This window comes from Xiphophorus couchianus, chromosome 8 (genome assembly GCF_001444195.1).
Source record: "Xiphophorus couchianus chromosome 8, X_couchianus-1.0, whole genome shotgun sequence".
In the NCBI taxonomy this organism is placed as follows: domain Eukaryota; kingdom Metazoa; phylum Chordata; class Actinopteri; order Cyprinodontiformes; family Poeciliidae; genus Xiphophorus; species Xiphophorus couchianus.
The window spans coordinates 16,451,571-16,713,469 of record NC_040235.1 but is presented as its reverse complement, the minus strand read 5'-3'; the positions used below and the strand labels follow the sequence as shown (position 1 = coordinate 16,713,469).

At 37.2% G+C, this 261,899-nt stretch overlaps 9 protein-coding genes across 36 annotated transcripts; 5 read left to right on the top strand and 4 right to left on the bottom strand.

The window, feature by feature from the left end:
• Positions 1-27,172: 27,172 nt before the first annotated feature.
• rgs3a (regulator of G protein signaling 3a) lies at positions 27,173-158,038 on the bottom strand. Of its 11 annotated transcripts, XM_028026172.1 has the most exons (23): positions 157,877-158,038; positions 151,138-151,188; positions 149,679-149,737; positions 149,503-149,597; positions 148,883-148,951; positions 144,538-144,598; positions 141,003-141,093; positions 124,761-124,828; positions 114,709-114,790; positions 113,556-113,661; positions 112,766-113,198; positions 111,027-111,066; positions 110,505-110,848; positions 109,126-109,203; positions 105,858-105,969; positions 100,744-100,787; positions 87,695-87,829; positions 59,520-60,485; positions 40,141-40,211; positions 31,443-31,544; positions 30,348-30,409; positions 29,337-29,503; positions 27,173-29,246 (listed from the first exon to the last, which is right to left on the bottom strand). In XM_028026172.1, exons 1-23 carry the CDS (start codon positions 157,953-157,955, stop codon positions 29,046-29,048), a joined length of 3,516 nt encoding a protein of 1,171 aa, XP_027881973.1. In that variant the 5' UTR covers positions 157,956-158,038; the 3' UTR covers positions 27,173-29,045. The 11 variants fall into 11 exon arrangements, with proteins under 11 accessions (XP_027881973.1, XP_027881963.1, XP_027881962.1 ...); XM_028026162.1 differs by lacking the exons at positions 141,003-141,093; positions 144,538-144,598; positions 148,883-148,951; ... (2 more) ...; positions 151,138-151,188; positions 157,877-158,038 and adding an exon at positions 139,010-139,223; XM_028026161.1 differs by lacking the exons at positions 124,761-124,828; positions 141,003-141,093; positions 144,538-144,598; ... (3 more) ...; positions 151,138-151,188; positions 157,877-158,038 and adding an exon at positions 117,583-118,304.
• Positions 158,039-162,554: 4,516 nt separating this feature from the next.
• Positions 162,555-165,989, top strand: rabepk (Rab9 effector protein with kelch motifs). 4 transcript variants are annotated; one of them, XM_028026176.1, is made up of 8 exons: positions 162,555-162,779; positions 163,176-163,278; positions 163,385-163,539; positions 163,707-163,862; positions 163,945-164,109; positions 164,938-165,087; positions 165,164-165,313; positions 165,398-165,989. In XM_028026176.1, exons 2-8 carry the CDS (start codon positions 163,226-163,228, stop codon positions 165,619-165,621), a joined length of 1,053 nt encoding a protein of 350 aa, XP_027881977.1. In that variant the 5' UTR covers positions 162,555-162,779; positions 163,176-163,225; the 3' UTR covers positions 165,622-165,989. The 4 variants fall into 4 exon arrangements, with proteins under 4 accessions (XP_027881977.1, XP_027881979.1, XP_027881978.1 ...); XM_028026178.1 differs by having other exon boundaries at positions 163,173-163,278; XM_028026177.1 differs by having other exon boundaries at positions 163,143-163,278.
• Positions 165,990-166,012: 23 nt separating this feature from the next.
• On the bottom strand, positions 166,013-169,704 carry hspa5 (heat shock protein 5). The gene is made up of 9 exons (XM_028026174.1): positions 169,542-169,704; positions 168,911-169,065; positions 168,567-168,798; positions 168,327-168,464; positions 168,125-168,237; positions 167,647-168,037; positions 167,317-167,554; positions 167,064-167,231; positions 166,013-166,970 (listed from the first exon to the last, which is right to left on the bottom strand). The coding sequence occupies exons 2-9, from the start codon at positions 169,024-169,026 to the stop codon at positions 166,408-166,410; spliced, it is 1,959 nt and encodes a 652-aa protein (XP_027881975.1). The 5' UTR covers positions 169,027-169,065; positions 169,542-169,704; the 3' UTR covers positions 166,013-166,407.
• A 2,301-nt stretch (positions 169,705-172,005) lies between these two features.
• golga2 (golgin A2) lies at positions 172,006-189,078 on the top strand. 6 transcript variants are annotated; one of them, XM_028025488.1, is made up of 28 exons: positions 172,006-172,100; positions 173,570-173,692; positions 174,802-174,870; positions 175,622-175,774; positions 176,038-176,084; positions 176,724-176,787; positions 177,383-177,436; positions 177,798-177,878; positions 178,431-178,469; positions 178,591-178,653; positions 179,055-179,148; positions 179,265-179,371; positions 179,561-179,619; positions 179,791-179,932; positions 180,083-180,172; positions 181,012-181,119; positions 181,206-181,293; positions 181,404-181,546; positions 181,681-181,899; positions 182,123-182,236; positions 182,582-182,806; positions 183,533-183,632; positions 184,375-184,463; positions 184,578-184,803; positions 184,981-185,139; positions 185,226-185,332; positions 185,547-185,736; positions 186,200-189,078. In XM_028025488.1, the coding sequence occupies exons 1-28, from the start codon at positions 172,053-172,055 to the stop codon at positions 186,472-186,474; spliced, it is 3,276 nt and encodes a 1,091-aa protein (XP_027881289.1). In that variant the 5' UTR covers positions 172,006-172,052; the 3' UTR covers positions 186,475-189,078. The 6 variants fall into 6 exon arrangements, with proteins under 6 accessions (XP_027881289.1, XP_027881288.1, XP_027881290.1 ...); XM_028025487.1 differs by having other exon boundaries at positions 184,978-185,139; XM_028025489.1 differs by lacking the exon at positions 174,802-174,870 and having other exon boundaries at positions 184,978-185,139.
• A 406-nt stretch (positions 189,079-189,484) lies between these two features.
• dnm1a (dynamin 1a) lies at positions 189,485-237,500 on the bottom strand. Of its 9 annotated transcripts, XM_028025338.1 has the most exons (24): positions 237,088-237,500; positions 228,943-229,016; positions 228,650-228,799; positions 228,299-228,502; positions 227,878-227,976; positions 226,878-227,038; positions 226,649-226,791; positions 226,434-226,569; positions 223,952-224,019; positions 222,362-222,500; positions 217,514-217,600; positions 215,568-215,638; positions 215,427-215,478; positions 213,417-213,428; positions 210,746-210,775; positions 210,352-210,465; positions 196,826-196,935; positions 196,015-196,126; positions 195,746-195,760; positions 194,810-194,980; positions 194,465-194,706; positions 193,922-194,125; positions 193,179-193,216; positions 189,485-191,927 (listed from the first exon to the last, which is right to left on the bottom strand). In XM_028025338.1, exons 1-23 carry the CDS (start codon positions 237,246-237,248, stop codon positions 193,195-193,197), a joined length of 2,577 nt encoding a protein of 858 aa, XP_027881139.1. In that variant the 5' UTR covers positions 237,249-237,500; the 3' UTR covers positions 189,485-191,927; positions 193,179-193,194. The 9 variants fall into 9 exon arrangements, with proteins under 9 accessions (XP_027881139.1, XP_027881138.1, XP_027881137.1 ...); XM_028025337.1 differs by lacking the exons at positions 193,179-193,216; positions 222,362-222,500 and adding an exon at positions 221,004-221,142; XM_028025336.1 differs by lacking the exon at positions 193,179-193,216 and having other exon boundaries at positions 237,088-237,499.
• A 392-nt stretch (positions 237,501-237,892) lies between these two features.
• Positions 237,893-245,658, top strand: ciz1a (cdkn1a interacting zinc finger protein 1a). Of its 2 annotated transcripts, none has more exons than XM_028025748.1 (15): positions 237,893-238,040; positions 238,546-238,702; positions 239,531-239,658; positions 239,824-240,026; positions 240,675-240,798; positions 240,910-240,991; positions 241,691-241,782; positions 241,876-241,952; positions 242,211-242,411; positions 242,509-242,639; positions 242,738-242,831; positions 242,922-243,026; positions 243,124-243,243; positions 243,325-243,525; positions 243,689-245,658. In XM_028025748.1, the coding sequence occupies exons 2-15, from the start codon at positions 238,548-238,550 to the stop codon at positions 244,145-244,147; spliced, it is 2,172 nt and encodes a 723-aa protein (XP_027881549.1). In that variant the 5' UTR covers positions 237,893-238,040; positions 238,546-238,547; the 3' UTR covers positions 244,148-245,658. The 2 variants fall into 2 exon arrangements, with proteins under 2 accessions (XP_027881549.1, XP_027881548.1); XM_028025747.1 differs by having other exon boundaries at positions 238,458-238,702.
• A 341-nt stretch (positions 245,659-245,999) lies between these two features.
• Positions 246,000-247,326, bottom strand: bbln (bublin coiled coil protein). Its single transcript, XM_028025749.1, has 2 exons — positions 246,980-247,326; positions 246,000-246,621 (listed from the first exon to the last, which is right to left on the bottom strand). Exons 1-2 carry the CDS (start codon positions 247,056-247,058, stop codon positions 246,389-246,391), a joined length of 312 nt encoding a protein of 103 aa, XP_027881550.1. The 5' UTR covers positions 247,059-247,326; the 3' UTR covers positions 246,000-246,388.
• A 968-nt stretch (positions 247,327-248,294) lies between these two features.
• surf2 (surfeit 2) lies at positions 248,295-250,894 on the top strand. The gene is made up of 6 exons (XM_028025977.1): positions 248,295-248,448; positions 248,587-248,738; positions 248,854-248,957; positions 249,364-249,546; positions 250,142-250,278; positions 250,528-250,894. The coding sequence occupies exons 1-6, from the start codon at positions 248,374-248,376 to the stop codon at positions 250,615-250,617; spliced, it is 741 nt and encodes a 246-aa protein (XP_027881778.1). The 5' UTR covers positions 248,295-248,373; the 3' UTR covers positions 250,618-250,894.
• A 1,244-nt stretch (positions 250,895-252,138) lies between these two features.
• surf4 (surfeit 4) lies at positions 252,139-258,896 on the top strand. The gene is made up of 6 exons (XM_028025976.1): positions 252,139-252,389; positions 254,174-254,360; positions 255,470-255,546; positions 255,627-255,670; positions 256,612-256,798; positions 258,191-258,896. Exons 1-6 carry the CDS (start codon positions 252,342-252,344, stop codon positions 258,455-258,457), a joined length of 810 nt encoding a protein of 269 aa, XP_027881777.1. The 5' UTR covers positions 252,139-252,341; the 3' UTR covers positions 258,458-258,896.
• The last annotated feature ends 3,003 nt before the right edge of the window (positions 258,897-261,899 follow it).

The following is a 261,899-nucleotide window of genomic DNA, read 5'->3' as shown; positions in this document are numbered from 1 at the left end:
AAAGATCAGAAAATGTTGTATATATATATAAAGTTACATTTTCTGTCACTCCTTTGAGAAACCAAAGCTCATACATGTATATTAGGTAGACTTATTTCACATGGAATGTAAAATCTCACATCACTGACTGTGGAAGTGTCACATTAGTCTTCAAGCAAAGTGAATTTTGTGCCTCTCAACTCTTCCTCCAGGGTCTGGGACCTTGATTTCCAAATTAAATTCAAGCTTCACTTGGACTACTCAGCAACAGTTCAGTTATTTCTGTTCCAGGTAAGACACTTCTAACATTGGCGCTGGTTCAGGAGTGGCTTGATACGAGGGATGTGACATTTGCAGCCCATGTTGCAAATATCAACATGGGCTGCAAACACATCAAGTGACTCTTGATGCATTGACTCCAGCCTCAGTCCACTCCTTGAGTAGCCCCTACAAATTCTTGAATGGCTTTTTTTTGACAGTTCTCCTTGTTGCTGATACATCTTTTTCTACCACAGATTTTCTTTCCACTCAACTTTGTATAAGTATGCTTGGATTCAGCACTCTGTGAACAACCAGCTTCTACAGTAATGACCTTTCGTGGTTTTAAACTTTATTTTAGCTACTGAGAAATTGAACGGGGAATTCAAGCCTCAGAGGATTGTGAAGGTTAGCAAATAGCAAAACATGACACTGAAATATGCTGCTCAATGGTTCAATGGTGATATAACTCCACTACCATAAAACATAAATTCTTTACAAACAGAAACACAAAAGAACCTCAGTTAATTTCAAGGTTTATGCAAAGTCGTAAAAGCACACCGACATCTTAGCACTTGAAGGCAGCAATGACGTAGATATAGACAATAGGCACACATACACATTGTTTGTTTTTTTAGATGGACATATTAAATCTGATAACCATGTTTAAGCTAAACACAAAGATGACAACTTTTATTATTTTAGCACATGCTATAACAGATCAGCAAACACAGTGATGCAACCTCTCTATTACCAGTTCAAATGTGACAGGCTTGAATATAACTGTCCAGTCCAATGAAGAGGATTCTCATGTTGGTCCAGGAAAACAGTGATTGCAGGCTGACCTCAGAGAAGTAAAAGTAGTCAGTGATCCAGGCTGGTGTTTGTTGACCTTGACACCTAATTGCATGTTTTGTCAAATTCAACCAAAATTCTTCCATGTCTGTGTAGAAAGGAAAACAGCTGAATCTCATTGCTAAAATGACTACTAAAACAGTATAATAGTTATTTTGTGACTAATTTAGAAGATGTGGTTTTACAGTTTGTCATATGGAGTCACAATAAAGGATCATGTGTTTAATTTAGGCATATAATGTAATATTACAAACATAATTAATCATGTGATTTCTTAATTTTTCTTATGTAATGTTAGTAAGAAGATATGATAATAAAATAGCTTTGATGATATCACAGCCATACAAGAATGTTGTCATCTTCTTTTCTCCATAGCTTTATCACCCTTATCACATTTTATATATTTTAACTATATTTTATAGTTAAAATATATTTCTAAAACCCCAAGTGTAACATTTAACCTGTTGTGCTCTAAAAAGGCATTACACAATAGCATGGGTAGCTCTTTTTCTATTTTTATAGCATTTTGGTCATGTTCTTTTCAAAGGCACCATGCATTTAATCAAAGGCTGCTGGTTGTTTTCCTCTTCACTAGATTGCACACCATGAATATAGCACAAAGCCCACAAAAGAAGCCCATAATAGGTTGACCTGCCATCCCTACACTTACATTCTGAGCACCTGATTAGACAAGAACACCTATTGTAATTATAGTTATGATAGGGTAGAAAATGACTAACCCTCCTACATTTGTGTATGCATGAGAAGCCTAGAGAGGCTGAGGAGGACACTAAGAATAAAACACACAAGCCTCTGTTGCCCAGAATGAATTTGATTACAGCAGTATCCTTGCCAATGCTAATTATAGTTATCCAATTTTAGTCCTTGATAGTTGTTTTTATGTTTGGTCACTGGGGAGTCAAGACCACAGGCTGCAATCATCCTCACAAAACTGAGTGTATTAGAGGATGGGTTCATACTTTGGGCTCTCCAAAATCGACATTTAGATAAGGAGCCTTCTAATCAGTGTCAGTGGATGACTATATAAATGAATAACAAGATTTGGTTTGTTATTAACAAAAACCTAGTGAGGACCCCAGTTAATGTTATATGACACTTTTACATTGCAATTTTACTTCGTTCTTCTTTGCAAAACTGTTCAAGCTTGATCAGGTTGCGTGGAGATCGGCTGTGAACAGTTCTATTCAAGTCCTGCCACGAATTGTGAGATTGAGATCTTGTCTTTGACTTGACTGTGTAGCTCTAGCTGTATGCTTCAGGTAATTGTTTTTCTGGAAAATAAATACACTTCGAAGGCAAATTTATCTTGCAAATTGTCATTCATGATTTTTTTATTTTTTGCTGCATTTATTTTACCTTTTACCTTTGCAAGCCATCCGGGGCCCAAAAAGCATCACATAACATGATGCTGCCACCACTATGCTTCATGTTGGGTGAGGTGCATTGTTTGCTGTCATTGCATCTTGTCAGATGGAGTAAAAGCTAGTTTTTTCAAACAACAACTTCTGATTGTGTGAATTGTGAGACAGTTATTTTTTGTTTTTGGGCATGTGCACCGACTGATGGCACCCTTTGAATTTCGTTGTCCTTGTGACAATGACAATAAAGATTTATCTTATCTTATCTATCTATCTTATCTGATTGCCTCAGCTGGTAACTCCCACTTTGGACATCAGAATATTTTTGCAGTTTTGGAAAATATAAGTTTATTATCTTTTGATGTTTCATTAACAGATATTTCTTTGAAGAGATAACGTCATAGGTCAACTCTGGTATTTTAGGACATTTGTTTTGGGAACAGCAGACAGTGGTTCATTCCTGTGTTTATATTTTCATATGTAAAATCTTTGGTTGTTCATGTCACTTAATGATTCGTCATGGAAGAGGATTGAATGCTACAGTAAATCTGAAAAAAAATAAATAAATAAATAATGTTTTTTGTTAAAGTCTGGTTGGATTTGATTAAACCAACCCAGGATAAAATTACCCAGATGATTAAGAATCTGCACCTGAACTGAATTTGAAATAAAACAGGTCATTCTGTTCTGTCCTTTTTCTGACACTTTATTCATCTTCTGCTTTGTATGCCAGAGTTATTTTATTCACCTACAGAAATACATAAATAACATGCTAGAAATAAATTCAAAGGCAAAGTACATTTGTGTTCCTTACGTGACAGAAGAAAACAAACACACAAATAAGCATACAAATATTGATCATAAATGCTTGATAGAGCTTTACATTATGCACAGATAATTTGATGACAGAATGGCAATTACAAGTACAAATTCGAGCCACACATCTGAAATTTGTGTAGATATGAAGGAGTGCAAAATTTACTTGCAGATTAATCAGAAATGCACACAAATGGCCAAGTAGCTTGAAGGGTTACTGAAAAGTGACAATGGCCAACATACCCATCTGTTTTAACATGCAAGTATACAAATCCAGAAATGTAGCCAAGAAGTTTCTGCTTGTTATTACAAAGGACTCAGAGTATGAATAAAAATAAAACAATTTTCCATCTGTATAAGAGAAATGCTGGGAAAAAATTATAGATGATAAAGTCTCGTAAAATTATTCCAACTGCACTGTTTTGTTTTGTGTGTGATGCAGAACCAGGCTAGGCATTTTGTTCAGTCATGCTGCCGTGCAGTTTTATTGATATCCTTTAAGTCTTTCAGCTTCATACAATGAGGTGACCCAGATGTGATTGATCAATGTGTTCCTGTGTTGGGGATCTGCCTCTTACAGAGCTGCTTTAAAGTTGTACATCACAAGAACCGGTTGAGTTATTAAAAGGTAATTGAATAAAGACAGTTAATAAAATTATTAATTAAACTAATAATTGACATAAGTACTAACTGGAAACCAGAAATATTTATATTGATCTCAAATGTCTATGAGCCTGGATGTGCCAAAAAGCAATGATGTAATATTTTACAAACCAAAACACCAAAGGTGCCCTAAAATAATAGAGACTATAATAGAGACCAGACTATAACAGAGAGCTTACATGGATGGATGGATGGAATTGAACTCAATTTGGATTAAAGTAGATTATAGTGGAATATGCAATCAATTTTATTTGTTAATTTTATTTGGTTATAAATACTTAGCTTTTTTTTTCTTTAGTTTTTTTGTGTTGTAAGTTACATTTTATTTCAATGAATTTCTCCCATCATCTGCTTCAGCTCTTTTCTGATTTATAACACCTTGTGCACTGGAAAGATTAATCGTCTTGCAATTGGGAAGTTGTGGATTTGAATCCAACTTCCTCCCATCTGAGATGCCGTTGTGCACTTAACCCTAAGTTATCTACTAATCTCCATAATGGTGTAAGAATCTATTCGCATCAGAGAGTGCAGCTGGGTGAATGTAGCTCCAGTAATCACTTTGAGTGGTTGATATGAATAGAAAAGAAGTGTATATGTTCAGTCCATTTACAAGGTGGATTATGTAACTGTTATAGTTTACATTTGGGTCAGGAGAAACACCTAGCATCACAAATTAGGAACGGAAGACATTTCAAAGAATATGTGCCTTGGAGACTCAGATATGGAGCTGTGTGTGTATGTGCGTGGGTGCATGCATGTGGGTGCTGTGTGTTGACCTGAGGACTGACATCATATAAATGATAGCCTATAAATGGAAGCTCATTAGATAGCTATTATAATGGAGACAGACCTGAGGGACTTTAAAATCCGTCAGTGATGCAACATCTCAGAGGTATAAGTTCATAGCTGAGTCTTTTATCTTAATAATTTCATGTCACTGTGAACCTAAATTTATAAGAAATGTACAAATTTATATATTTGTTGTAGTTTAATATTGAACATCTTGTTTTTGAAGCAGGTTTCTTTCATTCTGTTGAAATTTGCAGAAATTGTCCCTCATAATTTCCTCCAATCCTGCAAATGTCTAACTTTGCGCATTTTTTGTTTTTCTAGTTTTTCTAGTTTTCTAGGATAAGTTATATACCCCAAATCATGCTGTAATAAGTCATTATTATGTCCATTAATTCTACACTTTTTCCATGTCTTGTGGGTTCCAAAATGTACAAACCGATATGCATTTTTCTCATGATATGGCAATAAAACATTTCATCTACATTTTAAACACAGTATAAAATACAGTAATAGCACAGTAGAGAATAAAAAACACTAAGCAATGAAGTAACAGAGACTAAAAATGTCTTTGGCTTAGAACAAATGCTCTGTATTTCCGGAAACATGAAATGGTGCCACTTAAGTGATTGGGTTGTCTGCAAGCTTTAAATTCACTGAAACTGAGCTCAGTGTCCCAGTTTCTTGGATGAATTTTAGGAAACCACGTTTTGTTTTGCACTGCCTCTCTGCAACCCACACCATCAACACAAGTCTAAAAAAATGTTTACCCTCTGTGTACAAGCTATAAAAGGCACCTTGTAAACACTGCCTGGTGTCTTTTTTGGGCAGATAATAAATCAGGGATCAGGAAATGTCAGGAGTGACATTTCCGTTTTTAAGGAAGCTTTTTAGTAACAAATGATTTCATGAACTTGAGCTCTCCTGTTGAAGTTCAAAGTTTTTGTGTTGAGTAAGGATGTAACAATAAGGAAGTAAAAAGCTACGAAGTAATGTAATGTAGATGCAGTGAAATTCATCAGTTACAAATATATGAATATTTGATCAGAAATGTTTTCATTTCAATTATGTTAGCTAAGGATCTATGAAAATGACACACAACCATAATTCATTAACATTCTAAACATTTTTAGAATCTTTTAGTGAATTCAGTTTCTTGTATTTTATACACTTTTACATATATTAATGTTGTTCTATCAACTTTTTATGAATATGTTCTTGAATATGGATGTGTTACATACTTCACAATTACATCACACATGAAAAAGTCATGTCCAACTTGCAGAGTCATTCCATAGTGTAAATAGATTTTAACTCATACAAGTTTGGTTCACTTTCAGACAAACTTCAATTAACTTGATCATTTAATTCTAGTGGATGGGTGTTGCTAAAACTCACATCCCTTTGCCTTTCTGGCTGGCAACCTTTATGGCTCTGAAATTTAGGGTTGCTTAACGTCACACTCATCTGACCCTCCACTCCAGAGATTTTCCCCTGTTTGAATCTCCTTTTTATGCCAAGGATCTGCCTCAGTTTCCATATTCATCACCCTCAGTGCAATCTGCACTCAGGATCCTCTTGTGCAGCTTGTTTTTGTCTCCCCTGTCCTGAAAGTAGGATGACAAACAACCAATGATTAAAGAATCCAGAGACATTCAAGAAGGGCTGCATAATTTATCTTTATTTGTAATCAGAGAGGGCATTTTCAGTTTTTTTATGTAAGGATTTGTTCTGCTCTAATTTGCTGTTTTATCCCGTTTTGAATTTGTGTAAAGCCTTATTAGACTCTCTCGTCAAATGACCCTACAGCTGTGATTCTTCTTACTCTCCTTTTAGACTCTGACCTTTTTACTCAATATCTATCTTGTCTTATAATTTTCCGCTTTAATCAAATCTCCAACCGCGTGCGTGTCTCTCTCATGAATGAGGAGGCAGGGAGACTCAGAACGGTACACTGCAGCTTACACATAGATGTTACACAACACTGCAGCACATTTGCCTTGTGCCCCTGCAAAGCAGAATATGCACAATCTTCCCTAAACCTTTTTGTTTAACTGAGTGTGTAAAGCTTTAAAAACTGAGACCCTTGTTTAGTCTTATACTTTTTGAATGCTCCAGGTTGCTCTCCTTATTACCTTCTGGATGTCCTGGTTTCTAACACTCTTATTATTCCCAAGGAGCTAATGTTTCAACAAAATGCTGGACATGATTCACCTCCAAAGTAGGAACTTAGTAGGAAATTGGATCTGAGAATGACATCACGACCAACATGATTATATTTCAGTTACAAACTGGGAAACAAGATAGAGTAACTAGTCGCTGTGGTTAGTGATCAGGCATAATTAGGGTAGCTACTGTTGGCAATACACTCCCAATAACAATATGTTTTTTGCATTTTATTCAGTAATTCACTGTATTGATTATTTTACTAACATAAGCATACATGTGTCATTGTCTTAATGACATTTAAACTGTTAGAAGTTAAAATAAATAAAGTAAAAGTAAATTCTACATGTCGATTAATTTAGGTCCCTCAGTTTTTGTTGGGGTTAAGGACCACAACCCCTATGAATACAGCTGAATTCGTTCATTCCACAGAAAATCTGCAAATAGGAAGATTTGTATGTACTGAACTGCAAACAGATGGGAGTCTACTATAGATATTTATTTTCACACAAGCTCTTTCTATTTGGTAAAGCAATTGACTTTTTTATACCATTTTAACAGTGTAATAAAGTAAAAAAGTTTTTATTATCTTCAATATAATCATCTTTTAGATTAACTAAACATTTGACTTCAAGGGTTTTCTGTGTGATTGAACCATTTCACCCATAGATAGAGTTTTGTCCAACCTTTTATCTATTTGGATTTTGAAGTTGATGAGAACTCTAACTTTCATGTCACAGTTTCATCTTCAGGGGCAGTTTCATTTTGTTCTTCAAACTTTTAACTCAAAAACTCAAAAAAGTGTGAAAGGTGAATAGATCACAGATTGTGTACATGAAAGTACACAATGACTTGCTATTACAACCATTACTGTATTAGCTGAATGTGGACATTTGTATCTGAAGTACCTTTACTAAGGTGAAAGCAGATTTATTTGCAAATATTACGTTTTATTTTTACTTCATCATTCAAGTTGGGTTGCCCTCCTTTGTCCAGTCAATTACAATTGCTTAAAAAATTCTGTTGCCAAGAAACGCAGATCTCCTGCTTATCCAACATGTTGGTGATCATGCTCACTTGGTAATTTCCTATCTAATGCATTAACCTTTTTGCAAGAATACAAAATGAGCACACCTTTTATTCCAAATTGATTTTGGGTTTCATTGGCAGTGGGTATGCATTCCTGCTTATTCTGTTCTTACTTTGTACCCCACTGTTTCTGTAATTGCTCCAGATACTACATAACATGGTGCCACATTTAGAAAGCTTTGGATCTTCTTGAGATGGACTAAAGGTGAACAATGTTTACAGCTCTCTTGCTGAAAAGTAAGGAAAATGCAGAAAGCCCCTCATAGAATCCCATCGTATCTGCCTTTCAAAGATACTGGTGTTCCACTTTGTTTTTCTTAAAATAAACTCAAAATGCATGGGTCAATATGCAAAGCATGTCCACAAGCACACATAGAGAAGAAAACCCTTTCATCCTGTTATGTAGTGCACCTTCGTTTTGTGCTGTCCTTTCTTCTTTTGAGAGAACATTTCAGTCCTTTTTCTGCCTCTACCTGTATCAGAAATAGAGCTCTTGCTCTAATTGTGTTGAATTACATAACTGACCCACAGGTATAACGGACTTGGAAAGCATGGTAATAGATTGCTCTTTGTTTTCTTCTGGGTCTGCTCAGCCAGTGACAGAAGAAAGACAATGCAAAGTAAACCTCCAGAGTAATTGTCTGTCCTTAAAAGACCATTTCCACCCTGTTCCAGCACTAACGGCATTAATAATGGATAATTTTGGGTTCTGTGGAAGTGCAGGAATTTCTAACTAAACGTTACACCTTAGTACACATAGTACAGGAAAGGTATTTATTTTTCATACATGTGAGAAGTATAAAAAGAGAGACACATTTTATTTTTGATTTTTGTGGTCATGCTGTCAGCCCGAACACAGGTGCGAGTTCTCCTAAAATAAGTCTTAATTTGGAACAACATAACACAATTTCAAGTCTGTATACTTCTGTGCGTTATTGTCATAATAACAGTCATTGTTTTGTTTCATTGCACACAGACTAAAAATAGAACTCAAATAATCCTAATGGATGATACATCCTCCTGGTACCAATGAGAGCTCCAAACAGGACTGAGGGCTGTTTAGGCACACACTCTCATGTGAGCATACTCTGTTGTTTGTGCAACATCTCTACTCACAACACTTTGCTGATGATGCTGAAGCTGAGGATTATGTTAAACCAAACGTGATCTCTAATCTGGATGAGTTTCCGACAATTTTTATCTCGTTTTTCTGCAACCCTGAGTGAGTGTTGTGACCTAGATGCTTTGTGGCAGGCTACCCGTTATGGTTTCATGCAGTAATGACGGATACTTAGTTAAATCTATATTTAGAGTTTAATGCTGTCAGCTTCGGCTTAATAAGTCAAGAAGATAAAATAGAAAAGCACAGTAGTATGCACAAATATTCAAAAATATTGTGACTGTGGTGGTTCTAGACCACATATACCGGGGGGGAACGGTGACTCCAGTGTTTTTTCATGGGAGTTAAAATATCAGATCAGTATTATATTGTTTAACATATCTACTGAGCCACAGAGCCAACAAACCACTTGCGGCTCCAGAGCTGCAGGTTCCAGATCCCTCATCTAGTACATGAAAACTGTGATATGCAAAGTTGGCTAGTTTGAGACTTCGTGACATGTTATTATGTCAACTTTTGTATGCTGCATTAAGTGTCATTGCATTGCAGTGTTGTGTAGAATTCACAGGAATCAACTACAGAAGTTAAGGCAGCTATGGCATTGCAACCTCAAAAATAATAACATAACAATGTTTGTAAATATATTTTAGAAAAGAAGAGTTGTAGAGTTTTCATTTGTTCTGATCCATTGTTTTATTTGAAAAGCAGTAGGTCTTGAATTAATCTTTTTTTCTCTCCAATGTGTCATGAATTACAGTGCGGTGTTGGTGAGGCAGACGCAGCGGGCCCAGGTATGATGAATAATGAAATTTAATGAAGAAAATCACAGTCCAAAACAACTGGCAGCACGCACATGGACACATTGACAAGGACCCAACAAGGAACACAGGTGGATTTAAATACACAGCGGGTAATCACAGAACGAGACACACCTGGGAACAATCAAGGGGAGGACAGGACAACGAAGAGACTCAAGGACACAGAAAACTCGAAATTAACACACAGAAAACACAGAACACGACACAATGCCTGGGACAGAATGACTTTGTTCGATAAGGTTTCATTTGATTATTAAATATGGTTAAAATTGCATTTATCCTTTTATGTGCTTGTTTTGAATTTCAGAAAGTGCATGCTGTTTTCCATTTTTGCTCAGCTTGTGGTAAACTTCTACAATAATTGATTTTGATATAATTCCCTTCATCTTAGTTTCTTTCATTTCCTTTAAAGCATTTTGAATAACCTTGTGCATGAATGGTACTCTACAATGAACTTGTCTTGCTTTGTCTTCAGTTTTTGACTTTTCATCGCAAATATAAAAATAAACATTAAACAATAGATCTCTTCTCATATCCCATCCCATGCTTCACTACCACAGAAGTCATGAGGATAGGAAATGACATAGCTTCCCAGATTCACTCTTAGATTTTACTGTAAAACTGGGTTTGTGTACATCAGCACACTCCTCCGCAGTGTATACACATGCTGAGTTACCCACCATTCTCAGTGACTAAAAATACATATTTTTACAGTACATGCACCCATATTCTTCGTGTCATCCTACCTCAGACCGGTTAGACACAGGGGTGACGATGTTCAGCCACATTTATTTAGCCGTGTATTTGGGATATATTAAACAGAGTGCCATTTTACCTTCCCCCAGCGGCATTTAGTTTTTTCATTCCCAGACCAGCCTTGACACAGCTGCTTAAGCTTGTTAGTCACAGTGTGGCGCAAAGCCTGCGTCATCACTGAACTCACAAATTTATGGGCATACACTGACGATAAGCTGTGTTCAGCGTGTATTTATTATTCCTTTATTTAACCAGGTAAACCCCGTTGAGATCTAGATCTCATTTTCAAGAGGGATCTGGGCAAAAAAAAATTTGCAATACATAGCAACCTGGTTACAAGATAAAAACAATTAATACATATGCACAAGTATGTTTCATTTACTAAAAAAATAATGCAAAAACTTCCCTTCTCTTCCTCCGTCTCTTTCTATCTCTGTTGCTTCATTCTGTGTCACCAACATATCTCTTTAATTCAAATCTCTGCAGAATGATAGAATGATCTGTTTATTTGCACTGTACCCGTCTTCTCATTTACGCCACCATTTAATCATTCTTTGTTTACAAGTGGGAGTTGGGTTAAGCTGCCAACTCATACAGCGCACATTCTATAAGATTGGTTGAAGAAGAAAAAAAATCTCGGCTAATTCATAGTTACGGGAATAAAATGCTTAGGAATTTAGTAATAAAACACTGAAACACGAGATAGCTGCTTACTGCTTGCACATGGTAAGTGTTAGCAGTTGTGTCTTGAGATCTAAGGCTGCTTTTGATTATAGCTAAGGAAAAAGAAAGAAAAGGGAATAAGAGAGAAATACTTTAACTGGATAAACTTCTGGTCAAATTTACAGCAATCTCGACTCAAGCTGAAATAAAATATTTTTTCCATTTGGCATACGAGAAGGTTAGGAAAGAGAAATACTAACACAGTATGAAGGCAAGAAGAGAGTTGTTGTTAAAAATGCTTGAAATTCTTGGCACATGCAAACAGTAAAGACGAGCTTATCTCCCTGACCTCTGTTTTAATTTCCTTTGGTTATTTTTAGTCTCAAAAATGTCACCATAATTGTCATCCACTGCAGGAGAGAGGGGAGAAGTTTTAGTATACACTGCTGGCAGTATGATCAAAAACTGTTTTAAATATAAAATGCTTAACTTTGATGTATAAAGGATGTATGGGCCTATTACAAATAAAGTTCAAACAATTAACAAGAACTAACTGAGTTATTGGGACTTTTGACAAGGCTGAAAAACTCTTAGAAAACCAATTATGACAAAATCTGTATAGTAGAAAGAAATTATATATTTAGAACAGTTGGAATTTCCCAATAAATTCTTAAAATCTCTCCATTCTCTTGTATTAAATTAAATAATATGCCTTTCAAACTCAATTTTACAATAATTTTACCACACTTTGACTCTGATCTGCTGCCAGTCAGTAGGGAGTAAAATAGGAGATACTATTTCCAGACCCTGATTCCTGTTTTCTAATTTAAACCAGAAAAGGAGGGAATGGAGAATTTCCTTGTCGTGTCCTCAGGGATGCGGCGGTAGTGGCTAAGAGAAAGTCAGGGCTTAAGAAATGACAAAAGTGATTCATTGGCCAAAACAAATAAATAAAAGGGAAAAAAAGGGAGTGAAAGAGTTAAATGAAGAAAAATAAATAAATAGGAAGTAGTACAAACTACTTTGCCCAATGTCATTATAAAAATCCTGATTATTTTCTACTAATAGTTCACCATCACACATAATTTGATTTGTTTATTTAAGTCATTTAATCATATATACATATAACACATCAGTATTTTTTTTGCAAGAATATAACTTATAGTATAACTTATAATCATATAACTTATAGTAATTCCACTTTGCAATAAAGTCCAAGCTTAGTTAATGAAGAGTGTCTGTGATCAGGAGTTTTCAAGTCTTTCCTAGAGGTTGATTTAGTTCTGATTTTTATATCTTAAATGTTTAAATCTTTTATTATTTTCACAATTATGCACTACTTTACTGGTCTGTATAATAAATTATCAATTAAACATCCAGACATCTGGCTGCAACATTCCAAAATATAAAGTTAGAGATATGAATACTTGTACATCTCAAAATATAAGCTTCTGATATTTCTGCTATACTAGACAAATCTCTAGAAAGCAGAAACCACTAATGAGTGTGCATAAGTATCACCTTACTTTCTTTTTTATTTGTTTATTTTCTCTGCTCCTTTTCAGTCACTTAATTCACATCCTGCCTTAAAAACCTGACTGGACAAGCTGGCATCTTTTGCTGTGGTATTAGGTAACACAGGGGGAGGAAAGGACACGTTCCTATTAGCTTTAATATGATTAACCGAATCTGCAAGGTCTTTCCTTGACATTTACATTGAGAGCGAAAGCAGGAGGGTGTGCTACAGAGCTGCTTTTGCAAAACAACAATTTATGCAGTTCTCTCTGAACAGACCAGAGCACACGCTCTCAGCAAGGCAATTGTTCAATGAACAATTAAGCATGAATACTCCTGCAAACACAGATGGGCAGATACATGACCAACTGTAAAATTGGTCTATTTAAATATAAAAGGCAGAAGTGCTTGGTGTAGACGGGGTGTACAAGCTGATAATAGAACATTTTGGTGAGAACAGTTAAAAAAGAGCTGTTCATTGTGCTTGCCAGTCAGTTGTTGTCAGGAAGAACTATCCTCAAGTGAAATTTATTTACACAAGTTGCCAGATCTCAATGGTCATGGAAGACCTGATCAGAAAAGGTCTTGAGAATAGATTTTCAAATGATCCAGTTCTTTACACATACTTTCAGAAATCAGCAGATTTCCTGCTGATAGAAAATCTATGAGTGCTTGCCATTTTTGTTTAAACCATCACATTTTTAGGTCTTGTGAGTGGGGCGCAGTGACTGGAACAGGAATAGAATCAAAGGAAGTGAAAACAGTCACACAGTGGAAAAAGCTAATTTGCCTCAAAGCTTTTACAGGACTGCTCTGGCCACGACTGCAGATTCGAAGCCACTTATCCCACCATTGTCTAACCACCAACCAAATAAACACTTTAAAGTATTTTATAAAAAGCAGGCCTTTAAGACAAAACAGCTTCAGAGAAGCAGCCAAGCGGAAACCAAATGTGCACCCGCGTACTTTCCAAAACGATCCACTGTCTCGGCCTCCAGATGTGTTCGCTTCCGGTGATGTCACGAAGTGCATATCCTAAAAAAAGCACACACAGGAATTGGAAAGTTAAAATCATCTTATGAATATAATACTTTTTTTTTTTTTGGAATTGCTTTAATGCAAACATCTCCTGGGGCAAACCAAATTTCAATTGCATGTCTTGAAAAACGGAATGGAAGCATTGTCTTTAAGGAAAAATCTAGCTGGGATTTCTTATATTGTTTATTGCAGTCGGATATTGCACATACTAAGCAGCTATGGGAACGAACTCCTTTCTGAGCTCATCTGAAACGGTTTGAGCCTACTACATCATTTTCCCCTCAAGTGAGTTGAGGAAGTTCTTTCATTCACAAATGCATTGCATCCCCTGTGACAATCTAACCACAGTGGTGTAAAGATTTCTGTGGTCTTTTATGACTCAAATTTAAATCATTTCACATGTAGATAAAGCTTAGCTGAATCATTCAATTCTTTTTTGAAATTTTGTTTTTTTACTAATATAGTCTAACTGAACAGTGGTGCATAAATATACTGCTTTGCTTTGCTAGAGGGGCCTTTTCTGTTCAGCAAATGTTTGTATGAAAATAGCAGTATACATGAATTTCTAATGCAGGACTTCAAAAAACATAAATCATTCAATTCTGAGGTACAAAACTATAAATACATAATTTTCCACATAGTTCAATATGAAGTCAGAGATGCTTACAGGAACTGTAGACAACAAAAACTTAAGATCCAAGATGATTTTTTTTTTTTTGCTTTAGTAAAAACTTTGCCAGGCCACATAATCCCATGTTTCTAAAGGATTTTCATCAAGTATAACAGACTTTTTTTTCCAGAAAGCAGAGTGAGGGCTGCAGCTGCTAATGTGTACGTTTGAGCCAGAATTAAAGGGGGGTAAACTCCAAACTGCATTCCATATACTATGAGTCACTCACTAAAGTGATGCAGTTCACTTGGGTCACCTGAGTCAGTGTTGTCATCCCAGATGCATAGCCAGGCTGTGACTCTGATGATCCACAAATCAAGATGGTTGCTAGAGTGGATTTTGACACTGACGCACTGTGACAGGGAAAATGACCATGTTAAATTCTTTTTGAGGGTTTACATTTTTGTAAATCTCCACCACTCATTATCTGCTTATCTCAACTCGTTATATGGGATGTCAGCACAGCAGTCATTCAAATCAAATGCAACATACATTAAAAACTCTACGATGTTTTCACTCGTACATGAAAACTTCGACCACCCAATTAAGTTGTCAATTTCCCTCATTCACGCTCAATAACCCAGTTTTGCTTTAATCAGTGGCTTACTTTACCCTGTTTTTATGTGCAGGCATAATGGAGTCAACTGATTTGACTTTACCCAACTTAAATCTGTCTGCTTTCCAGTCATTCCTGCCTTTAATGCCAGATGATGCAGGAGGTCTGTAGGTTGTGGAAGAATATCTAGTTGGCACTTGAAAATCAAATTTGGCAATTTCTGTTCACGAATGGTAAAACTTCCTCAGCTTTTGTTGCCAAATTACAATGCTCTCAACTTACAGCTGAATGGTTTTGTTGCACCATATGTAGAGTCGGCCAATTTAACTTTTACATAAACAGGAAAAAAAATCTAGAAGCCATGTAGTGAAAACGTCAGCTCACTTCCTGCAGCTCTAATCCCCGTGAGGACTGTGTGTTGAACATGGCGCATTTAGTGGAGACTGCATTTTGCTCAACTGCGTATGACTAAACTGAGTTGTCTCAGAGTTTTGGAAACTAATTTTTCCCTTTAGAAATGACTTGAACATCATTAACTTGTTGCTAAGTGGACGTAACTCACTACAGTACAGTAACGTGGATGGAAAATCTCACACAGTTAGCTCACTGGAACAAAATTTCCTCTGTATTCAGGAGTTTCCTCTTCAGTGAAAAGCTCACTGTTATTGAATGTCAGGGTGTTTTTGTGTATGTAGGACAACTACAGTCCCTGTTTTCCTTACAGACAGCTTTTGGATGTTTTTTTCTTCCCCATGACCTAATGGAGCCCTGCATTCCTGTGAGAGTTGGAGGTGTTCACGGGCTTTCTACACACACACACACCTATTTGATTTCAGACTGTTCTTTGTGGTGGTCTTTCATTCTTTTGAACAAATGCAGGAACCACATCCTCCAAGCGTTGCTGTGTTCTGTGGCTTGGACAGAATACAGCAACGCTTGTTGTTGCGTTGTCCTTCTGGAATGTGATAGTATTGTCAAGACACAAATTGTGATAGTCAGGAAGCAGTCCACAATTCTACAAGCCTAGGTAATATTATAACTAGGCATTCGTTTCTTTCTTTTTTAATAAACAGTTTTGAAGGCTTGATGACACATCAACACAGATATACTTTCCTTTCTTTAAACACAATCATTTACTCTTTTCCTTGGGATCTCTGATGGGAAATTTTTCTCATCCTTCAATAACATCTCTTTCACATCTTTTGTTAAATACTTGTCACCATGTTTTTAAAACACATTTTCTTTTCTCTTTGTTAGTTTAAACTTTTTGTACAATTTCAGTACTTTTTATGAGCACCATCTAATCTAATATGTGTGAAGGCATGTTGTGGTCTTTCATTGGGTGATTTTCAATCTTACTTATCACATTGCTCATAGGAATCTTTCTTGTGTTTCTTTCCTGGGAATCTTGACAATATTGACAAATTGCCACCTCTCCACAGCTCTTTACCATAAAACTATGAAAGAAGGTTCTTCGTCTGTGCTAAAGAAAACCATTTTTGTTTAGCAAACCAGAACCTAAACTGACATCCAAAGCAGATAGAAGTCCAATGCTAATAGATCTGTAAAGTCTGTCACAATCATCTCTATACTATTTCAATACTGACACTAACTAAGATGTTAGTGTCAATCTACAAAACTGCATTTTTGGAGAATAAATTATAAATCTGATTCCACTTAATTAATGTTAAGGAGATAAAGTTGAATTCTTTTTTTGGGGGGGGGGATCTTTACATTTGCACACTGAATCAAGACATACTTCATATACTGTATATCAAAATTCATGTTTAATTTTAACTTTACTCTTTTTTGCTTTACTTTGATGTTTTCTGCCCAAATAATACATTGAAAAACACGTCACCCAAAATAAAACTTTTTCATTCATTTTAAAATAAATGTGTTTTTATGCTGTGAATCAACAGCATATTTCCTGATTATGAAAGCAAATTTGCCTTGTGACTACCCTGGCCTGACCCACTCCTTCTTAACCCTGCGGTCTGATAGCTCTGTTTCATAATTTACTCTTTCCTTCCTCTTTTGCACCCCACCCTTTCTTCCTTCTATTTTTACACCAGGTTTGAAATCCATTTATCCCAGCAGTCTATAAATGGTAAAAAAGAATTAATGGATTTTGGCCACATCCTGTGATTGCAGAGCACAATAGAGCTTATGTTGTCAGCTGCTGATCCTGTATGACTGAACAAATGATTCACCAACTCGCACAAACTCAGTGATGACAATGAAAGTAGTACGAAAGAAGTTATTACTAGTTCAGACGGCAGACTTGTCTCAGCAAATCAAATCCTATTCTACCACACCTCTATGTGATTAAGAAATACTTACTGACATCTAAGCTAGTCAGTTATTTAGTTAGTATTTATGACAACCAATTATAGCTGTTAACAAATGAAATCAAGAAATACATTTATTTTCAATCAGCTGAAAAACTAAATTGATAGATTAACAGACAAAGATCAACGATGCAAATTAATCTACTAAATAAATTAGAACATTCAATATAAAACCGAGTTAAAGAATCAAACAAATCCCTATGAGTCTGTCCGTCACCCTGAACTCTAAAGAAAATAGTTTCACAGCTGAATTGCAACTTCTCCTATGAGACATCAGGATTTGGGGAGAACAGGGAAGTTGAAAAAAGTCTCAGTATCACCAGAACCAGACGACACACCGCAGCAGAACTGAAACCTTACTTTGATCCAACATGTGCTGTTGTTTTCGACTCTCCTAGAGAACGGGCTTCAGACTCTGTAGGCATGCAGTTTCCACACCCTGTCTTTTGGGCTTAGAGACAGACTTCCTCTAGACAAGCTCGTCCGATCAGCCAGGCAGCCTGTCTAATACTGGAAGGTGGTACTGGTGTTCTCCATCACTGAGTTTGGGAGGTCTTGAGGGTCTCCACTTTGGATCATTGTGGAAGAAAATGGCTCATGCAAAGGGGGAAGCATCACCTAGACAAATTAACTGAATTAAACCTGCAGAGCTCCCGTGGTTTGAATGGAGGAGCAACAACGCAAAGCCTTGGAGGAACTTTACGTAACATGGAATGACGTAAAATACCATGTGATGCAAACAAAACAAAAAATCTAACACAAGTGTATCTTGAGTGGTGGTCAGCCCTCTACAAGACCGGGTTGGGCACGTCTTGTGATTTATTCTAAAGTTATGCATCAGCCTCAGAAATATTATTGAAAAAAAGTGCACTTAAAACAATGGGATAGTGTTTAGGAATTGATTATTGACTTAGAAGCAGACTTGAAATGGTTTGAGAATTTTGTTACATCATGCTGCTATTTTTCTTAAACAAGTTCTTTAAACAAGACAAAGATCTCTTGGTTTCAAAGATCTAAACAATCTATCACTTCAGGCACTAAGACTTTCTCTTCAATAAGGTTCAATTCACATTCAACCAAAACAGGTTCAAAAGTTTAAAGTTTGCCACATTGGCATCAATATTACAATTTAGGTTCATTAGTTGAAAGCTGTCTGGGACAGCAACAGCAAGCAAGTTAAGAAAATGCTATTGCTCTACAGAAATAGCTCAGTAAGGGTGGAAATGAAATTCTACAGTTAGTTAGTTAGACATACAATATTGTTGCATAAGAGTTGCTTAGGTATTAGATGTATTAATGATAAAAAAAAAAATATCGAACTCAGTTAAGATGGAGCCAACTGGCTCATGAGTTTTTCCATTCAGCAGTTTTCCAAGCACGCACACACACACACACACACACCCACACACACACACACACACACACACACACACACAGGAACCCAAGATGTTTGCTAAGTACAGTAGATCTGGCTAACATCTTCAAGGAAACAGGATGTGGAAGGGGAGACATTTAGCAGGTTTACTTAATATTTACATCAAAAGTTTGGATTGTGTAACAGTATTTAAATGTATATGGAAACAGACATATTTTTTTTGTCTACTGGAATCTTTGTTTTAAAATGACAATATTTTAATGCTTTTGTCCTACAGCAGCTCCTACTAGTTACTATGGGCCTCTTGGCAGTGGCTCTGATTGATCCTTGCTTTGCCATTCAGTTTATTTAGACAGCTACATTTTAGTAAGTTTGCAGTTCTGTAATTCTTTTTTCATTTTTCAGATGATGGATTGAACAGTACTATATAAGATATTTAAAGTTTGCTAATCAGGACTATGATTGGTACTCAGGATCTTTATTGAGGGGTATCAGAGCAAAATGGGCTTCCAAATGCATGTGGCGATCTTTGTAAAATATAAATAATTTCCCTCCCATTTCACAACTATAACACTTTGTGTTAGTCTCTGAAAATAAAATGCACAGATGTTTGTGGCCATAACATAAAAAAGTGAACAGATTTAAAATGTATGAACATTTTTCCAGGGCACAGCACAACAATTCTTACCTGAAGGATGTCTGTATTTGATGTCTGTCTATAAAAAAAGAAAAAAACAAACAGACTTTTCAAGTAGTTTTGTGGAAAGGTTTTGTTGGTTTTTAATGATGTAAACCAACCAGTTACAATTCTTTATTCATGCTGTGAATTTACGAAAGCTGAACATCTAACATAATTGATTCTTCCCGGTCTGTTCTAGCTTATAGTTGCTATAACATTTTCTTCTAATGGAGTTTGGTTCATGTTACTGTACCTTTTGCCTTACTTGACTAATGACTAAACATTGTATATTGTACTGTAGCTGTTGTTATTTGGGATATTCCTCTTTTAAAATCTAAAAGATTGCAGATGTAAATAGAAAACCTAAGTAGTATGCGTTCATATTTGTAGCCAGTGGTAAAGACTCATAAGGGCTGGTTTAAGTTCCCATCAATCATTCATCTATGTTAAGCTTGTTATCAGTTGCATTATATTGCATATCTCTGAATTTTCTTACAATTATCAGCACTAATGGCGGGAGAAGGAGCCACAGTGCACAAACTACAGCCTCGGTTTCTCTTTCTGCCTGCTGCATAACTTGTTGTGACCTGGCTGAAACATAAATCCCAAAGGAGATTCACTTTGTGAGTGTATGACTCACAGCCAAGATGGAAACTGTTGCGTAGCTCTTTAGCTCATTACTCTTGATGATGGAGACAAGGTTTAAACAACTAAGGTCAGACTTACACTCGCAGCCAAAATATTTCCCCTTCCATTGATGGAGTTTTTTGTGTTATAAGGTGATTGCTCTTTCCAGTTGTATCAAGTTGAAAGACATCTCAACCAATAAATGTATTAAAATGGATAGAGAAAAAAGACAGAACAGATGCGCATCTAGCACTGTTGTTCTTGTGTATGTTTATAAATCTTCTGACCACTGTCATCAAACACGCTGGATTTGGAAATGTTGGTAAACAGCAAATCTCAAAGTTAAGATAAAGATCTATTCTCTTGAAAATGCACAAGGAGGTTTATATTTAGTGACGCCAAAAATCGTACTGATTGCTAACATTTTGGAAAGAATAATCAATAAAACTTTGAGAACATTTTAAATGTCAAGAATAAATCACAATCATTCTAGAAAAAGTGTGAAGTGCATACTTGTCTTTCATTGTGTTATTTATAAAGGAAAACAATGTACACCATGATTTTTTTTTCATTGTGTACAAATGGTGTGTCAGAGACATGTTGGAAAATTAAAGGGATGTGTATTTTCACAGAGAGATAATGAAGCTTTGCATGATGCATGAAATCAGATTTGTTTTTAAAATATATATATATATATTTATGCTGTCATGTGAGCTCCAGAGTCATGCAAGTAAAACAAGTCTCAGCCTCAGCAGAGTTTACAGTCACATGAAACCACGATGAGTAAAGGTCACAATTTCACACTCATTGATTATCATTCTTCAGATAATGTGTGTTATGTTTTTCCAGTTTCTTTTAAGATTCTCATGCCTACAGGGAATTACTTGTCTGCACAAAGAGGAAGCTGTGTCTAAAATATGCTTTGCCCTGGTTTATTTTGAGTTTTAAAATCTTCTCATTCCAGGGTAGTGAAAGCGCTACAACCAGAAAGGTTTGGTACAGGGAAGTAGTATTGCTATGTGACGAAACTGTGAACCAACACATGACTCAAACAAGCTTGAGGATACAGTGAATTATGCAGGATGGACTGTCGTGACATCATGCACTTGATTCATTTCCGCTGTTTCACTTCCCCATTTTTAATGACACACATGCACTGTTATGCCAGTTCACAGTCAGCTCATTAATGTGAATGAAGGAACACAATCAGCGCTGTACAGCACCTGCAGGGAAAACACGTGTTATAACTGAACGATGAAGACTCTGAGTGGCTGCCACCATCTGACTGGAAGCTAAAAAACAAGTCTAGAACACTACTCCTGTACAAACAGGAAACAAATTATCTCCAATTAGCTCAGATGACAACGCTAAACAGCAAAATTACATAACGAATGTCTAAAACAGTAGCAGCTTCAATTACAAGAGATAAGTTATCTGGACAAGTTTGCATGATTAAATGATGCCTGCAGATTGGACTGTCTCAGACCGACCTATTGTCCTAAAAAGGTATATGATGGTAAAGAAAGAATGTGGGTTAAACTAAATCAATATTGTCATTGCATTTTTTATAAATAGTTTTGTTGTTATACTATTTCATTAAAATATGCAGTCTTAGAGGTGATTTTTACAGTAATCAGCTTAACTTTACTCCAAAAGCGCATCAGCAACTCAGGCAGGAGTTCACAAAATAGAGTAAAACTTCCCTTTTCTTAATCAAGCCAAACTGCCTTAATTCAACAATAAGAACTAGTAAAAAATGCCATCCATGGAGGAGTACCAACATGAAAACCCCAGCTGATATAAAAGAAAATAAAGGCTGTTCTCTGCTATTTTGGCTGTTAGTGGGACTAAAGTGCTGGCAAAACCAGAGGCAGAAGGTAAAGAGGTTTAATTAATAACGAAAGTAAGGAATCCATACAAGAGGAGTTGCAGGGTAACAACATGCCTGTCAGGAAAGAGGCAAGGCAACAAACATTATAATGGCTAATGTAACAGGAGGAATCAGTAATTAACAAAGAGAACCCACATATATACTGAGGCAGAGGTGGAAATGATAATGCAACTAGTATCAGAAGAAAATGGGAACAGCTGGGGGAGAGTGCAGGCAGAAGAGAATCAGGTGATGGAAAACAGCTGTGGAAATGAGAAACCTAGCAGGCTGATGGAAAGTGAAAAATTAACACTGGGAGTTGAACTAAGACTGAAAGAAAAACTAAAAGTCAGGGAAAATAACAATTCCAATCTAAGAGAACAATGTGGGCTAAACTAAATCATGATCTGGGACTGCTTTGCTGCTGTAGGACTTGGATGAATTTCTTTAATTGGTGGATTGATTAGAATTGATTGTGTATTTCCACTTAAGGATAATAGTTTGCAGCAAGTCTACTTATGAAAGCCTACAAAATTGGAAATAAAATCAACTAACCTGACCTTAAGCAGCTTGTTCTTGCTCAGATACCCTCCTGTGCGGTTAAGATAATAATTCTGTTAAAGATGCATTGCAGATATCACAACAATTGATTACAGTAGCTTGGAAAATTACTGTTTTGACACCAGGAGGGGCAGGTTGATTTACAGAGCAGTTTTCCTTAACAAATGAAATCAGGATTTCAATTTTCCATTTTGTAGTTACTCAAATTGATAGATATATAAACCAGATACGAGTTTAGCATTTTCAAACATTTTTAATGACTTCTGATCTCACAGTAACTGAGTTGGCTCAGGTCACAGCTCTGCTTTACAGTCTTAATCTGTTTTTGAAAGGATCCTTTGGAAGACTGAACAGTTTCAATCTGTCTGGCAGCTGCTGCTGCTGCTAAAAGGTTGCTATCCCAATGCAGGCTACTGCCAAACAAGCTGGGATGAGCCCTGCTCTTTGTCTGCTAGTCTTACACTCTACAAAGAAACCATCTAGATGACAATGCAACATCGTTTCCAGAAAAGGATGGTTGAATTTTAACTTAACATATTAGCTACAACGTTATTAGCTTAATATCAGGATTAACTTTGTGCACAAAATAAAGGAATTTGACTTTGGTCTAATTCCTTCATTTTGGAATGAAGGAATTAGACCAAACATATCACAACTTCCTGTGCTCAATGATCAACATAGGTACTTTTAACAATACAAGTGCAAAGAAATTCATTTATTTCTATTTTATATATTTAAAGACTTAAGAAGCTCTGTGTGTCACTAGTTGATATTTTGACTTTAGCCGGACTCTATTAGATTATCTGACTCAAAACTCAACAAAACCCAACCTCGGAGTTTAGTCTGAGGACAACATACTTCTATAAGACATGACCAGCATCCTTCTGCACTCAGTAAAAATCCAAGGTGATGAAAATAACAAAATAACAAATAACATTGTTAAGGGGTCTCTGCAAAAGTCCCCATTGCTCATAACATTGGAGCGATGACGGGGGCATTGAAGGAAAATGTTAGAAAAACCACAAGGTTGAGATCAGACACAAATAGTAATTTATTATGAATGGTTTGGAACTGATCTATTAAAATTTTAATTTCTACATACTGAAAAATGCTATGTAAAATAGAGGGACAGATGGTCAATGCAAAAATGACTGAGGTAACAAAGTCAACCAGAACACAAAAACTCCACACAGTGGCAGATTTGAGTATCTGTTGGAGTATATTAGGCTGTAATACGATGATGTCAGTAGATATTTTTTCATTGCAATCCTATTAGTGAGGTGCATTATGGAAGCTTAGAGTTCTTCCAAGCATTCGTCATTTAAAGTGTTTTGCCATGGAACACCTGTGCTATCTCTACGCTTGTCTGTGCCTGAGGGACTTCACTTAAAATCTGTTCTGTTGTCTGGTTAGCTCTGTGTAATCACTGCTTTTCCTCATATTAGCCCTCCTGGAACATTTAACCGGGTTCATGTCAAAACAGTTCAGTGAGACAAAGAACTTGGGAAATGGGATACAGCAATCTTGGAACTGATACTTTGTTAAAATAAACAATACAAGTAAATGCGGAGATTCAGTTAGTACTACTCGACATTTAATTTGAAGATCATTCAAATGTAGCTTATTTTGGTTAAAGTCCTGAACTGAAAATCCCCAAATCCCTAAATTACAGGCAGGATTAAGATACAGTGCAAGAAAAACATGAGCACATAAAGACAAGCTGCTTCGCTAAACCCCATTTGATGAAAGGAAATGCGAAAGTGGAAACATCAGTTATAAATATGATGGATCAAAGCGGGTGCATGAACTTAAGTGCACCGAGAAAAACTATCTCTTCCCGATCCTTATGCTTTTCTTCTTGTTTACTGTACACACAGCTATTTTAATGGACAAAATATCCTGAAAGGATCATGCTTTGTTATTATGTGAAACCTCTTGGAGTGTGTTATCCTCTTGGAAGAAAATTCTGACCTTTCAAGGCAACAGAAACAGCAAACAATAAAAATGGAGTTGATTCTGCTGCAAGAGGATGATTTGGTGTGGTATTTGTAGACTAGCATATCAGAAGAACAACACAACAAAACATATTGTATGTGTAAAAAGTATATAGTGTGAACACCTTTCTATTGAACTGCAAAGCACATCTGTCACATTTGCGTTTTCTTGTTTGATACCTAAACCCAAACTTTTGTTATACTTATAATCTCAAGGGAAACACTAAGCACAACAGCTTGTGGAACCACATTTTTCTGACTACAATTCATGATTTTTTTCAGTTTTGCCAGTCCAAGAACAGCTGTGAGGAAAGCTAATCGCGAGTTGAATTGATGTTGACCATGTAGCTGTGAACATGCGTTTAAAGGCCTCACAGAGCAGATCAAGATCAATTTAAAATGAACTATATTTATTGTTTCTAAACTGTGCAACTGAGTCATAAAAACAAGTGACACAGGCAGTTTAGTGAACGACAAATAGTTATTTTTAAAAAGTCCCTCCGCACCAGGCAGGTTAATGAGTTGACTGAGTCAGCAGGGACAGCTGGGAAGTTATGATGTTTCTTTTTGCCAAAAGTTGAAAGAGTAGGCTGATCTGAGACTTAATGATTAATGAAGATTTTAAGCCCTTTCAATGCTCCGTTGAATCTAGAATGAAGTCTTCTGATGTGTACCTGCTTTTATCTTGCTGCTAAAAACTAGCGTTTTTCCTTACTCTAAGTCTAATCCTATCTATGTGTCAGCTATCCCAGCTATCCACATGACAATTGTTACTACATGTGTATAACTGACAATGTCTTACTGTTTTGTCAATACAAACATACAACAGAAATTAGCTGAATATGCAGTGAGGCAGAAAACCGTTCACTCAGCTAGAGGAAGGGAAATGCCTCTCTGTTTCAGGCTCTTTTTAAATGAATGGCTCGTGCAGGTAAGCCACCAAATAAGCCAATATAATTAAGATGTTGTCTGACACCAAGAGTCATGGTCTTTATTTATAGATTTTTCTTAACTGTGAAGGCAGACAGCCACATCTGAAGCTGCCGGACATAAGAGATCACAGGAGGAAACATAAGCTTGAACATATTAAAGCTGAGCTGAAAAACAATGGCAGACATTTCAATATGGTTTCCACATATGACAGAGAGGAAGGAAGTCTGAACAAAAGAATATGGCAAAGAAACTTGGCTTCAAAGTGGGACTATTGTGAGGTATAACAAAATGAGTGGAAAAACTAAATCTCCCGAGCATGGGTTTTCCAGAAACAGTCACAGGGTGGAGCAAGAAACACTTGTGGAGAAAGAAACCATGTTTGCCAAAACAGATGGCAGCTGGTAAAGAAGATTAGGTGCAGTTACTACACTATCCAGCTCCAAATCAGACTGACCAACCCCCAAACACACACTAATCCACACAACCCTCAGAGACTTCCTGCCGTTTCCTCCCACCGTTCTCCAATAACCCTGCCAACACTCGACCTGGTGTTACATTCACATGCTCATCCTGATCAACTGGAGTCTGAAGGGCTGTGCCATTGAGATACACAGCATTTTTCAGTGGAAGTTGATCCTCATTCATCATGCAATTTAATTGGCCATTAACTTGAATTTAACTGTGTGATGGCAAAGAAGCTCAGTGAAAAGATCTAAAGCTTTAACTCAAATTCATAAATTATAATACTTTTAGTGAACAAATTGAATGATCAGTTAAAGTTAATGAAATCTATTGTAAAATAATATTGGTCTGTTTTTAACAAGACAGATTTTTTAAGTGTTGGTGTAAACCACTTTGCTCACACATATTTTTGAGGGCCTTGTAATGGCCACTGTACATTAAACATTGACTTTGTTGGAAACTTTGTAAATAATTTGGTGGTGTGGTTATGGTGCTTTGGAAGACCCAACAGCACCCAAACAGTAACGTCCTGGCTGATATTGTCTGCTGATGTTTCTTTAATATTTCCACATGACGTTTTCTTGTGATTCTATCTATTTTACCCAACGCAACATGATGTTGCCACTCCTATACTTCACAGTTGGAATATTATTCTCAGGTTTCACTTTCTATTCCCTTCAAATGTAAGAATGCCCGTTACAGGTAGACATCCTTTATCCATAATAGTGAAGGTGCATTTAGATTTTTTTCATGGCATCAAATAAGAAAGCAGTGTGTGGTGTTTGGGGTGCACCTTAAATATATCCACATTTCACTTTAAACCAAATTTTATTAAATTACTTGGATCTTGCAAAGCCATGACATCATTATCTGTGCTTGAAGTCATTGTAATTTTATTTTAACTAAATATCGGACTCAAGGAACTATGATCAAAAATTTTTCCTCTTCTCATTTCGTCAGTAATTAAAATAAATAATTTTGGTAGTATGATTTAATGGCTTTATTTGCATCTTTTAATGCAATGGATGAATAAACGTCTGACCCATATTATGATGAACCATTAAAATCTGTTGCTTCATGACAGTCACTACATCTGCCTTTTATTTAAAAAGTGTGATCTTTTGAAACATTTATGAACCTCATCCATGTGCATACTCATCATGATTTAAAAAAAACTTGACACTAGACAGTTTACTTTACCAGATGGTTGGTTTATTTATCATTAGCAATGACACCAAATGTACTCTACTGTTTTCACTTGCTATCATAGGAGATGCATTTTGAATTGTAAACAGTGAAAATGATTAAATGCATTTCATAAAACTCCTTACAAGCAGTGTATGACCAGGGAAAAAAGAGCAGATGGTACCTGCTCTAACCTATTTTTAACAATATGTTATCTTATAGTTTTGAGTCTCTTGTATTTACATAGATACAATTGCGTCCCTTACTCATACCAGAAGAGACCTGTTGTTTTTTTGTTCATTTTTTTAATGTGTTATCACATAGTTTTCTTAAAGAATTATATTTACAACCATTACTTCCCCAGCTGCCTGCTGCTAGGGTGTTAACACAGAATCAGTTGCTTTAAACACAATAAACTACTTATGCATCTTGAAGTTTACATTAAGTCAACCTTATAGCTCGAACTATGTTTCTCTTAACAAATAAAAGGTAATGCAGAGCTCAAGCTGTCTTCCCCATTAAAAATCCAAATTTATCTAGATAAATGAACAAACCAAACATGATAATAAAATAAAAAATAAAATAAAAAAATATTGCACTTATAAAGCACTTATAAAGATCAGGACAACATTGGACCTGTTTGGTGGTTAAGAGGAAAGTAAAAAGCTTTAGGGCGAGTGCTTGAGAAGACATGAAGGTTTGTCTTTAGAAGCATCCAGCAAGTTAATCTAAATAAATAGGCAAACCTTTGTACACATGAATCATTTCGTTTTGCTAGGAAATGAGCAACTTTTGTGCATAGCGCGGAAGGATAAGGGAGTGCAGATTGGATCCCTAAAGTGTAGTGGGGAAAAAAGCAACAAGCGTGTGTAGAAAACCAGTAACAGCGAAGAAGATAAACCAAGCTGTAATAGCAATGTCCTGAGAATGCTTCCTGATTAGTCCAGAATGAGCTACAATGTTAAAGGAGATGTTCAGTTTTGGATTTTCAGTTCCTTTAAGTAGAGAGAGTCTTTGGAGGCAGGAAGCAAGTCGTCATTTTTTTTTTTTTTTTGTCCAACTCAGGCTTCAAGCTTTTAATGTGCTTGGGAAGGGAGTAGTTCTCACATTGGTGTTTGAATGCAACTCTGGTTCATCCGCTCATCTTCTTTGCTTATCTGTCTCCGCTGACGTGTCCAGTCTTGAACTGAAAAAGCAAAAGGCCATTCATAGAAGCTTTGAGTGAATGGAAATTTGAACAGAAAGGTAATTATGATTCAAACACCTTTGTGACCTCCATTACCAAAGCTCTGATGAAAGGGCAAAAAGAAAGAAATGACCTTTTAATCGTACCAACAGCGGTGAAGTTCCTTTAGAAAGGAGAATGTGGTGGGGCAAGAAGAGTGTTTAAACTCAGAGTTAAAGGGAAAAATTGACAAAAACAGTACCGGACTGTCTTCATGTCTGCAGGGTTTTTGGTTCAACCCCCTCCTTTTCTCCAGTACGATTGGACAAAAACACGAACAAATGCATCTTTTTTTTGACCTTAGCATAAAAAAAACATATCAGAAACAGTGATCAGACAGGCGTTAAATTTCTGTTCCAGCCCTTGCTTTTTGGGCGTGTGTAAATTTCGTAATATCCACCCATTCATCCATCCATCTATCTGGTAACTGTGTAAACTACATTCCTTTGCAGTGCCAAAACTTTGCTCATCTCCTCTCACACATCACAGAAATCATAGTGAACAGGATGACATACATACACACACGTAAAAACAAAATCAAAAAGGCAAACAATGAAGCTCACACCCCAACCACTGTTGGGGTTTCTTTTTCCAAGTCTGCCCATTTGTGTCTGTCGTCATTTTTCATTTCTCCTTATGTCCTTCCTCGTCTCTTATGAGGAGGATGAGGTCGATGTGGCGCTGGGCTTTTTTTGATTAATTAAGTCCAAGTAGAGTTCCGAGCGCAGGAAGCGGGGGTATGAGTCCTTTTCCATCAACCCGTATATCCGCCTTTGTGCTAAGTCAAAGCAGGAGCGTGTCACATTCTGCAGGTTGTCCTTAGTGTGATCTCTAGTGTATGAATCCAGGTTGACCTGCAGAGGATAGTGAGTGAGAAAATTGTAAGAGAAAATATGCAAGAATGAGGCTGTTTCAAAGCAACAACATCCATTTGACCAACTTACCTCTTTACATGACTGTATAGCGATATATTCAGCAAAGATTTTCTTGGCTTTTGAGGCCATCTTGGACTGCGATTTTATTTTCTTGTATTCCTCGCATGCTAGCCAAAATTCCAGATTCTCCTCACTGAACTCTGTGCGCAGGAAAGCTCTGAAGGCTGCCAGACCATCTGAGAGGGAGGAAAATAAACAGAGAAGAGTTGACTAAAGTGCCATGGTAACCTCCCCATTTAAGCCCTCCTTGGAGTTTCAGCTCCTAAAATAGTTCAAGCCATGTGGTTTTAATAAAGTGAGAGGTGAAAAAAAACCACGCTCAACATGGCAGAAATTATCAACGGCCATAACATCCTGTCACTTCTTAATATTTATCATATCAGCCCTGGCAGCAAACAAGGAATGTGATGGTTTTGAGTTCAAGGGGAAACAAATTAACTACAGCAGTTTGGTCCTTTTAAGTTTCTGCCCAGTTAATGATTTGAGGAAGAGGGCATCCAGGGGAAAGAATGGCAGGAACCGAGTCCACCCACGGCTCCTCTCTGCACCTTTTCCGTTCCCATGAATCACACATGCTGATAAGCAGAGCGGGAGCAGGCCATCATCTCTTACCTCACTCTGGTGAGTAGCAGTGAGGTAAGAGGTTGAGGAGAGGAAATGAGAAGAGGGGGAATAAAGGGGCCAGGAGCACCGAATGAGGAACAGATGTAGAGCTGGATTTTTGTCAATTACAAAAGAAACACCATAATCAGGGGCAAACTAAATGTTTTAAGATCTAACATTTGCATTCTAACATTTTCCCCTCACTGGAATCCACATTGTCTTGTAAACTGTGGACTTTGTATGTTGGGATTAAGGAATTATGCAGCAGATTGCCCACTTAGATCAGCAGTATGAGCATGTAATCCATATGCATCTTTAGTTCCCAACCCTCTAAGACATGCATAGTGAGCTGAACACTTCATTTGCAAAGTGAGTAAATAAGAAAGAAGGAATAAAAAAAAAGAAAAAGAAACTTACATTTGTGCCCCAGCAGCTTGTCAAGCGAGTCTCCCCATTTGAGTGCTTCCTCTGGGGTGGGCCTGCAGATGAAAGCAGAGCGGTTCTTTAACAAGCCCATTTCAGCCAGATTTCTCATTGTGTGACCCATCCGCAGGATTTAAGGCTACGCTGCGCAGATGAGTGGGAACGTGTGAGCAGACGGCTCCTGTCTGATGTTTTGCTCCGGTTTAGTCTGACACATTCAGCTCTAGCTGGTGAGAAGTTGCAGTACGTTTAGCCATGAGTCTGTCTGCCTCTCTGTGGTGGGGGTCGGCTTTTATAATTCCTCGCAATGCCAGTTTGAAGAAAGAGGGAGGGAGTTTCAGACAGCCAATCAGGAGGTGTTCTGGGTTTTAGAGCCCTCCCACCACTGACAGAGTGTGTCTGCCCTCTGGTGCCTCTCATGCTTACAATGAATGCATTCTAACATTTTCCCCTCACTGAAATCCACATTTTACGCTCCAAACTGAGCCACTTTAGTTTGGAAATTGTGGACAAATGTTTTGTTATTAGGCAATCGAGCCGATATATAAATCAGTGTGAACATCTGAGTATTTTATGATTTTAAACACTTCAAATACTGAACATTTCACTCTTGGTCTGCTTTTGGCATTTTGGTTTGTTGTCTATGACAAATTATAAGCACAAACCTTGTATGCTTATGAGAGCAAATTTTAGACCTCAGATTATTCTCTGAGGTGCAAAAAAAGTAGAAAACAAAATCACATTTACCACTTATTTCAAAAATATTTTATGAAACTATGCAAAAGGATTGCATGTTTATACACTTTTGTAGACAAACTATAAAAACAGAGATCACTGTATGCTGCACTGTGTGCAACTAGTAACTAAAAAGATTTATGAAATGACTAATACATGCAATACAGTTTTTGGAAAACTTGCAAACTGTACTGTAGCCTTGATTTTTCTCATTCATTTCTTGAATGCCACACTACAGGGACGCTCCTGTCTTTCCTGCTGCCCACATGTCTGCTTTCCAACACAGGGTCGGATCCACAAACCTGCCTCACATTCACGCCCACATGCACACGCTGTCAGGAAGTGGCCACTTACTTGACTGACTTCATAGATTTGTCTAACTTCCCGGCTGGGTTGCTTCCTGGGGACTCATTCCTCCTCCGCAGGAAAGCCAACCGATTCTTCATGTCTTTGGCCCTGAGAGAAAGGAATACGGTGGAGGGGAAAAACGGGAGAAAGGAAGGTAAAAGCAGGAGGATAGTGGGGGTGGGGGAGTAAGGTTGAAAATGGAGAAGAAAGAGAAAACACAGAAAGAAAGCCAGATAAGTTTCCAAGCCCGTAATCCACAACGGAAACAATCCAAAGTATGAAATCATCAGCTGAGCCTCAAAGCCAGTCCACATAAAACCAAACGAGTAAACACCATAAAACATAAAAGGAAATGTACATTGTAGCCTTCAGCTGAGGTATGTTGGTGGAACAGCTTTGCGAAAGGCAAATCGCCTCTTCCCCACTTCTCGCCGGTGTCTTTTTGTCAATCTAATATCTCACTCGGTCCTTTTGGTAGAGTGTCCCTGGCAGTTTGCTCGACGGGGACTAAGCAAATGAGGCAGAGGAGGAGAGAGTCAGTCCTCAATCATCTGTTTCCTCACACCGTCCTCCATGTGTCCACAGAGGTTGCAGAGCAGAAGTTGACCCAAGGTAGGGGCAATAGGCCACAGTAACATCTCCACTCCCTCCAGACTTCGAATCTAAAATCCTCCGGATCACCTTTCTTCCAACCATCTCACGCAAATGAGCACATTAAGACTCTACTGCAGTAGAAACCCAGCTCCTGGTACCCATGTGGTTCAATAGGATTCTGCACATTCCCATAATCCCATGGTACGTGTCCTGTCTTCTCCCGACCTGGAGCACATGCTGCCTCATTGGGATGTGACCTCACTCAACACCCATTTCCTGAGTCCCTGCTTTTGATTTCCACTGTGGATTGACTGGCCTGCTAATAATGCAGAGCAGCCTCGTGTGCTGCCCAGGCCTAATCACGGCGAGCTGTCCCAAACCACAGGCCTCAAGAGAGCATGTATCCCCCCAAATTAAGAAGCAGCACTTCCTGTTATAGACACTTCTCATTCAAGCTAGCATGAACTGGGATAGAACTACAGAGTAGTACAAATACTGTACATAAATACACATGAATCCTGATGAGAGAACTCCTCTCCAACCAGTTCCAAGAGACCCTTTCCAACAGTGCAAATTCGTACATGCCTAATTGATGCTATCATGGCAGAAACAGGTGTTGAAAATTTCTGCTGATGTACAAAGGCGATAGAGAAGAGGTTGTTTATGCACGCTGGAAAGTGAGGAGGTTTCACACAAGACAGAGAGCACAACCAGCTGTGGAGATTCATTTTCTTAGTACTGCGGTACAGGGGAAGTCAAAACATGCCTGAACAAATGAATAGATGAGCTGTAACAAGGAGCAGCTGAAGAGCTCCTGATATATCCACATGAGTGGGATGTTGTATGGAGATTGATTTGCGTGTGTTTAAATATGTAAGGAGGTCTAATAGTCGGCTTTTTCAAAACTGACCAGGCCTAAGCACATATATATATATATATATATATATATATATACACACCGTATATATACGTAATGAAAAGGTTCATTTCAACCTTTCGAAATGAACCTTTTAGGAGGTATTTTATTACTTTATTTTACAATCTCCAAGGCCAGGTAAAAGAGAAAATTTGCCTCCCCACGCAGCCGGATGAGTCATCCATTGACTGAAATAACACAAGTGCCCTGCTTGAAGCAGTCTCAAATCCAGATGCTCAACTGCTGAGCACGAATGCAGAGCTTTCGGCTATAGAAAAACAACAGGTCTTCCTTGCCATGCTGTATACCTGAAAATAGCACAGTCCTGAAAGCCTGAAGGTTATGTTATAACTGTTATAACATCTCTCATCCTGTAAAAAAAACAACCTCATGATACAAGAGCAGAACTTATTAGATAATTCTATTTTGGGGTTTTGACTTGAGGCAATTAGGATGACAGCTGTTTTAAAATAAAAAGAAATCTCTGTCTTGCCAAAGCATGTGTGCAAAAAAGAAATTTATATTTTAAAAGCACTGGAAAGTTGGCTCTCAGCCTGACAAAAGATGCCTTATTATTTATGTCTGGATTTAAACAGGCTGAGCTCATGTGAGAGTGATGTGACAGTAATGTCAAAACAACAGACACTTAAAGGGAAATCTGTGTTTCTCTTCTGCCACCATGTGGATATCACTGGATACTGCACCCCCTCCCCAAAGAACTAATATCAAACAGTATTACAATAATTCAGTTCATTGAATGTTTATTAAATATGAAATTCAATGAGTAAATGTAGAAATATTTAATCACACATTTTATTTATTATATTTCAAAATCAAATCAAATAAATGAAGAATTTAATGTATTCCATTAAGTTTAGTCTTGTGATCCAGCATTAGGAGTTTATTTTATCCATCAGTCTTTCGCATCAATCAGTGTTTTCAAAAAGGTGCTTGGTCTGCAACTGCGTGGCTATCCATCTTAACAGATGGATCCATTGGCCAGCAGTAACAAAATCTTAAATCAATGGAGCAACGGTAATATAATAAAATAATTTCATTTAATTTCTTTCTTTTCAAATAACCAAAAACTATGACCCCACAGGCCTGGGGATCAGGATAAGTAGACTTGCTACTTTTCAGAATTTTCCCAAGTGTCTCTAATCCATTGAGCCACTTCAGCTTGACCTCTCAAATGTGTGGAGCTGTTACTGATGGTATTTGGATTTTTTTTCTCTAAAAGCTTCAAAAATAGCTCAAGGCTTAACAGAGTTAAAACAAAAACGGGAATCTGATATAGAGTCACATGCAGGAGCAGCTATTTTTGACATCTAAAAGCACAACAACGTGCCGTTTTCTCTGGGTCAGTCATTTTAATTTGATTTCTCAAGTGTTCTCTGTTCCTCCTTTCGTGCTATTAGTTTTGAGTACCTCTCCATATTAAGTTGCTTTTTTTCCCCCACCTCACTGCACACACCCCACTCCAGTCTGGTCCTAACACTATTAGCCATGTATCACCCTCCATTTGATTTAATACACCCACTAACCTCTTGTACTTAACTTGATCCGCTAAGAGGCTGACACATGCTTTGTCCTGTCAAAAATGATCAAATTAAGATGATCTTTGATCTGCAATAACCAGCCAGACATTTCTGCTCCGCTGCTCAACAAGCTCTTAGCAGCACGTCCACCTCGCTGCCCGCTCATGTCCATCTATGAGAGCTCTTACGCTTGAGCAAAGAAGCAAGAGGTCTTTTGCTCTGCAATTATCCAAAGCTCTGTATTCCCTCTTTGCTTGGCTCACATTAGATGCACTAATAGCAACCCTCTGGCTATTCCTGGTACTGCGGAAAGTAGGCCGCACTCACAGGGAAAGGCTCCGGTGGCACGTGGGGAGAGCTGCAGACAGACATAATGCAGATCCCAGTGCACCACATGCGTGCAGGAAGCAAATCTGCTACCTTCCTTTTCATTTCCCATGCCTAATCACCGCATGCCACTTTGTCGGTAATGGGTAATATAGTTTAGATGATATAGCAAAGCAAATGGTGAGCATTATCCCAGCACGCCGTCAGTCCTACTTCAGGTTTGTTGCCCAAAGGCTGTGTGCTTGTGAACTGAATACAGGACATGACACACAAACAATACTGAGTGTGGGCCTATTTGTGTGTTTGTGTATGTTGGAGTACGATGGGTCAAGTTTAGTGTTACAAAGTCTCGAACGTTATGCAATAAATACACAAGTTAGTCTCTATTTAAAAGATCTAGCAACAAACAGCTCTGAAATTACCACAAAATACACAATTTCAAAGCACAACACCCAACAAAAAGAAAAGCATACACAGTGCTTTGTAGCCAAGAGAATCACTTTGCCATATTCCTAGAAAGAAAATGAAAAAAGGAAACTGTCCCAAATTTACTCCTTAAATATAGCACCACTACATTGACAATTTCCGTCAATCAAGACCCTAAAAATAACTCTACTTCTGAGCAAAGCCACTGTTCTGCCTCAAAGACCACATGAGCAATCCTCTCCCTGAAATCCAGGTTGACTATAAGAGGAAAAAGGGACAGCCTCGAGTTAAAGTTAAAGCCGCTTCCTCCAAAATAGTTCCAGCACCTCACTCTCAAGGGGGCTCCATCTTCCTCACTGAGACTGTCAAATGAAATCCAAGTAGAGGTCAAGTAGCCTGCAAACCACCCTAAGTGTGGCCAGTCCAGCAGGACATCAAGTAAATCCTTCTTCAATCAATCTGGAGCGAAAAATCCACAGTCCTGCTCTTACCTTTCCAGGTATTTCTCTGAGAAGTCGACCATGGTGTGAAACATTGGCTCTGGCATGAACGCAGCTGCATGTAAGCATATGTCAGGAGAGGCAGCGGTCAGGACCTAGGGATTTGTTTGGCAATCACATTCCTCTCACCCCTGAGAGGCTCTGCTGGAGCTTTATATAGTTCAGGGGGTCTGGAGAAGGCGGACCCTAGGCTCACCCAATCCACAGGCAGCACTCAGGAGACAGATTCCTTCTGCTTGGGGTCTGAAGAGTTTGTTTTTTTATAAGTTTAGATAAAGTTTGTCCCTCCAACAAAGCTTGACTAATGTAATGATCTGTTTCACTGACCAGTACAGCAAACAGTGGTAGAGCCCATTTAAGCCTGCTGACTCTTAACATATATCATCTCTTTTATAGTAGGCAAATATTTTGATGTTGGCAAGTATGTTGTGGTAGTGAGCTTGCTTAGGACTGTAAAATAAGTGAAATCAGTCTAGTATGATTCTTGATACCCCAAATAATAATAAAAAACCTCTCAAAAACATCTTAAAGGGATAGTTCAGAATTTTGGATTCCTAAACAGAGTTAGTAAAACATAAAAATGCAATATCATTGGTGAATGTATAATGGCATAGAATGTGAATAAACTACATTCTTTACTCTTTCCCATCATTTTCTGGGAGTTTTAGTATTTTGCTTTGTAAAACCTCCATTGGAAAATTTAAACTAATGCTCAGAAATTCTATCCACTTGCCTTAATAGCAATTTTGCACATATTGATGCTGCAGTGGTGATTGGGATTCTATATATTGTGCAGTTGTAGTCACAAGCAGATAACATCTAGAAAATGCCTTTGTCTTAGAGTCTTTACTTGGTACAAATACAGATTCAATTGTATGAAAAATGTCAATGTCCTTCATGTAGACATAGTTTAACTTCTAAACAGATGTTAATCTTGAATTAATTGGTTATTTTGAGAAAAGCTGATTTGAAAAACTGAATAAACACAGCTGCATTTTCTTACGAAATTTCAAATAAAAGTAGCCATTTAAAGTAGTTGGAGCACTTGTATTTTTCCACAGATGAGCAAAAAACATATTGACTACTCCTTCCTAACATGCTGTTAGTCCTTCACAGGTTGTAAAAACAGCACTGACTGACCAAGACTTGTATCCTTCAAGATCTCTGTAGATGCCTTGTGGTATCTAACACCTTGATGTTAGCAGCAGATCCTTACAGGCCAGTAAGTTGTGACTTGGAGCTACTCTGAATCAGATGTCTTCCGGCACATCGCCAAACATTTTTTCCCTTTGCGTCATAGTTGGTATGTTCTCACCATGGCTTAATGAATTTTAAAATTGTCCCATACCAGCCGACTGAGACTATTTTTATTATCCAAGAGATCATTTTGCTTTTTTCTGAAAGTTTTTTTTTTTTTTTTACATACTCACAGCATTGGAAACTGATTCTAAGCTGCCATCTTTCAATGTGAACTGGATCTGAAGCCTGCACAAAAACCACAAGCTGCAAATTATTAGCGAAAATGAGATAAGAAGAAATCTTTAGTGGATAGAGATAGTGCAAAAATGATTTTGGCCAGAGGTTAGAGAGCACAGTCTAAACTTATAAATAGCCTCAACAGATTTTGCAGCTGCATTTATATTTCTTCAACACACTGACGTACATCTCTTGGCTCCCGTAGCTCTTTCTGCATGTTACCTATCAGCCTTCAACATCTGGAGGAAATAATTTCATTTCCTTCATGCGTAGCTGGGAAGCCTAAGATTTCAATCTATAGAAGCAAGATATTGAATTTGTATTCCTCTGAGTCACACTGAAAGATATTGTGTCCAGAGCATGTTTATTTGTGTGACTTTCCTGTGAATGAGCAGATAAAACTGGTGGCTTTCAGACAAGCCAGATGAAAAATGTCAGGAAACAGTTTAAAGCTGCAGTATGTAACTTTTAAACAACTATGATTCTTACATATTTGTTAAAATTCTCACTCTTTCCTGACAAGCGTGACTGACGCTGCTAAGACCTTCCTCATTGCTCACGCCCTCCACCTTGCTCTCTGCTAGGCTATAGCTAGTTCTAGACACCAGAGTTTATTGTGGATGCTTGTTATCATGGCCATTGAAGATAGAGGATAAACAGTTTTCCTGTAACGGTAACTTGTTTCCCAACTATTGAGCAATGCATACACAAGCATGATTGACTGCGCTAAGAATTTCCTTGTGGCTCTGAATAGTTGCTTCTGACAGGGAGCTGTGTATTTCTGTAAAATGCTGTAGGACCACAGGGAGGAGGCAGAGGAACTGTTTCATTTTATTCTGTCTTGACATTATGACAATTTTCACAAATATGTAAAAGACATATTTTGATACAACTTTAAAATTACATATCTAATAAGACATTGTCAGTTCAATGGGCATAAAGACAGTTGAACTAACATACAAAGTCCACTATGCATGAGAAGCTTTATAACTCAGTTTATTGATTCACGATGACAGAAGAGAGCAGCATTATGACAGATTTACTTTTCATCAACAAAAGATAAACTATTCTCCTTTATGCAGCTGTCATTGAAGTTGCAACTGTGCAGAACAGATGTCTCTTGTCAAACATTGTAGAGGTGTAGGCTTAAAGCTAATGGCTGTTGCACCTGGATAACTCATCGGACATTTGTAAAAAAAAAACAAAAACACCATTCAGCACATAGAACTATAGTAAGGAAGGAAGTATAGACTGCTCCGTGATAAGAATGTGTACACAGTCCAACACTCCTGTTGATCCATGAAGTTGGCTGACATTTTCTGTCAATAAGTGTTTACTGCTCCTGAGTTTAGATCTACAAAGTCTCAGAAAAGTCTTTATGCAACTTTATGAATTTTGTGTTACAGATACAAAGCTAAATGTGTTTTGGGGGGATTTTATATGATAGACCAACAAAAGTAACACACAATTGTGAGATGTATATTTGCATCAAGCCAATTTTGTGATACTCCAAATAAAACTTAGTATGAACAGTTGCCTTCACAAATCACCCTATTATTAAATAGAGCCAACTTGTAACTTAATAATATCACAATCACAGTCCAGACCAGACCTAAATCTAGTCGAGAATCTATGGCAAGGCTTAAAAATGGATATTTACACATCCTTTCAATTCAGCCTGACCAAACTAGAGCTACCTTGCAAAAAACAATTGACAAAATTTTGGGCTGCACATTTGCAAAGTTTTGCAAATGTAAGTGAAAATATAAGTATTGTCTATGGCTGCTTGCTGTGAGTGAATAGGACAAAATGTAAACACAAAGTCGAATGTGTATGAAAAGTGCAAGGCACTGTTTGATCCATCTCATATCTAAAAACCTTGAAACGAAGTAATCTATCCATAGAATCATTTTTGAAACACTGCTCAAGAGTTGTGGATTTTGATTTGACTATAGTTTTTCTCAATGAAGCCAACTTGAAGATGAATCTTTATCTGCTGCTTGTCTTTGTCTGTGTCTGATTGTGACAGGCATTAATACCTCACTTACTTTCCATCATATTCCCACAATCAAAAATCAAACACTATGCTCTTTTCCTACTTGGCATAATTCATTTTCTTATATTATGATTAAAACCATCTTACTATACTTCAACCCTGTCATTTACATTAACAAAATCATTACTCATTATGAAATATTTTAAAAACAAATCTCACATTTTACATGCCATTTATTTATCCCTGAAACCAATTTTTAAACTAAGTTATAACATTGCAAACTGTTGGTTTAAAAACAGTCTAGACTACGGTGTAAAATAAAGCACTGGAATTTTAATCGCTTAATCTGCTGTTTAACTAAACAGCACAAAAACAGCCTGACAGGAAGAACAAAAAGGCAGCTAGCAGGCCTGCGGACAGCCTCTGCTTTATAGTCTATAAGTCTAAATAATGTGCTCTGATCTTATGGAGGACAGCTGATGAATCCCAGAAGTGTTGACACACCAGAAAATACACAAACATTTTTCACACCTCTGACAATGTCGGACATAAACATGGCATCACATCCTGTATTTACCAATCCACTGAGTAGATTTACCTGATAAGAGGTTATTAGAGTTTGTGAATGTTTCTACATGAGTCCAAAATAGTCTTTAATTCAGTTTAGGCTTAAAATATTCTCACAGAGACAGTACAATGAACTCTTCTCACCCAGACTAATATAATGCTGGAGACCTTACTGATGTTTCAACTACAGAAACTCACCTCACATTTCCTGTGTGAAACTGATCTTTGTTTAATTTAGCATTAAAGGCTAATTCCTTAACTATGAGCTACGTCCACACTGTTATAGCCAGTCTCGTCCTCATAACCTATGCATTGAGACACTTTTATAAACGTTGATTTCAGGGATTGTAAAAAGAGGACTTACAGGTTCTTGGACTTCTTCTTTTTTGTGCCGTTAGGGCTGACCTCACAGCTGCAGGGGGATCCGGCGCTCAGCTAAGAGGAGAGGAAAGAGAAGACACTCCGTCATCCACCGTCCACACTTGAAATGGGGGGCCCTTGGTAGGCTCCTGCAGGATATTTTGACAAGCTCCGACATGCAACCTAGTTAGCTTTTAAGGTTGTAAATCCACAGCGTGTATAGTTGAGATAGACAAAGTCTGACACACGTACACCCCAGCCGACAAAAATGGCTAACCTACAGCAGTAGTCCACATTGTAAATTCCACAAAGCTCGGTAGAGGTGCACAGCTGTATCTTGCTCAATTAAACTATTCGAGAAGCCAGGGGCTCTCGGTTATAAACAGTATATAGCAAAGGAAGGAAATTGAGAGAGTGTGAAGGACCACAGCTGTTGTTTCTGGTGGCCCTCCAGCTGTGGCCAAGGTTTAAAGTGTTGAACTGGGACCCCTGGTTTCACATTACAGTTTCTGTCAGGCCAGTGTTTTGATTGGTCAAGAAGAAAAGGGAAGTCGTTTCAGGGTGGGGAAAGGGTCAGTCCTCACTAATCTGATGGCCTGAAACTGCCCCATTGTGGGGGTGTGCGTGTGTGTCGTGTTTCTGTGTGCAAGAGACTCTAAATAATGAGCCATTGTATTACTGGACCATGCAGTTGAATCTGAGCTAGATACTGGCTATGGCTGCTAACACATAGTTGGTATTTTCTACCTCTATGGGAACCAATTTGTGTTCCAACCTTGAGGGACAGTGAGAGCATGTTGGCAGGCCTTCAGTAATTCAAGCTGTTTTGTCTAACTTTTGGTCTTAAAACTAACTGAAAAGTTTGAAGTTAGAGCAGAGGTTTTTTTTTAAATCGCAACTTTACTTAAAAATACAAGACATATACAGATATTTGTTATTACCAAAGATTACTACAAATATAATACTCTCTTAATTATTTGAGATATTCCTACTAAATTCCTAACTTAAAATGTTTCCTGCTGCTGCTTTCAGTAATTTCTGGAAACCATGTCATGTTCAAGTCCTCTTATAGTCTAGAAATTTTTACAGTCAATTGTTTCCCACAAGTCACTGATGCCCAAAGAGTTGCAAAAGAATACTAATTTACCTAAAATGAAATGATCATGAAAATGTGACTCATTCTTGTAAGATGACATGTCCATCTTCTAACGTTTGATTTAAAAAATTGTTTTTAAACGCATCACAGTTAAAACTAAATCACAACAAAAGATGGAATTTGTCTATTATTCTAATTTTAGAGGCAACCATGTACTACAGCACAAGCAATCCGTTACTAGCATTTGATTGTGAACGCATGTGTGGGATGGTAAACCTAGTAGGGTTGGCATACTGTCAGAATGGGCTCATTGTATTATGGTGTAATGCATTTGAAAAATAATGCTGAGCCTCATAACTTCACATTCACCCATCAATCACTCTTCATAAATCAGCTTCACAATGTTGGGGTGAACTGCAGGACTTCAGGATATCTGAAGTAACAAAAACTAACACACATGAAAAACCATTCCTTTCATAGCTCTGTCCTTGATTTGGGTTTCTTTGTTTCATCTCTCATTGTAAACCTGAAAATGATTAAGGGTTTTGATGAACCTTTAGCATCTTAAGGAATTAAGATGCTAAGAATAAATTAAGCATCTTAAGAAATTAAGATGCTAAAGTTAACGGCTACTTATAGCCTTTACTGATGACTGATTCCCTACAAAGTACATGTACTAAAAAGTACAATTATTATTTAGTTTATCTTAATGTTTTGACCAGTTTCTGAAACAGAACAAAACTGAAACTACCTATAGCAGAGCAGTTACTTAGCCCTGATTGAATATTAAGGGAAGTATGTTGAAAGAAGCATTTGAATTGATCAAGTCTTTTATTGTGTCTGTGATTGGATCTGAATGTAAGTTTAACTACAGAGATGTAACTCTGACCCCTCCCTCTCTGTCTCCTACAAATGTCCACAAAGGAGGAAGAAATATTTTGTGGTATTTTATTCTTTTAATAGCAGGTCAGAACTATAAAATATGTGTGAATCTTTAATCAGTATATCTCTACACATTTATAAAAAAAAAAAGTCTTACCAACGCAGACAAAAGTGCAATGAAAAAGCAGTAAAAGCCTATTAAGCCTATGTAGCAGTGTGTTAGAGTGGTTCTTACAATTGAACCGCCTATTTTCATTTTAAAGGTGGAGATAAACGCCTATCTTCATTTGTTATACAATTTGCATAACAAATAAATAAGTGTTTTAAAACCTGCAACCACTTCAAATAATGGTTATGATTTACTTTTTTTCCTGCAAAAATTCACTGAGTGACATCCAACTCTTCACTTCAGAGGAATAAAGCTCACAGGAAAGGCTGGTAGTCTGACTGACATCTTCCTGAAACACAAACACAAACCTTTTCGAAAAAGAGGCAAAGACTTTGCCCCTTTTGGAGACATCTGTCATCGTGTCAGGTCAGTTAGTGCTTAACAAAACATCTAGCTCTGAGCTAAATGAAATCTGCAAGGCCATATAAACAGTAGTCTGATCCGGTCACAGACATTTCACACACAAGTCTGGAACCTGCTGAGCACATTTGGAGAGGTGCTGAACAGCTGTCAGCGATGGCTTCCAAGCTGGGACAAACCAATTGCCAAAGAAAAACAACGAATATATTGCTAATGTAATTTAGAATTTTGAAGAATGTGTGTATCATTGAACACAATTCTAGATTTCTTGTTAAGCTGTTTTTTAAAAAAATAAAAATAAAGATAAGATACATAGAACCAAAAACTATCCAGCAATGACTTAGTAGTGGTTGGTGTTCCTTCAAGACATCAGTGGTTTTTGAAGCAACTTTCTATATAATCTGACCCAGGACTTTAATTTTGAAGATCATCTGTGAACCTCATTTTGAAACACCGTGACACCTTTTTTCAATACAGGTCTAGGTTGACAATGAATTTACAACCCAATTTTGTGGTAATAAATCCATAATAACAGTGAAAACCATTTTTTTCCACAGAGGTTTAATTCTATTGGTAAATATCTATAAAATTTTTATTCTAAGGAGTAAATTTTACTTTAGAGGTCTAAATTACCAACCTGATGACTTGTTTAGGCACTTCAAGCCAGTTTAAGTAGAAATAAGAAGCATTAATCCTCCATATGGAGGACTGAATTTCTTATTTTGCATATGTGGGATCTATAATTTGAAAAGTCAACTAAAAATCTGGTTTTGGTCCATTAGTAATGTAGAACCTACTTTTGCACTAATTTAATCTATGAAAGATACAAACATCTTCTAAAAAGTACATATGAATTTTACTTCAAGATTTTTATGAAAACCCTTTTTTCATCACATGTTTAGTGTTGCAATTTAATCTACGAAATCTAGGTTACGACACCTGAACAACAAATGCATAAAAAAAATCTCCTCCTAACTTTCTGACAAAACTTTACCTCGTCTACACGTGCAGGAAACATGAATGTACCATATCAGTGAGACGATATAACTTCATACAGAACAAAGTACACATCCATCTTCTTTTAATACCTATTTATGGATGTGGAGGTGCAATATACTGCACATCAATTTCATTATACCTTAGAGGGATCATTACAGGCTACAAAAAATATGACTTGCCTACTTTACATGAGTATCAGCTTTTAGCAGGAAATAGAATCACGACACAAGGGAACGGCTACGTAAATCTGATATTTTTAGAAAGGCCGTCTGACGTACACTGGGCCACAGGTGGCTCCATCTTCAGTTCTCCCTCCACTTCACTTCACTTACATGCTGCTCTCACCACTTCACGGTTCCTAACTTCACAGCTAAACACACAAAGGAGTGGGAAGGCCAAGTAACTCGTAGATCAACCTGCACCGCTTTTGAACTCAAACATTCTGATGTTTACTCATGTAAACATTGTAATTCAGAGAGCATATTTGGTTTTTCATTCCACAGTGCTAATAAATGCATAATGTTTTTCAGTATTGTTTCAACTTTTGTTGTTTTTATTGTTTCTGTGCATTAAAGTCGCAGCACTAATGAGGACTAAAATAAATATATATTATAAATGTATTAATGTAGTGATTCTTAAATGAAGAAATATGTAATATCAGCTAAGTAGGATTGCTAATATGGTGATCATCTTTACATTCAACAGGTGGCTGAAATATTTCTATAACAAGTTGCTAGGCATGACCAAGTTAATAGTATACTTTTAAATCAGTTTAAAAAACAGAAAATGTCTTTAAACAAGACACCAGAGAAAGTACCTGGTTGAAGTTTTCTTGAGATTTATAGAGCAAAGAGTAATCCATCTGTAGGTCAGATGGCTGAAAAAAAAGACTAGTATAACCTTCTCTTGCATATAATGACAGAAAAAATTGGCCATTTAGAAATAATTCAGTCATGGTATGTTTATTATAGAAACACCATCAATCATTGTTATTGGTTCAAAACTATAGTTGGTAAGTTATGTGGTGCCAATAAATTAAAAAGTTGGGGGTCATCTTTTTTTCCAGTTGACTGAATTGTTTCACTTACAAAACAATTAGCAGCCAAATTATTATTTCCTTTTGAGATCTTTATCTGTTTTTTTATGTCTTAAATATATATTTTGTGTTACACCTATGCAGCAGTGCAAAAAACCTTTGAATAGTGAGCAAACTTTCCAGCACCATAGCTTACTGAAGGTGGAATGTAGCAATGTTGAAGTCTTTCATTTAAAAACAAAAGTCTCAAAACTGTCATGCTTACACATGAATTATAAAGTTTCAAGCTTTCCATGTGATCTCTCAGTCTGATCCTATTCTGGCCCCAAATAGACAAAAGAGACTTTCCACACAGCGGCTATCCTAAAAATAACTTTGGTATGTGGGGGTAAGCGTGTATGTGTATGTGTTTTACATGCCTGAATGAAGACAGCTAGAGAGCAGATAATTTGCCAAAGACCACAGGGTGATGTGCCCCCTGAGACTAGATGTGCAGATGTTGACACAGTGTTACGGGTTGCTGGATAGTTTTGCAGATAAAACTTTGACTGGCTCCATGCACAGGTGTCACTGGAACCTATTGGTGTATTTCTGCTTACAGAAACTTGATAATGATTATATGCATACATCTCTAATAATGCTAGAAATCTCAGAAGAATGTGTTTTTGTCTATTTTAGCCAAAAACAGCTTTTACAGTCAAACTCCAAAATCCTTCAGAAGCTTAAATCCTCAGAATTTCATTAATTAACCTCGTCTGTGTGCGTTTAAACTCGACCCGCTCTCTCAGGTTGCTTCATTCTTTCCTTTCATTTCCCAGCTCCTTTGTTGTTTTTTACAAGCTGGTGCCTGAACAATGTTTTCGGGAACTCAGACAATCTACTTCCCCCTTTAGCGAGGCCATGGATCGGTGCTACATGTTAGAGCTTGCTTCCTGTCATTGTGTGGCTCTGCCATGTGTGATGTGTGCATTGGTGGGCTACACTATGCTCACATTGATGTAATGACATCTGTTTAACAGGTGATTTACCCATGAGCAAAAAATAAGGTCAATTGTTGAGTTACTGGACAATGCTGAAATATCAACTATTAACTCTGGACGTCTTAGTCTCCATAGGTTCCAGTGTCATCTTGCAGAGGGTTCATGCAATTTGAAGTTGTGCTAACTAATGTTATTTTTATGTTAGAACACAATAGAAGCTAAAACTAGAATTCTGACTTGTAAATCACTTCCCTTACAGAATAACTAAACTCTAACCCTTGGTCCTTGTCCTGCTACGTCTGTCACTGCTAGAGTTTTTAAATAATGCTTCATTATTATAATATAGTGTGGGTCTGTTTAGATAAGCAGCTATTGACTTGGAGTGATTGTATGAGCTATGAGGATCAAAACTCATCCAGTATGTTTTCTTGTTCTCCCATTTTGATGAGTTACTAAGAGAAATGTCCCTCTGGGTCCAGTGAGGGAAATATAATCACCACTGATGTATTCAAAGAAGTAACATATGATGTAAAAGTGCTTGATTAATTCAGATAAAAAATCAATCTGTTTATGATACTGTAAAAAATAAATAAAATCATTTTTTTCAATTTTACACATCTTTACCAGGAGAACCAGTAAATGTGGGGATGATCTAGATAGTCAAAATATAAAAAAAACTCGACATGAGCTCAAAATGATAAAAACAAATAATGCATAGGACAATCTTTGTGTCCATTTTTTAAACCTATGATGCTGTGAGCAGTGATTTTGACAACTTTCAGGCCTTGGACCACACAGGGAACCGCATAAGACATGAGTCACGGTCACAGTCTGTTAACACAGTGTTGATTTTAAGAGTGAGGCATACAGTATGTTAACAGCCTATCAGCCAACAGCATTTAACATGTTAAATTCATATTAATATAAAGCATAAGGTACAGAAAATAAGTTTAAATCCTTTTTACTGTTATCTGGAATGTAAAATTTGATTGATCTTTAATAAAAATAGGAAAAAATTGGAGTAATTTATTTTGTGTAATCAATCAATATATAGTTTAAATTAGGTAAAGTTTCCTTCCAATTTTGTAAGAATTGACCCTGCCAATCAGAAGCATTGTTTCAGAGATGCTTTTTTTCTTGTTCTTCAACTGAAATGAATTAATCATCTTTCCATGCAGTCAGTTATAAGCACTAAACACAGCCAAAGAACATTTGTAATGACGTTAAACTAGCTGAGAAAAATTAAGGTAGTGAGGAAAAATATTTTTTTGTTTTGAATTCTCTTATCTTGTTCAAAATGAGAATAACAAATCAAATCCAAAGTAAATCCTACTTCCATCCAGCGAAAAATAGATATTTTTAGTTTCAACTACCCTTAAGTAACAGAACTTTGGTAAATGTAAGAAACACATGGCTCCACTAGGTAGGTACTGTGGAAATATGTACAACCAGTCAAAAGACCAGCCTAATTTTAACATTTGTTCAATAATAACAAATGTTATTATTTGTTATTATTAAACAAATAACAGTTTGGGCTGGTTTGAAATATGATTACTTCCCATTTATATGTGTTTTTGTAACAACAAAAAAAAAGTTTTTCTTTTCGACCTGTTCTTGTCCTTGAGAGAGTCTGCAGAGCAATGAAAAAAAAAAATGGACAACTCATCCCAGCCGGATAATACAACAAAAAATATAGAAGAACATTTACTAAATACAAAGACCTAAGGAAAACCGCACAGCAATTCAAAAGACAAATATTAAATTATCCTGAAATCTTTCACATGGATTTGCGAAATGCATTCCTAAAGATGAGCCTTTGAGCGTTTTTATTGTCCCTGACATTTTTCCCACAGATCTTTGATATCAAAAGCCTCAAGAAAACATTCCTGAAGTATTTTGCCTCAATATTTTCTTTGATACACGATTACATAATTGCCCTAGTGCCATGTTACTTTTTCTTCCCCCATTGTTTCAAAGGTTTCAGGAAATATTTTTGTTCAACTTCCTTTACAAATACAAGGAAATTTCTGGGAAAAATAAACTTTTAGCTGTCCATGGATGATTGTTTTGTAACTGTGCCTGGGCGTATGTCCTTGAAAATGTTAACACATGCATTAATTCATAATTCATAGCAAATGCCATCAAACCCCATACACCCTCACTTTTAACAGGTGTAACTATAATAGTTTGTAATATAAAAAAAATAACTTTCAGAGGCGATTCTGATTGACATCTGCTCCAACTACATAATGTTACTGGAACCAGAAGTTGCATTGTTTTTATGTTAGTGTGTGAGGGTTAGGATGTAATTTTAAAACAAAAGAAAAAAAGAGAGATATAGCACAGTCTGTATTTTGCGATAAATTGTTCTCTGGTTATTCATCAGCTACAAGGAGATAGCCGTTTCCTCCCAGAGTATTTCCCATGTTGCAGGATGTTCATGAACAATGCAGGTTCAACGTCACTTCTCTAAACTGCTCCAGAAAAAAGGTGTCAGGTGATTCAGCCCTAGAACTAATGGAACTCGTTAAAATGTTATCTACTGCCCAGCAGACAACCTTTCTGCTCAGGGTTTTTTATAGGTGAAGCCTTGTAGTCGTTTCCAAATCTGCAGCAGCGCACCAAAAGAATAAATATTGGGCATAAAAACTCAAACTTTCCCAACTATAATAGCTTCTTCCTTCAGCACATGTGTTAGCATTAGGAGGCTATGATTCATAATTACTGAATAAAGTATTTTATTAGCAATTCTTTAATATTACAACCACAGAACTAAATAAATTTTATTATGTTTTCTGACTAACACTAGTCACTCCACAAATCAGCAAAAGGCAAGGAAAAATTATGATTGAAAAAGGCCATACAACGTTCACAAAGTTTACCACAAATCATTTGGGAGAGAGGGCAAACATAGGACTATAGTCAGAAGAGATTAAAGGAGAACCTTTTAGCCTACATGCTTTGTGTCTTGGAAAACTGGCACTGTAGCTCACTTTCCATTGGTTAATGTACTTCTGTAAGGTGATGCAAGAACGCAGAAGAAAGCAAATATTGATGACATGTTGAACAGAGTTCAAGTAGCAAGGTTTGTTTCATAGATATAACCAAAACGAATATGGATTCAAATCAAATCTGAGCATTTGGCTTTTTGCACAATTGATTACTCACATTTATTGCTTTTTTTTTCAGCCTAAGACTCTCACAGATGAGGCTTAGGTTGAGGCAAAAGCAAAAATTATACAAAGATGTCAAACTTTAAACAAATTTCTTTATCCATAAGCACAATAAAAATGTTTCTTGAGCGATCTTTTTAAACAGATGCCATCTAAACAACTTTATTCTGGACATAAGAATCATGATATATGTGTGCAGAAGTGAACTGCAGTCAGACATGAAAGAGTCCTCAGATTCCTAGGATTCCAGCATCAGTTCCACCTTAAACAAATTTTGCAAACAGCTAATCCTGAGGTCTGCATTTACCCTGCCATGGCAACAGCACAGCTAATACTTTAATCAGGAGGAACATACAAGTTTTGCTTACCTAACAACAATGCATATTTTGAACAGATACTGATTATATACACATTTTTGGGATAGTATCAGATTGGTATTACACATCCTGCACTCTTAAGGATGCGGAAACTGCAGTGGTTGTAAAGCATTCCAATTTGAGAGCAGATAAAGGGTTAGCGTTACCTTTCAAATACCAAAACATAACATTAAAGTCTTAACAGCTGGGTCTAATAAATGCTGTGACAGATGACGTTAGAACAAGTTTCAGTTCCGATCAAGCTGGTTATGTAATACCAAACAACCTTGAAAGCTTTATAGTCGTAAGTTGTTTTAACAATGTCACTTCAGCTTAAGTTGCATAACTGCTATAGAACAAATCTGATGGAGTAAAAACAAGTCGCTGACCTTTATGAGCAACTTCAGCGAAGAAAAACATCAGGCTTTAAAATATACTACAAAAACATCTTAAGACAAAAGGGATATGCTTTGATGTTAGATTCATAACAGTGTGCGTTTACATGAGCAACAGTCTGTTCTGATTTCCTGGGATGGAGGCAGAAAAGGGCTGTTCCGGCTTGTCAAAAGGATTTTTTAATAGAACCAAGGTATAATTTTTATTTGCATGTCTCTACCTTCAGGATTGTTTGATCCCATCTTGAGAGGACAGAATGTGTGCTCCCATCAACCCACAGACGCTGTTTGCTCCAACTCTGGCCTCCTGGGGTGTGTAAGATGTTTCTTAAAGCTTCTTAAAATTTAATGAATTATTTAAAAATCTAACATAAAAGCCATAGTATTTTCCTAAATTAAAATTTAACATAGGGTTTGTTTATTTTATGCAGAAAGCATATCGGCATCTCAGAGCTTTAAAAAAAATCAGAAACTTATAAAAAGTCACAGATTATTTGGTCGTCGGATCTTTTTGAATGAAATCATGATCAATCATGATTAATATTACAGCTATAAAATATGTGAACTTTGTATTTTATAACTGTAATCAGTTGATTTTTCTTGCAGAAATTACTAGCAACATAAATTCAGAAACTGTTTTAACTGCGTCATTTTCTAGACACTCCTGCATCTGCAAAACACAAAATTGTGTTGTGATGGTATTTTCTTGCGCACTAAGATATGTCATGTGCAGTTGCTAAAACGTGTGTTTACTGCGACTAGTGCATGATACATCTTTAAACATTTAGTCTTAGTGTGCATATGTATATGTAAAGAACCATCTACTGCATCAACATTTATGTTACCATTTGCTGAGTCAGTCAACAACACCGCTATGGCAACAAGCGCTGAAAACACATCTGCATCATTTCTCGGATTTGCTGCACGTCAAGAAAGCACTGTTTTGTGCCAGTGGCACCATCGACAGTCCTTCGCCTAAGGACTTCAGCACATACAATACAAATGAAACTGAGGAAACAGAAACTACTGGAAGTACTACTACTACTGTATAGTAGATGTTCTTCTTGACTCTTAGCTTACTTTTATTCCACATTTCCAACATTAAATCAAAACAGGATTTTATCATCTAAAACAGATAGCCAGAGTTCATCCTCTTCAAATACTGAGAGTTTAAAGCTTTTATGCTTTTATTTCTAGTCGTTTAGACTACTGTAATGCCCTGCTTTTTGGTCTACCTACGAAAAATCTGTCCAGCCTTCAACTGTTACAAAACTCTGCTGCTCATTTGCTAACCAAGACTAAGTGGGGGGCTCATATTACACCTGTTTTAAAATTGTTGCAGTGGCTCCCTGTACGTCTCAGGATTGATTTTAAGATTCCGTTAGTGAGTTTTTAAATGTCTTAATGGTCTTGCGCCATCTCATCTTGCAGAGCTGCTATTAACTTACGAACCCCTGCGGACCCAAAGGTCCTTTGGTACTGGACTATTAACAGTTCTAAGAGTCAGAACACACACTTATGACAGAGAGAGCCTTCTTTCCAGTATTATGGCCCCCGTCTGTGGAACAGTCTGAAAGAGCAGCTGAGGGCCGCAGAGCATATGTTGATGTTTTTAATTGTTTCAAGACCCATATTTGGGAGGGGGGTATAAAACTGATTGATTGACTGAACTCCTGAAATGACTTATGTGTATAATTTCTGGCTGTATTATTTTTCAGAGTAAAAATAGCTAAAACTATTAAACCTTTGTCCTTAATACTTGCCAAGGTTGTCCTTTTTCAGTATTTCTACTCTATTCTACTATTCATGCAAGAAGAATAAAAATCCAGCTGCTGTTCAACTGCCAATTTTGTAAATGTCAGTACTGTTAGAAAATGTCAAGTTTCCCATAATAGTTTGGGTATTGTTACAGTGCCTGAGCCAAGAACATTTGAATGTTCAGTCCGAGATTTGACTGCTGTGCTTCTCTTTTCAATTACGACACAACCTGGATCGCATTTTATTCTTGGATGGATGTCAAAGTAAAGTAATATTGCTAATTGACATTGTGCTGCAGCAACATAGGATACAGTAAATGGGAAAAGTGCAGTACATTCCCACACCTCCTCAAATCCAGCTTACAAAGGTAACTAGCCAATAACAGCAAATTAATCACAAACGACTGAGCAATTACATCAGATAAATGATAGTAATTAAAGCACAAGCTGCAGATTGTGGTGGAGATTTGTTAGAGAAAGTGAGCTCACATGCTGCACGTAGATGTGCAAAGCTATTTGTCTGTGATAAATGTTTGTAAACCAGAGTCTGCACATGCATCTAATTCTAAAACACAGTTTGTAAAGCTAATCCAAAAAAATCATTCATAAAAAAATTATAAACGTCTTTCTGTGCTGACGCAGGTTGGCCACGTTTAAATGAAGGATTACGCATTTAAAACTGCCCTATGCACATATAGATGCATGTTTATATAAATCAGAGCCAGGGAAAATAATTTCACATTTTCCAAAATCAAAACTGTTTGTGTTACACATGCTGTGCCAGACAGCTGAAAGCTAGGAAAAGCTAGAGGTAATTTTGATGAAGAAAAAATAAAAGCAACATGTCCAGCTGCAAGCATTAAAGAAAATAGGTCAGAAAACTGATCCTCCATGATTCTTTGCAAATATTTTTCTATTTAAATAAATTGTCCAAAGTATATTCGAAAAGCAACAGTTTTGCTATCTAACTGAATAGCGTTTTTATTCTAATATTCAGAATACAAACATTATGCACTGGATAGTGTCGGTGTCTCTGTACATGGAGCTTTAGATGTTTTTCTCATGCAAACTTTATTTTGGTGATAGTGAATCATCTAACCTTCTCCTAAAAACATGTAGAGCAGAAGATGCATTTTAAAATCTTATCTTTATGAGATTATAAGTTTATATTCTGAGTAAATGCTCAGCAAGAGTCAGAGATTTGAATTAAGACAAGGAATAATAGATATTAAAAAAAACAATTGGCATATTCTTTTGGCCGTATATTCTCAAGATATGTTGATGCAGCTGAAGCAGGAGCTGGAACAGAAACATGGGTGGAACAATAGGAGGATGTAAAATGTAAACTTGGCTGTGTGAAGTTGTGCTTTGTATCCAAGTTAAGGGTGGAAAAGAGGGAGTAACTACATTTTTTGGCACATTGTAAATGTAGATCACAATAGTGACTAGCACTTGCTTCTTGCTTTAGATTCTACAGTTATATGCTGTATTATAAAAAATAAAAATAGACCTCTCCAAATTGTTGAATTCAAGTACATTCTTTATTTCCATGGTCACTGGTTTACACAACCGAGCATCTAGGCCTGTAGGTTGCTTCTTTGAAGATTTAAGAAACACTGAATCCATCTCAGGTGCAAATTCAGGCATAGTAATGTGGAAGTGTGACACCTGTGCAGAAAGTTCATTAGTAAGATTTCCTTTGTTCAACTCTCAGTGGTATTTTAAGAAAGTGGAAGCAACTAGGAAACCAGCCATTAAGTGACATGCCTTGTATGTATGAAGTGTAGATATCTTAAAATCTTACTATGTGAATCAAAAGTCAACTTTAGACAGGGCTGATACAAGCAATATAAAAAGGAAAACAATTCATAGCTTCTGTATTTGTGTGTTATGATGAAATATGACAGAGCTCAAGCAAAGGTTGGAAAAAGAAAACCAAAACAGCATTAAGTGTGACAGGTGCAAAGGGTGAAATAACTTTGTCATGCATTTTAACAATTAATTGTCATTCAATATAATGTATGTAAAGTGTAAATGCATATAGGTAAAGCTATAACAATATATAACAATATCCCTCCTTCTTTTTCAGCATCCAGATAAAAACAAAAAAAGAGTATGCGGCTCAAAAGCAATAGAAATCCGTCCAGAAATGTTCTGCTTATAAACAGTTCACTTACAGATTTATAATCTGCCATTTATTCAGGAATGTGTATCAAAATATGTATTTTGATACACATTCCTGCCTAAATGGTGAAGCTCTGCCTGACTTCTGCCCTCCAAAAATGTGCCATCATTTGTGTATGTGCATCACTAAAAACAGTGATTTAAATGTAAACCAAAAACATTACATTTAGTACAGTCAGGGACATTTTTGTCAATAGCTCTTTTGGTGAGTAGATGTTACATTTCCTGCTCTGAACATTTGTCGGGCCCCTACGGTAAATATTTACTCGCTAGTCAGTTAGCATTTTCTCTGGACGTATCCAATCTGGCTGCCTTCTGCAAAAATCTGACCTCTCAAGACCTTTTGTCCCAACCAAGCTAATTAACACACACTCAACATATTTACCCACAATAATATCAACTAATTCATGTCAATTCAGAAAGGTCCAACTATTTGTGGGATCTATTAGTCTCAAACGGCTGCCAAACACTTCAAAACAATTCAGTGGTGTTTCATTTGATATGCCTTGAATCTCTCGCCTAGTTCAGTCAGTAAAAATACAAACTATTTTTAGATTTGATCACATGCCCAGGCCAACGTGAGGTACGAGTTTCTAAACTGATATCAACAAGTTCTGCCACAAGTGTGTACTGCAACCATTTAGCTAAAATTAGACAATTATGAGTATTGGAGCTTGGGGAATGGAGAGAGCTCATTAATAAGTTTGTCCTGGAAGGGTCTGCTCAGCGAGAAGCACAGGCACCAACAGATGACGTGATAGAACCAACGTAAAGATTTTTGGAATCAGGCAGGTTTATTCTGCTTATCACAATTTGGTGTTTAGAAGAGGTCATAGTGACAGAAGGCAACCTCTTCTCTGAAAGTACATTATTCCAAACATGATGTTCTGAGCTCATTTCCGTGTACTTGGTTTGTACTATGTTTGTGTTCTAAAATATTTAGAAGTGATGCAGGATCCAGACGTTGCTCAGACCATATTTATTAGTATTTGACTACTGCGCAAAAGCCAAACAAGTTAGTACAAAAATTAATCATTTACCTGAGCCCAAACAAAATACCAATAAAACTACTATTTGCAAGAGCGTGCATTGTTCTGTTTCTTTTCCTTCCTACTTAAATGCATTTTCTCCATTGTGGGATGAAGTTGATCTTGAGAACGAATAATAATGCGGTCCAGATTCTATTGAAAAACTTAAAACTTGAATTTAAGCCGATTCTAAAGAAATGGAACAGATGAAATTTGTAGCTTTATCAATCAGCAGTTACAGAGGGTGCCGTCAGCTTCCACTTGAAATATTGAATTGACAGATAAGTCACAGAAAATTTGTTGGGTGCCACTGACTGACCTATTTTAATGCTTTGGCACTACCCAACTCTTGCCTCTACTATGTGTGAGAAGGTTGATATCAGAAGTGAGTCAAACTACCTATAACCAAATCATGCTTTTTTAGGCACATTTAACTACTAATTGAAAACTAGGTCACTTAAAATTTGCATAAATATTACCTTTCCTCAATTTTCCCAAATGCTTCATGAACTAACTACTGATGTAGTTTTCATTTTACTCTTTAGCTATAGCTTTGTATTGGCTAGTAGTCTCTCTTATTTCAAAACAAAATATGTGCACAGGCTCTTTAAGTTGTTGATGCACAAAAAAGTTCCCTTTTATTATGTAAAATAAATTGAAATCACTAAATTATGAACAAAAAGGAAAAGGGATTCCTGCAACAAAAATAAAACACAGCAATAAATGTTACTTTTACAATCCAAAAAGTCAAGCATTTGTGAAATTCCCAAGAGACAAATCTTACAATTGGGAGCTATTCACTCAGTTTATTGTGCAAGGACAAAGGTTGAACCTTATATTAATTCAGTTTTAAGCAACTGAGTCTGTCAACACTTTTAGCAAACCCTGTTTTTGAACATTTTACAACCAATTTCCATCTTGCCCTGCCTGACTCAGCTTATTATCGGCACATCCAGAGAATCCAAGCATCTGTAAACATATTAAAATCGTTTCCCGCAAACCACTGCAAAGAGAGCTGATATTTACTCCATTTTCAAACAAGCATTATGACCTCATGTACAAAATATTTAGCTTGTGAAGAAAACACTAAATAGACCAAACAAGCACTATGTTTTCTCATCAATTGATATAAAGCATGACTTTTTAGAGTGAATTTAAAATGGAAATGAACACAAGGTGGTAGTTTAGAGTAGCTTGCAAAAGTATCCATACTCGTTGAACTTTGCCACATTATTCAACTTATAACCCCAAATTTTAATATATGTGACAGACCAACAGGAAGTAGTAAATAATTGTGAAATGGAAGAAAAATTACAAATGGTTTCCAAACTATCCATCCATCCATCCATCCATCCATTTTCCGTTCACCCTTGTCCCTAATGGGGTCGGGAGGGTTGCTGGTGCCCATCTCCAGCTACGTTCCGGGCGAGAGGCGGGGTACACCCTGGACAGGTCGCCAGTCTGTCGCAGGGCAACACAGAGACATACAGGACAAACAACCATGCACACACACACTCACACCTAGGGAGAATTTAGAGAAACCAATTGACCTGACAGTCATGTTTTTGGACTGTGGGAGGAAGCCGGAGTACCCGGAGAGAACCCACGCATGCACAGGGAGAACATGCAAACACCATGCAGAAAGACCCCGGCCGGGAATCAAACCCAGGACCTTCTTGCTGCAAGGCAACAGTGCTACCAACTGCGCCACTGTGCAGCCCGTTTCCAAACTAATTTACGAACAAAAATCTGAAAAATGTGATGTGCATATGACCTAAAAAAAATTCCAAAACAAACCACTCTACACCCAGCCAGATGGAGCTTGACCTTTTTGCAAAGAAAAACGAGGAAAAACTTGAGTCTATAGATTTGGAAGACATATTTTGAGCTTCCATTGAGTTTAGAAAATTCTGACCTAATTTGTCCTTTCCCTGACAGCAGCACCTTTAGATGTTATCTAACAAATATTCTGAGTTGGCTAAGGAGACAACTTATTCCTCAGTGTCTCCTTGAATGTCGTTTTTGGCCCTACTTGCATTGTTGATAGCCCATAAGGGGAAAAAATCCAGTGAGAGGAAAAAGTGCAGAGCAGAAAGAAAGACAGGAGCAGAGCTGGTGCCAATCAAGGGCCAAGTAAACACTGCCCGGCAGGAGAAAACAGAGGTGGCACAAAGAGCTTCAGATAGTGAAGTGGTGGCATACCAAAGCAATTCTTGCAGGTTCCTCTGCAACTCTCAGAATAGCCATAATTCCCCATATTATAGCTATGAGCCAAATGCGTCAAGTTGAACACAGAGTAAATCAATGAAACAATTTTGATTATTTTGTGATGAAAGAAACTGCACTGTATCTGAAACCAAAGTCAAACAAAGTCATTTGAATGGTAAAAAGAAAAGATGAAAGTGACAAGCTATAAAGAACGAAATAAATATTGAAACTCATTCCAAAGAACCTCTAAAAACAATAGATTTTTATTGGAGATTAGATTATGTGCACGCATCTGGCCATAATCATCAGAATAGTTACATTATTAGTACAATATGTTGCAAATATTTTATTTTAAAGGTATTTGTATTTAAGTCTTTTGAAACAGTATAATACTTAAAGCCAACAGGATTAAAGTCCGTCTTGACGCATAAATTTAATTTCTGAACAAATCAGTCCAAAGGTGAAATAATAAACTTCTCATCCTCTGGGGATGAACAGAAATCCATAACCTTTCCTGCTTCTCAAAATGTTGCAATATTTACCAAATTAAAAGTGTTGGTGGAGGGTTTAAGGATCCTTTTGAATAGTGGAAACAAACCCCTCAAAGGAAATGTGTTCATGACGCCAATAGGTAGTAAAATTACCCTTGAATCTGCCAAGACAAACAGGCTCCAGCTCTGTCTGCTGCATTCCTCTGCTGCAGAGTGCACTCACAGCCATTTAAGGCTGTCGAGTGTGCTGACAGACTGATGGAAGGAGAAGCAGATAAAGAGGAGCAGCACTTGTGATTTTGTTTGACGATTAAATGTGCTCCTGATTACCTCTGTAACAAGTTTGTCATTAAGTCCAGTGAATGTGAACAGAATCTTGATGTGATTGTCCTCCTGATCTTACTTCCATTCGCTCTTCATTTGTCAACTCTCTTCGTGTGTGTAAGTTCTCTCTGTCTGCTGTGGAGCAGAGCAGATGATTTGTGTGCATTACAGTAAATGCGAGATAAATGTAAAAGTGTGTGTCAAAACACTTTTCAGCTAACAAGTGACCCATGGGAAGAAGGATGTTTCAGTTTAATTTCTACACAACTGATGAAAGAGTACAGCACTGCGGGTCAATAGGGATGTGATGCTCCCCTCTGCTGGTCAGCTTTAGGAACTGCTACCAGCAAGAGAGAATCAAAATTAAATTTCTCAATACATGAGTGCTCTTTAGTTGTGGCTTCCTATTCCTGCTGTAATCATTGATTATATTACTAATTATTACCATAATTGTGGTTATATATGTATGCAAACACAACTTTTCATCAGATAGAATTGCTTGATATAGTAGGCTATATTGTTTTTCTATAAGTTATGTATTTTATTAAAATACAGTCTTTAATGTGGTAGGTGTGTTATTGTGTCAGAGAATATTGAAAATAAAGCTTAATGGTAAAAAGTGGGTATAAATATTGAGCTTAAAACTTTACGCACTTGTTTTGGATAAGAAGAGTAGATTTAACTTTAATTGAATGTAGGAAAATGATACAATGTAAATGTGTGTTTACATTGTATCATTAATACAATGGTTGACAGCTGCTTCAATGATGGCCAAACTGATTGCAACTCAACTGGTCACATTCTTAATATTGTCACATTACAACCACAAACCTCTGTTATTTTCTTGAAATTTTATGAAATAGATCAACACAAATTGGCACAAAATTATGAATAGAAGTTATTTCAGCTCAGCTGTTTTGTGGATGCCTCAGAGGTCTGTTAGAAAACATTGGTGAACAAACAGCACAAAAACAAGAAACAGCAGACAGGTCAGGGGTACAGTTCAAATCCCAAGTTTTACAAATCTCATGGTCTCTGTTCAATCTCGTATCCGAAATGGAAAGAAGATGGCACCTTCAGCAAAGCTACCAAGACATGGGTGAGGGAGGAGTGGCAGAGATGAAAAGAGTTCCCATAATTTGACAATCTGGGCAAGGAGAGATCCATGGTAGCTCTGGTCGACTCGTTGAAAACCTATTACACTCGTGCATTTTTAGTGAAATATGGTCTGACCAAAACCAATGTTGAGAGAAATCTATAAGATGTTGCATTTGTATTCCTCCCCAACTTAGGGGACACAGCAAACACATAGAAGTAGTTGATCTGCACACATTTTTTAGCCCATGTGTGGTAGAAAATTAGCACTGCACATGGCTCTAAACAGACAATTTCTATAATGAAATATTGTAGTGGCATCATGATGGTGTTGAGTTGCTCTTCTTCTGTAGGGACACGGAAGCTAGTCAGAGTTTATGAGAAAACTGACAACTCATTCTGACCTTAAAGATTATTATTGATAAAAAGAAAATGCTGAAAGCTACACACTAAATCTCCCCACTTCACATCAATGCACTCCTTTGTGTTGGTCTATCACCTATCACACCAGACTCTCCAAAAGTATGCAAGTTTGTGATTGGGTATGAATGCTTTCCCATAGTACTGAAAATTGTGCTACACTGTCAATATGTTTGGTAGAAATTTGAAAGCATCATTTGATTCCTCTTGTGTGCTTTCTCATGTTCACCACTTGATGTCATCCTTTTTACACAGACAGCAGTGTCAAGGAAACGTAGCAAAGGGAAAGTAACACTTTTAATAAAACAAATAAAAATCATATACAATCATAAACTCCCAAAAAATCATATAAACCAGCCATTGTATATGCATGTGTTGCTGGGTTTTATATGTGTTTTGTGGTAATCTCATTCAGACTCAACTTGCTTACCTTCCTACCGGAGAAAAGCATGCACAGCTGGTGCATGGAGCCCCCGTTCTTCATCAGCTCCTTCTTCAGGGTTTTGGGTGAAGGAAGTGTCCAGCCACCCTTTGGGTGCACACCCCCAGCCTCCAGACAGTTGATGGCATTGTCAGAGGTGAAGCAAGGCGTGCGGGGTTCCTGCAGGAGGCTGCCTTCACTGTGCGTGCGCCGCCGCAGGGAATTTTGCACGCTGAGCCGCCCTCCGCCGTGCTTCTCACACGTGGCGCCCTCTACCATGCTACGGCGCTTGCTGTCAGTTCGCTGTAAGTAAGCGTCATCGCTGTCATCTTCATCATCCTCTGACTCTTCCTCTTCATCCTCGTCGTATTCTTCTTCGTCTGTGTTGGGGGAGGAGAGGGCGTCGGCACTGAAGGAGCGATCAAGACGCAGCTCGGGGATGACAAATGAGGAGGATGAGGAGGAAGGGGGGGCATTAGTGTCAGGAGGCTCGGAGACATTGTCTTCATCTGTGTTTGACACCATGAGGTTTAAGTTGGCCTCTTCTTCATATCTATCTTCTTCCTCTGCATCTCCATCTTTCTCCCCTTCCTCACTCCTTTTGCTGTTCCCCTCCTCCTCTTCTTCTTCTGCCTTCTCCTCCACATCTTTACTCTCTTTCCATATGTCCATCTCGTGCCCGTCTATGCTCTTTGAGTCTTCGCCTTCTGTGGAAGGAGGTGGTGTGGGAGGCACCTTATGTCGGTCACCCGATCCCAACAGACCTCCGAGGGGTGTGTACACTTCATCCAAAGGTGTGAGTGGCTCTGAGGGATGAGGACTTCCAAGCGTCGCAGGCTCTGAGGGGCTGGAGGGATACAGGCTGCTGTCCTCACCTTCAGGGCTGTGCGTCGGCATGTGGAGGCCCACACTTTCCCTGTCTCCTTCTACACCACCCAGCTCACAAGAAGAGGCATCCACATTAGGCTCCAACATCTACAAAAGACAAAGAAGAAAAAAACACAGGAAGAGGAAAGATGGTTAGAATTTGCTTAATAGAGCAGCAGAACACAAACTGGAAATTGCCTTTTATAACCGGTTCATTCTTCAGCATTACATTTTTGTGTTGACCCCCATCTGCTATGAGCCGCAACATTGAGGGAACAGTATGCAACAATAATATCTTTTGAAAAGGTCAACGTGTCAGTTTTAGCTATGATAGTCCTGCCGTTGACCTCTGTGTTTTGACTGGAAGGGACAGAGAAACAGATCCCAAATACAACCACAGAATCAGTGGGAGGATAAAAGGAAAACTGATCAAATCTGGCAGCCTTCGCAGTCAAGCTTCCAAGGTGTCTTAAAACCATAGTTTGGATAAAAACCAGTTTGGGTAAAAAATGCCTGACACATCTTTTCATTAATGCAGACAGGAACTTCATATTGTCATACTGGTCTTCTCTTCACTGCTGCTATGAACTTCAAGAGACTTTGCAGTGGTCTATTCAAACTAAGCTGCTAATAAGGTTTTCCGGATCCCTATTGATAGAAAAGAAGAAGCTTCTCCCTACACTGCCTCATCTTTTCCCTCAATGGTTTCTTTGCTGAATAATATTTGTCCATATAAAATACTTCCTTTCCCCAGTTTAGCATGGAAAGTTATATTTTCTGCTTTCTGTTTCACCTCCTTCTCAAAATCTGCTGGTTTGAAATGCATCTTTAACCTCCTCCAGCTTCCACATTCAAGCTCACTGAGCCCTGTGGGTGGATCATTACAAATTCATTTTGAGTGGGCCAGCACCACATCAGAACCACAGAATTTGCTTGAAAATATGACAAAAGGTTGCAAAAGGTTTAAACAAGTCACACTGATTTTGGAAATTATAAGTCACAATTTGGGTTTTAGTTTAATCGTTCACTGTGGATTAAAGATTAAGAAACTTCTGGCCTTTGAATGTTTTTGGAAAGTGATAACAGCACAGTTGCCCTTTCTTTATTTGGCTAAACAAGCATAGCTTTTGACATCATTTAGCACACATTGTTGAAGTTTTTTAAATGGACATCACCACTGAAACAGTATTGCGACCTCTTACAGTTCTGTTTAGAAATGTAAAAATACATATGTGAGTGAATATCCTTTTACACTAAAACCTTGGTGGTTATTGGGTGACTGTTTTGGTCATCTGGTTAAAAATAAGACACACCTGGTTTGTCCAAGCAGAAACTAATAAATGGACTGAAACGATATATTTTTTAAACCATATCAACCACCCAAAGTACTTTCACTTTAAAGTTATTGTAATTCATATTGATCATACATCCATCTACACACACATTCTTACATTATTAACACAGTTATACTGCAACCTGAAAGGCTTCTTAAAGTTTATTGTTTTTGTCCGCAAATCAAAGCTGTAATCAAAGTCACAGCCTTCCATTTGCCAGAGGACCGCTCTGACTATTAAACCACAGCAACCCCAAGACACAGAACTGGTGTAGAAATGGAGAAAGCAGATGAAGATTAAGGTCCTGGAATGAACTCTTTGAAGTCCAAACATTTGCCCTATTAAAAATTTATTGACTGTGCTTAAAAGCTGAGTCCATGCTGGGAAACAAACCACTAAAATGAACTAAACCAATTCTGCTGACCAGAGTGGTCACATATCCAGCGAGAACTCTACTAGAACTATATTGATAGCTACCAACAGAACAAACCAAGTGCATCTTGCTTAAGGGCATTTTTCCAAGTATTAGTGGGCATGTATGTACTTTTGAGTCAGAAGTGGACAGAAGAAAATCCACAACAAATGCAAGCTCGTGGAGCTTAATCTTTATTGGGTTTCACTGCAAGTTTACGTCACATAATCAATCCATCCTGGAACAAAACACCAAACAGAATGATAATCAAGCCAGCAATGTCTGAAAGTAAACTTCTGGTTGGAGCTTTAGGCATTGAATTGCATAAAAAGGCTTAAAACTGTATGAAAACATTAGCCATCAACCCAGAGTAGACATTTACCGACATTGTTTGTGGATCAAAACAGAGGATTATTTTTCACATATAACAGGACTGTAATGAAATAGATTGCAAACCCCTGTATGATTTTAAACTCTTCAGTCAAGTATGTCAAATCAATTCTGTTTATTGAGGTCAGCTCTCAATATTGTGAAGGGCTTCATTGTGCTGGATGACTAAACCCATGATGTCGATCTGCAGTCACAATATACTGTTATCTTGTGATGTTGTCACATCAGAAATGATGTTGTCTTCTCTCAGATATGTAGATATTCTGGGGTGTGCTGTGGTTTCGCAGGGGTTAAGCACAACCCATATATGGAGGCCTTAGTCCTCGACGCGGCCGTCGCAGGTTCAATTCCCAGCCTGGAGACCTTTGTCTTTCCCTTCTCTCATTACCCACTTTCCTGTCAATTAACTATCAAATAAAGGCCACTAGACCCAACAAAACCTTTAAAAAAAAGATATGTAGATATTCTAAAAGGTTCATTAAGAATCAATGAAAAAATGACTTTAAAGTAATATCTCATTTCTCACAGCACTGTATAAAAGTTTGACATAAAAATCATTAAAACTAAAATTCTGTTTCTTCTACTTAGTTGTACAAAAAATAACAGTAAAATTGCATAATACTTGTGAGTAAAAGGTGTTCTCAGTCAATTTAAAAACTCTTGACAACATATTTGTTTATATTCAGACAACAAAGATATTATATAATATTAGTTGTGCATGTGTCTATTGTCGGATACCTAAGACTGAAAGGATTTGCCTAATCAGCCAACCACAAGATTTAATCCCTTTATGTCAATTTGAACACCGAGAGGTTTAAGAAACCTACACTGACTAACTACAGCTTTGAATAAGTGGGTACTTTGATCCTCAAGGGTTCTTTCTCGCTTCATCTGACTGTGACCTTCATGGATGCTGTTAAGGGGGATTAGAGTATCTGGGTTGCTTCTTGATGACGGGGTAGCATAAACTAGAATATTTTGGAGCGGTGTGAAGTAAAAAAAAATGCTGGCTGACTTGTTATTCAGGTATGTGGTGTAATCAAAATCTGGGTGCATTGAGGAGACCAGTCCCCAGAATTATTTGCAGACATATTTTGCATTTATTATGCTCTCAATGGTTACAAACTGAAAGCTACATGCGACATCTGATTAATCTGGCCACTGAGGATACTGGTAATACGATACTGTGTTAAGATCAAAGAGGGTTTCACTCGCTGATAAAAGAATTGCTCCATCTCACACCCTTACAGGCGTATCTCAGGGGTACGGTGTAATTCTCTGCTGGTAATGGAACCAGAATCAGACTGAGGTCTGTGATCCAGTTGACACTGTTCTTTTTTTTTTTTGTTTGACCACCTTTCTATTCTTTTCCTTTTATTCTTTTTGATATTCTATCAAAGTGTTTTGTGATAAAAAAAAGGTTCTTACTGCAAGCCTGAAAAGATTTAGTATGATTTAGTATAACGTGAAAGAAAGGCAGCCTTTGGAAAAACCTGGGGCCCCTTCATAGATTTTCTATCTTCTCTGGAATTAGTCAACCGGGGTGTACTGTGAATCTTCTTGAACTAACTTCATCTCATGTAATTTCTTCATATGAACATCTGCTGATGGATATAGGTATAAACTGCTTATATGACTGTGAAAGGATATGAATGCATGGAAAGTGAGAGACATGAAAAGGGAGAAGGGTGAAAGTAGGATGGGAAGAACTGAGATGATTCTTGTTCCTTTTTTTTCTACGTTGCTTTGCAAGTCAAACAAAGTGATTTTGGTCATTATTTTTGCATGATTCTGAAGGTCTTTCAAACAAATGAATGAGTCATCAGTAGACTCCTACAAAAGTTGATGGCAGGGGAAATTGAGGACATAATTTTGCAATTTAAAGTAGCTGTGTTGGAGGATGTACACATTTAAAACATACAGAATCAGCCTTTAAGGAAAATAGTTTGATATTAGCATTGAACTAAGTACAACTTTTATGGTTTTGGATTCTCACATTTGTCTTCACAAATGATAAAAAAAGAAATTTCAATGCTTATGTTCTTGTTGGTATCTACATTACACTCACTTGAATTTAATTTACAAGCCAAACAAGCTATAAAATTATCTTATACATGTTTGAATGATTGTGTGTTCAGGACAGCCAGACTAGATAAAGACAAAATGATCTAAATTAAATCTATGAAATGTAAAAAGTCCTTTTTTGTTTATGAAATTATGACTTTTATATTCTAAATTATGAAGTCCAGAAAACAAGACAGAGAACTCAATAATTTTATCAGTAGGTGGATTTAAATTGAAAAATTTTCCTGAATTTCAATATTTCATAGAAATCCTGTTCAAAATAGGCAAAGAAAACTTAAAAATATGGTATGTTCAGCGTAACTTTAATAAGTATAAGACTATCTTCAAACTAACCTAAGAAGAAAAGAGTCAAGCCTTTGAATGGTGCTTTAGTGCCTGGAAAATTCAGTTTTTGTTCTTTGTGAGCAGCTAGATTTTTCTGTTTTGCTATTTCACTGTCTAGCTTAAAGCAGCAAAAGTTTAGACTACAAACTAACTTTGTAAACTTGAGTTGAGGAAAAGTTCACAGTTTGTTTCCTCATTATTTGAGAATCCAAAGAGTGTTTTTAAAAATGGTGGAATGTAACGCCTGAGGTTGGAAGCTGAGATTGTGAAAGACACAAGCTCAGACTTTCTCCTCTTTGTTTGGGAGGCTCATGTAGCTGCCTGAAGGGGATACAGGCTTCTCATTTTCTACTTCTGAGTGTCCTTAACCTTTCTGTGATCCCCTTTTAATGGTTCATAGTACTGTTACAAGCAGGACATTAAGACTTCTCGGTTTTCCTCTGGGTACTTGGGAGGTATTTTTAGAAAGAAATGCACTTTCTGTGAAAGCAGGGAAGGAAATAAATTATAGTAAAGCCACTGTGTTTCCCCCATTTTTTTCTATTCTCTCTTGTCCTTTTTTCATATATACATCATGTCTATATTTTATGGAGAGTCAGTGTTTTTGATTAGCTCCTGAAGATCATTATATTTTCAGTATGTTGCTTTGCAACCATTGCTAATTTTGAAGTATCATGGGACATTGTTATCGTGAGATCATGTGGAATTTTGCCTAAAGCAGCTGCAGCTTCTGGTTCTTTCTGGAGCTTGGTTAGCCCATCTTACTTAATCAGTCTCACACAACAACTCTTCTCTATTAAGGTTATGGTCTAAGACACAACTGAGTCACCTGTCTTGTCGGATACACAATTCTTTTCGCATTCCTTGCACAAAACACGTACGTAAACAGAAACAAACAAAGGAAAAAGCCACATGAGCTTCATTGTTCAAACTCACAATTATTCCTTATCCAAATATATAAAACAATACCAAACTAACACAATTTAAAATGCTTTTCTTAAAAAAAGTTACGTTTTTGGCTATTCTCTTTTAAACCATGTCTCTCATTGGGTTCCCAATAAATACAAAAGAAAACGAGCAAGCTAATGTGGAAACAGCCATCTGGGGTGTATCAGCTCTTTGCTTTTGAGCCTCAATTCATGCAAGCACATGTGTATTGTGCACGTGCATATGCACAATACACATGTTCTCGAATGCATCGTAAAGTCAGCAGTGATTCAACAGAGAAATGCCTCTCTCACTGACTCAATTAGGCAAGCAAACAAAACCTTAACTAAACAAGCAGGGAGAACGAGATGCGGAGTGAAAGCCCGAATAGATGAAGGTGACAAAGTGGATAAGACAAGCAGAAGGGAGGAGGGAAGTCAGTGAATGGCAATGACACATAAATGAGATGAGTAAGTGGAAGAGGAAGGGAGACGTTTGGGGTGGAGAGGTTCAGTGACTAAATTCTAATTAAAGCCACGCTACTTCATCAGTAACGCCAGAAAAAAAACAAAAAAACATTTAGCTTGGTGACTTTCTTTTCCATTATATGTGACATTGATGTATCACATTAGAAATGGTATCATTGCTTCCATTTAGTGGTAGAAGGCAGCCATGCTGGGTTCTCAGATTTGGCTCATGTGAGTTATAAAGCCTCCTCACAGTGAGTTTATATATTATGAACAAATTTACCTAAAGCCAGCCAATCCAAAAATTTTAGCCAAATGTTATGTTTCAAGGTTGTTGATGTGGATCCAAATGGAACAAAACAGAGGAAGAACATGATGGAGAGTGAACTTGTTAAACTCAAACTAAAGGAATCTCAGGACACAGAAACCATGAAGAGAACAACAGTAGAATCCAGCAATCCAATAAGAAATCAAGGAGCTTACGTGCTGAGAAGGAATGGCAAGAAATATAGAAACCAGTTAAGTACAATCAGCAGAATGCAGAGAAGCTGGGGGGAAATCTAAGGCAGTGAACTAAGGGATGAACAATGGGCACAGCAAAAACTGAATGAAAACACAGAGGATCTAACAAATGTTCACAAATCATTAACATTTTTTAATATATTTAGGATATTAACCAAAGCTTTTAGCACACTCTGTTCCTGTTGACCAAAAGGAGAATATTTATGTATTTTGGAAATTAAAATGTTTCTCCTAAATATAAAGCAAAATAAAAAATAGCATTTCCCACATCTACCCAGACATTTCTAACTCCCACGTGTCATTAAAAAAATCTCTGAAGAAAACAAGTTAGCCTCTCTACTAACACCGCCCTCACACATTTTTAGAGTGACCCCTATACCCTTCAGCAGCAGCTGATAGTCTTTTTAGCCATATTTTTATACACTGAACAAATAGCCGGGTTCAATTTTGTTTCCTCAATTAGGCTTAGATCTCGAGTTTAAGAGATAAATAGATCAGAGGGGGAAAAACAAACACAAACAAACTTTGAATTTATCTGATCTACATTTATACGTAGATCGGCACTGTTCCACTTTGTGACAAACAATAATATTTTGAAAGTCAAATGTGTTGCAGAGGAAAAATAGCCCTATTTCCTGCAGTCTATCACCCAAGGATAATCATGTGACCTCGTGTGTCCCATAGTTACCACGGCAACAAGAAACCCATCCCAAGGGGAGCAGCTGCACCGTGCATTTTCCAAAAGCTAAAGGTAGGTCTTATATAACTTCCCAGGTCATTATATCTTACCCCTAAACCCTTCACGCTCACCAGAAACAAGGTGCCATCTTTATCTTTCCTACTTTACTTCAGTTTGCTGCATCATTTCTGTTTTTAAGAAAGCAATTAAACTGACAAGATCCCTTGCATAAGTCTACTTTGCCCATCCGTAGCAACTGATGGTTTAATGAATTAAACATAATGCTAAATTCACCTTTCCCATTCACCGCATTAAGACCAACACATTTCAATTAGACAAGCTGTCAGAAATCTTGAGCACTAGCATACAAAAGCACATAAATTCTCCTTCTCCTCCTTGCTCCTTCCTGTCAATATATCCTCTCCCTTCCACTCACGGACTCTGAATCTCTATAACAGCAGTTTGGCTGAATGTCTGAGTGATGCAACGTTTGACTCGCCTTTACCCTGTTCAATACCTTCCTTTACTCACTGAGTGATCTCATTGATTTCTTTAAAGGATGTGTAAGGTTAGACAAATTTGGAGAACACATCCTGTTTACATAGCCCAGAGGGCAAACTTAAAACAAACATGTCAATACAAAAAAAGAGCAAGAACAGGTTCAATCTTTTTTTTTCCACTGTGTTTTATCTTGTTTCAAAAACTTAGTGAATCATCATGACTGCATCTGTGAAAGAATGTATATAGGAAATAGAGAAAATTAAATTTTTGCCTTATTTTCTGATTGTTGTCATTTATCTGTTTTCATTATACGTTTACTCTGGCTAAACCAGATTAATAGTGGATGCTTGGAAAACAGAGAGAGAAAACATGTTGAATATGAGAACAGACCTCCATGTAAATATTTTGTCATAGACATCATTTTTCAGGCATCGAGAAAAACAGAGCAACGCCTAAAAGTGTTTTCCTACATTTCTGCCTGAAAGAATGTATTTTTAAAAATAGGTCAACCCCATATAAATAAAGAAGCAGACTTATAAACCAACCTTTACACGAATAAGAGAAAGGTTGGCTTTTTCTCAACAAAATCTTGAAAGATGAGACAATTCATGATACCGCTGGTTTAGTCTTACTGCACCCATGTTTCAGTAAAACCTGGGTCTATCTTTTACTAAATCATATCACCCCTGTGGGAAAACTGTTTCCTGCCACATTTAAAAATAATCATAGGGGATTTCAAACATTTTAAAAACACATTAAAAGGAAGTATTCCTCCACTAAGTGTCCATCTTGTTTTCCAATTCCCAAATCCCAAGCTTGCTGTAATCTATTAGTAATGAGACTATTTTCCAACTTTCTAAGCACTGATCTCTCACCTAATAAATATCTGCATCAAGTTTGGTGTATATTGCAAGTCGATGATGTAACTCCACTGCAAGTGAAGCACCATTTTAACTCTGATTGTCCTTGGCTGAACTTAAATTTTGTTTCTTCTCCATCTAACTTTCCTCTGCGCAAGATTTATTAAATAGCATGCTGTAAATGAGCAATTCAAAGTCCCCTATTAAGAAAAGTAAGTATCCAAAATGGCTTACAATCTGGAAGGACCACTTCATTTCATATTTTCTGTTCAATGCATTGCAAAGGCAAAATAAGACCCTGATTACAAACCCATTCAAGGTCACTTTCTGGCTTCCTCCTATATCACATGGATTTAATTTTTCAACCAAAATATATCAAATTTAAAAACAAGGTTAAAGTCAAACAAAGTTATTTTATAATGAGGGGAAATCTAATATAGAAAGCCACCAAAAATATTCTGTTAGAGGCAGGATTCAGATGATAAATGACTCAGCACAGCATACCTGTTCGGATGAAACACATAGCCACTGAGGGCCGACAATGCAAAAGCAAGAATATTCAAACAGATATCAGTCAGCACTTGGAAGCTTCATCTCATGGAAAAGTGTTGTTAGGGACTCCTTCAGGGATGCAAAGCTGCTGTTTTCTTTCCTCAAGAGTGATAGCAAAACTTGTTTGTGAGCTTTATTTTCCACCAAATATAGTCACGCACACAAGTTGTTTATTTGCCTTAAGTGATATCACATGTTCCAATCTACATCACAGGTTGTTGCATAAACACGCAATCTCAGATGCTCACAATCCATTTTGCGCATTCCTCCAATCACACATTCAGCTTAACATGGAGCAGTTCTGTACACTGCATCTTGTTATATCTAACAAGATATTATTCCAGATGTGCGCTGCTATCTGCGAGACATTATGTTTCTCTGCCTTTAGGTCTGTGTCGTCCAAATATATATTAAAAATGTTGTCACATGTGCTATTCAGAACAATTCCCAATCTGAAGGTATAGGAGTCACAACCGCTTGCCGCTATTGCCAAAGGCCTTTTAAATCCCTTGAACAAATAGATGATCAATCTATATATAGCCTTATTATATGCACTGCAATGTGCCATACTCTTTTGTCGATGATTTCATCGAGTGGAGACGGCTGAGGTAGTGATGGTTATTTATTTACCATTGTGATCAGACCAAAAGAGAGGAAGAAAAAAAACATGAAAAAGGAGAACAAGGAGCAAGGAGGGAAGGGTGAGTGTGTAAAAGGTGTTGTAAATCATTAAAGGGAACATTGAATCATAAAAGCACAATATACTACTAATGCATGTAAAAGATTACTGACCTATTTAATTGTTTTTTTTCTTTTTACAATCAGTAGTTGTAAATTGCCCCATTAATTTTTAACTTCATGAAGCAGCAAAGTAAAAAACATTTTTGTCCCAACAGTGAAATTCTGAACACATATTTTAGGTGCATCTTGTTAAATGTTCAAAAAAAATGTATCTCTTGCATTTTACTCCATAGTTTCCAGCTTTGTTGTGTTGCAGTGAAACCATATATTTAACAGAAATACTTTAGAGTGACTTCAGATTTGGAGATGTTGGTTAATTATTGGGAAGTCTACGCTCATAAATCTCGCATGTTCATGAAACATAAAAAGCAGAACATTGGCTTATCTTTGTTTTTCTTAGACTAAATAGTGAAGTGGAAGTTTGGGGCTGGATTGATTGAAAATAAATCTACTTCATAAACCAAGTACAGATTTCCTTTTACTCACCTTTTTAACATTAGTATCCATTCACTGTTTATAAAGAAACTGACAAGTTATTCAATTAACTAATACACAGTTTAATTCAATATTCAGACAAACAGAAAGCTAAATTAAAAACTAGAGTAAGACAGCACCAAATTAAATTATTTAAAATATGCCTTGATTTCATATGCTGTGTCCTTCTATGTCTCAGAAGATTTTACCTTAACATCTGTTCTTCTTGAGCTTCTGAACCTCGTTGTTGACATTGTAATGCTTAAGCTAGTATTTTATGTGTACAGGAAAAACCAGTTAATCTAAAAGCAAAAGAAAAAGTCAGATTACATTTTGCAGATGAATATAAGGACCCTCAATCTTATAGGCACATCCAATGGTGTAATGAAACAAAAATTCAAGTCTTCAGTCACTTAGGAAAAAAAAGTGGGAGGCTTGCAAAACTAAAACACCACCCCAAATGTGAAAGTATGGTGGGCGCAATGTGTTGTGTGTATATTTGCTGAAGGAGGAACTGCTGTGCTTCACATCATAGGCAATGTGATTTTGTGGAAAATTTGAAGCAACATCTTAAGACACAAGTTAAAGCATTTGCACACATGGGTCTACCAAATGGACAAAGAACCTAAAGATACAAACAAATTTGTTGCCAAGTGAGATTTGAACAATAAAGCCAGTTTATGTTTTGGAGAAGCCATCGCAGCATCTCAATCTTATAGAAATTTGGTCAGCTGCCTAAAAAGGCAACTAAAAGTCAGACTTAGTACCAACCAGTTCTGTATGGACGAATGAGACTAAATCTCAGCAAAATACTGTCACCCAAGTCATACAGTTAAAAAGAAATCCCACAAATTTCAAATGTTGTAAAATGTACGTAATCCTATGAATTCAAAGAAACTAGTAAAAATTATCCAAATAAATCTTTCACAATGTTCTAAAACTGATAATTCTAACTGGCCTAAAATAGAAAACTTTTAGTCTGATAAATATATATATATATATATATATATATATATATATATATATGTATATATATATTTTTTTTTTCTTTTCTTCAGTAAATGCAAAATTTGGTTTCAACTCCATTCCTAACTGTTCATTTTTGGTGAATTTCTTTTTGCTGTTTTTGTTTGTATCTGAAGAAAAAGTAGACATTATTAAATAATAACTCTAAAACAAAATGACTTTGTCTTAAAGGCAGTTTTGCTATTTTTGTCTCAAGTTATTTATTTATTCACAGATAACTTTTATATATGTCTGGAGACAAGAATCCTGACAATATAATTTATATTTTCAAAGCGCTCGAATCCCTGTGTTGAATGCATCACACTTTTCTGTACAATAGAAAAATTATGTTTTTAATTGTGATGGATGGTTCCTGAGCAGACAATGCAAGAGGCATAAAATAATTTAAAAAAAATAACCATACCGTCACAAATAGTGTGTCTCTTGTATCATCATTACATATTTCATTTATTGTGGTTTATTAAAATATACAGATAAGGATAAATGTTCTATTTACCTACCTGGTTTTATTAGTTTCTGTTTGTCACTATTTAATGTTTCTATTGTTCTGCTTTTATTTGAGTTTAATAATAATATTCAAGTATCTATATAGTATAGTTCTGTTCATAAACCACAACTTGTGGCATACTACGCTATGTTGTTAAAAGTAAAATGGAATGGTGTGCGAAGCAGTGTGGAAAAACCCTTAAAACAAATGTCATGCTTTCACAGCTTTTAAAAACTAATTTTAACAACAATAACCTTAAGCAGCCATGTTTCATATGAGGTCAGATGTTTCTCACATTGCTGCAATGAGCCTACAAGCTCATTTCCTTTGGGTCATTGTTTTATAGTAGGACTAAAATATGTCCAAGCTTCAGTTATTAGACAGAGTAACATACATTTACCTCAAAATAGTTCATTGTTAACTCAATGAATGCTAGGTGTCCTGCCCATATCCTTTTGCTTTAAATGAGCACACATTCCCCATTTCACTTTGTGTTTGATTGTTAATAGTGGTGCTAGGACTCACTGGTTATCAGTTAATCCAGTAAATTTGAGTAGCACAATCTGACAGCAACTGTTGCTAAGACTCATAAAAGGAGTTTTCTTCTTACATACACCTTAAAAAATAAAAATGTCCTAATAAAAAGTTTTTATGGCATGCAAATATGTGTAAGATACGTATGCGTACGTAAACCATGCTCAAATATTGTCTTTATACTCTTACTGTCATAAGCAATAAGATCTATATTGGGTTTCAAATTACTTTTTAAATGCTGAAACCAGTCATAGCATAAGCATTGCTACCAACATACCATAAAAGGGCCACTGTTATGAGTCTCACATAAATGATACTCAAATGTAGTTAGTAACACTTGGAAGTTTCTCAAAAGGAAGTACTTCAATTTTACTTCATTGTGCAATTCCAATCTTGCTTAATCTTACACTTTATTATGGTGACGCTCTGTCTGCACTGCTGAAGAATCACTTGCTGTGACATATCGAATACATGCTTTAGAGACATAAAAATACTTGTTTAGCGAAATATGCCTCACATTTACTCAAAAACTGCATTTTAAAATATGCCAACATTAAGTGGCAAAATAATAATAAAAGAAAACTGTGGCAACAGCTCTGCTTTCCCACAATGACATTTACCTGCAGCAAACTCTTTGAGTAATTCAAGGTTTGGTTAACTCTTGGGTCAGTCATAAATTATGATGTTGTACCAGGTACTTGGAACTTTAATTCAACTCAACATCTCTTATCCACACAACAAAGTTATAATAATCGTTAACACACTGATATTTCAAGCTAACTTTATTGAGTGGAATAGTATAGCTCATTTCTAGTCTCTGTTCTGCAAATGTATGTGCTAAAGAACAGGGAGGGCTTCTAAGAACAAGCAAAGCACTGTCCATAATAAGCAGGGAGGGCAGTAGAATGAGTCTAGTTTGCCAAGCCATTATTGGTGTAAGCTGCAAGTTCAAAGAGAAAATGTCATTGACGTAACTTGCCCCATGACGGTAAACAGCTGAAGACAGTATGGCCACTGAGGAAGACGGGAAAAGGCCTTAACAGAAAAAGATATGAGAGCATAAATGAGTTTGAACAGTCACCTTTTTTCAAATGTGGTGGTAAGAAGCGTAACATAATAAATTTCAAAGCAAAGGCTACGATTTTGGTGATATAAAGGTAAATATCTGGAAAATAAATTATGCTCCTGGCGTGATGTTTTGCGTACTGTGGGTATGTGCATATATGTTCTATTGTTTCTCCTGTTCATTGTGAGTGTTTGTCTGAGTGACAAACAAGGCCTTGTTATGTGTGTGACTCTGTTTCCTGGGTTATAACAAACATCTCATTTGTTCAAGCTGAGACTGCAGAGCCAGCTGTTAATTCCCAATCATGTTTGTCTGCATGTGTACGCAGCATCCTGGGATAGACAGATGTTTACTGGTGATTATGAATAACTGTAGGACTCTTGTGGCTACATCCAGTCATGATGTTCTAGATTTAACACCCTCCAACACAAAAAATTATCTTACTGATTATACTGCTGCATATTAACAGTCACATTACACATCTTGCATTTAATTCTCCTCAACTTGTTTTTTTTATCCATTGTGAGAAGAGAATTACCCAACAATTCTCCTAATGAGGAGAAGCAAAAAGCAATTTTCTCAGTGTGCTTCCTGTTGTTTTTCCCCTGTGGTCCCCCACTTTGCTCCCTCCTCTTGTTTGTATCACTTTCAGCCTGACTCTAACATGGTTTAGAGTATGTCCTTTTAATGGCTGTCTTCTAAAATCTTCTTTTCACACTGTGACTTCCCAGCTACATGACAAATTAACTTGTATTACTGGGACAAAGCCAACAAGTAGAACTAAAATTAAAGGACTAAACAGAGAACTGAGGGTGGAAAAACTCTTGTTCATGCACCGTGAGGTTGTGTCAAAAGGACAATCAAATTAAAGAGAGACAATAAAGCTACAGAACAGAAGAATTGGAGGAAAAAGGAGAGAAAATAAAGGTTAAAAGGTGGGTAAGAGAAGGTTGAATGAATACAAAGTGGACAATTCAGCAATATATACTCTTCATCTGGGATGGTCATAAGTTTGTGTCATGATAATTTGGCGTTTATGACTTTTTGCTATCTTTTCTCTCATCTCATGGTCTTCTCTCCTTCTCTCCATAGTGAAACCCTGTACTTGTTTTCCAGCTTTACAACAATGTCAAGCTGTCAAAAATAATAGTATAAATTGCTGACTAATCATTTACATGAAATTGCTCCTCACAGAACATAAATGATGTCATGAGAACAGAGGAAAAATAAAGCAAGAATACAGAAACCCTACCTGGCAAGACGAAGCAGTTCTAGGTTACAATCCACTAAAGACAGATAGAGGCTCTCCACACATCCCCATTAAAGCGGCCTACTTCTGCTGTCAAACTGGTGTGTGACTGTGTCTGTGGCTGACCAGCTGAGCTGGTGTGTGATTCTGTCAGTGTGGGCTAGGCCAACTGAACTGTGCAAATCTACAGAGTCTGAGAGAGACGGAGAGAGAGAGGAGAGAGAGAGAAAATGCCCAAGAGACAAAGTAGGTAGGCTCCCAAGCTGCACAAACAAGTGGGAAGGAAAGGAGAAGCTGTAGAGTGGGGAGGAGACAGAGATAATGAGAAGAGGCTAACGAATGGAGAAAGAGAGAAATATGACTGTCCACAGAACAGAGTGACTGCTCTGTGATGCCCTCTGTGATTGCACGTGTGTATCTGCAAATATTGTTCAGCATGTGTGTGCCCATATTGCGTCCATTTGTGTCTCTATACCACTCCCGCCCTCAGTTTTCTTTGCAAAGACATTAAGGCACTACAGTATGGTCCCACAGGATGCACAAAGAACACAATGGACACATAACTGCTGTAAACACACAAAAGCACATACAGGGAGAAAAACACATACATCAACTGAGTGCACATAATGCAGCTACTGTTAAAGTATCACCATGGATAAAGCTGGACTGATGTCATATTTTAAAGAGTTTGCATCTGGAGGGGAAACATTCAATTTCTGTGCAGCAGCTGTTGAGCTCGCAGCTCTAAAAGGCAGTTTATTATAAGGTTGGCTGCAAATGCAAACAACATGGTTGGCTACACATTCTTAAACTCTCTTTCTGTATAAATTGCTGGTACTTTAGAGCATTTTATAAATCTAAATATGGCTTTGTTGTGATTTGAGCAAAATGACATTGTAGAACAACCCCGACATACAGCAGCACCTGAAATCTGCATGTGATCAAAATCAAATGTCTAACTTGTATGGTGAAAACATGCTCAGTTTTACATATTTAATTTAGCATTTTTTTCTCACAATACAAATGTCACTAAAGCATTAGTTGTTGCTGATAATCTTTTGTTTCTCAATAATCATATTTGTTTGCTAATATGAACTCTAAGGCTTTATAAATATAGATATGTTTGTGCTCTGTGAGTGCTCAGAGTCAAAGCCTGCCAAATTTCCAGAATTGGATGACATGAATGGAACTTCTGTAAATGAACAGTCTCAATATAGAAGAGGACTGGAAGGATTTTATGGAGGTTGGTTGAAATGTGTAATTTATGGCTGCACATTTGTTTCTGTCTGCAACCGTCTCATTATCATGCAGACTGAAGGATTTTTAGGTACTCAACTAAAGCAGACAGGCTTGTATGCAATGCCACAAAAATCTGACAGTTATAACCTCTTGTGTTGATTCTTTATGCTGTTTTGGTTATATTGAAAACTGGCCAACAACAGCAGGAATATACATTAAAGTTAGTATTAGTTTATTTCTTTTCTTAATTACAAAAAATGCAGAATCATGCCAGAAAAGCTAAGACTTTTAGTGATTAAGATGGTGGATTTGTTCTTCTTTCACATGTAAAATTATGTTTGTAACATTGGAAATGCATATTACACTGGATTTCAAAGTGGAGGTAGGGACCCCATGGGGGTCACAATTTAATAAGTATAGAGTCTTGAGGAAACCAAAGTCAATTAATAAACAAATACATTTTACAAGTATATTAATGCTATCAATCTTCCAAGACATAAAAAAACAACACTCAAATATAAATGCAATATGCTAGTAGCTCTTTGTATGTCCTGAACTTATAACTGTTCACATACTGAACTGATAGTCAGGGTCCCAAAGATTTGAACTGCTTTTATGGGTTCTGCTAAACTATCATTGACTCTGCTTTCAGTTCTTGAGCTAAGTATTTGTTTCTAAGCCAAAGTTATAAAAAGTTTAAAATTTAAAAAAACTAAAAATATATATATTTAAGAAAATGGTGAAAAGCCAAACATCTACAATGAAATGTCACTGATTTCCAGCTTCAAAAGTGATTTTCTACTTTATATTAGACATAATAAAAAATGTTGGTACAGTGTCTTCTACCTCAAAGCAATGTTAATCTTTTTGGGGTGGCACAGAGAGAATCTGCAGAATCTGTGAAATGGGATAAAGATAAGTGTAATGTCAAGTTGACATTCAGTCTCAAAGACAGTCATAAAAACTCAGATCTGGTCATCAATTTAAGATATATTTGATTCATTTAATTCCAGAGAGATTGTGCCCATTGATTACTGAAAAAGGCACTGAAACATTCATTTTTAATAAACTAATAAATTGATACCCCTTTCACATTGTTATCCTTAATATATTTTAAGAAATGTCTGTCTCATTTCCAATCATGAACTTTGTTTATGATAAAACAATCATTTTAATGGCATTTAAAATCTAAATCTGGTAGGAGTATGAACAATTCTCAGCTCAACAGTGCATTCAGTATCAACAACAATAGTTTCAAAGGCAAATAAATTCAAAATAAACCATACAGAAATTGGTGATTCATTCTTCAAAAAACCTAACTTGAGCGGTAAACTCTAGCTCATGGCATTTATTCTTTTATTCATTCTCCAAACCCTGAAATTGTTATCTTAATAAATAATAACAGAGATTGACATTGAAGAGTAGAATACACACATACAGATTCATACACTCACACACTGCCCTGGTCATACGCTGTCAATCACTGAGGAAATCAAAAAGCTTTAACATGGACTACAGTCCAATGACAAAGCAAGACAAAGGAACACAAGTACACATTTCTTTAAAATCACAACAGTGCACTTCATGCACTAATAGTAGATTAAACGCCTTTCTGACTGTGGAACATCAAGAACTCGAATCAGTCAAAAACTGAACAACAGGAGAACAGAAACAGGAATCTCTACCAACTGGTTATTCCCGCTTTTACAGTGAAAATAAAACAAGCCCAAATGAACCACATGCCTAAAATCTAATCACCACGTCAAAGCACCAAAAATCTCTGAATGAGCTCCGAGTGAGAATCCCAAAGAGGTTTGTATACATTACCTTAGACACTGGCATCTGGACAGGCAGCGCTGTTGCTCGTCTGAATAAATGTATAAAGTGTGTTGTTGCTGTGTGTCCGCGTGTGCGACGGCAGTGTTCATCCACAAACACTGTCAGCAGCCGCACAAGTAGATGCAGACTACTTATCCTGAGATTTTTTTTCTATATTTCTGTGTGTTCCTCAAAACAGTTCAGCACTGCTTTTCTCCTCCTTGCTTCTTGTTTCTTGTCTGTGTTGTTGCTGCAGTCCCGGCTTCTGCCCCAGCTCAGTGATAACGTGCATGCCAACGTGTGTGCAAAAGACAGCAAGAAGGAAAAAGGTGGGCGGAAGGAGGGGGGCTAAAAGAGGGATTTGGGAAAAAAAAAAGAAAGACAGATGGAATCAGAGGGAGAGACGGAGTTGTGAGCATGAAAAGGAGGAGTTGTGAAAATGTGATGTATTAAAAACCTTTAGAAGAGGGTGGGGGGGCTGATGGAAAAAGATCAAATACAACTAACTCTGCTGAGACCAAAGCAGCCTGTGTCCTTCATTCCCTCCCTCCCTCTTTCTCCCTTTCTATCGCTTCCCCCTTTCTTCCCCAACTCGCTATTTTTAGAACTTGCTCGGCCGTGAATCAAAGCCTCAATTTAAAACCTGTAAAGGAGCAGAATGGTTAGGGCCGTGTCTTTTGCTTCTAATGAGACACACACACACAAACTAACCTGCTTTCTTTCACTGACCGTGTGTCTGCTTTGCACCTAAAGGAAGTCATGCGAGCTATTCATCAGGCTTTACCCAATCATATCATGTGCTAATATAGAAAGAGCTGCCTAAACAGCTATTTCAAACCCCGTTGGCTATACTGATTGGATTGCTGTCCTGCTATTCCTATGAAGCCAAAGGTATGGAAGAACATACCCAGATGAGGCATAAAGTAATGAGTGACATTTAAAAGGTAAAAGATCAACTTAAGGGAAGCTAGACTTTATTGTTTCCCTTTTCCCTGATTACTCTTTTTTTATTGGCTGGCAAATTGTTTACAATTCTAAATGTCACAGCTGTATAAATGCTTGTTTTAATCAAAAAGGGTCTTTGGATCAAAGTGAGCCTATTAATGTAGGAATTAAACTCTTATCCCAGTTCCATTACATGCTTGGTGGAGCAGGCATCATTTTTCACAGTGAGGAATGTGCATAATTGAACCTGAGAGGGATGGACTTCATGCTCTGCATTCCCTTCTTAGGACTAAGTCTGCACAGCTTTTATCTACAGCACCTTCTGTGGGGATGCATTTCCATTATGTAATCCAGTTATGAATAGTTAATAGGTAAGTTAAAATCAAGCTAAGCAACATTCCATCATGGGAAAATCATTAATCCTTTCAGAAAGTCAGGGAAATTAATTCAGCACGGCACATCGCAATGATTAACACTGTTCAGCCTTGTTTATGTTTGTTTTTGCATGAATGTGTCCGTGAACATCAGAGAGGAGAAGGTGCCGGGTGATAGAAAAAGAGACAAAATGTAGTGGTACTCACAGAGTGCAATGGAATGAAAGTGGAAGAAAGAATCGGTGCTTTTCCTGCATTCAGTGTCAAGTTGCAACTCGGATTTGAGATTGACGTCACCTCTAAGCTAAGCCTCTGGGAACTGCTAACTGTGAGGATAACTACTACTAGCAATACAAAGCGATACCAGATCATTTCTCTCTAATTAAAGGTTCCAACACTTAAGAAGCATATTCACAAGCATAGATAGTAATGTTTTATTCAATCACAAATTACTAGAGGTGCAAATTAAGTTGTGGGAGTTAATTAACCATTAATTTCCACAACTTTAAATATGCTTTAAATTCAAAGTACCAATAATAGATACTAAAAAAATTGGGTGTTATATTTTTATTTTTCCAACTTAGACTATAGAAAAAGACTTGTAATGTTTCATTTATTAGCATAAGAAACATAAAGATCTAAAAGAGAAAAAGCAGCAACAATAAAACCAAGACAAGGCAAAAGAAAAAAAGGATTGCTCTGTTACTTTAAATTTTCAACCACGGAGAAAAAAGTAGAAGAAAGTAAAAATCAAACAAATATGCAGTCAAATAACACCATCTGTGTGCAAAAGTAAACAAAAGATTCCTTTCAACCTATACCAGTCTCAGTCATGCTGGTCTTTGCTAGTCCTTTTCAGTAGTTTTTATGCCTTTTGTGTATTCCCAGTCTTGGATATTGTACTCTGCCACAATAAATATGCTATTTTAGCAAACTAGCACATTTGTAAATTATGAATTGCCCGTAATCTATCAAATATTTCAGAAAAGTAACTCACATCTGCCATATTCAAATGAGTGAGTTCTAAATCTGGATGTCAAGACAACATGCCCCAAAAATAGCATGCAGTGTGAGTGATGATCCGTTCACATGGATGTGTGAACGGAGGTGATGAGCAAAGGGAAGACAAATAGAATTCATCCATATCTAATTAGAGACACCGAAGGGGAAACTGCTTCAGCGCAGTGAACCAACAAGAGCAGGAGACACGTTAATTACACTATATGTGCAGCTTCAGATGTTTACCGTAGTTAAAATTACGTTTAGATGCTGTAAATTCAAGACTATGGGTGGCGATTGAGTAGAAAAAAAACTTAAAGTTTTATATGCTTATGTGTCACTCCTCATATTTGATCTCTTCTTTAATCTCATTTTTCGAACAACTTTAAATGGATGAAGAGAAATCAGAACTGTACCCTGACTAATATTTCTGTAACATTGCCCTGCAGACCTAATGTCAATTGGCGCTCTGTTGGAGCTTGATTGTAAATCCAGATGAAGCAGTAATATGTACAGCTGTGTAAGTTCAATCTCACAGCCGAATGATTTTAGTCAATGAGAGTCTGCAAATAATCTTTTTATAATTTCAATCATAGTATTATTATGGTTGTTGATTTTGTTGGATCTAACCTGCCAACATTTAAAATTGTGTACACAACAATCACAGATGCATCGAAGGTAATGCAGAAAATCTAATATTTGAAAACAATTATTTTCATAAGGATTTTATAATAAGAAACGAACACCAAAATTAATTTAGTAAATTATAAATTAGATACAGCTGAACTGTGACAAATCTGAACAATCATTTTGTGACACATCATAGTGAATCACTCAATGGTTACGATGCTAAAAGGCAGCACAATGGAACTAGATAAGAAAAGAAGACAAACACTCCTACTCATCTGAATGAGGTCAAAGGTTACCGCAGCAGCATGGTGCAGACTTTTTTGTTGATCTACAGAAAAATGGTTTTAGCTACTGAACCACAAAACACCACTGACAAAGTCTTTTGAGGTTGACCATCTCACTTCTTGAAACATACAAACGTATCAATAAGAGTAAAATTATGCTTTCAGCAGTAATTATAAACTTTATTTTCTCATAAGTCTTCTACAATCCCCATTTATTGCTTAATGAGTCATAGTCCAGCTTTTGAACCCATTAATAACTATTAAGAATTTTGACAAAACAATATGTACATTACAGCTGTACTAAAACATACAGCTTAGTCTAAGTTATGACATCAAATGTTTGCTGAAAAAGATTTTGATAATTAAGAAAGAAAAGGTTTCTCACATAGCACCACTGCATAATGCCAGTGTATGCACGAATGTTATGGGGGTAAAAGAGAGAAGAACTACTTTTAAACTCTTCAACTTTATCTGAAGTGGATGAAGTTGTGTATTTTGACAAGGAATAATCCCAGACACTAGTCACAGCTGCTTTTGGAATAGTTAAAATAGACTAACACCAAGCATATATAAATTTTGTTGAAACTTTATGGAAATTTTTAAACAAAACTGGGTCCCTAGCAAGAAATCTTCCAAATTAAAAGAAATCTTCCAAATCAACCAAAATTAATATGAAACATCAAAATGAAGAATGTATTCTCGCTGCAACTGGGAAAATAAACCGATGTAACTATCGTTACAGAAAAACACCATGTACTGAATTTTTAACCACAAATTTCTGCCACAGACAAAAATTGTTTGATGTTTATTCCATTGTATGCTTTTTACACACTAAAATAAGGGGGAAAATCTCTGGTATGGGCTAATTAAAGGAGGGAATGTGATAAAATAAGACTGAAATAGAAGACAAAACTTCTTCATTCATTCATTCATTCATTCATTCATTCACAAGTCCAACTAAATGAAAGCAAACAACTTATTTTGAAGTTGTTTTCTGGTCCTGCTTGTTAAAACAGAGTGCTGTGAGGAGGAAAGATCTGCTTATAAAAAGTTGCACATTCCTAAGCACTTCTTCTCAGTCAGTGAACTTCTCATATCCCTAACTGAATGCTTATGTGCCTGCTTGAGATGTATGGGGGATGTGATGAATTACGGTGGAAGAGAATACAATTCATCATCACACTCAAAGGGTACCAAAGAAAGAGAACAAGAAAGGCCCCCTTGTCAGTCGTCAAAGTTTCCTCCAACATAAGTACTTGAATGTAACCATGTCTGTAGCTAAAGCAGATTCTCATAAATGTGAAATGAGAGGACTGCCGAACTGTTCATTAGCAGAAGCAGTCATCTTTCCTCACTTTTTATGTGAATGTACTGATTGTACTCAAGTAGAAAATTATACAACTTTTCAACCCCAGATATTTTGCTTTGCTCTTCTGACTCAGAGATGGAGTGCCAGCATTACACATCAAATGCTAACAGTGTGAACGTGGATGTAATTTTCAATACAGACGGTCCTGTTCCCTTTTTACTGTGTGTGTTTTGTGTGTGTGTGTGTGCCTGTGCGCACAGCTGTGCACATTTATTTTTCCCACATCTTAGTGGTTGATGCTATTCAGACGAATATGTACCGACAGCTTTCCAGTGGAAGAGTTTGGAGACATTTGATGGCTTTAGGACATTTCTCCACAAGGCTAAATGCTTTTTAGTTTTCTTTTATAAAAATAAAAGCAAATGCAGGATTTTAAATACATATTTGAGGTATGTTGCTGCATTTACAAGGATTGGGTTTCCTAAGATCAAAATTATTCAAATGTATATACAATCAAAACCACACTACTTAAAATATATTCATTGCACATCATCCATTTAAAACAGTAAGTGATGGTACAGAATGGAATATGCCGAATTGTTTTATCTTGTAATAATATTTGGTTTGACAATGCAGATTTGCACTCAAAGGACACAGAGTCATCTGGTAAATAAAGCAATAAAGAATGAATCAAAGCCTTTGAACTAAAATTTTATAATTTCTTGAAAACTTTCGATATCACAATATCAATCCAATAGTCTTGAACAACACTCATCTGGGCTCCATGCAATTTTACCTCACTTTTTTTTTGTTATAATTTTTTTAAATCAGTCTGCAAAAAGTCAGTGAGATCAAAAGAGATAATAAAATTGCTCCAATTTTTTTTCTCTGACACAGAGTAGGTCTAAGAATATCAAATAATACTCATGAAACCCAACTTTTACAGTCACAAGAAGATTATTGACCATCCCGCTGAAAAAGTCTAATTTTTCTTTAAAGATATATCAACATGTTCAGGGACTGAAGAAAGTAGGGCAGCTGCTGACATCAACACTGTGAAGAAATAAGCCTATTTGCCAAAAAAGACATGAACGAGCAACGGAGTCGGAATGGATTTGGATTCTGTGTGTGTTTCCCTAAAAAAAAGTATTCTGGTTTCCCTGCACACTAGAAAATAAGTCTTGAGAGAGGTGCGCACTTCAGCTAAGTGTGAATTTGCTCGGCTTTGTGTGTGAAGGGGAGAAATAAGGGATCTGACACAAGGGAAATGTGAGAATCAGAGGGTAATTTTATAAAGCTCTTTTGCAGCACTTCTTGAATACAGGCATGAAAATGCCTAGTACATGAAATGTGTAGTTGATTCAGATTTAAAAATTTCTTTTGGTGTTGACACAATAGTAACAATGAAGAAGAAATTAAATAAGTTCACCTCTGATGAAGGAAGAACTGTTAAAGTTCAAAGCAGTGATGGTTGTGGACTAAATCCCAAAGCACAGTTTTACACTCAACAGAGGAATAAATTATCTCAAATTCTTACTTAGCAAGACGATACACTTTTAGTATTATGATTATTTTTTTTTGCTTATGTAAAGTAGTAGGATGTGACCCACATGTATGCTCACATCTATCTATGGGAGTGTGTCCTCCTTTCCAATGCAGAAATGAAGACCCCCCAAAGGAACACATAGGACACACAAGGACTTTATCTTCACATCTTTCATACTTGACAAAACTGATTTGCATATAATTAAACATAGTTGAAGGTGACTGAACACAAACTATTTGCCTCTAAGGTACTCTGGAGAAATGCAATCAAAAGTGAACTAATTTGTCAAGAAGTAAAATACTATGATTAAGCATGCATTTCATTGCCTTCAGGAAAGAGTTAACATTTTCATTTACAGCAATAAGCGATTACAAGAAAAAGATCCATAGAGCTGCACAAAGACCATGAAAACAAGCCAGATGAAAGACAAATTTCTAAAAAAAAAAAAAACTCTTTGCCAATTTTTTCTAATGTTTTGGTATGTTTTCATCATGTGGCAATCTCGAAACTATTTGAACTTTAAAAAATAGACATTAAAGAATCTGTAATAAGACTAACTTGAAGAGTAAGTTAATATTCGCTGGTTTGTTTTCAAGTTAGAGATTGTTAGGGTGTCAACTTTTATGTTTTTTATGAGCTATGTTGCATCTATTGTAAATTAGTATTATTTACAGGCAAAAAAGCAGTTCATATAATTTAAAAATGAGAAATATGAGACGCTGACCAACAGATAATCTCAGAACATCCCATGTTCTCCTAGCAAATAACCCGTACGCACAATCTGGAAGTGTATGCACCTCTACCCACATGGAGCCCTATTTGTGGAGTTATTCACACTAAAAGACGATTGATTAAAATTATTGTTGTTACCGTCTTTTTGGGTTGGTAAAATTCAACACATAAGGTGATGTCCGATAGGTGGCCTATGTGCCAAGCCATTGTGTCTAGCAATTCTTTTCAAATATGTTCTATTCAAAAGCTTCAACACTGACGTCCAATAATCTGTTCTTTCCCTGAACATCCCATCATGACACGTCCTTGTGTTAAAGGAGCAAATTGATGCACATTAATTGCAGTGACGCATCGCAGAACTCCCAATGTGCCCTGAAGGAGTGTAAATCATTTAATCATGAGAACAAAAATTTTATTTCTGTTATTTCTTAAAGATATTAAAGGTTTGAAGCTATGTCTGCCTGTTTAAACTCAGATTGAAACAATAAAATAAATTATAGAGCATCCTGAACAAGTGAAAAACAGGAAATATGGTGAAGTAAGGACGTTTCTATAACATGTCTGACCCGAGACAGAAAGGAGGTTGTCTATGGAGTTTGGTAAATACCTCTTAAGTGGCATTGATATATGTGACTCGGCATGCTTGCCACATTCTTTGATCATTGATTATTTTTCAATACTGTTGCCTGTGTTTGGTTTTCATTTGTTTACCATATGAGTATACAGAAAACTGCAACATATGCTTTGGCATTTCTATGGAATTTAATAGAGAACATTCGAACACATTTTTAAGACAAAAACTGCATTTGTAAAACTTATATTTAAAAAAACTGTTTAAGGGCAACATCAGATGAATTCCTGAGCAAGGCTCAAGAAGTACATCTCAAAGTGGTTTGAAAACAGCAGGGTATTCAGATAAATCTCTTGAGTGCAAAAGGATTTAAAGTGCAGAAACACACATGCATCACAAATATACTGTATATTGAAACAGAGAGGAAATAATACAGAAAAATAGCAATGAAAAAGGGATGAAAGATTGCTGGCCTTTCTTTCCTTGTTTCCTCCTCTCTTTAATACGCTGATGAAATGAAGTCCTAATGTACAACAGGTGGGCCTTCTGCACAAGGTTATTTATCTCTTTTATTCACCTTTCAGCTGAACTCAAATGAGCTGGGAACAGAATGGCATGTCTATCTCGCTCATTAAATATAAAAGAAGTGAAGATTTGGAGAAACAGAAAAGGCATTAGCATTTAAATTAACAAGAAATGGGAATGCTGTTAAAATAAATGATGTAGAGCTAATCTAGTCAGATAAATTCAAAACAAATTCATATTACTGGACTAAATATAAAATTCAGTGCAAAATTCAATAAATAATTCAAACACACTAAATAAGAACTGTCTGTATTATGACTGATTATAAGACATAAAAGATCATGAAAGAAAAACAACAAAACATCATTTTGAGTATATTTCCCATGGTGGAGTTTAAGATGAATAACTTGAAGGCTGCATTCACAGTCTCACCTAAATCACAGTAGACAAAGCCAAGTAGCACTTTTAAATCACAGTGCAAATTCAAAGGTGCTCTCGATGTTTGATATCTAGGACCACCGACTGTGTTTTAAATACTCTCAGATTAAATTTAAAAAAACTAAAATTATCTTCAAATCAAGGCTACCTAGATCAAAGGGCCTCTCCATCCTGGAGAAGCTTAACTAATTTTGACCGGAGTTTTAAAACACTCTCTCTGTTTGCAGCTTTACAACTCCTTTTCTTTGGATTTCACTCTGCAATCTTACTTTCAAAACAGATCTTAGGAGGAAGCTCTCTTACTGTCTCTACAAACAGTTTCAAAGAAAACTTGCTCTAAAATGTACGACTTATGCACTGCTCACAGTCACAACTGGGAGAAGATTCAGCTCAGATGAAAGGTTGTTTTATTCTCTGTGCTTCATTTAAAAAATTGCATCAACTCTGAAAAGGTAAAATTCACTCAGAATGTTTATAGTAGACATGCATGGCAGAGTGAAATGTGATTCATTGAAGTTGAGTATTTTTCAATATACTGGAGGAATATTAAAGCCTTTAACTTAATACTTTAGAAACAAACCATAATTAGCTTCAGCAAATTTTTAAAAATCAGCAGTGACCTTTTGCCGAAATGTGGGCCGATATGAAAGGGGGAAAAAAGTTATCTGAATTAGCTTAGCTGGCATATTCTTATCCTAATGCATTGATTTTAAGTAAAATTGGTTTCCATAATCAAAGAACTCCGAGTACTGTGAGGTGGAAACTTTGAAAACAAGAGTCAATAAAAGCTTTAAATGGGAGAAGTCTCACTTAAAATCTACAGAATATAGAGTATTGTGGATGTAAATGAATTTTCTTGATAGACTATTATGGTCCACACTACTACTCAGATGGAAAACCAAAACCTGACAAACAAATTGCAATGCTAATTTTTAAATTAAACAGCATGAAGCACAGCTCCAAATGATCTCATCTCAGCACCTGATCGCAGTTACACATGGTACAAAAATAAAGCGGAGATACTATTTCAGTCAAGCCAAATAAAAGAAAAGTGCTGAAGAAATATACGGGCAGCTATTTATAACAGCAAAAACTGTTTCCAAGTGTGCAATGCTTCAGACTGTATATACTTGGAAGCATGTGATGTTCACAAGGCATCTGTGATAGTAGGGGCGGCATGAACAAATATATGCATTCCCATGTGTTCATCTATTTCCTGATTCATCTTTGGAAATTGCAAACGCTCCTGGATGTGCAAGCGTGTCCGTGCGTCCTACCTGTTCAAAATGCGGAACGGAGGGCTCCCTCCTGTGAAGCTGGAGTTGCTTGTCAATGTTGTCCTTCAGGCACTGACACACGCGGCACTTCTGGTCCGCTGAATAGGCTTCCAGGCTGAGCAGGCAGTCACACTTCTGGAGACAGACGGGGGGAGAGAGAGGAGCAAAAAAAAAAAAAAAAAGGGGGTTAAGGGGGGGAAAAAATAGCAGGCAGTTAGCTATTAGTGTCAGAGACATAAAGAGAAAACTACTGTAGGTTTCCTGTTGCTTTGACAGCAAACAAAAGGAAAAAGTTGAGATTTTAAGCCTTTTTAAAACAAGACAGAATATTTATTAAAGTATTAGTGATATTAAAAAATATTTTACAAGCTTGTTCTTGTAGCTCTATATTTCTTTACAACATTTTATAATGCCTTCACATTCAGATGTTATTCGAACTTCATTTTCTTCCGCCTTGAACACTGAAATGCTCGCTTTAGTGAAATTGAATAATGGTCCGCTTCTACTTCAAGCAGAATTTGATACGCTGACGGAACGATTGCGTAACCAGACTCTAGATGGCACTCACTGAAAGTGAACAAATCAATACGTCGCTTGGAAGTACAAGAGGAAGAACATCTGACAACCAATGCTAAACTGGTTAGGAGTCGGCAGAGCCTGCTGGTTTAGGTGCTTTTTGCACAAGAGGAGAAAAATACCTCTTTGTAATTATCACAATGTCCTCAAACTTTGACTCACTCGTGTGCAATGAAATAAATAATGTGATGTGTGCATGTTCATTTTTATTTTTATTTTGTGCACTTCTGAGATGATTAGGTTTATATTGCCTTTAAAATGTATTCATAACCCTTGAGTTTTGTTTATATTTTGCTAAATTAGAACCGCAATCATATTCATTTCATTTAATATACCAACAAAAAAGGAGAACGGGTTATGAATGAAAAGACAAAGCAACTGAAAAGTTAGTCCATATGTATTCAGCTCACTTTATCCTGATACCCCTAAATAAAATTCAGTCACCTAATGATTAGAGTCCACTTGTGTGTAATTTAATCTCAGTATAAATGATGTTCTGTCATTGCATTGAAGGTTTGGTAGTGAGCATTAGTTAATAAACAACTTAATGAAGAAATCAGGGACAAAGTTATTCCTGGACATCCACCTAATATGTCATAACATTTCACAATTCACTGTATTGTTAAACAAATTAGATTTGATTGATGAAGAGTATTATTCTTTCCCACAATACTGACAATAACAATTGCTTTAAAGATAACTGTTTTCATATATTAATTTACCCATATTAATATTGTGTTTTTGCCATTTTGTTGTCTACAGCAACTGTGTCTAATTTTTTATTTCAAACAAATGTTGGAATTTGATTACAATTTTTAATCAAGCCAATTGCAAGATCTGTAATTAATTAATCGATTCAAAAACCTGTTTTGCTTCTAAATTACTGAATAAGTAGACATGGGCTCAATAACAAGCGTGTGTGTAATTTTTATACTGGTATTTAGGTTATTCAGCAGTTTCACATGTCAACTTTACATTATGGGCTGCTAAAAACAATGCAGAGTTTCACCAGTCAAGTGTTTCATCATCATTGATCTAAAGTCCTTATAAAAATTATTTTTAGAATTCTAGGCCACCAGGAGGCCTAGAAATAGAATCAAATAGATTTTGTATGTTGTTTTAGGATGCCGCTTGTGAATCAGATTTATGGTCGTATCAGGAATGCAATACAAAAAGTTGCAGCTTGGGACTTTTATATATCAACACAGAAAAGCAATTAATTGTATTAAAATTTTCAAAATCTCCCAGGCCTATTTTAAATGTTTTTAGTTATAGTATAGGAACAATCTGTCTGCTTCCAAAAGATTGTTAATTTGCTACTTTGATGTTTGATGAATGCTTCCTGATAAATCATTGAGCCACAGCATTAGAGACCATGCTCACCATTACTCTTTTATGTTTGGTTTGTGTAATGAAAATGAAACCAATTCATCACATATTTCTTTTCATTTTGTCTCCACTGTCCTACATAACAATTCTTATCTACGTCAGTTGCTCTGTTTCAGGCAGTACCAGGGAGAAACATTCGTCCTGACATTTTTGGGCACAAGTCGGGCTATGAATAGAATTTTACCCATTTTGTTCAAGTCTTCAGAGATTGACTGAAGTCCTCTAGGCCTGTCTCGACGCTTAATGCCCTGGTCAGTAGTGAGTCATTTGGGGAGTACATTTGCCTGTTTTTCAGGCAATGAGGTCTTTTCATGCCTGGCTCTGTTTGTAACACTACAGAGTCTTTCCATGCGTCCTTTGAGTGCTGTCAAACATTAGGATACTGCTGTTGGGGGGGGCTCTGCAGTTAAATCTGTGTCATTGTTGCTGATGCAAGGAAAAGGGAAGTTAAACCCTGAAGAAGGCTGGGAGTGTATTGATCTAAAGTAGAGCATTTGGATGAAAAAAGGACAAAGGGATAGAAAGAGACATAAAGAGACAAAACTTAGAAAGAGAATCAGCTCAGATACAGAAGCAAAACCATTTATTGAACCTGACTGTTCAATTGCAGCACAAGATGATGAAATACGTGCTTTTTCAGACCAGGCAGAAATCAATGTGGATGTGCTTTGATATCCATCATTTAGACTGAATTGGAGTTTATAAGGGTACGACAAAGCCTGTGATAGTCAAACACACACAAACAAGCATCCTCTGGGTAAACTAGTTCCATGTTGCTCTGGATGAAAATCTTATATTTCCATCTAAGATTGTTTTTGTTCTCCCATACACAGAGTTGCACACTACATGTTGTGAACGGTCATAAGCGGTTCGCAAAAAGCTCCTCAAAAAGCCACGGGGTGGAGTGAAAAAAGCCCGGCTATCATGATGGAAATAATCCTGTACCCACTGCTTCCCGAAGAGCAAGACATTTTAAGGATGTTAGAATGTAGAACCACAAACCTGATGCAGCTCTTTCTTTTCCTCTACATGAATGATCATTAAAAATCATTTTATTCTTGTTTAAAAAAATATATAAACAACCAATGACACAAAATGGCTACATCCCTTAAAATTACTAGCATTAATTTGTCTCAAAGGTTTAGCTTGTTATATAAAACCCCATTGTTCTGAAGTAAACAAAACTCATCTTATGCTAACAGATCAGAAGTGCTAAAAACAGAGCAGTACTTGGAAAGGCACAGATAAACACACCAAACAAAGTTACTTTCTCTGCACAGCACCAGATTGAATTCTACAGCATAATCTGGCTCTGTGATTCAAAAGATAAAAAATATGAAGACAACAAACTTGGACAGTGATTCACAGTCTAACAACAGTCCCAGAGACACAGGAAGGCTTGCACCTCTCATCTGCCAAAGAAAGGAAATGTTTCCATAATTTAGAAATCATACTGACATAAATAAGGGTTTGCTTAAGTGACCCAAGTTGCCCTTCTTGTGCATTGCTTTGTAATGGAATGTCCTACACACACATATTAAAAACAAACATTGATCCAGATTCTTTGTAATTTAGACAACAAAATACTGTAGAGCTCGGTAGAAAACCATAAATCTGAATATTACAGCTAATATCTGCTAATGTTTCACTCACACGACACAAAGAAAAATCAAACAAAAAGGGCTAGTGTTTGAAAAACCTTTGGAAATATGATATTTTGATTCCAAACTTATAACTTATTTTCAGATTTATTAGGGATGTTTATACTGATGCAGCATCTTAGTATTAAAACAGGATGCAGTTGCTCGGCCTTGGTACCCTTTTTTGGGAGATATATAATTTGTAACTTTTAGTGGCTGAGTCAGGTCACAAATGAATCCCTCCTTAATTCAATAATAGAGTGAGTGTCTGTGTTAGAAAAGGATCGCCTAAAAAGGCACATTAGCTAAAATAGCTCGTCCGCCCCCCTATTCTGTCTCCTACATTAGTTCACCCCCGTTTATAAATCCGCCCCTCCACGAGATGCACATAAAACCTAATGAAACCAAATTCAATGAATGGCCACTGGTCTGCCATGGAGTAGCTAAAAATACAGACAGCATTTCCCCGTAATCAGATTGATTAAAGTGCTCCTTGGTTGAAGCCCTCCCCCTGAGCCATCTGGCAGATGAGTTTTCAACGTGTTCGCTGTCAACACAGCTCACCTAAACTGCCTAGGTACACGTTAGCATGGCATCAGTGGGATCTTTCTTTGCCTCACAACGCCTGGTGATAATGAGCGAGCTGAGATGTTCCGCTGCAATGTGGCAGCCATCATATGTTTGTTATCAGAGATTCAAGCAGAGTTCGACAGCTCTGGAAACATGCCAAGTGTTTTGCATTGCACTGAGATAAGAAAACTGACAGCGTTCTTGTGCCAGAACCTCACAGGGGAATCTCTGTCCTTGTTTCAGGCTCAATGCCTAATTATTTCTGCATACAAATACTAGAGAACAATTAATCTTATTCAGTTAAAGTACAAATTCCCAAAACTAAAACATTAATTTGGCAAAAAATAAAAATATCAAGGGATTAATTATTATTTTTTTTAAATATCATTAGGTCCCTAGATGCTCAAGGTTTTTTTTTCCACCTACTGCTCTGTCTAAGCCTGTTACTCACTGCATTGTGTGATTTGAAACAAATCTTTGGCATTCATCTAAACCGCTTATTATTCCGTTGTGTGCTCAAGAAAAGATAAATAAATAAAAGCAGACGGCTATTTTTTGATTTTATTTCTTTTAATTCCAGAAGAAGTCCTCTCAAATGAATCTGACCACCACCGACGTTTACAGCACTATTATTAGTAAAACCATGTTTAATATGATAACCACAACCTCTATTATGGTAATAAAATGGAGTTGAGTGAGCACACAATCCCAGCAGTTAATGATGGGTAAAAACGCAGTAGGAAATTCTAGGGGGTTTTTTTGGAAATGTCAGGAAAACAAGGCCCCCAAATGGGTTCTAGAAACACAGAATGTTAGAATGTTAAATTTTTACAAAAAGCTGCATCAGAACCATATTTATCAGAAATTATAATGAAAGTTCACACCCACCATCACTACAAACAACATCATATTCTGTTAGTCATAGTATTTTAACTGGTGGTAAGCATGGGAACATGACTCACATTTATGATGGACTATTATAACAAAAATTGTTCTAAGCTTTCGTGTCTAAACTCTTCTGTCCAACTCTCTACTCCTCTCCTCTCACTATAATCTGTTTATCCTTTAAAATGATGACTTTATGACTGCTGCATTTAATGGGTTTTATGGCTGCCACATAAGTGACAAGAGCTGAAGCAGCTGGCTAAATCTTGCAACATAATATTCCTACTAATGTCAGTGAAACTGTTTAGACCTTCCTGTCTTCCACATTGTTTCCCTCCATTATTTTTTTTTAAATTGCCACTCCCTTTATAGCCACAGTCCACCGACATGATGATTCAGATAACTGTTCCAAACTAAATTGTCTATTAAGTGCCAATTTCCTGCGATGTTTATAATTCACACATAATTATCCACCTTGACTTTACCGATCTGTAGATTTTGCAAGATGGGATACAGTGCCCTGCCAAAGTATTAATACCCTAAGATTTTATGAACCAACAAGTAGTAGAGCATGATTGGTACATAAAAGAATAAAAACCTTTTTACACATTTAATCAGGGTTTGAGCAAACATGACCAAAAGTTTGCTTTTTGGATTGTTGCAAAACAATAGTATTGACTAATCATGCTGTGGTGATAATTTTCTTCAGGAAGACCAGGTAAGCAGATAATGAACCAGGGGCAGAGGTTTTTCTTCCAGTGGGAGAATAACCCTGTATACACACTGCATACAAATACTAGAGAACAATTAGTCTCAATGGAAGGATTTCAATCAAAGCATATTCCAGTCAAAGCCCTGACCTAAATCTAATTGACAATTTGTGGAAAGATGGAAAAATTGATCTTACAAACACTCTCTTTCCAATCTGAATCATCCAACTATCTGCTGTACACCCTTGTCCCTTAGAGGGGTTGGGAGGGGTGCTGGTGCCTATCTCCAGCTAACGTTCCAGGTGAGAGGCAGGGTTCACCCTGGACAGGTTGCCAGTCTGTCGCAGGACAACACAGAGACCGACAGGACAAACAACCATGCACACACACACTCACACCTAGGGAGAATTGACCAATTAACCTAACAGTTATGTTTTTGGATTGTGGGAGGAAGCTGGAGTGCCCGGAGAGAACCCGCGTATGCACAGGAAGAACATGCAAACTCCATGCAGAAAGACCCAGGGACAGGAATCGAACCCAGGACCTTCTTGCTGTAAGGCAACAGCTCTACCAACTGTGCCATTGTGCAGCCCCAATCTGAATCATGTTGAACTAAAAATTGCCAAAACATTTCAGCTTGCAGACATGCAAAGTTGGTAAAGACCCCAAGTTCCCCAAAAGACTTGCAGCATTGATTGTCCACAAAATACTGACTCAAGGTATGCATACCACTCATGCATACCAATTTTTTAAAATATCTTTCTTAATGCATTATATATATAGGAAATGCATATATTAAATGTAAGTCATGATACCTTCCTCATGTCTTACGACAGTCTGTCTTGAAGCCCATAAAAAATCTAATTACTAGCATCCAATTTAATATCATGTTGAAATTAAACAATTATTGGCCAAAACTTTCACAGGCAAGCGAGCATTACTTTAATATTGCACACAGAAAGCAATTTCCTCCAGACTCAGTTGCTTTCCCACACTCTTTGGTCTATTTCTATCTTGTTTGCCTGGTGTGAGATCTAAAACTGACATGAATGGAGCATGTAAACTAGAGTTCTTGGCATATCGCCCTTCCTATGGCCACCAGGGAGAATGATAAGCACATGACAAGTTAAGTGATGTTTCTACTTTTTTCCTCTCAGTTTTCTCAGGCACAATTTGTTTCATCAGTTTCTGCAGTAAGAAACTGCATTGATTGTTTTTTAATAAGTATTATACTCTTCCATGAAATTAAATCTGGTCAGCTCTACATGCACAGATATAAAGATCAAACAGATAAAGATTAATCTTCTAGCTGTGTAGTCCTGAACAACATTAAGTGGTAAAATCTCCTGATGCTATGGTACTCAATAAATTAAAATACTCTGATGAGGCCTGTGTGTCAGATTAAAAGTGCCTTTGAAAATATCAACGCTTAAGCAGGTATCAAAGGTCGGATGTAATATTTAAATTCGTAAATGTTGTATTTTCATTAGCTGTAAGTGGATAATCAAGATCATTAACTTTAACAATTTCTTAAAAACATCAGTCTCTGTGTGTTTGATTTAGTAAACAGACACCAAACTAAATGTTATTTTCAATTTGCAGCACACATACTGTCATTCCATATAAATGGCAAATACATGAATAATTCTGCAATTACTTTTAGATTTTTTTCTCTCCACTTAGGTGTATAAATACTTTACATAGTTAACACCGCTTGTCCTTATCCCAGTGGAATATTGATATAAACTACTCAAAGCAGTTTTTGACGACACTTTGACCCCGTCATAGATCTTAAAGCAATAATTTTACTAAGATGACTTCTAAGTGATTAGATTTAGATATACGGCTACACACTGCTGCCACAGCATGCTGACATACTGACTGTAAAGGCCTTTATGTTGTGGCTAAGTCCGAGGGATGATGGTGCATCTTGGTTCAGTTAAAGCCATAACGGGCCATGCCTGCCCTGGTCCTGTTATAAATGGCTATTATAAAGTAGATATTTTGCTGACAAAAGCCTCTGGGAGGCTATCATTCACACCATGCCCTGACTACATGTGGCAGCTTGTATGTCATGGACCCAATGATTCAGCTAAAAGCAAAGAAAGATTCAAACAAAAGCAAAGTTGCAAAAAAAATAAAGAAAAAAGGATAAAAGATTACTGAAATGTAAATATTGGAAAACAAGCACCAAAAGTATATTTATTTCTAGAAATAACAGAAGTAACAGCCAGCATGACTTCTAACATAACTGGACCTATGAATACACAATTTCAATTCAATTCAAACAAAAAGAAAACTTTTAAAAAGATTTCTGAAGATGCAATAAAAAATGTAAAATTTGGTGACAAATAAATTGGGACACCTGAACAATTTTTCCTTTTGTCGAGTTGACTTTGGCTCAGAGGTGGAAGCAAAGCAGAACAAGTCACTGAGATATTATACTGTCTGTCTGAAAAACAGTGTATTACAATATCCTTGGAGTTTTACAGATTGCATGCAAGCCGTCACACAGTGATTTCACCTATTTTGGCACAGCAGCTGCTTATCTAATCTCCACTCAATCATTATATCTGAATACCACAAGTGGACAGAGGATGATTAGTATTTCTAAGCCAAAAACATCTTACTGAATATGAGTTACATGACAGCTTCATGAGACAAAGAAAATTTGATTTGCAGTGTAAATGTAAGTAGACTTGATGTGGGCTGAGTAAATTGGTATAATGGTACTGATGGTCTTTAGTAAGTGAAGATTATTCATAATTTTGTTGTCGTTAGTGAGGGCTGGATTGGAGCAGCTGGATACTAATGGAGACTTCTCGGAAATTGCAGAAAATGACAGATTGCACCATTACTTGAATTCTCAATTTTCACAAGCAGAATAAATATATTGTCATCCACTAATAGACGCCCTGTGAATTTCAGAAAAATCCTTATCATTCAAATTATGTAAAGTCCATTAAACTATTAAAACACATAGAGCGGCATCTTAGGAAAACCCAAAATCTCATCTTATACAACCAAAATGAAAAAGCTTTATTTTCACCAATTTCACCTTAAGGTTATTTATAAATCTAGATTAACACAAATTAATATATTTCTCTCTTAGCTAAATTTGTTTCATACATTTAAGGTACACAGGTAGAACAGAAACGTTTCTGCCTTTAAGCCATTTTAACTGTATTCTGTGACTTACATCTCCACTGTCAGAGAGCAGGTGCCGCTGCAGAGAGCTTGCTTCCCTGACGAACCGTCTCTTAGGCCCAACTCGGTCAGCCAAGTTTCCCATGATCACTCTGCGATGACCCAGATGGACTTCACTAGTCAATAATTCTCCTACGCTGTCTCCTTTCCCTATATGCTTTTCCGTTTACCTTCACAAGTCTCCCTTTCTTTCACTCTCCATGCGTCACTGACACACTTACAGACACCTAACAGACACTGGACTTTCCGGACACATAATTGCACCTCCCGCCCCTCAAATACACGCACACACAGAGTTCTTCTGTTCTTCGTAAATCTGGGTTAGATCAGTGCCGTTCTGAGCAAGTGCTAAAATAGGATGACCTCCAGCTATGGAGGAGAAGGACAGGAGTAGACAAAGGAAAGGAGAGTCGACTCAGAAGCAGTCAGTAAAACAGAGCTTATGAGGAGAGGGTGGGAGCTGTTTATACCTTTAGGACAAGTTATTTCTTATTTTTGAAGAACACAGGTGTGGTAAAAGAAAAAGTATTAAAATAATTAGTGCAGGCATGCAGTCATGTTTCTATCAACATGTGAAGAAGAGAAAAATTTTAGTTTTTAAACATCTTTGATACTTTTGACTGATGCAGCTATTTGAATTGGATTCAGTAGACTCAACAGATGTGAATATGTAGTACGGAAAATTCAGATGTGTAGAATATAAACAACTCCAGAATTATGAAGTAAAAATTCTCTGAATTAGACATTAAATTCATCCATTTATTAATATGATATGCAAGTTTTCTTACTTTCCGTTTTTGCTTTTCTGTGTTTTCAGCAAACCAGGCAACGGCAGCAGTAGGTGTAAAATGTATCCTGTTCATTTGTGTAGGAATAACTTGGACTTAAAGATTCAGACACTGATCCAAACCACATATAGTCCAAGATCTCTTTCTCTGTATTGTTGGCATCCCTGAGCAACACAGAAAAAAATATTGCACCCACTCAATATGTAATCAGAAAGTGAATTCTTGCCTACTAATAAAAATCTGCATTGATCTGCATCAATTTATTTATTAATTTCATATTTTAATTATTTGTTATTTTTGTTATTTTTCAAAGATTTTGAAAATTAAATATGCTACATTTGAACCAACACATTATCAGGTATTTTAAGTGAAGACGGTAGGTGGACCCAGTTTCCACCATGGCTGTTTTTTGTTTCTGTTATACTAGTAACAGAATTAGTAACAAGACTTCTATTAACAGAAGAGTCTTTCTTATAGTGCTTAATGAAAAATCAAGTAATAAGAAGTATGTGTCACATACAGCTTTCTTACTTGCTGCTTTTGGTGGAGTGCACACATCTGTGATCTTTGCACAGACAAGCCACAAAGAGCAATGTAATTAGAGACCATCACTTTACGCACATTTCTCATTTGAGTAAACACAAACACCCACATGCTGTCAGATGCAGCAAAGATGACATGGAGGGTTGCTTTGTGTGTTTACCTTCATCTGTGATCAGAAGTGCTCAACAGTACAGTCTTTCATTTTTGCCTCTTCTATTCGGGAATTTACTTGTGCATTTCTTCAAACACACAAAGAAATTTAACAAAAAAAAGGGCAAATGTGAGCAAGTTCTTATATCCCTTGAACATTTTTGTCCTGTTACACTCCCAAACCACAGTGTATTTGTTCTAGGATTTTATCCAACAGAGCACCACAAAGTAGTGTGTAATTTTGAAGTGGAAAGAAAAGGATGTATTATTTTCAAAACTTCTTACAACCAAAAAATGTAATGTGCATTTGGATTCAGTCTTCTTTATGTTGATATGTCTAACTAAAGTTAATTGCAACCAGATGCCTTCAGAGTTCACAGAAGAAGAAAACAGGAGTTCAGCCGTTTGTAATTGATTGCACCATGATAAATTGTGAAAAAGCTCAAGAGGTATGAATGCTTTTAAAAGGCACTGCACACCACACTACCTGAATAATAAAAGAGATGAAAGAGTGCCTTTATAGATTATTTGATAAATTCCTTCCTTAAACAACGTGATACAAATACAGTAGTTCAAATGGTAAATGTTAAATAGTAATGATACACTAAATCATTGCAGCAGTACTTCCAACAGTGGCTGTGAGCAATAAGAGTATGAGTTGCGTGCTATTTACTGTGACTACTGTTTACTCCCTGAGGTATGAAATAAACTGCTGACGGCTGTGTCAACGATAACAGATGACTTCGGATTTTATGTGTGTGTTTGTGTGTGATTCTGTTGGTGGCATCTCCCAGGAACGCAGGACAGATAAATCTAAAATAGGACAAAGAAAGTTGCTGCCACTTCTCCGTCTGTCTGTCTTTCTGTCTGACATCTGTCATACAGCACGCTGCATTAGTTTGCCATGATGGGGGGTTGGAGGAGTGCTGGTGAGGTTTCCTCAGCTCACTGTTTTGCAGGAACATCAAGAGGTTTTGTCAAACGTATAGTGTCAAACTCTGTCACATTGCTGTTACCATGATCTAAAAATATAGGTTTGACTTTTTATTGCAGTTTCCACAGGATATATAAAGGAACAAACAACTCCAATGTGCAAGCCAAAGACAAAATCTACAAACAGAAGCAGTACAAGAGTAAAATGTAATTCTGAAACTGTTTTCACTCCTCAACCCAAGAGCTGATGCAACCACTCTTAGAGACTTACTCATACTCAAAGAGTTTCTCACTTCCATTTCTATTTATATATGTCACCTAATTGGATAGCCTGCATAATATTGGAAACTTTTTCTTCTTCATTTTTCCGCCTAAGGGACCGATAGCAGACCGACGTGCTCATTCTGTCTGGAAGTTCAGGGAGGGGGAAAAAGGCTCCTTTAAAAGATTCATAAGCTCCTAATGAGGTTGTACAGCACATTTCAAATGATAAAATAGTGTGACAATGTGTGTTTGTGTCCATGGTAAATGAAGTTTGGGGTTAGTGAAAATCTGCTCTGTGAGAGAAGTAACCAGAAGGCAAGACACCTGACAGCTTATAGTCTTTCAATGTGACTTTTTAATAATTTTTTTATTATTTGTTTATGGACAAGTTTCTTTGTTTCCTCACATTTTTGGTCTTATTTTGGGGCTAAAGCTTTGAAGATTTTTAAGCCACTTAAAGCTGTGGCCACACTGTTTGTATCTTCCCATGTAAAACTACATCTTAAAAGAGTAAACATGAAGAAAATGGCACATTTTGAGAAATTCAACTCCTTCAAACATCTATGAAGTGTTTAATGTAGTTAGATTTTTTTGTATAGTGAATGTGTATTGGGATAGAGTGTCTGGATGGATGGACGGACGAACAGACAGATGGACGGACGGATGGAATGACCTAGTTTTGTAAATTGTTATGTACATATTTTTATAGACCTTTTGCACATTTTGTCACAACATGACAACATGAGACAATGATTGCACACCACTACTTTGAAAATGGAAGAAATCCAGATACTTGAGCAAGATATAAAGCAGATCTAACAAAATGCCCATCAGTTCAGGACTTTAACGCAGTCCTGTAGTTTTTATATGGCATTAAATCTGAAAACAACTTAACCACTCAAGAGTCATTTTCTCCTTTCTCTTTCATCTCAGAAGGCCAGCATGAGAGCTCTAACAGCAGATGGGAGAAAATCTGGTTATTTTCATAACAACTTTAATCATCTGAACAGCTTAACAAATCCCAGTATAAACAAACAGATTAATCACATTTGCATATATGTTAAATTGTGCTACATTTCTGGATTTTTGCTTTTTCAAATCTTATTTGCTTGACTGAAAACAGTCACCTGAACATATGGGCTTATTTCACTATTGCAGTTGTGGAATAAATGTGAAAAATCTTTGTTGCACGTTTGTAAGAAGAAGCTCTGTGAAAGACAGAGAAGACATTTTCATTAGTGCTTTCTGCTAATCCTCAAAGTCTTCCCTGTAATGTGATTTTGACCACAGTCTATTGCCCCTCTGGCTCACAGACAAAACAGGCTGTTAACATTAAATCCCGCATTTTTCTCTTCTTCTTTTGTTTCAGAAAACACAAGTAATCCTTCTCTTACCTCGGTCATGTGAATCAGGTAGAATCTCATCCCATCAGTATAATCTGTAAAACAACATAGGAATAAGGTTATGTTACATGTTCTTAAGGAATGTATTTCCTTAACAGCCAGCTTTCCTCCGGTTCCCTTTTCACACACTTTCCTCCATCTTGTACATAAAGCAGCACTGTTGATTTTCAATTCTGACAAAATAGTTTTATTGATGGAAAGCTTTTACTGTGGGTCAGCCATATAGGCATCCTTCCATAATTCACAGAAGAAGCGCTGTGGGAGACAGGCCTGTGGCTCTGGAGGTAAGATAAATGGTTTTAATCGAGTGACCATCCACACTTAGACCCACAATATGCAGCGGTGATGTTTACTTCTGTGCACATATAAGAGTACTTATCCATAATTTACATCACGTTAAACACAGAAACAAATACAAAAACATAAAAACAAGTGGAATATTTTATTCACACTTCATGGTAATTTTTTTCAATACCTGCCTAATCTGTTCTAGTTTTTCACTGTCCCTACAAACAAACAATTTAATCACAGTCAAATTCATACTTTAATAGATATAAAGAATACAAAAATACAGAATGTGAATGCTAACTAAGTGCACACAGGCTTAATTTGATCTGTCTTAGTTTAATTTTTAATGTTCTTTAAAAGTGCATCCAAACATCATTATAGTCACTCAGACAGCTTATATGTTTTTTCCCTGCTCTATTCTGTAGCTTACGCTATTAAAACTGCTGCATTAGGATAAACATTTTTGCAGCTTTCTATTCAAGAAGCTGACAATGCAACATTCACTTTCACATCCAGTCATTGTAAAAATAAAAAAGAAAGGATACACTCTTTCAATTGTAGTGTTTGAAATATCTCGACAAAGTAAAACTCATCTGGTCTTTGCCAGCTTACAGAATTTCTTAAAATCGTTTTCAACTGTACAAAACCGTAAAACAAATGCCACTGTGATTATTTATTGAACAAAAGGAAACCTAAAATTGAAAAGGAAAAATCTGGAAAAACCCAACAGCTCTACTCATACTCTAAAGCTAGAGTTAAATGTGAGACCATTTCTATGACAGCTGAAGCTTAGCCCAAACTGAGTCATGGAATAGTAGCAAATATATGACATAATACCCTGGAGAAAAACTTTGAAACAATTGATTTCAAAAATGTACTTGATTTCAAAATAGTAGAATGGCTGTGACTGAACTTAAACAGTGCTTTGCACAAACAAAGATCTGCTATTTTAAACAAATTCAAGCAATGTTGTTAGTAAGGATGGGCTAAACTTCCTCCACATCATTGTGAGACTGATAAGATCATAAAAAAACAATTTTCTCAACTTAGTAATCCTGAAGGTGATTCTATATGTTGCTGGAGCACGGGGCGTACTTATCTTTTTTGCACAGGGTTTTCCATTTTGGTTTTATCTTTGTTCAGATGATAATAAGACTGTGGAAGCTCTAGTCTGTTTTTTGTAAAAAAAATAAAAATGGCTAAAGATGCCAATACTTTTGAGCACCCAAGATACATTTTTCAATGTGCTGAAACCTCTAGAATAAAAAGTGGTTGTCGTTACTATGAATGTACCCATTTGTGGTGGTTTTTAAGGGGAAAATGTGGCCTCATGAATGAATAGCAGTGATGGGGTGCTGTGGTGGCACAGGGGGAAAAGCACAACACATGTAAGTCATAGTCCTCGACGCGACCATCACAGGTACAATTCCTGGCCAGAAGACCCACTGCATGTCTTCCCCCTCTCTCATTACCCACTTTCCTGTCTGACCACTCTCAAATAAAGGTCACTAGAACCAATAAACCTTCAAAAAGTGAGTAGCAGTTAATCAATTACTTGGGACAATTTGATATTATTTAACTGAACCTTATTTTTATTCTAATTATTATTTTGTCATTACATACTACTTAAAGTTAATTTAAATTAGCATTTTGTTCATTCATTAGTTCAAAAGATCACCAACTAATGTTTTATATTCATTATTTAGAACAAATACACATTTATGAACTTTTTGAACATCCTGAATTTTGTTACAAGATAAGAGAAAATAACACAAGGACAAGATATACAGAGTATCAATTCAACACTGACATTTTCTGCAAGTAACAGTAACAACTTACGTAAAGTCAAGTTTCCGTTCCTAATTTGTCATACCTAACAGCAGAGGTCGCTGTTGGATAATTATCTGATTCCTAAAAACCAGCAGTCTTGCCAAAATAAAAGCACCAAATGATTAAATATTGACTTTAAACCTGCATACAATCAATAGTGGTTTTATTTAACATTCTACCCCTTTGTTATAAAGTTACAAAAATAATTCTTTAATATTTGAAAACATTTTTATACAGTTCTATGGCAGTGATATTTTACTAGTTCACTACCAAGGATCATAATGTTTTAACAACTTTGAAAATTAAAGTATGGTCTAGAAACAAACATTTTACAGCAGTAGGTTTCTGAAGCTTGTTAACTTTGTATAGTTCTGTGTAGTCTATTTAACTTATTCTGATTAGTAAGAGTTTTGAATGTCTTTCTCTCTTTTTCTGTTAACTTTTTTTCTTCAGAAGGCTTTATTATTTTTTAGAAGGTTGCTTCTGACTACTGGATCATTCATAAAATGATGACTGGGTGCATACTTTAGCACAGGATTGAAGACTAAAGTAGGAATATATTGTGCTAGATTGTAAAGACAATGCTTGGACTACAACATTTTCTTCTTTGCTTTTGTCTTTCTTACTACTTTTGTTGTTTCCCACGCTCCTCAGGCTAGTATTGGGGTAATGGGAACACAGGAAAGCCCCTATATTGAACTCGTCCTGTGTCATTATATGCACATACACAGACACGTCCAACACGCCCTCACTGAAACAAACACAGTCCCCCGGCGCCTCCTTCCTGAGTGACGCTGCCGAAGTGAAATAACAATGACAGGCTGCAGGGTGGAGGTGAATATCTGTAACTGTGTGTGTATCCCCTCACAAAGCATACACACAGACCCTTTTGAATCCTTAGTCTGGTGACTTTTGATTGATAGGGTACTGCAGGGAGGTCAGAAGTGGCCCAGAGGAGATCAGCAGTGTCCAGAAAGGACAAAGCAACTCACATCTGCATTTATGGTTTACATTATGAATATAAAAAGTACTCCATTCTCCATTGAGCATGCCAATCTAGTTCTGCAAATGAGAACCAAGTCAGTGTTTTGAGGTTTCTGATGATCATCCTTAGTACTCAATTACAAACCTGGTTACACACCTGCTCAATTCTCGCTCAACAAGTTTCTAAGTATCATATTAGTTGCAAACAATGCAGCTTCACCAAAATTATCAGAACAGGCAATCATTTCATAAGTAAAAATGTATTAACTTCATGTCTCTTGAAATGTAACTTCTCAATAATGCATTTAAGGCCTCACAGAGAGCTTGACCACATCCTTTTTAGAAAACTGGGTTCAATTTCACTATCTTACCCACAGACCTGAATGCCACCACACCTGCTAAATCAAGAATGTAAACAGAACCTGTCTGAAAACAGGAGGAAGCCTAAACAATCTCAAAAACCAACATATTCTGCCTCATTGTAAAAGAAAATACAATGAGAGGTGAGAAACAGATTGAACGATGTCTATTAGTCTGGAAAGAGCTGCTCAGTTTTTCCTAAGGCTTTGGGACTCAGGGAACCACAGGTGGCTAACAAATGGAGAAAACATGGAAAAGGTAGGAACTCTCCCAGGATTCACATTGGCAACTCATTTAGGAGGGTACACAAGAGCACAGTTCGTAATCTAAATCACTGGAGGTCTCACTTGCCAGAGTTACGTGGACAAAATTGTTGGTAATGCAAATTAAGGTATGTGTAATTGATTCAACAATCAAAAAAGACAGAGAAAATCTTGCATCTAAGGGACAGCCCCAAGAGCAAAATTACTGCTTGCCCAAAAACATGTTGATGACTCCCAAGACTTTATGAAAAGATTGTGAACTGATTAAAAAAAAAAGTTTTTAGAAGCAGTGCATGCTATTACCTTATCTATAAATTTAAGAGTCATTGCAACTTAAATCAAATGCTGGGTTGTCAATTGTTGCTGCCAACTGTGGCCTAACCAGTTAATAGGTTTTTATGGGTGATTACATTTTTGGCTTTGATGCTTTTCTCCCTTACTAAAATAAATCACTAGTTGAAAACAGTTGTTTAATCTTTATATTGTATCTATGGCTGATAGTAACGTTTATTTGATTATCTGAAACATTCAAGTGAGATTAAATAAAGGCAAAAAGCAAATAAAATCTGCATTTTTGCAGATGCTGTTGAGTTATCTCTTAAAAACTGAGGTGAAACTCTCCGTTGGTACCTTCTAATAGCTTTTGTTCACCACAACCATCACTGATGTTTCCATGTAAATGATTTCAAAGCCACAGTTTGCTTTTGCAGAAAGTGTCTTTTCTACACTTCACCCACCCCATACTGATTTGCTAAGACTCTCCACTCAGTACAACCCCACTCACATTTATGAATCACAGAATTGAAACAATGCTAAAGTTGTTGTGTAATGATTAATATCCGGCTGTGCCTACTTATTATCTGAACTTGACGGTGGCTGTAGCAAGTTTCTGAACAATGCAGTGATCAGATTTCAGGTTTCTCTGTCCAAGTGTGCCCGTTCCGTCTTGACTCTGGGCCTTTCATGCCTCTGGACCCTGCCCTCTGTTTCCGCACAATACTCAAAAACACAGATGTTTACAGCATGCCTTATTTATTTTATTTGCTCAGTTACTGTGTGACCCTGATGGGCTTGATATTGCCTGCATTAGGCCTGAGAAGTCAGTTGTTTACGTCGAAGTGAAATAAGAAGACAAAGCAACAGGAAATTTGGCACTTGTTCAAATATACTTCAGAAATACTCAACTGAAAATATCTCGACAACCAAAGCACCGTATGTTTATTTCTGTTTGTGTAGTTTTGGTTCCTCTTCTTATTCAGTGTTGAATTGTGGATTCAACTCTTGGGGGATATGGAGTATTTCAGTTTTGTTCCATTTTTTAAAATTTTGCATGTGATCACAAAATCTCTGAATCTTACAGGCGTATTGAGGCAAACTTACCATCCTGTAGACGGAGGTGTCTGAGGTACAGGGGACTCTGCAGGACATTACATCTTCCAGGTTCATTTTCTCTCGTTATGAGCAACAGATCATTGTAGACAAACACTGTGACCTACAAGAAAACAGGGGTGGAGGGAAAAACAATTACAAAGAGAGAAACAGGAAATTGAAAGGAAGTAAATGAAGCCAGGAGATAGATGAGTGGCAGTGGTAGAAGAAAAGGTGATGATACTTGTGCATTATTTTGTAGCTGCTGTGGCTTACACCTTACAAACCTGTGAACCAGTAGATGCCTTACTGACAGATCTTGCATTATGTCCAAACATAGACTTATTTAAGTAAAGTTTGTAGATGTATTAAGATGAACAAAAACAAAAACACTTTGACCAATTTGGTTAACGTGATACTAAAAAGTCTAAAATTCATTAGTAGTTTTTTGAAACGTGAAGCAAATATATACAGTAGAAAGTGATCAGTTTAAATGTTCAAAATTTTAACTAAATGCTTTTGCAATTGTTGCTTTCTCGCACTTAAGGGTGCGAGAAAGCAGGCAGGGCATTTTAGTTGTTGCCTATGTATATAAAGTGTGTGTGTGGGGGGGTGGGTGTGAGAGACAGAGATCATTTCAGTCTGAAAGTGTAAAAATTTGAGTGGGTGGAAGATAATGCAAGAGCGATCTAACTGTTTTCACACTGTGAAATGAACACTTTGACATTGCACCTGATGTAACAGACACAAATAAAATACATATATAGTTTCTAAATGATCTCCGAAGTTTTGGTGTTGGTTGTGTGAGTTTCCATTTTATGCTTTCTTTGGATTCCAATTTACTTATTTATTAATAATAAAAGTCATTTGAGAAGTCAAAAGTGAAAATTGAAAATAAAGAACAAAATGCCTGTGCAAAATAAAATCGGCAAGTAAAAGTTTGTACTCTTAGGTACATGAGACAGTTTTTACCATATTCTGAAAGTTATTCCATCGCTTGGTACACAAACAACAGCAAATGGCAAAAGTTTTCTGCCACTAGGGGTGATTCCAACACACAATAGCATGCAGCAGCCAAATGAGGTTGAACATTTTCCAACTTTAATGTGTCGTGTCGTTAGTCCGCATGTGCACGTCTACGTGTATAAGCTCCAAATTTTATATGTACGATTTTTGCTGGCCGTTTGCCTGGAGGAGAGAAAGCAGTTGTTGTCTCATCATGCAAGTTCCATTGGAACTGGATGGAGAAGGGGTAGCGTCACGCCCGTAGAGGGGAAAAGTAAATTCACAACATTATCTGCAATATGGAAGTTATTAATTAAAGATATCTTGGATTTGATTTTATTAAATTTGAAAAAACAACTTTAAATGGAATTACAAGCTTCTCAGCAGGGCCGTCAAAGTTGAGCCATTTGCTTAAAGTACAGACTAATCTGCATAATGGTGAATCTTAGCAAACAAATATTCTGAAAGATTTAAATAAAATTGAAGAACACATTTAAATAAATGTTCTTATCAAGCAAACAATGACAAGTTTAAAAAGTTAGTACTTTTTGTTATAGATTTTTTTGATCAAATATGTAATTGACAGCATAATTATTGTAGTTTTATTCTTGCATTCTTCTGTTTCATAAATACTCTCGATAATAAAAATACATAAATACTAGCTAATTCTCTTCTCCAACAATGCCATACACAAAAAACCTTGCATAGCCAACAATTTGTGAACAGTTGTCCCCCATACACACAAACTCACTCAACTCTCATAAAGCTGCAACAACAGACAGAGCACAAAACAGCTTGTTTAAAGAAGCAGAGTGGAGAGAAACTCCCTCATGACAAACATTGGCAGCAAAATATTTGTTTTATAACCCCTACGAGAATCTACTGTACTGCATACCAGAGATCACATGTGCTTTACAAAAAAGTGAATGATTCAGTTTTTTAAGTTATTGTGGCCTTTATTTATCAGCAGCTGGACAGGAAGAAGGGCACAAAGACATGCAGTAAAAGGCTCATGGCAGAGAATCGATCGGGAGACAACTGTACTGAGGACTGTAGCCTCTGCATATGGTATACCTCCTCTACCACTGAACTATCTGGCACCCAAAATATTTATTTTAATTTTTAAAAAAAGACACCTTTTGCAGACCAGCCTACATTGACCTTACTTTACCTGTACATTTTAAATAGTAAAAGTTGAGGCAACCAAGCATTTTTTCATTAGAGGTTTTGTAAGCAGAAAGACGTTATGTGGGTACTGTGGTCACAATTAAAGCTTTGACTACAGAACATGGGTCACAGGTTTTTCTGCCCGATTACCCACAGTCCACTGGCCAAAATTTATTAGTTTTATTGCACACTGACATGAAAAAACAGAATAGTACAGAATGATGTTTATAAACTTCAAGCAATTGATGCATAAAGAGTATTTTACATTTATGGGGCAGAAATGATTATCCTATTTTTCATACAGATGAATGCAGGTTATTCTAAAAAATGCTTTGTTTGCTTCGCTAAATAAATTCTTCTGAATCATATCTGTAGATATCTGTTGGACTCAAGGATGTGCTAGTTCAGCATACATTTGATCAAAATAAAAGTATAAAGGGAGCTCTCTACTGCTTACCGACCTCTTATGCAAATGCTCCACATTTTTTTGTGGATGCAAAAATGCATGCAAAACCACTCTAATATTCTAAAAAAATTATTTTAGTGGAATAGAAAAAAGACTTTTGGTCAAATAAAAAAAATCTGTTCTTTTCTCTGTACATTCTCTGTGTGTACCATGGTTAATGCAATGCAAAATAAAAAATAATAAGAAAAATACACAAAATGTTTGCACATTTTCCTCCCATTTGGTTCTGTCCTATACAGAAACATTTAATAAGTGCCACAAAATCTAATTTAATTTTCTGGAAATGACATAAGCACCTTCAAAGCATCAGGTTACTTCCAGTAAAACATGAGTGATTGAGAAACATGTGGTAAAACAATTTCCTTGATAGCCAAAGTCAGAAATAGTATTACGTCCTGATGTATTTTTTTCATGCAACAGGGAAACACCAAAATAAGTGAATACGGTTCTCGGCCAAGTGATGTATCCTACTTTGAGGTTTAGATAGCTTTCCATGTAAACCGCTTCAAAACATGACTCATTTTTACATTGCTAAAAAGGATTGCGACAACTATTCTTGCATATATTTACATTTAACCCAGACAAACGTGCACTCATTCCAGAATCCATTTTTAATGCAACGTGTTATTCAATGTGACTCACCTTTAAAGAGTGGTGTTTGCTCTCATGTAGAATCATCTCTTCGGATATGATGAGTGCTCGGCTGCACAGATCCAGAGGCTGGTTGCAGGGGAAAATCATATTAGCAAAAATTCTTTAGTATATTAGCAATATGCAAAGCAATTATCAAATCCCATGAAGCATTAAACCGTCATCACTGCTACACTCATGAGCATATAAGGGATTTGCTAAGAAACAAGTATAATTGCATGTAACGGATAATAAGAAATTTACAATACCAAGTCCATTATGATTCCTTAATCCAACTGATATGGTCAATCTCAAAGAGCCAGTATTATTTTTTGTGACTAACAACTGCACAACTGAAAGTTACTCTACTGAGAATCAAAATGAGTCATGACACAGAAGCAAAATGTGTGGTGACAAAAGACCGACACAAAAAATGCACAAGTGCCACAACGTGGGAGGAGGGGGACTTCCTCTGAAGTCCAGAGTGTGAAAAGGGCCCGTTTCAATGTCTGTGTACATTTTCAAAGATATAAATTTCAGAGGGATTCTTGATAGAAAAAACAATTGTAGTAGAAACTGTTTTCTGACATTGTGGCCATATTTCAAAATTTTCTCGTTGATATTCAGAGCAGTGTGTGTTTTATATGCAGAACTAATTATTTAGTAACAAAAAATGACTTCACTAAAGTTCCATCTGCTTCCTACTTTTTGACTTTAGAGTTTTCAGTCTTGCTGTAAAGTTCAGTAGAACATTTTTTATCCGCAGTGATTCAAGTGAAATTTGAAAAAATCCAAAGCCAACTCTAACATAGACCGTAATAATGCTTATTTCTTTGGCAACTGTAAGTTTATTATCCTGGAGAACAATGATCTCCAGTCTCTTTATACAACTGCTGTAGCCTTAAGACTAAAATTGTATTTAAAATCATCTCTTGCATAATGCCGTATGAAAATAGCAAACTCCTAACTCAAAAAGTGTAGTTAAATTAAAAAGGCCAAAAATATATTTTAGTCACAAACTTTAAATATACTTCCTCTGGGCCAAATTCACTCACGGAAAAGCCTACACATGTTATATTTATACCGTTTTCTAGTGAACACAGAAAAGCTCACAGAATTTTGTAGATTTTTAAGAGTTAGTTTTTGGAGTCTTGTCATCATGTGTGCTGGTGTCCATAAAGACCATTGATACATTTAAAGAAAAAAAAAGAGAGAGACGGCTGAAAGACACTAAAGCATAGGAGTTGCAGGGTGTGTTTTGCTGCAGATAGAAGAGACAGATGCACTTAAAAAAAAAATTTCAATTCATCAGTGTAGCAAAATATGTAAATTTAAGACAAGCTGTGTCAAAACTCACAACTAAAATATTAAAGAATATAAGACTGACTAACCTGAACAAATATGGGGAAGATGAGGATCTTCGGTGCGACTTTGACATATCCATAATTGGCATGTGGAGTATGTGAGCGGACAATCGTACAGTTCTGGTAGTTAGCAAAATTGGCATTCTGTTGTTGATAGTTAGCTAGGCCGACAGTGGGGGAGGTGGACGACCCTTTTGACACCTTGGAGTTGTTAGATCGTCGCAGGAAGCCAGTACGGCTGGAGAAGCCTCCGCCACCATTGCCACCACCACCGGTAACACCCCCAGAAAAAGCATTACTACCGCCAGCACTGCTCTGAGGCTGTGGACCAGTAGTCTGCCGTGTGGAGTACAATCTGTTGTAACCTGAAGCTAAGAAACACATCAAAAGCATAAAGTCATAAAAAAATTTGGATTTTCTACTAAACCAATGCAAGAAAACAGTCAAGTCAAAGAACATTGCAAGTTTAAGAGATTTGGAAAAACAATAAAGTGTGAAGGTTTCGATTCAAAGTAATGATGAAAACATAACTTAGAGTGCATGTCCTACCTAATGTACCCTGGTTGTCGGTATACACAGGCCTCAGTATCTGAAAGCAAGCAGGATGAAATAACACTGAGATCGTTTGTATCAGCAAATCTATGAGTTACAATCAATAAAATTAAAAGATCTTTTCAAAAAGTCTAAGCTAATGTATGCCACAGAGTATGCTAATTGTAATTAGCAAAGCATTTTAACACTAATTGGCTGTAAAAGTTTATAATTTCTTCTAGCAACTATTGATGCTGTTGACTCAGGTTGCTGAGTTATGCATTTACACAATTATCTGCTGTTTGGTGGGAAACATAATGTGCAGCAAAGATCATCCACCTAATCGGTCTGTAAACCCCGTCAGGTATTGCTGGTCTCATTGTTACACAGTATGCAGTAGAGGAAGTCAGTACCAGACATACTAATCAGATTTATGTGGAAGTTAAAGTAACATTTGGGAAGCATCGCAACATTTTAAGATATTTCTTTACTGTAAAAGTACAATGCAACAGAAGAGTTGGTGTGCGCTTTCAAAGCATTTTTGTGAACTACAATACTTTGTTCATTTGAGATGCCACAAACATGACCCATTTCTACAGGGCCTTTATTATTTTTAGCCTGTCTAAACCCAACAAAGCTCTGCTTCCCTTTTGTGCAGAGACTGATTTTTAAGCTGTCTGAAGAGAAGGGTTTACTCAGAATGATAGCATGTTGCTCTTTTTCCTCAGGCTATACTTTTTTTTTCAATAAACTAGTCTGTTATTTCTGTGAGTCTATCTGCTTTATCTCCTAACATCTAACTGTTCTTATGACTCAGACGGTAACACTCATTTTTGTCCTAATAAATCTTAAGCTGGAAAGCACAGATACAGAAAACTGCAAGAGGAATACTTTTAGCACAACATACAGACAGCTTCAAATGACAGACATACAAGTAAGAACAAAAGAGAAGGATGAGTTAGTTAGACAGATTATATATAATTTAAGCTCTTTTCAGAGATTTGCTTAATGAAAACAGCATTATACGAGCGGAGATGCAAATTTTATTTAAACAGGAACTGCAGAAGTATTTTAAACAGATCCTGAATATTTTGATTCAACATGTTTGTTAGTATTGTGTTAGCTGAGGAATTCAGATCAGCCTTTTTGATTCATTTGATTCGCTTTATTTCATTTTTTTATGATTGAAACTTTACTTCGAATACAAAGGAGTATGTTCTGTATAAAATATAACTGACATGTCATGTTGTGAATGTACATGTATGTTACAGAAAGTATGTAACTGATTTCATTATATATACCTCAAAGAAATATTTTTGAGGATTTTCTAAATTAAAATTAAAGGTATGTATATGTAATTAATGACACAAAGATAATGTATCTGGATGATATCTGTAGATAAATTATGCACAAAAGCATTATTTTCGAAAATGAAAATAATTACTGGTTGGTAGAAATGTAACAAAACAAATAACACAAAAACTTGATTATACTGTGTTATTAAAAATCTATCTTTATAAGTCACTAAGAAAATGATTTATATGTCCAACATGAAATGTGTTGAAAACATGCATAAATCACTGAAACAGCATTAATCCACAGGACACGGACACACTGAACAGACAATCAATCTATCTATCAGCGCCAGGGATGTAAGGTAAGGAAACATATCTAGGTTGTGCCACCAAATGACCATAATGAGGATGAGGAGGACGAAGAAGATGATAAAGATGCAGCCCTCCACCAGTCTGTGGTACCTGGCTTCCAGGGTTGATGGGTGCCAGGATGATGTAATTGTCCCCATTGGATGCCTTCACCCTGGTTCCCTTTAATGTGGCGGTTGGAGGATGATGGAGGAGACGGGGTTTACCATCCAGTTCTTCAGCCGATCCCATGTGGGCTCCCCATGCCAGCGTCCCTCTGCTCCCACCGACACTGTTTCCAGTTTCAGAGCCGTTCACCAGCAGCCTGCGGGCTGTAGTAGGGCGGTGATGCGCTGGGAGAGGCGGCACAGCTGGTGGAGCTTTGCTTGGGCCAACATCTGGTGCGCGCCTGCGGGTGGGTGGAGAAGGAGCGTCGTAGTTTGAGGTTGAGGGTTTGTAAGAAGGCCGGTGGATGAGGCCTTCAAAACTAGGTTTAGCCGAGGGACCGGTGCGCCATACCACCACTGTAATTTCATTGGCACTGTTTCTACAACATACAGAAAAAAATACAGGAAATCATATCCATCTTTGTGTGAAAGAATAGATTAAAATGTTGCTTAAATGGAGACAGAGAAGTAAAGAAGTAAATTAAAATCACACAAAAAAAATTCTTTTGGCTTAAAATTAGTCCACTCAATAAGCAATGACAGCCACCAGCTACTTATTATGGTCTCCAAGTTAAACTGGTCAAAAATCTGTATTGTATCACACATTTATTTCAGCTTGTTAAAAGAGTAAATGTAACTGGAAGACTTCCAAACTAGTGTTGGTAGAACCATTGAATATGGATCTAAAAAGGCCCAGTAAATAAAGTATGTGAACTGGTCTCCTATGTTCTGGTTACCTTATTGCATGGGCCAAGTCCACACATTTCCACTGTTCCACTGGCTGACCATTTAACTGCAGGAGTGTGTCCAGCTGCTGCAGACCAGCCTGGTCCGCTGGACCCCCTGTAAGAGGGAAAGGAGAGTTGAAATCATGAAACACTGATACTACATGAGCCTGTATCTCTTTTACTATTATAGTTTCTCTGATAGAGAAGGAATTATGGATTGCTTAGACACAACATTTATGTTTTGAATGTGTACAGAAAAAGTTATCTCCTGTTGCTTGCCTGTCATATTAAGAAATAAATCACAAAGGAGGGCAGATGCCATCTGGAGGGGTCTGATAAGTTGCATCCAACACAGTGCAATCAGAATAATATATTATTTTTATATTTGATACCTATGCGACAGTAAATTCTGGCTTGACAGAATGGCCGAAACTGTCCTGTCAGAGATTAACATGCTACAATCAAGCCCCAAATTATTCATATGACATGCAGATTTAGATAAAATATTATTTTAACCCAATCAAGATATAAGAAAGGAAACCAAACCGGTATCTTTCAAAATATAATAAAACCATGTAAAAGGAGGATCAATTAAGAAAAGAAAAACAAATATCTGTTTATATTTACATTTGTTTTTAAAAAAGTCTTCATTGGCATTACAGAAAATTTTTATATATTTTTTTTTTTTTTTACTTATAATGAGCTCCACATCTTTGAGAAAGAAAGGACACTTTTCCATCACCCTAACCTTTGGTCCCTTCAAGGATTCTTGATTAGATTCAAGTGTGGACTCTGGCTGTGCCACTATAAAAGGTTTATGCCACAGTCAGGAGAAAAATGTATAAAGTCAAGAGACCATTTTCAACCCTATTTCTGCCTCGAAAGCATGACTCCAAAAAAAGAGACACCAATCTGAGGTTAGTGTGAAGCAAGAAGAACTTTCATCCTAGCGCATATGTCATAGTTAATCTCACAAGTAACATAAAAAAAAATCTGAGAAAAAAAATCTGATTTTCAATATTTGGCTTAATCAATAAAATATAACTTTTCTGAAAACTGACAGAAGCAACAAGAAATTTTGGGAAATATAAACATTTTATAGACTGGACTGGAGATTGACTGCTGTCTTTTATAAACACTGACATGAGCACATAAAACTTGCCTGGATCAACAGCCTGCACCCTCACAGGGGAATCTGAGCAGATGGTGAATCCATATCCATCCTTCCCTCGAAGGATGGTCACCTGCAAAACACACACAAACACACGCCCACACACCAACTTAATCATTTTGTGGTACAGTGAATGACTCTCTTTATCACCTCCATTCCTCAAGGATTCAAAAAAATAATAATCAGCTTCCTTCCTACAGGATGATTAAGTAGATTTGTTTTCTGCTACTACTTCCTATTAAAACTGTCCTGACAGCAGATTCCTAGTGAACACAATTAACAGAGTGTGAAAGGAAAACAGTTCCAGAGTAGAAAGAAAATCGCTCTTTATCCAACAGTTGGAAAGGAAAGAAAAACAAAATGGTTGATGTAAAGTAGTTTTTATTAATGTTCTGAACTTAGGGTTTAAAAAAGAGAAAACAAAAATAAAAGTTTATTCTGGGAAATTCCAGATGTTAAAATATTTAAAGAAGCTGCATAATTGTATTTATATCAACACATAGCCAAATTGTTCTTTCTTAATGTAAAGAGTGCATATAGCTCTTAGTTTTTCTGCATATGCTGCTCCAATTAAGGTAATGAATATTTAATCTGCTAGAACAGCAATATGACTTAGAGTCATATTGCTGTTCATTAGGCAGAACAATTTTTACTGCCTAATGAGGTTGTCTGAGTTTTTATAGTCACTTCTAAATTCCTTATTTGTTTGAAAATGATTACATTTTTCTAAAATGTGTACCTCAACAGCTTTAATCTGCCTTTGAAAGTTAGAAAGCAGGTTCTACTGACAGAGGAGGATGTAGTGGCATAATTAAACCAATCTCAATGTTCTTTAAAAATACAAATAACCCCTCCTAACTCAAAATCTCACATTTATCGTATCCAGAGCACCGGATACAAAACGACAGCTCGGATGACTCTAACCCATTATCTCTCTTTCCCTTGCATTGTCAAACAACTCATATGTCTGAGTCAAAGTAAACACAATACCATCCAAAACATTTCACTTTCCATCCGATGAAAGCCATGGACATGAAACTCACACAGACATTCACATTTTTTCTTTGCTTTCTTTTTCTATAGTAAGCTGGCATGTGCATGCTCAATCTGCCCATGAGCTGGATGCAGCAGCTTGGAGAAGTTTGGTGATTATTCTGAAGCCCAAAGCTCAAGATGACCCTAAAATGTCGGGTAAAATTGTAGGTTTTCATAGCCCACTGATTTTATCTGACCTGAATACTGGTTTTTTTGACATCTTACAGCAAGCTTTAGTCTGTTGAATAAGGCTCTTTTTTAGACTGTCGCTATACTTAACCAGTTTGAAAAAACAATTATAGGGCTACGGATACAATTGGATGACTCATTTGCCTGCAATAAAAATTTACTTCTGGTCATCACCTGTTATTGTGTACACACTCAGTCACCAGTGTGTGTTTAATTTGTCGTTTTAGTCCTGGACTTTCCTCCCTGAACAGCTGAGATCACCCTAGACTAATCAAAGCCTTACCATAAGAACAACCATTTCTTGTGTACTTGGAAAAACAAAACATCTCAGTGCAATCTTTCTCATCTAAGGAAGAAAAAAAAGGCAGATACTGGTACACAAATGACTGGCTCAGATAAATAAAAAGTTTCACAAATAGGGATAAGAGGAGAATAACCAATTTTGGATTTTACTTGTTCTGTTAATGGTTCCATTGCCAACTTTTTTCATGCAACAATTTAACGTCACAAATATCAGTCAAAAAGAACTGTTACAGGTTCTTGGTAAAACTAGTAGTCCTGAATCCAACTGAAAACTATAGTGATGAGATCATACCCGCTTATGCATCAAAGCATAAGCGGGAATGATCTCAAAACAAAGTGCATCAAAAAGCAGGAGCTAAAATTGTTGATGAAAAAGAACCAACAAAACAATTTCTGATTAAACTTTTAAAATTTGACCTGCTGATTAGAACCTTTTGAGTGAAAACTGACTGGTCAGTTTATTGCTATTTAACTAGTATTTGAAAAAACAAAAAATAAAAAATTAGCAAGATTAACTGGATGTTTTAAAAATCCAGTTATATTTACTTATTGCTTCTCAAATTAGGGTGCGATAAGAAGAAAATTAATCCAAACCTCCTCTTCAGGTTTGGATTTATTGCAGCTGACTATGTCCCTTTGACTCCCACACCACAATGTCAAGCCATGATTTTTGGACCCGACTGTATGAAGGGAGGAGCAGGTCAGTCTCCAGTCTCCATCCGATGATTGCAGGACATGTCTTATCTACTTTCCAGCAGCGCAGGAAAGGGTAAACATTAACTGCTGACAGTTTAACACAGACTAAATGAATTTTACCAGGCCTGTCATGATATATGTACATGATTAGACAATGTTATCTGGCTAGATATTTTCAGTTGCTATATCTAATGACATGTTTTGCTGTATTTCTGTCATGTGATCTCAATCTTATTCTCAAGCTGCAACAGCATTTTAGATTGGGAACAATTAACTCGACTCTTCATGTTTTTTCCCCCTCGGGTTTTCATTCCTTGCAGCTTTTAATAATTTGTATCCTTTCGGTAACGTGTCCATTTCTGCTTTTTTCTCCATCAGATCTTTCTCTCACAATGTGAGGGATAAATAATTTAAAAACAGAAAGCTTGTGCACCTATTTTAAAAGAAATACATCTAGAGATCACCTGCATTTACTTATGGGAAGACCATAAAAAGTGCATTTGACTCTTCCATAATAAAAAAAGATGTGCTAGTGTTTAAAGTGGTGTGACACAGATTGATACCAAACAGCTAATGCATCTTTTAACAACAACCCCGCTCCATCCTTTTACTACCTCTTCCTGTTATTTATTTTTTACACACCTGAGGCAGCCTGCATCCAATGCAAAGGTGACACAGCCCGTGGATAGTGTGCATTACACCACCGCCTCCTCTCCCACCACCATCTCCACCATTTAGGTCAGCAGTCAATACGCACACACTACGACGGTGACTTTCCACTTGGTTTCCCCCTCTGCAGCCGGAGTATCGCCACAGCTTTCTTTGAGCGGCAGAGTTTGTTCTCCTGTGGCTGGTTTCCGAAGGCTGAGTGGACTTCAGCGTGTTGTGTATCATCATGATAGTTTCCAAAAGGTGGATATGGTGACCTTAATGTTGGATTTCCCAGTTGTCAGTTCAATTAAAGTGGCTCCAAAAGGAATCTTCAACCACACTTTAATCTTCTCTGCATTAACTTTGGGTAAATTGACTCTCAATCCAGTTTTTTTTTCTTTTTAACCACTGACCTCCAGTTGCACTGTCTTCCTTCCAAGCACGTCAATCCACATTCATGTCTGCAAGCTTTCCATCACTTTCTTCACAACCGCAGCTTCCAAATGTTTCACTTACTGTCCGTCAACTTTGGTAAAATCTCCACTCTTGAGTTTCTTCTCTTCTTCCAACTTACATTTGTCTTGTCTGCTCCGTGCCCAGAGTGTCCAGAACAACAGTAGCAGCAGAAGCTACTGAGATCAGCTGTGTGAGTGTGTGTAGTGGCGTCACGCAGGCGAGACTGGCGCTGGCTCAGCCTGCTGAGGACACACTGTAGCTCCTGGCAGGGGTGCTCATGGGAACTCTTCAACAGTAGAAGAATAGGAGGAAGTGCCTCCCACCTCAACAACACCCCCCCACCAAAAAACACACACATACACACCAACACACATGCACTTATGCATACCTCGCCATCCTACAGGCCGAGCGGCTTTGTGTGTCTGCCTCCGATAAGGCCAGTTTGCTTCCTGAGTCCTCACTATGAGGTTGCGAGAGGTGCTACAGTTCTAACGTAGGTGGCATGGCAGAGACACATTCAAACAAAATAGTAGCAATAAAAAGTATATTAAAAAAGGAGTATCAAGGAGCTATATAACAGTCGTGTCAAACTCCAAATACTATGGTTATTAATGCAAAACGTTTTAGATTGCTTACAACATTCGTGTCTAAGAGATGTTAATGGCCTTGTTTCCCAACAAAAACACAATGACACCAGATTTGCTCAGGGACATACTTTACTCTCACACACACTTCACACCTCATCATACTCTTTCCAGTTCCCACACTCCCCAGTCTACGTCCAGACATTATGGTTGTTTGTTATGCTTTCAACTTCCATATTTCCTCTGCTTTTCCTTTCAGCTGTTCCCTCTCACCTCAAACCACTACGTACGGAAATTCACAGGCCTGCAAACTCTTAAAAAGTCCCCTGCCCCCGCCTCCCTCTTCTTCTAGTTATCCAAACATAACTGTTTTTTAAAAATCCGTATGGACTTTAGCAAATAATAAAGACATTAAAAGGAGAGCAGGGGAAAAGGCCTCTTTAATTACCAATACTGCAGTGGCCTGTCTCACCCTTAGCAGCCCCATTATTTCCCAGCGTGCCTCTTTCTCCTTTAATTGCTTGGATGCCTGGCTCGTGGGATGAAACATGGACAGAGAAGTGACAGAGGAGCAATGCTGCACTTGTCTCTACAACGTTAATAAAGTGGCAGAAAACACCATTGTTTTAGGGTCTCTTTATGCCAGTGGTAATGGTAGCCTGTGCCTGTTTGCCTTTTCAAAGGGCGAGGGTTAGCCATCAAACTCACAAAAACACTTTCTCTCTCTTTCACACTGCGCTGTTCACCTCTAAATGGGCAGACGGACGGATTAGAGGGAGAGAAGAAAACACGTCTCGGGCAGAGGACTGAAAAAAGAGTTTTGAAAAGCTTGTTGAGGAGCCAGGCGAGGCCAATCTGGTTTTCAGCAGTGTGGGATCTCTGTCTTACTTTGTGTCTCCCCATCTCACTCTTTCTGACCTGAATAAACAGCTATCAAAGGAGGACGTCTCTTCCAAGCCAGTGAACACACAAGATGGGTCTAAGGCCAAGTTTGGACTCACAGCTCACTGCAATTGGAATTGCAGTAATAGATTGATTACGCAGTCATAATTACACAACACAAGGTAGAATGATTTATTTTTATTTGAAAGGCAGAATTAAAATAAACTTCTTGGACCAGAGCAATTCCTCGAATTCAACCCTAAAACTACTTCAAATACCCTTCAAAAGTAATTTAGCTTTGTTTCTCAAATCAAAACAAAAACTGAAATAAATAAATAAGAATTGATGATTTTTTTGTGCAAACGTATTTGTAGGAGAAACATAAAAGTTGTGAATTAAAAAACTGCTTAATAGAATACAATGCAAACTATCTTCCATCTATAAACACACCAATCAACAGGATGTACTTTGTACTTTGGTGCATTTGGAGTTAAGGGGGGGTGGTTCTGATGAACGCCTTTCTCTGATGGAGTCAATGTGACCATAATCATTTGGAAAAATAAAACTGTAAAACTCCTCCATTGAACACTAAAATTGGCATAGTCCATAAAATGCCTGACTGCTGCTTATCCAATATTAGAGACAACTTCAAGCATGTTTTTAAGAGTAAAAGCTTAATTTTTCCCATTTTCATTTTGGATGTTAGTAACTGACAAGAGCCCACCCAATACATAAAATTAACTATATGTCATGATAGATTAAGATTTCTAAACAGGCCAAGTTAAGTTCATTTAACAAGTGGCTCATAATAATTTCAGCAAGAAATGTAACATTCCAGATTAATTATGCTATTGAAAGAAAAGAACAAATATATATTACTATATATATCAGTTAAAAGTACAATATTACTTTTAAGTGATATACTAATATACTAAAAACTATTTAAATCTGAGCTGAATTTGTGAGCAGACTTATTGAGAGGCCAACACTGCCATCTATCTCTAGAGCAGATCTCAATCTGATTAGGATGAACTATAACTGATTTATGCATACAGTGATGGTAATAAAAGACTCATCCTTCCATCTGAATTTTAACTGTCTCTCCGAACATGTATGTGCTGCTTTCAGCTTCTATTAAAATTCTTTCATATCAAATGAAGGAGCAAAATAAAAGTTTCCTCTGCATCTTTAACAGAAGACAGAACTTTAAGATCCAGCAGGCCCAAATACTGACAAAGAACATTCAAGTAAACACCATATTACAAGTTTTTACAAAGTTAAAAATAATAAACTTTCTATTCTCTTCCTGTACCCTTCACCAATCCTTTTCATCTTTTCCCTAATGGAGAGACTTGTCAAGTCCATTTCCACAGGGACTGTTAAGGAGCTAATACTGGTTGACAAGCAAAGTGATGCTGGGAGACAACATACCCAAGGTGGAGCTATTGCTAACAATCACAAACATGTAACTTCCTGTCCATTACATTAGGAAACTGCTATTTTCTCCTTTGCATGTACATTTATTTCAATGCTTATATGGGAAATAAAAAAATGGATGAGCAGCGTGTCAGGGTCATCGGGTTTTCTAGATGGAGATATAATTTCCAACATTACTTTTGAACGGCACAAACTCTAAAGGTCATAATTCACCTCTCAAGCATAGTTTAACTTGCAACAAATAAATAAATACACACTGCAGCTTAAATAAAATGCAAATCTGCAAAGCAGTTCATGTGTAAGGCCAACAAACACTGAAAAATGTCTGAGTTAGTAAGTAGTGGGTAGCAGATGGTACCATGGAGATCTTTGTCTTGTCAGGGTTATGACCATGGGGGGACAGAGACAGAAATGAGATGGAACAGAGAGAGAGAAAAGAGGACAACGAGGTGAAGGAGCGCACCGCACAGTGAGAGAGAAAAACATTCAGTGGTCTGGAAAGAAACAAGAATACTGCAACTTGAAGTGAAAAGAGGAGAAAGACTGAAAGGTTTTCCATTCGCCCCTAATTTAGTCTGTGAATGTGCTCTCCCCTGTCTGATTTAAATCTCCCCTGAGAATGTGCTTCACAAACTGCTTAATCATATGTTACTCCGACTCCAGATAGTGGGAGAAGGAGGGAGGATACAGAGAAAGGAAACTACCATTCACAAATACAAATGTGAAAATTTCCATGTGAGAATTGAGTGCATTTCCTCCTAAGTTACCTACAACATCCACATTGGTCTCCAAAGTTAGTATTCCAGTATCTGGCATTTTTAGACAATTTCCTGGTTTAGTCCAAACGTGGTTAGTTACCATGCCTCTAGAAGATTTCATTAGAAGCTGAACTGTTTAAAATCACATGATTGAAAGTAATTTTGACTTTGCAATTGACAGAGGCCCTTGAAATTGGGCCTCTGTCTCTTTAAAGGGATAGTATTATGTAAAATCAACTTTTTGAGCTTTAAATCATGTTCTAATAGTATCCCCTTATAATAAACATATCTACAGTGTTGCCTTGATTCTTTTATGGACGTTTGAGAAGTCTTTTGATCTCCCATGGCAACTATTCATCTGTGCAAAACGCCTGGGTGGACCGAGCACCACCTTCAAGGCACAGCTGCTCCTCGGACTTGTATTTTCGAAGCTTCAGAGCTTCCACCTCACAGAGCACCTCTCCTGTACAACTCCCTCACTCAGCACCTTCAGACTAGCCAGCAGCAATTAGCAAACACCTGGTGGAACTGCGTCTCAGCTGAGCTCATTTTACGAGAGTCATGGGATAAGCATGCTCTGTGAGGCAGATGCTTGATTTGGTGACCACAGCTCCGGGAAGGAACTGCATGGAAAAGGTGGTGCTTGGTGACAGAAAGCATTTAGGATCCTGCAAGGTTGCCAGTGGAGATTAAAGGATTTCTCAGACATGCATGAAAAAAATTAAGGCAGCACTCCAGGTATGGTTTTGATGAGGGAACAACATTATAACATGATGTAAAGCTAAGTAAAGTTTATTTTACCTAATACTCCCTTTAATAAATTAATTAATACTTCAGTGATCTGAAATTAAAATAGCTTAAATGGATGAGAACCACTTAATTTAATTCACAAGGATTTTTGCCATTTGACTGCACTAGTAAATTTTAAAGTAACTCTTACTTGAGCCATGGTTTTACAACTGCTAAAACTTTAATATAATTTAAATTAAACAATATTAAGGTTATTCCAAAATTGGTACCAGCACCAGCTGAGTCTGTGGTGAGCCTTTGTTTATATATTCAGCTGAAGTAACACCAGCAAATAATTCAAATTTGACTCTTGACTCCATCAGAGAATAAGTTGTTAATTCAACCATTTTTCTGAAGTTAATTGTTGAAAATTTCTTCAAAACATTCTTTATGGTTTGAATTATTCTCTCCAAATGGTACTTGTCGAAGTGACACAATCCTCCCTGACAAGGGTAATGGGAGAAGTCAACTGGTCTTATGACAGACTGACCGTTCACAGGGGTGCTTAGTCAGAGTTAAAGTACGGGTCACCAAACCACAGCAATAAACATAACGTAGGGTACAGCTGTCTCTATGACCCACTTTTTCTTTTTTAACCAAAGCAAGGTGAAAGGGTCCCCCAGCATCTTTTATTAAGCAGCTACTGAAGCTGAACTGTCTGTGCTATTTCCTGACTTTCTGATTCAAGTTTATGGTCAGGCTTTATAGAAATAGTTGTAGTTGCATCCAGAAAGTATTACCTTTACGCACCTGAATTATGGGATACCAAAAAAAAAAAAAACTAATAATACAAACACAATGTACCATAAATAACCCATAGCAAACCAATACACAAAACATATTTAAGTATTTATGTAATTGGAAGCCTAGTGAAGTACAATATAAAACTGGTTAAATGTAGGTGGAGATACTGAGCTGAAACTTGTCATCAGTTTTATGTCACTGTTTTTTGCAGAGTTGTTTTAATCAGAATAAAACAGGGGGATGATTGAACAATAAACAAATGATAAATGTAAAGTCCCATGGCTCTGACTTGGCTCACAAATTGTGAAAAAACACAAGTTTCTTTAGATCTGGGCATGAAAGCTTTGCTTTTGCGCTCTTTCAGCCTACTTCATGTTGCCAGGTCCTATATATTTATCTATATATAGAGAGAGAGAACTTGAGTAATTGATTGATTGATTTTTATTACTTTATTCTACAGGCTTGAATGATCTTGTGAAACTGAACTCAGACATCCAATAAATGTGGTTATTCTCAATTATTTAATAATTTAACAAGAGTCAGATTTGCTTTCTATGTATTAAAAATTAAATAATCATCTGAAAATTTCTTTCTGTTTTTATTCAAGCTGTTCTTGTCTACTAAACATGTTTTTATTCATTCAGCTGACACAAACAACAGAAGTTAAAAACACTTTTTCAAAGCACGATATGAAAAACTGCGCCCATGGATGTAGAAAACCTCTTCTTTCACTATGCACTAACGTCTGTGCATATATTTCTTTTCATGCTATTGTAAGTATTCCTTTGCTTTAATGGCTCACTTGATTTGAGCTGTCTCTATTGTCCGTCTACTATTCACTAAATTAATGCAGCGCATCACCTATGGCACTGATGTGCAAGCAGTCTCTAATGATCTCATGCCTTGAAATATTTTAAACAGAAAATATAAAGAAGAAGAAAGTGCATGAAAAAAAAAACTAATCAAGAGATAGTAACTTCTATCTAACAGCACTATTTCAATTTTCTTCTCCACATGCAATTCACATGCAAGCAAGCATTTTTGACAAACCTCATCTCGAAAAGGAATACTTCATCCTCTATTCTCTGCTGAAAGCTCAGATACGTAATTTAATTAGTTGCTACGGCTGCAAAGGACGTGCAACGTGGAATTTGTGCAGCAACTATCTTACTGAAGGCATGCTTCTGTGTGATCACTTTGTTTGGCACAATGCTAAGTCACGGGTCAACTATTTTGTTTTAAATAGGCCTATCCATTCATGTGAACACACATAAATGTACAATAAATAAAAAGACAAAGTACTTATGCAGTAATCTAAAATTAAAAAGTTAAAAATCTCTGAAGAGAAATATTGTAGTTTTAAAAAAACACAGCAACAGCACAGCACTATTAATTATGCTCATGCACATTTGACAATCCATATTGAGAACATTCACATGCAGTCACAGAGAGGAGAATCGCTGAATCTGGATACACACAAGGACATAGAATAAAAAGAAAAATGCTAACTAGAACTTACTGTTAAGCATTGCATATTCTCAGGCTGATCAGTCTCAGGGGCAGCACCATGGCTTGACAGCACAGCCTCTGAAATGTAGACAAAAGAATCACGGGCTGAGACAGTACCTTTAGAGCACATTTCCCCTTGCTCCAATGTAAAACAGCTTCCCGAAAAATTTTATCTTCAAACAATTGCAAGCGTCCATAAAAGTGACTAGAGAGATAAGAGCTCAGAGTTATTTCTTCAGCTGCTGGAAGCAGCATCCATGAGGCTGCTCCTCAAACTTTACGTCTAAAATTAAGAAAACAAAACAAAAACAAACACACACACCAGGCCAGCTGCATGAAAGAAAATTGCGCAAAGATGTGAGAATCCAGCAACTTGCCAAAGGAAGGAATGGGAGTGAGAACAAGTAGGAGGGAGGGAAGAAGCGAGGGAGGGGTAAAGAAGAGAAAAGGAACTCCTCTCTCACTCTATTATCCATCTGTCACAGAGCTCCTGTGAAGTTGCTGTGGTTACAGGGACTCACGCCTCAGTGTCCTTCTAGCTATTGCTCAGAAAGGCACCATTCAGTGTTGGGCCACAATACAGATCTGCCTGTCTCGCTTTTTTAATTTATTTCAATCTTCTGTTTCCATCTGTGTATCTCTCTCACCTTTTCTTTGGAAGATCCACTTTCCCTCTGTCTCTCCCGCTTCTCAGACTCCAATCCATCTTTTATCTCTCTACAGCCACCACAATCTCTCCGTTTCAAATGTCTGACCTTGTGTCGTCTATACAGTTCCTTCAAACTGTTATGTCAATCTTCCCTCAAGCTGTGAAATGCTTCAAATTATGTTGACTCAGTTCAAATAATTCCTGACAGGGTGTCGATCAGTTAAAAGTGTGAATCTGTGTTGTAAACATGCCTGTTTCAGCAGCCAGTGCTATACTTTGCCTTTTGAAGAAAGTTTCCTTGAAAAAAAACTACACCTCTAAAGATATGCAATTTACAAACTCCTTTAGCTTTTGACAGCCTTATTGAACACACGGCCACAACATATGAATTATTGTCAGCAGAGGCTACTTATTGTGACAAAAAAAGTTAAACTGATTAAATAAAACACAGCTTTCAACCAGTTGAGTTTTTACCCGACGCTTTTCTAGCTTCCTATATTAGCTAGCTGTGCTGCAGTGGTAAACTGAGCTTGTAAGCAAAAAGAAATAGGTGGGAATTTGGATTGAGCTGAATGTTTTTTATTTACGTACTCCTCCACAAATAAAAAGAAATATGAACTAGTTAAAAAGAAATGTAATGTTCTTTACTTCTTAAAGTTAGTCGGAATAAGTGTCTACGTTTCTCATCTACCACTGACATAAGTGTATCCTACTTCCTGCAAAAATAAAAAATAGAAAATGTTTTAACTTTCAGTGACATCCTGGGTTAGCAGACTTGGGAACTATGCCTCCTGTCAATTGGGAGGAAAGATAACAACCAAACAGTGTAATAGGAGATGATATTTGTTTCCTGTTTCCTTCCTTCAGCCAAATTTAGTTTTCTATAAGTATCAAAATTATCTACTGAAATGAAACAGGTTATTTTTATGCCCGTGGTAGTAAAAGGCATCATTGTTGCTTTCTTCCCCCATTAGATCATCTATGGTTTAAACAGGATCTTAAGTCTTATTTTGTTTTTACAACTTTTTAAAATACATGTACCAGATAAATATGGCACTTGAAGACACTTGAAATACTCTAATTTGTACCATAATTTTTTTAAAGGTTTCATGTTCACACTAAACATATCTGGACATACTGAATTCCAGCTGGTATCTTACAAATTCTTGTTTGTGCACACATAAGAAATTGTTAAGTGCAAAATGTTACTTTTGTCTTCAACACACAACCAGAACAGTTGTAACTGATGACTAAACTAATGAGAATCCAAATTACTTAATAAATTAAAAGAATAAAGCTTGAAAAAAAGCCTGAAGGGTGTTTTAAGGGTTATATAACCTTTAAGCCAAACTGTAAATAGCCATGTAGATATAGTGTATATATATATACACACACCCCTACACGCCTGTTACTTGTAACACACCATATTGTGTTAGTTTTTCTTGACGCCTTCACTTTATGAACTGAAAAACTATAGTTAAAATCACATTTTACAGCATTCATTTACTTTGTTAAACAGCATCTCAGTATCAACTTTTGTAGAGCAAAAACAACTGGACTGACAATTCACACCAAAAAAAGAGAAACAGTCATTGACCTCCTCTCCAGACACTCCTGACAGCCCATTGTTGAACTCGTCTATAAAGCCCATGAAAGAGAGATTAAGTCACACGTTAATCTCAAACCGCCTGGGGATGCACCAAAAGAGAAAAGCTAACCTGGTTGGCGTCGAGCCCAGATCAGAGGCCTTTTGTCTGACAAAGAAACAAGCAGTAGGGTGAAGATGTGGAGCAGCTTGCAATGAGGACAGAGCATGACTGACATTAAAAAGGGGGAAGGAGAGAGGAATAATACCAGACAGAAACAGTGGACAGTGGGAAAAGTATACACTAGACAAGTTCAAGAAAGATAAATGTAGCAGATGTTTTGAAACGACAGACACTACAAAAACGCAGGGAAATAGATTTCGGAATAAGTCAAAAGGTTTCCACACTCTATTGATGTTAAGCCAGTTACTCTTGGATCTGCCAGAACAAAAGAGAAGGCCTTAACTTTGCTTGGGTCTCTTGTTGTACTGCCCAATCATTTGACTCCAAGCCCCTATTTACACCTGATGTTGCCAACAAATCAATAAATAAACACTCAATGAAAAGAGACGAAAGTCAAACGGGACAACGTAACTTTCAATTATCTCATGGCTTAAGGTTTTGCTAACAAAACCTTTAAGCCAAACTGTAAATAGCCATGTAGATTTCCCTAGTGGGATGTTCTATTGTCTACTACCTATTTCTTTATATTATACAATGAAAGAGTTTGACTTTAAGCTGTCAAACAGCATATTTTGCCTTTCTTTAGACTTTTAAAAGTTTACCCAATGCTCAGATTAATATTCCATACAGTACACTTATACAAACTCTAAACATACAGTTGAATATTTTTTATTTTTACAATTATTTTGAAGCCAAGACGCAAACACAACAAGACCTGGCAGTGGGATAAGGAAACAACAAGATCCAAAGAAGGTCCTAATAAAAGATTGGTGCACTTTATAGAAATACACAAAATTATGGACTGTCAGTGTTGGGGGATAAACATGTTGAACTTGTGTTGTTTACAATGTCAAGCCTTTGTTTAAATCCAATATATTATTTTCTCTCAGTGTTTTTCAGATGATTTTTATTTTGAAAATGAGTCATTCAGCTACCCTGAATTCATAGTTCATTCATAGTTCCATCAAAAAAGAAGCTGAACAAATTTTGCCTTGAAACCACAAATCAATAGTCGGAATGAAGTAGTTATTTAAAATGGTTGAGGTTACTGAAAAAAATATCTAAATGATGAAAAAAAAATGTCCACAATTTCTTGTCTTGATACATATTATTCTGCACTAAAAAAAAAAAAAAAACTAAAAATAAACCCCAGATGATAAGTAGTTTATCCAGCTTCTGGGAAAACTAATTAAATGTATTATTTTCATCTCAGTCACAAGGTTTTACTCAAAAAGTTGCTTCTGGTTTGGTTTATTGCTATTTTGGCAACAAAAATGACTAATGTATCTTTAACTGTTACGTTTTTGCATTGAACAACAAACGTGCATGGTACCGAAATATTACCCAACATGAATTACAATCCAAGCAGTTAAATGCAATATGCACATTGCAGTAACAATGCAATTCCAGAAATGTTAATAAGGAAGAAAGTAACTAACTTTGGGACACACTGGCATATTCTAATGGAAAGGCTGTTAAAATGATAAGCTTCCTCTAAACTTAAAGAACGTTTTAGAGTGAAACTGCAGAGCATTTACAACGTTGTAAATGCTCTGCTTTTACAACATTGAATTACAACCCAGAAAGGAGTGTCTGTTTATTTAATTTCTGATAAATGTGGTGAAGGTGGAAGTAGACTTAAAACATGTCGCGTTACATTTTTGCACGGGCTTTGCATAAGTTAAACGGTAAAAGCTGTGACAGAATCAGTGGTTATTGTTTTTGCTGAGAAACCTTATCCGTTTCCAGCACATTGGGCTACAAAAGAGGAAAGAGTGATTCCCTCAGCAACAGCAAACAGAATTCACATAAACAGCACTGCAGTGTAAACACACAAATCAAACACCCCAAGGTAGGTTGAGGATTTGGGGTGAGTAGGGTCAGCCAGGGAAAAAAAAGGTTTGGTGTAATTTGCTTTGTAACACACAACAGCAATATGGCGATTGTTCTTACTCCTTTTCTAGTACCTCACTAATGCTTTGCATTTCAAAATAGGACTTATTTGGCATCCCTCTGTGCATGCATTATATCCTTGAAAGACTGGTATACCTATGAGACTTTCTTTTTTCTACCATTGGTCTCTTTGGGCCTCTCTTTCAATAATGATGTCCTCTTTGAACTTCATACTTCACAAAGATTCCCTGCTGATTTTTTTCTTTTTGCTAACTCAACATTTCAAACCTTTAATGACAATGAGACCTTTGGCTAATATTATGAAGTGAACCATATCTAAAATAATCTTTACATTTATTTTTAACTGAGACCATAAGAGGTCTTGAGGTTTTCTTTTTTTTAAATCAAAACATTGTTTAGACTGGACAAAATTAATTTATGTTGAGGTTAAGATTTGCATCACTGTTCTAATACAGTACTGTGGTCTTTTGGCATTTTCTAAATCATTAAATTGCACTACAAAAATTTTTCATAATGGGTATTTAAGGTGATTCAAAACTGCTATGAAACTGACTACATCTTATATTTCTTAATTTCCTCTTAATGTAACTATAAAGCATTTTAAATTCTGCATTCTATGAAAAGATCTTCAAAAGAAAAAAACAAATCCTTTCAGCAAGCTATAATATTTGTCTTCAATGTTTCACAAAAAAAAAAAAACACTGGGACTGTCCTGATTTACTCAGTAATCAATGTTGTATTGATTGATATTGTATTGCTACGCAGAAGTAAAAAATTAAACTTCATGCCAAAAATACCCGTCATCATTTTTATATATATTTTCCACAATAGAGTTGCATGAAAACCTTGGAAAAAAACAACAAAAAACATGGTAATATAAACGAACACAAAAAAAATTATCAAACTGAAAATGAATGAACGAAGTCATGAAAAAGTTATAATTCAGTTCATTTCAAGCATAGTTTCCCAAATATGCAAACTGTTCTTGTTTAAAAAGTTGAACATACATATTTATTATAACATATTTATTATAGTTTTTATTTAGTTATACGACTTGCCTTGGAGACTTTCTATTGTTGTGCACGATGACAATAAAAAGGAATTCTAATTCTGAATTCAGATTCTTTAATGGAGAGTTTGATTTTTGATTTGTCCGGGAGTCATATGCATTGCTTTTAGTTGAGTTATATTAACCTCACCAACACAGTATACATAATATTCTTGAAAGAAAAGTTTGAGTTCCAATGTATTATTTATTATTTGTTATTCACATGTGTGATTTAAAAAATATATATATATGTAACAGATTCTAAAAGATAGAGCAAAGTAGACAATAAAAAGAGAAAATAGAACACTAAAACAACTTCTATAGTGTATTTAAAGCCACTACACTGACACGTTGGAGGCTGTTTGACCTCACATTTTAGGGGCTGCAACTCCAAAGGCAGGATGACGCCTGTAGACCTGCCTAGACCTTTGTACTGCTAAAAGCAAGTGATCCTTAGATCTAAGTGATTTGAAAGTTGCAGGTCAGATAAATAAGCAGGAGTCTGTCCCAAAGAACACCAGTTACATCCAAACAAACCAAAATTATTTGTGTTCTGTTTTTGCCTCTCTTTAGTAATTCAAACTCTTAATTTCAGGATGCAAGGCACTTCATGCTGGTCATTCATACAGTGGAGATAACACATTTCCCTTCCTGCCAAAAGAGAACATGGATAATATCAGCTGGGCACTCAGTCAAAGTGTTACACGATAAAATATTTCAGTTAAACTAAAAAGGATGATCCAAAAAGGATTATGAATCAAATGTACCATAAAAGAAATATATAATCACACACTATTTAATACGCTTTAAATATTAAAAGAGCTCTGATCAGAAAAGGCATGGCTAAGAACTTGAGATGGTGTGCCGTTTTGTCTGATACCTAGTTTGTAAGAATAGACCTCCTGTCTATCTATGGAATTTGAGCATCTCAGACATTTTTTTGCTTTGTTAAGCAATCCCCTTAGCAACTTTAGATGATCTTACTGACATCCTGCTGAGAAGTGGCAGTTGATTCTGCAGACCAGAGAATCAACTCTCTGGTCTGCACAGAGGTTTTCCCATGTGTTGGTGTGTGTGTGTGTGTGTACGTCTTGGGAACCTATAGGTGCTGGGATGCAAGTTTTCTCAGCAAAAAAATGCAAGGACAAAAAAAAACTTAGGGTCAATTTGTGATTTACGTGATTTAATTGGCTGTTGTTCTGAATTTCAGCCAGTTGCTCCTGAACAAACTAGTAAATGCTAAAAAACCTCTAGCTGGTATTTACAATGTAATGCCAAAATTATTTGCTCATTTGCTTTCACACACATATCACATTCCTGATCGATGGCGTTTATTATAGTGTCATCCCTCCATTTGCAGCTTCAACTCTTCCAGAAAGGGTTTTTACAAGGTTTAGGAGTGTTTAAGAAAATTCTTTACTAGAAGTGCAATTGTGAGGTCAGACACTGATGCGGGATGAGACAGCCAGGGTCAAAAATGTCCTCTGATGGGTAACAAACTGACACACAGTGAGTATGAAACACTTAATTTCATATCCTAAAAAGTCAGGTGTAAAAAAAAAAAAAAAGGACGACTGCATTACAAAAATAATGAAAACTATTATTCAGGTTCACCTTTCGGTGGGCTAACTTTATGGATGAATATTGTCTACAAACGATAATTGTAGAAAATGAGGAAATAAGTAAATCCTGAGAAAATTATGCATAAAATAACTACAGGAAGGTGAAAAGTTTCAAATGGCTTGTCCAAATTCTTCTCAATATCTTTGTCACTTCCAGTTATTAGGAAAGAAGATAGAATTATTATACAGCAAAGTAGACAACTTTCTGTGCTAACATAAGAGTTTTGTTTTTGTCTTGTGTTGCTTAAGACCCCAGCCGGCTCAGTGAAGTTTCAAAAAACTATTAAAGCTCTGAAACGATGTCAAAATAAGGACATTTAAGAGCCTTGGTCTGAATCCTCAAAACTTCTTAAGCCGCTCCTAAGCAGTAATAATTGATGCTCATATAGCAGAAGACGGCAAAAATGTAGTCATTTCCATACTTTAAACGTACTTACAAATATTAAATAACAAAAAGAGTGGAAGTCAAAATAGAGTTGTTGAAACCCAGAGAAGTTTGTACTGAACTTAGGTAAAACCAGTTTGCAATTCGTGTCAAACATTGTACAATTTCTGTCAGAGCACAGCCTGAAGAAATTATTTAGGAGACTAATTTAGCTGTGGAACACTTGCACAAACACAGACTTTATGTCCCTGTGCATTTGCACAAACCTTCCAGTGGCACCACAGGATCCTTGCAGTTTACCCCACTGATTTGTTTTAATTGCTTTTGCACAGATTTTAGGTTATTTTTTATAGCAATTTGTGTTTCTTAACTTATGCCTCATGATAAAAAAAAAAAAACTAATTCAGATGAAAAGAGGGAATTAAGAAATGAGAACCTATGTGGAATATTAAAGATAAATGTTGTTAATATGTTTGTTAAAAGGGTGCAGAAAAGACTGAAAATAATAAGCATTCATCTTCTGAGCAAATTACCTGATTGGTCATGCTTTGGGCCTGTGCAAGAGTGACACATAAGTGTAATAAAACTTCCTGTTTGAAGACCAAAACATGCAAAACAGATTGCATGTGTAAAAAAATATTGAAATAAAAAACACTGTAGAGAGCACACATATAGGTTTCTAATGCAGCTCTTCAAGTGGAGTAAGCTGGTAAGTTTTCATTTTGGACTGGCTCTCAGAGAACATAAATGAAATAAAAAAATAAAACCTTGTGTAAGCATCATCAAATTTTAATCATTTTCATGTAAAAATAATTTCTTATACATGAGCCAAAAGACTTATGTGGATTTTGAGTGTGCTCTTGTTGGAAACTGTAGATGTTTTTGAAAAAATAATATTTTAGCTGATCTAAAGCAAATACATGAATAATTGTTCAAGTTCGACCACTTTCAGGTTTTCTCTTCAGAGCTTCTCAATTAAACCACCTAAAGTCCCCGAGGATCATTCTTAATCTCCCTAGCATTTGGCTCAAGATACAGCTTTGCTAATTAATGTTAGCGAGCAGATGTTGCAGTTCCTGTCAAGCTTTCTCAAAGTTTTTGATATGGCAGCAGCATAAAGAGCTATTTTATTTATTTAATTGGCAATTGAAAGCTCTCAATCAAAGGTTGACTTTAGTGGGGGATTTATTAACTTGAAAGAGATGTGAACTGATGGTAGGACAGCCTTTCAGTCACCCAGGTAAATGGTTGTTGAACAGCAGATCTTGTGTCAACGCTAAAGAGAAAACCTGGCAGGACTAAAATAAATAAACCAAGAGCAAGTAAAAGTCCAGCAAGTCCCTTTTACTCAAGATCAGACTCATTATTTTCAAAATAACTTGGCTTCTAGGTGCAACAACAAAGGTTTTGTTTGTAGCTGGTAATACATATTTTCATCTACATCTGACTTATGGTATAAGTTGAGAGTAGTTTGCAATTTAAGTTGTTAGATCACTCCTATAATTAGTGAGAAACAAATGTCATGTAAAAGCTTTATGTTTGTAATGTTACACTCTTTGTCATGAGGATTGCATTTTAAATGCGGCACCATGTGCAGATCTACTCTTTTGTTATATTGAGAGTCTATTTGTCTTCCTCCGGTTGTTGGAGAGTCATTTTTAAGTGATATCTGACAGCACAGATTTTTTTTTCCTTTTAGGCCCTCTGAATATAATTAATTACAATCTATATAGAATTTAGACAACTCATTAAAACAAGAGAACTACAGAAATATCATAAGTCTTCATTGTTCAACTGTATAGGTCTGCTATCATACTGTGAAAGAAAATGTGCTGAACTGGCACAAATGTCAAGGTATAATTCAGACCTTATTAATAACCTCAAAAATCATTTGTCTGAATGCAAGCTGATTGGAGCGTTTTCCAACCAGAGATAAATAAGTGAATGATTTGCCATCACAGATTAGTCTCAAAGACACTAAATACTCACTAAGCCTAATGTAGTTGTGTTGCTACGGAACGGCGATGCACAAAGCAGCTAGAACAACATTTAAAATTTATCACAGTGTATATTTTAGCTTTAAATAAATGGCTTCAAGTTGGTTTAAGTTCATTTTGTTTTTATGCGTTTTATATGAGCTGTTTCAGAAGAGAGGAATGTGTCACATAGCAGCACGGAGCTCAGGGAGCACCACTGGGTCAAATGCTTCGCTTCACATCAAGTGGATGTGAGCCTGGAGTCAGTGTTACCCTTCAGTTCAAGCATCAGATGCAAGACATGTCAGACCTTCATGAACCCACAAACCAATTATCTAGCGTTGTCACATACCCAAAAACGCACACAAACGCATAGCAAGAGTTAACCAGTGCAAATGAGAAGATAAATACACTAACCCCTCCCCCAATGTCAATGTAAAATCTCCCTGATTCAAGTTAATCACATGGTGTTCAATATAATCTTCTGATTTAAAGGCCCAGCGTGCCATCTGGAAAAGCTTGGCAGTGTCTATGGATGGCTGCAGAGTGTGAATGGGTTTGAAAGATGTGCAACAAATGTGTGCAAAAATGCAGATGACACAGTTTTATCTGCACAACCCCCAGTGGGTGTTCTGCTATTCTTGGTTTTACACATATGCAGACCCCCATCCTAAGCCTATTGGAGGGAAATGTATTAGCCATGGCCAAAAACACACACACGTACATGCCACTACAGGTCACTTGTCTCCACTGGCACAATGGAGGCAAGCCAAAAAAAAAACTTTTTGTCAATCGCACATGGTCAAACAAACTGTGTTTCACCTAAAAATCTATTAAATACTTAAACCAATATATTGTTCTAATTTAAAAGAACTGGAACAAGTAGATTTAAAATTAAGGTAAATGATAATCGTTACTGTTTTGTAAAATATTTTTCCTTCCATAATCCAATGACCTTTTTGTGTGTGTGTTTTTTTATTATTATTTTATGCATGCTACGTTTATCCAAACTAAATAACATTCTTCCAGATGGTGTGGGGTGGCTTTAAATATTTTTATTGTTTATGTCTTTCTTTAAAATAAGGGGAGCCATCTGTGTGCTTTTGGACTTTTTGACAGCATCTCCCACTGTAAATGCAATTTTTATATACTTTAAAATCTAACAACTTGCATACAGTAGATGAGAAAATAAATGCCCATTTTTGACACCACCAATCTGAGATAATAAACCCCAATATCCATAAATAATAAGTCTACTTTTTGCGTTTTTTGTAATAAAAAAGGAAACTTGAAGTGCTAAAACTGGTACTTTGAAAATTTCCAAAAATATGTGGAATTATTGGAAATGCATGAATTTATAATAATGTAAATAGTGCTACTTATAAAAATATTAAAATATATATGTGTTTAGTTATTCTATGTCAATAAACTAAAGCATATTTTTTTGTGCCCATAAAGGTACAACAATTTATATTTGTACTTCCAGGATTGGATAATATGTATAGTGATACTATGAAAAGTAAAACTTTGATACTTTGTTAGCATTTAATACTCTACAAGGGCATAAAGAGGTTTGATTTATTGTCATAAAGGTTGGTTGAAGATTGGGACCAATTGCCTTGTCTTGCCTTTCTGTTTAGCTGCCACTCATACTCAGCCTTCCTATTTCAGTCTCTCCAGTCCTGTTTAGCAAAGTTAACATGGCAGCCTTTTTATTACAGCCCTACAGTGTAATTAGCTGTCAACACTCAGCAGCTAGGTTTTGTTGTTGCAAAAGAAAGCCTGAACCAAACACAAGGACAATCTGAGCAACAATAGCACAAGAAAGCAAAGAGAAGCATGACTAATAACATTTTGACTGCCAAACGATTAATCTTTTTAAATATGGAGATATTTCTTATTAAGTATCACTTTCTAAGAAATTGTTCAGTACTGAATTAAAGACTAAGTGTTTGAAAATTCTTATTCTACCACTGTAAGCTACATTTAGCTTAATCAACCTATTCTTTGTTTTTGTATTTTCCAGTGATTTAATGAATATCACAAAATCTATATATAAATGATGTGTCCAGCTTTAAAAGGAGAGCTTAGGATTTATGAAGAGAGGTTCTGTTAAGAAGTTATCAGCAATTGATTTCTTACCTTCAGCAGAAAACTCTTGTCATTTTTATTTAGTATGTATCAACATTGGTGCCAAAGACTATAGTTAATACATAGTTTTAGAGTTAGGTGCCTCTTGATACAATGTTTTTGCTGGGAAAATCTGGGTCCCGGCTTTCCCATGGATGTTATACTTTGATATCTATGCCTAAACATTTTTGAAGACCAATCACTCTTCTCACATGGCAACAACCCCCACATGCAGGGGGTAAGTCAGACAGCCCTGGGACCCATGAAAACTACTTATAAAAGACTTGAAGACTATGACAGAGTCTGGGATTTTCATAGTGCTTCCAAACTACCCAGATGTCAATCTGATGGGATCTGATGGAGTCTGTAGAACAAAAGCTCTGTCTAGAAAAACAAAAGCAAAGGAGGAAAGTGATAAGTGCTGAGGGGATTTTCTTTTATGGTCCAGTTAAGAAACAACACAGGAAACTCTAAGTTGTTTTCTGTTGATCTCCTGCGTGATCTGAATGAGTTTGGTATCAAAAGAAGGAACCAACTGTATTTTATGCTTGATAGAAATAATTACATGTCAGGTCAATTTAAAGCAATTCACCCTAAGCCAACTACACGTGTTCCCTGCTCATTCAGGTTGTTGCGACATAAAGTGCAGGTATGCTGGCAGGTTTGTTCACAAAGATAATTCTGTCTCTAGAGGTTTGACCCGACACTGACAACGCTCTGACCTGGCACACATCTCAGAGAGGGATTAACCAGACTCCCATAAACAGCGCACCTATGGTGTCCATGTTCAAGTTTATCAACTTGAATAGAAATATCACTACTTTCAGATCTATGTGCTGTGAGATTTTAGTTCAGACTCTAAAAATGAATTTTGTTGAGAGTTAAAATGCCCTATAAAAGCAAGTTATCTACTGAATTACATAAACACACCATATAAAACAATACTAGATTTTTAATAGATTCCACTTTAACATAAATACAATAAGTAGTGCACACAACAACCAAACATAACCTTAGAGGGAAGGCTCATTAAAATAAACACACAGGACTATAAGGTCCTGAACATATGGCAGCTTCTGCTTTGAGATTAATCTAAGGGCCTTTGAATTTCCTACGCAGTTAACCTGAATAAAACAAGGTTCATCTACAGTTCAAGGAATTTCAAACTGAGCTGGTTCTACCTCATTCATATTGCAAGTGCCATTTTAACAGGCCGTCAACTTCAAGGCCTACCTCTTTACTAATTTTGTTTTGTTAGAGAAGGAAAACAATCATCCAAAAACTTGTGTGGGTCTCTTGGCGGCAGGACCCAGATGAACCTCAAAATTGCAAATGTTGCTTAAAAAAAGGCAGAGAATTATATACGCAGAGCAAATTTTGTAACGACATCCTTGTAAACTTTGAGAAACAAAAAATAAAATATGGTTCTTATTCTGGTTACAAATTCTTAAATATAAAGACTCCCTTTTCCTTTTTTTAGCAAAATCGTAGCATCTTCTTTTTGCTCATTTAAATATTAAATGTGGAAAGCAATCTTAAGATAAGGTTAAGATTTAGCACTTGATGCCTATAAGACCCTGGCCTTTTGTAAGATATAAGGTGTTGCCAGTTTAAAGAGAAAAAAAAACAAGGATTTCAATGAAAATACAAGTATAATCTCTGATGTGTGTAAATCTGATTTATCCAGTAAGAAGAACTATAATAATGGCCAAACGTAAAAGCTGTATTACATTAGTAGTGCCTTCTCACTAATACGCCACCAATCACAGGAGCACTCACAGCAAAGTAAGAAACACCAAGCAGTAGTAAACTGATGTCACAGTAGTGCTGGACACTGAAATTCAGCCCTTTAGGTTATTGGCAGACTGTTTGAATCAGAACATCCACAAGCATTTGGCTGCTATTGAATTGTCACATTGTTAGTTTAGTAAAAAAAAAAAAAGTTTATTTTGTCAGAGCCTCAGAGAACAGACAGTGACACAAAGAGAAGAAAGGGAATGTGACAAAGGAGTCAGTCTAGATAAAAGAGGAAACAAAAAAACAAGTAAACAAAAAATACACATCAGCAAGAAGCGTGAAATGAACAAGACAAGCAAACACTCGAGAGCATTCTAAAGATATTAATATTCACTGTGACAGATGAAATATGAATGGTCAGAAAGCAAGAGGAAGAAACACTAAGATAGATTATTGAATGCCATTGTAATGTAATTGATTTTGGAGTTTTCCACGTTAATACATGTCATCCTGCAGCAGCGCCTCCATGGCCTATATTCTGCCAGCTGGCAATGAACACGAGCATGCATGAGTATGCATCCTCCACTGACACACATACGCAGAGGCCAGATGAGACAGTAGTAGGGCAGTACTGTCAAAGCAAAAGATGAAAAGACAACACATTTAATAATACAATAAATCATTTGGCTTTCACTTTTTAGCCACGTTCTAAAAGTAACAATCTAGCAATTTCCCACATTCCCCTTATCAGCAGAAAATATCTGCACAGCTTTTCAAATGATCAGATCTAACAGCTAAAAGGACAACTTGCCTTTGTAATGTCCCCAAGTAAAAGTCAGTTTCTCCACATGCAAGCTTTGCAATTATTTCCTCCTGGCTGGGTCTTGTCCAATCTGATACTTCTGTCCTAGTTCCATCCACAGAAGCATAAAACTCATTTTAAAGTTTCATGAGGCAGATTAGCCTTGTTCAGCCATGCAGTGTAAATTGGGCTACTGTCAAGTAGAATAATATAAACGTGGTACTCACCTAGTCTAGGCTGCCCTTATGGCTGGCACAGAGAAGCATGACTCCAACACAAACACACAAACCAGCACAGCCATCAACTACGAGTGGAAGAAACATAGGCAGAAAAAAAGAGGGAGCACTCAGAGATGTTGAGAAGAAACAAATAGTTGTCCAGTCCACTGTGTCAGTGTGTGGTGAATGTGTGTGGGTGAGTGAGTGTGAGTTGAGTGGGTGTGTGTCTGAGTGTAGGGGTAGATCTGCTTCAGCAGTGAATGGTATTGGAGAGCTCTGTCTCAATCTCGCTCTCTGGCAACTGTGACGCGTTAGGGCTTCATCCAGACCCCTCCCTCCTCTCCTGTGTTCTCCACTCTACTCTCTCCGTTTCCCCCTCATTCGCTGTCCTAATCCCTTTTTCCTTCTCTCTCTTAATCCCTCGCTTCCCTGGTCGGCCCGCCTCCTGGTCTGAAGGCAGATAAAAACTTATTTCCAGTGGCCAAGCACATAACATAAGAAAGACCATTGGCTGTTCATGGTTTACTTTCAGGCATTGTTGAACATTGGATTATTTCCAACTTAAATTTTATTATTGTGTGTACTATGCATGTTAGTTTGTGTTTTCGGCTTGACTGGTTTCATCAGGTTAAATTTTAATGCACACAGAAAAATACCACATTGTACTTCAATGAATATGTTTTATTAATATAAACAGATGTACGTTGCTGAAATGACGGATTAAAATTTTATGTAAAGCTAACAGAGATGTCTAATAGCTCTAAACATTATGAAAATATAATTAAGGGGAAAAACTGATTTAATTTTTTTTTCTTAACTCAAGGAGGGATTAGACTGATTTCTTCATTTCATAGAGAGAGATGGTACATTTTATCTCCACTTATCTCACCCTTAAAATAAACCACACTATTCAGACTATTTTTGCATGTAAGCACAAGCAACTACAATTAGTTTCACTCATCTTGATATTCTTCCCTGGTGCTAAACAATTAGAATCAACCTTGGATCTAAATTTAGTTTCTTGTGAATGATATAATGAAGAAATAGCAGAAGATATAAAAGACCACATAGCTTGGACTGGCTCCACAAAAAGGCCCAGCAAATAAAATCTTGTGAGAAAGATATTGGCAACAAGATGACAACTACATGGCCTTCTATTAGGAAAACACTGCACAACATTACCATATTTGGCAATGCTGATGGATGTTCCGATAACTTGTGATAAACAAATAATAAAACTGTTACACTCTTTCTGTTTTCATAACAAATATAGACCCCAGATAATGAACAGTATATTCAGCTAGTAAGAACAAAAAAAAGTATTTCCATATCGACAGGATCTTAATAAAAAAAAATGTTTTTAAAGATGTTTGAAACACCAAAGTTGTAGTTTCTTAGATCAATTTAAATGATCAATTTCTCTTTTACTTTTTTCTAGGTATATTTTTGAGTAAAATGAACATTGTTCTTTTATTCTATGAACTTCTGGCGACATGTCTCTGAAATTTCAAGTAAAAATTTAGTACTTAACTGCAGAAAATGAGAAATGGTCAAAATAACCAATTCTCATTTGAATTATTTGAGTTCATATTCATTTAGAAACAATAATACTGATGTATGGGGTTCAGTGCAGAGGTCTCTTAATTCTTTCTAGAGGTGTATATTGTGCTGCCCTAATAAACACCACTATATATACCCAGCTCTGTGACCAGTTTTCAAATATTAGTTCTTATGCAAGTACATTTAGTGCTAAATGAAGTATGTTCTGGAGTCATTTTTAAAATATGGTTTTACCCTCATTTGCTTTTGTTCTGCTGTTTATCCAACATCTGGTGTACGCTGTCTACCGTATGTGCCCAGCAATGAGTCTATGTTTTCTATTGGTTTGTGTGATATTTAAATGATTAACCTATTCTACATGACGAATACAATACACATTTGTCATTGCTTTCAAAAAATTTATTTAGTTTAAAGATATTTCATTTTTGCTCTATTAACTTACCAGTGGTGTGGTGATTGAGTTTAGCTGGCACTTTAAGATGCTTCCATCTCCCCAGTTCTTCCCCAAGCAGATAGTACCATCCTTGAATTTCCTAGAGGGCAAACACACATATAACTGACTGCACACACATGGATATTGTATCTATTAGGCACATAAATACATGAAAGCTGACAGGAGTTCAACATATCATGGCCAAAATGTGAAGTCAGACAGAAACCCCTAAACACTCGGAAGTTTGTTTGCTAAGTTTGCTTTTTTCCAGCAGCTGATGCTTCTACATCTGTACACTTCTAGTCTTTAAACCAGATGGTGTATGAAATTATACTGTAGAGGAGAGAGAGAGTATTTTATGCTATCTATTGTGATTTAATGAGACTATGCACGCTGACAGATTGGGCCTGATTTGTAATCCTGATGGACACAGACTGACAAACAATGGCATAACAAGTCGATTCAATTCTGTTATCATTTTACTGTCATACATTTGTTCTGTTTAATCTAACACACATTTGCTACACTAGCTGATTTCTTTTTTGTGCTCAATAAATGTGGCGCCACAGACTGCGACAATAATCTTCATTTTAAAAGCATCTTCTCAGAGTGGACAGATTTCTGCAGGCTGTAGGACAAGGGGGAGGATAGGCAGGGAACTTATTTAGAAGAAGGGGGAGGGGAGGAGAGGGCATAAGCCTTAAAAAACTGGGAGGGATTTACTCAATCATTCAATATTATCCTACACACATGATGAAAGATAGCAGAAAAAATGGCCCAGAAGGACACAAAGGAGGGGGACAAAAAGAAAAAGCTGAAGATGACAGAACCAAAAACCACAACATATGAGAAGGGTGAAAACAAGTCACAAGATTTGACAGTCAGGATAAGAAATTGCCAAAATATCAGCCCATTCTCTTAAGCCCAAAATGATTCTGAAAATCAAACAAGTAGGTGGAGGAGACAGAAGGGGACTGGCTTGAAAGAATGAATGAAACACAACAGCAGAGGAGAGTAATGAATGTAGTGGAGAGAATGAGAAGACAATACTCCCCATGACTCAAAGGTGAAACTAATGGATTTGCATATTAAGTTGATAAAATATTCAGTGAGATAAATGCTAAGAGGAGCCAGCAGTAAGCATTAGCAAGATTTTAATGTATTTATCTGTGATTTCCCATGTAAATCTGAATGCTAAAATTACTTTGTGTTGTAATGGCAAATAACTGTGACAAAAATGTGCATTGATAATATCCAATCAATTTTATTGCTTTGAAATGAATATATATATATATATATGTACACACATACATACATATATATATATATATATAGACACAACTTAATTAGGGATTTGCAAAGCATGGGAACGAAAATAATGGCAAAGAGAATTGGCCTTAAATTCAAAATAACCTTTTTCCAATCAGTGAACACACCAAGCCATCCTACTACTAGATTGCACTAACTACAACACTCTTATCTGAGGAAACTGTTATCATGGGATGAAGGCTTAAAGCTGCTTTAATTATCAGTGAAGTATTTAAAAATAAAGAGGAAGTACAAAAGTAATAAGACGTCTCTAAAGGTAAAATATAGTTTTTCCAGACACCTTCTAGGTGCTGTAAAAGAGCACAATTCTGGTGTTGCTTATTTTGCTTCTCCACTATTTCATACTTTTAGTCATTTTTATATTACTTTTTGAGGCATTAAACAGAGGTGTCTGCCACATGACATGCTCTTGTGAACATTTTCTTATATTGGAAAATGGCAAATTAATCCGATGCCATTTCATATAAGGAAGAGAGATGGCGTTACAGCAAAGATTGCTCTGTTTTATTCTTTGTGAAAAGGGCAGCCTTTTCCTAAAGGTAAGAGTAATTTTCTCTGGGAAATACACAGAGAGGGATGGATGTTTTAAATTAATAATGTTAACCACGCTAACTGTGCTAACCGCAAATGTAAATACAACTTACAAATGTCCATGCAGTAATCAGTCTTTTTATGTTTTAAAAGGAAAATAGTGTTGTGCATCACAATGCATGTTCTCTCAATCCCTCAGTGTGGCATCGTCTCTGCTTCCAATACTAATAACTGATGGACAATCATGACAAGAGGGTTACAAAGACATATTGTAAATGTTTAAATCAGCCTGAAAAGGTCAAATAAATTACCAAATCTTTAAAAAGAAGAGATTTATCCAAGTCTGACAAAAATCGAAGTTTAGTCAGTGGATCGGAGGCAACATTTGAGCAGCTTTGGGGCATTTAGTTTGCACACTGACTGGAGTCAGTTTTAGTTGTTATCAGGCGAGAGGTCGAGTGCATCCTGAAGAGGTTTTCAGGTCATCTCAGAGTCAGCACAAAGAAAAATGAAACACACAATCACCCACACTTATATAAAGTAAGTATTTGAGTCATTAATTATCATAACAGTAATGTTTTTGGATTGTGTAATTAAATAATCCCTGCAACATTGAGATTTGAAACAAACACTTTTGTCGTAAGGGAACAGAAAATACAAAATAAACTAAATAAGTATATTATACTCACGTATGGTTGAGTTTCCTTAGACAGAAAAGGGTTTACTAGCTGTAGTACTAAACTGAAATTGACTGCATTGCTTAATATATCGGCTCAAACTGGAAAATAAGTAATTAGCTCTGACGCTGTCTTTATGACTGGACTAACTGACAATGTATTCCCATATTTGAATTAGATCTGTTCGTCATGTTAGGTACTTTAAAATGATATTTGTTTAATCAATTTGTGAATCGTCACTACATAAGTAAACTGAATTGCATTTACTTGAATTCTTGCAATAATTTTTGGGTGATTTGACTTTCAGTGTTTGGACAGAAGTTAGTAAATTTCTGTTAGTAAATTTTAAGTGGTTTATACCAATATAACATTTCTTTTCAATTTTAACTTATTTTAGTTAGTGGTAGAGCTCTGTTGAACTTAACAAATTAATCGCCAAAACGCTTCATGTCTCTGGTGAAAACCAGTCCTTCTTGAAGAGACAAATAGTTTATTAAACTTCTGTGAAAACTAAGTAAAATGTGGCAGAGATTGTTTTCTGAAACAAATGGAAATAAGATGTGAAAACATGCGTTTTTGATTTCGTAGTGTCATTTTGTGGATATGCAAAACACAAAGTTTTCTTTACGCTGATGTGTCTTTGGTGTCCAAAAAAAAATAGGTGCTAGTTATGAACACCAACTCATGTAATTACATACAATATACCCTGAAACATTAAAATAATGTGTGCATATAAAGTATGTGAACTTTGACCTTAAAGCAGGAAAGCTCAGTGAGTCAAACTGTGTTCCCATTCCAGTATCTAGAGACAACAGTGCAGTGCTGTGACACTGTTAACCCAAAAGTGTTTCCTCCAAACTATTGAGGTCACTGGAATTCATTCGCACTGAATTAAACTCTTAAATTCATGGTCTGATGGATGAGACACACAACAGATGGAGACACTTGCACAGAGCTGAAAAACAGCACAAAACGGCTTTAGAGCTGAAATCTCTGTTCAAACTTACCTTGTCTGCATCCATAAGGGAGCGCAGGCCAAAACTCATGCAACCAAGCAGAACACTCACTCTGTTGATGTTGAGAGACATCAGAGAGAATAAATCAGCAGAATGAAAATCAATTAATACCCCTGAGCTGAGGGGCTCAACAAACTCAGGTCAGACGCTTCAAATTCATTTTCAATCCACCACGAGCTAGAAATGAAGCAAACAAATAAAAAAATCAAACCTGTCAGATTTATATTTTTAATAATTTAAGTGGTCCTTTTTTATGTCTGCTATCTAGATCTTTTGCATTAAACTCATTCATAACATTTTTTTGTGATGTTGTCAGAGTAATAAAAGCCTGGTGAAAAACAAAAATAAAAATTTAAAGTAGAGGACAAAAGGAATTTGAAAATATTTAATTACAACCATTCATGTTGTCCTGACATCCCAAATTATGAAACTCCTGTTGGTCCACCTGAGCAAGCAAACAAGCCTGTATCTGGACCCCCGGCAGTTTGCTCATCGCCATTGAGTTGGAGTTGAAGATGCCATCATACACCTGCTTCAAGAAACCCACTGTCTGGACAAACCAGGCAGCAATGCGAGAATCACGTTCTTTGATTTCTCCAGAACATTTAACATAATTCAGCCCAATTTGTTTTGTCAAAAACTTCAGAAGGCACAGATGGAGGCCTCAAGTATTACATGGATTAATGATTACCTGACAAATAGATCACAGTTTTGCATTGAAGGGTCATGTGTTTAACCAGATGGTGAGCAACACAGGAGCACCACAGGGGACTGTACTCTCACAACTCCTTTTCTGTCTGTACATCGCAAACTTTCAACACAAGTCTGATTCCTGTCATCCACTGAAATACTCAGATGACTCTGCAGTCGTCGGGTGTATGATGGTAAAGAAGCCGAGTACAAAGATCTGGTTTACCGCTTTGTGGGAAAGTGTGTAAACAATTATCTCATCTTCAATGTGAACAAAACAAAGTAGATGATTGTCGATTTCAGAAAAAAACTAGGTTAGATCAAATCCCATTTCAAATTCAGTGTATTACCGACTGCTACAGCAGATTCTTCCTTCCCACAGCCATCATCACCTATAACTTTTTGAAGAACCTTAAATTAATATTAACAACAACATTTAATCTTCATTTTGGATCAATAAGGTATTTTTGAATGTAATTGAATCAGAAGTTAGTGTGGAGCAAATTTTGCTATATTTAGTTTGGGTGGTCTGTGCAACTGTGTAGGTATAGGGAGAAAAAACATGAGAAAAATTGTTCTCGACAAACTCACAGCTGGAAGCGTGTAGTGCAGCTGCTGACGCTGTTATGATGGCAAACTAGTTGTGATAAATGAACACTACACTACATTTGCAAAGAGTAAAATGATTTAGTAGCTGCCAAAAGTATAATGTTGGGAAATTAACAATGGTGATACCCTATTATTTTCACTGAAAGACTTTTGCCTAATTTATAGGGAATTAATGTTTAGTCTGACTAACAAACATTCTTTCAGTGTATATTGGTTATTGATTCCTTTACTTGGAGATACCTCAGTTTAAGGGCTGAACTGACCAGCAACATAAGAACTGTAGGGTCATCAATAAATGTATAATATCATATGCATCCATAACACAAACCAGCTCACTCATACAGAATGATACTTTGAAATAATATAACCTGGAGAGTGTATACTTACCACTGCATTTCACTATCGTGTAGTAGATCGTAATAGTCTGAATATTGTGGCAACGTGTTATAGGATAGCTTTTTTATTGCCTGAAAGGTCTATTTCAAAATGGATTAATTTTTGAGAGCTGGCCTCTTCCCATAAATTGCATTGAGTCATGAGACATAGAAGTAGGGATATTTATCCATTAACATATTTGTTTACTACACTAAACAGGATACATTTCACCCAGCTATAATCAATACATGTATGTATGGAGGTTACTTTAACACTACACCAGCAGTTTTTCTGGACAGTTTGTGAAATGAGGACAGCTGTATTGATGTATTCTCATGAAAACATCTATAATATATAAACACTGGAATTAATGCATTATTTAATTCTAACTCATTTAACCCAACACTAGCAAACAAAAATTAAATACTATATACTTACTATTATATTTTAATTGAATTATTAGTTTGACATTATTTGTGTGAAGGTTCAATTAACCTTCAGAAACATGTACCCTCCCTGAATCAGAATTATCTTCGCCAGCAACTACAACTGCAAATCTTTGTGGACATATTTCTAACCAACATTTATATCTAGACACAGAAATCTCTAGTTTATAAGGGGGTTTATGGGTATTTTAATCTCTTTTTAGTTGTAAATGGGTCTGCACTTTCTAACATGAATAAGATATTACCTAAGCCATTCTATTCAAGCTCTGGCTGCATGCTTAGGTTTGTTCTGTAGTAAAGTAACTCTCAACCCCAGTCATAAATATTTTGCAGCCTCTAACAGGTTTTCTGCACAATAAAGGAACCGACCGAGTTTCTTTATTGTGCTGAGGACAAGCGTCCACACAGCATGACGTTTCATAGTGGGGTAATTTGCAGAGTTTGTTTTTATTAACATTTTGCATCTAGGCCAAAAAGGTACATCTGCGTGTTATCTGAAAAGAGCACCTTCTTCCACATGATCAATGTTTTCTTTGCATAGCTTGTGAAGAAAACTGCTGGCCAGGGTATTGTTGGGGACTATTTCTTTAAAGTGTAGGTTTATTGCATTTGCTGACAAATTTGTAATCTTTTTGAAATAAAGTAAATACATTTCCATCTCTAAGTTGTCTGGTCTCTTCCTGGTTTGGGAAGTCGTGGCAACCATGTCAACATTACCTTTAGTCAATACTTATTTATGATTATAAGAGTGCATGTGTATGGATATTTATTTCTCAAGTTTTCCTATGTCAACAAGAATGATGTTTGTCTTTGGAAAAACCATGACAAAAATAAAATCTTCATATATAAGATTCTCATGGATTTCAGAGACTCAGATTGAAACAATAAATGATTTCCAGGATCTGTTCAATGTTATGTTGCTAATAAATCACAGAAAGGAAATGAGTTAGTTCAGTTTGACTGGTGCAGCATTTTGGCAAACGCTCAGGAGTATTTCAGAGGATTTGCTGAGGAGGCATCGCTTCCCACAACTTCTGACTTCAGCAGCATAAAGACAGATCATGTTGAACAAGCATATTTCAACTAGATCTTGTTATTGTTTCCGTGATGAGCACAGGTGCTCCAGGGTTGAAGGTCAATCTTGCAGAAATCAGTTATGATTCTTGGTAAATATTGTGTAGGTTTGCTGACTAACTTTATAGCCATGATTGCAGACAATGAAATTCTAAATGTATACAGTACACGATTCTCTTTTTACCAGAAGGTCCATAGATTTCTCACAACATGGAGCAAGCTTTGAAAACTATATATAAATTAAGTCCTTGCACATATATCAGTGGACTAAGCAATTTGATTTTCATTTTCAGAAACAACTGTGAATAATGTCAGTCATGTGACTTCTCTGTAGCTGAAAAAGTAAGATTGCCTTGAACAGATTCTACTTTGGTTAATTGTACAAGACACATACGGCCTGAAGAATCCAAAGAAGGAAAATGTTTTAGTGTAAGAATACTCTAAGTGATAAATAGCTTAATCTATAAAATATTTCTGTAATAACAGCAGTTCTCTTTGGCTGTGCATAAAAATTTAAACTGAATGCACACAAAATGCTATAGGGTATACAAATCTCCACGACTTAGTAAATCAAGTTCCTGGAGAGCATGATCTTGGAATTTCATCAACTTGATAAAATGACTGAACTAAACTAATCACACTTAATCTGTGTCCCAGAAACTCTCCCAATCCTAATCTTTAAAATAATTCCACAATCTTAAAGTCACTGCTATAAGATGTGTCTCTTCACTTTATTTACAAGCTGTACGTAACATTTTATGTAAGTTTTCTTGACAACATGAGACATGCTCCGAATGGTTTTGTTCAGTGCTTTCAGAACACATTAAGGCATTGTGCCTGCATCCTTAATACAACGTACACAGGAAAATATCTGACTCACTGAAACAAAGACCCAATAAGCCTTTGTCAATGTCAGTCTCTTTAGTGAGGAAAGCAAAAGTAAGACAATTACTAGTCAAAGATGAACACTGTGAGAAACAACCTGCATGCAATTTAAACATTAAAACTGTATATTTTACTGCTCTGGTAAAAAGATTTATGCCAATAAATTTCCAAACATATATCTATGTTATTTTCACCGTTTGTTATCACTTGCTTAAATTGTGTTATTCACAAGATGTTAAAATTTTTCCTGCAGGTACCTTGATGTAGAGTCGGTGCTCCAAACTGTAAAGAGAAGTCTCTTGTGAAGGTCCTCCTCCTTGACTGTACTGCAAATATAGAATAACACATGCAAAATGCAAGAATTTGCTTAGTGAGTTTGAAGCACAAGACAGCTACATTTAAGAATTGTGAATTATCAGACTTTGAGCAGAAATGGACAAAATGTCCCTGTTGGTATCAGTTTCTGGTGGCAGCTATTGAACATTGCTTAAAATTAGGTGAAACACTATCTGAGAATTTGAATAAAAATAGAAGTTTATTGAACTTTTCCATTGGTTCAAATTATGTTGTCATTAAAATAATGAGCTGTTCACATAATTTTTCAAATGCATTTGTCAGGAACAATGAGACTATAAAAGTCTTAAACTAGAAATAAAATAAAATGAATATATAATTTCATGCAAAACTCTTCCCATTTATGACATTCATCATGTTTTTACATAGGAGACAAATAGAAATTTGAGTGGGTAAAATGTAATAAATACTATGTGTGTGTTGGTGAAAACAACTAATCTTTTCATAGCACAGCACCGAAAATATCATTTAATGATGTTGTGTTTGGAAAAGAAATTGCTCAACAAACTAATTGAATGCTTACAAGTAAAAAGTCTGCAAAAAGATGGGATTCCTACATTGAGGAACCATCGGAGTCTTCTGCCTTCCCTTTGGATCACCGTCAGGAAACTTGCCAACCTGAAAAACAAAAGTACAAACATTTATCATACAGGTTATGTAAAACTTGATTTCTGTATTATCATGAAAAGCTAAACATACCTTAACATAGGAGTTACAGGACTCTTGGCAGTCACTCCGCATGTCTCTTGCCTCCAAAACTGTAGGAAAAGCACATTATAAAGACTTATTAATCTATCAATCAAGTTTATTTGTATAGAACTTTTCAGAAACAAGGCAGTTAAAAATGCTTTACATCATAAAAATACAAAGTTATACAAAAAAAACAACACACCATACAGTCAACAATTTGGTTTTAGTGAGAATGCAGTGGCGTTCTGAATCAGCTGCAGCTTTCTGATCTTTTAGGCAGACCTATGAAGAGGCTGTGGCAGCAAGCTATACAACTAAAGATAAATGCAAGAATGAGTTTCTCTAGGTATTGCTGAGACATTAGTCCTTTAATCCTGGAAATGTTTTTCAGGTGACAGAAGCCTACTTTGTGACAGTCTTTATGCTGCTCTGAAGGTTTATATATATTAGTTTTGTCCCATGCTATGTTTTTCCTTAAACATTCAATACTGGTATTAGTGACCTTCAATAAAAAGAGGGAATAAGTACCGGTAGTCTTGGAGGATGTTTATTTGGCAGATTCATTTTGTAGAACAGAAATAAAAACATAAGACATTTCTTTTTTGCTTTGTAAAATATAAGTTCAAATTCTCTTGCATCATTAAATAATGTAAAAAATATATATAATGTAAATAATTTTAATTGTATTCCAACACCAGTAAAGTGATTTAATACTCTACTCTGTGGCTTTATTATGACAGGATACGTGCATAAAGTAGCAAAGAGGTGTGTTTTGTGCGACTTAAGCTCCTCCTTGTTTCTCCAGCTTTTGTACATAAAAACCTGTACAATGAAAGTTAGAATTCCTACAAAATGTTAGATTATGTGTTAGCTAATGATTTGGCATTTTGGTCATTTCTGAAAAATAGGGACAAATAACATCTGGTTTTTTTTTATTATTTATGTATGAAAATGTTTGCATTAATAGTTACGCACAAGTTTTACCTATATTTTTGTAGCATGTATATTATATGTTGATTATTTTCAAGAGTTGATATGTAATACAGTTTCTCTGTTTTACTCAAATGATTAGTACTGAGAAATGAAATAGAAACAGAAAAATCAGAGGAGGAGAAAAAGAAAAAGGATGCAGAGTGGTTAGATAGAGAATCCCACACAAAAAGACAAGGGTGTCCGGGTTGGTTGCTGGGAAACCAAAATAAACAGTTTTGTTGAATCAATGTACCACCACCCAAGCTTTTTATCATTAATGGCCTCCTGTTGTGCTTTGAACAGTTATCTGAAGTAGGTTATTTAATATTTACATTCAGCAAATTATGTTTGCAGACTGTAGTCTATTTTCTACAATATTTTTAATACTGAAAATGTTCACAAACAAAGTATGAAGAGGGAGCATGTAGTGCACAGCTTTCAATGTGATGCACAAAAGCAGGATCTCTCCATATGGGCAGCCTTTAAGATGACTCACCGCTGACAACGAGTATTTCACGCTCTTTGAAGACTGACAGTTTGAGCTCACCTATAAAAACAAAAGAAAAAGCTTTAAGACAGCCTGACAGGTGTTATACATTACATTTCCTTCTAAACCAGACTCCAAGTCTAATTTCAGCTTTATTAAAATGTACTTCATTTTGTAAATTACATACTGACAAAATTAAAATAACTCATTTGTTTTACACTGCATTCTGATAAAGCAGTGAACACTTTTTGCTGAAGATCATTGAGGCATTGAATTAAATTTATGCTCTTATATCACAACTGTTCCAACAGAAAGGTCAATGGGAGGTGACCACAAGACTTAAAAGGATAACAGATCTATCTGACCCTTTATCATATCTTATGTCTCATTAATTGGCATTTATTTATCTTCTCACATTAGGAGAATGCTCTCAAATTTTCCACCAATGACTGTGGTGATATCTATTCATTGCAATGCAACTTAACATTTTTAGCAATAACATATTTCATTTTATCCATGCCCACAAACAGAAGTAGAGCTTACATAATACTTTGTGTGTTACCTGCTTAAACAAAACACTCAAATTTGACAATTTATATGAATTGCAGCCATTTTGGAAGTCAAACTGTAACTTTCCAAATAAGATAAGTTTATACTTACTGCATAAGGAGGAGTAAATCAATTTAATAAGTATTGTGCTGACCACAATTTCCTGTTTGGTGCTATATAAATGCCAGGTGATAGATGAACAAAGTGTGCTTTTCAGGCTCCTTTTAAAAAGGTGGATTACTTGATGTGTCTTGTTGAGCAATGCAACATTAGTCTAAACTCTTGACAAGCAACTTTAGAAAAACCAATGGGATAAACTGAGCCACTGTGATTATTCAAAGCAATACTGTTACTACATTTATACCCACCATTTTATTGTACTGAGTCTTTCATGCAGCATTTTCCCTAAAAATGCCTCATCATTCAGTGATAGTATGCACAGAGATTCACTACTAGACAATTTTGGAAAGACTATTGCCTTTTGAAATGGTGTTTTGGAGTACTAGACTTAAAATGCCTGGAGTTATCGGTGTACCAATTTGTTTGGATAAGGCCAGAGAGAAATGGAGATCAATAATGCTTTGACCATTTTGTTGCATTTAATGCAAGACCGGCTTATGGAACGTGCAATCACCTCCTTGCTGAGCAATCTTCTGGTCTACATCTTGTGTGATTCAGTTGAATCATCAGTTCTGAGAATACAATTGAACAATAGACTGTGGTAAAAGTTAAAATGTTAATTGTAATCCTTGGAAACATAGAAGGAGCACTGCATGCATGTCAGTCTGTGTCCACTGTCTGCTAAAGTGCCTCTTTCTTCACCTCTATCTCACTTTCTTAAGTCTGCTCGTCTTTCCTGTATCCCTCCCGGTCCTGCTGACAACTGTAGGAGACTTATTAACCATGTTGACATGGCCACAGCTAACACTGGCTTTGTCCTGCTCTAAATGAATCCTGTTCATTATCAGAGCACAGTCTACGGGTAAAATAAAGGAGACCTGCTGTGTGATATTGCTGCTGGCACTTCAGAGCTTGGGTACGAGGGATGTTTGTCGTTCCCACACTGAACTTGGCATGGATTTGAAAGTAGTGAAGGAACTTTGTGAGAAGAGAAAACACTGTTGGAAAGATTTTCCTGGTCTTGACATGCCTCACACAAATGATGTCATGAAGCAGTCTCAAATGTATCTGACCTAACTAGTTTGTCATATAGTCAACAGAAAATGGCCAAAGGAGGCTGGCAAAAGACTAGCAGGAGGCAAAATGTTTAAAGTCCTTCAAGTGGTAAATATTGACTGAAGTTTTGAATATGACGGAGCAAAGCCTTTGAAGATTAATTACTTTGGGCAACAAAAATATTTAGATTTTTTTGTTGCTTTAGCATTTCTTTAAAAACTATGTCAAGAAGATCAGTAATAACACTGAATGCCAGTACTTTTACAATTCATTCCCCTTTAAATTCTTTGAAATATTTTTTCCCCTCAGATGTGAATTCAAAGGTAAGAAATAGAGACAAGAGCTACTGCCACAATAGGATCATTTGATATCATAGGACAGGAAACAGCAATCTCCATAGATTAACCTCAATCTGAGCACATACAACTGCAGATGAATCCTACTCCTGACATATAAATATGAGCCATCTGAGGAGTTAACTAGAATATTTCCTACCAGAACCAGACATCAGAAGAAAAACAAGCTTTGGTTTTAGAATGAATGTGATCTGTAAGAGCAGGTCCTGATGTTTTGGAAGGATGAGATACACCATCTGAGCGATATCAGATAAGACAGTGGCATCAGTCATGATGTGCATGAAAACAGGCTGTTCCAACCCCTGCAGGTTCCTTGTGGTTAGGCGGGGCATTTACCTTTTACATGCAACACTGACTACTCATATGGGAAACCTGATAATCTGGTAAGGTCCTCATTTTTTTTTTTTATCTTCTTTAAGCATCTTTGTTTCCTCCACAGATATACTAATGCCTACTTCTGCTAATTTCTGATTTCACAATTCATATTAGAAACACATACGTTTTAGTTGAATACATTTATATTTCAGAACTCTTACACATTGTGCATCTCAATTTTTGTTTTGGTCTTTGAAGGCAGTCAAACTTATCTTATGAAATAACCTTTTAATGGTTCTTTTAATGGTTGAAGTACAAAATGTATAAAATAAATCTAGCAACAAACAATGTAAAAAACTTTAACAAAACTCAGCTCAGCATAAAAGTGATTGATTTTCACAAGTTCAGGGTTTCACACATGACTTGACAAAAAGAATGAGAGCAATAAACTTCAGGGTCTCTAAGGCCATGTCAGTAAACACAAATCCCCCCCCCCTTCTGATTGAAAATAAAAATCTGTATCTAAAAAAATAAAAGGTACAATACCTAGGCTCCCTGTATGGCCACAAAACAGCAGAAAACAAGAAAATAAGAATTCCTATTCCAATTCTTACCAAAGTTCCCATTTAAAACAGAAAATTAAACAATTCCACAAAACAATATCTATCACAGAGTTTCTCTCAGTACACAGGTTTAAGCTTCACAGTCAACCACATTACAGATGCCCAAGGGGAAGGAGAATGGTACTCAGTGACTGAAGATTTTATGCGGTCCTACAACAAGGAAGAAGTGAAGATGTATAGATGAACATTGTAGACTGTTATTATAATGCTTCAGTAAGCAGAGATATCTCTGGGTGTTTTTTTTGTTTGTTTTTGCTTAATAACTTAAGTAGAATACAATAAATGACATATTTTGAATAAATTAAACATAATTTAACTAGAACTATAATCACCAATCAAATGGTTAGGAATGGGAGAAATCTTATGGTGGGAATTATGCTGTGTAAGTATGTCTCTCTTACACATTGCCCTAATTCTGTCTTCTGTCTTTCATACTGATTTGCTACATTTACATTTGAAAAAAATATTTACCCCAAAAGGATCCGGTAAAGCCAGTCCAGGGGACACTGACAGTCATTATGTGACAGTTTACCCAGCCATTATCAAAGAGGACCCAGGAAGAAAAAAAAAAAGAGTTAATCCCTGTTCTGAACCCTTTTCTCCAAGAACAGGAGGCTGTTTGAAAAGTTGGGAAACTGCTGTGTGTAGGATTTAAAAGTTCTCATCTGGGGCGAGTGCCAATTCATCCCACTTGATCCAGGGTGGAACAAAGAGGAGATTTGATGAGAGGCACACAAGGTGTCCTCGCTTCTCTTCATTGAATTTCTTTTAACAAGCTTTTCATATAACGTCCAAAAAAACTCATCCTCTTCCATGCAGGCGTCCAAAACCAGTGGAACGCAATTCTTATAGGTTTATTTAATCAGGGCAGTGGATCAAATTTATTCTCTCCATTTAATCCATGAAGCCAGACACTTGTATGTCAGATGCCAGTATGTTTAACAGAAAGAGCAGAGGATAATTTGTGTCCCTTACAGCAGCTGTATCTAGCAAGCTGCACAGCTGCCTTTGATAGATGAACTTGGCATGTTTAACAATACCGTGGGTTTTATCAATACCTATGCACTTTAATCATGGCAACACAGGCATTGCCCCATTATCCATAAGGTCTTGCAGGCAATTCATAGAAAGAAAGGTGAAGACGACAAATGCTTGACATTGTGGCGGCAAAAGAAACACTAATTTAGTGGAAAACTGTGATACAACAGGATAACCACTTTGCATAAGTGCAGCCACTGACAGCAAGTGTAAACCAAAACCTCTGTTTATTTTAAAGAGAATTGTTAAATATTGTTTTTAAGTTTTTTAAAAATGTCATGTTTCCCACACAGTACAAAAAATACTACAAACTTTGACTGTTGTTCAGTAGACAGTCAAAATAACCCTCAATGAGGAAGTAAGTTACAAAAGAAAATGAAATGATATGGATTGCAGCTGCACTTTAAGAGCTTTTAGCTGCACTGTGAGAGCTGCCACACAGACATGTCCAGGACAAATGCTACAACTATTGGATTTCTTCTGTTAAGGTGCTTCTGATCCAGAGTTATAGCAGAACCGGCCAACCTGAGCTACTGCACTTTTGCTCAGAGCTCTTAGGTTTTCTTTTTAGACCAAACCAGATTTCAGAAATTAAGTCCCAGAGTCTGAAGGACGTGTCGCTGGAGGTCCAGTGTGACATCTCCACAGTCAGTGATGATTTAGGGAGCCTGTAATCTGTGTTAGTTCATTCTAGTCCTTGGAGCCATCTGCCAGAAAAGTTTAGAGTACATTGTGTTTTACTTTTGCTGACAAGCTTCATGGTGATGCTTATTTAATTTCCCAGCAGGACCTAGTGCACACTATCAAAAGAGCCAATGCCGGTTTTTTTATGCCTGTTTGACAAACAAACTTGCCTGATCTGAATCCAATAGAAAGACTGTGGAAAATAAAAAAAAGGAAGGACAAAATGAAGTCACAACAATACAGACAAACTAAACACTGCTACTAAAGCAACTTGGGATAGATAAAATTTTAAATAATATTCTAAAAGATTGAGATGCCCCTGTATAGATAAGGAGAATCTGACAGATGGTGCAAGCACTGTGCAGCAGAAAAAAATAATACTTATGCAATAACTACTATAATCTTTTCTGTGTTCTTATCTGTACAGCTGCTGGGTTGGTATGTTTGTCAGATAAACAAATACTTTAACATACTTTTGACTAGGGATTCACTCTAGATCAGAGAAAATACACAACAGAGAATCCACAAATCCCCAGAGGAGGAAAGAACATTAGGTCTTCACTCAGTTTAAGGCTCTAAATTACTCCTTCGCAGCAAAAGGAAATGCTCTTAGGGGTCGACAGGCACACTGTACCAAACAAAAGCTTTCTGAATGCTCATAGAAAAACTTGACCCAGTTTTTAAAGGCCACATGTCAAATTGGACTAAAATAAGGACTGAAGTAGAAAGAGCAAGCATTTCGTAACAGCGTCAGAAATTTTACAAGCTTTAACATTTTAGGCAGTAAAATTGATGTTAGTAACATAATAATTTACATTATTATGGTTAGGATTTGTTTTTGATAAATGCTGGTGTTCACTTGTTTATCCAATTTGCACAAACTATTAAAGATAACAGTAAGTCCCACATTTAGGTGAGGGGAAGCTTCCAAGAAGACTTTCGGACTGAACATGAACAGCTTAATAGCACAGTATGTACCAGATGTGCTAAAACAAATAAAAGGTAGGAACTAGTTCCTATTTAAGTAAGCCTTTTGTTAAATCTTCTAAATGGGAATTTAAAAAATGACAGGTACGCATCCTGTGTTTGCGTTCAAAATGAGTAGTATGGTGGCCAAAATATGTAAAAGGCTTTTGGTTCTGTCGATATCTTGAGGTTGATTTCCAATCACAGATTTCTTCAAGAGACTTTCATTATCGGTAGTGTTGAAACAAGAAATAAAAGACAAATTATTTATAATTTCTATAAACCCTGAAGCTTGGACAGCCATAAAGTTCCTTCACTGGGTCATTCTGAAGAAATGCCAAAACATGAAAAAGACCTAATCTGCATTATGATTCATCTTTCTTAATAAACAGATATAGAAATAAATGTTATTTGTTGATTTAAAAATACGAGTTGTTTCATTGTAATATTGTCATAGTAAGTAACAGAACCAGAACGCTCATGACCTCTTCCTCACACATTCACACAAACATCCCATGCATAAAATACCCAAATTAACCTCTGTAATGTGGCCACACCTCTATAATACCTTATTTATATTCATTTATCCCTCCTGATAAATACTAGATTATGAATGAGGCTTCAGTGTCAGTAAACAGTGAAGGTGCACCCTTCCCTGGTTTGGATAATACCCTCAATAAATAATTCAATGCAACACCAGATAAAGGGGAGAGGCCTCATTACCAGACCAGGGAAGATGTTACTCCACTCAACTCTACTAGTTGTTGTGTGGGATAGGATTCTGATCCTAATAGACACACTGCAGGATTGAGTGTCGTCAGCATCAGATCTTCATGACACAAGAGCTTACTTAACATTGAGAACATGGCTTTACGCTCAATGATGGAGAAACAAAATACATATTTTGCTGAAATGTGCATGAAGAGTCTTGCATTTTTTGGATTCACACAAATATGCTGTGAAGTTCACACAACAATCACACAATTTTGACAGCATAATTTACATTTTTTTAAAAAACAAAGAAAAGAAAATTATTCTTACCATATGAGTTGATGACCAAAGAAGATGTCTCAGGAGAGTTATCAGGTGACTTCCGGAGGTAAACTGTAAGACAAGTCATCTTGGACAGAGCCTGTGTGCTTGTGTAGACGGGTTGATTTCAGCCTCAATAAACAGGACAGGGAAGAAACACGATGCCTGTTTGTGCATGCCTGAGTGTGCAAACATACAGCATATACTTACAAGATGCAGCCACAGTTGTGGAAATAAATATAATCACAAACATACTTTTATTTTGGAAGCCAAAGTAAAAGTATGTTACTTGGTTTTACCAAAGTAAAAATATGTTTGTGATTATTTCTATTAGTGTTTATAATTCAAATTGAATATCCATAGGATCGCTGATGTGTTTGCATTTGAAATTTAGTCAGCATTAGTTTAAATTATTATATTTTGGGGGGGAAAGTAACTTTTCAATACTTGTGAATCAGAAAAAAAGAATTTGAGAAAAATAACACTCTCAATTAGCAATATATGCATAAGTTTTAAAAAGACCTGGAAACAAACACAGGACAAGAACAGTGGCTGAGGATTTTGGAAGATTGTGGAAATATGTAGAAGGCACAAGGCGGGAGTTGTACACAGATATTATACTGCTGTGAGATTACACTGAATAAAACTGAAAAAAGATTATATCTGATGGAAATGGAAATCACAACTAGGAACCGTACAACATTGTTTATGGAACTGCAAATCTGTTCATCTGTTTTGGGCTAAAGTAGTAGAAAGGCTCAATAATCTCTCCGACTCCTGCTATATGTTTGTTGTGCAGATCCCAATTCCTAAATGTGCCCAAAAGAATACTTTTTTTTAAGATGGTCGGTTTAGTTACAGCTTCCAGGATTATTTTAAAACACTGGAAATCAGCTCTGTCAACAAATTTGAAAGAATGGACAGTCACCATGATTGTGTCTTATGAATCTGAATGTGTTACACAGTCTCAGGGGCTGCAAGGGGGAGGAGGATTGTCAAGAGCCCATCAGACCTTGTATGGGTCAGCACTGGATAGTATTTCATACCGCAAATCAGATTTTCTATGGATTAAATGACCTTTTACAATTGCAGGCTAGATTTCCCCTCATTTCTTATCTCAGTTTTCTGCTCCTTTGCCTTAGTATGTTATGCTTTAGCAAACTCTGATGAACGCAATTAATCTGTACCAAAAGACCAAGTCCTATTTACATATTTGCTATACTTGTTAATTTGTTCCAATAATGTAAAAAACTACACTATATACTGTAAAGAAAACATAAGTATTTAGTACATCTCCAGGAGACATTCATGGTGTTAACAACTGCAATAGTCATTAAAAACCATTATTCGTGAAAGCAAAAGTTGGTTTAAACCAAAGCACACTTTGTTCACAGATTTTTCCTTTAATGGCTCTCATAGGCAAATAAGAGCTTTCAAGTTTTCTTCAAAAGCTAGACATATTTTAATTAAACAATGAAACTCTTTCAGGATTATGTTCAAGGACATTTTGAAGTATTTATTTTAAAGAATAATGAATATAATTCAAATTCATATTAATTCAAATTTGCAAGAGATTAAAAACATCAAGAGACCTCGACTTCAGAGGAAGCTGCAACGACAACAATCCAACAGTTAATACCCAGGTTAAATAATCTGTAAATGTGTTTAATACCAGAGAAAACACAAACAATACAGCATCGTGTTAATGCAGCAATAATCCAGATTACAGTACATCATGATTTAAAACACCTCAAGGTGAAATGTGACACAACAGCAATATCTGCATCACACTGTGTGGACATGTTGCTGAGCAGCAGTGTACTAGTAACCCAAGGATGAACTTTCAATATTAATCCTGATTACCAGTTGACCAGATTACCAAGAAAGCACCAAAATCAAAGCCGTAGTTAAAAGAGATGCACAGATCTGGCAGAAAGTGACACTGCTGCTTGGCCAATACAGTCTATGTCAGCACAATGCTCACAATGATAACGCATCCTCAATTAGACTATTTTAGGCTGACGAAAATCCTTTGTCCAGTTATCTCTTTATCCTGTCTCTTGTCTGTTTCTCAGGAGTCCTGATCATTCACCTTTGTCCCCTCATTCTGATCTGCCAGGAAAAAAAAAATCCCTGATTCAATAGGTCTTTATCAGCTCAAAGGAAAAGAAAACAAAGGAGTTCTCTGAAACTCCTACACAACTTTCCCAAACGGGAAGCAGAACAGGACTTCCACATGTCAGTCATTTACGAAGACAAACTTATTTGATAACAAATGTTCTGCATTTCAGCTGACATGTAGTACCTTGCAAAACTATTAATACCTCAGGAGGTTTGAAACATTTTACGTGTTCAAGAAAAAAAAAAAAAAACTTCCCTCAGTACTGTTAATACTTTGTGAATATTTATAGGATCACCTATAAAATTACTGCTGCATGTTACTTGGGATATGTCTGCCAACTTTTAGGCAAGATTTCCTCTTCATGTTTCTTTTAGAAATAGCTCAAGCTCAGGCACCACCAGGTGTCACCTGACCAAAACTCTCTCTTCCAGAGTAATGGCTTATAGCAAACTGCAAATTGAATTTCTTATGACTTTCTTTCAATAACAATTTTCTTGCCAATTTTTTCACAAACCCAAGATTTGTGGAAACATTAGTTGTCAGAAGTTGTAGGTTTCTGCAGCTCCTCCAGGGTTATCATGTGCTTCTTGTCTGTGTCTCTGTCCAACTCTCTCCTTTCCCAGCCTGTTGGCTTAGGTGGCTAGCCATGTTTTGGTAGGCTTGCATTCACTCATACTCTAAGATGATGGATTGAACGGATTTCTACAAGATGTTCAAAGCTCAGGATGCCATTATATTACCTGTAGCAACTTCCAACGGATTTGCAACTCAATCCCTGCTCTATCTTATGCTTCTTGGTCTTCATGATGCTATTTGTTTTCTAACAAACCTCCAAATCAAAAATAAATGACAATGCGTGAAAAAAGACAAGCATACAGATGTTTTAGCTCTTGAGTCGTTAGTAACAAGAGCTAGAGACCTTCACCTGAAACCATAGTTGCCGTATAAAACTCAATCTATGTTTTAAAAAAAAATGTGTGCTGCAAATTACAATCCTAACATTGTACACATATTATGACAGAACAGTACCTGAAAAAATAGGAGGAAAAAAACAAAGACAAGAGTGACAATTAAGATGTAGTAGAGCAGAAGGCAAGTTAACAGAATTACACTAAAATGAAATCAGGTAAATATGTTGGCCAGTAAAGCAAAGTCCCACCTACTGTAGATGGGTTAATAATATTGCTCATGAAATCTGTACTTCTGAAATTTGGTTTACTGTACAACTGCACAGCCTCGTGGATTCAGTGTGAATTGCAATTAGTGTTACAGCATCAATGTTGATTTGCACAAACTGTGACTTAATCATTAACAAAACTGGCAGAATAAATATGATACAAGGAACAAAAACAAGTGGAAAAAAAATAAACAATTACTACACTGAAAAAACTAAAACGGTATGAATTCACCATTGTGTTACAGCTATTGTACTTGGCTGACCAGGTTCTTTCTCATGCATTTAATGTACATATTTTTAAATTTTATTTGATTTATGTGAACTGCCGTTTTTCCATGGTAAGATGACTGTGAATCATTCAACATTCAATGTAACTTGGACTCACTAGAAATCACAAAAGGTAAGGATTGCAACTTTAACAGCTGAAACATAGAAGTATGACTTCATTACGTACATATACAGCCAACAATAAAGCCAACAAATACCCAGTGAACGCATTGTATTCCAGTATCGTGAACCAAATATTTCAACTTTCTTAAAGCTGTCTTCCGGAATATAGACTTCTAACACTTACATTAAATTTTATAGGGAAGGAATGTTACACTTTGTCAACACTGTGCATACAAGAAAACAAGTCTACGTTCAGCATCAAGCGGAGTTGTAAGTTGTGGAAAGTCGTGATTTAGCAAAAAAAGACCAAAAAAAAGTTCTTACCTCGTTTAGTCAAAGTAATAAAACCAATAGGTGCAAACGCGTAGCAAGCGACACTGGGCGAAACCGCATTCATCATATGCGAAACGATCTGCAAACTACGGTGGCTGACAGGTGCAAACGCAAAACGGCTCTTCTTCTTTGACGTTTTACGCAGCATAAAACGTATTTCCCGAGGTATACGGGATTAATGTGTTGCATTGGGTAGAGCGTAACAGTTAAAGAGAAATCAAATCAATTATTAAACAAAAGTTTACGGAAAGATGGCAGAAACAGTGGGAAGAAGAACGAACTGGCAGGTGGCTTTATACGGACAAAGAAAAGTTGGTGTAATGAGAACAGGACGAAATAGAAAAGATGACGGTTTGGTCATGCAGGGTTAAATAGTACTTTACTTTAAAATAGGAAAACATCCAACAAAATATAATTTTGTTTTCAAGAAGTTACAATAAAACACGTTTTGTTGTTCTGTTCCAAATATTCTGCTGAGAGAAGGGAATTAGTATGCAAACTACAAGACAATAAATTACAGTTAAATATACAAGATCTATTGAAAAAACTTTCCACTTCTGAATATTTTTGTTCTCTACTGAAAAGACGACAAAATTAATAGAAAGGATATAGAGAATTTGTTTTGTTTTGTGTGGGATAATATACATGTGGCGTCCGGGTCCACACTCCACTCCAGTAGATGGCAGTAATGCACATCAATACTTTGCTTTCCAACCGCCATAAAAGAGGAAGAAGAAGAAGAAGAAAAAGAGCGAAGTAACAGAGCATGCGCGCCACGAAACCATGACAAATACGTCTGAATCAGACCAAATAGCGTAGCTAACGCAAAAACCTACGCATAATTTGTTTCCTAAACCTCATGCCTGATTTGAATTAGAATATTTACGCTGGTGAGTAAACGTCTTAACTTTACTGAACTATGTAAACAGCATCACGTAATGAACAGTGTCAGAGAACTGTTAAATGATCTTGATTACTAGTTTGTTCTCATTTTATTCCGCACTCCGCAGCTAGGTGTGGAGGAAGTGCTTCACATGCTAAGCTTGGTAAAGCTCGTGCTGTTATTCCTGTCTTCACCTGGAGCTTTCTAGCTAAACGAAGTTAATTTCAACAGTGTTTTAAAGTTGATATATAATTCTTGTTTTAAAAAGAAAAAAAAAACATTTAAAAGCCAGTCATTGTTTTCGCTTTTTGTTTTGTGCTAAGTTTTTACGTAAGAGCAAACTGAATGTTTCCTCCAACGTTCTACAAAGGAAATGTTGCCATTATTGTCCTAATCAAAGCAGACATGAAGAATAAATAACGCCAAATTGACTTAACTTCACCATTGGGTGCCATGGAGTTTCTCCCAGTGCTCGACCCGTTTGATAGACCTAAAGAAGGAATCTGGTATGTATAGTAAAAATTTATCATTTGTACTATTTATGTAAGAATAGAAATGATCTCTTGGGGGTTTTTTTGTTTTTTTTCCTGAAACCCTTTTTGCTGTCAACAGGTATTCATTGATACCAAGTGGAAGCACTCCAGGGGTTAGTGTGGGTCATACCTGCACATTTGTTCCCTCTGAAGATGGAGGAAAAGGAAGAATCGCTATTGTTGGGGGAGCTAATCCCAGTGGCAGTTTTTCAGAGTCATATGCTATAAATCTAGGTAAAAATATCCACGAACAGTTTTTAATGTGTATCTCTGCATAAGCATATGATAAAGCATTAGGCACTTAGACTTTGTAAGTAAAACATTAGTTATGTACTTCACTAATGACTCCTTCAAGTTAAAATATATGAGTCTGGATTTGTATGTTTGTTCTTCTTTACCAGATAATCATGAATGGATCACATCTGACTGGAAAGGTTTAGAAGCCCGATATGAACACTGCAGTTTTGTGTCCGAAAGCTGTCCACAGTGCCTGTGGGTGTTTGGTGGGGCACAGCAAACGGGGAATCGCAAATGTATCCAGAAACTACAACTTTCTGGTAAATCTTGTCTTAAGATTTTCTTCTAATCAGCAGTTGTTTATAATTCCTATAAAAACGGTAAAGTCTATTTTGTTTCCAGACAAGGAGCCTCAGTGGAAAAATGTAGAAGCAAAAGGGGAGCTTCCCAGTCCCAGGACGTACCACACCAGCTCAGCCTGCTTAGGGGACAAACTGTATGTGTTTTCTGGTGGGGAAGCAGGCGCTACACCCGTCTCAGACACCAAACTTCATGTGTTTGATACAGGTTAGAGAGCAAAGAACCTGCTTTGTAAGATAATCATAATAAGCAGTGTTTTGCAATGAATGCTGAGAAATATGTGAAATAATGTTAACTAAATCCAATAAAAATCGCAAACTTTGTAAAAATAAATAAATAAATAATTGTTAACTTCTTTTGGAGGAGTGGAGGGAGGGTCCATGTAAAGAATAAGGTTTTGACAAATTCTGATTATAAAGTGGATCTAATTATCATAATACTAGTATGGAATGAAAGAAGGTTAGGCATGCAGTTTTCGGCTATAAAGGAGAGTGACACCTCCTTAAATTTTGTACGAAGTTGAGTAAGTGTCCAAGGTACATAATGCTGCTCAACTCCCTCTAATAACCACCTTGCCTCATCCAGTCTTTTCAAAAAAGAGGAAGGTGCATTCATATAAATAGCATTGCTGTTATCCATTACAAAGAGAAAGTGACATTAGATAGGTTTCATAATAGCTACTTTTTAAAACTAAATTAAAAATACAGGCTAATTGTTCATCAATCCAGTTTAAGTATTTATATGGCACTGTCTTCTAAACTATCTAGTATGACAATTAAAGAATCGACTGTTTTAAGATTGACGGGAGAGAATACCATAAAATCAGTCCACTTTGAGTTCAGATATAATTTTAGTTTCAACAGACATTGCTGCAGTGACTGTGGAGCTCTCTGTAAAAGCTCTACAACTTGATCTGAGTAGTGTGTGTAAATGTACAGTACGAAAGACAGTTCCTCAAAAAACATTGTTTCAATGGTAACAAATTCAAGAAAAGATTCATGCTAATTTAATGCATTGCGTGTGAATGTTTTCCAGTTTATTCCACTTGGTTTCAGCCAGAAACACAAGGTAGGCAACCAGCATCCAGACACGGACACATCATAGCTGCTGTTGGCTCGAAGATTTATATTCATGGAGGCATGGCTGGAGATAAGTTCTTCAATGATATGTATTCTCTTGACTCAGGTAAGCCTCTTACTAAGGTAAAACATATTAACTGTGAAAATTCTGGCTAATCTAATATTGGAATCCATATTTAAAGGGATCATGAAGTGGGAGAAAGTGCAGTCAAAAGGAGATATCCCACCAGGCGTTGCAGCCCATTCGGCTGTGGTACAGGGTGCAAACATCTATATATTTGGAGGGTTGACTGTAGATGGTGCCATCAACTCAATGTACAGATTTAATACTGGTACGCTGCCTTTTCCTGGTTTTCATTTTCTTGAGCCCATGTTTCTTAAGACCAGACATGTCATGCTGTTTCCTGTGTTTGCAGAGAAGAGCAGATGGACCCTAATGAAATTTGAAGGAGATTTGCCACCAAACCGCCTGGACCACTCCATGTGTTTATTGCCATGGCAGCTGTGTAGGGAGAGGAATGCAGATGGGACGAAGAACAATGGTCCAGCCTTCGAGACGATCAATCTGGCTTTTGCATTTGCAGGAATGGACACACATGGCGTTATTTATAATGACTGCATTGTGACTGTTGTCAAGTGAACCTTTATTGCAATTCAAGGTTCATGTCAGTTTCTGCAAATTCCAGAAGTCAGACTGATTTTTAGAGCTGCCTGTATGTTTAACTCTGACAGCTTATTACAGAGTGACACCTTTTACATGTAGGTTTCAAATTTCAATGTTCAACTTTCAGAGTTAATAGAAGCCTTTTAAACTATTCTCACCATTAAAATTCTTACTTTCTGCAGGATGACAGTTTCAAGTACAATTGTATTCTGTTGCAAATGTCAGTTTTAATCACTTTGATCCCATTATGTAAAATTTGGGCACACGAGATTATAGCCATAAATTAACACTGTGTGCCAACCCTGAGTTTTTGTTGAAGTAAATCCTATCCAGCAAATATCAAATTAATGAGACCACCAGCTAATAGTTTGTATGAAACATTTATTTCAGTGTCTTTCCAGAAATACAATAAATAACTTTGAGCATTGCCTGTGAACAGAAAAATTGATCCCACAGACACCATCCTAAGTGTACCCACTAATGACTTGCCCACCCAAATAAGCCCCTCCCCTTCACAAAACCCCCATTAGGACTGCCTGAGAACAGCAGCAACAAGCCTCATCTGGGCTGACGAATCTCCGCCTTGCAGCGAAGGACATTTCTCACACTGAAGTTTGTTTTCAAGTCTTTTAGAAAATTCAGTATGGTTGCTTGTTATCTTCACCCCTTCCCCGCCACTCCTCTCACAATTGAGTCCCATCAGTTCAAATTCATGTTAATGCCACTTAAAGGGAAAAGGGCAACCAAAGACTTCAAGCCTGCCTACAACTCATCTTTTTCTTGCTCCTCGGCACCCTCTGGTGGAGGTCCACCTGCACTACCGTAGAGCTTGCTGATAATAGGCTGAACAACTTCCTCCAGCTCCTTCTTCTTAGCCTGGAAGTCTTCCAGATCAGCATCTTGGTGGGACTCCATCCACTCAATCTTCTCCTCAACAGCCTTCTCAATGGCCTCCTTGTCCTCATCTGACAGTTTGCCACCAAGCTTCTCCTTGTCGCCGATTTGGTTCTTCAGAGAGTAGGCATAGCTTTCCAGTTCATTGCGGGCGTCAATCCTCTCTTTCAGCTTCTTGTCTTCGTCAGCAAAGCGCTCTGCGTCGTTCACCATCCTCTCGATATCTTCAGGAGTCAGGCGGTTCTGGTCATTTGTGATGGTGATCTTGTTCTTGTTGCCTGTTCCCTTGTCTTCCGCGGTGACACGCAGAATGCCATTGACATCAATTTCAAAGGTGACTTCAATCTGTGGAACTCCACGAGGGGCCGGGGGGATGCCAGTCAGGTCAAAGGTGCCCAGCAGATGGTTGTCTTTTGTCAGAGGACGCTCACCTAAAAAAAATAAATAAATGATTAGGCTTTTATAACATTTTACAATCATGATCAATTTTATATTAAGCATTTGGAGTGCTGTCCAATTCTTACCTTCATAAACTTTAATTGTGACAGTAGGCTGGTTATCAGAGGCTGTAGAGAAGATCTGAGATTTCTTTGTTGGCACCACAGTGTTCCTGGGGATCAGTTTGGTCATGACTCCTCCAACAGTCTCAATACCAAGGGTGAGAGGGCACACATCCAGAAGGACCACTTCTCCTGCAAGGACAGACACATTTTTGATAAGCAAACACTTGCTATTTTAATCACGTTTAACAATTTCAACTAAGCAAAGAAGACTTACCAGTATCTTCTTCTCCAGAGAGCACTCCAGCCTGGACAGCAGCTCCATATGCCACAGCCTCATCAGGATTGATGCCCCTGGATGGCTCTTTGCCATTGAAGAACTCCTTCACCAGCTGCTGGATTTTAGGGATACGAGTGGAGCCTCCAACAAGCACGATCTCGTCAATGTCAGGCTTCTTCAGGTCTGAGTCTTCCAGGACTTTCTGTACAGGTTTCATTGTAGCACGGAACAGGTCCTGGATTGTGAAAAGAAGTGAAAGTTGTAAGCCACTTTAGAGAAACCTTGTTACATTACTGTTGTGCAGCTTTTTAAGAAGACTGAACTTACCATGTTCAGCTCTTCAAACTTGGCACGGGTCAAGGTCTCAGAGAAATCTTCTCCCTCAAAAAAGGACTCGATCTCAATACGAGCCTGGTGCTGGGCAGACAGAGCCCTCTTTGCCTTCTCAACCTCACGACGGAGCTTCTGCACAGCGCGGTTGTCTTTGCGCACATCCTTGCCAGTCTTCTTCTTGTAAAGCTTGATGAAGTGCTCCATGACACGCTGGTCAAAGTCCTCACCTCCCAGGTGGGTGTCACCGTTGGTGGCTACCACTTCAAACACACCGTTGTCAATGGTCAGAAGGGAGACATCAAAGGTACCACCGCCCAGATCGAACACAAGGATGTTCTTCTCGCCATCTCTCTTATCCAGGCCATAAGCAATAGCAGCAGCAGTACTAAATGCAAGTAAAAACCAGAAGTTAATATTATACAGCAGAAATGAAAATATTCCTATAATTTCAGTATCTTGTTTAAATACTTACGGCTCATTGATGATTCTCATGACATTCAAACCAGCAATGGTGCCAGCATCCTTAGTGGCCTGGCGCTGAGCATCATTGAAGTAGGCAGGGACAGTGACCACAGCATGCGTGACCTGAGCACAAAAGGAAACAATTTTTGTAAGTTTCACTAATTTATTAGAAACTAGAACTAAATCAAGTGATTTGTGGAAACATCTCTTACCTTCTTGCCAAGGTAAGCTTCAGCAGTCTCCTTCATCTTGGTCAGGACCATAGCAGAGATCTCCTCTGGGGCAAATGTTTTGATCTGGCCACCACCAATGTCAACCTGGATGTGGGGCTTGCTCTTCTTCTCAATAACCTAAAATAGGACATGAATGTTAAAAAAAAAGAATCTGGAGAACACAAAATAAAAACCCTTCAATTATGACCACTACTGCAACAGCTAAGAGTTGTAGCTCACCTTGAAAGGCAGGTATTTGATGTCCTGCTGCACAGAGGAGTCGCCCCATGTGCGACCGATCAGCCTCTTGGCATCAAAGACTGTGTTCTCCGGGTTAGAGGTCAGCTGATTCTTAGCAGCATCACCAATGAGTCGCTCACCTTCACTGGTGAAGGCCACATATGAGGGGGTGATGCGGTTACCCTGGTCATTGGCAATAATCTCCACACGTCCATTCTTGAAGACTCCAACACTGAAAATTAAAGAGAGGTTAGTTTTGAGTACTCTTCTTGGTATCAATGAAGAAAAAAATAAAAATTTCAAAAGGCATCTGAAATTTTGAATGTGACTTAATTCCTTAATACCATGAGTAGGTTGTTCCCAGGTCAATTCCTATGACAGTGCCCACACTGTCCTTCTTTTCGTCGTCATCAGCACGCACGGTGCCGACCACAAGCACTACAAGCCACAACAGCTTCATCTTTGCTTCTCTTTTTCTGGACGCAGAAATGAGTAAAACCTACAAAAGACAAAATAAGACTTTTTAAGTATCCAGAATGCACCACGAGGTCTCCTTCCTTAACCGATCAATAGAAGTTTGTAGTCTTTGCCCACCATTTAGAGACAGGAAACAACCATTACAACCAAATGCATGGGAAAAAAACATTAAGTAAAATTACAAGCTGGAATAGCAGAATAAATAGTCTTAATCTCAAACAAATAGTATTAGTATTAATGTCAGTTCTTGGGTAGTGTATAAGTTAATGTCATGGAAGAACGAAGACCGAATAAAAATGTAACATCTAGTCACCCTGCATTCAAACTACGTTTTTTTAAAATGGCAACTGCAGTATTAAAACGAGACTGTATTGTTGTCAATGCTTTGCTAGCGTTTTACATTGGTTACATGACACGATTTGGAAAACACTTATGCTAAGTGGGACACGAAATGTCACAATATTCTAAAATAATATTTACACAGGTTTATGTACATACCGTTACTACAGCGTTATCAACGATTTAAAGGCCTCGACAATGAATCAATCCAGTCAAGTTCCCTCCGAATGAGTTGCGTATCTTCTTATGTATCCTCTCTGATCTTGCCTGTTCAGAATGATGCTGAGAGAAGTGTGCTTTCTCCATATATAAGCCGTTGTTGCTTTTCTGTCGTGGAGGTCTGCTATTGGCTGAGCAGCTGTTCGCTGGAAGGCGCTGATTGGTTTCATTCAGCACGCTGTCCGGCGCTGATTTGCACACATCAGTTTGAGGCAACGTCATCGCCTTGTCCACCACTCCGCCGATGCCGATTGGCTGTCAGTCAGCATCGCCGATGAATGCAGTTGGTGCAATGACACGCCACTCTACATACCGGCGAAAAGGCGTTGCATCGTCACATTTCATACATTTTGAAGTTTGGGTAGCATTTGCTTTTCTAGAACATTCTTATGAGTTGTAGTATCCTATAAATAAGCTGCAATATGAATGCAAGTAATTCTGTGGATGCTACTCTAGTATCATGCATTGTAATGATCGCTCTCTTGATGAGTAATATACCATTATGACTTAAAATAAACAGCATGTTTCATTAGATGAGCTGACTGTCAGGATGATTCATTCATAGCTTTGTCTGTTTTGATATGAGGCCTGCAAATATTATTGTTCACTTCAACATAAATGCTGTTTAGCCATTCCATCATTTCTAATATACAATTTGGAAATTAAATTAAAATATTCAGTAAGTGATGGCTTTCTTTCTTCTTGATTTAAAACACACTGATTTCTACATCATAAACAAAATAGTGTTCATGAGTATAGAAGAGCAGCGGATACCTCAAACATTTTCCAGAAACAATATGAAAATGTAAAAGATTGATAAAACAAAGACCAATCTGTACATCTCTGCAAAAGGTCAGTCACTGCAGTGTCAAACTAGATTGAACTTGACAGAACGAATTTAATTTATTTTATGGTATTTGTATAAGTATCTATAAACATATTTTTCATCAGATATTTTGGATTGACCTGGTGGACATTTCTAGAAAATAATTATAAACTATGATTTGTTGTTTCTCTTTAACTAATAGACGACACGTTGTTTGTTTCGTTTGTTTGTTTGTTTGTTTTTAATTAATCTAGCCCCTGAATTTAAGAAAAACAACCCTCCATATTTCAATTTTATTTACCCAAAATTCCAAAGTGTTCTTAAGTACTTTGAGATGTAGGCAGATGACCTCAGCTGGTAAAATATTTCTAATTAAAACTAAATCAGAGTTCCACACATTATGAATGTTAGAGGGCAACATATAAAGGAATACATAAAAAAATCCAAACATAAAAAAGTAAGCAAAAAGAAAACAAAAAGCTTAATATGCTTTATAAAAACTAGATCCCAGAGTTGGTGCACAAATATTTAGCTCTCTAGTTGAAGGTAAATCTATTTCTTTAAGTGTCACTCATTTCCTCCTTTTCTTTCTACAGCTACAAGGAGCTGAAGGAGCGAGAGAGAGCTATGTTATGCAAATCTAACAATATAACCAGGAAGTGAAACTGGTTGTAAGATTTGCTCTGCTTTTTCAGTTTCTTGTAGTTGGACCAAAGACCACTCTCATTTTCAGACTTTGTGTTAATTCTAAACATTTACATATTTTAAATTTACAGCTATGAAGAACAGAACACTTTTATTTTGGAAGTCAATGCTATATTCATCATATTTAATAAATTACAAATATTTGTGTTGTATTTAATTACTTGAACCCAAAAGGTGTAGTTGTTTAAGGGGCATCAAGTTACTTTATCTATTACATAAACAATGAACTCTTCACATGTGTAGCATTCTGTTCTAAAAACCAGTCCCATATCCCAAGCTTTAGGATTGTTGCAAAAATGAACAGTTTGATTGTCTTTTATTTTGCTGTGAAAGTGACAAATCGAATCTATTCAAGTAAAATATCACACAATAAGGTTTATCTATTTAATTTTACTTTAGCTCCAATATGACCTATCAAAATTGTGTAGAAATTAATTAATATTACTTTATTTCATTGTTAAACCTCGTAAAAAGGTTTTGTATGTTTTATCATACATAAAGCCTGACATTAATTTATTTACCCTGTCTGTTTTAATGTGTGTTTTATTCTTATGTGTTTTATGAATACTGCAGGGCACTTTGTTGCAGTTAATATCTGTTTTTAAAGTGCTTTATAAATAAAATTGACATTGACATTGTAGGGTAATCATCACACCATGGTCTGACCCTTTTCTAAAAACAATTTTAGTTGCAAATAACGTCTTAAAAATTGCTTTTAAAGTGCTTATAAACACAGAAGAGAAAGAACTTATAGTGTAATAATAATGGGATCTACAGTCACATTTCTCCCACAAGTCGACGTTTATCTAAAACTGGTTGCGCCCCCTGAAAACGGGGACTTTGCGCCCCCTACCGATAGAAGGCTCTATTAACACCTTACTGATGACGTGGTTCGGTCGCTTGACCACCAGAGCAGCAGGATGGCCGACCAGAGTAGGCAAACAAAACTCGCTGCAGCTAAGAAAAAGGTAAAGTGTATTAATAATGCCTTTCCTTAATTTCACAGTATGTACTCATCATTTATTTAGCCTGCAAGTTTAATTCAACCGTGTTTCTACTTGTTGTATTATAAACTCCATGTCTGAGCACGGGTGTTGTCATTACACGTCGTCCGACCTCTGCGCTGTCGCACGTCCCTCCTCTCGCACTCATCTTACGGCTTCAATGAGCAGGAAAGACCGGTGCCTGTCTCCTGGCCTCCACTGATAGCATTAATCTACTGATAGCCTTAACCTTCGTCTGTTCTGAGTTGGAAGTTGTATTCACGACATCCTATTCATCTTAGCGCCACAACGAGTAACTCATCTGTGGGCCAAAGGTTTACCCGTCTTTCAAGACAACCGCAAATGTAGTCATTGGCGAAATCTTAACGTGCTAAGGCAAGTTAACATTAGCAAACAAGCTCAAAAGCTAACGAATACATTGCTACAGATGAGTGGAAATACCACAACACAGAAGCGTGACAACCTTTTGACTCGTTTGCAAAAAAAATATTAACATTAGAAATTGGGCTACAAACAGTCGTTTTCAGAAAATATAAAACTGAACTCCAGAAAATTAGCTTGCTAGCATAGTGAACTGGATTGAATCAAGGGGGCTGTTTTGACAGCTGACACCCCTCTTCTCGGACAGAAGAGGAGCTGTTTTGGAGTTTTGTAGAAAGATGAATACATTTCGACGACTGTACTCCTCAATATTTAATCTTTGACTTATATATTTTGTAAACAGGTGATCATAAATTTGAAACACCATTTCAAAATTGATTAGTCACTTGATTTTCTTGTTATCCCTCCTGTTACTTTTCAAGGCCCTGCGCTAAAAATGTTATTTTTCAACTCACGTATTTTAAAACATCGTCTCTGTTTGTTTTTTTTTTTTTTTGTGGTTTGTTTCTTTTTTTTTCCAAGATTGAAGCTGTATTTTTGTGTTTGTTTTAAACAACATCTGTTGAGTGGCATATTTTTTTTTGTTTTGGTTTTTTTATTTAGAATAAGTGGATTATAGGTGCATTAGTAGAGTTTGCTTGGATGTTGCTTCATGCCAGACAAAATTCAACTTGAGAAACCTGCTTAATATCAATTGTTGACTTTTGGGGAGCAGCTGCAAAGAGGCCTAATGTTAGATCTAAAATTATGCACATGTATATTCATCATTTAAATGAATATGTTTAGCGTTATATATATATATATATGTACATATGGTGAACAGTGTTTGGAACAATAGCTAAAAAGTAAGGATATGAAAGCAATTCTTTACTTTAACATAGTTAATTTTGCTGTAAGGTGTGAGAGCTTTTTTAATGTCCTACTAGCCCTCTTTATATTTTAGAAGTTGTATAAAACATAATACTTGTCTAAGGAAAGACATAAATATTTTGCAAACAGAGAATGTAAAAGGATCTTTCTGCATCCTGTTTTTTTTGTGTTATGTTGCTCAGCTGAAGGAGTTTCAACAGAAGAGCTCTCCTTCTTCTGTGGGAGGAGAAAGGGGAGGAGGAGGAAGTGGAACAGGATCCAAGAAGAAGCGAAAGGTGAAGGAAGACAGAGACTCCCCAGACAATGTGAGTTTTTCTTTAACTTTCTGTTAATTTAGTCTTTTTTCTCGTTTTGGTTGTTGGATGAGATTGCCTCCTAATGCTACATGTGCATTTTACCCTTCTATTTAGTCCTTTGTATTTTGTACACTAATTATGCTGCTAGTTTCAAAACTATGTTACTAATTTCATAAATTTACATTTCTTGACATAGACTGCTAGCAAATCAGTTCTGTTTGATATTCTCTTAAATATCCTCAGAAATAGAGAATGTTAGATGGTATAGGAAAGCTCTGTGATCATTGTCAGTCATAAGAAAGGAAATGTGTATTAGATTTTAAACAGCAGTTCTAATAATGTTGGTTACTATACCAGTTATTATAAACACGCATTTTGTTTTTCGACAAAAGTGTCATTGAAGTAGCATATTGATATCAGGTATTGCCTCTTGCTTTGGTTCCAATTCCAACAGTCTGTGATCATATTAAGAAGGCTAATGACGACGTGTGTGCAGTGCTACTTTCAGACAGCACATGCACATAACTTGGCTCTGCCTCATGACATTTGACCTGCGTTTACAGCCGTTCTTTAGACAGCTGTCGATGTTCTTCTCACTGTTACAATAACAGTGACTTCATTCTGCAGCAGTCACAAACATGACCATTAACTTAAAAATGCCATTTGTAAAGTAAGAATCTCTACCTTTGCATTGTCTTTCAAATATCAGCATTTTTTCACCTTTCTTCTCTTTCTTTAATTCTCCTCCCTCACAACATACCAATTATTAATTTTAACAACTCTTTGTTGGTATGATTGGAAAGCCTAAACTTATAAGTGTAAATTGTAAATTTCATTTCAGTTTCTTGCATAGAATTCATATTGAAAAGTTTAAGAAACTTACTGGTAGTTCAAATCCAGTTTAATTTAGACCTAATTATGACTGTAAATGGAGAGGAAAAAGAGCTTATACAAATGATGGGAACATATCTTGTGGTCGCTTTTTTCTTGTCACACACTAACCTCTGCAGCTCTTCCTTGTGGTAGCTGCTTCTATCATTTATCTCTCTGTGACTTTGAGTTGTTTTCTGCCATGTCACTTCTCTCTTTCTGTCTGCTGCTGTTTCTTTCTACTGTAGTTTGACAGTTTTCTGAAAGCTCTTAGTCAAAGCAATGGAGTAGTCGTCCCACCTAATGGAAACTGTCAGGTGAGCCTTTGTCCCTCTCTTTCTGCTTTACCCTTGTCCTCTCCCCTCTCTGCACTTTTTTCTGTAAATAGCTGTTCCTCATTTATGGTGTACAAGATTGTGCCTTGTCTGCTGTTCACGTTTTTTCACATTGACCAAAACACACAATCAATTAAAGCCCAAGTCTTGACTCTGTTTTGTTTTTGTAAGTTCATGTCAAGAAACTTTATAAAGGATTTTGACAGGTTGAGTGTGCAGCATTCATCGTTCATTGCATGTCAGTACATTGTTTTGTTTTTTAAAAAATGTTGATCTTATGTTGTCTAGTGTTATTGGTTGGCATTTGCGCATTCTTAAGCTAAACATAGCTATGATTCCTGTTGCTAAATGTTCAATGCAGATGAATATCTAGCTAAACAAGAACGCCGCTCACTTTTCAGCTTGTTTCTTTTTTCTTTGACGTCGAGTGTACCTGCTTTGAAATATGCTTATTTTCATCACCTCTAACACATTACACATTAACATTAAAATGCTAAAAAGACTGCAATGTGTTCACAATTCAGTTTACAGTAACAGATAATGGCAAGAGTTAGTTACTAAACCATTTAACACTATATGTTTGAGGATTGCACTTTTTGTTCTCATGTTTATTTTGTTAATATTTAGATGTAAACTGCATTAACATGACAGGTTTTTTTTGTGTGCCATTACTTGTAAACACTTGTCGTCTTACATTAAAAGTGAGTTGGCATTTTTGTGTATGTTACCTCAGACGTTTGCTGACATGGAGGCCATGGGGTCCCCTGTTCCTCAGCTGCAGGAGGAGCAGCACAGCGAGTCCGGCAGAGACTCACCTATGTCTAACTCTGCTAGTGCTAACGCTACTACTAACTCTGAGTTTGTCAGTCACAACACTGAGTTGCAGGTGTGTCTTTTTTCTGTCTGTGTGTTTGCTTTATTGTTTAAAATGCACCTAAGCTGCCATAATAGGTCTTGTTAACATACAACACTTTCAGCCTAAGAATTTGTGAACTTGTCTGAAGTTAGGATAAGTAGGATTTTTGGCATGGTTATAGAAAATACCAAAAAGTCTTTTTTTTTGTGATATTTTAAAGCGCTGTCGTAGCACACAAATTCCCCCGTGTGTTTGCTGACTTTCCTCTGCTTCTAATTTTTCTGTCTGTACAGGATTTCCCAGATACCAACAGTAACCGTAGTTTAAAGGAGGAAACTAGGTGGGTTTTTAATTTTCAGTGATGTAATTTAACTTGTTTCATTCAGTCATCTCACTCATATTATTTGTTTTTACTTTAGTAAGTGTACCTTTATTTGATATTTGTTGCAATCTATGTCTTTTAAGGATTTGTTTTTATGTTTTGACTTATTTAGTCTTTTTGCTGGGAGCATTATCTTAGCTTATTTTTTCCTGCAATATGTGAAAAACTAGCATGTCTGGCACTTTTAATATGGTTTCTTCTGGACTATTTGGTCCTTGTTTCAACTTTCAATGCTTTTGCAAAGTAAAGTTAAAGAGGTGAAAATTGTTTTATTTTTGTGTTTGATGTGAGTGGTTGTACTTTACCTTTGTAATAACTGAATGCTGATCTATTACTCAAACACACTGCTGTGCCTGGGCTCAGTTTAGCTCCATGTCAATAATTATTGGCCGTTCTTTCTTTTTCCAGCAGCGATACTTCATAATCTCTGTGCAAAATTGCCTATCAACATTTATAACTTATTTGAGTTTCTCAGACACTCTGTAAAAGCAATGCTATCTGTTTTCCACTGTTATTTTGAGTGCACCCATGTTGCTGCTTGTAGCATAAAACGGGAAGGTTTATAATTTGCGTTCATCTGGCATGTCTATTTTGCAGACCATTGTCTTCCACAGAGAGCCTGCGGCAACTCTCGCAACAACTAAATGGTCTGGTCTCTGAGGTAGGGCGTTACAGACATCACTGTCATCCCATGCCTTTCTATCTCTCACTCTTTCTACATCACACTTTGTCATGCTGTGTTAGGCTTTTAACAAAACACCCTGCCCGTCTACATTTCCAACCAGTGTGTGTGTTGCATCTATTGTTTGCAAGAATGCACTGGAAGCATTTTCAGCTCTGCCAGTCCTCATACTGACTCCATCACCTGGTGTTCTTATCAGATTTACAGTATCATCCCTGAACTTTGTTTGGCACTGGAAAACAGTACACAACAGTTAATATCACAGTGTGTTTTATGTTAACTTTGCTCACTTCTGAGGAAGATTAATTGTGTAATCATCTCACTGTTATAAAGATAATGTTGCTATCCAAAATATGAGAAAACAAATGTGATTAAATTAATTGTCCTTGTTTGCTATGCAACATTTGAGGGTGTAATAGTTTTTGAATTAATCATTTTATCCATTAATATGCCTGCAGAGATAGACTGTATGGGGAGATGTTGTCCTCACACTGTCCTTTAGATTGCAAATGTGTAAAGTGTGTCATCAGTTCTGTTGCAAAGCTCATAAATTATGATTTCATTATCATTCCAGTCAACATCTGCTCCATATGTGAATGGGGAAGCTGCACCTTCTGGAGAACTGGAGGTAAGACGGAAAACTTTTTTTTTTCCACTTTGGATTTGTTTAGTATATTTTTACTCCTGGGCTACTCCTACACCATTCAGAATAGGATTTACTTTCTCCAAGCTTGGTCCAATTGCCTTCAAAGTATTTTAAAACTAGCCTTGTTTTATTTTAATCATGTGGCATTTTCCATCATTGAAAGCACCCACCACTTGTAACAGTAATATTATTTGCCTCCATGTTAATATTTCACATTTAAATATTTATCTTACTCCCCTGTGTTCTCTGTTTGACTTTTGTTCCTTCACCTTATCCGTGTCTTTATATTTATTATTTTCCTTTTTTTTTTTTTGTTTCCCGGATGCATGTTTGCACGTGATAGAGTCGGAACCAGGAGCTGGCAGCCGCCCTGGAATCTAGCAAGCTAACAAACTCTCAGCTCAATACCAAGCTAGACCAGCTGGTAAGAAGCTGTGTGTATGCATACCTGTGTGCCCTTGCTTTTTGCATTGTTACCCTAACCTCCCTTTCAGTTATTTATTTGCATTACGCTTTGGATTGTAATGCATTTTGCATGCTATCATAACCACCAGGCCATCACACTCATCTTTTATTATCTCTCTCTCATTTTTATCTGTTGCTCAGGTGGATTAGGGTGCATTCTGGAACTCTAAATATAGCATAAGCACCCCATTGGGTGCACATTTTAATCAGGCATCTTAACACTTTGCTTGTAGTTGCATGATATTCAAGGCTTATTGAGCCAGTTTAGTGGACTATCCTCAATAACATTAAAGCAAACATTAAATAATATAACACATTAGGATTTACCAAACATGTCTTTTATTTTTGTTCTTTGCACAGTAGTTGTGTGGCTGGCATGTGAAAGATCTCGTCTGCAGAATTTTTTATTATGTTTTCTAAGATAGAATAGTGTACTAATTATTGGATGACTTATTTTTTAGTTGTTTTTTTTCCCCCATAATCCTAATTTTATACCATGTTGTCTTGGCAGGTACAGCAAACTCAGGAGCTCACAGATCAGCTGCAGAAGGTTGGACATTTTTCTCATTTTCTTACCTTTACAACATGTTTTACTCAATTCCATCTTTTATGATCTATGCCTTTGAGCTTTGTCATGGCCAGTCATGCATTTTGTAATTTTCTGCCTTCAGGAGCGAAAGGAATTTGAACAGAAATTTTCAAAGGAGCAAGGAGCAATGCGGGAGCAGTTGCAGGTAAATCCCTTAGAAATAATTAGATTTTTTTTAAGCATTCCTGTGGAAATATACTAGCAAAAAAAATTACAATTGCATGGTGTCCCTTTTCCATAAATAGATGGTAATGTGATCCAAAACTCTCCCTCCCTCCCCTCAGAGTGATACATGCTAAGGTTTCAGTGTATTTTATTTCTCTGCACTGGAACAAACTCTGAAAACCTGAAATGTGCAGAAACTGCTGGTTCCTTTGATAATGAAGTGTTTGAAATATTTGCTTCTTTAATACATTGAAGATTATATTTTTACATGTTTTTGTTTCATGCAATGCTTTTGTGTTATTTTTAAAATAAATTTTGCCATATAAACAAGTAAAATCCACACCTGGAATCTTAAATATTTTTTCATTTGTTTCCTGTAAGGTTCATATCCAAACCATTGGGATTCTGGTATCAGAGAAATCTGAGCTACAAACAGCACTACAATACACACAACAGGCTGCACGACAAAAAACAGGTGTGTGTAAGCATTAAAATGACTTTTGGAAGATTTTAGGTTTGCACAATCGGTTGGTCAAGTAACTGTGTTTGCACGCTTGCAATGATGTGCTCTGACTCCATGTGTGTTCGTAGCTGAAGCAGAGGATCTCAATAACCGTCTGCAGACAATGAAGCAGAGAGTTTCAGAGCTGGAGCGAACTCTCTCTACTGTCTCCACACAGCAGAAGCAGTTTGAGAGGGTAACATATTTTAATGAATTTGTTATGAAACAAATAAATAAAGTTGTAACTTCTAAAAATGAAATTAATTTTCATTTGACTTATGCATGTCAAACAGAAATCAGCTTAGTTGAATGTATTTGAAATGTTGCTGTCATGTTAAGTATAAGCAATGCATGTTTTTTGTTTTTTTTTTCATTTTATCTTCAGCAAAACAAGGAGCTTGAAAAAGAAAGAGACAACTTAAGGCTAGAAGTGCTGAGACTCAAGTAAGTTTTTTTTATTAGTGAGCATATTATAGGAATACATTTTTATATTATACTGCTGTAATTTGGTACTACCAACTTAGTCTTGTTTAATGCAAACAAGTGCGGTTCAGGCAATGCAATTCCTGAAAGTATCAGGCAAGTGGAATATAATTTATGTTTGTGTGTTGACAGCAATTTAAGTGAGGAGTCAAAGCAGCAAAGCTCAGAGCTGTCTGAACAACTGAAACAAATTACACAAGATAATGCTGCAATGAGGCTGGAGGTAAACGATCTTCACAAGAGGCTGGAGATGGCGGACCTCATGCTACAACAGGTGCATGCTTCATTATTCAAGAACATCACATCTGGCTCTGATTTTTACTGTTTAATTATATTGATCATTTATAATACAAACAGATATTTCTTTTTCATTGTTCATTCAGATTTTACATGTGTGTTACAATGTGTTTTTATTTATCTCCAGTACTCCAGTCAGTCAGATTCCCCCGGTTTCAACCAAAAAGTCGAGATGCTGCTGGAAGAAAAGCAGCAGCTGGAGTCACGTAATCACCAGGTCTGAGGCATCTCCCTCTTACATGTACATTATGAAACCTTAAGGTAAAAATAGGAGTTACAAACCTACGTGCAGACCTCCAGCCTGTTTTCATTTTGCATAAACTTTTATCTCCAGCAACAGAATTTGTCCTTCATTAATATCATCCACAATTCCCCTCCTCAATATAATTAGGTCATCTGTTGTGCTCTGAGGAATATGACTAAATACCAGGTAGCTTACAAATTCACCGTCAGATTTTCAACTTAACATGAGAAAATACAAAAGTTTGCTCCTAGATTTAATTTTTATTTATATTTATTTATTTTATTTATAAAGTAGAGTGGAAAATGAAGTAATACAACAATGTTTGTGTAAACATGCAAAGACATGGAACTTGGTTAAATTTGAAAAGGCCCACTGAAGATTTTGGTTTCTTGACCTGGTATTTCTAATTTGACATTAGCACACCAGCTACAATAAAAGGCAGGGACAACACTCTGGATACTGAATAGTTTTGGTTTAAGTCAGCTTCAATTAAGCAAAGTAACTAGATTTTACTGTTTTTAAGTTCGTGGAGATCTCCACCAACTACAACACAGGTGACTGTTTTGGTACTTGTGAATTGTAGCTTTATGCTAAAGTGGTCATTTTAACCTTTATTAGAGGTTGTTAGATTTAAATTGTTCTGAAGGTAGTTCTTGTTACAGCTCACAATATTATCAGTGACACAAGAATCCTTATGCAATAATCAGAAATGTTCAGCTCATTTGTCTCATTCCAAACTTGATTATTTAAAAACATAAAGGTTAACTTCAATTCACGTCGACTAAGATTGTTGTATATCTTTGTTGTTGTAGCTTCTGGAGTCTATAGCCCAGCTCAAGACGGAGCGAGACCGTTATGTGGAACGAATCCAGGAAGAGGGCCGTGTATGGAAGGACAAAACCGAGCAGCTGCTTGCACAAGTATAATGATAAAATATATACTATGTTTGGCAGTACCGCTGAAAACGTAACTGTTTGTAATGATTTATTTTAATTTCTGTGTGAAGGTCTCTTTGGTAGCAGAGGAGAGAGACAGAAACATCAACCGAGTCCAAGAGCTGGAGGCCAGCATTGTAGAGCTGAAAAACGCTGCGGGTGAGATTTGTTTTCTCAGTTTTATTGGGAAAAACAGCTCTATACCACAGTTAAATGAAATCAAACCATAACATTGGCGTGCTTGTTAAGTGTTATTCTTTCCTTTACAGCATTATTGTCTGTGGAGAAGGAAGCCCAGGAAAATGCTGAGCCTCAACCTTCAGGACCATCAGAGGCAGAGGTGGCTCTGCAGGAGGCCCTCAGTAGTTTACAACAGGAGAAAGATGCCATTACTGCACAATACCAGGCTCAGGTGTGCATTCAGTTGTTTTATTTATACATGTGGATGGATAAATAATAGCATATCCTATATCACATGGCTCAATTGTCCCTGATATTTCAAAATGAGACCAAATATACTTATTTATATATTTGGTGTTCCCCCAGCTTCGAGATAACGAGCAGCTAAGTCGCTTGTGTGCGGAACAAGAGACACGCCTGGGAGAGTTGGAGCGGCAGGTGGAGAGCCAGTCTCAGGAGGAAGAGGACCGCAGACGCATGTTGGAGGACGTTCAGTCAGACAAGGCCACGATTAGCCGAGCTCTTACCCAGAACCGCACACTGAAAGACCAGCTGGCCGAGCTACAAAATGGCTTTGTCAAACTGGTGAGTCCAAAAATTTACTCCCGCTACTCTGATCATCTTATCTTCTTAATTTGTCTCCTTTTGCATTGAATTTATGCTCCTGTGTTTCCATTTCTAGTATTTTTCTACTGTTGCTTTCTAAAATTAAAAATTAATGAAGCCCATCCATTACTTTAGTGCTTCATATAAGTGACTGAGAGCTTGTTTTAAATCCAAGTTTCCTGTTACTCCATCATTATGACAGACTAATGAGAATATGGAGCTGACCACTGCAATCCAGTCAGAGCAACATGTGAAAAAGGAGTTGGCACGCAGGATGGGGGAATTACAAGAGGAACTGCACAACGTCAAGGAGCAGGTAACATATCCACATCTGCTGTAAAGCCTTGCAGTTTCTTTTATATGTATATATATATATATATATATATATATATATTGAGGATACAAGTATTAAAACTGAGAATTACCTTCCAGTTTATTCTCAATAAGTGTTAAAACTTACTCTCAATATTTCAAAACAGTAAAGTTTTTGTATGAACACCAATACCTACATCAACTGTACACAGTTTTTTTTCTTTCCATTTTTAAATAATTGGAAATGATAATGATGTCTGGAATTTCATTAATGGAGGTTTTTGAGCATCTGAGAAATAATCTGCTGCTTTTTGGTTTTAATGTACATTTTTTCTTTTGTTGCCTCCAGCTGGAGCTAAAATGTCAGGAGACGCAGGGCGTTCTAGAGCAGAGAGACCAGGTGGTGGCCCATCTGCAGCAGTACTACGCTGCCTACCAAGCCCTGGCTGCAGACAGGGAACAGCTCCACCAACAGTTTCTGCAGCAGGCCCAGCTCATGGACCGACTGCAGCATGATGAAAGTCACGGCCGTGCACAGCTGGATGTCAGCCAGAATCAGCTCCAACAAGCAGAGGTGTGTACGGACCCTGAATCTTAAAATTATGACCAAGGTTTTTAAATACCTCAGCTGCCTAAAAGGGACCTATTTTGCAAAATTCACTTTTTGCACATTTTTGTATATTCAACTGCTTCTAAAAGCTTCTACTTCTGCTTTCCAAAGTTGTATGGTTGCAAAATTGTGCATCTATTTGCAGCCATTTTCACATGCGAGTGCAAATGTTGAGTTGAAGTGTGTGACCTTCAGCAGCTTATTTGGATTTGAAGTGACAAAAAGCCCTTAATCCATTCTGAAAGGAGCTCAGAATAGGAAGTACTGACTAGACAAAAATCTCTTTATCTAATGATGATTATGTGCAAAATATGTAATGAACATGTTTTGTATAACTCATAGAGCTATACTAACTCTTTCAAGGAAGCATAGTAGGTCACCTTTACGGTACCAACGCTGTATATGACGCAGGATTTTGTTTGAACCAGGCATTTTAAGGTGTTGCAAAAATTGTGCAGATGAGATTCAGAATAATTGCATAAAATTGTGTGGCTGAACTGTCACTTCAAAATGCTTACTTCTAGCACATTTAGTGTTTAAACATTTACATAAACTCATTTACTTGATGTCAGGTGTTCGTTATTTTATGCTTAATTATTGACCCTTTGTGTTGTATCGTTACCTGATACTCGAACATTCATGAGTACTTTTAGTATTGTTTTAAAAGATACCCTTGGTTTCCTCTTGTAGAAGCATTTGGAGCAGTTGGTCAGAGACAACGAGCAGCTGAAGGCTGAGCTAAAAGAGCTGCTCAACAGTTCAGCTCTTGTGGCGACATCCAGAGACCAGGGTAAGGGGTTGTTCTGTATTCGTGCCTTGCTAGTGTTTTTCTTTTTGTGCTGGTATTCCTCTTTACTTTAGTAGTGTTTGTTACAGTCCTGAAACCCTTACATGAGCAGAAATATCCGGTTTTAACATTGTTTTATGAAAGTTATTTAAGTTGAAATAATGGACCTTTTAAAGGGTCGATAATCCCAAGAATGTTTCAGAGTTCACCATCATTTGGTATTCAGAACATTTGATTAATTCATCTCGAACTTGTCTGACTTGAATTTTTTGAAACATCTTGGAATGTTCAAACTTCAACTATATTTCTGAACCGGAGTCGTCCGCCCTTGTGAACGCTCCCAGAAGTTGTTGTCTGCCTAAGAATCACTTTAAAACATTTAAAAGGTGCTTCACCAAGGACTAAAAAGACTATTTTGAGTCTAGTAGTTACCTACTTTTATTATTAGTTGTGTTGAGCTATTTAAATTGTACTTGGTTGATTTGTTGCAAACAGCTGCAAGTTAATTTGTGGTGGAAGTTGAATGATTTCATGTGAAACATGATGTGAAGCATCTGACCAATTGTGAAGTAACTTGTGTAATTTTAGTGAAACTGACTACCTGACCGACACTTCATCCGAGCAATAAGCAGATAGCTGGAACCACTCAGGACTCACTACAAATACTGACTTATTCTTATTTGCAAAATGGGCAACTTTATATGCATCAAATATTTTTATTGTTCTACTTTGTCATGTAATTTAGGAGATGGAGTGGAAAGCCAATCAGCGGAGGAGAGTCCTACAAAGTCTTCTATTGTTATCCCAGAAGACTTTGAGAGCCAGAAAGAGATGGTAGGTACAGAGATGGAAGTCACTTTGTGGCTGACCTGATTTATATAATTTGATAGTAATTTTCTGTTTCCCATGTTAGGTCTCCTTTATCACACTTTTTCATTCTTCCAACAGGAGGATTTTATCCGTGGGGCTTTGGCTCAGGTGGAAGAGGAGAGGGACGAAGCCAGAAGGCAGCTGGAGGAGGAGCACAGGCTCCATATGGTAGCCCGGCAACAGGTGGCTTTGGCCCTTAGACTGGAGCAGCAACACCACAACTACACACCTGTTCATGAAGATGGTCATGAGCATGATGATTGTCATGAACATAGTCACACTGAGCACAGCCATGAGCATTCAGGTTAGAAAAATGGAACAATTTGCTTTTCAGTGTCTATATTTTTATGTTAAAGTGCCATGTTGCACCGCTCTGTAGAGTAAATTAGTTTCACCTGCTGGCTCTCACACTGTTTTGTTTATAGCTATGATAGGTTGGTCACTATGTAAACTCTCGGTATCCGCTATGCTACCTCAGCAGAAGGAGTCCCAGTTGAAGTTCATCAGGCGCTGAAAGCCGCCATGGAGAAGCTCCAGCAGCGCTTCACCTCCCTCATGCAGGAGAAAGCCGACCTGAAGGAGCGGGTGGAGGAGCTGGAGCACCGCTGCATCCAGCTGAGTGGAGAGACTGACACTATAGGTATGAACTTCTTGCTTTTTAAAAATGTTACGGTTATAGTTTATGAATTAAATTTTATTTTTGTTTTTACTCATTGTTATTTTAAGGGGAGTACATCGCCCTGTACCAAAATCAGCGGGCCATAATGAAGCAGAAGCACCAGGAGAAAGAGCAGTATATCAACATGCTGGCCCAGGATAAAGAGGAGATGAAGGTTCTGTACTGATGAGTTCTGATGGAGAGGCACATTTAAATGTTTTCTGAAACTGACATTTTTCTGTGTTTTCTCATTACTCTGTAAACTCTTCATCAGCATTAAAAGTCCTTCAGATCACTTTAAATATTGAAATCAGTTTCTCTTCTCTGTTTCACGCATAAATTATTTTTGCACCACTAGTAGTAATTGATTCGTTTCATTTTGCCATCAGTCCAAACTGGCAGAGCTGCAGGATCTTGTCCTGAGGCTTGTGGCCGAGAGGAACGACTGGTACAATCGTTACACTGGAGCTGCAGTCGGCATGGGAACAGCAAACCCTGACCTGCTTCCTGTTGGGGAGGAGCACTCTCACTTACAGCAGCAAACACATAAGCATGAGCTTAATGCTGTCGATGGAGAAGGTAAGAGCAAGATGGACCAAATCAGAAAACTTTGCAATTTCATATCCAGTGGAGGTCAGAGGATTAAAGACCAGTAATATTAAGCAGACTCATGGGCCAATTCGGCCCACCTTTACTTTTTATTTGGCTCCCTAGACTGCAGTCCCTAAATTGCATCAATCAGACCTTCCAGTTTTTCACAGTTTTGCAATTGCGGAAATTCAACAAAATTAAAAAATCCCAGCAATTTTTTTGCGCTAATGCGTAACTGAGTTTGTTGCAATTACTCTCATTGTTGTCATTTAACTTGGTAGCATGTTTTTTTTTTTTTAAATGAGGTTCATTTACTAAGTTGAAAAACACTGGTCAGGTTAAAATCAACATATTCCAGTCACCAGGCAACCTCTAAGTGCATCTCTAGTGTATTTGATGTGTTTTCTAATCAACTTTATCATCCTGAAACTTCATGTGTCGTTCTCTACAGAAGCCATAGAGGTCAGCCCATTCTCGGAGCCCTCCCGACTACAAGGTCTAGAAGCTGCCTCATCCCAAACATTACCATCTAGTTCTGTTCAGACTGAGTCCAAACCTCTGGTGCCCAGAGAGGACGGCACCGCCCAACAAATCATGCAGCTTCTCCAGGAGATCCAGAACCCCCAGGGAGCTCCACGGTCACCGCCATTCCTGGGCGAAAATCCCTGCATCCCCTTCTTTTACCGGCCCGACAAACAGGATGAAGTAAAGATCCTGGTGGTGTGAGGCCAGAGTGTGACTGAGGTTCTGTGGTTGAATGATTTGTAGCTTGATGAACATATTTACACATCTCAAGACGTTTGACACTTTAACAACCGTCTCACCCAGTTACACTGAAATGGCCCCTATTTGTTCAGTTTGTTCCCCCTTGTTTTCCTTTGTCTTTTTTTTACAGATGGGAGATGATTAGTATTCTAAATCAAAACTTGATTAATCTCCTTATTGCAATTTTTAAACCCTATCCTCCTTTTGTCACTTATCTCATACATGTGCAATATTGGGGCCATATATTCTGCCCCCTTTGCTGGTACAGCACTCAAAGAGCTGCTAAAAACGAGCTGTTCTTGTGCAAAAATCAGTTTCAATTCACTGTACTCATGCCAAAAGCGTCAGATTTGAATGTAATAAACCCAAGTATTTAAATGTATGTGAAATCCGAGGAGATGGGTGCAGAGAGCAGACATCAGGTTGGTTCGACTAACATTAAATGCAGAGGCTGTAGAACAAAGTTAAGTCAGCAGGTGCACATGAAACTTTGTGCCGTTCAGTTTTGAAGTCACTGGGTTGCTAAGTTACACTATCAAATTCAGGAAGTTAAAAAGAGTGTTGCTGATTGGTGCCGTTTCTAAAACTACATTCGTCTCCTTTGTTTCCCACTTCAAACACTGAAAATAACTCTTATGTTTGTACATTACATAATGTTAATACTTGTGAAATCTATTTTGTGTTGATGTGTTTTAAACGTGCTTAGACTGAGACGTCAACACCGTTACAAACTGGTGGTTGATCAGGTGAAATATGGGCATGGATGCAATTTACAAGACCCCTTGAAGTTTAACAATGATTAAATATGTTGAAGGCACAACACACCTCTGTTCTAAAAGCTTGAGTTGCTGTGCTAAAGGTTTCTTCCCAACTTATTTCTTTAAATTTATCTTTATTATGGTAGATATTATATTGCAACATGTGTTATGAGGCATTTTGCTGGTTTCACCACAGACATATTTCACATTCCAGCCACTTTCTTCTCTTCCTCAACAGAGCGTCTCAGCTAAAAAATTATTTTCATCGGGTATTACATTTGTGACACTATTCTTCAGAGCTTTTTGCGTTCTGTTACGCTCATGTGTAGTTTTACATATCAAGGGATTCAATACACATCTTTGACAACTGGAATGCGTGAGACTGTAAGTGGATTTTTTGCTTGGAATCCAGATTTTCTCTTAGCCAAAAGTGCATCTCTTCTACTTTGCTTTTGTAACATTTTGTTAGATTTTACAAATATGATTGCACTAAATCTGTACATGGCTTTCTCACACAGCTCACCCTGTGCTGTGTGACCGTTTGGAATAGCATGGGTTTCAGTGAAAGGGGACGGGGTGTCCTATGAAGCTTTATGCTGAGGATTCCCCTGACTTTAATTGCTGGTGTGCGCTCTGTCGCACTCAGAATATGGGCATGGGATTTAAATAGGACAACTTAAACTTTAAAAAGTTTTTTCCATAGTCGAGGGACCAATTGGGTAAAGAAAAAGTATTAAACTCATGAAATAAATGTTACATTTGTCATCTCCATTCAGCAGTAGGTCTTGGGAAATAACACTTGTGAATATATCTCTTTTGGGCATTAAAAGCGAGGAATTAGAGAGAATCCCAACATTATAATGCAACTCTGGCTTGTGTTCAGAGACAAGCAATAGATACTTTTTTTTTTTTTCAAAGCAGATTGCCTTCCTATAACTTTGACTAAACAAAATTGGAGCATTTCTAATTTGAAACCCATTTATACTGGCTCTCATTTATTAAGCTTTGAAATTGCACACAAAATGTTTATTGCCAAAAGTATCAGAAGGCAAAGTAGTTGTGCAGAATGTGGTAGTTTTTGCTCACTTCTCAAAGCAAACCAGTAAATTATAAAAAAGAAAAAGATTATGCGTACAGTTACAGGAGTTGCTAAAAGCACCAATAGTAAAACACAACATTACTGTTTTAAGTACCCATACATTTTCTATCTTCAGATTTAGTTTTAAGATATATAATTTTATTTGGACGCTTTTTTTTTTTTGGGTGGTCCGACCAACAGACAAATGCACAATACTATCTGCATTTCCCCCCTTCCTCCCCCAAGTTGTGTGAAATCAACAATGTGGATGAAATGATTTCCTACTTCACTGCTTAAAGATGTCACGTGTGATTGACACCAAGAAAAACATTAACTGTCTTTATTGTAAAAGAGGTGTTGTACATACTGTAACTGTGTAATATATTGTATATTCATAATGCCTGATGTGTGGAGGGGGATTCTGGGAGAAGCTGCTTTGCCACATTAACTGGCTGTATGGGTTGTGTGTATGTCTGTTAGTGCAAAGTTGGGATGTTGGCCGTTACTGACTGACTGTGGTTTATTACAAACATCAACAAAAGGAAAAAAATATATTTATTTGGAGTAAGTTAGTATCTAATCAGTTTTAATATAAACTTGAAGTGAGTTTAGGATGAAGGATCACAGAGCAACCTGATTTTTGAGTGCTGCTTCAACCCAAGCTAATTTTCTTTTTCTCCTCTCTTGAGTAATACTTTCCTCCTGAATAAAACTGATTGAGCAACTCAAGCTGTCTGGACTTACTTTTTGTTGGGATTCACCAAATTGTTTGGTATTATAAACATTTTTCCAATAAATACATAAACAATTTTACATCTATTTTGACACCTTGAATACCTCAACAACAACTCTCAAAGAGTTCATATTGTTTATATGACCAATGTAATTCCAACACAAGTATTGTCCACAGAAAATGATTAAAAATAGGTTAGACTCATCAATCAGCAAGTTTTCTAATAAAACTAAATTATAGAAACTACAGTATGCTATATAAAGTAAATCTTTTAGTTCCTCTTTATTTTTACTCTATTACCAATTTTAGTTCCATTTTCTGCTTTTACTATGGAAAACTTTGTGATCAGTATTCATGAAAACTGCCAAATGTTAGAGAAAAACAATGAAAACAGACACTAAAGCACATAGAGGTCTTTTAATATGTAGTTGAGAGTACAGAAGTCCTCCAGGATAATCTTACAGTTTCTTTTACATCAGCTGATACAAGCAGCAGGACTTGTCACCAGCCAGTTTACACACACCGTCCTTCTGTTTCACTTTTTATAAATTCAGAGAAAACACAAATACACCCTCCCTGATGCAAGCAAAAGTATCAAACAACCTGCCAGCATCCATTTACAGCACAGTTTTTTTATTATTATTTTTCAAGTATTCTGTTATGCTCATTTACTCATGGTTTAAATATTCTGATGTTGCATACAATGTGGACTAAATTATCTAAGCAGAAGACAGAACATGTCTAGTAAAATGCACCACACGAATACATAACACATTAATAAACTAATTACTGTTAAATCAGATATGACTTCATGTTTGCTTTGCAGATGTTGAGATCAGAGATGCACAAGTAGGTGATTTTTCCTCGTAATGATCACAGGGTAAAGATGTGTGTAAGGTAAGGCTAGTGGGCTGTTTGTGTTTGGGGTCAAAATACAACACATAACACTGACAGCAGAGCTCAGTGGCAAAAAACAAAGGGATTAAAAGGTGGTTTCTGCTCAGTAATGTGACAACTGAACACAAGCAGTGGTACTTTATGCATAGACTGGGACTGTTCATGTTCTCACTCACCCCCGTGACCACTGAGAGAAAATGGAGCAGGAGAAAAGAGAAAAAGAAGAAATGGCAGATCAGCAACTTAAAATGCAATTTATATATATATATATATATATATATATATATATATATATATATATACATACAGTATATATATATATATAATTTTTTTTTTACCTGCTTAATTTAACATTGCTCAAACCTGACTAACCTGAGTTACTAGACCATCATCTTGTATTACACTCTACATGAAGAGTTAACAGTCTAAAGAAACAACTCAGGTCACAAAGTCTCCTTCTCTGGTTTCATTATGTTCAGTTTTAGGAGGAGTGCTGCTGCAAAAGTATTCAGACCTCTTGAACCTTTCTCACATGTTGCTGCAATACAATCCCAACCTTCAGTTTGCTTGAGTGAATAAAAAATACATGATTCACCAGTGGAAAGGAAAAATGGTTTTGAAAAATTGGAATGTGGCCCACTTCAGTTTTATACTCCTTAATTAAATCTCTTACCCTGCAATAAACTTTGCAAATCTGCCCTTTGTGGAAGAATGTTAAAAGAAAGTTGAAAAAGTTCCTCTACAAAATTAAGCATATATTTCTTTAGACTGCAATAAATGTGTTTATTAGATTTATTTGAGTTCTGTAACAGGATTACAATCTTTCATTTTTGAAAGAACATTTGAAAGCGCAGTAATTATGCATTAATTACTTTGACAAAAAAAAACCCAACATTGTTCTCTACCCTGAGCAAACATAATTATGTTTCCTGAATTTATGATGTATTCTTATTCATATTAAATATCCTCATTATTTTTGAAAGTAGTAATAACGTCTTGATAAGCAGAGGAACAAAAAGGGGGAATAAACTACATTAGATGCATCTTTTCGCCATGAGAAGACTGAGAAACCACTTTTCTCTTTTGCATAGGTTGTTTGAGAGCGCAGCAGTTTAAGAAGAGGATGCGACAAAGCTTTGTAAGAACAGCAACAGTGAGACTTTCTAAAGTCTGCGACTGGCAAAATAAGACGATCCGCTACGTGATTCTAACTTCTGCTTTACAGCAGAGGAGGGTGATGGAGAGGATGAAAGGGAAAAACGAAGGAGACTTTTGTCCATTCAGGTTTTTCAAATCAAAGAATACAGATGTCATCCACGTCTGCCTCACCTGAGCGGTGCTGCTGTTTTATAGATTTGGACGGTGGGAAAGCATGGATTAGCTTAAAAAAGAGAGAGAGAGAAAGAAAAATGGTATTTGGGGGTGTTGTATGAAATGGCCCACCCTGAATAAAGGTTCTGGTTTACATCATTCTGTTCCTCAAAATAAAGGTGAGCAAACAAATCCTGATAAAAGTAAATTAAACAAATGTTAAAACTGAGACGACGCTTTCGAAAAGCTCAGGCATAGATTCATGCTAAACTTGCAAATGTTTACCCCTCTTGATATAAGAAGAGGGGAAGCATTCTGCTTTGAACTTGCGTGGATATACAATATGTTGACTCAGTTGTCTAATATAATCATTTCATGGTCTCTGCGATTAAACTGTGAGGAACAAAGTTGTATGTAAGTCATGCTTTCAAGTATTCTGCTTCTCTGCGTGAAAGCAGAGGGGCGAATGGGGATGGAGGGGGCAGAGAGGTGGGAACAGGAGGGTCAGACCAGGCGGTAGATGAGAGGAAGGTGGCGCTGTTGTCCGAAGCGCCTCTCTCTCGTCCAGACAGGGGAAATGAAGGAGGGAGGAAGGAGCTCTGAGGTCTAGTGTGTTGGAGAAGGTGGGGGTCTCCGACTGGCATGGACAAACAGAGAGGGAAAGACATAAAGAAAAGAAAAGAAAAGAAGTCAGATTGTTCTTCATAAAGTGGACTTTTTCTTGCTCTTTTGCTTTCTTCACGTACACCCTGGAATAAGGCTTTAGGTTCTCCAAGGATTATTCATACAGGTGCACGAAAAGACTTCACAGTTATTTGCAGTGATTTGCAAAAGTATCCACACCCTTGAAGAAGGTCACATTTTGTGTGGTTAGAACCATAACTTCTTCAAATTTTAGTGGGATTTTAGGTGACAGACCAAGACGAAGTCGAGCATTATTGTCAAGTTGGAGAAAATTGAGTTGTTTTCAAAATGCTTTGCAGATAAAACCTGAAAATTGCGTGGTGGATTTGTACTAAGCCAATTTTAAGTAAAGCAACCAAGTAAGTGGTAGGTAGAGCCCAACTTTGTGTAATCTAATATGAGTTTACAGTTGACCCAGAGACAACTGCTAAAAAAATTGAAAACGTCACTGGACTGACATGAAATGTCCATTCAGTCTGACAGTGTTGAAAAATATTTTAGTCTTCATTTGTGCAAAGGTGGTAGAGATAAAACCCAAAGCATTTCTGAAAAGGAGAGCTAAATACAAATACATAACACTTTCAAAATTTTAATCTAAAATGCAAGTATAATTTTCCTTCTACGTAGCTACACATTAGATTCTGTTCAATAACATCAAATCTCCATAAAACACGTTTAAGTTTTTGACTAAATGTAAAAAAGCTTCAAGGGTTATGAATTCCTTTGCACAGAACTGTATCTTTGTAGGGTCCCACATGGATAACTCACACAAGTACCACCAACATTACAGAGTTCTCAGTTCTCTGGGATGGGGAAACAAAGAGCGTAACACAGGCCTGAGAGGGAGAACGAATGAAGATGCTGCGACTGCACAGCCAGCTGGGGTTAGCCTGCATGTGGCTCTGTTGTGCATTTTCTCCAACCAACAGAGGTGCATCAAAGGACAGGTGGGATGTCATGGTGTTTACAACCAAAATTCAAGAAGAAACACAAAAGCTGTGCACCTGGGCACTAAAAATAACCCACACTTTTCTGTTTCCTGTGACCTGGTTCAGATGAATAACTCCTAAAGATTCATGCAGTGCTCTGAGAAAAGAAAAGTGTGAGAAAGAGAGAAAAAAAAAAGCCATGCAGCAAAAAGATGAAACCCGAGGAGTTTTGTGAACACGATGAGTATTAGGGCGACACACAGCAACCAACATACCGAGAAACGTTAGTCTTCATCGGTCGGTGATAGTGATTCTGCAGGAGGAAACGTAGTTACGTGTGTGACAGAGGTGTGTGTGTGTGTGAGAGAGAGAAGGACAGGAAGGAGCAGGGAGACAGAAAAAGTGCAAAGAGTTACAGTGAACGGGGCAGGCCAGCGATGCATGTGCGCAGCTCTCTTCAAGAATAAATCCGTGTTCAAGACCCATAAAGAGATCTTTAGTTTATGTTTGTTATTTTTCCCAAACAGAGCTTCGCACAGAGACTCTAGATTCTACAGTAGAAACAAGAGGCAAGCGGCTTTAAGACAATTAGCTGTAAAATCATTAATAAATCACAAACACAGGAAAGCACAAGGGAAACATAGAGGCCATGGACACCAGGTGAAAACAATTATCTGATGTGATGTAAGCATGGGCGCAAATAATAAGTTGTTTGTAATTTGTAGCCGATGAAGCATTATTGTGTTTAAAGTTCACTTAATTACAAAATAAAAGGAAAAAATGTAGTCGGTATCACTTAAAATGTATCTACTTCTAACCATCTGCCTACTTCATCTACTATCCTCTATCACAAAGCCAGTACTCTCTAGGTTCATTTACCTCATTTATTCCCTCATCCAGGCATCGTCACATTCCCCTGACATAGAATATCATAAATATGGGTTGAATGTCCAACTTTTTGCAACATGTTTCCATTTCGGGCTCCTGGGTTTAAAAGGCTTCTCGTGTTTCTACTCACCTTGGCACACTGGGGGGCGCGCGGTTAGGCCGGGAGGGCACGGTGGGAGGTGGCCCGCCGTGAGGATCTGGAGATGCTCCAGGGCGAGACGGTACAGGGGGGCCCCCAGCAGGAGGAGGCCCCGGTGGGGGTCCACGGGAGCCTGGGCGAGCTGGTGGGCCCGGTGGAGCCCTGCGATTTGGAGTTGGACTGGTTGCTGGAGACCTGGAGAAGAAATGGAGACAGGAAATAAAGAGTTTTTAGAAAAGTACCGATCAAGCCGACCTGTAGGTTCAGATTTTCCAGAGAGGCTCGAATTATATCTTGACTGCACAAAAGCCTTAAAATGCTAAGATGAGGTTAGCTAGTTTATTTATTTGAGCTAGGCCTATCTTTGGAGGTTGGATATGATGCTTGTTTCTTAGTTTTTTCTGAAAAGTTGATTATCTGGCACTTTCTTTATGTTTTGAAGTTGACCCACCTGTAAAAAGTTAATTTGCACAGATGGCAGAATTTGCCATTTAAGAAAAGATTCAAACTATCTCACGCTTATGTCTGACATACCTTCCTCCAGATCCACCGCGTTGGACCTGCAGCCAGGAGTCATCCACTGGAGGCGGCATGGATGTGCTCACTGTGGTTGTGCTGACGTCGCCGATGATGCTTAGCGCCTCCCGCAGGGCGTGGTACATCCTGAGCATCTCATCGCGATGCTGCGCCTGCTCCTGAGACTCCTCCATCAGAGTGTTCTGGTCACCGCATGAGTAGAGCTGGGCCAGCAGCTCAGCATTAATGAACTCTTTTGTCTTTAAAAAAAAAAAGGAGCAAAGATTTAAAATGACCTTTTTTTTTTCACTTTTAATCTTAAAAGCTTTTGTTACGTTCGCAGAAGTCTCGCTGACGACTCACGTTGTTAATCATGAGATGCATCACCGTCTTTGGGATCAGGTCGCGCACGGTCTTGTTGACAATCGCCATGTAGGAGTCAACCAGGTTGCGGATCGTCTCCACCTGCCGCTCCAGCTGAGGGTCCATGCTGTGCATGAAGTTGTCTGAGCCGTTTTCATCGCTGCCTTCACTCTGCGGAGATAAATTAGAGATGATTCACAGGAAGCAGGACAACCAAAACCATAAGTCAGGCATGCAGAGTGGAGGACAGTGGTTTTCTATGGATGTTTTATCAACTTGCAGCTTGAAAACGTATCGTTTCTTCACACTGAATCTCAAATGCAAACAATGCGAGCAAAAGGTCATTCTGCTTCCAAATGAGTCTGCTGAAATAGTTTGTTTTGGTCCGGCATTGCAGTGAATTTTACTGGTGTTTTGACCATAGCTATAATTGACAACAATAGCACTTAAATAATTTACTTGCATGCTGAAAATCCCTGCATGTAGGAGTATCTAAAGCTAAATCAAATAGAAGCACAAGCTTAGAAGGAGGTACACACTTCTAACAACAATGTTGTAAGTGTGTTCATATATTTCTTTAGACTGCAATAAATGTGTTTATTAGATTTATTTGAGTTCTGCAACAGGATTACAATCTTTCATTTTTGAAAGAACATTTGAAAGCGCAGTAATTATGCATTAATTACTTTGACAAAAAAACCAAAACATTTTTCTCTACCCTGAGCAAACATAATTATGTTTCCTGAATTTATGATGTATTCTTATTCATATTAAATATCCTCATTATTTTTGAAATACCTACAGTAGTTGAAATTGTGGACTACCTTTACTGATTACTGTCAGTTTATGAAACTAAATGAAAAACAACATTCAAAAAAGCTCATAAAAATGTGTGTGAATGATAAAAAAAAGAAACAGGTGGGAAGGATACTGTACCTTTCCTTCCTTCTCCTACGAGGAGCACAACAGCGGTACAAAGACATTAAGAAGGACACACAACATGTCAGGCATGACAACAATGAAACCGACGATGCAATCGATGAACATTTTCTCCACGTGTGCGGTCTGAAAATTTTCAAATGTGAAAAAAATTGGAAGGATTCTATTCGTACAAATGTTGCATGTTTTAAAGGAAATGCATACATTCTTTTTAATACTCATGATTATATTCACGTCATTGTGGTCAGTAAAGACATTAGGCTTACGGTGACGCGTTCAGGATAAACTCCAGCTCTGAGGAAGGAGGCCTTCCAGGCATCAACATCTTCCTGGCTCTCACAGGCCAGCTCTAGCTGACGGTAGTCCTTGTACACGTTTCTGTGGATGCAAAACCGTGGGGCAAAGGATGCAACCTGAGCAACTTCACACATTTCAACTGAAAATATAACTAATATAATAACTACCTTGTAGACAACACACTTTTATTTTGAAAGCTGCATTTTTTTTACTGCATCAGATATATTTTTTCCAGTTGTTCGCATGCTACGATTTGTAAACCTAGACACAAATATTACTATTTTTGAGTTATTAGCCAATAACGAATTGTGCTTATAGAACTAAGGTGCAACTTAGTTTGTTTAATAAGTGCTCAGTAAGTATTTACATACTTGGTGGTATTTGCACAAGTATTTGCACAATTTTTACTCATTTTAAATAACATCACTACAGATATCTTCACAATTCTGCTGTGCAGGTAACAAAACTCTGCAGTTTTATTGTAAATAGTCTATATTTTAATTCTCAAATACACATCTACTTTTGGAACCCGTAGCACATTCCTTTGGACCAGAATAGCTATTTTTAATAACTGCACAATACTTATGTTGCAACCTAATGTACAGTTTTTATATTCTCTTTTTAATCTCTCCAATGTGGGACAATAAAGGAATTTCTTTTCTATCCTAAACAGATGCTTCTGCCAGCTGCTTCCTTATGTCAGAACTCTGAATGTTGCCTGGTGGATTTTCTCACATCACTTTATTTGTGTGTAGTCAGTGTGTTGTTGGGTAACGGCACCTCTGCTCAGTGTTGAAGAGAGCAAAGATGTGCTTGCTGGACATGAAGCCCTTCTCCACATCCCGCAGCTTCAGGTTGTCCACTGGAAGCATGTACTTCTTCTCCTTCTCCTGCAGGGGGCGAAAAAGGAACACTTTGATGACAACAATGGATGCAACATGTACAGAGGAGTATAGCAGCACAAATGGTGCTTAAAGGCTATGCTGCTGCTTTGGCAATGTGAAACCAGTGATGACTGCAGTGTTAGGGACGGTTTAAATGTTTTTGAAACATAAAGAAGAGGGAAAACAATCGAGTAAAAAACTCAAGAGACTTTGTGCTAAGTTCCCAGGCTGATGAACTGAGACCAAGACAAAGGAGCCTCTGGTTTTGATTACAACTTTGCGTATTCAACTCACACACATATATACAAACACAGCAGAGACTCGAAATGTCTTGTACTTGTAAATCTGCACACAACTATGAGGTATACAAACACCCGACTGCTGATGTATCAGGGAGGGAACCTCAAAGTTAGTCACCTCAGTCGGAGACATGCCGGCTCTCTCTAATTCACACAAATGTTGTGGTTGAACTCCTCAGAATCTATTGTTGGAAAGTTTGTATTTTTTTACTACACACAGTAAAGTAAGAATTAACAAAATTGCATACTAAAAATAAGCCAGGGTGACAGTTTCTAAAAACATGCATTCAACGCACACACATACGCTGCTCTTCTTATAGTAGTCTCTAACTAACCTTAAAACCATCTGGAAGGCTAACCACAGGCGTGCCCTGCCCAACCATGTGTGTATGTGTGTGTATGTGTCAGAGTTAAGAAGGAATAGACGCAAGGGATTTCACGTGAGACCAAACTCCTTCATCAAAGGATTTATGACCTGAGCAGCCAAACGGTCATATCCCCTGAATCCATGTCAAATCTCCACAGACACACAAAGAAACACATAAACACAAGTTTGGCAGTGCCAGCACTTCTTGGTGTCTACTACACACACTCACACACATTTAAGAAAGAAAAAAAAAGCAAAAATCAAGCAATCGCCTATACTGCTCAATGCTGACATCATCATTTATAGCACTGGTGAGTATCCCACTCCCATTCTCTCCACCCCCCTTTTCTCTTTTATTTCTTTTGGTTCAGTATTTCTCCTTCTTGGCCTTCCTCATTCTTTTATTTTCTTTTCAGTTCCCTTGTTCCCCTCACTCTCTGGCTTTCCCCTCTCCCGGGGAGTGAGCAGCCTTGGACTGATTCATACATTTTCCTTTCCTCTGGCCAGTAAATCCAGTCAGGAGAACTGGAAAAGATGGAGGAGGAGTGTAGAGAACTACTGGGTGTCTAGATGTTGAGGGGAAAGTAAAATGAACAAAAGCAGACATAAAGAACTACAACTGCTGGGATGTTTTGCTAGATTTGATGTTTGATTCAGCAGGTATAAACGGCGTGGCAACATGGCAGCATCATATCAGACTATTGTTTTCTTTCTGACAACCGGTCAATTTTTAAGGATTTCTTTTGCTAGCGTGTGTTCAGGGATGTAGACTGAGTGCTTTCTCACATGCTCCCGTAAACTGAAAGTCAGCATGAGTGGGCAACGATACAGATTTCAGACGTTAAGCACACTCACATGGACACATGGGAAAACAAACAAAAGCACGCAAGCACTTTATTTGACCTTAGTCTGTAGAATGTAGTCTACACTTTGGGACTGATTCAAGCAGACAGATGCAAAGGGGCGCTATAGGCTGACTTATAAAATACTTTAAGGCCTTGAAAAAGTTCTCAGTTCCAAATTTTATAACTGAGCAACCAAACGCTTTTCTGCATTTTGTTGGAATTATATGAGACACAAAGTGGAGCCTACTTGTAAAATGGAAGAAAAATGATATGTGGTTTTCTATTAAATTCTAATAAAGTGTGACATGCATTTGTATTCAATTTCCCCCCCGAGTCAAAACTTTGCAGAACATAGTGTTAATGCAATTGCAGCTGCAGGTCTTTTGGGATACGTCTCTACCAGCTCTGCGTATTGAGAGACTAAATATTTGCCTTTTCTTCCTTACCAAATAGCTCAAAGTCAGTCTGATTCAGTTCTGAACTTTGACTGGGCCATTCTAATACACGATTGAGCCTTAATCTAAACCATTTGATTACAGCTAAGGCTTTATATTCAGTGTTGTCTTTTGCAGATTTTGATAGATTTTCTTCTGGGACTGCTACATTCGTCTTCCTCCATCTTCCCATTAAATCTGCTGATGCTGACCCTCACAGCATGATGATGCCACCACTCTGTTGCATGTATTTGATGGTGTGTTGGGCCAGTATTTTGTTTTGTTTTTTTCCTATTACACAAAAAATCTTTGCATGAAGGCCCTATGATGGCATCATGGAAAAGGAGAACCTTGGTAAATTTTTAAGTCAAGCAGTTTGAATCATTTTATGACTTCCTTTTCAACATTTCAACCTCTGAGGGCTTCAAAGAACAGATGTATCTCCAATGAGAATAAATTATGCACAAATGGACTCCACTTACCAGTAAGGAGAGTGCTCAGGGAAGGTTGTTGCACTGATTTAATTTAGGAAGATTAAAAAAAACTGAATTTATGTTTATTTGCAAGAACCATTAAAACCTGCTTTAAATTTTATTTCAATTTACTGTTATGCACAACTTTGTGTTGGTCTATCACAGAAAATACCACTGAAACACAACTCCGTGGTTATCTGATACCCAAACTTTGACTTCTAAGTCAATATAGACTTGGAAGTCTGTGTTGACTAAACCACTAATCTGGTTTTTGGAGTGGACTCTTCCTATTTCAATTTTTCTTTTCAGTGTTCCTTCATCCATAAGTACACCCCAGTCAGCGCATGTTGTAGTTGTTGTGTGAATAAAGTGTAGTCTGCATGGATCTGTTGTGTGAGTGAGTAAAAGCTCATTCATTAAAGCCAGAGGAAGTTTCCTCCTGCATTCATACATGCATTTCGCCCTCATGCTCACCATTCAAGAAAAACCAACAAAAAAAACAAAAAAACATCTGAAAATCTGAACAGCTCAGGCACCGTTTCTGAATGTTAATCACACATAATCACACGTGGAAACTTAACACCCCACAGAACATGCATGTGTACACGGTGACCTTACAAATCCCGGAGCCAATTAACAAATCGGAGTTGATTGGTTGGTAAAAAAAAAAAAACAAAAAAAAAACGAGAATTCGCTTGTTTAATGCCTTCACGTTGTTTTAAGGGTCTGCACGCTCGGTGTGTGTTTGTGTGTGTGCGGTAACGTGCGCGTCGATGGGAGTTTGATAGAAAAGTCCTGGTGACTTGGGCCGTTCATCAAAGCGATGTGGAGGAGCCGCACGGCATCTGGGAGCAATAACGCTGCCTCTAACCCTTCATTACCACAAAGACCGGGCCCTGGGTGGCAGCCAACGGCAATTTTCACAACCCTCCTCCTCACCTCCCTCCGTTTTTTCTTTCCCTCCATTCTTCTGCCATTCCCCCTTTGAGTTGTGTCTTTAAAAAAAAAAAAGTTTAACACAAAGGGTAGTTCTGTTGTTCCGACATGATGTGGATGCAGGAGGAGAGTTAGTTAGCGAGGATAATGAACCCGCTTCAGCTGGTGAACTGGTGGAAAAAAAAAAAAAAAAAGAAGTCATTTTTTACCACTAGAAGACTTTGCAAATGTGATAAAGACTAGACACTAAAAAATTAAAAACGACAACAGACCTGTGAGAAAGAGCAGAGGGAACATCTGAGGAAAACTTAATTAGTCTTTATACAGTTTGGACTTTATTTAAAGTGAGACCACATGTTTACAGCATTTAAATCAGGAACAGAAAACCTTAGCGGAGAGAAGTCCAATGGGAAACTATTAAAGTGGAGCTATTTCAGGTTCAAGTGTAAAAACTTGCAGCTGTTTATGACTCATCAGTCTGCAAGGTTTGTTCAATAATCCTCCTAACAAATCACCTTGGGCACCGGACCAGTGTCCACACACTCTCTAATAGTCCATCAATTATAGTAAAGTGTTACCTGATAACACGGCAAGAATCCTCCCCACTGGTCTGCAAGCTGCCGCGTCCAGATTCCCGAAAGCAACAACATTGAAATCCCACACATGATTGATTGAGTTTCGGCTGCATGCTCTGACTGTCTCGGTCTCTCATCGCCGTGTTTCTCTACTCTTCCTGCAAAACCGAGCGCAACAAAGAGCAAACTCCTACATTAAGACAGGAAGCCTGATGTGCAACAGCTGGCAGAACCCAACAGGTCATTCTTCCTGTTTAGTGACTCACTCCATGAATTTGGAGGAGATACTGTACAGGATTTACATACAGAGGAAAGAAGGAAGGAAGGAAGGAAGGAAGGAAGGAAGGAAGGAAGGAAGGAAGGGAGGGAGGGAGGGAGGGAGGAAGGAAGGAAGGAAGGAAGGAAGGAAGGAAGGAAGGAAGGAAGGAAGGAAGGAAGGAAGGAAGGAAGGAAGGAAGGAAGGAAGGAAGGAAGGAAGGAAGGAAAATAGAAAAATATATGTTTGTTTTTCCTTGCTCTTCCAGTTCAGTAAAACACTTTTATCAAATTCCAGACTTTTCCGGGCCGATCAACATGTGTGATTATTCATATCTGACCATCAAAACCCTAAGCAACAAATAAAAACCTGAAACCTCTGCCATGGCAACACCTCCGCCATCGCGATGCTCGCCACATGTGTGTTTGATGAAGACCAAGTGTTCAATTAGTATTTCTGGCTTACCGGTTTCACTGATGGCTAAAGCTCACACTAAGACGTTCGCTGTTCTATGACGGCATGAAATCTGAGAAATATTTATAGTCGCCTTTCAGAAAGTCACGTAATCACAGCATCAGAGGTTCCTGTATTTGTATTACTCTGTCAAAATGATGAATGGCAAATGTGGAGAGTCTCCTGGTTTATACACAAGAACAAATGTGAAGTGTCTGTTGCACAGTATAAAACAAAACAATAGTGATAAAATGTAAAACTGCAGAAAAAAAGAACCCAACTTTCGCAACAATGTGTTTTTTGTTCTTTTACTTTGCTTTTGTTTACTGTTCTGGTATCTTTTTATCATTTCCCTCTCACATGTGTTTTTTATTTAAGCATACTGAAAAATAATAGTTTTTTCCTAAATAATTAGATTTGTTAAATGTCACATTTTTATGTTAAATAGTTTACTTTTACTGTGATTTGAAAAAAAATGTTTTGCTGTTTGTCTCAGATTCCCCCTCCCCCCCTTTCTTTTTAAAAACGGAAAAAAAGAGGGAAAAAAACTACTTCTTCTTAGACTTTTACATTTCCTAGGGTTTCTTCATGAAAACCACATTTGCAAAATTGGTTGAAAAGTACGAAAGCATGCAGCGGTGTAAATCGAAAAAGTGCAATTTTGATCTGAAATAAACAAAAGTCAGAACGTACTGAAGTAAAACATCCACATGTGTAAGCTAACCTGAGCCTAAAATGCAAACAAACTTTGAAGGCACACATGGTTTTCATGGTGCACCATTTTTGAAAAGGTTTTTGCTTAACTTGCTTCTTATTAGAGTTCTTGCATGCCTTTCTAATGTGCCGGAATAAAGGTTAAAGTATAAAAAGATGGAGCAAAAGAAGTCACAAAGAGCAAGAGCTTTTAGGGTTTCGTTATTTTTTTTTAATTAAATGACAGTGGGATTATAGATTTGGCTTATTTCATTTGTAGTTTAGCTAACGACAGTTTCAAATGGGGATTGGGAATTTTTCTTCTTCTTGACCTTATGCATTTACAGCAAATCCAGGGTTGTAAAACTTCGTTTATGAGCAGAAAAATGTCTCACTTATGTCAAACTGTTAGGATCCAACAGTACGTCATTCTCAAAATCATGGAAAAGTCAGTAACTGAAACGAGGTGTAAAATTTCGTATATTATGTAAGCTTGAATTAATAAATGGAATAAAAAAAATAGCAAAGTAAAGAAAAGTTATATGTTGAAGCTTCACATAACACTAATGAAAATCAAGTTTCTCTAACCTCCAACTTAAGATTTATTTGATTCAAAAATATTTGAGTGAGATCTCATTCAGCAACAGAATAATCGAGTTACTAAGCTTTTTTCACCCCAAGAAGTTTTTTATTCAACTGTTCCACGCTCTTGCTTTTCTTTCTTTCATTTAACACTAAATTTTCCCTAAATCAGCTCCTTTCCTCAGTTCCTGCTGGAATCATCACTTATTTTGCCTCTTTTGTTTAATCTTTAAACACTTCAACAAGTGCTTAGTGAAATGCTATAATTCATTCCGTATAGAAATAGCACTATTATTCCATCAAATTGCTTAAATTTCTTATCATCTATCAAAATATTTTAAACATTTTTTCCATATCTATTTCCTTCCTTAATGTGGTAGAATGACTTCACACCTACAAAAATGTGGGAAAACTCATGTTTATGCCGTGGATATTTCACAGGAAATGTCCTTGGCTTATTTCTTGTGAAACATGTCTGTTGATTTTTCCAAATGTTTTAGACTGTTCTCCTGCTGAGAAAAAAAAACATGAATGATTTCTCAGTTGTCATAAAACTACCAGATTTTCAAATTAAATATTTTTTGTACTTAAAATAACTCATGACGCTACTGTAGCAAGTTTCCCTGTGTCTTTTTGAAATTCAAACAGATCATCACAAGTCCCCCATCATACTTAGACATGAGGTGCTTTTTTTTTCCATGTCCATATTGTATTTTTTGTGCCAGGTCCTCTTAAAGTCCTAATGCTATTTAGAGAAATTGACTCATGCCCTGTATTTAGCTCCATCTATCCTTCCATCAACTCTGACCATCTTCTCTGTCCCTTCTGAAGAAAAGCATACCCACAGCATGATGTGGCCACCACTATGTCTCACTGTACAGATGCTGTGCGCAGCATGATTTCACCATCTTATACATGTAGAAAACATGTATACATGTATGCCTTACATGGCTTGTAGGAAACCAAAATGGGGACCTTCTTGAGACTTTTTGTTATTTCTGTCCTGTTAGGGCCAGATATGTTGAAGGCGAGTTGCCCTGGACCTCATGGCTGCCACTCAGTTTGGGCTTGTAGCCATGTCTTGGTTCTTCCATTTTTCTGATGATGGCTCCATGGGACATTCAAAGCTTGAGAGGTTTTCACAGAACCCACTGATTAATTTTTAAAACTTCTTCTTGCCGATGTTGACAAAGACTTTGAGAAGGAATCTGCTTTGCCTGGTCATCCAAACAGTGGAAACAATGCTGCTGCGACCACAGAACTCCTCCCTTCTTCCCAGTAAATTCACTCTTTCCAGTCCCCAAACCCTGAACTCGGCGAGGCCTGATTTCTGTCATTCACACCCACTCTATTGCTACCAGTGCTCGCTGGGAATCATTTTGTCTGCATTCCTCTTTTATTTCCTCTTTTCCTTCTGAAAAGTTCAGAAAGTCCAAGGTGGAAGTAAGACTGCAGTATAAAGTGTGTGAAACAAAGAAGGTGAAGGAGGCAAACCTTTGGTGCTCTCTTCCTCAGCATCTCTTCCTCTGGTTCTGATTTACTAGTAGGATGTCAACCCCTGAAACCAGTACCCCTCTCACCCCACCCTCCCGCCGCCACCAGTCCGGCTGGAGAGCCGCATAAAGGGCTCTTTATTCCAGTCGGACAGGGAGAGGAAATCAGCTTTAGAAGTAAAAACAGAGGGAGCAAGAGTGAGATGGAGACCACAGGGCTGCACATCTGGAGTTATTACAAGGCTCCCTCCTGCTTGCCAAGAAAACGCCGACATTCCTGCCCTCACTACAAAGACCGCGGAGCCTCCGCTCTCATTCAGCCCCACGACTCTACACATATCCATCAATCAAACGTCAAAAATAAAACCAAACACATATATGCTTCAATGTACAATAAGCACGGGACTAAAAAGAAACACATATGTAGGTCTCAGAGAGGAGTCATCCTGCCCACTCTATAAAGTTCCCTCCCTTCTGCCGCAAATCCTGCACTCCCTTCCCAAACTTTACAACGCGCACGCCAAATGAAAGCATCTCACTTCCTGTTCACCTTTGACCCGCCACTTTCTCCCCATAAACCAGCGAAGAAAGAAAAAAATCAAAAAAAGAGAAAGAGAGAGGTGAGGAGGTGGTGAGGGGGTTACAGACGGGAGGGGAGACAGAAAGAACGATGGAGGAAAAGGGAAAAATGGGGGGCCGGGAAGCTCCACCTCTTTTCTCCTCCATATCTCCTCTCTCCCTCACTTCTTTTCTCCTTCTGCCTCTGGAAGCAGGAACTCGGCGGCCAGTCCCTCTGCCACGTCGAACCTCCAGCCGGTCCAACTTCCCCGCCGAAGGAGAAACCTTCGCTTTTCCTTTTTCCTCCCCTTTTCTCATGTTGGACAGATGCATTTTAGGCAGCACTCTGGCGTTGAACGTGAGGACAGGGAAGCTGACTGACAAAGGGTGGCTCAACCGGAGGAGATGGGAAAACAAACAAGATGAAGACCCAAAGAAGAGGAAGAAGATCAAGATGTTGCAGGTATTCCATCTTCAAGAGACTTTTTTTCCAATAGTTTCGGCATGCTAGGAGACAAGAGTGCAGTTATTCCAGTGTTTCAGTGGGATCTGCAGGAGGAAGCTGAGCGGGATCTCAGCTGACCACAAAAATTCTTATCCAAGCGAGAATGAGAGTCTGAAAACGTTTAAGTGTTTTTGTTTTTTTTTTTACTTATCCCTTACTGTGTTTTTTTGTTTGTTTTTTTTATCCTGGCCTGGAGCTGAATGGATAAGGGCTCACAAATTTGGGCCTACAGTGAATTATTCACCAACCAGGAAATATAAGAAAAATACTTATTTTTCTAAATGTCTCCTAAGAAAAAATAGTTTTTTTTAGTTTAAAAACTCTAATTTTGAGGAATTATATCCAAATATAAATGATCTACTTTTTTTCTTTTTTTTGCTGTGTGTACATCGGCTGTATTAATTCTGCTTTGTGTCGAAGAACTGATGCGTTTATACTATACAGTCTTTCTGCAGCTTGTCTTTCCTCCTGAGAGCCTGACGTGGAATGCTTCTCCTCACAGCGGGAGACGGGAGAGAATGTCACTAAATTTGCCCGTCAGTGGCCATCACCTCTATTTAACCCCTTCTTCCTCCTCTTCCTCTTGCCTCCCTATGAGACTCATTCACCCCTTTGCAGGCGGAGAAATGGGGACAAAACTCCAGCTGGATTTGCAGTAAGTATCCGTCTGAAGCTTCTCCAGAGCATCGCCGAGCTGCCTAGCCCGCCTGCCCAGTGTTCAGACTACCTGTTCAGGAAGTAGTGGTTGTACAGTAGTCTGCACATTGGTTAGGCTGGCCTGGGAAACACACACGGATAACCCCGGTGTTGGAAAAGAGAGCAATTGGCTTTGAGGAGGATCCAAGTTACGGAACCCATGGAGCACCCAATTTAATTCATCTGACCAAGCCTTGCAAGGCGCCATCAGAAAGGCCTAAAGCTCACCAAGGATTAATTAATAAGTTGAAAAAGTCCTGAAATCCATGAACGCAACTCCTATGAACTGGTTTTAGTTAAAATAGTTATAATAAAGATTCTTCTCAATGATATTGTCTCTGCTATTTTTTTTTTTTTTTTTTGCTTTTTTCTCAAATACTTTCCCCAGATTTGATAGAAATGTCCCACTCTCACAGATCTAAGTAAGGGTTGCCTGACGATGTCACCATATTGTTTATTTTTCTACAGCCCCAAAGAAAAAAAATGAAAAAAGAATGCTAACCCGAAACGATAACTAAAGCACAGAGTAAAACCCCCAACGGTAAGCTGCACCCATGATGGAAATGTGCAATTATGCGTCTGTTTTCCCCTGTGTCAGTTTGTGGCTCCGTTACCTCAAATGACCATGTGAGGAGAAGCAACACGGTAAGCCACCCGGGAGAAACAGCGGGGGGGAAAAAAAGCTCCACTCTGTTATTCTCTAGTCAACGTTTTTACAAGTCTTTCTAGAGTTCAGTCTAAAAAAAAGTAATAAAAAATAAAAAAAAATTAGAGTTTACGACTTTAATGCTTGCAAATAATGTCATAAGCGAAATAAAAAGCTTAGTGCTGGCTTTTTATCCCAATGGGGTTTTTTTCCGCCTCCTTTCTGGGAGCCCCCCCTCCCCCCTCCCCCGAACACCCGCCCCACAAAAGTTTGCCTTCCAGCCTCGCCTGTGTTTGATAAAGCAAACCCACACAGTACAATCTTCAAAAGCACAAAAGCAAAAGAGGGCAGAAACATTCACACGGTGTCCCATCACAGTGCATCATGTGCAAGAATGCGAACCACAAACCAACCTGTTTCCATTTAGAGCCCCGCCACCGTGAGCCCAAGTTTTTTTTTTAATAGCATGCATGGGTTTCAGCACAAAGAGAGTGCATGCAAACACACATAAAAGAACAATCCCCTACTCCCCCACCCCCAAGGATATTTACAGCTGGGATCCACCAATCCGAGTTTTGGCCTTCTGGCAGCTTTACGGCAGGAGAAGGGAAGCCCAGGCTAGCCCAAAGAAAATATACCCTACAGCCACAAATCGTGTGAACAATCTAATAGGAAAATGCTTATATGCCCTTATTGTTTCCTCATTAACCATTTTTTTTTATCTGCCTCGGTTCAGTCTACTCTGCTCTGTTTCTGCTTTGGAAAACTTTTCAGCCAAAGAGATCGTCATGATTCGAGGAACTGGCACTCACTGCGGTAATACAGACCAGAAGGTTCCTAAAAGCGCACACATGCGCGTGTACGAGCACTAACCAAAACATCCTGGCATCAGTGAGTTGGGTTCAAAGTTATTATTAGTGTCAAAGAGTGATGTGTGTGTCTGCGTGTGTGTGTGCATATGGTTTTCTTTCTCCCTTAGTGAGGGTTTTCCCCAAGTCGAGATGCAGCCAATGAAACAGCGGTGAAGAACATATGTCCTTGCTAAAAATCTGCTTAAAGTGATACATTTTTATTTTCTTTTTCTGTGAAACATTAAAAAAATTCATCAACCATGTTTATTTTGGCAATGTCTCCAGCTAGGTTTGTACTATGAACCCTCAGGACAAGTCCAGCCTTTAGTGTAAGTGTGACCGAGAGGCCAGCATGTAAAATGTTAAGCTTGGATTGAAAACATGCACAGCTTTGCAGTGCCCTCCAGGTTCACCGCTGAGCTGCAACACCAAATGCTGAGTGTTGGTCTTTAGTCTCCATGCACCCTCGGAGGCCATGTTTAAATAAATATACAGTAAAAAGAAGAAGCGAGGACAGGATGGAGAAAGTAGACGAAACAAAGGAGTAATGAAAAAAGCATTCACACCCAAGCATTTTTCAATTTTTCCACATTACAAAAACACACTTAAATGTACTTTTATTTTTACAAATAAATATCTGCAAAGTGTGGCGTGAATTTGTGCTCAGTTTAGCCTCTCCTCACTTGCCTCAGCGGAAAAGTGGGAACAAGAAACCTGTTGTTGAAGTCAGATCAAAGCAGATATATGTGTTAGAATGGTTCAGTCAAAGTCTAGATCTAAACCTGATTGAGAATCTGCAGCAAGACTTTAAAATTGATATTTGGAGGTCTTCTTGATGTAATCTTACTGAGATTGAGCTACATTGCAAAGACGAATGAGCAAAAATATTCTCTGGTTGTGCAATTCTTGTACAGACAATCCCTAAAAGACATGCAGCTGTCGCTGCAATAAAATATGATTCTGCGTAGTATTGGCTCAGGGAGGCTGAATGCAAAATGATGTCACATCAATTTTTTTCCTACCATCTCGTAACAATGTACTGCTGTCTTTCTGTCTCTAAAACAAAATCAATATCAAACTCATAAAAGTTTCTGGTTGTAAAACAAAATCAGGAAATGTCAAGTACAAAACCAAAGATTTTAAAGCACCAGCTCTTTTCCTCCACTGCAGTCGGTGCAAACGCCTTTCCAGAAACACTTTCCCTCCTTCCATGCGGTCCTTGTTTCTCCTGCAGCTCATTCAGCTAACAAGAGCCACTCCTGGCTGCAGCCCTCTCCTCTGCTGCAGTCCAGTGCCCCCTCTTTGAAATGTTTATTAGAAGCAGCTTGAGAGTGACGGGGTGTGTGCGCGAGTGTGTGCGCGAGTGCGTGCGGGCGTGTTTGTGTGTGTGTGTGTGTAAAAGGTATAGGGGGCTCTGGTATGCACATGTGTGTGCCAGCTTCAGTGTCTGACATGTTGGGGGGTCTGCACTCTAGAAGCAGGGGTCTTCACATACACCCCATACACACCCACACACACGCAGCTCTGATATCAGTGAGTGGAGTGGCTGTGGCTAAGGCCTGGAGACGGTGAGACTGTGGTGAGAGTAATGAACTTCTGCAGTGCATCACTGGACACCCCTATCACCAGCTAGCTATCTAGCAAAGCAGATCAAATCTTTTTTAAAGACAATCATCAAACCTGATGGATAGTTATAAGGGGAAAGAGATGAATTGCATTTTTTATTGGACAGCTGAAAATGTCGGCGTTCTGCATTTGCCAATTTGGATCAGTTTAAGTTAAAACACACACACACAGAAGTGGTTTTGAATGCCCCCCACTTCTAGACTATTTTCTATACAGTAGATTGGCTGATTATATTTTTTTCAAGACTTCATTAAATTTTTGGTTATTTTATCAGGGAGTAATTGCACAGTTTTTTATTAATTCCTCATGGAAAACTGCATTTTTAACTAAGTTTGATGGAAATTATTTTTTTCCAGTTCTATTGTTTAACATTAATTTAATTTTTGTGTTGGACAAAGTGATATTGAACTTCTACATGGCCAAATATTTTATACATAAGCTGTCATATGGTATTCTAATTTTTTACCCTTACTGTGTTTTTAATAATTATATAACATAAAGATAGATCTGGGCCTGTATGCGATTTTCCCAGTGTAATAATAACCTAAAAGTGAGAAAGCAAAATTTAATCCTATTGCTAAAAGGGGGAAAAAACATAGAATATTGAAAAAATTTATCACTGTAATATTTGTAATGTTATCCAATTAATTTATTTATGGTAATTTAAAGGTTTATACATATACTGAAGCAAAAACACTAAATAAATACCAGTTACATTCAACAGTAAGTTTCAAAGAAACATGCTTACTGAGCTTTTTGCTCTTCTGAAAACAGTGACAAAGGGAATCTAACTAGAGAGATTAGTTAGGCATGCTGTGGGCCACTTTACATGCCCCTTCTAGCTGTCAAACTGTAATTTTATTTTGCAAGATTAATAAGTAAAAGGTGGTTCTGCTTTAGTTTTAAACATCATGGCTGTTTGTGTTTCTCACAACCAAGTATATGCCCAAAGAGCTACATTTGTTTGTAGCTGACGGAACAGTGTGCAGTAATAGGTGTGGGAGGGGCACTGTGCCTTATATACCAACATAGATTTTTCACTGGCAACTCAAGTGGACAAGCCCAGAGCCTTAGTAGCAGTGAGATCTTCCCTGTGTCTGTGTGTTTTTATAGGGATTGTTTGAAAGAACTCGCCTCATCATCTTTGTACCAGGACAGGGACTCTGCGGTGAGGACGAACCAGTACTCTTTGGCTCCTCCCTTCATGATGCCAATGTTGTTGATGGTCAGCCAGCCCTTCCTGATCACCTAAAAAAATAACCAGAGTCACACTTCAACACAGAAATGTTTAGAAATTCAGAAGAACGTGTTTAAAATCATAGACCTTTTCACTGACAAATAATTTCAGAAACGTAATTTCTGAAAGTGCTTCTAAGGAAGATAGAAAACATCTTTCACACAAACTTTCCCCTACATTGATTTTTGTTTTTTAGACACTTCCTTTTCTACCTCACTCTCTGGACCTTGTTCTCTCCTCATTACAGACAACATCCATGTTTTATTTTCTTAAATTGCATGAATTATTTACCTTGTACCGATCGTTTACTCCTCTCTCCGGCTGAGTGAGAATGTGGAGAGAATGTTACAAAGCTATTGCCAACATAAGGGGGAGGGGGGCATTTCGAGAAGGCCAAATACACAGAGTGGTTGTAGCTGCCATTACTGCAGCTGGGGGGCAGCAAGCAAGGTGGGGAGGAGGAAGAAAGGATGCTAAATGACTGGAAAATATTGTTTCATTGGTCATGCACTATGGTGCAAAGGCTTTACTGCTGCACAGCCTACGGCATTTGCCATACAGATTGACACAGTAGCTTTTTAAAGCGAGAAGGTTTCAGGCATTAGGTTACATATTGAATCTGTAGAAAACTCTTTCTAAATACTTTACCATAATGTTACAGTGACCTAGCTCTCTTTGAAATATAAGAAATGACAGTATTCCAGATTTCTCTTAAACCTTCTATGAATTTCATGAACAACATTCGAATACTTGCAATTTCTCCAATCTGACTTATTTCAAATTAATTACTGCAAACTGGAACTTCACTGTAGTCCTTATTATATGGTGGGAAATAATACCTAATGGGAATAAAAATTTGTTGTTTTTTTTATTTTAGGAAAACATTTCAGTTTTTGGAACTTCTTTTCAGTAAGAAAATTAACAAATACATTGTTTTAAAATTGTCTACTGCTGCTCCATTACAATGACATCACTGCCAAAACAAAATATTACCAAGTATATTTGGTTTAGTTTCTTTTGCAAATGTCTTAGTGCACTTGAAATATGACAAAATTAACAAGTAATTTTTCCATCAAGAGATTGAGATTGTTTTAATAGCTCCTTAATATTGACAAAAAAAGTGCTTGTTTCAAGTGTTTACAGATATTTGGACTAGAAACTAGATAAAACTATACACAAGGATTTTATGTTTTTGCAGTGTTTTCTGCCAAAAAACAGAAAACATTATTTTGACCAAACTTAGACTTGTTTCTGACAAATATGATCAGAAAAACAAAATAAAAACCAAAGAAACGATTTATTGCCGAACTATTCCTTGACATTTCTTTTCGCTTAAAATAAATACAGTAAAAATATCACATTAAAAAGAATGAAAAAAAAACATCCCAGTCAACTTCTAAGTGTCTTCTATAAGTATTTTTCACAGCTACAATTAAATGCATTACAGTGGGGTGGTTTAATTTAATCCCCCAACATACCATATGTGGCAAGACAAAACCTATATAGCACTCTTTAAGATGTCAATAAAATTTATTTAGCAAAAGATCAAATTTTTTTCATATTTTTTGTTAATTTAGTGCTACGGATACGTCTCATTTTTTATGCTGGTGCAATCAATAGCGAGTTGGTTGTGGTTACATACTTTTTGTGGGATTCCATTGCACTTTGTGCTGCCCAATAATGTAACTGATTTCCAAAATTTTATTAATTAGGGGATGGAAAAAATGGCATGTGGTTCCTCCATGCCAGAACTGACGCGCTTCTCAACATTTACTCTCACCACAATAACTGAATGTTTCACATTTTCACCTGCAGAATGTGAATACTCATGAACATGCGGTTCAAACTACATTCTGAAAAGAATTTGTAGTATTATGTTTACTGACAACCTTGACTTCTGCTAAAAAAAAAAAATCTAACTGCATATCAAAATGTTGAGAAAAGACTTCCAGTTTTCCTGGAGAATAAGGGCGGTTAAAAAAAACAAAGCTCATTGTTAAACAACATTATGTATTTGAAATATGATTCTACTGGACAAAAAGCTACGTTTAATTTTTAGGCATTAGACTTTTCAAGACAGCTGATAATTTTGGAAGTTGCAGTGTAGTGTATCAGAAAATTGGGGATCTTCACTGCAATTAGCATAATGCTTTAGTGTGCACAACACACTAATCAAGCAAAAAATTTACTTTTGAGCATTTTCTCCCCTTACAAACTCACTCCTGAGTTGTGCTTTTCCTTCCCCGGTGTTAAGGTGCAAATGTAGCAGGAGCTGTGGGGTCTTAAACAGTAAAGAACACCCAGCGCTAAACAGGAAGTGAAGTTCACCGCTTTGTTTACAGTGTGCCCCTGACCTCTGACCCCAATCATGGCGCGTGTTATGACAACTGAAAACAACAGGGGCGCCATATGTGTCTCACACTGCAGGCCTTGTAACTTGTCTGTTCTTTTGTAACTTTGTGTGAATGGAAAAAGGATAGAGAAATCCTCTTTCGGGTTTTTATTTTCTTTTATTATCAGCTCTTTTTTTTCCAGTTAAAGCTCCAGCTGGTGAGAATATGTGGAGAACCCCTCCAGAATTTAACTTTTCTTTTTTGACATGTAACACCACATCAATATTAAAGATGCAAAAGCAATATTAGTTTTTCGCAAGCAGATTGTTGTAAAATATCACGCATGACACATTTGCTGTTTAGTATCCTACCTCTACTGGTGTGTTTGACAAAAGACAAAAAAAAAAGGGGTGGAGAGGGAAGCAGCTAAGCATCTGCCATCTACAAGCATTTAAATTACAAAAAAAACCCTAATATATCCCACACAACATCCAGGGTTTGCTGTCATCTGTGCTTTTAAAGAGAAAAAGCTTAGACATATACAGAAATAATTTACCTCAAGCTCAAACATAATGAAGGCTACTTGCAGACATACATGCATACTGCAAAAGTGCAAACTCAAAACTCACCATGATTTCATCCTGCAGTAAAACCCCAGAGAGGACAACAAAGGGGGAAAACAAAGAGCAAACAAAGAAAAAAACAATTAGAAGAATCATAAAGTGCTTTTGCTTTGTTCTTTGTCCAAGTTTTAAGTCAACAAACAATTTTATTATTTGGACAAAGATAAATAAAATATATTTAGAAAAGGGGATAAACATAAACAAACCAATGTGGCCCAATGTGGAAAAGTTATTGTTACCAAAAACCTAATAAGATGCTGTAGAAAAAACTCCTATCAAGTGTTTTTGATGAGAAACGTGCCATTAATATTTTCATCCACTTTTATTTTCAGAATTGTTGTAATTCATCACTGATTCCTCACGTTTCTGAACAAGGGTTTGTTTAATATCATGCCAACACATCTCAATTGACTTTAAGTTCAGACATTGACTAGACTACCCCAAAACATTCATACTGTCTTTGTGTTTGAGCCAGCACTAGCCAAATGCCTTTGAGTTTCAGATTTATAAACCGCTGGTCAGATATTTTACTTCAGGATTTTCACACAGAGAGCAGAATTCAAGGTTCATGAATAGTACTGCAAGTCGTCCAGGTCTTTTAGCAGTAAATTCAACCCAGGACCATCAAAATACCACCAAGTTTGACTGTTTTTGTGAATTTCTTTTCTGGAAGGTTGTAAATAGATGTTCACCTTTCAAAAACCATTTTTTTCTCTCAGACCACAGAATATTTTCACGTAGGTTTTTGGGTTCATCAAGATGCTTTTTGGCAAATGGAGAGGGGCTTGATGTTCTTTTTTGGTTAGCACTGGTTTACGTCATGGAGCTCTATTTATTGTTGAACCTTAAACAGTGACCTTAATTTAAGTAAGATGTCTGCAGTGTTTCAGATGCTGTTCTTGTTTCTTTTGTGACCTTCTGGATGAATCAGCAATGCAGTCTTGAAGTCATTTTGGTGCTTCACTTCTGGGGAGATTTTCCACTGTGCCATATTTTACCTTTCTGTTATTAATATATCTCACTTTGTCTCTCTGGAGCCTTAGGAATGGCCTCTTCTCTGTTTGTGAATTACTTTAGTCATGCTTTTTTTTCTCTTTGAGATCTTTAAGTGAACTTCATCTGGTCGTGCAGGTTTTGTTTGAATGGTTTCTTGATTGTAAAAGTCTGGTAGTGATCTGGCAGTGACCTGGGTGTGGTTAATGTGACTAAGCTTGGTTTTCCAACCGAGATTACTCACAGCTAATTCAGAATTTTACTGGGAGGTTGCAACTTTTCACATTGGGACAGAATATTTTGGGGGAGGTTTTATTCTCCAATAAAAATTAAACCAATCACTTGAAAACTACCTTTAGTGTGTACCCAGGGTTAACGGGGTCTGTAAAAAAAAATGTTGTTTGATGATTTATAACTTTTAAGTGAGACAAAAGTAAAATTGGCAAGCAAATTAAATCACTGACGTCAAAGGACAGATGTAAAAATTTATTTTTAAGAAGGCACTTAAAAATACAAGGTGCCCTGACCAGGGTTTGAACCCACAACCTTCTTGCCGTGGGGCAACAAAGCTGACAACTGCTCCACTGTGCAGCCCGAAACAATTATGCGTCTTATATTTCCCATCAAAGTTCTCATGTGCTGACAGCTTTGGCTTTCACCAAAGAGCCAAGAAAGTTTGACGCTCCTACAACTGTTGCACATTACCATCCAATATAAAATACAGACGACTGCTGCTTTGCGGAGGAATCGGAAAGTTGCCCATGGTAACAAAATACTATTTAGCTGTGCAACATTTAACATGAGAAGAGACATTGAGCTGAGTGCTGACAGAAGGAAGCCTGAAGGGAAACTGCATTTAGTCCTCTGGTTGCCGTCCAACAGATCAAACACATTTTATTGAATTCAGTCCTATGTTATGGTTATCATGAAGCTCAAACGTCTAACTTTTACTTGGAAACCAATATTTCCAGTCAATGAATATTGATTGGGGGATATAAAAGTGGGCATTTCTGATCGTGGTACCTGATTTCCAGCCGTCTTCTTCTTGTTCATTTGATTGATCCTCTGCTGAGCGCTGCAAAACAAAGAGAAGCTAGAATAAGCCCAGTAAACAATCCCATGACTTGAGGCAAGACGTCGCAGCAAAATAAAAAATAAACTCACTTTGCAAATCCAATGAAGTCTTCATGGTTTGTATTCATGTAGGACAATTCAATATCAATCAGCAACAGCACCTGCATAGAGAGGCGGACAGGAAACTGTCTCAAATGATGCTTACTCTGGTATCTAGTGAAGACATTTTCCAGGTTTACCATAAGAAACACGGATTTCTGATGATATTTTGATGTATTAGTTAAATAAGTTCCACGTTAACATACAGACAACAATGAATTAAAGCTTTGTCACAATATTTTTGTTACATTTGTGATGAAAATAGAAAGCATTGCTACTGCTATCTATCACTATCACTTCTCTATCAGAGAAGAATAAATATAGATTTAAGGTCAAATAGGCTACTTCAAGGCACCAAGAACATTAAGGAGTTCAATTCTATTGCTCATAACACATTGCATTTAGTAATGTTTAAATTGTAAAAGCAGCACTTATTGAGAACTGTATGAACCCAACATAAGAAAAAAAAAAATCAAATAGTCAAATTAACATGTTTTCAGTTTTTGGGTTTGCAAACATATCAGTTGTATATTTAATTCTTATGACAATGATGTTTTTCCTTGATAAAAATGATCATCATGTTGAAGTACATTTCTGCATAAATGTACAGTGATGTCACAGTGATGGAGGTTTTCATTCCTGTTAAGAGGAAGTTGCTACGTTCCACTGTTGCTACACGCTTTCTCAGCATGCTGAGCATGGAATTGCTGGAAAGTAAATAACTTTATGTAATTTGCTGATAACTTGTTGTGAATTTGTGCTACATGAATAAGCTGATTAAAAACTTCATTGCAAACTCACAGCGGACAAAGGCACAAACTATACCAAAATTAGCACGATATTCAAGTGGAAACTAGATATCTTAAGTGAAAAAAAAAATTAAATCACAATTAAATTTCACTGTTAACAAAGGATATGTTTTGATTAAAACTTTGCATTCTCTGCATTCTTCCCAGTTGCAGCTTTGGAGTATTTCCAGTTGTGAAAACAAAACTCGCACATTCTCTAGATTTACAATCTGTCTGTACAGGCACAATTTAGATTAAGTCTAATTCAAATTTACTAAGCTTTTTCTAACTTTAAAAGAAAAAGTTTAAACTTCCCATTGAAAAATAGGCTGTGATGGCTGCAGTGTCAGCCACACAAAATATAGTAATATTTACCAAACATCACACTGGTAAAGTACAGGATTATTCACTCTACTATGCTTATATTTTGCTTTCTTTAAGTGTAGTCATTAATTCACAGAGCAACAAAGAATTGGTTTTGGTTTAGAAATTATTTATTTCCATAATCACATTACCCATTATTTGAAAATAAGTGGGCGAGTGTTACTTTACACTGTTATGACTTTAAAACTTAATTTTTTCTTTGCGAGTTTCCTTAGTGGCAGCTGATCCAGTCCCTTGGCTGATGAACTAAGAGGTGGAAAAGGAGTGGAGCAAGCCAACATGGAGACCTGCAAATAAACTCAAACAAAAACTTGTGAAGGGAAATGAGATTGGCTTACATTAATTTCAGGTTGGGTTTTTATGTGTTTACCCCTTTTGATCAGTCGACATTTAAGTTTCTCTCTGTCTCGATTTGGAAGGTCAGTTTGTTCGAGCTGGTGTTGTTTAGTTGCCAGTTCTTTGAGTAGAGTTTGGTTACTTTGCCCTCTTTTATGGGCCTATAAACTTGTTGTTTTTTTGTATTCCAGCCAGGTTTGTTTCTATAATAAATTCCCCCCCCCCTCTGCGTTAACCTGTGCCTGATTGCATCAGTGCTTCGCCCCTCGCATAGGGGCATAGAAGACCATGATTATCTTTTGTCTCATCAAATATCACATTAAGCTTGATATAAATGTATTAAAAAGGTGAATATGTCAGTAATTATTCTTATCACACATGTAAATAGGCAGTAAAGCATTATGTTTGGTTTGCTTTTTTGAGCCTTACCTGACCCTTGGTGCGGTTTTCTCTGTCTCTGATGTGCTGAGTGACGATTCTCTCCATCTCTTCTCTCAACATGGGATACTGGGCCAGCTGTGAGCAACGAAACCAACAGGTAGGCAGCAAATAAACACACACAGTCAGACGTCGACATACAAGCCCGTACTAAGACACATAATTACACATTCAGCTTCACTGAAACGACACCTTAAAAATCTAGTGTGTTCTGAGGGTTCTGGGGTTTGCCACACACTCTGCTCTTATCCCGACATGCTCTGTGGAAATTTGCTAGATTGAATTTCAACTCCTGAATATCTATTTTGTCGCCAATATGGGGAAAACGGATAAGAGCAGAATCTGCGATATTACCACACAAAAAACAGAATAAACAATGTTCCTGGCAGAAAAGCTTCCTCTTCCCAGCACACCGCGGGTCTTTTTCCATGAGCTCATTGCAAACCCACAAACACAGACGCTGGTGGGTCTCCAATGTGACACGAACACATTTGCCGAAGTGTGAGGAAAGAAGAAGAATCAAAAAAAAAAAGAATCAAAGTAATCATGGTGCAAAAGAAAAGAAAAGAAGGATCACTGTTTCTGTTCAAGTTGCAATGCGTCTTTTAATGTCTGTCTGATGCTTTGATGGATGAAGGGGTGTGTCAGTGGACCACTTTTTGGTCCACAGGCTGAATTACTGCTTCCTGTGTCCAATTACATCGCGGATGATGAGACCACAAGTTGGGGAAAAAATGGGTTTGAAATTTTCAAACTATGGTGGCATTAAAGGTTAAACTATGACCTTGTAAGAGTTTGAAACAGATGATGAGAGACCATTTCTTTAAGGCCAGTTTGTCACGGATGTCCTGTCTACATGTTACAGCTGCCTGTAAGAAGTTAGGGCTGGCATTAATAAAATTACTCTTCTGTCTAGCACCGAAAGATAACTGGAACTTGCTCTGCATGAATATTTGAGGTTTTCTGAATTTCTAATCACTCCATTTTTATTTGAGGGAGATTTCCCTTGTCCAAATTGGAGGCTTAAGGATACGAGATGTAATTTATTCAGAGGGCAGCTGTGAGTTAAAAATGTCCTCATTGTTCCATCACGAATGGAAATGTATCTGATGCGAAGGATTTTATGGTTTTTGAAGCTTTCACAATCACAACATAAGGAGAAAACTTTAAAGCCTTTAAAAATGCAAAGCCAGCAGAAGACTCTGACTCACCCAAATTAAAGGGAAACGTGACGCACTGCAGCTTGAAGTCAGATACAGGATTTTAGAAACTAAATGTGTCTGCTGTCTTAAAAAACTGCATCAGAAACACATCACAGACATAAATTGGGCAATTTTTTTCTGTAAAAATATAGGCATACTGTAAGATTGGCATGCAATGCAAGGAGTCCAGGGACAGAAGGGACGAGACAGGGAGGAAGCTCTTAAACTGGTCCCTTTGCGGATTTCTCTAAACATTGTGTATTTAAATATAGAATCAATACGTACTCCATGTCTCAGAAAAGACAATCAAGATAAACATCTGACAAAGCAGAGAAATCCCAAAGAGGTCACGCTTACAGGAAGCAGCAGGTTTTATAAGTGTGGAGGATGAAGAAGATGAAATGGAGAATGAAGTAAAGAGAAATGAATAGACGCTCAGAGCGTGCCAGTTAGTCAGCGAGTGATCAAAAAAAAAAAAAAAAAAACGGTTCAGTGTATTTAACCAAACGTACGAAGACAGAAAAACACAAACCTGTTTCCAAAAAAGTTGCCACGCAAAAATATATTACATATATTTATTCCAAAACTCTGCCAGGGTAACAAGAAAAAGCTAAACTTTGTAATCTCCAAAATACAGGAGATCTGCAAAGCTGAGCTAAAGTTATTAAAAAATAACTTCATAATCTGAACAAAAATCATTTGACCTAAGAGATTATTGGAGAATTATAGCCAGTCTCTATCCAACTGTTTCAAAAGTGAATGCAGATAAACAAATTTAACTTAATTATGTTAGAGCATCATCTTTAAATGCACTTGACGCATTTGTGTAAACAATCTGATCTCTAGCTGAATCAGGCAGTCACTGATTTTTGGACTTAAAATTCTGCAGTCCAAACATTACAACTTAGAGATGCAATGTAAGCCACACATATTCTCCTCTGCTGCTTTAGAATGTATGCAAGTGCTACTTAAATGCTACAGCAATAACACAATAATAACAATTATTAATGTTATGCCACACTATGCAGACACTCTGTTTGCACTGATGAAGTTCCTCTCAAATTATTTGAATAATCTGAACTCTGTCTCTGCTGTGCTTCAGCATTGCCTCCAAACCATCTACTTAACTATTTTGAAGTCATCACTAATATTTGCACTTTTGCACTTTTGAGAGAGAACACATTTTCTGCCATATTTTCATCTATACAACTTACCAGATTCACTATGTCATAAAATATCTAAATATTGTGTTTAAGCAGCTTAATTTCGGAATGCAATGAATGTCCATATTTTTATTTCAAACTTTAGGCTAATACAGCTACCACATCTGAACTGTTATATTTAATTACATTTAGGTTAGTATTTTAGCTTTTTTGGAAACAAGGTTAAATGACTATAACCAAAATAAATTAAAAGGTTTCTAGACATTAATAGATGAAATAATAAATATAACTATCTATTACATGCATTTAATAAGCTGAGAAAATAGGGTCAATAACTTAGAGAGTTGGAGACAAATGACAACAAAAATATACTTAAAATCCCAATTAAACGGTGTAAGGATAGACTGATATTTGCTGGGCAAATCTTAAATCTGCTTCCCCTTAAATGTCAATCAAATTTTTATTATTTCTTCTTTTCATTACTTTTACCAAGCTAATTTATGTAAATGATTTAATTTAAATACATAAGCCCTAGACATAGTGAACTCCTATGTTATCCACTGAGTTATAAACTCCCCATCCTAAAGATTCTATGATTAGGTATTGATTAAGTAAAAAAACCTATTGCTTTTCGTCTTCTTATGGACTCACACTAGCGTCAGTATATGGGTGATATTAATGGTCTTTAAGGAAAGTTCATGTTTTTAAAACACTTTGCTATTATGTCATTTATCGCCAAATGTGATACTTTATTATTATTACTTTAGTAAATAAGAAACTTTTGGTGCAAGTTAAAATGACATTTTCTCAAGGAATTATGAACACGCAAATTATAAACCAGCTCCATTATAGCTTTATTCCTAAAAATATTCAACATCCATTTATTTTTGTCTTACAACTAAGCATTGACACAATTCAAATTTTTACATTATAATTGTTGTGTGGAAATGCTTGATTTGGCAACTTATACTTTATGCTTTACTAAATATAAAGCCTCTAATGATGCATTTTAAATCAACGTAACATTAGCTAAAACATCTCCAGCCATCAGTCTACCCATACCTGTTAGCTTAACAGAGATACTCAAAGTGTCTTCTATTGACTTTGCCATTTTACCTTGTGACTACACTTCCGAATGGTGGAGGTGAGTTCGCTCACTACCATATCTATACACTTCAGTGTGGGCTCCTTCAGCTTTTGGATCTGCTTTTTCACTATGGCCTCAAAGGCCAGGTCAGGGGTGAATAACCCCGTCCTGTTGGGATAAGCAGGCAGCACGAGAGAGGGAGAAAACGGGACGAAAACCAAAAGAGACCAAGAGAAAAGAGCAAGTGAAGGCATCAAATAAAGGGTTGGGACAGGAGACAATTAAAGGTTGAATGATAGAAAAATAAAAAATGAAAGGGGAGAACGTAAAAAAAGAGACACAATAAAATGAAGATAGAGAAGACACAAGAGATTGGAGATGGGAAAAGACAAGAAAGAAGTTGGGGGTGTTGGAAGGACAAACAGCACAGAAGGAAGAAACTGCAAGTGAGACATTTGGTTTTCCCTGAAGCCATTCTAAAACAGGACAGTGCTGGAGTCTCTCTCTACAATAAAAGAGGAAACAGAAAGAAAAAGACCAGAGAAAAAGTTAGAAATAGAGAGATCCCCCAGCTTGAACAACTCCGCCAGCCAAAACTCAAAGCAACACACAGCAAGACTGCAGATGTGCACCTGGACGTTCAGCCAAGACGTCCCCCCACCCAACCACCCTTCCACCCGAAGCGCTGACCCTTTCTCCTCCCATCCTCCGTGTCCTTCAGCTTTCAGCTGGAGCCAAATCCTAACATATATTTCCAAAGTTCTCCAAGTGGTTGCAGGCCTGTTGAAATCATTTGGTCATGGTGGATCCATTTGGATAAAGACTTTTGCTCATTGCTCTTGGCCCAGCTCTGAAACATGCATCCCCGAGGCACGCTGAAGAGCCGCTAGGCCATAACTTTTCATGGCTGCAGGTGCACGGCTGCAGTCCCACACACGTGAAAGCTTGGAAGCTGACGTCATCCGAGATGGTTGCGGGACAACTTACATCCTTCAAAATGTGTTAAAATGTAAGCAAGGCCAATTAATAAAACTGAAAATTAACAAAAAGGAACACCTGACAGAAATTCGTCTTGAGATTACGTAGTTTTGCCTTGTCAACAATCATATTCTGATGACTTTCAGCTTCCACACTGGATTTCTTTTCACAGCACAACCATCAACCATAGGCAGCCTGTCCAGCCAAACCCGTCTGAAGCAGTACAACAGGCAGGCAGGTAAACAGCAGCCCACCCTGCTGCTCCAAGCACCCCCCTCACTGTCCAACAAACGACAAGGGCTGGAGGTAGCTAGGTGGTTACAGCCACAGGGAGTGAACGACTGAGGGATGAGGGTTGAAAGCAAGACTGAAACATGTGCTAACCACTGTTTGTTTTGGGTATTTTTACCTTCTTGGTACACTGCCTAACTGTATTGACTAGCTCAGAAATGACCATGTCCACACATTTGGTGCAAGGCTCTTTAATCTTCCCAATTTGCCTTTTCACAATGGTCTCAAAGGCCATGTCCGGGGTGAAGAGGCCAGTTCTGTCCAACACGGAGAGAACAAGCCACAGGAGGGCCACAACAACGACAGAAAGGTGTTGAAAATAAGAGAGAAAGGAAGACACAAGGAGGGTTGGGTGGAGAAAATAATGTTAATTTTCAAGATTTACTCTCCGTTTCAGTCACACAACTTTAGAAGAGAAGAAGAGAAATTAAGCAAAAGAAAAAGATCTTTTAACTTCTTATACTAGTACTGGCTTATTGAAGATTGATTGGTGCAATCTCACTAAGTGGATATTTCTAGAGATTTAGCAACTTATTACAATATTAGCATTGGAATAATATAATAAGTGGAAATTTTCACATTTCCTTTTTGGTCTTTGTACAACATGAAAAATATAAGACACAACAAAAATGGTGAGAAAATATAATTTAAATATAATCCAGTTAGATTCTTGCAGCCATTTGGCAGCACATTGCCAATATTTAGTAAACCAGATTGTGACTGGTTATGGCAAACAAGATAAAATAGACTGTTGTACAATACCAACAATTTTCAAATCTCACTACATCTCTAATGGTTTTTATTACTCTGTGTTATTATGTTACATTCATCAACACACTAAATTCTCTTAGTCTGAACTTAAATCAACGTAACATTAGCTAACATTTGCTGAAAATCACTACCTCAAGGAGTGAGAAAACATAAAAGTAGATGTTTGAATTAATTTAATTAATATTAATAGTCTGAAGCGCAGAAGTAGAAGCAAAAATTGAACCAAAGGACCAACTACACATTGCAACATGAGATTAGTCTGATGTTTATGTCTTATAAAAAGTCAACAATACTGTACATCTAGATACACATAATTTGAGAGAAAGTTTCTGGGCACTTGAACATTGATTAGAATTAGGATGTTGGATATTGTCCTTTTTTTGCTATTGAATGGTTTTTAATTTTGTTGAAGGGGCTGAGAATTGATTTCCCGTTCTCTGATCTTATTCAGTAATCTGGTGCCTTCAACAGGAAGGCTTTCAGTGAGAAAATCTGAGAAACATGCCTTCCTGAACTGACGAAAAACATTTTGAAACCTCTCTTTTTTGTGTGTCTGTTTTGTGTATTTCAATAACTGGCACCTTCTAAATTTAGTTTTTTAAAGAATGTGGCAGCTGGTTGGCTCCATATTTACCATGATGATGCACATGACATATACTGATCAAATCCTGCTGGGTTTTACCAACCAGGCAGACACCAGCATGAATCTGTGAGCACTTGAAATCTCCAAACTTGAAGGTGTCTTTTAATCACTATCCAATTTCCAAACTCCCATATTTGAGTGTATTTTGAAATCAGCTGGAGGCAGAGCAATTTGTTTTAAGAGGTCTTGGCTCAAAGTGCAGCAGCTTTTAAAACAGGCGTACTAATTGACAGAGAGAGATCGAGGGAGGTTAAGTGAGGAAGGACAGAGAAATAAGTTGAAAGGCGGACGTGCCTGATTCCATGAATGTTCTTGATTGCGTAGCTGATTTCCTTGCGGAGTTCTTTCTCATCAAACTCCATCTGAAAAACAGGCGGCGAGGAAATTAAACATACATACACACACACACACACAGAGTAGATTCTGGCAAACAGGGGGCAGACATCACGGGAGTTCATCTATTAACCTTCAAGCATCTGTTTTTAATATATTTGACCAAATATTTCTTCTTTATTTAGTGCAACGCCACATTTATTACCTGCATTCCTGAAGCTAAACGTTTTCTTCGGAAACACTCTCAATAAACACATAAAACATGATGATGAATCATTCGAGGCTTCCTGGATTTTCAGTCCACCCTCTGGTTAGGAAGCAACCTGCTCTGTCCTCGGTGGGAAACCCATTGGGACGTTTTATGTTGCCTCAGTCGACTACAGTGAGTTTTATATGCGCAGAGGGAGGTTGAGAGAGGATGCAAGAGAGAGCTGGAAAACCGGGAGGAAAAGGCGAGGAGGAAACGATCTGGCTATGTAAAAGAAAGGAAGTGAGGGACAGGTACGTAGAGGGGATATTTGACTCACTACCATCATTCGTCAGATGGATGATTTAACGTCTCATAGCAGGAAATCCACAGGTTTATTTAGATTGGCATTGCTCAAATGGTGGGGAAACTCCTGCTCTTGTGCCTGCGTGGTCTTTGCCATGATTTACTGACACACTAAAGGGAACTGAGCAGTCATTGATGTTATTATCTCCACACTTGTTTTTCCTGCTGTGAACATTCAGAGTTTACCTGATGTAACAGATGTTTTTTTTTGTTTTTTGGTTATTTTTTTTTAGGCCACCGGGTCCAAAAACATTCCCAGACAGGTCAATAAAAGGGTATTTAAAAATCCTAGCACAGACAAACTAGTCTTGACCTTTTGGCAACAGACATGTACAAGCTAGGAAAGAAAGATTCATAGGAGCAAGTATCATTTTGTCAAGTTGGTTCAATCTAATACAAAATTTCTATAACAAATTTTTAAATTTCAGTATCTGAGTCTCTGGCTACATCCAACTTCATGTTTTTGTGTCCTGTGCATGTTTTTTTGCAACTATCACTGCTTATTTTCATGAGCACACCTCATGAAAAAGTCAAGCAGGTTACAGGGGAGTTACAACAATAATAAACAGCTCTCTTGGGAAATGTATAAATACAAAAGCAGCATCTGCTCTTAAACTGCCATGTAACTAAACTGCATCAAACTTCCCATTCCCAAGACACTTCCACCACCTTCGTTAGCCCTCCAGCACCCGAAAAGACAAAAAGTCACGCCATATAAAAGGAAGAAAGTATTCTGTCTCATACAACCCCCTGATATAAACCACAGGTCTCAAGAAATCATGTAATCACAATGGCAAGATATTAAAATTTCCCTTGCAAGGTATAGAATGTACAGGACTGACAGATTCCTTCCTAAGTTTGAACCTCCGTACATTTATTTATTCATTCATTTTTGCTTTGTTGGTCATGTGGTGATGAATAAGCCATTTTGAAAGTTTATAACAAAGTTTACTCAGAAAGCAGTCCTTGGAAAGCTGTTGTGAGGAGCATCAAAAACCCTCAAATGTGTAAAAAGTTCTCTAAGACGTGTGAGGGAGATGCAGCACTAATGTAGCACCTAAAAAGTTGGTTGAGATTACATTTTGTTTTGCTTTTGTGCTTCACTTTTCTTCACTATTTTGCTGTAATCTACTAAGAGATCACAGTGAACAAAAAACAACTCTGAGGTAGAGGAGGATGGAACTAAAATTTAGAAATGAATTCTAATAATTACTGTTTGCGTACAAGCTAAAAACTGAAAAATTATAATTAACAGAGACTTTGTCAGGCTTCAGAGAGAGACGATTTGTTTCTTTGGGTAAAAACAAAATGTGTGAGCTGAGATATGAGTTTGCTCCCCAACTTTTAAAAAAGGGCAATAAAAAAATCACAAAAGAAACACAAATCTGTTATTGCAATGATTCAGTGCAATAACTGAACGCATTATATTATTTTAATCATCAATGTACCCCATAAAATAAGGCTGTAATTATGTGATTTTAAAAAAATCTGTTGTACAAAAAAATTTATTTATGTGATTTGGAATAAAAGGGGAAAAAAAACAGATGGGAATAAATATGAGTCTGGAAAATGAGACCATAAAAATCCAGCTTTAACAGATTTGCATACAATTATTTACAATGTAGTTTTACAACAATATTAAACAAATGTTGCAGATTAGTTTCCATTTTACATCCTGGATCTTGATGTCATAATTTTTTCTTTATTTATTTATTTATTTATTTATTTATTTTTGCATCATAAAAATGGAGCGCCAAACATCCTGGCATAAATTCACCTCCTTTTGTTATCTTAAAATAAAAAGAAATAAGTGGAAGTTATTCATTCTGAAAGCAGGGAAAGCATTATTGGTCCATATTGTTGCATGCACGCTCTTTGTAGAGTACCCACCTTGACCAGTTCGAAGGGGAAGCGCTCGTGAAAGATGCGATTGATCCTCGCGCCACCAGACAGCTCGGCCGTGTCGATCTGGTCTCCGGAGCCCTCTATGCACTTCTCAAAGTCCACTGAAAACTGCTGCACCATTCTGCAAGAAGACATGGACACAAGCATCAGCAAGCATCCACCTACCTCAAGTTCAACATTAAATCTGTTCGTCTGCTTACTGAAGGAGAGCCTTTGTTTTGCGGGATGGATCATCAGGTCTGAAGTTCTTGTACTCCTCCACCTCCTTCTCTATGGAGAGGAGCTGACTCTGCAGCTTTGCCCGCAGACCCGGCAGGGTGTCCCGGATGTGGTTGGTCAGTTGCTGTGCAAGTTAAAAGGTCACCACTATCAATTTTAGGGATGTGGGATAAAATGAGAAACAGCATAGAGCAACACACTTTCCCCCACCTGATTAAGGACTTTCTGGAGGTAGGGCGTGCCCATGCGTTCAGCCAGGTGTCTGTAAGCAGGGTGGGTGAGGAAGAACTTCCTCTCAGCAGCAATAGCAGCATTAATATCCTTCTTTCCATCGATGTCCTTCTGGCTTCTGTTAACCACACCGATGTAACCTGGATGCAAAATATCGGCACTGAGTCTAAAAGGTTGAGATTTACAACAGGAGGAACTGACCCAGGTAATTTTAGGACTTCCTTAAATTCGAGACAAGACAAAATAAGAAGGAGAATCTTGGATTATTCTTTAGCCAACAAGTGGATCTAACTGATTCAGATGTGTTTCATGATGTAAGCCTGAGTGAGACACAAAAATGTTATTACAAACTAAAAGATGTACATTCGTCCTACGCCATGTTTTGAGGACAAGCAGGAGAAGAAATGAAAAAGAAAATAGCTGGGAGAGTTCAGGGGAAAAGGATCCCATTTCATCTCCAATTTAGTTTCCTGATCCTTCACTCTGGTAAAAGTCGTTTCATGCTCTATAACCAATGCAAATCCGAGCCAGCAGCCTTGTAAATCAGAACATCCGCGACATTAGACGGAGAGCAGGCTGGAAAAACAAGGAACATGAAAATATTCAAAAACACATGCCTGGGCTCTGACCAAGTGTCAGTGGAAAAGAAAAGACTGAATCAGCAACAACAAAAACCCACAAGATAGACACAAGACCTTTTCCACAGGGAGATTTTCCCCTTTTCTTAAAAAAAAAAAATTTTTTTAAACTCTCTCTGCTCCAACTTCATGACTTGATTTTTTTTTATTTTTTACTCAGATCGGATTTATTTCTGTCTCTCCTCTCATTCTCTCACCCCAGCAGTCTTAAGTTTTTTTTCCCCCTTTTCTTCTTGACCTGGCTTTGAATATGCCTGCCTTTCTACCACAAGAGGGAAACAATGTGTTACTGCGCTGCCCTGAGGTGGGGAAAAGAAGAGTGTTTATTTGTGGGCTCTCACCCCTGCGCAGGGGAAGCAGCTTGTTCTCCAGGATGTCTTTAGCGTCTGTCCCTTCGTCCATCAAGTCCAGCTTGGTGATCACCCCTATGGTCCTCATACCTACAGTTTGTAAACAGATTGATCAGAAATACATTCAATAAACGCAACATGATCACATGAATGCTCTCAATTAAGGGTGTGAAAAAGGGGTTAGACCAAAATATTGGGTTTCTATGTACAGAGTATGGAAGATATTTATATTTCCAGATTTAAACCATGTCCAGTACTCTAAACATGTTTAGGATTCCTGACAATAATGACTATTCAAAACAATAAAATACTTTGTGGTTAAATTTGTGAAATTTGCATTTCCTTTTAGTAAAAGCGTTTGATTTTTCTCTGTTGTGTCAATGTCTGGGTTTGCTGGCATGCATGTCCTCACCCTGAGGGTCGACCTCTTTGGCAATTTTTAAAGCGTCAGAGTTGGCCAGATCAGAGTTGGCCGGGGAAACGGCCAACATGAGGCAGTTCTCCTTGGTCACAAACTGCAGTAACATGTCTCTGATCTGAGCCTCGATGTCTGCAGGCTGGTCTCCGACCGGCACCTTGGTCATTCCCGGCAGGTCCACCAGCGTCAGGTTCAGCACTGCGAGAAGGAGAGGGAACAGAAGAGCTGAGATCAATCAAAACAAAATGGACTGCTAAGAAATTAGATCTTGATAAGGTAGAATTTATCATACAGAGCCTCATAAAACATAATCAAATCTATGTGTGATGCAGATATCAGGCTTACCATGAGGAGAGTAAACGCGCAGGTTGATGGGCACGGGAGAGATGCCCTTATTGGCTCCCGTGATGCGGTCAGTCTCTGCCTCAATCTCTTGTCGCACCTCATCAAAATCTGTGAATTTTTTGCCCTTGCAGTGGAGGAACTCTGCATGTTCTGAGTTGGAATATATAAAAAAAGTCACATTAGTCAGTAATGGAAGTGGATAAAGTTCTCCCTGCTTTCTGATACCTCTTATCTTGTTTTTGTGAGTAAATCTTTTTCATTTGAATTATGTTTCTAAGGTTCATGTATTTCACCTGTAGGGCAGTTCATCAGCTGAAGAACCAAAGGTCGACGGGTCACGATGCCAGAACCACGAGGAAGGAAATCCCTGTAACACAAAAACAGACAAAGAACATGTTTAATGATTAACGTAACATAAAAGGCAGAAAGACTAAAATTAAATATCTTTTTTTTATTTTTTTTATTTTTAAATAACTACCAATGCTAACATAGCCTGACTTGGAAGAATAAAATGTGTTTTTCTTCCCCATTTTATTTATTTATATTTACAAAATCAAACACCTGTGATTGTTGACTAACAATCAACTTACAAAATTATTAATAATTTTATTTTACTAATGAAAATAAAAAATATTAATAAATAAAGTAAATAAGTAAAATAAAGTTATTAATAATTTTATTTTACTAATGAAAAATAAAATGAATTTGTAACATAAATTAATACAAATAAAATTTTGCTTTTAAAAAATCCTTGTCAAGTTATGAAAATTACATTTGAATCACAGCAGCTGGATTTCAACAATTTAAAAAGAAACTGACATGCTACAAAATGAAATATATATATATAAAAAAACTTAAAATAAAGATAAAAAAATTCCTTGTCTTTACATTCTGTCACTTGAAATACAGGAGTTATCTGATAGAAAATATAAATAATAATTTTTGCTTAAGAATATAGTTTTTCTTTACAGACTTCAAGTCGAGCCTGGTCTGGATTATCATAAGTGTGGGAGAAGCATGTGATTATGACAGTATAAGAGGTTGTTCCCACCCTTATAACAATCAGGACATTTAGATGCCGTCTTGTGTGAAGTACACTGTTTTCTTTTGCTATTTATGCAACCTTTGTGTCAACTCGCCTATAGCCCTGTAGACACTTCAGCCAGCTGGCAAGCCTCTCCTCATTCCCTGATGCGTAATTAAGGCACTGCTGAACATACATTTACTTCAGTTTTCTAAGAATATTGTTGGTGTGTTCTTTTTACATTGACTATGTATGTGCATATTTAAATACATACATGTTTTAAACACTCTATTACATTACAAAGCCAAGCTGTGCAAAACAATCTGCCACCAAACACAGGAAACTCTGAAATAAACATATCCAATGGCATACAAAAATATGCATGCTTGTGTATGAAAAGAAGCTGTTTTACATGTACTGTATAAAAAAAAATTACTTTATATTACATAATACAGTTCATAGTCAGCCACTTTTAGAAACAAATGTATAGTATTGAAAAGTTTATTTATTTCAGAACCTGAATTCACAAAGTGAAATATATTATATGTCACACAGACATTTGCTTTCAAGCTTTTATTTCTGTTAATTCTGATGAAAATTAGAGTATTACAGTAGAGCAACAAAAACATTTTTAAATAGATAAAGGTCATGATTCAGGTTCTTGCAAACATCACTTTATTAGTATGAGAAATACACTCAAACAAAGTATTGTTCTACACATAATTTGGTCAGAAATGTTTAGCTAAATGACTTCACACCACAATATGTTCTGACGTGAAAAGAAACAAAACAGCTCCATCTGTGTAATTTTATTAGTAAAACTACTTACAAATTAAAGTGACATATAATTAAAGTAACCTTTTCTGAAATATCTATTGTTTATTTCAAATGTCTTTATTTTTTATATATTTTGTTAAAGACATTATGCAACAAGGGCATAAAAAAGGAAGGAAAATTATATGATGTAAGAATCCGTTTAATTCTTAAAGCAGAATATACGTATGTTATTCTGCTTTACCACAGTAAAGGGAATCCTTCTCTCTGGTAGCATTTCTGTGTCCCATCTGGTCTACCTGCCAGCAAATTTTTCTGAGTGATGCTTCCCCCCCTTTCCTCCTGGTTGGACACGTTTCACAGAAGACAGATGGTCTTAACTGCAGGTCTTCCTCTTACACATTTATTCCTCTTAAACTGGCAGCCGTCCTCCAAATAATGAGCACAGCCACAAACAGGATTTTTACATCTGTCTGTTTGCCCACAGAATAATACATTTGTCACTCTCTACTGTTACATAAATCCCTGACCATTTCACTAATTCCTTCAGGAAAGCTTCCGCCCCCATCAATGTCCTCTATTGTTAAATCTCCCGCAGAGATGTGGGAAATGAAACAGAAACACCCACGCAATCCTTTCATCAAGGAGACGAGGGGACTAAAAATTATAAAACTAAGCAACCAAATAATATAAGACAGATTTTTTCTTTTTTTTTCATAGTTGCATCAACCTACTTTTGGACAGCACTTAGCTGTTGTACAACCATTAATCAATACCTGTCTCAGTCCTCTTTCAGTCCTAACAGAGTCTCTGGTGTCTCCATTTACCATAACCGCTCCTGTAGAGACTCAAATCGCCTTCAGTTTTGCAGATTTGTGATTATGCTGCTGCAATTACTTTCCTTCTAGGCTTTTGAGAAATCTTTACATGTGGTGCCAAAATTTGTCTGTGTCTGTAGAGTTTTTCTTTAGAAAAAAAAAGTATCTTATCTCTGGGGTGGAAGTGCAAAATCAGCACCTAATCGTTGGCAGGTCATGAGGAGTTTCAGAAACAGGTTCTGTTTTGTACATTTCTTGTTTCTGCAGATCTGGCAGAAATGTGAACAGTGAAATTCAACGCAGCTGTCCAAAAAAGTACTTATTTGCAGTCAATCCCTGATTTAACAAAGGAAGCAGGTAATTTTTCACATAGGGCTAGACTCTTTTGGAGTTCGTTTGGAGAACAAATTCTATGAATCAGATAATCATTTCAAAACTGTATGTTGAATTTGGAACTGATATCTTTTTCTGATTTATTTCAAATCAGTTTGAAGCTCATTGAAGTGTGATTAAAAAAAACAAGATACCCTGCATATATGGGAGCAAATGGTCTAAAGTAGCACTTTATTTGTAACTATGGACAAATGTCTAGTAAAAGCCAGTAACTTATTGTTTTCTTTAGTTATCAATTAACTAAAGTGATGCACAGCAGACTGTGTTTTCATGTAGAATGGTCAGTTTTTTGTCATGATTTAACATGATTTTTAAAGCATACATTGTTTTTTATTATTATTTTTCTCAGTTTTACAGTTTTACAAATATAGTTGAAGAATTGGTGGGTTTATGCGTGTCCTTTACATCCTCTTTGTACTGTTTTATGTGAGACATATTTTTACGTCTAATGACCTGAACCTAGCCCTCCTTTGCTGGTTGTGTTATGTACATCACCTCACTTCCGATTCCAGACACGGTTGGACACTGAGCCTCGTCTAATCCTCCTTTAATGCATGGAGTATTACGAGTCCTGACAGCAATGAAGCAGCACAACAATGTGTGTGTGTTTTCCCCCACGTGCTCTAAAATTAGAGGATGCTTCTAAAGTGATGAATAAATAATGCACATATACATACAGGATAAAGGTTGGTGGTAAAGCCAGCTGCTTTCCTGGCGGCTCTGTGGTGGGAATTGAGGCTTAGGTCACATCCAATGGGAGAATGTATTGAAGGCAAGCAGAGATTAGTGCTAATCCCCTGTAGCAGTGCCTCAATAAATGATGTCCTCTCCCCCACTGTCTCTCAGTGAATGCTGTCTCATCCTATCTATATTCAGTTCTGTTTCAACCGTTTCCCACAGTTAAAGCCACATTTTACAACATCCATGAACTTTCTCAGAGGTCTCTATGAAAAAATGCAAATGTATAACTTATGATTTTTACTTTCACAATCCTACCTATACAAATGTACTTATACAAAATAATTTTAGAAAACATCTTCCCTTCAAATTTCCTTTGTTGGGGCATCAGAGCCAATGACTTAAAAAGGCTCAGAAAATTACTGGCAACCCTGAGCATCCTCTTCATTAAACTGCTTCACAACAACAGAGTGTCTTCAGTCAGAGGCTTCAAGAGAACGGCTGTAATACAAACCACTGCAGGAGATTGCTCCTATCCACAGCCATCAACATCTACAACGACTCTTTGAGGAGGATAATGTGATATGATTTGCAGAACAGAATTTTATATTTCAAAATTGAAATAAAGGTTTCCTGCAAGAGTGAACTTATTTTTTCTTCAAATTTCCAAATTTAATGATTTAGTAATGCAGCATTTAACTCGAACAACAATTCTTAGAAAACAGAATAGGCTGAATATCCGTTTTCGTTTCAAACAGGGATCCGACACCATGTCCTTCTTTCTGCATTAATAAAGACGGCATCCCTGCTCCTAATATTAGACACAATAAAGTGTTTCATGCAGCTGCAGTTCACTGTCCTACTCCTCACTTCCAGGCCTCTGCCTCAGCGTTATGTAACACAACACCATCTTCATATCATCAGCTTAATGTGGGGGTGGGAACGGTGATGGCAGCTGGGAGCGAGGAATCACAGGCTGTAGTTTTGCAGCGAGGTATTAGGTTCTGCAAGTCAGCAGGTTGGATAAGCCGTAAAAAACGCTGCAACATCATGCTCCTCAACTGTCTGCATCCCAGGAAAACATTTATCTGTGTAAAACCTGGTTGTCTTTTCTTACCTCAATTTTCGCCATACTATCAGTTTCTGCTGTAGCTCATCATTCCTTTCAATAGGAATTAGAAAAAGTGTTGTTGTGAATGAACATTTTGAATTGAGTTAAAGAAACTAAAACTACTTAACATTATTTCTGTAAAATGACGAAATAACTGGAAGATGCAATAGTACGCAATTTTTGTTGGGTTTAGGAATTAATAGAGAGAGAGAGAAAGACGGCGAGAGAGAGAGCTGTCCGTGGTTCTGAAAGTAACTTTGAAATGTATGGAGTAATGACTGGGATGGATGAAAGGTTCAGCAGACTAAATTTAATCCATTCTGGAGCCAAGTGAGAAATATGTCCCATTATTAAATGCAACAGTGTTTCACTCAGAATCCTAGTATCAGAAGATATCATCATTTTTACCCACAATGCAAGCTAAATGTAGCTTTTGCATGACTATAGGCTCTCATTTCAGAATTGACATTTTAATATTAGCTTTTTAACAGTTTTTTATTTCACTTTGGAATAATGAATCACTTCTCAAACTAAACAAAAATGACTTTCAACTCTGGGTCCTAATTGCTGCTCAGTTGCAGCTGCATGTGTTTGGCACAAGAGACCCGCTTTGTCTAAGATAATTAGACTCTGGTGAGTTTAAAATACTAACTGGATGACAGTCATAAAAGGAAGACAGTGCCTTTGCTCATCTCTTTATTAAAGAAAGACAATATTATTTACAACCAAACCTGTGGTATTAGTGGTATGTGTGAGAAGACGTTTTTAAGTAAAGAAATGACTGACATTTCAGATATCTGCCTTATTGTTATTTTATGTATATTATTTAAATATATATGAACGACACTAGCAGGTTGGATTTCGAACAAAGAATGGCAGAAAGAGGAAGTTAGAAATGGGAGAAACAAAGATGTGTGAACACACTCTGTTGTATGTTTTTATTGGCTTGAATAGATAAAAGAGGCAGAATAATTAAGTGGTGGAGGTGGAGAAGCATCTGAGCAGCTGAACTTGACAGATAAAAACACAATTGTTTGTGTTTTACATTTTAAAAAAATAAGAGAAAAAGAACTGCATATCCAGCAACTAAAACATCTGCTGGAAAGATTTGCATTTCTAGAGGTAGAGGTTTTCAACTTGCTACCAAGTCTCCAAGGTAAAGAGACACATTATGAGCTAGAAACTGTTACTATGACAACAGCCGTGCGAGTTCAGAGTAGCATTTTTCAAAATGAGTGTGAAGAGAGCTTTAATCACTTGAAAAAAGCAAAGTGTTATTGAATCAGGGTCTTTCTAAAGAGGTGCAAAAATTACATGAAGCAAAAAAAAAATGCTTTTACAACAACTTCATACTATTAAACAGGAATAGGAATCTAAGAAACTGTGTGATTGTGGCAAAACATTCACACAAAATCTGATAAATGAAGAAAATGTGCTTAGACATGAAAACAAAAGAGGGGATAAATACCAGAAGCACCCATAAAAAAACTGAAAAAAATATTCATGGAAATTGTAGAACTGAATGAATGAAGAGAACATGCTATTTGCAATTTATAAAAATCTAAATCTCAAGAGAAAACCAAAAAAGTAAAGCTATTTTAGGAGACAGGTCCAATCAACTGGAAAAATAAAGTGTGAATATGGGTGATTTTAAAAATAATATCCTATCAAAAGTTGCATCCAACCATAATTTATATCATCATTGCAGTTATGATTGGGTTTCAATATACTGTGTAACTCTAATATTCCCTGTCTTGTTCTTTTTGTTATTTTTTTTTTTTTTTTGGTGACAGTAATTTTCTTCCATTACACAAAATGCTTTGTGACTTTTATCTTTGCACTTTACATTTTAGCCTTATTTCATTTTTGATGGAACTGATGATATTTTTTACCATTTATTTACTGATTATATCTGCTGCGTTTTTGTGTTTCTGCAAGATGTGTTTTTCCATTAGGGAAGTTTCCAGATAATGTTAAGATGTTTCCGCAGCTGTGATAGTATAAGAAACCTGAAGACATCTTGGGTAAAATGCTTAAACTGGCAATTGTCTTAAAGGACTGTCATGTGTGGAATGTAATTTGTACCATTGTTTGGCCCTGCATCTCAAAGAAGAATTAGAAGTTTCTCCTGAAATCCTTATCTGCTCTCTGTCCTGCCAACATCCCGTCCAAGAGGTGAGAGATAGTTCATGAGGTGAGGGTAAGGATTGTGTTTGTGGTCCATCTGGCAATAGAGATAAGATCAGACATTGGGAAGGTGTTTTCCTTGCTGTGACTCTATAACGATGTGATGTGACTGTGTTCAGGGCTCTTCTCCTGACTGTGTTCAGCAAGACGGGTCTTCAAACGCTTTGCCTTTGAATAAAGAAACTTAAAGACAAAGATTAATCGTTCTCTTATTATTGAAAAAGATTCTCATTCTTTAATAAATGAAATTTCCATAACACCATTTTATTTGAATTTATTTCAGTGTTGTTTGACTTCTTCCTTGAGTTTTGTTCACTGCTGTGTTTTGCACCTGTGTAGTAAATTTGTTCATTGGAATCTAAGTGTTTATTATAATTCCCCTTTGAGGCACATGACAGCATCATGTGTAGATTATGCAGACATGTAAACAGAAAACGTGGCTCGCCTACTCTCAGTTAGGATGGAGGTGAGCTGCCACCAGGTGAACTATGAGTGAACCTAAGAATAACAGATCTGTTACCAATCTTTGGACTAACTCACAAGCTGGGTTTGGACATATGTTTTGTTCCAGAGAGGTCAATTATTGCTATGATACTTTTTTTTTTCCAAATGTGACTTTATCTTGTTCACTTTAAGACATAATGCTGAATCACATCGACTGTATCATCCATGAAACATCAAAAAACAAGCAAGCAGATTTTTCTTTGGTTTCACCAATGCTACTCTGTGTGCAGTAAGCTTTACTTCCAGCATTATAAACACTGCGAGACAGATGGTTTGAGCTGAGCTGAACGGGCTCAAAGCTCAGGTGGACTCATTTCCCCTCACTGCAAGGTCACCATGCAGCGACTGCCGCACACAGATCAGATTTGCTCCACTTTGCTTCGTTTCGTCTCTTTCAGCAGAAACTGCAGCTCTGACAGACAGGAAAACAAACTGGACACGGTCTGAAAGCCTCGCAGCATCAGTTCTGCAGACTGTTCTGCGCAGAATTAAAACAGCCTGGAGAGGGAATCACTAAAAGCAACACAAGCAAACAGAAACTGTCTCCGTTGCCAGAAAGTCAGCAGCCGCACTTACTTGACTTTCTCAGGATCCCAGGGGGATTTATGATTTTAATTGAAATAATAAAATACGGTTTTATACGAAACGTGCTTCTTTTTTTTTACTATATTGCCTAACAGGGAATACTGGTCCGTGAATGCATCATGCGGGAGTAAACAGATAAACTTCACCGGGGATTTATAGGCCTCAAAAATAATCTGATTGCCAGCGCGCTGCCGGTGACAGAAAGTGGGAATAAAATCCGAATAACTCAGATGATCATGCGCCAGTTTGGTCAATCTAACTCTTTGGTCAATGTGTCCTCTGACAACCTGTCCCGTAATGGAGATGTAAACTGGGCCGCCTGCGGGAGCGCACATCCCTCGCTGCCTTGAATAAAGCTACTTACCTCCCGACGAAGTTCTCCAGAACCGAGCTCTTCCCCGCGCTCTGGCCGCCCACCACGGCGATCTGCGGCAGGTCCAGGTTCGCGTTCTGCCCGATGGCCGAGAAGGCATCCTGCATGCGGTTCACCAGAGGAATCAGATCCTCCATTCCCCGGTTCCCCATCTTTGCGGTGCTAGAGGATAGTCTATCCTCCTTGTCAGCGCAGGAGCGGGTTTATTTATCTATCCTCTTCGTGCCCGCAGGCCACCCTGTCTTTCAGAGGGAGCTTTATGCTTTTGTTTTTATTTTACTTCTTGCTTTGTTCCCTCATTTGTGGGTCTTACTTGGCGTGTCGGATCACCTCAGAGAGATAGGACTCTTTCCACGATACTCCTCTACAAGCACCGCGGGGAGGAGGAGGAGGATGATGATCTCTTCCATAGGTGGATCCCTGCAGTACATACAATGAACCACCTGGTGGCGTGTTTTATCCAAACATTTTTGCTGAGTTTCATAAACACCATTTCACAGTGTTATTTTTGCATCATTAAATCGTGCTTAATTGTTGTACTCGCATACACTGATAACATTTGTATCAAAATAAAAAAAATTGAAGTCAGAATTTGGCTTCAAAGCAACAATCAGAATCAGTGTTCTTTATTAATCACAAATGACAAATTATTAAGTTTAAAATGTAAATAAAATAATTCAAATTCAGAGCAAAGCCCCTAATTCGATTTTTTTTCCTTTAAAAAAAAAAACAATACAAATAATAATTTTGCAATTCTGTTTTGATTTCTGGGTCAACCGCTAAGGGGCGATATGATCCTCCACTTTCTTTTATTTTTTGAGTCTGGTTTGGATTTCAGGAGAGGATGTTTGCAGCGAGTAGTTAACTCTACATTATGACTTTTGCTGGATATTAAACCAGCCTTCCCATTTTGTTCTTTGCGTCAGAATTAAAGGAGGCCTGAGGTAAAATGCAAAAGTTATTTTAGACGGCCATATCACTGTAATAACTGGCTAGGTGAAAGCTATGCTAAGCTAACCTGTTGTTTTCAGTGTAGGTGATGGCTAACGTAACATTAGCTTCGCTCACGTTAAAACAGGTGCAATTATTATTAACTAACTATTAATACCTTGCTTCTATATAATGACGCTATAGTCTATTGAAAAATATGTTAGCTCACAACATATTTTCTTTCTGAGGTGTTTTAAGGTGGTAAATTAGTATAAAGTTAACGTAAATTATCTAAGCTAGCGTTAGCACGTAGCCCTGAAATATGAGAGTAGCGTGAAATCTGAGTCTGTGCGCAGAGTTAAAAAGTGTGTTTGACAATACGCAGCGGACTCAAAGACGCATGAAAACTAGTCTTTCTTCCTCTGCATCAGGGTTCCCATGCGGTAGGGACGTTTCCATCACTCTTCCTGTGTCTGACATTTCACTGTGAGCCAGCGGAGGATATTGTTATTTCTGCAGTGATGTTCAACCCACACATCCATCAGCAGCAGCAGCAGCAGCAGCTTCACCAACACCTGCGACAGCTGCAGCAACTTTTCCAGCAGCAGCCTCCGCCTCCTCCTCCAGCGCAGCCGCCTCCCGCTCACCATGTCGGTCATCACCACCAGACTTCACGGTAAGACCGTTAACTCGACCCCGGGGATTATGCGGGGCCTTCGGTGTGAGAAATGTGCTAACCGCTGGCGGCTTAGCCATAACTACCAACAATAGCCACAATAGTACCTCCAAAACCTCAATTTACATTGCTATGTAATCTCATCCGTAGTGATTAAAATCATTTGGTTGCAGTAGTGATCCAATCTTTTCAGGCTTTTTATATCATATCCCCTTAAGCCACAAATTTTGATGCATTTTCAACAAACCTATTGTCAGAGATACAATGGAATGTTTTAGATGAAAATATTTACGTTCAAGAATGGCATAGTTAAAGTTTAAACCCACATTCAATTGAAAAGTTGCTCCAAGTCCTGAAAATGGCTATTTAAATCAACTTTTCATCAAATTTAACTGAATTTGAGCTATTTGGAAAGTAGACTGGACAAGAAGAAGGGGGATCTACAAAGTATTGGACTCAGTGCAATTGCAATTTAGTTTTACATTTTTATTATTGTGAAGTCTAGCATCTTGTTTTTTGAACGTGAGTTACCTTGAATTTTTTTTTTGTCATGTTTCTCAAAATTGTTGTAAATTGTCTTCAAATCAGAAAACCTAAGTATTTTTTGCCCAAAAAAACTCTGATGTGAAATGAGTTGTGGAGGATCTTGGCTTTGCATTTGCATTCTCCATGTGTTAAGTTATAATGTAACTTTTTCTTCCACTCAATTTTTTGTTTTTAGCTGATTCCAACCAAGATGTTTTATGTAAAATTAAAAGTTTGAGAAAGCTGACAGGAAGAGGAAATGCATATTGTTGAATATTTACTACTTTATTTTTTTTTTTGCAGCGCCATTTCTGTTCCTGCTCAGACGGCTCCTCCGCCCAGAATGGTCAACTTGTGCCAGACAACCCAAACAACCCTGATTGCCCCCAATCCAATGCTGCAGAGTGCTATCCTGATGCAGCAGATGCAAGGTGCAGCTTGGATTAATCTTTGTAATTCGGTGTCTTGAAATTAAGAAAGTGTCGGCTATTTAAAGTACAACAATTTACAGGTTGCTTTTTCTGTCGAGGTTTAAAGCAATACATTACTAACAGTGTACATCCATTTGTCTGCCCTCATGCTGTGCTTTCATCCAGGCAACATGCGGGGCTTTGGGATGGGTGGGCAGCAGTTCCGGCAGTTCTTTACCACGGGGGCCAGGTCATCACTTCTCGGCCCAGTCCCCATGGGAATGGCCATCAAATCCCCCATCATGGGTTTCCCTGCTGCACGGGCCTTCCACCCACACACTCGCTTCTTCAACGCCACCGCTTCCTCCTCTTCCTCCATCTCTGCTACAGTAATAACAAAAGAATCATTTAGGAATTTTTCTGTGTCGGCGAAACTCTTGATCTATGAATGTAGAGAGCAGCAGGGTTGGCATTTTAATATCTTGCGCAATAAAAAACGCTAAGCTTATTTTGACAAAGTGCAGGCAAAATAAGCTTAGCATAATGCCTCATAATTTAATGGCGGTTCAATAATTTCAAATAACTATGCTGCAAGTGCATATATAAAAACAATTTACAAAATTTCAGAACTTAATATTTTTGTTTTTATTTAAGCAACATAGTTTTTGTGAAATTGGCAATCTATAAAAAAATCTTTAAATACATCTGAGATTAATGGGAAGGCTCTAATTATTGTCTGTTATTTTAAAGATGCTTTAATACTTTTACAAAATAAGCACTTTATTTATTAAATGATTCCTTACCCAGAATTACTATTAATGTTTTGTTTTAAATTGTAAAGTGAATCAGAACTTAAATTATATTAAGCAGATTTGTAGCTCCTTTTTTGAGTTAATAAATTAATATTGTTCATAAATCAGAATTTAAACCTACGTGTGCCTTACCTTGACATTTCACTTGTTTGTATTTCTCTTTAGAATATCTTTATTTGTTGAAGAAACTTTAATAGCAAACTGTTGTCCTGTCTCTATGAGCAGGATGCTGCAGCTCGCCAGGCAGACAGGAAGAGAGACAGTGAGCAAATGTCTGCAGGAAGCACCGACAACCCACCAACAACAGCAGCTAGCAGTGCAAATGAAGCTGCTGAGGAGACTGCAACAGGTACGTTCATGCTGCCATGGTGGCAGCTTAATATGGCATGTACAGTAAAATGTTGCAGAGCCCATGCTTAAGTGATAAGGATGTATTTGTCTTTAAATTTCTCCCTGACAGATGGTGCTGTGGGAGGAGAAAATAGCCAGACCTCTGAGGAGCAGCTTGAAGAACCAGTGACAAAGCGGCAGAAAACAGAAGGGTATGCAAACATTTTTTATCTCACTCCTAGAAATGTTACTTATTTATTACACTATATGTAAAAATTTCATTACCTCTGCAAATATTGAATACAGCAGGCAGGTGAAGTTGTTACTGCAAGCTAAAAGGTGGATGAAGGCCCTAAAACTGAATAATATTGCTGTGGATTTTGTTTTTCACAGTCAATTTTATGGCTATTTTGGGTTAGACAGAAGTTTGTGTATTATAGTCCAAAATCAAGTATCTACCCAAATTATAGTAGCAAAAAAGAAGTATCTCTGCCAGTTAAATGAGCCTAACATTGAACCAAATCACAACCATCATCTTGATACCCATGTGTTTAATACTGCAATCATAAATAACTGCTTGGATACAATATTTGGTGAACTATTGTGGTTCAAGTACCTTTCATTCACCCTGCATCCCATTAATATATTTGACTGATTTAATTTGATCTTTAGGCCTTTAGTGCTCACACCAAATAAGAATTTTTAGACACTAAAACTGTTTGATTGCTGCAGCTTAAACAATTATGACAAAGGGAGTGCTGTACTGCATGCAGCCATTTTTCTCCTGCATTGATGAAAAATGAATTGGACACTGCTGTTTCACTGCAGTGTAAAATATAAGGTGCAGGATCTGACTCATCATAAGATCTCAACATTCAAAGTTTCATATTTTGTTTTTGTTTTTTTCTCAGGTCAGAGGAACCTAAAGAGCAACATGTGGCCGAGTCGATCACAACAGCTCAATCGGAGAGCAACAGCAACACAGTGGACAGAGAGTCAGAAGGTAACACCAAATAAAAATAGTTTCTTAATGCAATCATGATATAATGTTATCAGCTCAGTATTTATATATTTCTGTCTTCTGGCCTTTTCCTAGACTGCGTCAGTCAGGAGGATGAATGCTTCAGCGGGGGGCCGGATGATGTGGTAATAGAGGAGAACAAAGCTAATAATGTAAGAAAAGCTCAACACAAGATGAAGACAATGTAATGAAATTAATTTATGGTAGCGTGTTGAAATTGCAGTTGATCCCACACAGGGAGAACTGGGTTGCTATGTAGCTGGAAAACAATATAATTTCAACACCAACTTTAGCTCAACTTTGCTTCACAAGACTCGTATTCCTGTTAGACAGAAAATATTGTGATGCTTTATTATGCTGAAACATCCTAAATGTTATCAGCTAGTATAATTTTCTCTGTATTGCCGAAGGCCTGCGGAGGCTTGTCAGCCCCGTCACCGTCTGCCGGGCCGACTGAAGATACTGAGCAGGTGATTGAACCAACAGAGGAGGCCGTGCAGGACAAAGACGCCTCACCAGGTTTTCCAGATAGCCAGGATGAAGAAGAAGCATCCGAGGGTTCAAACAAGTTCTACTGCTACCTCTGCAGCATCACCTGCTTCAACCAGCAAGTAGGTGGAATGCACACACAACACTAGATTGAGATTTTTGCCAAGGAAGAAACACTCTGTGGAGCTGTCTTTTAAGTCCGATCTGTTCTTTCTGTAGAACTTCAGGAGTCACATGAACAGCATTTCCCACCAGCAGAGGATGATGGAAATCCAACACATGAGCAACGCCTGCCTGGTTACTCTGCTCCCCCGAGTGCAGGAGTCTCTACAGGGCGCCAGCAAAGATGGGTCAGTTTTGAATACAGAAAAACCTTTTAGCCTTTTATTTTTCCTTCATGTCATTGTTACCTATTGTCTTCATGTGATGTTTTTTTTGCTTACGGCAGAGAGAAAAAAGCAGAGCTGAAGCAGTGGTGTGCTACTTGCCACACCCACTTCACCAGTAGCATCTCGGACCACCAGCGCTCAGAGGAACACAAGGTAAATTTCAGGCAAGTAAATTCACACCGTGGACGTTAGAAAACTGTTGGTCTAACAAGAATCTGCTGCTTTTTTTTTTTATCTCCGCAGCTTGCTAGTAAAACCGACCTGTCCTTCTGCGCCGTCTGTCAGAAGCGCTTCAAAACCTCGCAGAACTTTATAGAGCACCTGCACTCTCAGGAGCACAAGCAGAAGGTAAGATCAATCGTTTAATCATTTTTTAGGAATAAAATCTAAGCTGTTGCCATGCTACATTGTTGCAAACACTTTTGTTTTTGTTGATGTTTACCAGATCAAGGAAAAAGGCTGTGAGACTTTGGCTAAGCTCACCAACATGGGCACAGATGGTTTTTCATGTGAGCTGGAAGCACAGGAATTGGAAAAGGATGAAGGAGCCCAAGGAAGCAGTGAGGTGAGATTCACAATAATTTCAAAATCAGCAGAGATTTTAGCTCAGTCTTACTTTAGTAAGATGAACCTTTCGCTTTGACAGGATGGCTGGCCCTCCGCCAAAGAGGTGACCCTAAATGACATGACCAGCGATGAGCAGTATGACCCCGACACCATGTACGGATCCAGTTTCTTAGATCCAGTGGCAGGCTTCCTCTGCAGGCTTTGCAACAAGTTTTACCTCTTCGAATCTTCTGCTCTGCACAGCCACTGCAAATCACTGCAGCACTTTGAGAACCTTAAGGTGCTCCCATTACCTTATTTACCAAATGTTTAAGAAATGCGTTGCAGTCATCATCAGAAATTAACAAGCTGTGAATGTTGAGCACCAGATGTGATCTGAATCCAAGCAGAATTTTTTGATTTTTGGATTATTGATGAATGTTCTTCTCTCTTCTGCTTCACAGAGCTACAAAGCGATGGTTGGAGAAAAAGGTGAAGACGCTCAGGCCTCAACAAAATCCATCGCAGCAGCAGATGGCCTCAGACCCGTCACAGAAGCATCAGACTGTTCACAAGAAAATTTGCTCACTACTGACACGAGTGAAGCCGATGGCCTAAACTCTACGAAATTGATTTCACTGACCAAACTGAAAACACAGGAAGAAGATCGTCTGAAAGAGAAAGAATCAGAGGCCGCCTCGATCTCGCTGGACTTCAACCAACAGCTCAGTCCTGACCACGAGGAGAGTCCAGTTGCTCTGGCTGCTGTCAGTAGAAAGGAGGCAGAATCAGTGCCTGCAGCTGCTGGGGATTCAAACGGAGAGGAGGAAGAAGCTCCTGCTGACCCTGGGAAAAAGAACTGTGGAGGAAAGGGAAGAAGCGTAGGTAAACGACGGTCAGGGAGAGCCGCAAACAGACGCTGAGTCTGATACACCATGTAGGAATGAAACCATGTAATGTTTTGTAACTATGGGACTGTAGTCTCAGCCCTCCTAACTGGGAAGTGTAAGGGAATCACACCAAAAACCAGGAAGACTGGCTACTGAAAACAGTAGAAGATCCCTCCTCAGAGTGGGAAAGTAACAGTTCCTAAATGGAGGCTTTTGCTATCAGTTGTGATTTAGGCTATTTTGGCTATAAAGTAATAATTTGAATTTTATTTGTAAGCCATACCCTAATGTCACTACAATCTAAAATGAACTACAATGAAGAACCTCGTGGTAGTTAACCAGTAGATGGAGCTATAGTACATCATAACAGGCATTTTTGGGCATTTAGTCATACACATTGCACCAAGGGTTTTATGCAGACTCCCTGTAGGGAGAACAATATTGTTGTGCAGTGTGAAACTGAATTGTATTATTCTGAAGTCAAATTTTAAAAAGCATTGGTACTCGCTGTATTAACTACACATTGCAAGTTAAAGTAAGTAGAGGTTGTGCAGACGTAGGGCTTGTAGTTTGACTTCAAATTCCAGAGGTAAAATTCACTTAAATTTCAGGTGAAGTGTAACAATTTTCTCAGGCCATAAAAACTGTATGATGTCAACTGCAATAGAAGATGTACGCTGGTCCTCCCTGCTGTCCTCAGGCCAGGAGACCAGGGAGTGCATACCTTCACCCTGATTGTCACATGATTGTCAAAGTCCATACTGATGGTAAAGTGAAAACATTTTTCACCTCAAAGTAGCTTTTAGTAAGCTGGAATGTGGTCTGTCTGAACAGTTCAACAAGTTGAAGTCATTTTGAAAGTGTTAAAGTTGCACTTTGGATTGAGACAGATGGATCAGCTCCATAGTTAGATTCAGCACATTCGTGTTCCTTTTTAACATTTTGGGGAACAAATGTAGGCCACGTCTGTTGCTTTTTAAAATAGTTGTGTTGTTGTGGACGCCTGAAAAACCTTGACCGAACCAGGGCTACTTTAACGCAGTAAAAAAGATCAGCAACAGCACATCAAAGGCTTCACACACCAGTCTGAATTTGAATTTAGATCTTGACATTTCATACCGAAATGTTTCCGTTGATGTTAATAATCCACATTTTAACTGCCCTAGCCCCAGAGAGGGATTTTATTCAGAATCCCAGTTGGTGTCACATTTACTCCTTATGAAGTTCCTTGAAGGCAACTATGAGCATCCGCAGCACAATATAGTTTGCAGTAGTTGACTCAAGTTTCCCCTCGTTCCATTTTCCTTTCATAGAAATGCATTTGAATTTTCTTTTTCATGAAATGTTTGTGTAACAAGAAGTTGCTACAAACTGTCCTCTCCATTTTTGAAGTACTAGTTACATACTGTTGGGTGTACAAGTGTGTAACTACAAATGTGGAAATAGAGGATATGTCACTTCCCTCTTTAACTGGTTTTCTGTTCTGGAAACATTTCATCTTCCATACTACTTTAGGATATCTAAAACCACACAGGCAAAAAAAACAAAAAAAAACTGACATGTGTAGCAGCTTTTGTAGTCATGGCGACAAGTCTGATTGTCACATGTTGGGTTTTTCTTTATTTCTGAAGGAATAACGATGTGTGCTGAACTTTACTCTTAACACGTCAAACCTGAATAGTTCAGGGAAGAGAGAGAGAAATGCATAGATAGTAGTTTTGAATAAAGCTGTATGTTTCCTATGGTATTTTTATTCAGCTACTGACAAATTGAGATAAACAACCAGGGGAAGTTTTTTAACTGCTGGAAGTTTATTGTATTTTTGGATGTTTGTTTTCTGTTTCAGAGTAATCTTAATTTATATTAAAATGTCTGACAATTCCCACAATGTGTGTATGTAATTTTAATTCCTTAAACTTACACATATTAAATGAGTTAAGGGACAGTAACACTATATCATAGATTGAGGGTGCTGAAGAGAAATGAAATATCTAGACTAAATCTTGGAACAAAATAGACAATTTCACACAATTATTTCCATATATATGTATGTATGCACACACAAGCCTGAAGCATGATTAATATTCAACAGGATCTAACTTGAGCTGATATCTAGACGAATCTTGGTTTGCTACTAAGATAGATGCAGCTTTTTTTAGAGCAGCAACAAATTTGATTGGATTTTTCCAAGTTTGTCAAGGGAAATCAGAATTTAGAGCAACTGTAATCCACTTTGATCGTCTTTGTCCTTGCCTTCACATTTATTTGATCTTGTCACTGATTTTCTTCATGTTGGTTTTGCTCGCTCGGTAAAGAAGATTCCTGCTCCACGGCATGATTCTCGTCTTGGGTTGGAGAGCCAGTTAGCTGCGCCCTGAAGTCCAGACGGGCTTGCCGATTTGACTCCAGCAGTTCGTGCAGTTTTCCATTAAGGGCGTCATTGCGCTCCTCCAGGTCATCGAGATAGGAGTTGATTTGATCTAGCATGTTGTTGATCGAGGCGTATTCTGTAGTTAAAACAGAACAAACACTATTTACTTAAACTTTATGATGCAACCACAACTTTAGTCCATTTTATGGGAGTTTGTGTGAAAGACGAAACAAAGTAGAGCATAAATGAAGCTTCACTGTGTGAGTGTGGCATATTCAGGATAATGTTCAAATAGCTTGAACACTAGTCTATTAGCGGTCCACCTTAAGGATGTTTCATAACCTCTTGTAAAGTTCCAGTTTTCACATTTTTCTCTAAATGTTTTAAAGCAGAATGTAACATAAGTAGCGCAAAGTAAGAGACAAAGTAATGTGTTAAAACATTAAATTGAGGCTCATTGTCCGCTGTATTGTGTAATAATCAGCGAGCGTTACCTTCTTCGCCAAAGTCGTCGTCGTCGTTGATGATGCCATCGTCACTGGAGATGTTTGGGTCTCCATTTGGTCCAGACATGTTTTAAAGTCCTTCCCTTGTTAGCTTAAAGCAAAACTATTGCTGCTAACCTTCAGCTGGAAGAACTGTCATCAGTGAAGACGCTGTTATTCGGAGTTGATTGGGTTAAATTTATCTGAGTTAACAAGATAAATTTATTTTTGATGTATAATCCAAGGTTGTCTACGGATTATATCGGTGTTCTACAAGAAAAAAGTAAAAACAAGCCCCGTATATCCGATCCACCAGCCGCCTAATATGTGTGTACCGGCCCAATGAATTGTGGGAAAATAATGGGAAGCATTTCAGAGCGAAACAAGAGGGCTCACTCTGTAGGAATTTTCTACTCAAGAGTTAATCAAACATATACTTAATAGTTTCCCAAAAAAGATTTAGAAAACTCAAAAATTACTTGAATTAATTTACATTTATGGAAGTGATTCATTCTGTTAAAACCAAGACACGTTTTTTTTTTTTTTTAACAATACCGTTCATGTATTTTCGGAAAAGATGTACGAAGTGAACGCTCTTACTTCTACTTCTCTCTGAAGCTGAGCCGTCAGGTCAGCTGACGTGAAGCTCTGTGAAAAGCCTCTTAATGTCAGGTTTTAAACATGCAAACGTGTTATAAATGATTTAGTGAGTAATTATTTATTATATGTTATAGATATAAATGCATGTAGTTTATAATTATTCAAATTTGTTAAGTTATTAGACGTCAGACTATAATTAGATTAATGAAATGCACAAATCATTCATAAAAAATCGATACAATCAAATAGTAAAATAAAAATCTAGTTATTTCACAGTTTTGAATTATCTTAAGGTTCCGATGCTGAAGTGCAAACTGATAAGTGGAATACTTTGTTCTCAGTAAAAACAAAAATAAATAAATAAAGTAATTTGTTCTCATTAACAGCCGAAACTTCTACAATATTCAAAATATCTGAGCATGGAAATAATTATGAAATAACTTTACTACTAATGGACCTCTGACATCTCATTGGTTAACCAGTGTAACACTTCAAACCAGCAAAACCAAAAACAAGAGCAGTGTTGGTCAAATAAATTCATAATGCTGATATTATGACAATTAAATATTTAGAAACACAGACATATTGACGTTTTTAAAAACTGTAATAAAAATCTAATGGAATATGTATTTAAATATGTACTCCTAAATTAAATAAATGGAGTACAAGGTTGTCCTTTCTGACTTTGGTCAGTAGAGGGCGCTGACACGAAACAGAGACTAACATCAAACCACGTGTCGTTAGCTTCCTGTTTGGGAGGTCCTCACAACACGCTGGGATTTGTTTGACACTGTTTTTCAAAGATGGATGAATTGCCTGCGGATATCAGAACATTTCTAACTGATCACCCCTTTTTCCAGCTCACAGATGGCAAAAAGGTTTACAAGAAATCCGCTAAATATCACTCAAAATACACGTGTACTTGTGTAACGTCATGTCGCAGCATGCTAACTTACCTGTTTAGTCAAATTCAGCTGTTTGATCGATTTCTAATGTTAGTTAACATTTGTTTGCAGATCAAATGCACCCTAAATGGACACGAGTTGCCCTGCAGCCTGGCGGAGCTGCGCTCCTTTATCCAAGGAAAGAAATATAAGAAACTGAATGCAGAAGCAGAGTTCAACTACAGCCAGTATGAGCCACACATTGTATCAAGCACGAAGCAACCGTAAGATTTCCTCTTGTTTGTGTTACTTTACTATGTTGTGGCACTTACGCAGTGCTTATTCGGTATAAACTGCACTTGATCCACATTTTCTGATCTGTCTTTTTTTTTTTTCTAGCAATCGGCTCTTCTGCAAACTGACCCTGAGACATCTCAACCGGCAGTCAGATCATGTCCTAAGACACGTCAGTGGGAAACGTTTCAAGAAAGCCCTTTCTCAATGTCAGTGCATCACTTATTTACATGATTGGTGCTTTGTAAGAGTTGGTGGTTTAACGAGTGTCTGCACTTCATTGGATGCAAGACAAAAAGATACATGTTGAATCATTCAGGAAGGAACGTTAAATTATCTGATGATGGTGAGGAGGATGTGGTATTTGCTGAAATCTATCATTCTTACTCTGCTCTTTCTAAAATATGTTTTGGCCCATTGGTGCGGATGAAAATCAAACCTCTATTAGGACATTTGTATGTGTTGCTTCCTTATATCTCCTAAAAAACCAAGACTACTTGTGAGCAAATTATAAAAACAAAAACAGAGCAAGACAGACTGGCACATGAGTTCGTATTAGAATGAGAAAATGAGCAATAGCATGGTAAATGACGATTTTTTTTCGTGTGTTTACAGATGAGGAGTGTACGCGGCAAGGAATCGAGTTTGTTCCAGCCAGACTGAAACAGAAGAAGCCCAAAAACACAGGAGAAGAAATGAGTCAGTCCTCGAAAAGACGACCTAACGGCATGTGGGAACCTTCATCCAGCGGGGAAGAACACAGCGACTCAGAAGACAGCATGAGCGACCTCTATCCATGTCAGTGCATACTGTCTCAGTTGCATTTATTGGCACATGCTGGTCTTTTGTTGCAGCAGCATAATTGCTCCCTGAATATCAACACTTTAAGAATATTTATCTATTGATGGGAAAATCTAATGCTGAGAAATAATTGATCAAAAAAGTAGTGGCAGAAATTATTGGCATCCTTGGATACCTTTCTTTTTTGAGCTCTTGATCTTGGCCTGTTGCAGTTCATTTTGTTTCCTTTTAGTAAAGTTCATGAAAGGTTTCATTTAAATCTCCTGGTAATTCAACTGTGCCTTTTTTGGAACTACAACACTCTTTGTTGTAGTTCTTAAATAATATATTTGGGAAATTTATTTTACTTCCCTTGATGTCACCCTACTGGGCTTAGTGGGAAAATAAGTCCTCCTCTTCATCCAGCTCAGTGGGCAATGGATTAAAGTAATGTTCAATCCCCTGGGTAACAGAAAAAAATGGATCAAGAAGAATAATTTCTGCACCCAAATTTTGTTTAAATATATATTTGCAATAAAAGTTGGTATTATATTTTGCTTAAGCTCAAAAATTTTAATGCCAAACAGTTTAATTTGCTCTTGTGTTCCTACAGCTTCCATGTTCTCTTTAAAAAATCCAGAGGTAGAAACCACAGCAGGTGGAGAAAATGAGGAAGAGGAGCATGACTTTCAAACAGATGAAGACGAGGAAATGGAAGTCGACACACAGGTGGTGCAGAAGCGCAAAAAGGTTTGTAAATATATCTCTTGACATTTTGTATCAGTAAGTCAAGCTTCATTATTAAGGACCTTTTCATAGATCTAGGTGTAACACAAGGTCTGTCAGAGAGGGTAAAAACCAAAGGACAGACACAAAATCACAAGAGAGGTGCTTTAAGAACTTTAAGCACAATTGTAGTAAACAAACTGTTAAAGTGCCAAATGTGGTTTAGTTGTTCAGCTTACCAGATGTTAATTTTTTCATTTGTACATGTTGTAGGTCCAAGGTGGTGGTTTCCAGAAGAAATTCAGAAATAACCGGTGGAAATCTAGAAACAAGAAACACAAAAAAACCCAAAATGGAAAGTAACTTGTGAAAGCACCAACATACAGTATCTTTTTTATAGCTGGGCAACTGTCAGGAGACAACACTGACATCCAGTTAGAATATGTATTTAAACCAGCCTGACCTCTGTACATCCATTTATAAGGATGCAAGTCACTTTTGGGAAATGCTTTATGTTTCTGAAGTCATGATGTCGGCAAAGCTGGTTTTTATGACATAAAATGATTTTTCTCTGGGTCAGTTGGAGTTCTTTGTGATTTCTTATCTAATGCACTTGTAAATAAATACAGCATCATTTAGACTGTGCCATGTTTTATTTGTTTTGTATGTTTTGTCCTGTCGTTGCAGCTACCTAAATTCATGCAACATGCTTTGTGAAGGTAACACATTCAAATTAAGCACTTTTATAGACTTATTTCCTAGAAATAATGATTTCTTTATGACTGCATTATGCAAACGCAGTGGTTTCAAACTTTCATCCCCATGACCAACTGCCCTCCATGTTTCCCTAATGTCACACTCCTAATTTAAATGAAGGGATCACTAACACAGCACTGTTCAGCTTGATTCCTAAGTTTAAGTAAATTGTTGTCTTAATGAGGGATTGTAGGATAGGATAGGAGATGCTAAAGCTACTACTGGTCTGCGGTGATGAAGACAACTGACTTAAAAAGTAAAGCTCAATAACAATATGTTTCTTACCCTCAGATGGATCTCAAATTTGTGAATGTCATTTAATAATTCAAATTAAAAGTGAAATTCATATAAAGATGCATTACATACAATATTTCATTTTTTTCTGTTTTGATGATTATACCTTGAAGTTGATGAAAACCAAACTTCAGGGTTCACTCAAAAATAGCATATGACCAGTAAACTAATTTTAATACAGAAATGTCAGTCTTTTGAAAGGTATGTTCATAAGTGTACTGCACAGTATATGCAGTTAATACATGTATAACTTACTGACCTTTTTTCTACTACACTTTTTCCTTTCACTTAACTTTTTAACAAACTCGCATAAAGTAATCCATCAACTGACAGTTTCTTCCTTGAGGAATGTGTGTGATTATCTGCTGCACAACTACCAAGTCTTCAGTAGGATTTTATAATATATAGCAAAGGTTTCCACATGACATATTTTTTAAAAAATCCAAAAAAAAAATCTGTAAGCCTATTTTTTTTTTCAAATGTTCTGCAATACTTTTGGTTTCCATCAGCTGTGAGCCATTATAAACAGAAATTCCCATTGAATTGCATAAATTGGTTTCTTAATAATATTTCAACCTAATAAAATGACTATACTTTCTTTTTTACCTTCATTTTATATCTTTGAATGAATCAGTCTTGTATTATTGCTGCTTCTGTACTGCCAGTTTTATCTGTGATTTTCTGCTAAGTAACATTTAAAGTCACGCAATTATTTTTGATATAGTTACTGTGCATAAATACTTGTTTACTTCATCTTCCTGTTTACATGAAAACAATGCCGGGTGGCTGTAAAGCCCCTGCCCGGTTCAGTATACGTGGCAGACGAAGGTTGCAGTACCATGCAGGGGGGCTCTTCGTCAAATCGCGGCGCATTGTGGGGCGGAGGCGGCCTTTCTCTGCGTCCGTCCGAAGCTATCGGGAAATCTGCAACTAAATAACGGGGGGAGGAACGCAGTCTGGAGAAAGCGAATCCAGGGCACCCTACATTTGTGTTGGCACCGTTTTTTTAAAAAACACAACTGTAATATTGGAGGAAAATGGGGCAGGAAGACCTAATGAACAAAGCCGAAGACGTGGCAGACCAGGTAACTTCATTACTAGCATGCTAGCTTCTATTAGCACGCTAGCTGCTAACTAGTTTTCATGTGAGTCAAGTGAGGGAGGCTTCAGAGCGTTTCCTTGAACATGTTTACAGCTTTCGTTCTTCTTTTTTGAGCACTTTGACAACCATAAACGTAATCTTGGATAAACCGGAGATTTTTTACTTTGGTTTTAATTGGAATGATGAGAATATTTAGGAATGCCAGCTCCTGTCATGTGCCTCATTTGATAGCATTATGAAGACACACTGACCAGAAGAAAGTGGCATTTGTTGACTAATTTAACAATTGCCTGGCTGATTATTGCATTTTACCTGCTTTTTAGTTAGTTTTTTTAATATTGTTGGGTTATTTCACTATGCCAGCATGTGATTGTGAAACCACTTGGATTATCTCACCAGTGTTAGTCAACACCTGATTTCTGCCTTAATCTTTCTACGCACACACAAATACCTAGTTGTGGTTCTTATTCTTTCATTAATAGACTATATGAACCATTTACTAAACTCAGCATTTGCACGTGGCTTTTCTTCATCAATCTTCTTCAACGCAAACTAGCTGTGAAACTTTACTACGAACTACAGCTGATTTTAAATGGCGTTAGTTTGAGCTGCAATAACTCTTCAAATCATTACAGATAGCATCAGTTTGTGCTTTTGTGCTGCGGCTCTTAAGTTCAGATATACATAAGAGGAAGAATAATGTGTTCAGTTTCCTTTAGGTTGTAGTGTGGGTTCACACAGGAGGATTTGGGGACAGTCACTTGACATTTTGCAGCAGATGTGTTCACTAAACTGTTTGCAAGCTAGTAAACTTCATTTCCTCTCTGATGTAGATACCACTTATTGAGGTAACTACATCCTTGTCACAAGTGCTGTAGACTGCATTAAATAACATGAAAAGGGACACAGAGTGTATATACATAAAGTGAGATGTTTAAATTAATTTTAGGGATACATTCCTCACAGAATGGGTATCAAGCCAGGGTTTTCCTCAGACATAACACTTCAGAACTGTCTATTTCGAGGCTTTTGCAACAACCTTGGGCTTGCACAGATTGGCTCCAGCTTGGCCCATTCATGTCTCTGACAACAGCGCTAGTGGGAGTTGGTGGATGTTGATAGGCTGCTGAGGTCTGACTGTGCTGATGTGGACTGTTAGATGGGCGGATCAGGGGGCAGGTCACTGCAGCTCTGCTGAGTACTATCTGAATATTGGTGTGTTAACTAAATAACCTTTAGCCTAGAGTAGAGTAGGGTTTTATTGCATAAATATTGATGAATAACACAGATAGAAGAGGACCTACTGAGAACCTGTTGGGAATAAATCTGACAGCTTTACTCCTGCCCCAGTCGATTTGTCTTCCGTGCATGTCTGAGGTGATTTGAATCAGCTGTTCTGGTATAGAGGCACATCTAAAACATGCAGAGCAGGGGGGCCTGAGGACTGGAATTGAGAAGCACTGTCTTAAAGTAACAGTTTAAGCTTCAGTAAGTCACAATATCCCTTTATTTTTTCTCTAATCCACTGTGATGTTCAAAAAGTAATTGACAGATATAATCCCCAAATGTTTGATTGACCCTATGTGTATAATATTACAAAATATAGCTGACTTTGATCAAATATCCCAATATTTCACTTAAAGTGAAATATTTAAGTGAAATATTTTGGTTTAACACAACTGAACAGAATCAATGAGAAACTGCAAATTTTTCTAGACCCACACAGACCCAATCCCATTTTCATCCTTTTGATTTTGTGCTCTCCAGTTTCTGCGGGTGACCAAACAGTACCTGCCTCACTTGGCACGTCTGTGTCTCATCAGCACGTTCCTCGAAGACGGGATCCGCATGTGGTTCCAGTGGAACGAGCAGAGAGATTACATCGAGGCCACTTGGAACTGTGGCTACTTTCTGGCTACGTGTTTTGTGCTGCTTAACCTCATCGGACAGCTTGGTGAGTGTCAGGAGGCGCCGTGCGGCGGGGATGAAGTTGCTTTTTGTGGTTTCAAAGAATGTTTATAGGTACTGAAGCACAAAAGGAAGTCAGTTTACATGGGAAAAGTAGGTGATGTCATGATAGGATTGAAAGTTAGTAGATTTTATACAACTTAAGTAATGCACAGTTTTAAAGTGAGGTGGTGAATGTAGGTTGTGATAAATATTGAGGTTAAGTTACACGGACAGGTGTTTCTTCTACTCTTTTGTATTCAACAATAGGAATATAAAAAAGCTGACATTTCTATCATAAATGAATAACATTGTTAAGGAGGACTTAAATGTTTCTAGTTAACAGTGAAATGGCATATAGTGACGTGAATATGAACAATAATTAAGTTTATTTAGGTAGCACTTTTCAAAAACAGAGTCTAAAGGATTTACAAGATGCAACTAAAAACAAACATTCAAAAAGTGTAGCAGATTGACATTAAAAGCAATAATACACAAGATAATACACAATTAAAAATAAATTAAGTTATTAATAACAGATGCATATAAATTACAGTGCACTGAAGTAGTAATATAACAAAGTAAATGCCGAAAATATTTAGTCAGTTGGCCTCATTAATGGCAGAAATGCTTTCTTAGTATGTCATTCTACCTATAAATCTATTTATTTCATATTTAACTCTTTTAAATTTGTTTTTCTGTTGCTTTAAGTATTTTTATTAGTTAAAGTTTGAAGACATCTTTCTTTAATGTTTTTTTTTTTATTTATTCAGTCTAAGTTTTGGCATACGGAGCCTTTAAAACAGACTAATAAAACCAACAGAGGACAACAAGTCTTTGCTGCCTGATATTCTATCTACCAAATGAAGTTTGTTTAGCAGGTCGGATCACTCTTGTAACTATGTGGCTCTGTCTGTTTACTGAAACTGAATCAGTGTTGAACTCTGGTGAAAAACTGTTATTTACCAAAGTGGCTACTACAGAAAGCCTGACCTTAAACCTTTGTGAGAAATCTATTCTTTTTGGAGCAATAACACAGCCATAATAATTAAGACTGAAAGACATGCCATCATGGGAGTGGCTATAACTTTTCTTTTGTGGTTTTTGTCCCAACAGGTGGTTGTGTCCTCATTCTCAGTAGAAATTTTGTACAGTATGCCTGCTTTGGATTATTTGGTATCATAGCATTACAGGTGAGAACACTTTGATTATAGGTACTTTAGTAAATCCCTAAAATATGACTGTGTCTAATTTTATTTCTACCTTTCACCAGACTGTTGCATACAGCATTTTATGGGACCTCAAGTTTTTGATGAGGTAGGTGTCACGTAACTACTCAAACTTCAGATTGTCCGTTATTCTGTTTTCCTCTGTGTCAGGCTGGTATATAGAGTCACTCATTCTCAAATTTCGATTAAAGTCCAAATAACAGTAAAACTTATAACCTTCGATATCTAGGGTTGGATGGAAATCGGATCAATAATCAGGCTGAGGTCTCATCACGTTCAAGAAAACCTTTTCAGCCAACTTGTAGGCTGAAATAGAGAAAATGTCTCTATTTTCAAGCACAACTTTAAAGGCCTACTCACCATACTTAACACATTAAGGACTAGACAGGCTGGTCTTTTGGTGTCAGGTTGTACCAAAATTAGTTTTAAAAAGTGTTGGAGTGACAACAATTTCCTCCAGATAAATGGAACATCATACTTACTTGGATAATCCTGTAATAAATGTACAATTGGCAAGTTACCAACGGTTTGTCAACTAATTAACCAACCACTGCCAGCTTTTTAGTCTTGATGTGTTACTCTTTAGGGAGCAGAACAGCAAAAAAGTTTAGCTTCTCTGCAATAAGCATTTAAAACATTCTGTAAATGATCCATTTCTTGTTTTAAAACTTCCTTTCTCCAGTAACATGTAACCCATGTCCAGTTGGGACTTGTTTATTTAGACAGTGATAAACTGAATGTGTGTGCAAAGACACCTTTAGGGCAGCGTCTGAGTCTTTCTGTTTGCATATGCTATAACTCATGTGTTGCCTGGATAAAGTCAGCTTGCTAACCATTAGATGAGTCATATTTAAGCTGGTGGGCAGAAAATTGCCACCTGAGGAGCAAACATGCAACATAAAGACTTAATTCAGACTGCAATGAGATGATGGCTCAGTTGTTACTTTCGGTGTGGCCTTATTCAACACAGATAATATTTTTGGTTTGTTTGGTACTCAAAACTAAAACTCCTCTCTCCCCTCCTGGTAGAAACCTGGCCTTGGGAGGTGGTCTGCTCCTGCTGCTGGCGGAGTCGCGTTCGGAGGGGAAGAGCATGTTCGCTGGCGTCCCCTCCATGGGGGAGAGTTCGCCGAAGCAGTACATGCAGCTCGGCGGCCGAGTGCTGCTGGTCCTCATGTTCATGACTCTGTTGCACTTTGACTCCAACTTCTTCTCTGTAAGTTCTGAGACCCAGCACCTATTTACACAAGCAGACCTGCTGCTATTTAATCCTATGTTGCACCATATTTAATTAGGCAGCGAAAACCCAAGACAACGATGTCAACAGTGTTTAGAAATCTCTCTGTTGGATTTTCTTCTTAATCAGCTGCAGATTAATGCAGATACAAAAATGGTTCTTCACTTTATAACTTGTATTATTGTTTTATTTTCAAAAGGGTTTGCTAAAGACATTAAGATTGCCTAAATCTAATAGTGGATCACTTTGAAGCTTTTCTTCCAGGTGTAAAATTAGTCAACACGTACTGGGTGGTGCAATAATTTGGGCAGCATTACACGTCTGCTAGTATGCATAGAATGTAAACCAGAGCTAAACTTCCTCTTTGGGGTTCTGACAATTCAAAATGTCCACCATGGAAAAGGGCTGGATGAGGGAAGCAGTGTTGGTCATTTATTTAGTTATCATAGACCAATTTCAACAAGGTGAAAGCCAAACGAGGACAAAATCATCTTCAACCCTCTGAATTATAAATGGCAGCTTGTAAATTGTTTGAGTTTAAAGACACTTAATGGGTCAGTTTTGCCTCCACCACTTATATAAAAGTGCCATTTATTTATGACTAAATTAGTCTTAAACTAAAATGCCTGGAATCTTGGCAAACTTTCCTTTTGTTGTAAAAATTATGATGAAGGCTGTATACATATATTTAGAATTTTTCTGTTTTCTTAAAAATCAGTCTCCATGTTCCTTCTAAAATAATAAAAAAAAAATACTTTTAAATAAATCTGCAACAGTAAACCAGCTTACAGGAGTTAGTCTTTTGTCTAACTCGCTTAAAACTTATAGTGATGGATATACGTACAATGGAAATTAGTTGTATTATTTGCATTGGAAACAGAAGAAAATACACTTTCAGTTTCATTACTTTTTTACTCGTTCAATTATAGAAAGTTATTGATTTCTAAAGAGTTTTGAGCATTTACATTTCTTTTAGGTAACATCCTTAAAACTTCATTTGTCACATCAAGTTTCTGCTACAGTCATTTCTGTTTTAAATTACAGACAGAAAATCAATAGATAAATGCACTTTTTTTCAAAAATCTATTTAAAATAAGAGTCTTTCCAACTAAAAACAGATCTACTATAACATATCATAAATTGTATTTATTCTAAGCCTTTTTTATCATGAGAACATTCAATTTTTGCCCCCAACCAGTTGTATTTTAATATGTTTTATTAAAATTAATCTATTATTGTGAACCTTACTTTGGTTCCTGTGTCAATCTCAGCGCTACATAACAAAGTATCTTAAGACATCTCAGCCAAATATCACCTGGTTGCGATCCATTCAGCTGTTCCTCAGGTTAACTTCTTCCCGTTTTGCCGCAGATCCTGCAGAACATGGTGGGGACGGCTTTAATCATCCTGGTGGCCATCGGCTTCAAAACCAAGCTGGCGGCCCTGACCCTCGTAGTGTGGCTCTTTGCCATCAACGTGTACTTCAACGCTTTCTGGACCATCCCCGCCTACAAGCCCATGCACGACTTCCTCAAGTATGACTTCTTCCAGACCACCTCGGTCATCGGTGGCCTGCTGCTGGTGGTGGCGCTCGGCCCCGGCGGCGTATCCATGGACGAGAAGAAGAAAGAGTGGTAGGGAGAGCGAGAGAATCATGCAGCACATCTGACGGCCCCCGCCACCACGGGACACAGAGACCTTCCCTCTCTGGCTGTTCTGCCCGCAGGATACACAGCTTGCTGTGGGGGGAAAACACCTCAACTATCAGTGGACAATTTTTCTTTGTTTCTGTTTTTGTTTTTTGTTTTTTTCCCACTGCTAAAATATTTTGGTTAATAAAAAAAAAGACTTTTTATTTTCAAAACTTCAGCCTTCAGTGTGTGTAAGAATAAAAATGCCCGTTTATTTTAAAGTGCAGCAAAAAAAAACAAACAAAAAAAAACGGTTAAATGAATGTTTGTTCTATGTTTAGAGAAATATAAACAATTCATTGTATTTTGCAGCTGTTATGTCATAAATGATCATAAATCAATATTGATATTTTTCTGAATAAACGGGCAGATTAGATGTGGTCCAGCAATTTGGCTCCTTCATTGATGCCAATTTTTGTTTCTGTTTATATTTAAGTATGGCTATTAGGGGTGTGAAAGACTCCAACAATCTCCCCTTTGCTTTTTTTTTTCTTCCAATTTCCAGCACTACAGTGGTTTTTACATTTGTGCACATTCAGTCTCGTCTGACTGCCAGTTTATGTGGAGAGGATAACGTGTGCATTATATCCTAAGTGGTGGATTGCAGACATCATTTGTTGGAAAACCTCACAGTTATCAACTCCCAAGACTTAGCGGTCACTTTGTACCGTTCGTCTTTGACAAAATGCCTAACTAGTGAACTGTGTATGACTTTACAAAGTTAGTTACAATGGCGGAGAGGGCGGTTCGACGTTTGTGAAACATATTCTGAGATGTAGAGCAGAGGAAGACTGAGCTCAGTCACTAGCCACATAGACTCTTTGCTCAGTGTTTCTTACCCTGTGGGAAAAACTTTTTAAAAATATTCAGTGTATTGATTTTCAGAAGGTTATATTGTATTTTTTTTTCTTTTTTTTTTTTGATTTTGGAAGCTCATGGTGAAAAAAATAAATATTCAAAATATAAAGACCAGATCAAAGTTGTTTTCTTAAAAACCAGAGGGTTTTAACTTATCCACAAATGCACCACACCAGGTATTTTTTTTTTTTTGTTTTCTTTTTTTCTTTAGAAAAACAAAATCCTTAGTCAAATTCTCAGTTTTTGTGAGAGGTGTAATAAAAAGATTTTCTCTAACAAATACTGACCTCTACTGAACGAACTTGGTAAATGTTGGTGAACTCAATATAACAGGATAGATTTTGTTGATTAATTTGACATCGGATTAATTCAGGTTTAAAACTGATTGGTTTCATATTTAGATTTTAAAAAAATCTAAATGCAACGAATAATGGCAGAAAGTTGAAATTATGCTGATCATGAGTTAACTACATAACAGTTGACGACTCATTATGGGAAAGACTGTATGTTGCTTTTATAACCTCACCATCTCTTAATCTTGTGGCCTCAAGTTGACAAACTTGTGACAAAAATAATGTACCACTGAGAAAACTAATTTACATAAACCAAATGCCATCAGAAATCACCCAAAGAGTGAATTAAATCTTTATCACTACCGAAAATTACTTTAGTTAAAAATGTTACACGGTTAATTGTAAAGGCTTGATGTATTTAGCTGCTACCTTTGCCTTTATTTTCTTTGGATAGCAGCATGCAGAAACAGGAAAATGTTGTCTGGTGAGATTTTTACCTTTGCTTGTAATATTATCCTATTGTTTAACTTTGGCAACAAGTACCATGTGTGTCCAACTTTGGGTCCAGAGTGATGAACTCAAATGCGCAGCAGCAACTCTGGTGAAAATGAACCAAACTTTGTCGTTTTAAACAAAAAAAAAAAACCTGTTTAAGCCTTGCTGCAGCTTTTAATTGCTTTCTGATGGAATTTTCCTGTGATCAGAACCGTCTAGGTATTTATGAATAGTTTGTTTCTAAGAGAAAAGCATAATATTGCACAGCATAATATTGCATAGTAACTAACTATAATAATCTTTCTGCACATGGTAGACATTTAGGAAAGTTTCAGTCTTTAAAAAAAAAAGAAACTCCAACGAACATTTCTAATGTTAAATCCAGTGTTGTATAAAGTACTGAAATCTCAGAGTCAAGTAAAAGTATAAGTACCTCTCCAAAATATGACTTTGGTAAAAGTCCAAGTCACTGGCTGAAATGTTACTTGAGTTAAAGTCTTAAAGTATCTGAAACTTCTTGTACTTAAGTATGGAAATTACTGTAAAAATGGATGTACTCAAGTAATGTAATGAAAAGTACAAGTAAAAAGTAAAACAAAGCAAATGCAGTTTGAATGACATTTTTTATATTTTGGTAAACTTGCTAAATACACTTAAAATAATGTACCCAACCAAGTGCAGGCAAAATTAAACCTGCTAATAGATATCATCATCATCATCATTTAGTTAAGAAAATTAGGTGCTTTACCTATAGCACAAGGTTAACTTAACCTGCTTTACAACTGAACCAGCTTCTTAGTAAACCCTCCAGGACAGAAAATACAAAGTTTTTGTAAGCCTTAAGTTTTCCCTTCAAGTAAGGTCAGTGCTGAAAATGAGAAAAATAAATAGTACAGAAAATGCGGCCAACATGAAGAAAAAGAGCTGTTACGATTACTCTACTTCACAAATCAGTGAATCAGTCAGTAGGTGGTGCACACAACTGGTCATTATGCAAAAGAAAAAAAGAATTGGGAGGGAAATGCAGCTTATTGGCATCTGTAAACCTGGTTTTGAACTTGCATGCCTTTCCTATATTCGTTAAATTTAGTCTAAATTGCTATCGCTATGGCTTCTGTCCCCCTTGAACAGAGGAGTCTAGGTAGCCTGATACAGTCAACATTAGGCCTAAGCTAAATACACCACGTGTGGAACTGAAACAATGCCAAACAAAGTTCATTTATGGTCAACGTTTCACAATACAGTAGTGTCTAGTGACCAAGCTATAGTTACTGAAACAGGAGGATTATAACCATTTCATAAGAAGTTACCTCGATGTGTTTCTTGAAGTTGGACGGGGAGTTTTTGTAAGATAGAATTTCCATGTGACTGCTACTGATTGCGAGACTTGCTTTGTGTTTAATGGGAGAAGCGAAACAGGTGTATCCTAATTAAAAGTAAAGAAATCAAGAAATGGCAAAAAATGTGGAATGAAGATAAGAAAGGAAGAAGATTATATGAAGTACAAAAGTCAGTTCAAATTCGAAGCATTAATGAACGAAACAGAAGAGAAGAAATAATAATTAGTAGATTAAGAGTAGGTCATACCTACTTAAATGACATGCTTTATACAATAGGGAGGAAAAATAATGATAACTGTGAGAGATGTGGAGTGAAAGAAAATGTAGAACACATATTGATGAACTGTAAGTCAAATGAACTCGAAAGGGAAGAATTAAAGAGAATAGTTAGAAATAGGCATGA

What these genes read in the sequence shown, in the direction of transcription:
- surf4 (XM_028025976.1), top strand. Translation starts at nt 252,342, where the DNA reads ATGGGGCAGGAAGACCTAATGAACAAAGCCGAAGACGTGGCAGACCAG. An exon ending in CCGAAGACGTGGCAGACCAG is followed by an intron (nt 252,390 to 254,173) that starts GTAACTTCATTA and finishes TGTGCTCTCCAG; the next exon opens with TTTCTGCGGGTGACCAAACA. An exon ending in GACCTCAAGTTTTTGATGAG is followed by an intron (nt 255,671 to 256,611) that starts GTAGGTGTCACG and finishes CCCTCCTGGTAG; the next exon opens with AAACCTGGCCTTGGGAGGTG.
- hspa5 (XM_028026174.1), bottom strand. Translation starts at nt 169,026, where the DNA reads ATGAAGCTGTTGTGGCTTGTAGTGCTTGTGGTCGGCACCGTGCGTGCT. An exon ending in CTGGGAACAACCTACTCATG is followed by an intron (nt 168,799 to 168,910) that starts GTATTAAGGAAT and finishes TTTAATTTTCAG; the next exon opens with TGTTGGAGTCTTCAAGAATG. An exon ending in AGTTTGAAGAGCTGAACATG is followed by an intron (nt 167,555 to 167,646) that starts GTAAGTTCAGTC and finishes TTCACAATCCAG; the next exon opens with GACCTGTTCCGTGCTACAAT.
- ciz1a (XM_028025748.1), top strand. Translation starts at nt 238,548, where the DNA reads ATGTTCAACCCACACATCCATCAGCAGCAGCAGCAGCAGCAGCTTCAC. An exon ending in AAGCGGCAGAAAACAGAAGG is followed by an intron (nt 240,992 to 241,690) that starts GTATGCAAACAT and finishes TTTTTTTCTCAG; the next exon opens with GTCAGAGGAACCTAAAGAGC. An exon ending in TCACCTGCTTCAACCAGCAA is followed by an intron (nt 242,412 to 242,508) that starts GTAGGTGGAATG and finishes TTCTTTCTGTAG; the next exon opens with AACTTCAGGAGTCACATGAA.
- dnm1a (XM_028025337.1), bottom strand. Translation starts at nt 237,248, where the DNA reads ATGGGGAACCGGGGAATGGAGGATCTGATTCCTCTGGTGAACCGCATG. An exon ending in GCGCGTTTACTCTCCTCATG is followed by an intron (nt 228,503 to 228,649) that starts GTAAGCCTGATA and finishes TCCTTCTCGCAG; the next exon opens with TGCTGAACCTGACGCTGGTG. An exon ending in GACTTCATTGGATTTGCAAA is followed by an intron (nt 215,479 to 215,567) that starts GTGAGTTTATTT and finishes TTTGTTTTGCAG; the next exon opens with CGCTCAGCAGAGGATCAATC.
- bbln (XM_028025749.1), bottom strand. Translation starts at nt 247,058, where the DNA reads ATGTCTGGACCAAATGGAGACCCAAACATCTCCAGTGACGATGGCATC. An exon ending in CGACGACTTTGGCGAAGAAG is followed by an intron (nt 246,622 to 246,979) that starts GTAACGCTCGCT and finishes TTTTAACTACAG; the next exon opens with AATACGCCTCGATCAACAAC.
- golga2 (XM_028025487.1), top strand. Translation starts at nt 172,053, where the DNA reads ATGGCCGACCAGAGTAGGCAAACAAAACTCGCTGCAGCTAAGAAAAAG. An exon ending in CACCTTCTGGAGAACTGGAG is followed by an intron (nt 177,437 to 177,797) that starts GTAAGACGGAAA and finishes TGCACGTGATAG; the next exon opens with AGTCGGAACCAGGAGCTGGC. An exon ending in GGCTGCACGACAAAAAACAG is followed by an intron (nt 179,149 to 179,264) that starts GTGTGTGTAAGC and finishes GTGTGTTCGTAG; the next exon opens with CTGAAGCAGAGGATCTCAAT.
- rabepk (XM_028026176.1), top strand. Translation starts at nt 163,226, where the DNA reads ATGGAGTTTCTCCCAGTGCTCGACCCGTTTGATAGACCTAAAGAAGGA. An exon ending in AGACCTAAAGAAGGAATCTG is followed by an intron (nt 163,279 to 163,384) that starts GTATGTATAGTA and finishes TGCTGTCAACAG; the next exon opens with GTATTCATTGATACCAAGTG. An exon ending in CCAGAAACTACAACTTTCTG is followed by an intron (nt 163,863 to 163,944) that starts GTAAATCTTGTC and finishes TTTTGTTTCCAG; the next exon opens with ACAAGGAGCCTCAGTGGAAA.
- surf2 (XM_028025977.1), top strand. Translation starts at nt 248,374, where the DNA reads ATGGATGAATTGCCTGCGGATATCAGAACATTTCTAACTGATCACCCC. An exon ending in AGCTCACAGATGGCAAAAAG is followed by an intron (nt 248,449 to 248,586) that starts GTTTACAAGAAA and finishes ATTTGTTTGCAG; the next exon opens with ATCAAATGCACCCTAAATGG. An exon ending in GTATCAAGCACGAAGCAACC is followed by an intron (nt 248,739 to 248,853) that starts GTAAGATTTCCT and finishes TTTTTTTTCTAG; the next exon opens with CAATCGGCTCTTCTGCAAAC.
- rgs3a (XM_028026172.1), bottom strand. Translation starts at nt 157,955, where the DNA reads ATGACTTGTCTTACAGTTTACCTCCGGAAGTCACCTGATAACTCTCCT. An exon ending in AGCACCGACTCTACATCAAG is followed by an intron (nt 144,599 to 148,882) that starts GTACCTGCAGGA and finishes CAACATCAACAG; the next exon opens with AGTGAGTGTTCTGCTTGGTT. An exon ending in TCTTCCCCATATTTGTTCAG is followed by an intron (nt 109,204 to 110,504) that starts GTTAGTCAGTCT and finishes CCCTGCAACCAG; the next exon opens with CCTCTGGATCTGTGCAGCCG.